This window comes from Acanthopagrus latus, chromosome 12, assembly GCF_904848185.1.
Source record: "Acanthopagrus latus isolate v.2019 chromosome 12, fAcaLat1.1, whole genome shotgun sequence".
Lineage (NCBI taxonomy): Eukaryota > Metazoa > Chordata > Actinopteri > Spariformes > Sparidae > Acanthopagrus > Acanthopagrus latus.
This window is the reverse complement of record NC_051050.1, coordinates 13,299,217-13,520,006: the sequence shown is the minus strand read 5'-3', so window position 1 is coordinate 13,520,006 and position 220,790 is coordinate 13,299,217. Positions and strand designations below refer to the sequence as shown.

Below are 220,790 nucleotides of genomic sequence, written 5' to 3'. Positions count from 1 at the left end.
TCTCTCTCTCTCTCTCTCTCTCTCTCTCTCTCTCTCTCTCTCTCTAAAGACTATATAAAACCATATAGTTTTTTTAATGTTTCTGATTAAATTTAGGATGAAGTGTTCCTTTATTGGATGAGAAAAATTGCCTACTTTAGATAGACCATTAATCTGCTTTGGACTAAATGTTTATCTCATATACTTAATATTTTAGAGTCCTTGTTATCTCCATTGTCCTCAGGAACCAGGTAACAGTTTCAATTAGATAAATAAACATCTTGTAAAACAAATTAACTTCGCACGCAAGCTTAACTTCAGCAAAAAAAACCAAAAAAAAAACAAAACACATCCATCATCACATCTACAGCAGCAAACTGCAACATGCACAATAACACAACAGTTAGTTAATCCAAAAACATCAGATATAACAGTAAACTACTGACAGAGATCACGTTTTACATTACATTTTGTTGATAATAGCTCTATATTTTAAGTCAAATACGTGCTGTTCAAAAGCATGAGTTCTACTGTTAGTGGAGTATTTTTCATAATGTGAACTTTAACTTTAACCTTTATGGATCTGAATAGTTCCTTCACCAATGCAACTAAGGGCAATTTATATTAAAAACAGAATTCATTTATTTCCATTTGTTTTTACATTTCTCGAAAATCTGAACAGAGAGGCATGAAACCACAAATCCTCTCTGGCTTTGGAGGTGATCAGCACAGCACAATGCAGACTGGGAAAAAGGTCAAACCCCAGATCTAATGTGCACCAATAGAAACCAAAGGGAAAGGTACGAGTCTCTATAGGTGTGACCCGCTTAACTCACTCATTGTCATATCAATGGGTGACAAAGTGCCTGCTCCTTTGTGTTTGTTTCAATTTAGGCTGGCAGCCAGACCGACTGTATGTTAGCAACACATGTTCAGCTGTCATAAATCAGAACCCAATAAACCAGGTCAGGCAGAAAATAGACAGAGGAAGTGTGCACACGTTTCTCCTCCATCCTAACAATGGGGGCTGAGTAGTACGGCAAACAGACCGGACCTTGAACCGTAGCGTGGTAGGATGAGATGCTGACCCTTGGAGCGTCTTGGAGGGCCTTAAGCTTCCTGCCACCCGCTCCTGCAGCGCTCCTCCTTGCAAACGTCCCAGGAGGACGACAGACCTCACGGACAGGATAGGAGTCGGCAGGCCAGGCAGGAAAGGCAAAGAGTTGGCAAGGCAGGTGTTCCTGACCGGGGATATCCTGTCTTTCAGAAGCATCTCCCTGCTTTTAGGGCCTTCTGTGAAGATGCATGCTCCACCTGAGGTCTTGGAGGACAAGGGCGCTTGCATAAGGCACTCTTCTACAATGGACGTGTGAAGAAACCACTGGGGGAGTGTGTGACAAAAAAGAGCTATGGCAAAGGAGCTTAAACATCCATAGTGGCAAACATGTGACTCAAACACCTGAGGTGACAAATCAGACGTCTCTTTCTCCCCCGCTCTCTGCCCTCACTCAGTCTCTCCTGAGATGTCAGACATTTCAAAGGCGTTCATCGTTAGTGGAGACACGTCGTTTCCGACAGCAAAAAGGAGCGGAAGTGCCCAAGCTTTGGGCGACTCCGGATCTTGGGTTATGTGAGTCTCGGAGAAGATCATCCTCTTCACATGGGCACAGAGTGTCCCTTCATTCCCTCCTCTATCCTCTCCATTGTGCATCCTTCCCTCCCTCAGGCCCTAAATGGATGCTCTGTCATCTGCAGCAGGACCGAGCCAGTTCAGAAGCTCAGCTGCACGGATTTAAGCGTCGCAGGTAAAGATAGCTGCGCCTGCAAGCAAGAAATTACGCAAGAGCAACGACCAGAGAGGCTGCATGCGACAGATTAAACTGATGCATGTGGTGCAGCTGATAATGTCAAATTGTTCTTTAATCTTGCCACATATTAGACTAATGATGGTCATCATCTAAGGCTGAGCAGATTTTGTAGACTTGTGTTAGTAATGCAAACATTTTGCCAACTGTCCTCTGTTTTGGCAGCCACCTCTTGAGGGTCTCTGTAACAACAATCTGCTGCCACACACACTCTCTCTCTTTCTCTGTGTGCTCTTGGGATTATGGTGCAAAACACAGTATGGGCCAAATAAAAATTAAAATTCTGGGTTAATTTTTCAACAACAGTCAAATATATCATGAGTGAAGACCACTGCGACTTTTGCAGCACCACATAGAGTAGAGCTGCACAGTTAATCAAAAATAGTATCAAATCTACAATATGGCCATGTGTGATATCCAGATAACAGAAGCTGCAATCTTTTGATAAAGGTTAAATGCGTAATGACGCCATCTGACCAACAGACCGTGTTCTCCAGATGTAAGAAAAACTTGTTTTTTGATACAGACCCCTACATATGTCAAATCATCGTGATTTCAATAGTTTTTTTCACTGAAAATGACAATTGTGATGCAAGAAGGATCATTCGCACTAAACATGAGTCATATCAACTTTAGGGAACTTGGCAGATGCAGCAGTTGTTCAGGTTGCTTCAATACTGCCCCGCATGTCCATTTACATTTTTCAAATTCTGACTCTGAACCAGTGAGATTTTTAATGGGATGTGCAGGTTTCACCCAAAAAACATTTCAGTGAGCTGGGAAAGCTGGGGAGGGTTTTGATCCCATCAACTCAAAACATTATGTCATGTTAAAAATGTTCTGAAGCATAGCATGCACCAAAGATTTAAATAAACCAATAAGATAAAGTTTTCTCTCCATTAGCACCTGAAGTTAAAGCTGCTGCTGATTATGGTGCAAAGTTTTAACCCAGGAACGGTACACCATAAAACCCTACAACATGTGCAACGATGTCACCTACACAAAATGAAGCCCTTGAAGCCTACAACTAAGAATGATTTATTATTATTCACTATCCAAGGTAAACCCTGACATACACAGACAGAGAGAAGCACACAGATATCTCTTTACATGACATCTCCCTGTCAGGTGGCATGTCTAAAGGGGGCGAAGGCCAAGAAACCCAAAAGGAGCAGGGACAGCTTATGAATACTGACTAATTACCCATGTAGAGGACAGCAACAGAGTCCTGAACAACTAAGAATCATCATTATTGTGCACTCTTCCAGTGTTCAGTGTAGGATGAATAGTGGGCCTTTGTTTTCACAATATAAAGAGAAGGAAGGAAAACATATGGTATTTCAGGGCATCCTGTCAAGCTACAGTGTGCTGTTGAGTCAATACAGTGGCATGTTAACACAGGTTCACTTTATCAATTAATGGCTAACTATGAAAGATGGTCAACACTGACACCTAGTGACAACAGCGGAACAATTCTGCCCCCCGGAACCTTTCTGTCCGAGCTGGCGCTATCTTCGGAGTTATTAAGAAGGCGGTCCGGGTTAGCCGATGCTAATGCTAAGCTCTAAGGCCGAGGAAGCTAACGTTGTTTACCCACAAAACCAGCTCATTTTGTCGTCGCGAGTCTCGTGTTCTTGTCTGTTTTTTGGTCCGTATGGTGTCTCGCAAGCAGAAGCGGGTGTGGAGATACGTGGAGGAGGGCAGCCTGCTAAAGCTGAAGTCGTACCTGCGGAAGCACCGGGACCTGGACGTGAACTTCTCCCAGGGCAAGAGGGAGAGGGGCCCGCTGCACCTGGCCTGCTGCCTGGGAGACGACGCCGTGCTGCGGCTGCTGCTCGAACACGGAGCCGATGTCCTCCAGAGGGACCGAAAAGGAGACACAGCGTTACACACCGCAGCTAACAGGGCTCTTAAACACGGGAAAACAGGTAACAACGACAGAGGAAGAGGGTGAATTATAAAGGTTAAATGTTAGTTGTTTTACTCTGGCTTTTGTTTTGTTTTTGCTTCAGCCTATGCTGACCTGGTTGTCCCCCTGAAGAAGAGCTGCCCAGAAGCTCTGACTGTTCCCAACAGTGCTGGAGTCACACCTGAAGACCTGCTGAACTGGCTGAGACAGAAAGAGGTGACAAAAGACATTCATATAACGTGAGATGTAACGATGTGATGGTCAGGTGTGTTGGCTGTTACTACAAAGTGTATGGCTGCTAACTAATGGTCATTCAACACTTCACATTTGCCTTTTAACAAGCCCAAATCCTCATCTCTGTTGAAACTATATTTTATTATAGAGCTGAAAGAAGTAGTTGATTAATTGATTGATTGACTCAAAATTGTCTTCAGATATTTAAATTATCAAGATTTTGCCAAATTTGTTTCTAAGCATGACCCCATAAAATACAGAAAAAAATAACATTTCTCAGGATTTGCATTAGTTTCAATCATTATAAACTGAATATCTTTTCTGCTTGTGTGAAAACTCAAGCTCTGGGGAACTGGGTTGGACATTTTATAGACAAAACGAGTAATGAATCAAATTTGACCATGTTAATCATTATTATTACGTTTGAGAGGACATACAAAAGGTTGACACTAGGGAATATTTGGTCATTTTGGTCGAAAAATCTTAAGTAATTTATTTTAATACTAACTGATGTATGTAAATTGACCATTAAGTAACTAAAAGCTGGATACAACACGTATCAATGATTCATGTTGAGTGATTAGCTTATACTATGAAAGATCAACAGTTAAAGTTTGTTAATTTACTTTATACATTCATTTATATGCATCAAGTGGGCAGGGATTCTGTTAAATTAATGTTTTTTCTACATATAAGTTTTTCATGTTGTTAAATCTTTACATCTCGATGACTAATTTGAGTATAAGAACTGTTTTGCTTTCAGAGAAGCTGAATGAACATCAGAATATGTGAATATCAGATCATACCAGTGATTTAGCATGTTTTGGTTGTTTTTTTTGGCATTATTTTAATTTATCATTTAGTACCTCCCAGGTAGCTGTTGTTTTTCATTCATATCAGTGTGGTTTAATGATTTCCTCGTGTTCTTCACAGACTGTGGGAAACATGAGCCGTCCTTCTGAAAGAGACCCTGAGAAGGAGTGGCTGGAGAAGCTGTTTGGTGAATGCGAGGATGAATTCAATGAAACCTTTGGAGTATATGATGGTAAATTTAAACATATCTTTTAATCTTGTCTTTAGTTTCCACTTTCTTTGCTTGAAAGTAACACTGCTGTGTTTGTTTCACAGCCGACGATTATCTTGCTGTTGATGACGATGATGCAGACTTCGGGGACTGGGCTGATCGCATCAGAAGAGAGTATTTCGATAAAAAGCACGCCGAAGCTCAGAGACTGGCTGCGTCGTCCTCTGGGTGGAAAAGAAGGAAGAGCAAACAGGAGAGGGAGCAGGAAGAGCAAAGCAACAGAGAGCTCCATGAGAGGCTGCAGAGGGAGCACGAAGAGTATCTGGCACGAGCGGCGCGTAAAGAAGAAGAGACTCGGCTGGGTAAGAAGCGCAGGTACGAGGAAGGCTGCGCTGCTACTTTTAACGCCGGCTCGTCGGCTGGCAGCGCAAAGCTGGGCTACAACGACATCCCCTGGCCAGCTCCACGAGGAACGGTGCAGGAGATGGTCGATGTGATGCTGCACGGCGTGGACCGAAAGGACGTGCCGGTGTTTCGTAAAATTCTCCGGAAGCAGCAAACGCTGTGGCATCCTGATAAGTTTGCCCAGAGATGTGAAGCTCGGTTGGAGGAGAAGGACAAGCAGAGGATCCTGGACACGGTCACAGCTCTGTCACAGGAGCTCAACAGACTGGCCCAGAGTCTGAGGACTTGAACTGATGCAAATCATATGTTGTATGATTTCTATAAATAATTGTAAACTCTGTAAGCTGGGATGCACCAATCCACTCTTCCTCCCATACAGCTAGCTAAGTTGGCATTGGACCGTTTTTTTTTTACGTCAGTATTGTAACGGTGCAAAGACAAAAGTAGTTACATTAATGTGAAATAAACAGTCCAGCTCAGTCTCGATCATTTGTTGTCTTTTTATTTCCAGTGTTTCTGTCCTCAGACCTTCATCAGCTGACATCCATTCATATGAACAGCACCAGTAGCATTTATGTAAATATAAACCCGACCCCCGGCAAAAACACAAATCAGAGCTGGCAGCGCCTCTTTGCATGCATTCAAATTAAAGCTTGAGTGCAAACAACACATACTGAGCTCCTCCTTGAAAACCTTAATCATATGTATACAACTAAGCAAAAGCTGCAGTTATTCATACTGTCTGACATCACCACACACACCAAGAGGTTCTAACTATGGCCTGGTTTCATTGAAGTGCTTTTGTCCACAGGGGACGCAAGAATCAAGTTCCTTGAAGCTGTTTAATGCAGAAAAGGTACTAGGGGGGCTCTAATGCATGCATGTTCCTCAGGTGTGTGCTCCAGCAGCAGCAAAGGTGAATCTCCTCAATGCAACATTTTGAGTTTTTATTTAACCTTTATTGCTCTTACTTATCCAGGGGAAAGTTCTTGTTTTCCAGACTCATACAGCTGAATTTCGATCTCAGTCTGATCAGTAAGCAATCGAGGCTTGCTTGCTCAAGGGCAAACCGATGGTGATAATGCACAGATGCATCCATCCAGTCCAGGAACTGAGCCGGCAACTCTTCTTGGTCATGACCCCCTGATCACCTCTGCCCCTTGAAGTCGATCACTTCTGTTCCCAGTGTGTGTAACAAAAACAAGTTGTGTAAAAAACAACTGTGTGAAGAAAGTTAATGTAATTCAATGTGGTGACCTCAATCTGATCCGATTGATATTTTGATGATGTGAGTTTGAATTTTCAGGATTAAGACATCAGAAATAATTCCAACAGAGTGTTTCTATTTACAGCTTGATTTAAAAAAGAATAAAAGTCATAACATCCTTGGTCCTGTAAGCCTGAGTGGCATTGTGTTGAGTCATGTGAGTCTGCTACCGGCAGAGCGGCATATTGTGTCTTTACAAGATGCTCGTGCGGGTTTATTAAAACGTCCATTAAAAGGGATAATGAGATTTTTTTTTCCTTAAACATGCCTTAATTAACACGCATGCATAAAATACCCCAAATAAAGGAATTCACACACAAAGAAGGGCAGATGGTCGGCCCGCTTTCAGTGATGGAACAGAATATGAAGATGCGCTGGTTGCCAGGTTTGTGAGTTAACCCCCTTTCTAGAGAAGAGTGCCCTTCACTAGTTTAAGTTAAAACAGACAAAAGAGTCAACCAAGTTGTTTGTTGCCCAAATCTATTTTATTGCTTTTACCTGAAAAATAAAATTAAAGTATCCTTTTGTATAATAGTCCTCCTTTGCCTGGAATCATTTGGAAAATAGTCTGAATCTTTGGGAGCAGGTCGGACAGCTCTCACATTGGAAAAAGGATATATTCAATCTCAATGAGATGCCTAATGATGGTCTGTCAAAGCACACATTTGCTGATAAAATCATAATACAGAATAGGCCATGGTCGGGGTGCCTAAACTTTTCCCTGTGGAATGGACCGGAGCAAACACTGAAGGTGTTAAGATGCAAAATAGTTCTATATGTGAGCCCCAAGAGGCAAGTGACAAAATACAGCCTGATCGAAGTGTGTTATAATTTGTTTTCTCTCCTTTGTTCATGACAAAATGCATAACATATGAAATAAATGTTTTGCCTTTTGAATATTGTATATCCATTCTTGAATAGAAAAGTCATTATCATGTCTCACAAGCCCTTTGTTTCAGCTGCAAGAGCTCTAGTCTGCTTCATGATGTTAAGATTTTCATTTCAAATGAGTTACAATGCTTGCATGAATGGAAAATAAGTCTTTGTTGTTTATATTACATGTTATTTCAATTTTCAAACTTGAATTTACATTTGAATATTGCTCTTAAAATACTTAATGTCAAACAACTAATTTTTGACTCAAATATATCATATAATATAATGTGAAAAATATATAATGATCTTTTAAAATAAGATTTTGATTTGTAAGTGTACATAACCGTAGGAATTGGGTTTCCTACATATGTATAGGCTCAAGAGCATCGCAGAACTGATGTTGGACAGATGATTCGTGCCCTCAGCTGTGTCTGTCCACCCCTACATCGAGGCAAACTCGAACGTTTCCGCGGCTGTAACCAAACCTGGCAACCCGGAGACGCAATCTGTGTCAATTGCCGGGCGACGTAGCGCGAATAAAGGCCGTGGTCTATTTCTGACTGTGGCTTATTTTAACGCGAGGCTGCCTTCAGCCCCATTTGTCTGCATGGCGGGTTGATGGTTTATCTCTCCGGTTCTGCCTCTCCTGTTGCTCGCTCCTGTCCGGCCCGCGTCGCGTCGTCTCCCGTGTGTTTTTTTTTCCTTTCTATCCGCGCGGCGGTGATGATGACAGGTGTTCAAGGTAAAGCGCCCACAGGATGACGCTTTTCTGTCTCGTCGCTCGGTGCAGAAGGTGCATCGCCGTCAGGGAGGCTTCCGTCTTTGTTTTCAGTTTGGTTTTTCACTAGACGTCGGAAGATTTTTTGTTTTGTTTTGTTTTGTTTTGTTCTTTTTGTTGTTGTTGTTGCTGGAGACAAAAAGCGATGCGACGCGTATAGAGACGGAATGAGAGACAGGTCTCCCCTCTGAACGTCACCGTTAGCGGACGTAATTAATCCTCGGGGGTGATGTTAATTGGTTAAGGGGGTTAAAGCCACGCGACGACTCGGGGTGAATATTGTGATGTCCTATTTTTTCCTCTGCTGGTGAACGGCTCGTTGTGCAGGTTCAGTAGGCTACAGGCAGATTATCACCAGGCGGAGGAGGAGGAGGAGGAGGAGGAGGTCTGTGTGGCAGATAAAGATGGTGTTTCGGAGTGAGGAGATGTGCTTGGCGCAATTGTTCCTGCAGTCCGGCTCTGAATATGACTGCATCAGCGAGCTGGGGGAGCTGGGGCTGGTCGAGTTCCGAGATGTGAGTAGAAAAAGGGGCAGGAGCACTCATATATATATATATATATATATTTTTTTTTTCCATTTTTCTAAAGTCTGCGCGCCCCTAAAAATAGGCCCAAACGTGTATGTCACTGTAATAAAGGTGTCATGATGGACCCTTGTGGCTGCACATTGCGGTATAACCTGCAGCCACCTGACCTGTGGTGCTCCTCTGGTTTCAGCTCAACCCGAGTGTCAGCTCGTTCCAGCGGCGCTTCGTCAGCGAAATCAAGAGATGCGAGGAGATGGAGAGGATTCTGGGTAAGACAGCAGCAAGCAGCGGCACCTGGGGAGGGTTCATCGTCATGTGACCGGGAAGCACACACCTGGACAGATGTGTGTGTGTGTGTGGGGGGGGGGGGGGTAGTTTATTATCAGGGTACGGAAGTGTGTTCTGTAATAATGGTTCCCTTGGAGCTTTAGATGATGCACCCTCTGACACCCCAGCATTAATTACCAGGAAACAAACCATCAGCATGTTTTCTGTGTGTGTGTGTGTGTGTGTGTGTACGCAGGCTACCTCTTGAGGGAGATCCAAAAGGCGAACATAGCTGTTCCAGAGGAGGATGAGAGCCCGCTCGCTCCTCCCCCCAGACAAGTCCTTGAGATCATGGTAAGTGTCAGTTTAATCCACACATTTACATAAAGGTGCCCGTGTAGCAGTGGCGGACTCCGAGTGTTTGAGGCGCAGGGGCGGAAGAAATACAGAGGGGCACCAGCGCGCAGAAAAAGTGATACCTTTCGAATCCAGTCTCGGTCAGATTCTGGGTTCACATGCGTGGTGGTGTTCTGGTTCTGCCCACATTCAGATGTACACTTTACCTGTGTCATCTTTTTCATCGAACTCTGCAATGAAACTGGTTTTTCTTGGTGATGTTTGGTGTCTTTGGAAAACTGGGAGATCACTTCTAGATAAAATCTCTGCAGGAAACGAACCGCGGTTTAGTTTCCGGCTGCCTGCACTCTGCCAGCTTTAGCGCCTCCATGTAATCATCAGTAATGGAGGATGAGAGAGACGTCCAGACTGATCCATTGTGTCGCTGACTTTCATGTTCCTTTCAGCATGTGGCCCATCATTGCGTCATTTTTCCTACTTATTTGTTAGTTTTTCTGACCGACTGCTACAGAATAAGTAGCACACATGCTGGAGAATGATTAGCAGGAGTTGTTTATATGCTACAGTAGTCTGGTTAACATGCAGGCTTCACTAAACTGGGAGAAAAGTTCATACCAGACATGTGACAAGCCTCAGGCAAGTAGTGCCAACTTCCTGTGGGGAAAGTCAAGTCACAGGTTGGGTCAAGTCCTCAGTGAAGCCCTCTCCAGGATACTGCAGTCTGACCGGCAGAATCTGGTCTTTGTAAAGACAGGATACAAGGTAGTACGATTTAAAGCTTTCTTGCAGCACTGACGGTAATACCGTTGTGTCTAGATCAACCAGTCATCACTGGTTTTACGCCCTGAAGTTTGTTTCAAAGGTAAATCATCTCACTGAGCAAATCAATAAAGACTGGTTCATCCTCTACAGTTTCTGAAGATGCAGCTGCAGGCAACCGGTGAGCTGGTCGTGTCACACTGAATTGTTTGAAGTGTTTTGTTTCTTTGGAAAAAACCTGCAAGTAGGCTGAGGTGAAGAGGAAAAATACTGGGACAACTGCCAATCCTGCTTTGGATGTCAGTGATATAAAATGAATGGTTTTTCAATTTAGAATCAAAAACCTGACACCCCTGTTGACTAATAATGACTCAAGTGGCTAATTGACCTAACCTGTTCCATAGGTATGAAAATAAATGGAATGTGTATCATAATTATTGTTATTTAACAAGATAAATGTAATCACACAAAAGACAAATACATTTACAAAACCCTATTAAAGTCTTCTCACTCAAAACAATATTTGATCCTCATTGCTTTCTAAACAGTAGAATCCCGACAGCCAGACTAAAAGACAAGTCATTCAAGTCATCACGTCTCAAGTCCCCATCTCTGGTTCATGCAGGCGTCTGAAACAAGGATAAGAATGCACAACGTATCACCAGAATACTGACCATAACTGGAGTACTAGTGTGCATATGACTTTCCTTTTGTATTGTTATTTTATTCAGTTACATTTTTTATAAAAAACTATATCTTTAGATCCTGAGAGTTACTTTTGTCATTTCATGTTGCATATAAAAAATATGTTAGAAAAACATACAGTTATATTTGACCTTTTTGTGTCGGGCCAGGAATGACAAAACACTGTAAACACATAAAGTCCAAAGTAAAGTGATCCATTCGACCTACATGACCCATTTTGGCAGAAAGTTTGTTGCAATTACGTTCATCTGGAGGGTTTTTGTCTACCCTATGTGGATTAAGCAACCTATCTATCTTACTACAGTGAATATATTTGATGTTTTTAAAAAAAAGTGTCCTAAGCTGCCGCTCGCTCTGTGCTGACGTTCAGGAGCAGCTCCAGCGGCTGGAGATGGAGCTCAGCGAGGTGGCCCGAAACAAAGAGAAGCTGCAGAGGAACCTCCTGGAGCTCACCGAGTACACGCACATGCTGAAGATCACGCGGACCTTCATACACAGCCGCTCCAGAGTGAGTGTGTTTCCATTCAGCTCCACATTATCACACGGACACACACACGCACACACACACACACACACACACTGACCGACTGTCACACGCTGCTTTTATTTTCCACAAACCAGCTCCAGCACATCTCAGGCCTCAAGATGCTTCCCCGCACCTCTTGTTTTCTTATCACTGACGCGTTTTTTGTTTCACCGGGTGACAGAGGTGGAACTAGTGCCGACTTTAATTAATGGCTCGGCCGCGATGCAGCTGTTACCAGCAGCACCTGACTCATCCAGGCCGCCGCGTTTAAACAAAAAAAAAGCGACACAGCGACAATGAGAAGACGTGAGACTAAACATCACATTCCAGCAGGTTAAAGTCACGTCGGCTTTGTGTAGATCAGAACCATGTAAAGGCACAATTAACTGTAAGCTGTCGTGAATGAAACATGCTCCTTTTTATAATTAGCATGAGGCTCTTGGTCCCCAGTATGAAGAATTCCCCACGATGGAGACGGACTCGGTGACGGGATGCACCGGCATGCAAAGACTCGGAGCCAAGCTGGGGTGAGCTGCAAAAACGTGACATTTACCCCCGTGAAGCAGGACATTAAGAGTATCTAGATTAGGAAATGAACCCTCAAACCTGATGCGACCTCTCCTGGCTGTAGGTTCGTGTCGGGCCTCATCCAGCGGGTGAAGGTGGAGGCCTTCGAGCGCATGTTGTGGAGAGTGTGTAAAGGCTACACCATCCTCAGCTACGCGGAGGTGGATGAGAACCTTGCTGATCTCGACACGGTGAGTCAGACTGGACAGAGACGTTTGAATCGGGAGGTTATGATTGACGCGAGGCTTTATGTAAGTCCAACAATCTGACACACTTCATCCACAAGGAAGAGGTTCAAGTAGCTTGTTCCCCTTTTTTGATTGGCAAAATAGACAGATTTGTGAAGCTTTAACCTCACAAATCTGCTCGATCTTTTTTTTAATTTTATTCATGCTTTTAGAAAAGAGCAATATAAAACAGATTAGTAGATATTTTTAGCCGACTGTTGCTGGCTGAAATGAAGAACATCACCGAAGCAGGTCAGAGCTTCTGTAGATAAAGTCGGTAATGGCTGAAATGTCAGCGTCTGCTCCCCGGTGTTCTCTGCAGCAGGCATCTGCATTCAGCCAAAGACTGCTTGTAAATACATGTAAAAGACACATCTATGGCAGCCGAGAGCACTTGTTCTTGCAGTGATTATTTTTGATAACCTATTTGAAGATCATTATTACAATGATGTTGTCATTTGAGTATGATATAGCTTGTTTTGCTCATGGGTTGATTTATCTGGAGATAACAAAAGGCCAATTTCTTGAGATAACGAGATAATTTATCAGCTCGGTCGGCAGATGTGTAAGCAGCTGGAAATGCTTTCATCATCCATGCTGTGTAGAGACAGGGCAGAATCAAACAATAAGGCTTACATACAGATGTGTTACTGTTCATTTGGCTAAAGAGTTCTTTTTGTTGGCACAAAGAACAATAACTACTCACACTGGATTAAGGTAAAGTACGGGGCTCGATGAGTAACAGCGTGCTTCATCTGTGTTGTTTCAGGGCGAGATTAGCAAAAGCGTTGTGTTTCTCATCTCCTTCTGGGGAGACCAGATCGGACAGAAAGTTCAAAAGATCTGCGATTGGTAAGAGCGACGCCATCACATGACTGCACCTTCCTGCACCTGTGCTCATTCTCCTTCAATACCTGCATACTTGCCTGTCTATGTCGCCCTCAGCTACCACTGCCACCTTTATCCCCACCCTGAGAATGACGAGGAGCGGGCCGATGTGCTGGACAGCTTACGGACACGCATCCAAGACCTCAACAACGTAGGGCTCGAGAAACGTTCGACACACATACACGTTCTCAGTGAGTCTGTGCTAACTGGCGTGTTCCTCCAGGTGCTGCACCGCACTGAGGACTACCTGAGGCAGGTTCTGCAGAAGGCGTCGGAGTCGGCCTACACCTGGGTGGTGCAGGTGAAAAAGATGAAGGCCATCTACCACATCCTGAACCTCTGCAGCTTCGACGTCACCAACAAGTGTCTGATCGCCGAGGTGTGGTGTCCCGTCAGTGACCTGGCAAACCTGCGGGGGGCTCTGGAAGAGGGCTCGGTGAGTAAGAGGAAGACGTGTCAGGGCTGATTATTCTGTGATCAGGATGAAATATCAAATCAAATACAGCATTTTCTAATTTTCGAGGGAGGGCGATCCAAGCTAGTTCTGCCAAAGACCCCCTTAGATCTGACATTCAAATATTGTGCACAGGTCCAGAGTCCAGGCTTAAGGCTGCATTCAGACCAACTCAGGCAGTGGAGTGATTAGTGTAGGAGTCTTCATTTGGTCGGTGAACTCCGCCTGGAAAGAGCTCAGTTTCTGTGTCCCAGCTCCAGAGAGGCTTTATCCATCCGCAGCAAGTTTGTGTTCCTCCTTCAATGCCGGTGCGTTCCCCTGGCAGCACGGTGTTGTTTGAGGCACCAAGCAACACGATAGAAACTCTGGGCGATTTCGGCGGACCTCTGAAGTGTTGTGCATGTGTCTTTTTGTTGCCCTACGTGACAGCGTCTGTTTCACCCTGACAGAGAGTGTGTCATGTCAAGCAACAGCTTCCGTAGATAAGAGAGGCTGTAAGCTTTATTTATAATGTCATTTCATACATTTAGTGAAAACTGCATTCACAACAATACTGTTTACCAGCTCGTGGCCTGTGTGATTGGGGGATGCTGGGTCGCTTTTCTACAAAAGATGATTCTTTTTCGACTTTTCACTGCAGGCGACCCCTGTGATCTTCGCAGACGCAGCCTTAAACCCACTATACACACTCAAAATTAATAAGAGGACTGGTGTTTTTTGCCGCAACACCTAATTTTGTCTCAATAGGGCTTGGTTATATTTCTCGTTTTTGTCTATCTCGCTTGTTAAGCACCTTGTAACTCTGGTTTTGAAGGAAATAACAATCTACCTTCTTACATTTGATCTGATGCACCAGAGCGGCCTCTCGTGACACAAAGCAACAATGTCGCCGCCTGATTTCATAGCCTTAGAAATGAATTCAGCAGTAAGAAAACAACCTTTTTTTCAGAGGGGTGTTTGCCCTCTTGAGCTAATTATAAGACTCATTTTTTGCCTCTTAATTGAATTGCCGTTGCTTATCAGCTGCTAGGGGCTGTAGCTGCGTCCCTAAGACGTGTTTGTCATTCTCTCGCATCGATACTGGCAGCAGGCGTTTGGGATGACTCCCTGTCCCGAGCCACTCCATCTGTTGTATTTTGTTTTGTTTTGGTTTGGTTTTTTTTGCATTATTGGCTGCATCATTTGTTGTTGCCACAGTTAGTGTTTACTTCAGTATATGCCAGCAAATCCTTCTGCGTATATGGCTGCATGCTTGGCTGTTTTCAGATGAGATTTCTCGCCCAGAGCGCGCTAGAGACGAACTTTCCGCTCAGTGAACCGCTCAAACCTGTGAATGTTTGACACGGGATCCAGAAAAAGCTTCTCGATGTGCCAGCGGTTGATACATCACTGATTTCCGTGGTGTCCTTTTTTTTTCCAACAGAGAAAAGGTGATGCCACCGTGCCGTCCTTCGTGAACCGCATCCCGAGCACCGACACTCCGCCCACGCTGTTGAGAACCAACAAGTTCACATCCGGCTTTCAGAGCATCGTGGAGGCTTACGGGGTGGGGGACTATCGCGAGGTAAGCCCAGGTAAGAACTCACACTCCGTCCTCTACAGAACAAACGTATTCTTTAGTGTTTCTCTCTCTGGAGAAGTCCGTCAAGAACGGCATGTTTCTCTCACTGGCAGCTCCCTACACCATCATCACGTTCCCCTTCCTGTTTGCTGTGATGTTCGGCGACCTCGGCCACGGGATGGTAATGAGCCTCTTCGCCTTGTGGATGGTGCTGACGGAAAAGAATCAGAAGAAGAAGCGGTCCAGTAATGAGGTAGGAACGAGCCGCCCCAATCATCCATAATGCAGAGACCGATGGCAGTAAATTAGTTTAAGCTGATAGCGGCGTCTCTGTCGGTCCTAGATATGGGCGACGTTCTTCAGCGGACGTTACATCATCCTGATGATGGGGCTCTTCTCCATTTACACCGGCCTGATATACAATGACTGTTTCTCCAAGTCCCTCAACATATTCGGCTCTGGCTGGAGCGTTAAGGCCATGTTCACTAATCAGCAGTGGACGTGAGTTATCAGGAAATAAAACGCACTCTGAAAACAGAATCGTGGTTTATGTGTTGATGTGTTTTTATGACTGATGCGCACCTCTCTTTCACATCGCAGAAACAAAACCCTCCAAACAAACGCTCTGCTCACATTAGACCCTAATGTCAGCGGTGTTTTCAGCGGTCCGTATCCATTTGGCATCGATCCTGTGAGTAAATGCACTCAGATGTTACTCTCCTGACATAATTGGACTCATCCTCGTATCATTTGCGCTGAGACGCTTTTTAATATGCCATCAGATCTGGAACATGGCGGTGAACCGACTGTCCTTCCTCAACTCCTACAAGATGAAGATGTCAGTTGTTATCGGGGTCATCCACATGAGCTTTGGAGTGGTGCTGAGTGTCTTCAATCACCTGTGAGTGAGAAGTACCTTGCACTTTTACTTATCAGCCTCCATCAGTGTCAGGCATGTCACAATCTGACCTGCCGCTGCATAGAAAAAGTCAGAGAACCACCAAAGTCATTAGTATTCCACATGACAGTACCAAATCCCATTACAATCTTTTAGATAGTTGCTGAGATATACATATATAGAGAGCAGTGCTGCTAGTGTGGCTAAAAACCCATCAGTCAGCCGTGCTACATGCCACTGGGTGACATATCCCTTCTTTTCCATGACCATAGGCACTGTAGTTTATGTTTGAGTCAATCCCACATAATCCCACTGCCATAAATACTTTCTAGAGCGCCAGAACTGCTTCTAAGAATAGTCCCCCAACAAAAACAGTTTACTGCCGATTTAGTTATATTTACAAGAGAACTGCAGCGCCCAGCTGTTCATGGGAATTATTCTGATGTATGTTCTCGGTAGAGTCCAGTGGACTCAAGGCTGAGAGCCGCAGACTGGAGGGAAAAGTCAGAAAGATTTCCGGATGAAGATATCTGTTCTGTTAATGGGATTAATTGATGATAACGTGGAAATATCTCATACAGAACTTCCATCTACATATCATTTTTTTTAAAACCATGTTGTTGTTTGTTAATTAAGGTGCCTGATCATTAATATCATGGACTTATAACTTTCTTTACTCCCATCGTTTGTTGTCTCCCTTCAGGCACTTCCGACAGAAATTCAATGTCTACCTGCTGTTTCTTCCTGAGCTGCTCTTCCTGCTCTGTCTCTTCGGTTACCTGGTCTTCATGATTTTCTACAAGTGGCTGGCGTATGGCGCACGGGACTCCAGCCAGGCTCCAAGCATCCTCATCCACTTCATCAACATGTTCGTCATGCAGGGGAAGGACATGACTCCTCTCTACCCGGGACAGGTATGTGTTTGACGATTGTATCGTCTGAAAAAAAAAAAAAGAATTTCGATCCCCGTTAACGCACGTTTGTTATCTTGATCCAACAGACTGGGCTGCAGATCTTCTTAGTCCTGATAGCGATGCTGTCAGTCCCTGTGATGCTGTTAGGAAAACCTCTCTACTTGTACTGGCTGTACCGAGGAGGCAAAGGCCTGCGCAGGCGCAGAGTAGGTCTCATCACCAGATTCAAAACATGGTCACACGCGCAATGTAATGAGCTTTGGTTTCATCTGTCAGTAACATCATTGCTGTCGCGTCACCTCAGGGTTATGAGAGGGTGAGGCGTGTAAGTGAGGACGACAATTCCACAACACCGTCCTACGAGGAGGATGAAGAGGAGGGGCTTGATGAAGTGACCAGCAGAGAAGCTCTCCCCAAAGAGGTCAGAGGTCCACCACTATCCTGCCTTCACATGTTCAATACATTTTTAAAGGACAACTTCTCACTTCAAAACAGCGTCCTAAATGACTGAATTTTCATTTTTGGGTGGACTGTTCCTTTAAACTTCATCTCCTTAGTATGAATATGATGTGACATCTTACTTTTTTTTTTTTTTTTTTTTTTTAACTGATTTGCAGTTTGACTTTGCGGACGTGCTCCTGTACCAGGCCATCCACACCATAGAGTACTGCCTGGGCTGCATCTCCAACACCGCATCGTACCTGCGTCTCTGGGCGCTCAGCCTGGCCCACGCCCGTGAGTACAGACCTCTTCTTCTTCTTCTGCTTTGAACACTTTCCTTTGCAAATTGATTTACTGTTTGTGTTGCTTCAGAGTTGTCGGAGGTGTTGTGGTCCATGGTGATGCGCCTGGGCCTGAGGATCACCACGCGAGTCGGGGTGGTGTTTCTGGTCCCCGTGTTCGGCCTCTTCGCCATGCTCACCGTCTCCATCCTGCTGGTGATGGAAGGTCTGTCGGCGTTCCTTCACGCCCTCCGACTTCACTGGTGAGTGTCATTGCACCGACCGCTCCCGACGTTCACAGTCATCCCTCTGTTCAAGGATATAACATAAACATTGTGATGTGAGACTAAAACATCAGGAAGGATTGTGTCCACTGAAATTAGCCCATTATTTTCTCTGTGAACTGATGAAGCTTTTGGTCGATTATGTGTAAGAAAATAGTGGGAAATTACAATCACAGTCTCCCAAAATTAGAGGTGATGACTTCAAAATTCCTTGTTTTGTTTGGAATGAAAGTCCCAAAACCAACAGACATTCAATTTCCTATTAAATAAGACAAATATCCGGCAAATATCAACTTTGGACAGGCTGCGGGGGGATCTGAGGCGTTGTTGCCTTGAAGTGTCACTCCAACAATTGATCCGTCACCAAAACAACACGACATCTATTATGTTCTATTAGCATCCATTAGGCAGCTTATCCTTTCAGCTAATGTACAGTTATTACGCTATAGTCTCAATCAAAACTTTTCCTACTTTGTAAGACCGGGTGATTCAGGTCATTTTCTGAACTTTCCTTGACTGTTCTTGATGAGTTAAATAGACGTAAAGCCTTTTTTAATTATCGCACGCCGAGTCTTTCAAATGTACTTTCATCATTAAGATTGAGACGCACGCTTTAATTTCAGGGTGGAGTTTCAGAACAAGTTCTACCACGGGACCGGTGTCAAGTTCGTGCCCTTCGACTTCTCCCTCCTGCCCTCCGTTTTCGAACAAGACGGCCTGCTTTAAAAACTACGGACCCTGAAGCGCTGCACACGGGCGGAGGGCAGACTTTCTATGATCGGGACGGATGCCGGAAGCAGGAAGAATTCACACTGTGATAAACGACAACAAACCTTCAAGACAATGGATTGAAGCTCACTCTTGTAGCAACGTTTTTCACCATGACAATTTTTAAAAGTGTTCTCGGCTGTGCTGACTGCCTTACTACTGTACCCAGCAGACCTCTGAGTATACAGAGGCTCAAAAATTTCCTCTCGTTCCGTTCATGATTTGAGTTTTGTGGGCGAGATGTCGCTCGGCACTACTTGTCACACCAGTTGAGTGGATCTTTCATTTTGCTTTGTGCTGTGTAAACTGGTTTTGTATGATTTACGACATGGTATTTAAAATAAACAAGTTATACAGTGCAATGTAAAGTTCAAATATGTTACAACTATTGAAGTTCATATCAAGCATCCTGATGTAGTGCCATAGAGATTTATTTCGGATGATGATATGAAGATGCCTTTGGGGTTTTTTTCCGTGATGAGAGAAATCCCGCAGGCATCGAAATCTAAAGAAAGGATAAAAAAAAAACTTTACAACCCTTTTTTTGTGAGGCATAATGTCACAAAGCACTTTGCAGAAATGATTGTACAATGAAAAGTTTTCACTTTTGACTGTGATGATGCCAAATGAAAATAATCCTCAACCGTTAGCTATTTGCTTATTTACTTATTAGCGCATTTATTTCAAGTTAACCTCCCCTGTAATCGATAGGAAAAATATCAGATACTCCAGAAAAAAAAAAGAAAAAAAAATCAAGAAGCCTTAGGTCTTTCTTTGATGATACTGCTCGTTGCGTTCGTTAATGATGATTAATCATGGTATTTATTTAAATTATTGTCTGTACAAGAGTCTAATATTTTACCATTTTGATGTGTTGAATAAAGGTTTCAAGAAACGCAAGCATATACAGCTACGGTGCCAGTGTGTTTTTATTTAGTTGTTCATTGTTTTTTTGGTTTGTTTTTTTCATATGAAAAACATTCCTGATTGTTTAGTGTTACGAAACTTGATTTTTACTACCTGACCCAGTGCAGCACTCGCCTCATTTGTTCTTTATCATCTCTGATTTGTGAGAAATTCTTCCAGTTGTAATTTCAACTTTCTATGATCAAACAGGCATTTGGTTTTAATATCATCTTGGATTGATGATGCGATTCTCCAGACTAACAGAGGGAAAAACTGACAAACCATACACTAATGATATAAAGAGGCATTTTTACTGTGTTCCTGTCTGACTTATCGCTGACAAAGGTATCATGGTCATTTATTTGTTGCTGTTTTTTTGCAACAAAGAGTTGCACAAGGGAATGAAATTTGTTGTTCCCATATGCCTCACACATAGAACAACACTTAACCACATTATAATGAGCATTGTCCCAGACCACCAGCACCATACACTGCTGTATCCACACTGCAGCTGTGACAGAGCAGCGACGGTGCCCCCTGGTGGCGGTGACCTCACACTGCAGCTGAGAGCCCCTCAGATGCAATATAACATAAAACTTCGGACTTCTTGTCTTTAATCGCGCAATCTCTGACTGAAATTTACGAATAAACATTTATTTTTCGGTTCTCTCAAAATGAGGAGAAGAAAAAAAAACTTGAATGTATTACTTTTATTTGGTGTATATTTCTTTTACGTCCTGACACAGCATCATTGGCCGCCTTCATTGTTTTCGAAGCACTAATCTTCCTCCAACGGGCTCCTGAAATTATGAAAAAAAAAAAAAAAAGCCGCAGTAAATGCCATATGTGACACACACACATGCACGCACACACACAAGCACGCACATACGCACACACACACACACACACACAGACCTGCACCCATATGCTACAATCCCGTAATAAGGACGTCATCATGATCTCCCCTCTCTCTCACATCCACAGGCTTTAATACAACACGCAGTCAAAGTGCAGCCTCCAACCGCTGCAACACTTTCAGAGCCAACCCTCTGTAGCGCTTCTCCTCCATCTCATCCTGCCGGGAACACTTAACGTCACAAGATTTTTATTTTTAAAACAGAAAAGTACTTCAGGGTAAAGAGGGGGACGTGGGGTGGAAGAGGCACAGTCACAGCTCCAGCAAACAGCTGCAAGCTAACAGTAGCGTTAGCGGAGGATACAGTGCGGTGCGGAGCGGTGCGGTACGGTGCAGCTGGCTCACTCACGCAGCTAGCTAAAAGGTGGCGGTGCAGCTGTTGACAGGCGGCAACTCCACGCAAACTGCAGCCGCTCTCCGTCCGTCCCGCAGGAGTAACCTCGGCGGCCGAGTGAGGGAGTTGGGGATATGAACGAGCTGGTGAGATGCCTGCCATCCCCGACTCTCCCGGGACTCCACCTGCCGTGTTTGGACGGGCTGGACACCTACAGAGGCTGGCTCTTTAAATGGACCAACTACCTGAAGGGCTACCAGCGGCGCTGGTTCGTCCTGAGCAACGGCCTGCTGTCCTACTACAGGTAACGCTTACTAACGGTTACTAACGGTGGCCGCGACCGACATTTTTGAAACGCATTTATTTTATCAACGGGAGAACTTCATCATAATTCATTTTCGGAGCTGCGTGTCAGTTCACTGACGCATGATGCCTGTTACGAAATGTTAAACTAAATTAATTCTAATATGGAAAATAAAACTTTTGAGCTTGTCCATCCAAAAGAGGGAGTGCCCTGACAGATGCCGGTTCAAATTACCTGAGTCACCGCCTTATGACATGTGAATAATACATCTATTAAATTAAGAGCTAAGAAACTGAGCTCATGTTCCATATTGTGTCCCTCAGTAGTTTAGCTAACCCATTTTCATGCGAATCTTATGCGTTGTTATTCTAAACTGCGATATTTGGCTAGGTTAGTTATCTTAACTAGAATAGGTGATTAGCTAGTTTAAGATAGCTGTACATGAATTTGAGTTTTATTTGTTTGCATAAGTTTTAGACAAACTCCAGAAAATGACAGTGTTAACTGTAACCTAAATATGTAACAATACAAAGAGATTGCTCTCCCTCAGTAATATAAAACTGCAGGATATAAACAGATAATGACATAAAATGCAAAACAAGTAAAGGGGCCTAAGAAGGGTGCAGTCTACAGTGTAGGGATAGACCGATTATCAGCCCAGCTATATATTAGGCTGATATTAAGTATTTTTACATATTTAATAAAGCTATTAAAAATTGTGCTACTTCCACTCAAAAATTTTAAACTAAGGTTTTCGTTTTCACGGCAAATGCATATCGGTTCCAAATATCAGTTCACCGGTCTCCTTGATGCCTTATAATAGGTGTATTGGCCCTGTAAAAAAAAAATGCCATCACTCGATCCCCGCTCCAATGTTTATTACTCTACATGTTTAATACTGCACCATGGCACTCATTGTTACAAAATGTTCAGTATAACCTTTATATATGTCATAGTATACAAACCATAAAGGAATCCTAAAGTAGCTTGTAAAAAACATTAGCAGCCATAATCATGTAAGGTCAAAGGTCAGAGCGTTAAGCTACAGGACATATTGTTTAAAACCTCCAGAGAAATTTAGACTACAAATTGTCCAAAGCTTGTCACCAGAGAAATCCTGGATCACCGAGGTTTGATTGTTCGACAGACTTATTTGGATGTGTTTTTTAACAGTAAACTAATTTGAACCCACTATAAAAATGAAGCTGTCCTATTTTGTAAATGGGGCACATACACACAGAAACCACTGCGTCGTGCTACTGTTAACAACTCATCCAACTGTTTTCTTTGCGTTCCCCAGGACTCAGGCAGAAATGGCACACACCTGCCGGGGCACCATTCCCCTGGCAACGGCGCACATCGAGGTGGGTGACACCTGCCACTTGGTCTTAACTAGTGGAGGCCGGAGCTACCACCTGAAGGCCACCTCAGAGGGCGAGTGTCAGCGATGGGTGTCAGCCCTGCAGCAAGCCAAGGCCAATGCCACTCTGCTAATGCACCACTCAGGTGAGGTGGGCATAATATGTGCGTTTCAGACAGTACAATGTGTTGGAGTGTCATTTTTAACTGGTTTCTAGCCCTGCTAAAGTGTGGTGAATGTTCCTGTGCAGTACTGCCCTCAAGCAAAGAACTGTCCCAGAACATGTGCTTGAAAGGAACAATACGTCTCACCTGACAAAATCTGCAGCAGACAAGCTAATTTTAACTGTAACCCGAATGCAGGCTCATGCAACAAAGACCCACTTACCTAAATGCATATTTTATTTATTTGTTACGTTATGTAAACAACAAGCCACAAGAGGGCAGTGTTGATCTATATGTTCTCACGGAAAGGTCAGTTGGGACATGTGTGAGATCTTTGTTTAATGCAAAATCTGCATTCAGTCAGGTGATTTTAAATAAGGTAGTCTTTCAGCTTTCATTCCTATGCTGTGCACTTTGTACCTTGGGACCGAATTACATGAAAAAACAATATTATGATATAAAAAGTCTTGTATTCTAGGAGTCTGGGAGACATTTTAATGTGCTGCTATCAAGTCTTATTAGTTCCTCGCAGATGCTTTAGCGAAAGAGCAGAGAAAAAGATGCACAGTGTGCATCTTCTTCTCTCTTTCTCCTCTGCACACACAAGCAGCTACCACTTCCCTCCCACTCTGCCTCCTTTCTCCCTCCCCGTCTCCTTCAGTATGACGACAGTGAGAGCTGAATGAAATGACCTTCCTTTAGACTCCTCCTCTCGTTCTGGTAACAGGAGGGGTGGAAGAGAGAGAGAGAGGGTGTGAGCGTTTTCATTGAAAACATTTTTCATCCTATACTGTGGACAATAGGGAGACAGGAGTGCAGCCTTTTTAATGAGTGTCACCTTGTAAGTAACCTATTATTATGTCTTTTTACAAAGAGCAGAATCAGCATCCTGATAGAAGCCGTGCATGTACGTTTGCTTGCATCCATGTGTGTGTTTGTTATGTTGCGGTGTGCATCAGTTTATGGAGTTCAGCAAGTTTGGCTGTATTCTGTGTCAATTTGCTCACGTGATTTCTCTTTCACAGGACAGAATTTGCTTTGAAGGCACTAAAATGGCACTGCAGGTGTCAAAGTCGCTGCGGAACAACAGGACAATATTTAACAGCCACAGTGGAATGTGACATATTTGTCTGATGTAAATCATATTTTTTTTTCTCCAGATTGTTGCAGTAAATACAGCTGTTCGAGGAGTCATTCCCGAGAGGTGTGGGCCTTTAAGCACCCGTTAGTGCTGAGTAAAAGGTTCACACCTGCAAGATGCAAATCAATATTGTCTTTTACTCTGTCCACATTAGCATATGGAGACCATGACTGATGTGTGAAGTGTTTATGCTGCATCGAGCATTGTGCAGCAATGGACTTTGGCTTATTGGTGGTGATTACAGCTAAAACACTTAACAGGATTAAAGGAGCTGAGCACATTTGGAAGATTTTACACTCTACTTTTATTTTTTTTTTAACTGAGGTTTCCCACGGTTCACATAGTGCGTTTTACAGTGCTGTTACTGCATGTTCTGGCTTGATTATTTTCAATTAAGTATTGAAATATGACCACAGCTATTTATGTGTATGAATATCCCACTAATCTAATGTCTTATTCTTAAAGAAACATCATTAATGCTGTCACAATGCTGCTGCTATAAACAGAATAACTTGTGTGTTGTTATGCATGCGCTTCTGTGGTATGCTTGATGTGATTTGATGACAGATTAATATTACATGGTTTGGTTATGGGCTTAGCGGCAATAATAGCCGGGCATATTAATCGGCTAAAAGTGGATGAGAACAGCAGTTATTGGTAGGGTATTGCAGAAGCTATCTTGTAAGAGCACTACACGACACATGTGCCATTTTTATAGTATAAATAGGTATGTTCTGGAGCTACACCCAAACCTATCTCACAACACTGAATCAAAGGTGAAGGTTTAACGTATGTGAGAGTGAATCCACATGGCTGTTCACAGGGATTACAGTCGAACAGGCTTCGTCTGCGTTGCTGACGCTCACGGTGCATCCCCTGATTTTTAACTCTGATTCTCTCTGCCCACTCTGTGTCCATATTGTTGCTCCCTCTTTCACCTGTGGGTGTGTTTTCATGATTCAACGATGAGTCACCACTTAGTCTCAGACTCTCCAGTGTGTCCTGTGTGAAAAATTAACCACTAGCACACCGACCAGACCAGTAAAGACTAGCATGTACCATTATACCACGGATGTGTGTTATGTTTATGTAAGAACAGGTGCACTTCCATATGAACAGGTTGGAGTGCAGCTGGATCAAATTAATCAGTATAAAGTAATCACACACCTTGGTTACAATAAGTCAAGTGATCCCTCTCTCTCTGTTGTATATGGGTCATGAAACCATCACAGATGCCTGAAGGATTTTTCATCCTCACATTTTTAATCTTCTCCTCCTCCTGAGACTTTGTTAATCCAGTTTGCCCTGATTGTTTTTATTTCTTTTCCCCCTCTCTCACAGAGTGTAGTTGTAATTGGTCTGCCTGCTCAGGCAATGCAGGCACTGGCCTAGATTCAGTCACCGTGCCTGGGAGTTTTCAGATTACACACACAATCCGTATCTTTTAGCAGAGAAGACATGTTTTGACCTAGAAAAGTTTCATTACATACAGTATGATGGCGGCAGTCGTTTGCATTTTAATACTGGATTATTCATGTTGACATTCATAACTGTTGACTGTGAAACCAGCCATTGTCTACATTTGTAGAGCCTTTTAGATGTCTTGAATACATTACAGACTCTTTGGCACATCCGTTATTACAAATATATTTTGTGGACAAAAACACTACAGAGAAATGTGTGTAAATTCTAAAAATCTTGCAAAAAATATGTTTTTATAGTGAATTACAAACAGACGTGGTAGATTGAGAAAAATGTTTTGTCTGATTAATACGCTTTTTTATTTCTATTTTAGATGAAAGAATGACACTTTTTAGAGCAAAACAGACAAGGTTTTATGTTGAAGTAATTAAGGACTTCTTAACTTAATGTCATGATCTTCATTTTATCAAGTCTTTGAATCAATCCAGCCGCCCTGTTCTCCCTCTAAAAATCCCTGAGACTGACGGCTCAGCTCATGCCAGCAAAGGGGTAGAGAGCGGAGGAAAAGGGTAGTGCGTCATCTTCCCTTTTCTTCTAAAAATAGCCTAGCCTCCCGATTGCACAGGCCTACGTTTCCAGGGCAACCGTGTTCATTCACAGTTTTCTGATCTTGTGGAGGAAGGGGTGTGGGGGATCAGGGTGTGAAGTGTTTTTATCCTGTTCCATCCGTTCCCCATAAACACTCTCTCATTTAAACTGTCTTTCTCAGGATGTCTGATGAGAAATGAATTTCCCATGCTGTGTATACAGACTTAATCTTTTCACCAACCAAATTGCTCAGATGTAATAACCTTTAATGGTTCTTGAAATTGTCAGATGAATTCACAGCCTATTACTTATATGTCTTTGTGTGAAGATGACTCAGGAGATGAAGGCCCTGTACCTCAGGAGGACCGAGCCCTAACCCAAGGGGTGCTCAAGACTCTGGCCAGCAAGCTAGATGACCTGAGCACCTGTAATGAGCTGATAGGAAAGCACGGTGCTGCCCTCCAACGCTCCCTCAGCGAACTCGAGGAACTGCGTGGATCTTCTGAAAGCACAGACAAAGTGAAAGCTGTTAATGAGCGAGCCACGCTTTTCCGCATCACCTCCAATGCTATGATCAATGTGAGTTCACACTGTGCAAGCCGTCGCCTGTCCAACAACTGGAGACCGGTCTGTGGCAAATGTCTCTTTTAATGAGAGCTCTGCCTGCATCTTATGTTGTGTTGTGTTCACACCTCAGGCTTGTCGTGACTTCCTGGACGTGGCAGAATCTCACAGCCGGAGGTGGCAAAAGGCCCTGCAGCATGAGAGAGAACAGCGTCACCATCTGGAGGAGACCATCGAACAGTTAGCCAAACAGCACAACAGCTTAGAGAGAGCCTGGAGGGAGAATCCCACCTCATATACAGGTGAGACACATCACTCGGGTCTCTCAAGTGAAGTCTGACAGAATTAGAGCGTGGCCCTCTTCTGGCCTGTAGAAGTGATGCATGTCTATCATGGAAATGTTGCTCAGTCAGACATGTATCTCAATGTTGACTGCATCAGACTTTTTATAGCCACATTACTTAATTGTACAATGGCTGCAGCTTACACACTTGTAATCAAGGCAACGGCTACTGTAAGAGTCAACCATCTGAAAAGTGTCTCTTAAATGCCATCAATTAGTGTACATAAAAGGGATAAACTACAGTTCGAAAACAATATTATAAGCACCCTTGCAATATTATTTTGTAGGAAAATGTCCCCAAAATCGATCGTTCATCAAATCGCTCTGAAAGTAATCGCAACAGTATTGCTCCCCATTATTGTTGTCATTGTAGCTAATGTGTGAAGATTTTTTAAAACAATCTATTTATATTTATTGTCATAGTTATCATTCTTGGTGTGAATGCCTCTTAAACCTCTGTTACAACTGCTACACAAGTTACACAAACACTAGTTATTTGCGTTTAAGTTGTCACAGACATATCTTATTCTTATGAGTTTTAATGGTTATATCACGCATCATACAAAGTAACAGGCAAGCTAAATAAATCTTCCTGAGTCAGTTGCAAACAATTTATTTCATGAGCTTCAACAATCTTTTTTGCTGGGATATTCTGTCATAGTGTGTGTGGTTTTTTTGACAGTGTTAAGGATTTATATTAGGGTGGAGTGAATACTCGACTGAAACAATGATCTGATACAGATAGTGTACTTTGTACTAACTTTTACATTTTGTAGTAAAGTGCTTCAATATCTGAAGGGTCGCTGACTGGAGTTTATTGATTAAAGTTTATAAAAAACTAGTTCTCTTACTCTTGTGATCAAAAACATTGATCTGAAAATCAGTTCTGAGGCTGTCCTGGAAATCCCAACCTGAAATTCTGGAAACGCAAATCAATTTCAGTCTTAAATGAACAATTTCTAGTTGGCCCTGCCCATTTCTGGATTAAGCACCATCCACTTCCTATTTAAGACCTGCACATTTTGATTAAAGACACAGATAATTTACTTGTTTGAACCAACGCAGATATAGATGATGGTTTACTTGCGCATCTCTAATTGAAAGACATATATATATACATAAGACACTCAGCTAACCCATCCCCTTGTCCCGCATTCCTTACAATAGGTGTGGAGCGGTCTCAGGAGGGGGATGCGAGTGATGAGAATGACGAGGCAGAGTTCTTCGATGCCATGGAGGACTCGCCTGCATTCATAACCGTGACTGCTAGTGGCAACATACAGCACAAGTGAGACTCTGTGCAGTGTAATCTCAGAACGGTGTCCTAGATTAGCCACAAGCACAGTTACTGTGAAATGGTGAACTGTTTTTAAATGATGTTGCTTTCCCTCAGGCGCTCAGGGAGCAACCAGAGTATGATGAGTGGAGGAGTGTCCAATGACTGGACTCACAATGAGAATGTAGGTCCCAAAAATACTAATATTGATAAAAGAGGTGTGCCTCGTTTTTTATGTCCACTAAAACTCTGTGTTTTATCTTTTTTGTAGGACACCTCAGGCACAAACCATATGCTTCGAAGAACAAGACGCAGTCGCATTCCTGACAAACCAAATTACTCCCTTAACCTGTGGAGCATCATGAAGAACTGTATTGGCAAAGATCTGTCCAAGATACCCATGCCTGTAAATTCAAACTCATTGTACAAATTGGCCTTACTATATTTTGGGAATTTTAAATGTGGACTTTTAAAGGAATCATTTTCTGCCTCTGTGTGATTGCAGGTAAACTTCAACGAGCCGCTGTCAATGTTGCAGCGCCTGACTGAGGATCTGGAGTACAGCGAGCTTCTGGACCGAGCAGCTCGCTGTGACTCCTCCCTTGAGCAGATGTGCCTGGTGGCTGCATTTTCTGTCTCTTCCTACTCCACCACAGTCCACCGTACAGCTAAACCCTTCAACCCCCTGCTGGGGGAGACTTACGAGCTGGACCGACTAGAGGAGTATGGTTATCGTTCCATTTGTGAGCAGGTGAGACGAGTACAGACGCATATCTTCAGAGGTATATTTTACACACACTCATACTTGCTTTTTTCTAAAGATAAGATTCCTCCATAGTTAAGAACAAAAATGTAAATGCAGTGTGATGTGTATACTGCTTCTGCTGACACAAGCTGGTGCCATCCACTCTCAGGTCAGTCATCACCCACCAGCTGCTGCCCACCATGTGACATCACAGAGAGGATGGACCCTGTGGCAGCACATCACTATTGATAGCAAGTTTCGTGGGAAATATATTTCCGTTGTGCCATTTGGTAAGAAAATACGGCAGATTATTTGTTTATACTTAGCATTAATCTTAATCTTTAGTGATCCAAACACAAGTGGACAGCCCTAAACACAAGTGTAAGCATCCACCAACAGGCATTTTCATCCCATCACTCAAACCACTTATCAAGGTAGTCTGGGACGTATTTGACAACATATCTGTTGTAGTCTAAGGGCTAATACATCCTGATTGAGCCCTGACAGGACAACATCAGTGTGGGACGTGGTGGTTGTTATGGTGACAGTATGATCACAGTTTACACAGAATTTATGAAACATAACATTTATTTAGGGTTGTCAAATTTTACAAATACAGCAAACACTAATCAATATAGGCTATGTCTTTGTCACCAGTGGGGAAAATCCCCAAACTCCTTTAAAAGTAACTCAGTTTCATGAGTTGTTCAGTTTAGAGAAACGTTATAAATTTTGTAAAACACTGTCTACAAGATATTCTAGTTATTCGTATTTGTAAGTCCTACAAATGTTAAAAACATCGTCTCTGTTTGTCCTAGCAATGTTGTGTTTGCATATAGAGTGAAGGGAAGTAAGATTCGTTCACAAGTGGTCACTCAAGACACATGTTCATGTCAGGTGTGAACTGACTGAATTTGAGCTGTGCTGGCTTTAAAGCCTGTTATTTACCTTGATTTAGTTCAGCATACAGTATAATATAAACCAGTACAGATATGATCTGTATATACACACTTGTTAAAAACATGAATGATTTAATATAGTCCAGTAATTACACAGCTTCAATGTTTTGCACCCGTCAATATATGTGTCTTCCTTCTCTTCACTGTAGGAAACATTCATCTCCAGTTTCATTCGAGCGGAAACCACTATGTGTGGAGCAAAGTGACTTCAACAGTGCACAACATTATTGTTGGAAAACTCTGGATTGATCAGGTGTGACCCTCTCAAGTGCATTCCTAACTGTCAAAAACAAAACTTGCCTCTGACATGATGTGTGAGTCTGTGCTTGACTTTAGACCAATTGAAAGGCCAAAATAAGAACATATAACGTAGAATTAAAAAGCGAGACAATTAACTCAAAACAGTCAAAACATGAATAAGGTAAAAAGATAGGACATTTACTTTATGAAAGACAAAACTGACAGAAATAAGATCAAACTTTGCTTTGTACTGATGAGTAAGCTGGCATATGTGTGTTTGGGTCACCTGTGAGTCACATGTGTTTTCCTCTCTGTTGTTGTTGGCAGTCTGGGGACATTGACATTGTAAATAACACTACCAAGGACACCTGTCGTCTCAAATTCTCCCCCTACAGCTACTTCTCCAGAGAAGTCCCACGCAAAGTAAGTCGGTTGTACCCATTTCATTCTAAAATGAGCTGTTTCAGGTGGGAAACAGGCAGATAGCATCCTTCATTCAGATTTCACAGCATTAACACAGTTTTATACTGTAGAAGGCAGAAACATGTCAAGAATCTACAGCACTGTTAGAGCATTGCTCTTGCCTAATATTGGTTCTTTATATGTTAAACTAATCTTGTATCCTTGCTATTTTGGGCATAACAATGTAGATAACCTTCAAGAGCTGTCCTATTCCTGATATATGTGCCATTATGGCAGCATCTTCCTAAGAAGGTGCACAAAATGAAATAAAGTACAACCCAGCTGTGAATCTGTCAGAGCCCAGCAGTCGGAGTGTGCATGTAACCGATCTCTTCCTGTGTTTCACGTTCTCTGGTGTCTCTAGGTGACAGGAGTGGTAGAGGACAGAGAGGGCACAGCACATTACATCCTGTCAGGAACCTGGGACGACAAGATGGAGAGCGCCAAAATAGTGGACAGCAGCCAAGGATGCGGAGGCTCAGAGGGCAAACAAAAGACAGTTTATCAGACTCTTCAGCCCAAACTGTTGTGGAAGAAATATCCTCTCCCGTATGTTTATCTTATCTAACACATTTCTGCCTCACCTTTGTTGTCTGTCCTCACCCATTCCTCATCCCTTTCCATCTGACAGTTTGTTTTACCGTGTTGTTTCTTCTATCTTTCTCTCTCCCAGAGATAATGCAGAGAACATGCACTTTTTCTCCTCCCTGGCTCTGACTCTCAATGAACCAGAAGAGGGTGTTGCGCCCACTGACAGTCGCCTGAGACCAGACCAACGGCTGATGGAGGCAGGTCTGTGGGATGAAGCGAATGTCCAGAAGCAGCGTCTGGAGGAGTGTCAGAGGCTGGAGAGGAAGAAAAGGGAGGTGCAAGCCAACCAGGCCCTGGAGGAAGGTGAGAACGAGGAAACCAACAAGAATAAGAGAAACTTAAAGATAGAAATTCTGCCTTTTACCTTTAAGATGACATTTACAAACCTTCAACACAGATGTTGGTTTGACTACTTTAGATATGTTGTGAATGTGTGTGGGTGGCAAGTCAATTAAATTCAACTGGGTGTCTACATGAACTATATTGAGGAAACCTTTTCTTTTCTTCTTTTATTTTCCTTCCTCTTTCTTCCATTTTTACTTTATTTCTTAACTTTTTCTCTCCTTCCTTCCTTCCTTCCTTCCTTCCTTCTCTTTACCATACTTCCTTCTCACCTCATGTCTTTCATTACTATTATTTGCTTACTTTCTTGCCTTGCTAATCAGCCCCTCACCTCCCAGGCAATGTGTCACAGAATTCTTATCTTTGAGCTTCAGGCTTTTCTAGCAACATATTTCAGCATTTCAGCTCCAGGTTTCTCACCAATGCCATAAACATTCCAGCATTCTGGTTTTTCAGGCAATTTCAGTTATCTGCATTTCCCTTACATTTTCTATAAGATGGACATTTTGTAGTTTAGAGTTAGCTTTATTTGACAGAATTCTGGGTATTTTCCATGAAGATTATACAATAGCAAATAATAAAAAAAATTAAAAAGCTATTGAAGTCATGCCTTAAAAAAAGTGATTCTGTTTCATAGGGCAAGACATCGAGGGCTACCAGCCACTGTGGTTTGAGAAGAGGACAGATGAAACAAGAGAAAGCACTTATGTTTACAGAGGAGGCTACTGGGAGGCCAAAGAGAGACAGGACTGGAGCCAGTGCCCTGAGATCTTCTAGGACAAAAGTTTACCATACACCGTGGCATCAGACAGGCTGAGTTGTTCCTCCTGGTGCCAGGATACTTTCTGAGTTACAGACAGTTGTCTGGGCGTAGATGTGCGTGTGTGTGTCAGTGTGTGTGTGTGTCTGAACCTGCTTTTGAAAGTAGCCACCAGTCCCGGAATTTCAAGCACAACAGCTCCTGCTTCCACTTACTATTCTACCCTCCTCTGCTCTAATGTAACTTGTGTTTTAAGGAAGCATGGCCTCAGTTTTATGTGTGCTGTGTGTACGCTTGTTCACCACTGCAGAGAACAGATTTACAAGAGTACATGGTGTTCACATGTGTGTCAATATAGGTGTGGGGCAGAAAAGCTTGCGCATATACAGAGAAATTACTTATGCACCAAAACACACTTGATCCTGTGGGTGTGTTAAGGGATAACTTTGGGGAAAGGAGTGGTTTGAAGAACTGAATGTCTCGCTCTCCTCAAAGCTGGAACAACGTGTTCCTCATGCCGAGCTCTGACAGAGACACCAGGCTTTAAAAAGACTGTATCAGAACATCAGCACCAAAAGGCTTTTTTCACTTCTTTTATTGATCCACCTGGTTCTTGTGGATTTTTACTGTTCTACTTCTTGAAATTAAACAGTATCTTCAAGGATGTACAGTAATTGTCCAGTCTTGGACTTGAACAAATTTGCACCAGATGGCACGTGTTAAAAACTAAGGGCGTGGAATTTGAAGCGTTTAGCAAGCTGGGATGGTCTAAGTAAAGACACTCTGACACTGTTGAGTTGCATTATGGGAAATGTAGGATCCTGCATTTTTGGAGCTTGACCCATACTAAAGACTAAAATCAGGATATCTCAACCTCTATGGAATCTATTGTGACCACTCACTTTAAAATGAGTTGCCACACTTAATGGAAGTTCAATAGTACATTTTTGGTGTACCACTTGTTATATCTGATGTATAAATCTAAGTTAAGCCTGGGGGATTGTCTTCAGAAAGGAATTATATTGGTGCTCAATAGTAGTTTTAGCCTTAATAATGTAATGAAGTAGTAATTACCTTATGACAACAGCATCCAAATGTTTAGATTCTGTACAGATTATAGAAATCTAGCTGACAAAGAACTTACATGTATACTTTAGGGTGAAATTCATTTAATTTTGTTTAAAATTGACTCAAAATATCAGGGGTTATCATCTTGGCAAGTAGCAACACACCTGTTGCCACCATTTTGAATAGTAGAAATGACTAGCTCTATGAGTGGCTTATACCTTAGAAAGCATCAGAACAGTGTTTCATGCAGCACAGAACTGTTTTAGCAACAGTATTCCATTAGCCGAATAATACTTATTTAAAGAAATCTGATTTATACACATCAGTCATTAGCAGTACATATGCTTTTGTGTGCAAGGAAGCACTGGTGTACATTAGTAGTAAATATACATTCTATAACCAATAGTTACCAATTTATTTGTAGTTTCAAGCTTACTGTGTATTATAACAAGTAGGACTGCCTGGTTGATTTAGCCTGTATATAGCAATAATCTAACAGAAATAGAATCACCTCAGTTATCAACACTGTCAGAAAGTATTGTTTCACATTACTTGAACGTTCACATTTTGGTCACTACATACTTGTGTTCACACAATCTTAAAGGTCCAGTGTGTAGAATTTAGTGTCAGATTATAAAAAAACAACATAACGCTCTTTATCTCACCCTTCCCTACAGTTTCAGGTGATTCTACATGAATGAAAACTAAGTCTTACACACTGGACCATTAAACGGATTGTATTATGATTGTATAGCAATTAATGATATGTTGGGGACATGAAATTACATTAAATATGAGTTTGTAAGATACAGGTTATAATACTGATGATACAAGTAAGGTGTTGTTCAAATAAAGCACAATGTTTACCTGCAGGTAATGATACATGCTCCATAAACTCAAAGGTTTCCATGGCAACATATACTGTAGCTATGCATGGTCTTAGAGTGCTTAAGCACTTCTGTAGTGAGAAGCCTCTTCACCTAGTTATTATTTGTTTGTGGACTCTTACTCAAACATGATGTGAACTCACCTTTTGTGCCCAATGATCTCAAAGACATTTTTGAGCTCAAATAAAAACATAAAGCCGTCACCGCGCTGTGAAAGGGGTTTGTTTTTCTAAACCTTTTATCTCACAAGGGACCGATGACAAAGAAGACGTCCAGAGTCACAGTGTCTGTCATAATGGCTCGAGGCCAACTGTGCATTCATCTTGGGACAGTGTATTTGGTCCTGGCTGAGGGCGAACGCCAGCTGCTGCCATGAGTGCAAAATAACAGACCCGGCACCGGAAGTGACTCATCTGACAAAAAATGTAATATTTTCAGCTTTAAAATATGATAAAGGAAATTTTAATATCTACACTGTTTATTTTTGAATGTACTCCGTTATTTCTTAGCCACTTACCTAAAACCACTGTTATAAAATATAATGAAAGTACCACTTTGAAATCTAATTCCAGTTCATTAACAGAAAACTTGCAAAAGTGAGCAAAAATGGTTTTCAAAATAGCACACAACGGTGTTCGAGTTACACGTGACACCTTGGGAAAAACTTCTTGAGCGCCTGCTGCTGTTTGGCTGCACAGGGTTTTTACAGGAGCTGAAAAGTCATGCAATAGATGTTGCACGTGCTGAACAGAACAACAAAATCACAAGCAAACTAGTACCTAGTTAAAGTTATTAAATAAATGCAGCGAAGTAAATGCACAATATTTATACATTTAGTCCAGTTTACTCCATGTGCACAATATTTGCCTCAAAATTGTAGTGGAGTAGAAGTGGCTGCAGAAGTACAGGAAAATGGAAATGCTCAAGTAAAGTACAAGTACCTTAAAAAAATGTACCGTGCTTCAGTAAATATACTTAGTGACATTGCATAATTGTAGTGTGCATAATGAATATTGCGTTTTGTGGTATAGTTTGCTTTGTTTACTTTCTGCTACTGTGTCGCAGATTACACATAGTTTATAGGTGAATATTTACATGCTGCAAATCAAACCCTGCAGGTTCTATGTATGTACTTCCTCATCCTGAACACCTCATGTGATGATGGGAAGTCTTTCATCATTTTCAGTGGACTGATTTAATCATGAGCATATGAGGATCCAGCACCCCAGATCCTGCACAGGGCAGGAGAGGAGGAGGGGTTGCATTTATCTTGCACCAAATACTGTGGCATTGCCCTTTAAATAAACCCTCCAATAACACCGGAGCGCGTCCGCCGCCTCGGTCTGGCTGACGGCACCGTGACCGACTGACGGAGATCCACGGGATGCTGCCAGCGCTGTCAAGGTACACGTCGGATAACAAGGTAAGGACAACGTTTGAGACAGAATGTCGCTGGCTGGGGTCGTGGTGCTGCCAGCGTTCACTGCTTGAATGGATGATAGACGTAACGGTTGTCATTAGCTAACGAGCGCTAACCTCCTCTTTAGTTTGTACGGTGGCTAGCTTTAGCGTTAGCATGACGGCACGAGCCCGAGAGACGTTCAGCTGGCAGGTGTCGTGTGACAGCTCGGTTCACGGCAGAGGTCAGCTAACATAACCTACCGTACCCTTTCATTTTGTCGGACAGAGGACTGTACTGCTGCTGTGTTCATGGTTACCGAGCCGCCTCGCTGTTTTTGTGATAAAGCGGCGTTCAATGAATTGCTGCCTGACTAACTAGCCAAAAATGCTACACGGTTCGTGTTTTGGAACAACAGAGTGAGTTGTCAGGGTTTCCCTCTGCTCCGGTACACTCGGGGAGGCGGGGGGATCACAAGATGTCCCCGGGCAATGAAATGAGCTGCTATTTAAAGAAGAAAACTCATATGAGCTGCTGATGATGATCATATTTATCAGATCTGGTTATCCCGTTTGCCACCTAAGAGCTAAGCTGATGTTTACTACGCCGCTCCTGGGCTTTTTGGTGCATCATACTGAACCGTCACCGTCAGGATAACAGCCAATCCCCGCGGTCCTCGTCAGGGAGAAGACGCGTACTGTTTTTCCATCCCGCCCAGCACCTCCTCTCCCCTCTCCTCTTTCCTCCCGCCTCCCTTGCCAGCCTTCCCGGTCTGGCATATGTCATTTCGCCTGCGCAGGGTAAGTTACACAACCGGTTCGTCATGCAAAATAGAAACACGTGTCTGTAGGCGGCGCAGATACAGACAGGTTTGCTGAGCAAAAAGAAGGCTGGCTCTCACCGCAGAGGAGGGAAAAACTGCCGTGTCGCATGTTGTTTGCGGTTTTTTTTTCCCGATCCGTCGCCGGATTCGACCCTGTGTGTTTTTCATTTTGGAGATGAGAGCACGGACTCAACATGTGTTTGCCTTTCAGAGAGGACAATGATACGAACATGATCAACGCCGATGGCTTCTCAAAATGCGAGGCGACTCTGCAGGACAGGGGCAGGAGGAGGAGGCCACCCGCAGAGATGCTCCATCTGCTGTCAGCTGTTATTGTCTGGCTGGTGACGGGGACCACCATCTCCAGCCTCAACAAATGGATATTCGCCGTCTACAACTTCAGGTACCCCCTGCTGCTGTCAGCGCTGCACATGCTGACAGCCATCGTGGTGGACTATGGGCTGATCAAGCTGCAGGTGATCCGCCACAGAGGAGCAGGAGAGCAGGACCTGACCCCCAGCGCCAAATGTAAGGTGTTCCTGTTGAGTCTGACATTTTGTGCCAGCATCGCCTTCGGGAACATGGGTCTGAACTATGTCCAGCTGTCATTCGCACAAATGATCTACACCACCACCCCGCTATTTACTCTGGCCATCTCCACGCTGATCCTGGGCAAGCAGCACCATATCCTCAAATACACAGCCATGATGCCCATCTGCCTGGGGGCGTCCTTCAGCATCATGGGAGAGGTCCAGTTCGACCAGACCGGCTGCTTCTTTGTGTTCGCAGCGACCATGTTGAGGGGTGTCAAGTCCATTCAGCAGAGTAAGTGCCTCCTCAGTGTTTCCTGTCCTGCTTGTCACCTCAGACAGTTGACGCTTGTTTTGCTGTTGCTATAGAAAGTTTGTAAGGGAAATGCTGGAAAATTCATCATCACACTTCACAGACATCAGAGGTTATTCTAGTGTTTCCCCTTGGACGTCGCAGCAGTCTGCGGTCTTGGAACTTTTTAGTGATTCGATCCTCAGTGCTGTAACACACCCACACATTAGGGTGGAATGCCTCACTGGCACATATTTTGTTTCTTAGGAAACGTCTTGCAAACATTATTACGTGTCTGTGTCTAAATATGGGCTTTGTTTCTACACAACCTGGGGCATGATGACCTTTGATATCCAGGTGTTTATGTTGATTGTTATAAGTTCATCCCAAAGAGATAGAAACATTATAGAGGTTTTGAAAATTCTCTGAGACGTCAGCCATGTTTGTTGAGTCTGTTTGGACAAGCCACATTCAAGAAATACCAAAACAAATGAGAGGCCCAGAAACACTGTTTAGTAACAGATCAGAGAGATCTCACTTCACGGATGTTTCCTTTATTGCAACATGTTTCAGAATAAGAAAACAGGATATAATATATTTATACCCGGGACTCTTCATAGTCTCTTTGTTTCTTTATTCTTGTGGAGTGAATTATCCTGGTGAAATTAATTGACTCTCAGAACAAAACACCCATTATGAAACATAGTGTATGGCTATAGTTCAAATGAACACGCACCGTGAACAAGACATTCCTTTCTTAAATCAATGTCACATGCTCTTAGTTGTTCCTTCACAGCCGTTAATCCAATGTGCTCATTTTTTATCTAATGTCCTGTACTCTCAGGGAATCAATTTGCGGAAGGAATTGGTTTAAAGTTGGTTTCTCCATGCACTGGATTAGGCCCCTCTAACTCCATTAGTCGCCACAACATTGCAGTTGTCAGAGAAAAAAAAAGAAGGTAATGAGTTTCTAAAAATATAAAGAGAGGCCCTGTAGTTAATAGTTGCGTAACACTAAAGCAGATATGCAGTTTTTCTCGGAAGGACGTGAATGCTACATAGTTTGTACCTCACAGCTACAGAGGCATGATTCTGACGAGAGGATGGTCACTTTAAATCCCCTAATATCCCCAAAGTTTCAGAACAGCCACTCAGTGACAACACAGTACAGGACTGCAGATGCTGCCCATACACGGGAAGGAAAGTCCTGCTTTGGCATTTGGATCAAAATTATGCAGCGTAAACAAGGTCCGGCAGAACGAAACTGAAGCACATTATTTTTATTTTTAATCATGACCAAAACCTGGAGTCCATCCTGAGGTGCCAAACTAGCCGGACGATGCTGTGTCAAGTTTCAATAACCTATTTCCATCCACTTACTTGTTGTTCTTCTTCTTACAGTTTACCTTTTAAGTTTACTTTTCTCTGACACACTTTGGTGGTGCACCTTTTCTCGTTTAAAGACTCAAAGCATTTCACAGGTTTAGCGCTGCCATGTGTCGATAAACACTATGAAGTGTTTACAGCGAGCTGCCTTAGCTCTTACGAAATAATCAAGAGTTTTAAGGTGTGTTTTGCTTCCTGCATGACCAGACATCAGTTCACATTACACATAATAACCCGTCATTTTCTTGTTCTCAGACGGCTGCACAGGTTGTTTTGCTCACCAATGAGTTCATTCAAAAGCTGTTGGCAGAGTCTGTCCTTACTACGAAAACAAAGAAATCTGTCCTCCAAAGAGTCCACTAAAACACCACATGTTTCACGAAATACTTAGGTGAGAACCAGTCCGTAGAGTTTTATGAAACAGTTTAGGTTTTGACACCTCTCAGGTCTTCTGTTTACATCTTCCATGGTGTCTACAGGTCTTTAAAATGGTCTTTAAAATGTCTCAGATTAAACTTATACTATCGAAAGTCGATTTTTGGGGCTGATGCTGGAGGAAACAATTCAGATATTGATATATCAGCTGCTATACACACAATTTTTGCAGTGTTTCCTCAAATGTGGTTACAAAACTCCTATGACAAAGATATGTAATGGAGGCAGGATATTTTACAGTTTGACCAGGGTCCAGTCCAAAATGACTTCAATGCACTGAACAAATAAACCAAACTGGGAATTTAACAATTTCAGATTACCCCAAGCTTTTTCTGCATTAGAGCTTGCATTTAGCTTTTTCCGTAAAAAAATACATAAAAATATGTTGTCCAGGCTCTGATATTAATCAGCTCTGTACTTACCTTCAGTGCTTGATCAAGAACAAGATGACTTTAAATTTGCTTAGAAATCATCTTGTAAAGGTCTTGAAAAGCATTTCTAATGTCTAGTACCTGTAGAGACACCTTGTCGTCTCTCACTTGTTGTTACAGTCACCTTGTTTACTTTTCGCTGTCCCACTATTTGTTTAAAAGTGTCCAGTCATAACCATGATTTACATGTGACACTGTCTGTCAACAAACACTGTCATGTTTGTAACCACAGCATTCATTTCTGTTTACTCAGGCATCTTACTCCAGGAGGAGAAAATCAACTCGGTGTTCCTGCTCTACCTGATGTCCATTCCAAGCTTCTGCATCTTGGCCGTGGCCGCTCTGGCCTTAGAGAACTGGGCAGTGCTGGAGTCGCCGCTGCATTACGACCGTCACCTGTGGGTCTTTATCTTGCTCAGCTGCATCGGCTCGGTCATGTACAACTTGGCCAGCTGCTGCGTCATCACGCTCACCTCTGCCGTCACTCTGCACATCCTCGGCAACCTGAGCGTGGTGGGGAACCTGCTGCTGTCTCAGCTGCTGTTCGGCAGCGAGCTGTCTGCCCTCAGCTGTGCCGGCGCGGTGCTGACGCTGTCTGGCATGCTCATATATCAGAACTCTGAGTTTATCGTGAGCTACATGGACGCACGCAAGGCCAAAGCTCAAAAGTCTGGACAGATGGATTTTCACACTGCGGGTGGAGAGGACTTGGACAAAGCTGGTGGCGCGTCTGAACCCACATATCATCAGCAGAGACTGGACGGGAAACTGGAAGACAAGACGGACTGAACTGAATGGATGAAGGAGAGAATAAAGCATTGAAGGCTAAATGATAAAGTGTGTGTGCTCTCCTCCTTCGAGCAGCAGAAGGAGTGTGACCGTATAATGCCAACGTCACTGATGATAGTTTTTATTTTCTGACTTCCTCACTGTGCCAATTCATTCATCACGCAGGACTGGAGTCTGCAGAGAGGACAGAGGTTGCCTTTATCTATCACGGTGACGGTTACAATTCTCTCCTTCATCTGTAAAGCACTCATCCATAGCCTATTGTGGTATATGCATGCATGAGCACACTGAACTGTTTGTTACCTCATGAGGTACTCACACTGTCACTCATACTACTCCACTGTGAAAACCTTCTCATTTACAGAGGGCTCTAATCGATGGTTATGGTGGCTGTCGTGGATATTGGCAGGCCTCAGAGAGCCTTGTGTGATGCTTATGGGGGCGTGGCTTAGAGAGCCCTCTGCCTCAAATCTGATAGGGCACAATTTGTATTAAAAATATATATTGATAGTACTGTTACCTGACATTCACCCAGCCCTGTCATCATGGTAAGGAACTGGGTTTGTGGCAGCTTTTTTTTTTTCTTTTTTTTTTTTTAATTTGTGAAGCGGGAAGCTTGTGAAATTAGAACGCTAAGACTTTTGTCCAGTAAAGTACAAAGCCAACATTTCTGTGCAATGAGATGCCTCTTTTTCTCTACTGAAGCACATTTGATAAGAGGCCTGAGCTCCGTGTTGTTGTCCGTCCCCTATGAGCCTCAGTGTGGCTTCCCCACTTAAGGGCCTACATTTTGTTCTCAAGCCGGTCTCTGTAGAGTTTGTCCAATTATTTCCACCTTTTGCAACAGTGCGCTCACTGCAGCGCTCCACGATAATTAGGTTTGCGGGTCCTCTAAGGAGTCTCACTCAACTTTAGCTGCCTCTTCCCTGTGGGGGAGAGGAGGAGAAAGAATATTGAGCTGTCCTTTTAACGTTGCTTCTTAGATCCTAACCCGTGTCGCTTGTCAGGTTTAATTTCTTTCCCTTTTTGTGGGTGACGTTTTTAAAAACAGTAGTTACCAGCACATATCAAAAAAAAAAAAAAAAACAGACCTCTGCTGGACAGTGTTATGTTTTCGCTCAGTGTTTGAAAGGCATTTTCTTGACGTGATCTTATTTTGTGACATATTTTATTCCCCTTTTTAATATTTACATGGAAAAAAAAAACTATTTATTTTTTGAATGGCCATAGGAATCACTGGCTTTGTAATGCTGTAGATTTTTGGTCCTGAAGTGTCTTGCACATGCACACATGTCATATTGGATGGCGCTCGTCTCTCCTGTCCTCTCCTTTTAGAGAGGTACGCCAGGCAGAAGACTGCATGCCGCTGCTCCCGAAAAACATCTTCAATGATCCGGGATGTCTGTTACTCTACACTCCCTCCTACATGTATCATATGCCAAATGTTACTTTGACAGTTTTTTTTTTTTTGTTTTTTTTAATATCATTCTGTGTTGTAATAATGGTTCTGACACACTCGCACACAGTTTGAGTTCTCACAAGAAGAACAAAGCCATACATTGAAGATGTTTTTCATGACATCTGCCACATTTTCTGCATATTTTGCCATTAAAATAATGCTGGCAGGTAGAGCTGCAACCAACCATTATTTTCATTATCGATTTATCTTCCAGTTATTTTCACAATTAATAGTTTTTCTATAAAACATCCTCACAATTTCCAATTTTCTATTATCCACCTAACAGTCCAGACTAATCATTTACGATCATAAATGACATAAAAAGCAGCAACAGAATAAAAAGCAGTAATTGACCCTTCTGCTTGAAAAATAACTGAAGTGATGGATCAATTATTTAAATAACTGGCAACTCATTTTCTTTTGATCAACTATTACTGCAGCTCTCCAAGCCCAAATGTGTGTTTAAAACTTTTTCACTTGATGTGTCACTGATAATATTTTAAAGGTGCCATTCATAAAGTTACATGAGCATCATATCATATTAACGTTAGACTGTAAATCCCAGGTCAATTAAGAAAGGCGCAAGAAAGATAAATGTTTATTTTGGCCATTTTGGTTCAATATTTTATCAGGCAGCGGTCTTCCAAGGATTATGTACAGCAGATCAGTTCACTGGTTTTACATTATTGAATACCTCAGCTGTTAAATAGGACTTGTTATGCCCTTGTGTTCATAGATTATTAATTATTGGACTGAGATCAAGCTGCTGTTCAGCGACCACAATAAAACTGCAGCATGTGAACAATGAATTTTATGGCGTTCAGTGGAGAAGAGCCATCTGATCACAGATGTCAACATATATCTAACACCTCAGCGCCGTTTATTAGTTTTTAGGTCTTTGTTTTTAACCGCCACAAACGTTTGCAGCTTCAGCTGCTTGTTCTCACGTTGTGCAGATTGTGAGTCCGGGGCAAAGCAACTTTTGCACTGACGAGGTACGAAGACGCTGCCCTCAAAGCCTCCTGTGTACATACTGATTTTTGATTGTTTGCAAAGCTAGTCGGGTGTAAATAGTTATTTTATTATATTTATGTATTTTATAGTCATTTATGGCTGGTTTAAGCTATACTGGTTTAAGAATGAAACGATTGCCTCAAGCCTTATTTGGACATAATGCAGATGAGAGGGGAGTGATTTGATTTGTCATTTTGTCAACAACAAAAAAAAAAACTTTGTTAATACTTTGAATGCCAACAGCAGCCACAGGTGCTTCTGTCTACGGCGAGAAGATGTGGCCGATTCATACACATGTGATCTGCAACTGCTTGAATAAAACTGAAATGGACTGGTACAATAAACACCAACCAAACCAAAACACCTCATCACTGAGTCAGAGCTGTTGCCATTTTTTTTTTGTTTTTTCAGATACTTTAATTTTCTGTTTACATGCAGAAACATTTTTAAAAATATTCAGGAATAGACAATACATTATGATCACTGAAATGTTAAGATAAAACTTTTAACGTGCTACAAGAAGATTTTAAGTGGTTATGTTTCAGTTTAATAATGATCCTGGTATATGACCTGAAAATAAGACAGAACTGGCAGATTCTTTGTAGTTTCGTCTTCATGTCTGCCATTGTCACCTTGCTTGTAACCAATTTGTTTCACCATCATCATGTTGCAGTTACAAATCTTATGAAGCCACATTTAAGATACATCACCTCAGTGCCATGCATCCAGAAAATACAGCTGTGTTTAATAAAGGAACGAGAGTATTTGAAGATATTTTACTTTTATTACAGTACATTGTGATGCTTGTGCCACTTTTGTCCAAAGGGGCCGCCAGAACCAAAAGAAGTTAGAGCTCATTATAGCTGCTTCAGTGTCATGATTACGATAACAAAGTCAAACTGTCAAAATGAAAACGTTAAAGGAAAAATTCACCCCATGCGGATGAAAATTTTAAGTTCAATTGTGAGGAAAAAAACAAACAAACTGCTCCATACAGCTTGTCTGGTGTAATTCAAGGTTCAGAAGCCCTGGGATCCTAAACGCGCACTGTGTGAAGTGGCTGCACCAACTTGAACTGCACCAAATCAGTGTCAAATTGTTGTTTGTTTTTCAACCTTTTCGAAACAAGTCCCCATCTACTTCAGTGGCTCAGGAGGATGCTGCAACACTGTTTTGTTGCGAAAACTTCACCTGCCTCTCTCCATCAGCATGGGAGTGAGTAGATGATAAATGCATTGTCATTTATCGGTGAACTTAGCGTGTGTTCTTCTTGTGCAGTGTTGAAAGCACAGGTGTCAATTATAAAAATGAATGACAGCTGAACTCCATGTAGCCGCTTTGCTTTCAGGATCCTGGCGTGTTTCGTGTCGCCTCTTACTGGGACACTTGAATAGAACAGGAACCATCGATAGTGTCAGCACTGACAACTGTGCTTCTCTCACTATAACAAGTCAAAAAGCCTTCTGTGAACAAAAAAGGCCCATTGAATCTCAGTTTATGGTCGTACACATCAGTGCACTGAGATTATTTTGAAGCAGTTGGGAGTTTTCACCACTCGGTGGAGCAGTTGGTCTGCTCTATGATTTATTGCACATTCTCTAAATCTGCCTTAACCTTTAAACACTAAATAATCATTGTTAATGTTGAGGAATTGTTTTCTTACAGAGTTATGTTTGAGTGTGTGTGTGTGTGTGTGTGTGTGTGTGTGTGTGTGTGTGTGTGCTCTGTACTCTTGAAGACATTCCTCTGCTTCTGTAAACAGGGTGCTACTCTTCAGCCTTTTGCCTGAATAAGGCAGTGCACCTCACTTTTTTTTTGCCCTTGTTAACTCTTTGCTTTCCGCCCCAAAAGCCCAAAGTCGTCTGAGGCGCCCTCCGAATCATGCGTAACCGAGGGAAAATTGTGATTTTACCAAAGGAAAAAAAAAAAAAAAAAAGTTTTGGCTGAGGTAGAGCCCGTGAAGTTTCACATGACATCATCCAGGATGCAGTGGCAAGAGGAGGAGAGACTTTCCTCCTCCTCCTCCTCCTCCTCCTCCTCCTCCTCCTCCTCCTCCTCCTCCTCTTTCTTCCCATCTTGGGTGGTTAATGTAAGCAACCTCCACTCGCTCTCCAAACATGCATCCTTATGAAGCGCTGCGGTGAGAGGTGTGACCTCCGGGCTGAGCTCTCACAGCTCTCCACACAAGTCTGAAGGAGGGATTGAGGGAGAGCAGAGGGGAGCGCTCAAAACTTCTAAAACCGCCACCGGTGACACCCTGACGACAGGTGAGTGACATCAACCCTCAGAGGTCACGCATCACTCTTCTCGCCGCGTGTTTTCCGTGTCTTCATCCCTTAATGCTTCCCATCCTGGGCCACCAGGCTTAACTGCGACTCCTCTTCCAACCTCGAGCACATAGTTTCACACTGTTATCAGATCTTTAACGTTCCACCACATTGCTATATTTGTGCGTGTTTCTGCCCCGTCTGTGCTGCACGCAGCCAGCTGCTGAGATACCCTCACGGGTGCTTCAGCAGAGACAAACATTTCTTTCCCCCCCCGGCTGCTCAGTTTGTCTCTGTTAGGACTCACGCAACTGTTTATGTTTGAGTTATCGAGATGTGACTTGTGCTCTGTCTGTGACATTTGCACGCTGTTTAGAGTGTGTTTTTAGGTTTACTTGGGCCGTGTGAGAAAAAAAATGTAAGTCCCACTTTCAAACGTCTGACTCCGGCTCAGTCCTTTCAAAACACATCTTCTGTTGCACCAGAAAGGCTGCAACTAACAGTTAATTTAATTCTCAGTAAATCTGCTAATTACATTCAGTATCAATCGATTAGTGCATAAAATATCTGCGAAAAGCTCGTCAAAATCTCCCAGAGCCCAAAGCGACGTCTTCAAGTTGCTTCTTTTGTCCAGCGAACCGTCCAGAACCCAAAGACTTTTCATTCACTGTCATAAATGATAAAAAAAAAGCTGCAAATCCTCACATTTAAGAAGCTGGAACCGACATATTTGCCTGAAAGAGCAGCAGTAGTTGGCAATTCATTTTCTCTAAATGGACAAACAGGTCATTTGATTTACTCCTCAGGCATGGAGTCAAAAACTGAGGCTGGATCGGCGTTGGTGACCAGCGAGGAGCTGGCTGCGATCGAGGACGAAGAGGTTCTCAACAAGATGGTGAGCCGATGATTTGTGACTTTGACTTTGTGGAAAAACCAGCTGGAAATCGACTGAACTCGTCGCCAAACGTCATGCAAGCGGCGTTATAAGAGTCTGGAAGGAGTTAAAGGGCTTACAGATTCTAATATTTGAAAATGCATTGAACTTTAACCCAGTAATCTAAGTTAATTGGCTTCACTTTTTACTTCTTTCACTGGAAGAACACGTTTTTCTGAAGTACAGGAAAGCGATCACAGATTTCTTGTATGGAAAAAATGAAAACACTGTGACAAACCAGTTGTTCGTCTGCTTAGCTGGACGGTGCCACAGATTTTGAAGAGAGACGGATGATACGTGCCGCGCTGAGGGACCTCCTCAAGAGAAAGAGAGGTAGAATCTGATGCTTGCTCCCATGTAAGGTCCACATTCTTCCACCCGTGCCTTGCTTGCTTTCCAAAAACTCTTCGCCGTCTCCCATCAGACAAGCGGGAGCAGGATCGGGGCTCGAGGCAGCAGGACTTGAGGCAGCAGGGCCTGAGCAAAGGGGGAACAACAGGCGGAGGTGTGAGCGTGGGCAGAGCGTCCATGAACCAGCAGCCGCAGACAAACAGTACGTTCATGCTGTGAAGACGCTCGCTGACGCCCTGTGATGCTTTGATGTTTTATTCAAACGACGGGAGCGTCTTGATATTAATTTGATTATCTGCTTTTTGACAGAGCCGCCTGGTCAGCTCTCTTCATCAGTGGGCGGGTGAGTCGCTTTTATGGTACATTTTGCAAGAAGGGCGGATTAAAAACCAACAATGAACAAGTGAAGCATTCATTTCATCCCAGACACGCCTGCTGGTGTTGCTTCTTTTGACACTTAAAGGACCAGTATGTAGGATTAAGACGATTTGCTGGCAGAGATATATGTTACCCTGGAGCAGGTCCTCTTCAACAGAGTCTGCCATGTTTCTACAGGAGCCCAGAATAGATTGAAATGATCCCCGGGGACAAATAAAGTATTTTGCATTGGAAAAAAAAAAGAAGAGGTATTGACAAAACCGAACACTGGCTCTCAAGAGGGCCTCTCTTTTTGAATTTCTGCAACTCCAGCGCTCTGTGTAACCAAATGTAGCACAATGGACCTTTAGTTAAAACGATGCTGGTCCTTGATTCAAAAGCCTTCTTTGAAACTCAGGTGGCCACATCCTTGACATGTTACATTTAATCTGCCTATTTTCATTATTAATCGATGCAACATTTGTCTATTTAATGTTATAAAAAAATGCTCATCAAAAATTCCCAGAGCCCAAACTGAGGCCCTCAGAAAGTTTCTTCTGTCCAACCAACAGCTAACCAAAACTCAACAACTCTTCATTTATTGTCATGAAAAAACAGACAATCCTTGTATTTAAGAAGCTAGAACCAGTAAATTTTTACATTGTTTGCTTGAAATAGAGTAAATTTATCAACCAATCATCAAAATCATCAAAGTTGGTATTGTATTTTCTTTCAATTCATTTAATGATTAATCAACTATTTTTTGCATCTTTAGTGTTAAATATGAGGTCAGTCCTAATTCATATCAGATATCTGAATCTAGACTGACCTCTTCGACCTGTGATGTCACCACTTACTAATCCTGTCAAACCAAGGAAAAAAAATTAAGTTTTCCTATGCAAAGCATCTGCCAAGTAAAAAGATGATGTAAGCCACACTTTTTGTACACGCGGTGTGTATCCTCTAGTCCTTTTTTTTTCTTCTTCTTCTCAGTCAGCCCGGTCCTGCTGTAGCTTCAGCCCAGAAATGTCCTCCTGCTGCAGCACCCAACGCTAAAAATGTCAAACAGATGCTTCTAGACTGGTGCAGGGCCAAAACAGAGCCATATGAGGTAAACATGCCCCGGCTCTCTTTGAATTATTGCCCCGTGGTGCTATATATGTGCATAGCTCTGCCCCCTTATCGCGCATTCTCTGCCTCTTTTTCTCTCGAACTGCTTCCCCTCTGCCACGAAACAGGGGGTGGACATCCAGAACTTCTCCTCAAGCTGGAAAGACGGCATAGCCTTCTGCGCCTTGGTGCACCGCTTCTTCCCTGACGCCTTCGAGTACTCCATCCTCAACCCCAACAAGCCCAGGGACAACTTCCAGCTGGCCTTCAGCACTGCAGAGTGAGCTCTCATTCCTTATATGAAGCAGCAGATATATCTCGTCTGGAGCGAGATGAGAGCAGGGTGACCTCATGGTTCTGTGTCACATTTTCTGTCAAGTCGTCTGATAGCTGCTCTCTGTCTGCAGGAGGCTGGCAGGCTGCCCCCCTCTGCTCGACCCCGACGACTTAGTCCGGATGAAAGAGCCCGACTGGAAGTGCGTGTACACGTACATCCAGGAGTTCTACCGCTCCCTGGTGGAGAAAGGCCTGGTCAAGACCAAGAAGCGGCTGTAGTCGGCTGTCATGATTTCGCACGAGCATGAAAGAATAATTTTGTGCACCTTTTTCAGCAGAATATTTACATTTTTTCTGTGACCTTTAGAGCTGCCCTGAAGGGAAGCGTTAAAGGAAAAGTTGTCTCAAACATGAACATTCAGTCATTACGTGCTCACCCTCACGCTGGCGGAAAGTCGGGTGAAGTCTCTGTCGTCCGTCAGCCTTCTTATGTCTCTTTCCCTTTGTTTTTCTGACATCTTAAAACAAGTCCCCATCTACTTCAGTTGTTTAGGAGAACACGGTTTTGCTGTGAAATGTTTTGTGGACTGCAGAACCTCACCCGACTTTCCATCGGCACGATGTCGAATGGATAATGACTGAATTTTCCAATTATTTTGGGGGTGAACTTCTCCTTTAAGCATGTGATGTGACTGGCCGACGCGTCGTGTGAATGTTTAAATGTGAATGTGAAGTGTCTGTATTGGTCTGGTGTGTTAGCGGGGACTTAGGTTCACTCGGTGGACAGCTGGCGGTCCGGATCAGCGCATTCCTCTGAGATTACACATCTGCATTAATCCCAGTCGGAGCCGCGGAGAATCTGGGTATGCTACTCTCGTTTTATGACCTTGCTGTTGAAGGCCTGATTGTGCGAGACACGTTTATTAAACATCCATTCCATCGTACACGCTGAGATTCTTCTGAACTGAATGGTATCTAATTTTCCTGATGACATATTCAGGAACGCCACATGTTTCATTTGAAACCATCACACAGGAGTTTGGTATAAATGGTTTGAACCTCCGCTGCCTGAGTGTTTCCTGTATACAGTTAAAGGGCACTGGCGCTCCAGTGACGGTATTCTTAAATTCAGTTTACTTATTATAGAGGACTGTAATCAGTCAGTGCAGTGCAGGAGTGCTACATCTAAAAGTCTCGGGGCATTGAGCTTAAAGAATGTGAGGCACTTACTGACAGGAAGGGCAATTTGTACATTTTGGTACCCAGTGTTTAGTGAGCTTGACATGTGCAAGGGGTTGATCTCCACCTCTGCCTCCACCATGTGCCTCTTGTCCTCCCCATCACTTCATGGAGGAACAACACCATACAGTCGCTCTAATACTCCTTAAGCACCGAGGACTCCTTGTAATCAAAGCAGCTTTTCAAATGGACATATTGACACATTGCACAGTTCACCTGCTTGATAATCAATGCTCTTTACACAAAGAGCTAATAATGACTACAATAATCACAGGTTACCTTTATAGACCTGTGTGTATTTAGTTGGAGAGGCTTTGGTCGCAATGTAGCAGCAATAAGAACAATAGTCATTTTGGAGCTATTTATATGGAAGCCCGTAAGAGGTCGTCGTCAACGGAGACATGACATAACTCCCCCAAGGAGCCGACTGAAACAGTAAACACACTAACCAACATCCAACCAAAAACACCAATATCACAACAACACAAAATCATAGAGATACATCCTAAACTCATCCTATCGCAGCCTTCATCCAACAGGCCGAACAACCTTAACAACCTAAAAAATCAAGATGAAAAAAAAAGAGTAGATACATAAATTAATGAAATGTAAGAAATGGTGAATTATTATTTAACATTTACTACCTCTCAGGATACAGAAATGAGAGAGGGGGGGTTAAAAAAGGAACATAATAATCTGTTTTAGTAAATTAAAATGTCTGTCCATCCTTCAGCTTCAATTAACTTTAAGGTCATCATTTCTTGCCGTTCATTCTAGGGGGACAGTATTAAAATTAAAAAGTAGTCCCACCACAATCTCACTTTAAAGGGGCACTGTGTAGTTTTGGAGAATAAGTTCAGACATTTAATATTTACAACACCAACGAGGATTAACTACAAGCTCTTTTTATTTTACCACAGCTGAATAAACAAGCTGCTCCCAGAGGAAAATAAGGTTCCCAGAACACTGTTTGAAGGTGGAAAGATGGCAGGGTCCGCCATATACAAACAAAGTAAAACATGAAATTGTGACCTCATTTAAGGTCAGTTTAAGTTTGTTTAGGCACAAATAACAACAGCTCTTTTCAGACCCAGCTGTCATACAGACATTACGGGGGGCAGATAGGTAGCCCTGCCAGGCTCAGATGTAATTATTGGCGTGCTGATCAATTCAGTGGCAATCAGTGACGCACTAATGCCAGATTAATGCGTCACTGATAGGACAGATGCTCAATTATTTTCGGCCGGCTGCACTTTGGTAGCTGATTTTTTTTGTTGTTGTTTTGCCTCTCCTGCTCTGCCCGCCCCCTTAGGTGTCCGGTGAGAGAGGAGAGAGGGAGGGAGAGAGAGGAAAGAGGGAGAGAGAGAGGAGGGAGGGAGAGAGAGAGAGAGAAAGGGAGAAGAGAGAGGGTGAGAGGGAGAGAGCAAAGAGGGAGAGAGAGAGGAGAGAAAGAGAGGGAGGGAGAGAGCGAGAGAGAGAGACAGACAGACAGAGAGCGAGAGAGAGAGAGAGAGAGCGAGAGAGAGAGAGAGAGGGAGAGAGAGAGAGGGAGAGCGAGAGAGAGAGAGAGAGAGAGAGAGAGAGAGAGAGAGAGAGAGAGGGAGAGGCGCGTGATGGGTGACGGGTCGGTGTACGCGGTGGGTGTGCGGGAGGTGCGTGCGGGATGGTGACCGAGAAGTGCACAGCCGCCCCGGCCAGCTGCTCCGCGCTGCACTCAGCGGGTGCTCAGCGGGATGAACGATAATCAGCCGCCGTGTTGTGGTACAAACATCAACATGCAAGAGTCCGGACACGCCGAGCGTGACCGCCTCCTGTCCTGACAGCCCTGCGGCGCCGTCCGACACCGTGACGGAGACGTCCGCTGCCCGCTGGCGTGGTCGCATCCGTCCCGCAGGCTGCCCGGGTCGGTGTGTCCCTCGGACCAGACATCGATCCTGCCCGGTGACGGAGCTGTCGAGCTGACTGGCGTGCGAGACAGAAAGACACTGATGCTCTTCCCCCTCTGTGGATCTGTGAGATCACCTTTACGGTTCACCTTGGAAATTTAAGAAAAAAGACAGAAAAAAACAGAAAAACGCAGGAAAGGTAAGCCAGATGTTATCAGGGGGGCTGTGATCAGGCTCCACAGCTGCGTGTTTGTGCTGATTGTTGCGTTTTTGGGTGTTTTTCACGATTCCAGGCGCGCACCTTTGTAGATAACGGGGCTGTCATTCAGACTCGCAGGCTCATGGATTATGAAATGAAAGACCACAAAATAAAAGGCCCGTTTCTTCTATTGAGGATCTGAAAGTTTTCACTTTTGAACTGCATTTAATGGAGCCCTGTCTGATCTCCAGCCGCCCTCAGAGCTGCGTGCTGCAGGTTACTACTGTGGTCACATGAAAGAGATCCCAATTTGCATATCATGAATGATTAAACAGAGGTGTATCTGTTTCTGTGTGGGAGGGCACATAAACAAAATGGTGGGAGGCACTTGTCCTCCCCTCACATCCTCCTTGTGACCTATAGTGTGTGCTGACATTGTCTGATGTGCTCCTCCGTCTGCAGCTGTGTGTCCCGTCACCTCGCCACAATGAGACCAGACTGAGGGATCAAATGGGTCGGCAATAAAGGCTTTTACGCTGAGATACCATCCCATAATAATCGCCAGCAGCTCTGTCTTTTGCTTTGTAAAAAGGGTCATGGGCTAATTAAACGTTGCTAGGCGACCAGGATGTAATCCAGGACAGAGGTACAGAGTTAGTTCCTCAGCCCACTGGTGGAGCATCAGTCGAGTACATGTACTCAGTGTTGTAGCGTATTTGGGTAAGAGACTTGAAAGTATCTGATAATAAAAGGACTTTAGGATCTGAAGGGAATCACTAAATCAGTGAATTATACATATGTTTACGTGTGAGTATATAATGTATACAAGGTGTTGATGGATTCGATATTCAGCATTTTTTGACGATCGTAATCAGCGTTTTTCACATCTTATTGTGGATAAAATATACATTTAAACAAGTGCTGCTTTGGCTGTGAAATCTGTATCAAGTATCAAGTAACTCAAGATAGCAAATAAATGTAGTGGAGTAAAAAGCACAATATTTGCCTCCAAAATGTAGTACAGTGGAAACTGGAAATACTCGTGTGGAGTACAATTACCTCAGACTTGTACAGTACTTGACTTAGTTACATTCCGTCATTGCAATTTCTCACATTTACATTTTATATATGTATATGTACTTAAATACATAAGTGTCCATATTCATACTACTACTGCTTCTACTCCACCACATTTTTGGCAACAAATATTTCACTTTTCAGTCCAAGACATTTATCTGAGAACTTAAGCCGGACCTTCCACACAACACTTAGCCCCGGGCTCAGAGAGCTGTTTGCCCGAGGATCAGAAAGCGTTCACTTAAAGCCTTTTCACACTGCATTTCATTGGCCCAGTTCCATCACTAGCCCTGGACTATACAGTTCTAAAGGGCTTTTTCACACAGCACTTAGCTTAGCTAAGGATAGCCCTGGGCTAACAATACGCAGCATGAGGCACAGTCCAAAGTGAGCTAACCCGGCCTTTGCCTCAATTTCTGGCCCTGGTACAGGGCAGGTTTAGCCCTGAGTTTGTGGGACTGCCTCCTGAAAGTTTACATAGCCCTAGTTTAAAATATGTCAGTGTGACATGGCACTGAAGTAAACATAGTGTCATGGATCTTTCTAGTATATAAACATTCGTATAGCACAAACCTGGGCTTAGGTTAATCTGGGTTAACTGTTTGCGTGTGGAATTGGGCTAAATCTTCCCAGGGTCAACTCTGAGGATTCACTTTGGATTAGAAAATGAAGTGTGAAAAATCCCCCTTTATTTTGCAGCTTCAAACTGTTAATTCAGACATTGAGGCAACTGATAAGAATATGACGTAATATTATAGATTATGATACTCAGCAGTACATTAAGTAGTTATGATCAGACCCACCTTTATTGGCTGCAACATTAAAAAATAACCCTGTAGAATCTAATTATAGAATGTGTATGATTCTGAAATGGGCCATTTTTCACTATGCAGTAGTTTTCTACTATTCCCACTATGACTGAAGTCAAAGATGGTACTTGCTTCACCGGCGCCTCAGCCCAATTGCCTTGTCATGATAACGTCATCAGTGATGCCTGGGGAGAGTGATGCAGACAGGTGCTCAGTATAATGTGATGCACTCGCTCAGCTTCAGCTCGCTGCAGGAGAATCCTTCACTGATTACTGAGGACTCGCTAACAGATGCTGAGGCCCTGTGACCTTAGTGAAGGCAGATTTCAAGTCAAGTCACTAGTGCCATTTTATGCTCTCTGCAAGCCACTCCATCTTGTTTCTGTCTCAAATTGCTGTGTTATAACAGTCCATACGCTGCCTGTTGCAGGTTGATGGATCACTTGCAGCAGAAACAACTCAACACCGAGCCTTGCGGGCCCAGAGTGGAACCCGGCCCTTGCGCGTTTATCGGAGGCCCACAGGTCAAAATCATGGAGCCTCCTCTCATTGGCCCGTCAGAGGTGCTTAATAAACAGTCTAGATTGAGCCCTATGCAGGCCGCAGTTGCACCTGTGAAAATGACAGAACCAGTGCAGTCAGTGCAGCCAAAGTCTGGGACCACCCCGACAACGCTCGCCAGCATCAGCCGGCCAAGACCAACCGCTCTTGGAACTAAACCTGCTCCAAAGACGACCAGGATCTCAGTGAACCCCTCCAAGGAAATAGATTTGATCCCAGTTTGCATCCCAGGACCTCAGAGTGCCAACGCCCTGTCGCATTCGCCAACAGAGTCCTCCCCCTCCGCCCTTCACAGTCCCCACAGTCCTCACAGTCCTCACAGTCCCCACAGTCCCCACAGCCCTCAGTCTTACACCAGCCAGCCTTACCTGAGCCCCAACTCCAGCCTCAGCCCGAAACCAGGCCTGAGTCCTCAGCCGCAGAGGAGCCCCTCACCGGGGAGCTCAACACAGAGCCAAGCACAGTCCGAGAAGCCGGGAGAGAACAACGACTTCAGGTGAGACAAGCAAACACACCTTTATTAAAACATTTTCATATAACCTGGCCTGTCTGAGGGTTTAAAGGGATTCTGTCCTCCAGCTGAAGAAGCTGTCTTGCAGTCAGCGGCCGTAACAAGCTGATGCGTGCCAGACCATGTCACATGAATCAAAACTGCAAATTTCACTAAGAGCTTTGTGAAACTGACGGAGTGACACAGGCACATTTTGTTGGCAAGCTTCACAGGGGCACACATTTGTTTGGTCCCTGCCTGATGAGCAACGGCCGCCTGTAAAAATCTCTGTTTAAATTCCAGGAGCTGTGTTTATATGCAGAAGGAAACACGTCTGCAGAGTTTTCTACCTCTGCCAGTCCTACTGTTGGACACAAATACACGTCTCGTCACACAGATCATATTGTCTGTTGGATCCATTAACTACAAAATCATATAGTTTATATTCATGTCAGTATCTTTGACACCAGTTGTGTTTTCATCTCTTATTTTAATCTATTTCATCTTATTGTGGGGCTGGGACGATCTAAGGTTTTGTTGCAAATGGCAATTTTATCCTGATTTATTTCAAATCGCTACAAGGGAGAGCACTCTTCCCCCACCCCGTCACTATGGCTGAGGTCTGAGTTTGCCCACTGTATCCAACAAAAAAACACTGAATGTTGTTTAATGTTGGAAATACTGTGGATTCCAAACTGCAGATGTGTCCTCTCTGTGATGCAATGAAAGAAATGTCTAACCGAATGTGAGTTAAATGGATCCCAGTGTGTTTCAGTTCCATGTAAGTTCCGAGTTTTAATCATAGTTTGATGATTGTCAAGACAATAATATGCATGACAGTTATTTTTGCCCAGATAGTAGCGACATGAAAAGTTCATACTGACTAACCCCTCTGTTATGTTGTTGTCGCCAGGATCTAGTTATTGTAATCAAAGCACTGGTCGACTAAGGAAGTGATTGCCCGTGTGATGAAGTGCACACTAGGGTGCCCTTTCAACAGACAGTATGTTGTAATAGTGTTCTCTCTTCACTATAACTACATGGCAACTTTCTGTGCACTTCCTTCACTAAGTCAAAGTCAGTTAGGTATGATACGATCCTTTAGGTTTTGACCACTGGCATTATTGCCTTCTTGTCCTACATGGACCCTGAATTTAGTCATTTCTGACATCATGTTGCTCTTAAGTCTTAAATGTAAAAATGTCCTTGAACGCACCAACGGAGAGTTAATAATACAGTCCATGTTCTGAATAACAGATGGCAAGAATAATAGACACTGACAAAAAACAAATACAGGTGTACAGTATAGTATAAACTATAGACTATAATAGCTTATATCTCAAGCAAATTTCTAATTACTGTACATTGATTTTCATGTTATAGGCGACTGAAATTGGATAGACCTAAAATCTTATGGTAAGCTTTTGAAAAAAAGTTTGGCAGTCGCATAAATAAACCATTTTTGCGTGGCTGCAGAAGTCAAGATAACGTTTGTTGTAATGATGATTTATGGATTGGTCCAGGAACTATTTGAATAACTGATTGGAACCTTGGGTCATATTTCAAATAACGTGTGTCAAAAATATTTGCTTGTTCCAGCTTCGCAAATGTGATACAGAGAAATGATTGAATTGATGTATTGAGAAAAAAGTCAACAGATTGATGAAAAACAAATGTTAGTCGCAGCAGTGACGGCTTTCTGTAAAGAAATTTTAGAGGACAGCTTGCTCCATCTCTTTTCTCGTCCAGGACTCTCACACGCACACATGCGCACATACACACACACACACACACACACACCTTAGTCATCATCTAGGTACAAAGAAGTGCTTAATTGTGCTTATCTTTTTTTCTATATACAGCCGCACTGATGAGAGGTATTTCTCTGAGGATTACAGCTCAGATTATGTCCTCTTTCCCCCGACTGTATATATAGCACTTAATTCTAATGCAGCATCTCCACTGCTTCTATCCCCGGAAAGGGTCTACATCGTCACATGGAACGTGGGATCAGCTGTCCCGCCAGATGACATCACTTCTCTGTTCGGACCAAATGTCTCCGATGGGAGCGTTGACATGTTTATCATTGGGTAAGCAAGTATTTCTACCAGGCTCAGCAGTGCCAGAGAGACAGCCGCGAGTGCCCACTCAGTCATCTGTGCATATTTTGATCCCCTTCCCGTCTGGTTAGCCGTCACTGTCCTTTGTGGTGATGCTTCGTTTTCACTTGTTAATGACAGTTCTCTGCTTTTTTTTTCTTTCTCTTTCTTTTTTTTTTTTTTTCTGGCATCGCACAGACTCCAGGAAGTGAACTCCATGATAAACAAGCGGCTGAAGGATGTGCTTTTTTCAGACCAGTGGAGTGAGCTCTGCATGGACACGCTCAGCCCTTTTGGATACGTTCTGGTCAGTGCGGAGTTAAATCTGATGGACGCACTTCGTTATGAAATTCAAGAAGCTGATTTATTATTTGTCGTCCCTTTTAGGTGGCGTCCCAGCGTATGCAGGGAGTGCTGCTTCTGGTCTTCTCTAAATTCTGCCACCTTCCGTTCCTCAGAGGTGTGCAGACAGAGAGCACGCGCACAGGGCTTGGGGGATATTGGGTACGTGCTGCGCATTGAGGACTTCTCACTTCCGCTCTGGGATTTATCACAGTGCAGACATGTGTGGTGGGTCCGTGTCAGGAGGGTTGTGGGGGCTTTGGGGAGGAGGGATGTTGAAAGGTGGCGTTGTGTGTGCTCCCACCTGCCGTGCATGCCTGGGTGCATATGTCAGCGTGTGACCTTCCCGTGCGTGTTAATGTCAGCATCAACCCCCCCTGGCTGCTGCTGGTGCAGTCTCCTTCTCTTTGAGGTCAGTGCAGCAGCAGGCTGTCTGGCTTTGTGGTTCTGTGACTCAGGAAAAAACATTCCGACTTTGTCCCTGAACACAGATACGGCTGAAACACACAGACAGTTTTGATTTTAAAAGATGTTATGCGTGTCCTCTCCCCGTCCCTTTTCTTTCTCACTCTTAAGGGAAATAAAGGGGGCGTCAGCGCGAGGATGACGGTGTTCGGCCACCCGCTGTGCTTCCTCAACTGTCACCTGCCGGCTCACATGAGGAACCTGGAGCAGCGGATGGAGGACTTTGAAAGCATCCTGCAGCAGCAGCAGTTTGACGGAGGGACGGCCACCGGTGTGCTGGACCACGAGTGGGTGACATCATTTTTTACATTCAGGACGAGTTGAATTCATCCAGCTGAAGACAGAAAAGATGCACAACACAGTTCAGCAGTCAATTAATATCATTTATTCACACACATTTATTTATAAAATATTCTGTTTCAGTAAGTTTTTTTTCTTACATAATAATAATAATAATAATAATGATGATGATCCTACAGTTTTTGAAGTGAAAATATCATAATTGTATTGTCAGTCGTATTATTTCTGTCCCCAGTGTCGTGTTCTGGTTTGGCGATTTAAATTTCCGTATAGAGGACTACGACATCCATGTGGTGAAATGTGCCATCGACAGCAACAAGCTGCCTCTTCTGTGGGAGCGAGATCAGGTGAGGCACCTTCAAACATTCGCCCCCCTCAGCAGAGACAGACTGATTTTTCTGGAAGGCTTCCCACCACCTGTTTGTCTCGTGATTGCCAACCACGACCAACAGAGGGTGCTGTAGCATACAAGGAACAAACATCACCTTTTCACAAATTCGAGCCATGTGACCTGCTCTGCCTCTCTCACTGTTTGTCTCTTCTACAGCTCAACATGGCTAAAAGCACAGAGTCCATCCTGGAGGGCTTCAATGAGGGACCACTCAAGTTCCCCCCTACTTATAAGTTTGATGTGGGGACTCATACGTATGACACCAGGTTCGCCCAGTATTCTCCATCTCAGACTCACTCCAGCTGATTTGATTTTTCAGTAAGGCGACAGCCTGTCACTCTCTGCTTCCTCCCTCTCAGTGCTAAGAAGAGGAAACCTGCCTGGACAGATCGCATCCTCTGGCGCCTTCGTCGCACCGGCTCCCCAGTTCCTACCCACAATGCAGCACTGCAGCGGGGTCTGACCTCATGGTTGGGTGGGGCGACCAAAGTGACACAGCATGTGTACCGAAGTCACATGGGCTACACCATCAGTGACCACAAGCCTGTTTCTGCCCTATTTTCACTGCATGTGAGACAAAATTAACATATTTCCTCCAATATTCTGTGTTTATGATTATTGTTTTATTTAAAGGGACAGTTAACCCCCAAATTCAAAAATTAATATTTGTATTAGAGTTGCCTATCCATCTAGATGTGTTAGTGCTCTGGAGATATTGGCCGTAGAGATGTGTGAAACTAGATGGCTTGTGGTGCTCGAAGTCCCCGACAACGCGTTTGAAAAACTCATCAGCAATGTCTCTTACCAGAAATCATGATTTGCTGCTTAGTCAAGATAATTCACAGATTTTATTTTGAGCAGTTTCATTCAGGGACGTTTGTCTTGCTGCACAGAAGAAAATGCGCTGGTGTTCATTTTGGCAGCCATCTTAGATTTTGTCTTAGTCTTTTGATAGAGGATGCTGATTCATTTTAGTTACATTTTAGTTTATCCTTCGTAATTTACTCTACTTTTATTGACAGAAACATTGAGCAAACAAAAAGTCAGATATTTAACTAAGTCCAAATCAGAAAGAACATGCTGTGTCAGCAAAAGACAGCAACCGTGCCACGTCCTGAGCTAGCATGCCGCTTTTTCTGGGCGGGAACTCGCAGCTACTAACATTACAGCAGCAGCACATTTACACACATTTCCTGCGTATGTTTAACACGAAAAAAAAAAAATCATTAATTATTTGTATGTCCTGTCTCATATCATTGAAGACGAAACATTGATTTTCAGCAGATTCTTTGTTATCAAAGACAATTTTGTAGCTCGTCATCATCTCGTTTGAGCCATTGATGACAAAGGTTGTTGATGAACCTTCATAGTTAACGAAATTAACAGTGAATGAGAGGCTAGCTAACTAAGTGCGCTGACGTCACAGCTCACCTGAGGAGGAGGAGTTTTGGTTGTTGGGTACAAAGAAAAAAGTCCCTAAATGAAACTGCTCACAGCAAGTTATGTGGATTGTCTTGAGTAACCAGGAGGTGTCTGTGACCTGTCAGTCTTCATGGCCTGCTGTTTTTCCCAGTTCCCTTTCAAGGTGAATACGCCTCTGGTGGAGCTGCAGGTGAACAGGGAGTGGAGTAAAGTCTCAGATGCTACAGTCAGATTCACTGTTGCGGCGACTTATCAGCGCAGCTCATGGGACTGGGTAGCAATATACAAGGTAGCTCTCAAATTGTTTTTGCTCAAAGGCTCAGGATAAATACTGACGATCGGATGCCCAGCGTCAACTGACGCCTTTTGTTCTTTCTCTACAGGTCGGGTTCAGACATCACAAAGATTACCAGGCTTACATCTGGGCCAAGGGAGAGCATGCGACACAGGTGTGGCACATACTTAAAAAAACACAACTCACATAACAGCTGAGTTCCAGGTTAATTGCTCTCTGTTCCTTTCTTCACCAGGTGACATTTGCAGAGGAGGATTTGCCAAGAGATGACTGTGAATACATCCTGGGCTACTACAGCAATAATATGACCAGTATTGTCGGACTGTCATCACCAATTCAGGTAAGAAAACTCAGGACAGTCTGCAGCCATCTCGCTGCTGCTTATGATATATTCATGAATGGATATACACATAAATTTCACATTTCTGCAAAGTGAAGGATATAGAGAGCTGGACCCGCTTTTTCCCCCCCCATCATATGCTTCCTTTTTTAGCAACCCCCTGTGCATGCATTCATCTTCTCTCCAATCCTCCGTCCTGAACAGATCAAGATTCCAGTCCACAGCCCCACTGTGCAGCGCTCCGACAGCTCGGACGTCAGCTCAGAAGATGACAGCACTCTGGTTCTGCTCGCACTGAACTCCCGCAGCCCGAGCCCTAAAACTGGCAAACACCACCATCGTCACCGTCGCAGCCGCAGCCCCGCTGTCCCTGCTCTCTCCTCCAACCCCCTTCCCTCCCTGCAGGGCCTCAGCCTGTGTCCTCGCCCTAAAGAAGGCCATTCTCGCAGCCGCTCGCCCTGCTCGGCTGCTAAGAAGGAGCGACTGGTCTCCCCTGACACCGTGCAGTCTCCCTCTATCAGCCCGCTCAGCCCCCGCAGCCCTGTGTCTCCGGGCGGAGGCGTGACTGCCCCGGAGGCCCTGGTCGCTGCCATCTTAGGCGAACACAGACCAGCTCAGGTTAGCCCCACGGGGGTCAAACAGATAGGAAAGACAGGAGAAGCAAACACTGGATAGAATCTAAACATCAGTAGTTGAAAGGAGGCGCCGTGCAGGGAGAACGACAGCAGTATCCACGCATTCAGGGTCTGATCTGATTCCCTCTGTGCTCGTAGACGCGGCACATTTAATGACTCCTAATGTAGTTTGCGAACATTCCGCGTTGTAGCCCTGCAGCTCTCTGTCTTCTGAATCTGCCATCATCTCATACACTGTGTGTATCCTGGGGTCAAAGACGTGTCCAGACTCCCGATGACAAGTGCTTTTATAGACTCATAAGCTATATCATACGTAAACAAACATATTGAATGTGAAACCAAAGTCTGAGTAAACCTGTGGCGGACGCGAGCGGTCGTTACTGACAGCAATATGGATCCATGTAAACAGTCTGTGTGACTATATCAAAATGGGGACTCCGGACCATACATGTCGATGGTGTTGAGTGTGCGTGTGTGTGTGTGTGTGTGTGTGTGTGTGTGTATAGTGTAGGTCAATGTGATAAAACATAAATTAAATCTGTACATTTTGGACCAGATGATGGTTTCAAATTCTCACTCTATAGTTCTTGGCCTGTATTCATAAAAAATAAATGGAATGCATCCGAGAGCATTTCACCACTTCAGTCGATCTGAAACGTGCCTGTGGCCGTCTGACTCGAACAGTAATCTTAGATCAATGCTCTTTTTTTCTCAGCAGCTTTGTGAATACAGCCCTCGTCCTACAGAGATCAGTGACTGGATGTTTAGGCTAATGTGTTTGTTTTTGTTTTTTTGCTTCAAGGGAAAACAAAAAAAAAAAGTGTCATGTAACTGTGTGAGTGTGCAAATAAAACAGTGAAAAATGAATCTGACCAAATACTGTTTTCGTTGGACAAATACTGCTCCAAACTGTAGAGGGGAAACAAATGTCACTTTCTCGGAACGTCCGTGCACGTAGTTCAGACAAAGAAGATCCTGAGTTGTGAATAAGTGTGCACAGCTTATGGTTTGCCCCTGTTGTTTGCGATCAAGGTAATCACTCTTTGGATTAGGAAGACGGTCTCAAACCAAGAGCGAGACACCAGGGTGAAGAGGGAAAAGGAGCTGCACACTCAGAGAGGAACTGAAAGTTCTATCTGATTGAACAGGGAAATATAAAAGTTATGCTTAATTCCCATGACATTTGGCATAGAAGGAGATTATAATCACACCCCCTGTTATGATGTCAGAATAAGGTTTTTAAATAAAAAAAAAGAAGTGTTTCAAATTCAGTTGCCCCCAAAGTAGGTGAGGTTAGCAGAGGTAAATCTGAGGGGTCACCGGATGATGACAGGGATGAAGAATATAACTTTTACAGACAATTGTTCTTATTTTCTTAGTTTTTGCTTCTTTTGTATGAAAAAAAACTGAACAGGTTCTCCTCTCCAGGCTGCTGAAAAGCCCTAAAGGATGAGTTCACCCAAAATTGGAAACCTTCTCACAGTCATTACCTACTCATCATCTCCATTTAAAAGGAAAGTCAGGCAAAGTTTGTAGTCCACAAATCATTTCTGGAGCTTCGCAATGCAGCGTTGCAGTATTCTCCTCAACAACTGATAGAGCTGGGGGCAACAAACAACTACAAATTGGCTTCTTGCAGCTCTTTCGGTGTATTCAAAGTCTGAGAAAGCCCTGAAACCAAAAATGTATTTGAAAATACATCATTTACACCTTTTTTTCAAGCTGAAATCTTCACTGTGGCTGCTAAACTAGAAACAATAGCGCACGACCCATCTGAACTGTGTGCACAAGCTCTGCAATGCTTAGTGGCGGCCGTAAATGACATCTTTTCAAATCAATTTGTGGATTTTTTTTGGAGACTTGGATTACGCCAGATGAGCTGTGTGTGTGTCTCTGTGTGGAGCCATTTCCTTGGTTCTGTTTGTTTTAAAACAAGTCTCCATTTACATCAGTTGTTTCGGCGAGAACACCACAACGCTGTTCAGCTGCGATGCTCCAGAAATGTTTCGTGGACCAAAAAAACTACACTCTCTTTTCCATCAGCTCCAGGGTCAGTAGATAATGACTGAATTTTGATGCACGGGCGAATTTTTCCTTTAAAGGCCACAAACTGTGATGAATGGCCCCTAGCCTTATTTTGAAGGCTCACAAGAAGGCTGACGTGTTACTTAAAACAGTGAAAGGTTGACAGCAAGTAAAATCGGTGAAGTAAAAGTAAGTTAAAGTGGTTAACTGACGCGCTCCTGTTTACTTTTCACCCCGGGGCCTGTAGAGTGGTCTTACTCAGAGCACGCCCCATGTGCACCACGTGGCCCGAGCTGTGCGACAACATTGGCTGCAGAGAAATGACTGGAAGCGTCTGAAGAAGTCGTTCGGCCGGATAAATACAGCTGTCCGAGACACCCCGCACTCAACCCGGGCGAGCAGACAGCTGAGGCAGCGTGGTCACCCCGTGAGCAGGACACCGAGGTTAATAAAAGGCTGTAGAAAAACCTCTCAACTTTACAAGCACGCCTCCGTATCCGTACAGCTACCGTTAGCCTGCTAGCTAGCTTACAGTGTGTTTATTGAGAAAAATGAACGGCCACCTGAGCGGTCTCCATAACAACTCACTCGATGATGAAGACTGCTTCCTCTTCACTTCCGAGTCCGTCGGAGAAGGACACCCCGGTAAGTTTCCATGTGCAGCTGTCTGTCTTCGGGGTAGTTTCAGCTTTGGTCACTTTAATTAGCCCGATAGCAGCGTGCTAGTCTTTCAAACAAGGTCATGTGGCATGTCACTGTTAGCCTCTCGTTTTGTTGCGTGTCAGCTGGTCTCTGTCCAGTCAGTCCTCAGCATCTCTGTCAGCACAGGTCAAAAAAGTATGATTGCGGGGCGTGAGGCCTAGCTACATGCAATTTCGACAACCCAACGAAAGAAACAGACCGTTTACACACAGGGAAAATACAGTTTGTTAAGTTAGACTGCCGCGGCTAAATGCTAACAACACGGCGGCTAGCTATTAAAGCTAACACCATGTCAGGAGGACTGTCGGTGCCCGTCAGTCACACGTAGCTCCGCCTGTTGTTTTATTTTTCACACGACTACAACATTAAATGGACTGGTAAGTCTGCGAAAACTAACAGTATAGTCAATTTCTTACTTCATGGCGGAAATGATTGCTAACAGCCGCACAGAGTTGCATCATTACAGTTCCCCCACATGTGCTCGGCAGCTGCTGCAGCAGCTGGTTTGTTGTTGTCTGAACAGGGAAGTCGAGGCCAGGCTGTCACACATTCTCACTTCTTATCAGACAGTTAGAAATTTGAAACTTGCTCCTTGCTAAAATGAAAAAAAAAACGTCCTTGATTTATCTCCCTGACCTTTTGAGCACTACACTAAATGTTTCTAAAAGTGCATATGTTGTATTTTAATGCATTTCTTATCTTGTGATAATCCATTTAGTTTTCTAATGTAAAAATATATTGGTTCAATAACATGTTATTAAATCGTTGGTGATAATGTCACTTAAACAATCATGCCAGTAAAGGTTATTCCAATTTGAGAAATGTGCCAGTTACTTTTGCGGAGCTATAGACTGTACAGACCAGGGGGCTTAAACTTCTGCTTAAGGGGGGGTGCAACAGGCCAGAATTGATTAACTCATCATTTATTCATTTATTCATTCAGACTTTTATTCATGCCATGGAAAACATTGAGGTTTCCTTCTTTTGCAACTATATGGAGATACTGAAAAATATAATATAAATATTTTAGATCAGATCAATTTTATGTATGTAGCCTAAAATCACAGTCACATTGCCTCAGTGGGCTTAACACATCTGTTAAATGAACAATGTCCTCTGTTCTTTGACTCTTGGTTTGAGTGAGGAAAAACTTGCCATATTAAGAAAAAGAGAAACTTTTAATTAGGGAAAAATAAGGCTGTAGTGCGTCGTGCTGTTTGTGTCCTGCAGCGAGGGTAAACTAAATGTTTGAACACCTCTCAGTCTCCACAATCTCCATAAACACCTCTTTTTACTTTTGTAAGAGTAATCTCAATAAAAACACATTGTGCCGGATTATTGTCCTTTTGGACTGCATTGGATTTTAGCAGGGTGTACCTGTCCACTGAGTGTTCATCTCAATCACACAACATTTTAGTTGTAGAACTTCTCTTCAGCTTGTCATACAATACACTACAGTTTTCAGTCTTACAGTGGGAGCAGCTCCATTGCAACAGATAATAGGCTTACCAACAGTCCTAAATATAGGTATTGCAGGGGCTGCCACTCAACTGTGGGTGTAACATAGTCACATCCACATAGTTGCAGAGCGCTAGAAGCATTTTTATGGATCTCTTTATAACTGGTTCTTTACACTTTCCAGTACTTGCATGACAATATACACTGTTCGGCCAAAAAAAGTCACCTACTGGATTTAACTAAGAAAATAGGCAAGAGCCTTTCATTGGATAAACACCGCAGTGAGTAATGTTTCAACTGATAACTTTTGCAGTGAGCAAGTTCCCATTTCTTAGACAACCACGTCCAAAGACATATCCTATGTTCATGGAAAAGATGTCATGGGTCTGAAACAGAAGGAAATGTGACTCTTGAATGATCGTGATTGGAGATCATTTAATCGTTTGGAGAAATCAACAGGAGAACTCTGCCATGTTTTATACTGAAGTAAGAACAATGGGAAGAGAATTTAAGGGACTGAGCTGCTGTGTAGCCTTGAGAAAACTACTGTGAGGCTAATTGGGGAAAAAGCTATCACCATGATGTCATTTTTTTGTGTGTGTCGACAAGATTTCTGAAAAATACTCATGTATTGCTCCACAGATAAGATCTGTGACCAAATCAGTGATGCTGTGTTGGATGCACACCTCAGACAAGACCCCGATGCTAAAGTAGCATGTGGTAAGTATTGAACCATATAGGCTGATGTTACTACATGTCATTGTTGCAACATGCATGTGAAATGACTCTGAGCATTTCTGCCTGTACCAAAAATGCTAGTGAAGTTAAAACTGGAAGAGCAGCATTTGCTGTTTTGCATTTAAAAAGGTTGCATTGAAACTAAACATGCACATGTATGAATTGTTTTCTCAACCAGCTTTATTTTGACATCCTGTGTACTCAATTCCCTTTCATCTCCTTCTCCTTAATAGTCTATTATACTTAGTCTTACTCTGATCCCTAACGCTGTATGTCATTGTGTTTCTCAGAGACTGCTGCTAAGACGGGGATGATCCTGCTTGTGGGGGAGATCACGTCCAGGGCCAGTGTTGACTACCAGAAGGTAGTCCGGGACGCAATCAAACACATTGGATATGACGACTCCTCCAAAGGTAAAGTCACGAAAGGCTGGAACTGTAAATGTAGTTCACTTTGAAATTCCTGCTGTTAAAGCGCTCAGGGGCGTTGTTTTCCTAGAAAAATGTAATATTGTGATGTGTCAACCCTGTAGGCCTTTTTACATTATAATGAAGTTGATGCTGAAAGGTTTACATTCCAATTGATTGGATAGTTTAAATTCCACTTAGATTACCTTACTGTGCATGAGAAAAATCCAGACACACCTGTTTCTTCACTTGAGATGAGACAGATTTAGCTGACATACAAGCTGACAGATTTTTTAAAATATAGTGTGTATCTGCAGGGCGGCTCAAGTGCCACTTTGAGGACTGACATGTGAAACTATTGACTGAAGCTCATTTGTCTTAATCTACAGGCTTTGACTATAAAACCTGCAATGTGCTGGTGGCTCTGGAGCAGCAGTCGCATGACATTGCTCAGGGCGTCCATCTGGATCGAAAAGAGGAAGACGTGGGAGCTGGTGACCAGGTCGAAGGGTTCATTTGTGCTTGATTCACAGCTTGGGTCACTGCTGCCAGACATGTGGTGCTGAAAGAGTTTGTGATGGTATTTTCACCTGTATTCATGCTGTGATTTGACACTGCACCTCTCACAGGGTCTGATGTTTGGATATGCCACAGATGAGACTGAGGAGTGTATGCCCCTCACTATTGTTTTGGCACACAAGCTTAATGCCAAAATGGCTGAGTTACGCCGAGATGGAACGCTGCCGTGGCTCCGACCCGATTCCAAAACTCAGGTACGACAAAGACATTCTGACTTAATTTTCACAAAGTCCCATCTGTTTTACTTAATGAAATGCTATTGGAGTTTAAAACTCATCAAAAACTTTATTTAGATTTATTTTTATTTTGTATATGTGCTCTAATTCCTTGGAACTAAAACAAAGTTACAGAAAGAACCAGTTAAACTCTACTTCATGCACAGTTATAAGATATTTGTTATTCCCCCACCTCTTCAGGTGACCGTTCAGTACAGGCAGGATCGAGGCGCCATGGTACCGTTGCGCGTCCACACTGTCGTGGTCTCCGTACAGCACGATGAGGGTATATGTTTGGACGAGATGCGCCGTTGTCTGAAGGAGCAGGTGGTGAAGGCAGTGGTTCCCAGTGGGTACCTCGATGATGAAACCGTATACCACCTGCAGCCCAGTGGTCGCTTCGTCATTGGAGGGCCGCAGGTGAGACAAGAATGTCTTTAAATAGTGTGCCTCTTCAGTTCTCCTGAAGAAGCTTTCATAATGAACACAATCATGCAAAATGTATACATCTTGATTGTGCCGCAGCCTCAAAATCCTTTGCTCCCACAGGGTGATGCTGGTCTGACCGGACGTAAGATCATTGTCGATACTTACGGGGGTTGGGGTGCCCATGGAGGCGGAGCTTTCTCTGGGAAGGACTACACAAAGGTAGATCGCTCTGCTGCCTATGCTGCTCGCTGGGTGGCCAAGTCTCTGGTGAAAGCTGGGCTCTGCAAGCGTGTGTTGGTCCAGGTGAGTGTAGAAGTCATGCCCAAAATCTTACCAGTAGCGTATTAACGACTGAACCACCTGTAGGTTTAAGTTGGCCGTGCCTTAGTAGAGAGTGCTGTCGGTCTCGCACTGTCCTGTTATCTGACAAATTCTGCTTCATGAAGTTTGTCAAAATTGATTGAAGTGATACTTGATTTTTAAGGGTAATGTCAATGTCTCAATTAAGTATCAACCAAATGAAGCCTTTTTTTACATAATAGCTTAAAAAAGAAAAACAACTTTTTTAACTGAGAAAGGAAAAAAAATCTTTTTTCTTTCTCTGTACTCTACCAGTATTTGAACTGCTTTTCTCATTACTTCTTTGTTGCAATTATACATCATACGTATGAGGGACTGGATGGGCTAAAGTTGATACTAAATAAAGAAATACAAATGTGTTTATTATATAGTATTTACTATGATTATTATGAATAGTAGTGTTATCATTTGTTGTAATAAAATCTGACATAAATGGATAATTTTGTTTGATTTACTGTTTTGCAATTGTATGTTTTTTTGTCTTTGCTATTTTCCTATTTGTATTTACCCCTATTTGTTTCCACAAACTTGGTTTCTTTACATAATTCTTCATGCGTTTCTACTTTATGTAAATCAGGTATCTGTTCAGTCTTCGATATATCTATAAATGGCTACACTTAAAGATGAATTTTCACATTTCTAAATTCCTAAATGTTCCTTAGAATTGTATACAAAGAAATTCTTAACATTTTTAGTACTGAAGAAAAACATGGCAAAATATGCTGTGTGCATTTTATTAATTTTTTTTAAAATGTCTCTCCTTGTGTGCACATTCTTGGTACTGTTGTAGGTATCCTATGCTATTGGAGTCGCCCATCCGCTGTCTATCTCCATCTTCAACTATGGGACCTCCCAGAAGAGTGAGAAGGAGCTGCTGGAAATTGTGAAAAAGAACTTTGACCTCCGTCCGGGAGTTATCGTGAGGTATCATGTGGTGTCTTGATCCAGCTAACAAACATGCAGCCAAGATCTTATTATACACACCCCACGCATACTTGATATTTCGATAAATTATCCTTCTGTTTGTCTCAGGGAGCTCGACATGAAGAAGCCCATCTACCAGCGCACAGCAGTTTACGGTCACTTTGGTCGTGACGTCTTTCCATGGGAGGTACCCAAGCAGCTGAAATACTGAACCCTCTCTCCTCTAATCTTCTTTAGGTGTACCACAGATAAACGTGTGTTTGTCTGCCTCCCCCCTCCATCCTCCTTCTCCCTCATCTTCCTCTTCATATTCACACACACACAGCCAAGTCGCCACAGCTTCTACTTCATCAGATGCCCATTTCCTATTTGTTAGCAGATTACACATCTTCAAGAGAGAACAGTAGTATTTCAGATGCCAAGATATTGACTATGTAGAAGAGATGTTGGAGGAAATGTGCGAAAGAACATAGGAACAGCTTCTGACCAGTTACCAGTTAAGTTTTTTTTGCTTTGTTTTGTATTTTGTCCTTCAGAAATGTCGCCTCGTGATCAAGAGTCTCACTGCAGTTTAATTGTAGAAGTGATCCGTGGTTGGCATCCTGTGTTGCTTTCTCTAAAATGCCCTATGTCACCTAATTCTGTTGGGTTAATGACAGTCCGGCATCACAGAAAAACATCAGCTCCCTTCTACTCACAGCTTTCACCATCTCTTGTTTTTGAAGTTTTTGATGGCACGTAAGGATCAAACACCCGTCGAGCGCTTGAACCTACCAGCCAGTTTTCTTGCGTGCTGTCCCTTCAGGCCACATTTTTCTGACGTTTTACAGAGAAGTCAGAAGCTGCTAATGACCTTGTGGTTATGTTGGGCTGCACCATGAAATCACTCCATTTTTGAAATTTATTTAGTTGGTTTAAATGTCATGTGATTGATCCAAATAATGTTGAATGTGTCAATGTCCTACTGACCAAGTTGAGGATAAAGGTACAGCACCACTCCCCCCTTTCCTGAGAGTGAATCTGGGTGTAGCTACAGAGAAACCCAGGCTCAGTCACCTCGGGACAGGGGTTGTCTTTATCCCGTGGCACCACCATACTTGAAATTTATAGAATGGCATTTAACGTGTGCCATGTCGCGTTTTTCTATCTAAAACTGTTTACCGCTCCGTTGCACACGTTTTTGGCTCCTCCGGTCTTACTTGCACACTGTAAAAGTTCGACTTGCATGGAAGAAGATGAAGAGCAGATCCACAGGCAGACCAAGACAAAGAGATCAGAAGCAGCACACAGGCGGCTTAGTGAATGTAAGACGTGGTATTATTGCTCTTGTCTTCTCAGCTGGTTTTGTACGAATGAGAACGTGGGATCAGACGTGTTACTGAGGGCTTGTAGATTTTGAATCTGTCACAGGAGTTACACAGCACATTGGTTCTTTGAGATACCAAAAAATGGAACAAGGCTTCTGTTAATGTTACATGTACAGTAGTTTCCAAATGAATGTTGAGCTTGCAGCTGACGGTTTTCTTTTTATTTATTTGTTTTTAAAAATGTCCTGCACTGTACAACATGCAAGTCTTTTTCCAGACACCTAACCGTGAAACGATCTGCGCTTTCCCCTGTCACTTTTTTTAAAGACTGTTTTACAGAGTGTACTTGCAGCAAATGCAGATAAATTGAGGAAACAAAGGTGAGGAATTGCCCTTCTCCTTGATTTTACTCTTAGACCTGTATCCTCACAATAAAGTGGAATGGTTGAGGCTAAGCCACCAGAGGCTGCAACCAATGATTAGGTCTATGAAATGTCCAAAAACGGCAACAAAGGTCGATCCAAACGGTCCCCAAAGATCTTTAGATACAATTTTTTTTTTTTTTTTTTTGTCTTTCTTTCCTGAGAACACTATCGTCTGGTCTTTAGTCCCTCCTCTGGCATCACCTTGTGGTTCCTTTGGTGTACTGCTGAGAAACCTCAAATAGGAGCCATTGAAATGAATCCGCCTCCATCGTCCAGTGAAATGACTCCCAAGGAATTTTTTTTTTTTTTTTTTTTTTTTTTATGTCTGCGTTCTCATGCTCATCCACAGACGAGACACATGATTGGTTGGTGTTGTACAGAGAAACCGGCCCGTTTACATTGTCTTCTGTGGGGAGTTTTAAGAATTTTTCTTTCCCTTAAATAGATTTTCGTCATGATTAGAAGTGAGTCTGTCAGTGCGGTTGCTGAATGTGTAAAAGTGCCTTGTCTCACTGTCTGCAGTGTCCCTATCCCCTCCTGACATATTGAACCTGTTCCCCCCCCATTCTGTAATTCATACTGTGGAGTCTGATTTGTTGATGAGTTTCTCTTTTGAACCCTTCAAATAAACTGCACTCTTCCTTGTGCTTATTGTGCTGTTTTTTTACTGTTTTTATTTTCTGTGTCATATAGCAGATTTGAGACTCCATGTTAAGGTTCTACTGTAGATTTTGGAATTATCCGTTAAAATGTTAATTTCTACACAGTTTTGTTTTTTTGTGAATAAAAAAAAAAAAGGCATAAGTCGGATTCAGTATCATGAGGCTGTTGGGATGATCGCTTCCTCAGACAGAGTTGAAGTCCAGGAACACAAAACCATGAAAATACTTTCAGTTCTGGATTTCATACACACTTGTTTTATAAAAAACACATTGTCCTTTACTTTGAAACCTCAGCTATTAAAAGTTAGGGTCAGAAACTACCAGCAAAATTGGACCAGACTGCACAGCGTTACAGATTCATTTACAGGAGGTATATTGGACTTTAATAACAAAATTATCATTAATCCAGACAAGGTGGATTTTTGATGTTTCATGGGCCAGAATACACTCTTATTAAAGCAGATGAAGCCATGATAACTTGTGCATATAATAGAAAAAGGAATTTGGTTTAAAATAAAAAAAATCTCAAGTATGCAAAATGATTGTGAAACATTCCTTCCATTCATTAATTCAACTTTCTGATCCTGCTCAAGCTTTCATATCTCGTCTACATTCCTTTTACTCCTCAAGTTCAAACAGTCCTTTTGTCCACACTTTGACAAGCTAAGTCCTGGTTTCGCTTCGCTCAACGCAAACAGCAAGCGCAAAGCAAAATCACAAAAACAGCAAGATATCAAATCAATATCGCAAAGAATTACTATCAGGTGGCATGCTGTGTCAAACGGTTAGAGGAATATTTGCAGTTTGACGTTAGAAGATCTGGGTCATGCACAGAGGCACCGAGGTTGACTCATTTTTAACTCCACCCTGAAAAGAGACGTTTGGAAATTTTATATGGTATTGCAATACAATTATTACAGTATTTGTATAATTACAGTTTGAATATTGTCAAAACATTCCACCTACCTCAACATTTTAAATCCTGTCATAGGTGAGAGACTTCCAGACAAACTTCTGACAGTAGAACATCGTCTGTGTAGAGAGACAGGACAGGTCAGATGTGATCGTCACTGAGCATTCGTGAGCCGAACAAGTTTACAGGTCGATCGATGTTTGCTGTTTACTTACTCCACATCTCAGGGCAGTGTTCATGTCTCTGCACCTGTATGTTGCCAAAGTGCAGGGGTCTGAGAGAGAGACACAGGGACATTGGAATGATAATTGATTGGTCGATTAATCATCCTTTATCGAGTAAAGTACTGTACTTCCATTGCTATATGATTTAAATGTACAACTTTAAATTGTATCAGAGTACATCTACACTGTGGCTCTGCTTGTTTTAATTAACTACAACATCTGAGAACTTCTTCCAGGTGTGAATAGGTGTAACTTATAACACTAACACAGCTGCAATCAGATTAGCCATTATTAGTTAAACCCTGTGGTTTTCCTGCTTTGAAAATAATTGGAAGTCTGCTATGGTGAATGGTCTGCATTGGGCAAGAGCTAGTGGGTGGACACAACAAGTACTTTGCAGACTGACCAACAAGAGGAGCCTCCTGCCCTTTGCACATGTGGATGAGAGCACAGATGGCCTGAGGGGTGGCGTGGCTCAGGATGGCGTCCAGCACAGTCTTGGTGAACATGCCAACCATAGCTTCGCACTGGCTTTGGAATTTGGAAGGCAAAATATGGCAAATCTCCTCAAGCAGTTCAATCACAGCCCCCTGAAGAAAGAAGAAATACAGATAAAGCTGAGCGTGCATCCAGTCAGCTGGAGGTGCTGTCATGGAGGCAGCTTACATGTGTCTGTGTGGCACACAATGAGATATTTTGTTCATTCACGTGTATGTGTGTCCCTTCACTCAATGAGAGTGGCTCACCTCAGTCCTTTCTTTAGGCAGCAAGTCCTCCAAAGTCTTGACGAGAAAAATGCAGAAGGTGCAATGTGTTGTGGGCTGTACCTGATCGACAGACACAGACATCAAAGGGAGGGAAGCCCAAAAAAGATCAACCTGCAGCCTTCTTACATATAATCAGTTTCAAATGAGTTCTTTTGAGCTGCACTTTACTCACATTTTCACTCGTCATAGCAACCTGGAAGGCCTCCTCTACGAAATACCGGAGCATCTTGTCCTGCTTGTCACAGGACCCGCAGAGCCCAATGATTTTGCAGATCTGCTCCGGTTTCTAGAGAAGAATGATATGGGACAAAATATTGAGAAAAGACTTCCCGAAAAACACACGTCCATAAAAGACTACAGGCCATGCCATTAGTATTGAACTCCTGATAATATTCTGATGATGAATCCTTCGTGCAACTCACTACAACAGAGGTAAGGATGTTGACTGCCACTGGGAGCATCTTCTCCACTTCGTCTTTGCAGATTTTGGCAGCTGCACCGGGCAGGTGGTTACAGATTTTTTCAATGCCATCCATGACCTTTTTCTGAAATAAAACGCTGTATTAGGTGTGTTGGTGTAATGACTGCTATGTAAATCATGAGATATGCTTTCGTATTTTCTCTGTCAACCGTAATCAAATGTCAAAAGATTGAGTAGACTGTTTAAGTGCTATTACTGATAACATAAATTGTTTTGCCAACGCATTTAATCAGTTGAATAATGAAAGCGTTTCCTGCCAAGACATTTTCTAGTCTGAGTTGGTGCTCTCACTTTTTTAAAGTCAGGGAAAAATGTGAAAATGAAAAGCACTTAAACAGCTGAGAAAAAACAACAAAAATAGAAAACTATGAATGGACACGACCTTTTAAATAAACCTCCTGAAGCTGTTTTTGTAGCTTTAACAGTGCTTTTAAAATTATTTTTTATTTAATTTATTACATTTTATATCAATTTTCAGCAGCCAACACCAGTGCCCGCCTTCCTCACTTCTCAGCCAATCAGGCGCCTCCTAACTGGCGCATCAACGGTTAGTTAGCTAGCTAGCTTCTAAGAAACAAATGGGGAAAAACTTTATCTTCTTGGTCTCCAGCGTGTTGTCTTACTTTGAGGAATATTTTTCCATGGTTACAAAGCTGCAGAGGTAAGTCTATAAAAATATATTTTAAAAAAAGCAACTCTCTGCTGTTAACATCAGCTTTCACTTTAATGCCGAAAAAAAATCCAAGCTAGATAGCCACTAAGCTAACATTGGCTTAGCAGCATCTTTATCCTTGTCAAGCTAAGTGTCTGTGGACTTTTGGAAGCAGCTGATTTATTTAAAAAATGAAATTACCGTGGCATTGTTGCGGTTCAAACTAAACAAAGAGAAGTGTTGAGCATTGTTGAGTGCATGGTCAGCCAAGAGTGAGGCTGGGAAATTGAAATTGAAATGTAGAAAAATGTATCTAATCGCATGAAAATCAACACAATGCTGCGACAATGAAAATAAACTAAATTTAGTCATGATGACCTGAGTTTGGATCATTTATTTAGACATTTTGTCATTTATCGTTTCCCTATCTATTTAATAAGTATTATGAATGCATTTACCTCTCTACCATTTTTCAATTTGTAGTTCCTTGCTCACCTACTGATGTCTAAAACCATGCAAATGAGGTAGTTACAGTTTAATGTGATTAGGAATTTGACATAACCATTAAAGCCATTTACACTCAAATACAGGGATATGTTACTTTTAGGTGACAGCTATTCTTTTGCACACATTTTGTTGCACATTTACACTTTGTCTTGTGAAGCGCCATGTAATTATGTTTGTAAAGAAATGTTACTGGATATAGTCACATAACTGGGGCTATTTAAAAAAAAATGATTTTACATAATTTATTGATTACAACCCATGTTTTTCACCTGAATAGAAGTTGAGGTGAGTGGTGAAATGTCTTAACATGTCTTTTTACTAATGTCTCTCTTTGGACTCAGATGGGACTCCTCACAGAACAGTGACAAAAGGGGATCTTTCAGATTAGGTGAGAAAGAGAAACTGCCACAGAAGTTTCATTTCAACTTTTTCTCGACAGAAAATAGGAAGTGGCTTCACATGAAAAAGAAGAAGGGGACCTTTCCTTGAGAGTGTGTGTGTGTATGTGTGTGTGTTTGTATGTGTGTGTCAGTACACACATGCATGACTTATTACAACTTATTTGCATCTCTGAATGTGTTAAGTGTGATAAGAACAGGTGGAATTTATTTCTGGGAAATATAAATTCCTTTTTTTGATTTAATGTAAACTTTCTAACCACCAATCTTAGCGAGTATTTGAGATAGGGCAGTGTGTATTTTAATCTTGATTTATTAATATGGACATTCACAGTGTCAATCATATCAGTGAGCAAATATCAGTCCTCTGGAATGTGTTTGCTGTTTAGTAGACTATTATACTCACCTGGAGGTCTTTGTTGGAGAGCAGGTCATCGAGGAGTTGAAATATTTGAGTGCAATCCTTGCAGACGTCCCCATTCTGAGTTTAAAGTCACATGATGGAAAAAAAAACAAACATCTGAAGTGGTTTAATCACTCGCACATACAGGTGCCTCATTTTAAATCGAGATATGTTTGTAAACACTACTTCTTGTTTGTGAAAAACTTTATTTTCAACGTTTATTTAAAGCGTATTTAACAAAAAAGAGACTTATTTGTGACTTGCTGACTTTTACATGATTAAAACTGAAACAGTAGAAAACCATGTGAAAGTACTTCTTGGAGTGGGAGTGATAATTTGAAGAGACTTCCTGATTTTGAAGAAATGCAAATCTCAGTTATCTTTGTAAGAAGTCACTTTTGCCTTATATTTATTACACTGCCTCTGATTTCGTTGTGTACAGTTTCAAGAACGGCAGGGTTTTTCTTGAAGAATGACACAACAGTGTTGAAGTATTGTCCTGTAGCTGTCATTACGTCTCCAGAATAGCACTGGTGGAGAGAATATTTTGTTTTATGCAACTTTATTAATATGGTAATTTATTATAATTTATCTTAACTTTGTACGTTCACTCAAGTGCTGTCCTCAAATACAATTTTGATGCATTTGTACTTTTCTATAATTATGTGGGGTTTTTTTTACTCAAACTCCCTTTATTAACAGATATAGTTAGAAGTTAATTTGTAGATTAAGATAATATTTAAAAAATATATATGATCAGTTTATGAGTTTATCACCCACCAGGGAGAGATTTCCACTCTAAACCTCTGCCTTGGTTAAACTACCTAACTTTATATAAAATACATCAAGCTTCAACAGTTAAATGCTAATGACATGTTCATGCATCAAACATGGCTGATAACACTATAACTTGAGTAGGATTTTGGAATTTTTGCTTGAAATGGAGAATGTATTTTCAGACTGGTACTTTTAGTTCAAGGTGTTGCAACGATTCTAGGAAAAGACGGTGGTAAAATACAGATGCTTTGAGTGGGTCCCAAATCATCGTTGTGTAATAACCGAGGTTGTTAAATGCATTCTGACATCATAACATTCGAAAATATTTTCATGTATGATATCCCTGAATGACATTTTCTCGAAATATTTGTTGTTTTTGTTACAAGAAATCATAAATCATAAACTTACTGCTCTGGGGGCATCTGGAACATCTTGCAAACCGTCGAAATTAATAGCTGAAGCCAGAGCTGCAGGGGGAATATTCATCATTAATAATCCTCATTGTAATATAGTAAAAAAAAAGAAAAAGAAAAGAAAAATTGCATTCGTAATGCATAGTCTTAATATTTAGTATTCTTATGATCTCACCACTGCCTTCAAGATAAATGAAGAGAAGCAAAGTAATCTTGAGCCAGGCCATCCTCAGTTATTTTATTTTATTTTTTTTGCTTGTAGCTGAATGTCTTCTCTCCAGATGTGTGAAGAGAACTGCGATGCGTGAAGAGAACTGCGAGTGCTGCTTATATGTGGCACGGCCCATCTGACACCTATAGCCCCCACCAACCAGATTTTGAGGGGGAACAAGACAGCCTCATGCTGGTTGATAAGAGTTGTTTTCAGCATAGCGGAACATTTTTTTTCTCTCTCGCTCAATAAGCTAATATTAGCCAAGTTTCATATTCAGTTCCTCACACCAACATGTGATCACTTGACATTTTGAAGAAAACGATGTGTTTACTAGGTATGCACTTTTTTAATGTACTGTGATTATATTTGAAATATACAGTGGCTGTCATGTCATCTTATCCAGTAGTTTGATTCATTCCAGCTGTGAATACTGACATATATTTTGTAGTTTTGTCCGTTACTTCAGGACAGTGAGAGTTGGTGTTATGGTGAAAGATACGTTGTTTTCATGGCTCTGTGGTAGTAAAAACAGCTGCACATTCCGTCTCCTGATACTGTTTAAATTCTAACTCACCACAGTATAGGTACAGTCCGATGTGCCCACACTGAAAATGATAACTGTTTCACAACACCATAGGCTGATTTCTAATTTCAATTTTGGTTTTAGAAAATGGAGACATGTGATCCTTCTGCTGTGAAGCGACCCTCTCAGCCTCCCAGAAATTGCACTCTGTCAGGAAATCATTAGATAAAACATGTACGGCTATCTGATCCACCATGTAAACTAAATTTGATTTTAATACTTTTATAACTGTTAACTTCACGTTGTAGGTTATTGCTGTCCCCTACAATCTGAAGGTATGTAAATATTTGACTTTGAGTATCAATGCTTTTTTCAAAAAGCAGTGTTTACTATTTAGTGCATCTCAAGACATGCATCTTCTTGGACATGGACATTTTACTCTGGCGACTCTCAGTGGTAGCTTTAAAAAAGACACTGTAGCAGAGAGCAGTATGTGCCTACCGTCCTGTCCCTCAAGCCTAACCAGGAACACTGAGATAAATGCAAGGAAGCGACACATAGAGTTTCTATTTTCCTGAGTAACAGAAATCTTTGCTATTACAATGATTTCAAAGATGCTCTGAAACAAAGCATTAATTGTCCCCAGAAGATGAAAGGTTTAAATTTTCAGTGTATTGCTTATATGTCTTTGACAGTGTATGAAATCAATACCTCGTGAGCTCTGCCATCACACAGCTTAGATAGATTCTTACACTTTCAAATTTCCTTTTAACCCAGATGCCTTTTCAGTTCGTTCAAGCATCTGCAGAGTTCATGTTACTCTTTTTGCCACTACATTCTTCGTACCTGTTGAGCCTGAGAAACGGCTTTGACATTTAAAATGCCATCTGCCTGCCCTGTGATGTCCTTGATTGACCTGTAGCTGGTGTTTTTCTTGTCATAGACCTCTAATCAAATGCCAACACATGTACTGTTTGTCTTCTGCAGGTGTGTTTAATCAATTTATAACAATTGAAAAGTCAGTTTCTACCTTGGAGCAGCCATGCTAAAGTAACCATACTAAATAATTCACACTGAGTAGTCTGGCTTGTTGTTGATGTCAACAATGTGTAGTACATTTTCTATAAGCTGGATAAAGCAGACTTAAGTGATCCCATACCAAGGTCACGTGTACCAGATCTCATCAGATTCTTTAATGTCTACAGAAAGCACAACAATTGTATACATATAAAGGCTCAATGCAAAACAGGACAGCAGAAGTGGACCTCAGTAGAAAGAGGCTGTTAAAATAATCACATCCTCTCAAAACCCATAGATAGTTCCCATTTAGCTTTAAGTACTTTCAATGTGGGTTTTTAAGAATACTTAACTGAGTAACAGCATTGACATACTCACTCACACATTTATAAAGCATAAATAAAAACAGTCAATGAAGATCTTTCTTTTCTGGATAAAGTGTCCTCCCCAAAATGGCACAGTGCTTAATTAACAGCCAACAGAATTAAATACACATACAGTCCTGTGGAGTCCTTCTGCTTCTCTATACTGTACATCAGATATAGGTGTTTTTGATGATTGGTTGGACAAACACGTCACTGTGGGCCCAGGGAAACTATGAGGGGAATTTTTCATTCATTTCTGACTGTTGATAGACCAAATGATAAATTAGTTGGGGAAAAAAATGAGATACGTGACTTACAAAAGGTAGCTCTGCTTACAAGTAGCCTCCAATGGTCAATACATGAAGATAACTATGCCTATGGACTTTGGTGTGGTAGGTCAGTGATAAATCCTACACTTCCTTACCGTACGTGTCAGTTATTTATGTACATGTATTTCTTGGACAAAGGCGGCCAGGATATTAAAATCCTTTTCCATCATCTGAACCACAGTGTTCTGCAGAAAAGCTGGGTGTAAAAGAGAGATTAATGTGAGCTTACATACAGTATCTACCACACAAAGAGATTTTATGTTTGTTCATGTGCATTCTGTCATCACACGAGTGTGACTCAACTTGTTTCTTGGTTTCTTGGAAAGAATGTTCACCAGGGTGGTGATAAAGAACTGGCAGGAAAAGCTTGCGGGCATTCCCTTATCAACAGATATGAACAGCTGAGGGAGTTCAGCAGAGAGATCGAACTTTGGCCTTTTCAAACAAAATATTGTTCTTTTTAATAGTTAAAAAGACTGTTTTTTTGCTTTTTTTTAAAGAATAGACCTCTTGAAAGAATAAAAAATATGCAGAGAGCAAAGACTACAGAACAAATGTTACACAGGAAAAAAGGAAAAAAATTCAGGCATGCCAGCCTTACCATGAAAGAATAATCATGTTAAAGGCCAGTAGAAGGATCTTCTTCAGCACTCCTTTACAGATTTTTAAAACCCTACGTGATGCGGTACAGCTTTTCATCTATGAACTTTTCCTGGAGTAAAGCCAGGAATAGCTACCTATTTGCACCATTTGTGTGCAGTTCTTTATAGGTATACAGGATGTACTTTTGTTTTTCTGGTTATATTTATGGTACTGTATGTATATATATTTTTGTTCTTTCTCACTGCTGTACTTGGGCCTCTCTTGCTATATCTCAATCTCAATGAGATTCCTTGATTTTAGAAAGTTAATATTATGATTATTACTATATTACATTTTTTTTATTCACCACCACTGAGTCTTAACCCAGACTGTAGTTTTGACCAAAAATACTGGTGAGGTCAATGTTAGTGGAAGGTGTTTTGCTATATCAGTGTGTTGAGTTGTTATATAAAGTGTTTCCTTTTGTGCTCGTGCAGGTGGGACTCCTCACAGTTCAGAGAAAAGAGGATCTCTGATGTCAGGTGAGCAAAAAAAACTACTTTCGAAATTTCATTTTAGCCTTCAGTCAGTGGCTCAGCACAGACAAGTGGAGGGGACTTTTCCATTACTGTGCGTGTGTTAGTGGAAGTATATGTCAGTGTGGGTGTTGTTTGCAGACTCCTCCCATGCTGTCTAAATGTGAAGAATGTGCCTCGTCTAAAAAAAGAACAGGTGTCGAGGTTTGCCAATGTCCTTATTTATTTTATTTAAATTTTTTTTTTTACGAAAACTATGCAAATAGTTGTGTTTCAGTTTTGACTCGTGTTTGGACATACACAGTAAAAATATTATCAGTGAGCAAATAGTAATGCTCAGGAATGCTCAGTAGACTGTTGTACTCACATATAGGTCTGTACTGGAAAGCAGGTCAGCATTCTGAAAAATCACATAATGAAACTAAATCCACACCTGAAACTGATGTAGTAACTTATAAATCCCATGTGCGCATACAGAGGATTAGTTCTATTCCCAACTTTGCTGTTTTGTACAATATTGGCCTCTACATTGTCTTAGCATCACACAGCAACATGTTCATTCTCCCCGTACTTTTTACAGTTACTACTTACGAGATACTGAGGCGAATTCAGATTTTAGCCAAGGATTTCTCCTGCCTGAGTTGGGCTGCACCATTGAGCAGAATCTGTACTGTATTAGCAAATAGTTAGACTTTCGTCCTATGACCTCAAGTCTTATTTTAGCACTCCATTCAGTTTTACCTACGTTTTATACTATACTTAATTCATCACAGTTCTCTGGTTAGACTTTGTTCTTATGTAGCACAGCTGATGCAAAGTCAACTTGATTGTTCCCATTCTCCTTAACAACACAGGACAAAACTCAAGTATATTCAGTAACTTAGTCTACAATACAAATGGATCACCAGATAACGTTCCATTTCCCTTTTCTCCAGGTGACTTCAAGCCTAGTTGCAGATTGAATTGTGTAGCGATATCGAGGTTTATCAGGAACCAACAAAACATTGATGGTTTCATTATTATATATCCATTACATTGTGCAATCAACATCTACTTCATAATGAAATCTTGAACAACTTCTAGAACATTTTTTTCTTCCATTGACAGTTGAAGACTTTAAATTTTGTGCTTGATTGTATCCCTTGGCTGTGTTAGGTGTACACTTACCTAAGCTGTCATTCAGATAGATTCTTAGGCTTCCAACTTCCTTTTCAGGCCTGGTGCCTCTGGTACTTACATGTGTCTGGATAAATTCCAAACCATGACAAAGAAATTCCGTCACGACAGCTTGGCTCTCTAGGTTTTATAGCTGACTCAATATCAGTTTCCTTTTATGTATTTCATGAACCACTTCATTCTTTTTGCCTGAACAACAAGGTCTGTAACTTTGTGCCATGTAGTTTTGCATCTGTCATGAGCTGAGCTCCACAACCCTGTTTTATCTGACTGTCCTGCAGAAACTGATCTGTCTGTGTCGTAGACCTGTGATGGCCTCATTATAGAGGGTTATTTCTAAACATGTCTAATTTGATAACTTCTCCTTTTTTTCTTGGGTTTCTATCTGCTATCGGACCCGGCCTTTTAAAAGGTTTTCTCCAGTTGGATGTTGGAACTAGCCTTTAATTTGAAGACACCGTTAATGACAGATATTGTGGGAATTGTGAAAGCTTGAATGCCTTACACCGCTCTCAGAAACGACTTGGAATGCTAATTATCACCCAGTTTCACACAAATGCCTCAGTCCTTCCTCTTAGGACTTAGATGCTGTCCCAAAGGAGAAAAATTATATCTTTTGAATGCTGATTTGTAAAGTGAAAGCCTTTGATTGACTAAAGACATGCTACTCGGTCCTCCTGAACACCACTAAGAACGTGTTCAACTCACGTGTTCAAACTATTAGTTGTTGAAGATCACAGTTATTATGCAGTAGAAAATGCCGGTGCCCTAGTGCCCTAGATTAATTGAGTGCATGTTTTCCTGCTTGGTGCCTTTTTACCATTGATCTTGATTTATACAACTTCCCAAACATCTCTCTTGGCTTATCTTTATAGCCAGTAGTTTATAGTACTACAAGTGTGTCATTCCAGGAATTGAAAACTGTGCAGCAGGCCCTCAGATGAGTGTCACTAGTAGGCATTTGTAAACTATACAGTAATATAAACCAGCTTGAGGTGAAAAACAAGAGTGATTTTTGATTTACTACTTTGTCCTGTTTAGGGTATAGTAAGATAAGGGACATACAACACACGTGAAGGGGAGGTACAATGAGACATGAGGTGCTGACAGACACTAACAATAGGATGTTTTAGCATTGCGTCTGTGCTGTTGATGGATCCAACTTGGCATTGTTGTTTTTGAAAAATGGTGGGCGGGATTCCATGACAGCATTTTTTGTTTTTGTATCAGTTTCTTCCTTCTGACTTTCCATGTTACTGCTCTTTGTATTAGCCAACCTTGTGAAATCCCTCTGGTATTCTTCACATCGCTGCTTCCTCCTGACTCAGAATTTTCAGCATAATCTTAAAAGTTACGAGCTCGCTACAGGTGAATTATGGGCTGTTACTTGCTAAAGGTTTCTACCTACAACAAGGAGATGCTGAGGAGGCCTTTTTGTCTGTAAGGTTTTAGACTGAGATGAGGACAACAACAACTACAAATGTGCAAACAAACTGGAACTTGAAAGAAATAATTTTTTTGCATCCAACTAATCTATCTCTGCATATGTCTAGACATATAATCAACCTAGATTTCCTATATTAAACCAACTTCATGGAAATGGAAATGAAATGGACATTGGAAACAGGTCTGAAAAGGGCCAGAAGTAAAAAGGTAACCTGCAGCCATTGGAAAACACAATTCAGTTCCAGTTTTCATAAATGTGCATAAGATTACTGTAGCAACTCTACTGTTACTGAGAATAATATACTGTCAGATGAGGGCCATGAAAAATATAGAATTAGAATAGATTTCCCCTAAGTCCAGGCAATCATTATGGCTTATTTTTCATAATGAAAAGCATAACAGCGGCACATGAATACTAAAATAATACCCCCCTCCAAACTTTTAAGACCATAATTAAGACCATGTCAGTGTTGTAGATTAATTTGTCTTCATATTGGACTTTTTCTGTTCTTCTTCTCTCTGAAAATAATTTTGTCTGTGTTTGAAAAAATGTAATAAAAATACAAGGTGTTGAGTTGCTGACCTTACACTCATGTCATATAAAATGGGAATGGCATTTGGTTTGTTTAATGGGATTAAAAGGCCTAAATATTTCTTAATGTTACGGTAAACAGCCGTTCAATGAACAACTGTCAAGGACAAATGTGTATAATCTTACAGTGAAGCTGAAAAATACTGTTCGTGCCAACCTCCATCCATTTAGCTGCCATTGTAGCGTGACAAAGTCAAACAAGTCATCCATTAGTTGAGAAAGCTGCATGGTTGTCTGAGCTTTTTGTTGTCAAGCCTCGAGCTCTGATAATGGATTTTGATTGTACTGCTATGGGGGAGTGAAAAGAATCCAGTAACAGTAACCTTCACTGGGAATTTAAGTTATTGATATTCTTGGAAAATATAAGTAAGTATAAGTAAATTAAGTACATTTTATTTATGACATAATTTCTAAATCACACAGATTAGATATACTGATATATCTCAGATAGGTCTATGATATGAATGTTTTGCTTTGTGTAAATTGCATCTACAGTATTGAAGCCCTCACTACATGGAGGAACTAGTTTCTGCACTTGCTTACTTTTACTGCATTTTTTTATATGCATACATAAAATAGGGTTTAATACCGATGGGTAAAAGTCTTAACAGTAATTGGAAAAGAAAAGATTTCCTGCATGTTGAAAACGTCTTTTAGTGTCACGAGTCTGACGCATTGACTTTATTGTCTCCAGTACCAAGCACACCTCTTCCTGATTGTGTGTATAGCAAAGGTTAAGTCTGTATTGTACAACATTGTAAACTATGCTATTGTTATTAGAAATGGTGTAAATGACTCATGCAGAGACCAAAACAGCTCTGCTTCCTGGACATTGGGGAATTTCACAAATCACAGACAGAACTGTGAGGCATTGTTGAAGCCAGCAAAACCTTTCAATTTAGGTCTGCCATTATGTACAAAGTTCTCGTTCTTATGACTTTACAGGATCATTGCCTCAATGTTAAAGCAGTTTCCCACCAGCAAACTCCTGTCAAATACAACTGACAGCTCACTTCCAAACCAAAGGAGAAATATGACTTCTTGCTAAAACCTGAGGTTGACAAACAATGTTTCAACCTCTGCTTCAAAGAGGAAACTGGAGTAGTGCAACTTTCCTGTTTATGTTGCAAACACAGTGATTTTCTGACAGAAAGGTAAATCCCACACTGTGTTAACAAGCAGACCTGCCATTGAAATTGATGACAGAAAAGGACTGAAAATATTATTTCTCCTGCATGAATACATTAGTGACATACTATGTCACTGATGTCTAAGAACTTTGCCAAAAAATGTTTTTACCCTGTTTAAACTCAATTATTTATCCTTTAAAACAAGTGCATAATTGTATCTTGATACTAATACAATAGCCATACTAGTAAACCCTTTCTTTTAAACTAGGGAAGAGGGTAGTGTAGATGTGTATGTCTTGCCTCATTTGGGTCCAGGTACAGGACATGTAAAGAGGTTGAAGTTTGCATGTTTGCCAACAGAAGACTTCACAGGTCAAAATATTTAGACAAAAATCCGGAAGCTAGCAAAATAACTTTCTGTCTTTGGATTTAGATAATATTCTGTAAACAATTTGTCCACTTCTCTGGGTTGAAAGGATGGAGAACAGATTTTTGTTGTTTATGCTCTCGATTCACAACAGAAATAGAAGTCCTCATGATTAAATCCAGTGCTACACACAAAGCTTTTACACCCAAATTAACACGTATATGCAGGTTTCTTTAATGGCGAGTAATCCCACTAAGAATAGGCGTAGAATAGACAAGTCTGCTTCTTAGTGGCTTATCATCATCAACAATGAGGCACAAAGAAAAGAGAAAGAAAAGAAAAAACAGGCAACAGTATAAAGCAGCAGATTCGACTACATCCAGAAAACAGTAAAAGCAAGGTGTGTCCTTGTTTTTGTAAATGGTTGACAATTTTGCATGACAACTATGAAGAGGCCTTTGTATGTGCAGCAGCCACAGGGCTCCCCACCCAAACACACTGATTCCCTCTCAAGGTAAACTTATGGTTGACCGTATGTCCATCTTTCCTTTTCCTCATTGCACAACCATGTCTCACAAACACAACCTATTACTTATTTACCTACAACGTGACCAACACCTTTAGTTAATATAACACTGATTTGAACTCGTAACCTCAAGCTACCGTACTTTTGTTCAGTGTAAATCACTTCCTTTTTTCACAGGCTTACTTAAGTTCATCAGTTTGCGTGTGGCAACACTGAAGACCATTAGCCACAACATGGCAACATTGGTAAATAAGTTAAAAAAAACAAAAAAAAAAGGAAGACAAGAACACTCACACAAATCATTTCATCGCTCTGCAGTCAGTTATTAGGATAAAATGCCCGAAACATTCTAACCAAATTTGTGGGTAATACATTTTTTTCCAGCAAGAAAAGACTGGATTTACTTACGTCAGACACAGTAATGTGAAGAAAAAGGGCACTGTGTATATTTTTATGCAGTAATCATGCTTTCAAGAAGTATGTCAAAAAGTGGACAAAATAATTTCTATTTTTCAAAAATGACTACATTACAATTATGATAAAGTTATGATAATGAATGAGGAAATTGTTTATACAAATAGTTTGATCATAAAATACCAAAAGAACGGCATGCAAGTGCCTATAATGCTTACATTTATTCCATCATCATTACGGTGGCCAGTAGCACTTGTTATTCGACATATCATTAATTTATGGTATTGCAAATAAGAACATTATCACTATCAGTTGGCCAGAAACAACAAGTGATAAGAACAAAAGATTTCCTTGAGCGACGATAGAAGGAAGAAGGAACTGTTCTTTTACTGTAGTCTCATCTGGACAACCCCAGGGGCGAGGCCTCAGAGGACTGAATATAAGGAGGGACGCGACGTTTGACACAGCATCGCTAACTCAAGCTCTCCAAGAGCATCTGAAATCTTCACAGCTATCTTCACTGACACAGGTAACAGCATTTTCCTTTTCACCTTAAATGCTTAATTATTTTTTGTTACATAGTGCTTGGAAATATTTTTTTTGCATTGCCTTTTTTAGTGTATACATAGTATATGCCTATTGATATTTATAACAACAATACAATGAATTTGGTTTTTAACCTGATGTTTGTCTATTTATTTTAGAGATGATTTTCTCTGTCCTTCTTGTGCTGGGTGTCTGCTTGGTGCCGGCTCACTCCAAACCAGCAGGTAGGCTGCAGTCTTCACACTGCGGGCACCTTTCTTTTTTTTCTAATTCCCTTTTACACCTGAATTTCCCCTGTGTTACATCACTGGTGAAGTTTAAAATCATTTTGATGAACAAGTCAAATGAGTGTGTTGTTTCTTTGCAGAAGAATATTTGGGCAGTCCTCTCCTTCAAACCTGTTTTGAAGAGGCAAAGAAACTTGTGGATGATGCATACAAGTACTCCAGAGAAGAGTGAGCTCATCTTTTGAGTTATCTTATTATATGATAAACTGATATCTCTGAGCATAGTACTCATGAAAGCCATTCATTATAGTAACTACAGAACCTCCAAAAAAGATGACAGTTTGAGTTAATCATTCCACTGTGTCTTTCACTGCTCCAGGAGTCTGAGACGAGTCCGCAGGGAAGTGGTGAAACCTCACGATGCTCTCCGTCTGTTGAAGCAGCCTCGGGCTGACACACGCTCAGCTGTAAGATCTGCAGACTACATGGCACAGACCTTCCGTCTGCTTAACGAAAGGGTGCATCGTGTGCACAAACGCTCACTCAACGCAACAGGTTAGACACGTAGCACCTAAACAAAGACAACAGATACACACACACACACAAAGCACACAGTGATTTTTTTGTGACAACTCTTCCTGGTTTTGGTTGAGGGTCTAAGGTTTACTGTTGCATAATTTGGTGACAGTTGACTGCCTCAAAGCTGTAATTATCAACTAGACATATAAAGTTAACAGACATGCACACACATTGTGACAAAGATGTGCCGTGTGTCTTTTACATTTTTCAGACTTGCTCTCTGAAGAGGACCTGAGGAGGCTTTCAGAAATAAGTGGATGTGCAGCTCGAGTCAGACTCCCACAGTGCCGCACCACACCAAACGTTAACAAGTATCGCACCATCACCAGCATCTGCAACAACTTGTAAGAGAAACATTTAAGCTTTGAATAAAACTGTTTTTATGTTTTGATCTGTATTTAACATCTGTAACACCATCTTGGACATAAAAAGATACACTTTTACATTTAATATATTCATATTCCCTTTCTATCTAATGCCTTTTCTAAAAATAAAAAAAAACTTCATTTACAGGGGCACTTTATTACATTACAAAGTGTCCTCATTATCATTATTTGGTTCCCCATTTAGACTTCTTGCTTTTCAGGATACGTATCCGACATGTGTGTGTAAGGGAAAGCAATTGCATGATTTATTTCCAAAAAAAGAATCTGTGTCAATTTAAGGGAAACTGTGAGACTGAGTTGTGCTAATGCTTGTGAAATACACCTAAACACGACAGAAGATGTTAACATTTCCCTCGGATTTCTCAAGCAGCATTTCCAAACATGCCCGTCTCTTCTGTGCTTTTAGAAATAACCCTCGCCTTGGAGCTGCCAACACTCCCTTTGCCCGCTGGCTACCTGCTGAATACGACGACGGCGTCTCTGAACCGAAAGGCTTCAGAAACCAGACATTCAACAGCTTCTTCCTCCCACTGGTACCTTGGACCTTTAAATCTCAGACACTCACTTCAATTAATCTACATAAATGCTGATTAAAATGAGACAATTGCTCAATTATTTCCCATTTTCAGGTCCGACAGGTGTCCAACAACATCCTAAGCACAAGGGACGAAGATGTGGTTAACGACAGAGAATTCACTCACATGGTAACCTTGTTCGGGCAGTGGAACGACCACGATCTCACCTTCACGCCCTTCTCTCCCAGCATCCGCTCCTTCAGCAACGGGGTGAACTGTGATGAAAGCTGTGAGAACATCGAGCCATGTATCCCCATCCCGGTCAGTGTCAATGCTCAAAACCAAACAAGATGATGTTTCCGCTCAGATATTCTCTCCATAACCTCTGGACTCTCTTTTCCTACAAACAGATTCCTCCTGGCGACCCCCGCTTGCCAACCGGCCCAGACAGCTGCATCCCTGCTTTCAGATCAGCCCCTGTTTGCGGAACAGGATTCTCGGCCTACAATTTTGGAGGAGAAGCCAACAGGAGAGAACAGATCAATGCCCTGACAGCCTACCTGGATCTCAGCCAGGTGTACGGCTCTGAGAATAAGCTTGCCCAGTTTCTTCGAAACCTCACAAGTGATGATGGCCTGTTGCGCGTCAATACAGAGTTCAGAGACAACGGACGTGAGCTGCTGCCCTTCAACCCGATGGTGATGAACATGTGCGCCACCCGCAGAAGAGTCACCAATGACTCCAACGCCAGAGAGGTTCCCTGTTTCATTGCAGGTTAGTCATCTTGCAAGTGTAACTAATGACAAATGATCTTCTTAATAGTGTTATTGCTAATTTTAAAGTATTTCACAAATAATTCATGAACAGATTTTTATAACTTATAAACTCCTAACTGTAAGAAAACATCAACTCTTTGATTTCTGTCTGTTAGGTGATGTCCGCGTGGACGAGAACATCGGTCTGACGTCACTCCACACACTGTTTATGCGAGAGCATAACCGCCTGGCACGTCAACTGAAGAGACTTAACCCACACTGGGACAGTGAGACTCTCTACCAAGAGGCCCGAAAGATCATGGGTGCCTACACACAGGTAACTACACCTGAGAGCTGGTCAGTTTTCTTCATTTTATAGTTGCATGTGTCATGCAGTCCACTGTCTTTTAAACAAAATAAATCTCTCTGTCTCTCTCAGGTGTTTGTGTTCAGGGACTATCTGCCACACATTGTGGGTGACGATGCAATGCGCAGACTGCTTGGCCGTTACCCTGGCTACAATGACAAGGTGGACGCCAGCATCTCCAATGTCTTTGCTACAGCAGCCTACCGCTTCGCCCACTTGGCCATCCAGCCAAACTTGGCCCGTCTGGATGCAAATTACAGGGAGCACCCTCAGTTCCCAAGTGTCTCCTTGTTCAAGGCCTTCTTCTCCCCCTGGAGAATCATCTTCGAGGGTGAGCAGAACAGAGAGAAGTGTCGCAACTTATCAGCTCTATCGTGAACTATCAGCCTAATTTGTATCTGACCTCTCCAGGTGGCATTGACCCTCTGCTGCGCGGTTTGGTCGGACGTCCTGCTAAACTGAACACTCAGGATCACATGATGGTGGACGCTCTGAGGGAGAGGTTGTTCCAATTTGTGCAGCATCTGGCTTTGGACCTGGGCTCTCTCAACATGCAGAGAGGACGTGATCACGGCCTGCCCGGTACTTCTGACTTCTCCCTCAATTGTTTCATCTATTCATTAATTGTCTTCGACCACTCTTTGCTCACATGTTGTTTGCTTCTCTAGGCTACAATGCTTTTCGCAAGTTCTGTGGCCTGTCTCAGCCCAGGAACCAGGCAGAGCTCGGTCAGGTCCTGAACAACAGCGACCTGGCCCGCAGGCTGCTGCAGCTCTATGGCACACCCGACAACATCGACATCTGGCTGGGAGGCGTGGCAGAGCCATTCGTCCAGGGCGGTCGTGTTGGGCCTCTGTTTGCCTGCCTCATTGCAAAACAGTTCCAGAGGATCCGCCAGGGTGACAGGTCAGTATGTAGTTGGGTGTATTTAAAATGTAGGCGTAGAGTTCTGGAGACATCTGTTTTTTTTTTTCTTTTTGGGCGAGTTTTTTTTTTTTAAGTGATGAAGTCTGTTTTGTAGTAGCCAGAGGTTTTGGTAGTATTTTTCTAGCATCAGTTTACACCTTGGGAATAAGATGATTTTGACTGCATTATTTGAAATACTAATTTACCTCATGTCAGCTGCACAATCAAGAACACAGATTCATTTCGAATAGTCTCTGTTGACTCCAGTCTGCTTCCCTTCTCCTTCTTTGAAATGAACAGGCTGTGGTACCAGAAGCCGGGCGTCTTCACCTCACGCCAGAGAGTCGCTCTGTCCTCTGCCACGCTGTCCAGGATCATCTGTGACAACACCGGGATCACGTCAGTCCCCTCTGACGCTTTCAGCGTCATTTCAAACAGGAACCGACTCGTCCGTTGCTCCAGCATCAGACGCCTGAACCTGTCGGCCTGGAGGGAAACATCCTCCTGCACAGGTGAAACTCCATTAGACTTAACTTTTTGACCACGGGAGGGGGTGGGGTTGGGGGACTTGGATTTTTCATTCTGAGTTTAACCTGGTGTGTTTATTTTCTTCTCTAATCACTTGTTTGGAAATGGTATTTCATATGCGGTGTTTGATCTTGCAGGGCCAAGCTGTTATCCAGTCAATGGACAAGAGGTCGGTTTTTAACACTAACAAATCGCAGTAACATTTTAATGGCAGAAAGAAGCTAAACCTTCTAAAAAAAAAATCCATTTTCAAATCATTTAACACCTGTTGGTCTTATCTTTTTTATGAAGGGGGTCCTCCCTCTAAAAGAAACCATTCATGGTGTACTAATTCAAACACATTCAAAATACTTCCTAAAACTTTCAGGATAAATTAGTTTAACTTTGACATCTTCTTCACATACAGGATATGGATGCGAATTTGCTGGACCCCGAGGACCCAGAGGACCCAGAGGTCCCCGAGGACGAAGGGGAACTCGAGGACAACGAGGTACTGTACTCAGATATGATAAGCACTGTTTGTTCAGTCTTTGTATATCATTTATAGTGCTAACTTGGGATGGAACATTAAAAGATTTCTGTGCAGATCTGGATAAAAACCACAGTTAATTGTGGTGAATTGTCATTCATTGTCATTCATCTGGATAATAGTGAATCAAGAATATATTCATATGAATGATTTGGGATATTGATTTCTGATATACTGTTTTTGAATTACATAAGCTTGTCACCATTTCTGAGGTCATGGGTGCACATTGTATCCCCCACAAAATAACAATTAGATGTGTGTTAATACTACAGATTCAAAACTAAAAAACAACATAATTTGTACAGGATGACCTTTTTTTAAAAAAATTTTCCAGCATTTGTAGCAATCCATATTTTTGTTTCTCTCCAGGTCCAGTAGGACCCCCTGGCCCGAGAGGTCCACCTGGACTGCCCGCACTTAGCACCAACTCTTCACAGTCACAATCTGCCTTTTCCGTCCGCTTGGGCCTGCAAAACCCATCCTCAGTGAAAATCCTTCATTTCCAACAGGTCATCTACAATGCACAGAACCATTACAGCACTAAGACGGGCGTCTTTACGTGCACCATCCCTGGTGTCTATCAGTTCAGCTACCTCTGCTCGTCCCTCGTCAGTGGAGGAAGTGTGGACTTGTGTCTTAACGGCAAAGACGTGCTGCATAGTTTCACGATTTATCAGGGAGGTCGCCACATGTCATCAGGAGACATGGTGCTCTGGCTGAAGACGGGGGACAAAGTGTGGCTGCAGGCCACCAACGGGACCACTGGCATGAGCACCAAGAGCTTCTTCTCAGGACACATGCTGTACGGTGTGTGACACAAACACCTCTAGTACACCAGTGGTCTGTCTGCTTTAGGATCTCTCTGCACTGATCTTTACTTTTAATTAATCAAGTCCTTTCAAATATCTATTATTGATAATATTTTTTTCTTTTGGGCCTTTGGACTAGACTGGGGCACAACATACAACTGTACACATTATGCATAACCATAAACATTTATCTGAAGTATGACATATTTTCAAAAGTTTAAACAAGCAGCTTAATGAACATGAGCTTGCACCACGTTCATGAACCTCTGTTACAGCATAGAGTCTATTAGGGAAATAATTCAGTAGTCAATCTTGATGGTTGTATTTAAGAGTATTATTATGTTTTTATACACTGATGAAATTGAAGCATACCTTGAAAATGCTGTGTGTTGTGCTCGTGTCTGAGAGGCTTGTTTTCACTGTATTTTCTTGTTCTCTTATTTCCTGTTGTATTTTGCATTCAATAAACTGAGCCACAGCATACATTGTGTTTATGTGTTCTTATTTATGTCAATCACAGAAAGAGAGAAGAATCCCCAAAATGTGTTTTATTTCAGTCAAATTGGTCTTATTTAGTGAGGAACACCTGCTGATGGGAGACACCCCTGAGTTGGGCATTAATCATGCGGGTCAGAAACTATTTAAATGAATCATTTTACCCAATAGGGCAAGCTTGGACACTCACTACATCACAGAATACCTTTGTATTTTAATGTACTGATTGCATCCTGAAGATGGAGCCATTGTTCTTTTTATATAAACAAATGATTCATGCAGTGACTGAACATGCTTAATCTGAAAAATAATAACTATAATAATCCAATCAAAGCCACAGTCTTCCTCTTTTTATCTCTTTTGATTAAAGCTTCCTTCTTCTAAACAAAGTAGAGAATTTCAAACAACAACCAGAGACAAAGACTTAAAATATGATATAAACTATGAGGAACTTGGACAGAACTTGATTATGGCGGCCCCCTTTGGACAAAAGTGGTGACAATGGTGAAATAAACTTTGTTTTAGTGTTGTGCGAACAGACTTCAGAGCAGCTTCTTTCCTCAGGCTGTGAAACTCAACTCATCATCAGCACTCAGGTAGAATTAGTCATTAGCACTCACAATTAAACCTGAGTGCTGGCAGCTTATTCTACCTTGATAATTCAGAAGCTGACCTGGTGATAGGCATTAAGAATAACAATAATAGTAACTTGCCAGTGTTGTTGCTAGATCAGATAGCCAACAGTGTTAAATTGAGACTAACCAGCTAAAAGTTCCTAAAAAGTATATATTATTCATAAGATATTGGTTGTGTTTACTCTCTAACAAATTGTTGCCTTTAAAACTGTTTACCTATATTATAGTTATTTAGGGTGGCTGGAGGCTGGAACAAACCCATCATGAACTGAGTATGGGGGAAGAATGGACAAACTAACACACTAACATTTGCATCCGTGGTTAACTTAATGTATATTCTCCAGCCCACCTGCGCTGTGTGTGTTCATGCTGTGACAGGCGCCCAGTACATGCAAACTTTATAGAGCAAGATTCAAGGCTGAGATCTAAACTGACGACCTTTTTAGCTGAGAGGTTACAGCATGAACTAGAGACCAATTTGCCTGTTTGTGCTCTGACCCATGAGTACCATCATTGCTTCCTTTTTTCTTGAATACTCATTGCGCTTGAGTCAAACCACGGCTATCTTCGAACTCGCCCTTTACATGAATGTATGAATGAATGTATCTTGAATAGAAATATAAACAGCCTGCCAAGTACTCAGAACTGCCTCTACGTTAGCTCCTGCTACAGGACCATATTTTGTCATGATGACACACAAACTGCCAATATTCCCAGCCAACGCTGATGCTGCTGGTAAGCAGTGATCATGTGATTTAAATGTCGAGTATGTAGGATTTAGAGGGATATATATTGACAGAAAGAGAATATAATGTTGATAATTATGTTCTCATGTGTATAATCACCTGAAAGTAAGAAGAGTGCTGAGTAAGTAGACATAATGTGTTATTTAGTGAGCATTAGAGGTGCTGGTAGGTGGATTTTTAACTTTCTGACAGAGCCAGGCTAGTTGTTTCCTTAAGGGTGTGAGGCTTTGTCCTCTGCTGGCTGTGGATCCATGTTTAATGGACACATACGAAGGTGCTTTTTGAGCCAATGAGCATAGTTCCCAAAATATGAAACTATTCCTTTAAATGGGGGTAATTTTCCAGTGTGAGCACAACTTGAAATCAGTCACAGCAGGTTTAAATTGGACTGAAACGCACGTGGGAAAGTGTAATTTTAAGGCTTCCACCACACAATACAACGACCCATAGTGAGATTTATGTTTTCTCCCCCAGCTTGTTCTGTTAATGTCTTGGCAAATAAAGAGACATTTAAATCACCGCTGAAAGAAATGATTATCTCATAATCTCATTATCACTGGGTTAACTGTGACGTCTCCCCGTATCTCTGCGGCTGTGGGATGAGTCGACATCCTGGGAGTGAAAAGAAGGAGAACATGTCCACGACTCATCTCTCAATGTAAAGTTTGCTGGGCTGTGTCTTCGTGAAGTGCTCCTCCTCCTGGTTGAGTCTATAGTGCATGTGCAGAGTGCCACGTAGTCCACCAGACCGTGCATGTGTGTGAGTGTGTGTGTGTGTGTGTGTGTGTGTGTGTGTGTGTGTGCGGTGCAAGCTCTAACTCTGCGCTCCAAGAGTAATGGAAACCCAGTATTTATGAAAGAGGAGAAAATATTTGAATTGTCTGTTTCTGTCGTCGAGCGTTGAGCTGAGCTGAACCTGACCTTATTCGAAGAGGCTGCTGTTTGCAAATGGGTGGAGGGGGAAAGCTATGACTGGGAGATTAACAGAAGCAGGGATGTGTTATGGGATAGAAGTTGTGGAGTTTAAGTATAGAGGCATGTGATATAGGAGTTTTGGGAGTAGATTAGAGGAAATGGGCCTCGCCATGATGTGTGTGGTCCTGTTTCACCGTGATGAGATCATAATGAGGACATGAGAGTGAGTAATTAAACGCAAGTGGGAAAAAAAAATGACAGCTTTCTAATCTTGTCAACCTGAAACTCCTGAAACCGGACTTTTCAGCACGTTTTAAGGATTTTTTTTTTCTTCTTTTTTGAGGAAACAGCCACCAAAGTTGCAGAAAAAATTAAATTCTCTTAATGAAATATCTATCTGCTCTGGCTGCTGTAAACGCTTAAATGTAGGCCAAAGTGCCAAATGTCCACCAGATGCTGATTCAGTGATGGCACTGAATAATTGCTGTTGGTTTTACGGTAAATTTAGCATCATGAAAGGATGGAGACCCTTTTTTTTTCTTTCCTCTGTACTCAGTGATGAGTCTCGTGCAGGAGTTGTTTTTTCCTCCTTATCCTGCAACTGCAGACGCTGATTTATTCAAATTCTTCCAGCTCAATCGAGTGCCCCAAAAAAAAAAAAAAAAAAAAAAAATCAGGAACGGGGGTGAATTCCAGCAACGTGGACAAAAGAACTCGGCTAATTCCTTGCAGATGTGTCTGCGATCTGTGTGAGGGGAACACTGTGCTGCCCTCGCTTGAGAGAAAAAGTACTCTGCACACGGGAGAAAGTTCAATGAATTACGAGCAAAAAAACACCAGTGACCCAGTACAGCTGGTTCTGACTGCCTGTCTGGTTTTCCAGAGAAGCGAGAAGAGGCAACACAGGGACACATCGATTTCGCTCTCTGGAGGAACTGTTGGTATGCAGAATCACAGGGGTGTGTGTTAGTCATCCCCGAAACACAAACACAATCATCAGAAAGTGCATCAGCTGTTTTATACTGGAGAACAAATCCATTGTGCTAGAGGGCATCTCTGAAGACAAAACAGGAAACAAAAGGAACAGCCCTGTTTCACCGCCGATGCTGTGATTCAGTTTGGAAAGATTTTTGACTGAGTTGAAAAATCTTTTATTCACTTCTTTTCACTTTGATGTCCGTCAAAAACTGATTATTCCCAAAAAAGACACATCACACATTAGTGAGCATTTGGCATCCTCATCCAGTGTCTGTGTCGAGCATTTCTCCAGTTATCTTTACCTCATGAACAGCTCACACCAGTCTGCAGGGAGACTTCGTTTCCAGGAGCTCATATAACTCCACTTGGCTCCGATTCGCCCTCCCAGCTTACACAAGCTGAAATGTAACCTCACGTGACTGCGAGATGATGTGTGCCCTCCGCCGTCCAAGAACAATACAAACTGGTTTAACTGTAATTTACAGCGTGACTTAATCAGTGTGCTCTACCATTAAATAGAACCCATTCTCAGACTTTAAAGTATTTTTAGTCTGCTTGGGGTTCTTGATCTCCTTTTTTTCGGCTGCTGTTAGGTGCCAAATGGATTTTCACTTGGATCATAAGTGTTGGTGTTGATTTATAGATAAGTTTCATCTGAAGTATTTTTCTCCGTTACATTAAATATTCATAACCTAATATTGCACCAACAAGTTGAAGGCAGCCTGTGGAGTTTTTGACCACTGCAGTTGTGTGTTGGACAGGCTGTCCTCATCAGAAACAACTATATAGACCGACTGTGAAAGCAGTTGATTACGACCCGTATAGAGAGATGAAGTCCCTCCCCGCTCAGTTTGCACCGTGGGACCTTATTCCGGAAAATAAGTGGAGTCAGTGGAGGGAGACAAATACATTCCTAATCCTGTTTGAATTGTGCAATGAGTTACACATATGATATTTGTCAGTTTACAAAAGATCATTTTGCCAGTCAAGACAATCCCAGTTTGTCATTAAGATACTAAAATACAGTTTAGTCTTGTGCAAGACTGCTCAGTAAACTATATCGTCTCGACCCATATACATCACCAACACCAACTTGGCTGTTAACTTGGCACAGAAATGCTCAATAAAGGTAAAAATCTTAATAAATTTGACCACCTTGACAACCATGGTGATGTGAAAGGAGAGTTAGCTAGCTAACCAGCTCTATAAGGTCAACTATAGGTTTTTGTTGAGTGGTTCACAAGACAACGTCACTTACAACATACGTGTAAGTAATTGCAAAATTCAAACGGGATCAAAAAAAGGATTTGTCTCTTGCCATTTACTATATTTTCTGAAACATGGTCCCATGGTGGTCCACTGGCAGTGGTGTGATATTGCTGCTCTCTTTACATGTGCTGCATGAAGTGGCGACCTCTAGTGGCAGTAAATAATTGTTACGGAAACAAAGAAGGAAGTCAGACGACATCATATAAAGAGTGACAAGTTCGCACAGGGATTTGGGGATTTTGGGTCAAACAAAGACAGGGCCTTTGTTTGTGGCCAGAATGAAAGTAAATGTCAATGGTGAATTATTGTGACCTAATAATGTAGTTAAGTTACATCAAGTACATTAGGTAAGTGAAGAGACGTATGTAACGTTCATAGCTGAAGTTACAGAAGTAACGTGGTTTCTGAAATCCACCACGATGTTTTCCTGAACCTAAACAAACTATGGCTACACAATATGTAAAGCTTTATTGCAGTGCATTTTATTTCTTAGCTTGAATATATAGTATTTAAGTGTTGTTTTACACTTTTTCTATTGTATTGTGTAACACTATCAAACAGCATTGTTAGCTGATGATCAATTAGGAAGTGGTGAAATTGTAATGATCTGTCAGATTCCCCACATTTATACGACTTGCAACATGGGACAAAGCAGCACGACAGTAAGCTTCCCACCCTGGGTGTGATGTCAGAGGAAAATGGCCGCTGTGTGAAACAGTTTAATGCTTTACATGAAAGAGGCAGGCTTGTGACCAGAGGCTCGCCTGTTCAGCTGTGGACTGTGTTGCCAGATCTGGTGAGAGAAACAAGCAAACAGGTCTATGAAAACAAGAAGTGACCTGGCTTTGATACAAGCAAACTAACAGTTGATTTAAACTAATGTGAGAAAGAGAGGCCACATCAGTTTTTAAGAATTCATCTAAAAAAATACTAAATACTTGTAATTAAATTGTTTCTCTTTAACTCTCTGGAACTTGAAGAAAATCATCTAACAATAAAAAAGTAACATAACCCAGTACTAGAGATTTTAATAATATCATTACACTTCCCATATCAAGTTGGCTAAATGAATTGGGTTGTTGAAGAAGATCTGCACGATGTGTACGTATTTAACACATTCAGTATTTGCAGAGTGCCTTTGAACCATTCACCTGAAGGTTGAATCGAGTCTTCTCCAAGTCTTTGCTGTATTTATTTCCGTATTTCGCCCACTTCGTCCCTGGCATTGTAAGCGAACTAGCTAGAAAAAAACAATAATGGCGTTATTTGTCTTTGAAATGTCACTCACATTTGTGTTGTGTGTGGGGCAGTGGAGGGATGGTGGGAACAGGTTGTAGATGGATCAGGACAGGCAGTTTTCACTTTGTTAGACAGGAGACATGGGCATGACCCCAGAAACCACAACCCGTGACTACCAGAATTTGTGTGCGACTTTACTGAAAAACAAGCCCGAGGTTGCTTATAACAAGCAGACTTGGCAACCCTAGTTGTAGAACTGACAAAACTGTCAACAAAAAGTAAAACAAAACAACTCATTGAAACCATCGGGGTGCCCCTGAGCAAGGCACATTAACCTCCTAGCTGCTACAGGAGTGTAAACAGGACTGACCTGGAAGAAAAAACACTGGTCTGGATAAATAAAGTACTGCTTAAAAAGCACAACACAAATTTCTCTTATTGCATTTCATGTTTCTAATCAACAACATGGCCGCTTGAGGTTCCACCAGCAATTCTAGTGATTGTAGACGTTTGCTTGTTCACATGCTGTACAAAACATCTCAATCTGAAGTTGTAAGATAACACCGTAGAGCTTGTAAGGCAAGTCCGCCATCCTCCTACATAAAAGCTCATGATTGCTTGTCCAAATGTGTTGTTTTCAAGCCAATGACTCACGTTGTGATTTAGAAACTGCAAAGTCCTTCTGACCTCTTGCTGTGGTTTCGCAGCAGCTGTCCTGTGGTCAGTTGTGTCGGTACTAGAAAGAATTTCCTGCTTTTGCTCTACAGATGAAAAACAAAATGAAGACCTTACATTAAGTTTCCCAAACGGTGCATTATACCTCTAGTGATAACAGCAGGGCAGTGATTTGACTGGCCTGCAGCAGATGACTTATCAGCAGAGGAGCGTGGGGGTCATCAGTCTGCCACCAGACGTGTCACCACAGCCTCATCTTGTTTTTTTTGTTTTTTTTGGCTCAGAATAGACTAATTATGACCTTATAGAAGATTACTGTGCGATGCATGTGATGAGGCGTTCACGTTGTCAGCAGAGCTCCAGCACAGACATGCAGGACTGAGGCGCGGCCGGGGCGGAGGGGGGTTTGTGGGAGACGGTTTTCCAAGACAGAGCTGGAGATGTCGCAGGGCCATCAACGAGTCATGTTTAGGTTTTCTGAGATCCTCGTATGAGAAAGTGGAGCTCGCAGACGTTTGGCAAGGAGTGTTGCAATTTGGTTGGGAGTTCATCCCACAGTCAAGGGGAAAAAAAAGCTTATTTATCATGACAAGTTGTTGATCTGGCAGAGCAAGGAAAAAAATGAGATAATATACAGAAGATTCTGGGAAATGGGTCATATCGTTTATGTGCTATCATAACTTAAGTGGGATGGATTTCATAAGACATTTTACATCTGTTTCTGTGTTTGTGTTAAGACTCAAACGATGCAATATGTTTCCCCCTCTTAGTGTTTAAGAAAACAACTTTCATTGTTGGTTACTGACACACATGAACATTCTCCAGAGGGCCAGACAGTTCAGTTATCAAACACACTCGGTTGGGCATGATCAGACATCACGTATCCATCCAGTGGTTATATGAGCAGCAGCACCACACTTGTGTAACAGAGTCAGAAAACTCCAAATGCTGAACTCCTCCTCCTCCTCCTCACCATCATCTCACTGCAGTCTGCAGGAGCAGAGCGATATGAGTTTACACGGATACATTCAAACTTAGCTTTTCTCCTCTGCTCACTGAGTATCCTTCAAACAGATATGAGGGATATCTGAAAAAATTTTTTTAAGGCAAGTGGCAACCCCCGGCTCATTTGATACATTCGATTTGTCACATTTAATCTCCTTTAATTGAGTTCATAATGGGGTTACGCATATTTGGCACGCCACTTTACGCATATGCGTGCGTCTATTTTTTTGTTTTCGTCCTGCAAGTTGCCCAATCTCAAAGGAGCCCGGGGACACAACAGGGAGAACAGCAAAGAGCGGCTCTCCGGCAGACGCTACAGTGGTCGCACAACGGCAAGATTTTTAGCATTTTAAGCCAGGGCTCGGAGTACCAGCCGCCGAGGCGCAGGGGCGCACCTCAGGAACAAGTGCAGGCGCGACCTGTCACCATCATCCGTGATGCCAACGTGAGACCTCAGGACGCTTCGAGTCCGCAGCAGCAGCAGCAGCAGCAGCAGCAGCCGGCGTCCGGTGCGCCCAGCCCCGGCAGACTCCCTCCTCCACTCCAGAGGCTCGTGAGAGGGCGCGAGCACCGCCAGCATCCCCGCGAGCGCCCCGGTGAGCGCGCGGAGCCGCAGAGGGGCAGCCGAGCCAATGACACCCAGGACAAAGTCACTGTCAGTCCGCCTCTGCCCAGGAGACAAGACATGATGGTCGGCGATGATCCCTACAACGACCCGTACAAATCCATGGATGGCGATAATCCGTATTACAATTATTATGACGTTTACGAGAGACCGAGGCCGAGGTCGAGACCCGGGTACGGCACGAGGGATCACCAGTACGGTAAGGCTGTGGAGAGTGCTCAGAACAACATCTGAAGTCGTCTGTCAGATAGATACGAACCATCAAGGGCTGCTTGGGATGCTAAAATGCTTCTGGTCTATTAAAGGGGAAATCAGTCAATGATCAGTTTCAAGGAGTGGGACCCGATATATATCTCGATATATCTCGATTGATAGATTATCAATACTAATGTGGACTTAATGACCAAGTGGGCAAAGGCAAGTATTTAAGGTTAAAAAGAGTTAAAAGTTATTTTATTTGTCATGTGTCAAATCAGAGTTTAACTGCCTTTATGCTACAAAAGAGAAACAACAAAGTTAGCCTTGGGGGGGCTCTGGTGTTGACTGCCAATGTAGAGGAGGTGTCAATGCCAATCCGAAATGTCTGGGGTCTATTTGTGAGGAAGTGTGGTGCTCAAGCTCTGACTGTTAGGTTTTCCAATCAGCTTCATGGTGGAGATCATTTTAAATAAATTCTGATGTGGCTGTTCTCATTGTCCTAGTGTGTGAAGACTGAGTGGAGGGCAGTAGATATGGCGTCCTCTGTGGGTCTGTTGGTTCTGAATGCATACTACTGAGGGTCCAGGTTGGCAGGGATGTTTCCTTTGGGGGCACTGAGCCAGTTTCTCAAAGCACTTCTGTCGGAGCCCCAGAGTGGTAGTCATGTAGACGGCAGACTTTGTAAGCACAGGGATGATGATGGCTGTCTTGAGGCAGGAGGGAAAAGTCTTAAAGTGAGCTGACTGGCACTTGTTCCAGTACATGGCCAGGTATATTATCTGGACCAGCAGCATTATTCAAAGTCACTTTTAGCATGATTCTTCCCACATCCACTATGGCTACTGACAGTTGCTGGAGGTGGAGAAGACTTTACAACTGCCTCTAGGGGTCCCTCAAGAAATTTGGGAAACGGGGACTGCAATGACAACCATGAACCCCCAATAAAGACACAAAACCAAAACTCAAAATGAATGCTTTATGTGATGATGACAACATTAAAGTTGATTGGTAATACTTTTTTCAGTTGTTTTGTTTTTAATGTTATTCATATTTGGAGAAAAATAATTTTGGTTCATAATGGTGATTAAACGCTGGTTGGAGGTCCCACCCCTGCAAATATTTGCCCTCGAATCACCACTGTCCCTCCTTGCCTCCTTGATACCAGCCGGCACAGTTGCAAGATTCCTTGTCACCTCGTTGAAATGCCGCAGTTGTAAGTTTAGAAAATGACATCACTTTACCTTCAGGTACAGTGATGTAATTAGATTGTCATTGTGAAAAACCAGGGAAAGACAACACTTATGCCGTATCGTGATGTATCGATATCCAAAGTCAGACAATTTCTCCATTAGAAGCAACTACTGTATATTAGTGAGAGTGGAGTCAAATGTTGCTTGATCAGAACAAAAGGTTTATGGTGTGTTCAAGTGCAGCCTTTTGGTCGAGAGACAGGCGGTGTGAGGCAATACAAGAGGGTATAAGTGGAATGATGCATTTTGAGAAATGAATGTATGGCAATGCATCGTCAGGCATTATCCCTTACATATTGTCCAGCCTTGACTTACTATCTTCTCTCTATTTGACTGTCAGTTCCTGCATACTTATATCTATTTTGCCATCAGCAAAAGTCTTTATTTATTAACTTCACTTACTGTGATTTTTAGCTATTATCGGTCCTCTAATGTTGTTTTGTTGTTCTAGGTCTGCCCGATCTCGTGCCCGACGCGTACTACATTCAAGCCGCTGCATATGTCCAGAGGGTCCCGATGTACAACCTGAGATGTGCAGCTGAGGAGAACTGTTTGTCAAGGTAGAGCGCTGTCAGAACTTATCCGCATGGAGAAAGAGAAGGAGAAAAAAAAAAAAGCAGGTTTTGCAGCCAAGTCTCAGTGTGATTCAGAGAGCTTTGAGCCATAACAGCCAGCTAAAAGTGTTTGTGGGTGAGGGCTGCCCAGTGGAACCATGAGGTAAAATTAACCGAATCCTGCCGCTGATGGTGGAGAAGGGGTGGAGCGGAGGACTTCTGTAAAGTTTAATCACAGTCTGTCCCGAGGGGAGAAAGCACGAATGGTAAACACATTATCGAAAACTTAAACCCAAACAAACCACGTGTCTTCAAACTATTTTTCCACCCACTGTTTACACACAGGCAGCCTTCACTCAGACACCGAAAGTCTGCTCTGCTCAGGGGAGGGCATGCAGTGGGAAGAGCAATCTTAATGACGTAGTTATGTCCATAAATTACGTACGCTTTTTTTTTTTTTTTGTTTTTCCTGCAAACTTACGCTCTTATTTTTGCGCTTTGCAGCTCAGCCTATAGGTCAAGCGTTAGAGACTATGACACCCGTATGCTGCTGAGGTTCCCTCAAAGAGTCAAGAACCAGGGGACGGCAGACTTCCTCCCCAACAGGCCACGTTACTCCTGGGAGTGGCACAGCTGTCACCAGTGAGTATAATGTCATGTCAGTGCTGTCCACCTCACCATCTCAGGAGTCTTTGTGACTTGTGGCTGTCCCTGTGAGTCATCTCCTCTCACCAGCTGACACACTGGCACCAATTAAAGTCATTTGTGTAACGTTTTCATGCACGAACATATAAACCAGACGTGGACTACTCTGCTCTGATTGTGGGCAGCACTTTCTTCACATATTGTAACTCAGATATGTGTTGTTGTTTTGTTAATCAGTTTCAAATATAACCAATCAATTGTTTCTTTCTATTGTCTTTTCCAGTGTGTAGTTGTGGTATGGCACCCCCTGTTGAACCACAGTTGTGTTACTTTTGGCTGTTTGGTTCGTTTTTCTTGGCTGTTTTATGACTGTTGATATGAGGACTGACATCTCAACACAAGTTTTATTTGTATGTTCAGGCTGTCCAAGATTTTTTTTTGCGACATTTACAGTCGCAGCATAAAAACTTAAAACCCGCTCTGGGCTTTCAAAAGATGTGATGTGACTGAACTTCGCATGACCTTTAAATTCAGTTAATTTACATCTGCAAAGCCAGACATTGTAAAATGAAATTGTGTGGGTTAAGGAAAATGAGCCAAAAAGGAAAACCGCAGCTATTTCTGTGCCTTTACTGAGTTTTTGGAAAACAGCCTAGTTTTCCTTGATTGTACAGAGACTACCTCAGTCCATAGTTATGTTGTGAGACAACCAGTCCACTGTGCTAATCCCAAGTATGGGGCACATTTGGCAGAGATCCAATCCACTGTTGATGCAGACTGTATGGATGTTTTTAAAGTTACCTAAATCTATTTCTGACTCATTAAACAAACGCTCTTTTAGATAATGGAATGAATGCAGATTCAGATTCACTGCAATTCTACATGTGCATTATGAATAAAATAAAAACCTGTGATATTTTCAGTCACAGTGACCTGCAGCCGTTTGAACATTGAGAAATATCCAACAAAATGTACTTAAATGTGAATCGGCGCTCAGGAACAAAAGCAGTTCCTGGTCGGTCTCATCATGATAGACAGTGGCTGGTTGATGTGGAACTCGATCGGTTAAGATTAAAAATGTTGTTGAACACTGTTGCGTCCGATCCACAGGCACTTCCACAGTATGGATGAGTTCAGCCACTACGAGCTGCTGGACGCCAACACCCACCACCAGATGGCTGAGGGCCACAAGGCCAGCTTCTGCCTGGAGGACACTTCCTGTGACTATGGCTACTACAGGCGATTTGCCTGCACTGCACACACCCAGGTCTCAAAGTTAACTGTGGAAATGTTGTTGTTATTCTCTTTAAGGCTGCTTTCAGAAAAAAAAGTATATTAACAATAGATCACGTGACTTCCTGTATGTAAAAGGTGTCGCTCATGGTGAGAAAGTAATCGACTCCTGATTCTGCAGCTTTCATGAGTTTTGCTTTTTTCAGCTCTTTGTTTTGGTTCAGTCTCACTGCTCTCATCTTCCTAACATGGCAGGCAGCTATTTTCAGCAACATATCCCACTGTGTGCTGCCTGCTCAGCACCAAACAGCAGACAAACAAAGTTAGCAACTACTTCCTGAACACAGAGCAGCATTTAGCAGCTGAAGAGCCAGAGTTCTTCATCAGGAATTGGTGGAGACCAAACTTAGAGCTAAAAGGAGACTAAATATTGGACTCATAGTCATTGGGTGGCCAGAGAGACACACAAACTAATATAAACGTAGCTTCCACTCTAAGCTAACAAAAGCAACTACATGTTCAGCCTCATAAGGTTATAATATGTTACCGTTGTGTTTACATCTTTTTTAGTGTTGCTTTTTTTAGCTTAGAATGGGCCTTATATATTTACTCTCCAAACAGAGTGTTCCTTCCACCATGTTGCACCACCATGTTCCTACAGTATCCCAGAACAGACAAACACAAGACTGGTTCTACAGAGGGCAAGGGAGCATAAGACGAGGGGTGTCCAGTTGGTTTCATTTCACAACCCCACCGCTATATGCCTCTAACTCCTACAGTAGACCTGTGAAACAAATGTTCAACATTTTGGGAAACAGTCTTACTTGCTTTATGGCGCAGAGTAGATGAGATGATATCTACTGCTCTCATGTCTGTCACTTCAGCTGAGCTCAGCACTAAGACTGGAAACAGTTAGCCTGGCTTTCTCCAGTGGTAACACAACATGCCAACCAGCACGTCTCCAGCTCACTACTGAACAAAAACTTCGCCAGCAGATTGTTTTTACAGGGTGTTTTGTACTGGACCGTTTCAAGCAAGGCCAGATGAATAGCCAGTTAGCTCATGTTAGCTTAAAAAAGCAACAATGTAAAACTCCCGGTAGTTCTGGATCAAACCACTATGAGTGCTTCTCCCACTGTGAACAGTCAAAATGCCATCTGTGAGATATTGTTGTGGGAAAACAAAAGCCACTCCACCTTGACAGATATATATGAACACAGCAGCTTTTGAACAGCAACAGCTTTCTATTGAATGTCCTGGTTGTCGTATTTTGGTTCATACCCCCCTTAAAAGCAGGAAAACAAGTGCTCTGTTACTGAAGGAGCAGTCGTTCAGAGAAACAGCTTCAGTATTTCCTTTTTGCATGAGCCAGTGGTGATGGTGATTAATGATTTTCCATTGCTCCTGCAAGATGAACCCACCTGCCTGAATGTCCGTGATCAGTCGTTTACGACATGAATTCCTTTTCCATCCTGTTTTTCTCTTTTTTTTTCCTCAGTACCTCTTTTTTTGTTGTAGTTTCATCCAACAACACCCCTCAGATACAAACAGTTTTAACAATGAATTACTGTTTGTTTCATGACTTTTATTCTTTACACAAGATATTAAATTGCTGTGAAAGCGAGTCTTTGTTTAAGTTATATTAAGTGTTGTAAATGTAAAATGGCCTTATATTGTCGATATTATACAGTCGAAGTCTGTTTGTATGTAAAATGTTTCATATGGATGCTGTCCAATGTTCAGGGCCTGAGCCCGGGATGTTTTGATACCTACAACGCAGACATCGACTGCCAGTGGATTGACATAACAGATGTGAAACCTGGATCCTACATCCTCAAGGTTTGTACCAGATGAGACATTTAGAAGAGTAACATCGAAGTAGTCATCGAGTCTAAACCGTTTATTTTCGAGCTGTGTTATTGATTTCTTTTTCCTAAATGTGTATTTTGCTGTATGTATGTTATATCTTGTTGTTCTCCACAGGTCAGTGTAAATCCACACTATCAGGTCCCAGAAAGTGACTACAGCAACAACATCGTGCGCTGTGATGTGCGCTACGATGGCAACTACGCCCACGTGTCAGGCTGTCACATGTCATCGTAAGTATCGCGTGTCATGTGGCAAACATTTATTTGACATTCCTGGTGTGGTCCAATAATCCTTATCATGTTTGTGTTCTTTTCTCTATATCCAGGTATTAAGAGATGACAGTCATTCACAGCACGCTCTGTTAATGACAGTGAAGAGGACTGCATATTAAAAAACATTTAAAACATCATGAAATAAACTTTAAACTGTTAGTGAGGTTTATGATTTAATGTACTCCCAATTTTAAAAAAAAACAAAACAAAACAAAAAAGAAAGTAGCCATGGTGTCTTTTGCTTGTGGTGGAAAGCAGTTTTTTCTCCTTACTATACTACTAAGTATATCTTTGTTTTTTCTCTTATCTCATGGGATAATTTTAATTCCTAACTTCTTATACATTGTTCTGTATGCTTGTATTTCATACCACATGTAAGATGGTTAAAGACTAAAATCCACGAAACTTGGAAGCTAAATACGAACATAAACCAGCTTGCTCTCCTTGTTAAGTCAGTATCATTTATATCACGAAATTTAAAGTGAACCAGTTGTATAAAGGAAAATGTTTTATTTATAAGCAATGGGAGAAACTCTCTTTACTCCAGGGCTTTTGGTGAATCTTAGTTGAATAAAACATTGTGATATTGAATCACTTTTTTAGATCATCAGTTTTAAGTGACTTCCATTCTGTCTTGTCTTGTTTCTTGTTTCTTCTGTCTTATTGTCGTTTCCACACACTCACACATACTGAATCATAAACACACCATGAGACATAAAAACATTTTTTTTAAAGTGAATATAAAAGTAAAGCAACAAACTAATGGTTATTATCTTTGTAGATCATGATTATATTTTTGTGAAAAATGCACTATTTAAAAATAAAAGGCTGTGTCATTTGAAAATAAGGTGCTCACGTTCCCAGAGCCCCCCGAGGAAACATTGTGATATAAGCCTAAATTAAACATTAAAAGAAGCAAATTCTCACTTTTGAGAAAGAGGAACCCTAAATTTTTTTTGGAATATACAGGTACCCTAGTGATTTAGCATTTCATTTACATGTGCAGAATAAACTGAGCAAGTTACCTAGCTAGCTGGATTATTATTTAGCATCAAAGTGAGGAGACGGTGTTAGCCTTGTTACCTAGCTCCTGTTGGCCAGAGCGGACAAAGAGAAAGACGGTCTGTCCTTTTCTCTTCGCAGGGTTTTGTGTGCTTCTCTGAGGAACAAATTCCCACGCTGCTGAGAAAACTTAACGGCGATGTCCAGTTTACTGCCAGCCAACAGCCAAGCCTAGCTAGTTTATTTGGCTAGGTCACTTTCAGTTAGATAGCTTAAATGGTAAGTCCACCAATTTTAAAGTGTGCTTACTTGGTAGGAACAACTGCATATGTGAAGAAAAAAAAGTAGTATCAAGTGTTTTTCTCAGTGCTCTATCGTTAGCAACTGGACATGTTTCAGTTCCTTGAAGTCATAGTTAGGTAACTTGTCCATGACCTGGATGACTGAGAACCTTCATCAACATACAAAGTGTTTTTTGGATCCAGAGAAAAACTGCATTTAATCAGATAAATTCCCTCCAGTGATGTTTGCAGTTGTGTTGTGGGTAATGTAGGCACCAGATTTGAAAAGGAAGAGGAATGCATGAAATAAAGAAGCTGCTGTCTGTGGTTCTGATCATGATAAGTTGAGTCTTGGTGCCTTCATTACCCATAATGCAACAACCACTGAGTGACATCACTGGAGGTAATTTACCAGATAACATGCAGTATAACAACAGACCTTATACAACTTTATACTATACGTTTTAAAACTAAAACACTAATGAAATAATAATAAAGTCCAACAAAACAATTTAATCATTAAATAAATTATGAGTCGTATTCTATTCTAATAAATAACTAGTGGTGTTTGAAGATTTAAAAAAAACAAACATTTTATTTAAAAAAATATTAGGTTATGTTTATATTTCTGCTCAGTGTATTAACATAGCGTAATTTGTTATTTATTAAATTATTTAATACTAATGTGGAAACTAAAATCTCAGCCTGAGCATGCGCAGTACCCTCCGCACCACTAGAGGGCAGCACTGAGTCCGTGTTCTTGTTTTTTCACTCCAGTGATTTTTTTTTTTTTTTTTTAATCAGGCTGCCAGAGAAACCGGAGTAAACCACCAGCAGTGTGTGTGTGTGTGTGGATGTGTGTGGATGTGTGTGAGTACACCATAGGATTTAATAATATTTCCAGTAAACTGCGCGTAATTTCGAGTCAAAATGCATCCGGTCCAGGTTTGGATCCCGTCGTTCCGCTCGGAAAACAACTCGATCGAGAAAGGATACACGGTAAGCTGCTCAGGAATAACCTCTGTGTGTCTGTCGCCTGTCTGCTGCTGTCATCAGTTTCTCATTTTAACTCCAGAGGCATTTCTGTGTCCTCTGAACAGAACCAAAAAATCAAACTACATGACGTTTATCATCAAGCTGATCGTTCTGTTGGCTGTCTCGTCTGTTTGGATATTATCAGCTGTTCCGACGCCCCAGATCAGCCTTGAACGCACCCTGTTTTCTGATACTGCAAACATTTCAGTGAGCGAATAAATCGAGCAAAGGATGATTTTTCAGAGAGCCAAAACTTGTGACAAGATAGGGAAAACTTTTGATTTGAAACTGTGGGTTTTAATTCAGCGTCTCGTATTTATGTCATTAAAGCCACTGGGCATGTGCACCCACCCACCCACCCAGCCAGTCCTCTGGGTCAGAGGGTCTCCAGGTGTTTCACACTAATAAACACTGACTTCTTTATTTGAACATCATTCATTTGATAAGGGACCTCACAGTAAGTGTTAATAAGCCTGTTAAACTATGTTTCCCCCCATAAATTTCAATCTGAAGGGGTACACCAGCTAATTGGTGTTGAAATGAGACACAGACTTTTAGGTCTTCACCCAACCTCCAAAAACACAAGACCACTTTCCTCATAATCTTTTCAGTAGCTTCTCTTATTTGACCCTAATTTGAACAACTTTAGTGGCTGTATTTGTTTAGCTTGAGCTATTCAATTAGATAGAATAAACAATAGGAATAACTAGAATGGCACTCAGTTGTCCCGACAGTTCCCTTTAATTCAATCAAGCCTCACCTTGCATGAAATGAAACATTTAAATCCATCAGATCTGGATTTTGTTTAGGATTCGCATCAAATTGCACTTACTCATAAATACCAGCCACTTAAATAAGGCTAATGATCCATACATAACATACAATTAACGAAGATGTTGTTAATTTTTCAAAAAAAAAAAACACCCTACCTCGCACTACAGAAGTTCCATCCCTTTATCCACACCAGATATTAATGGGGTCTGTTCTGGGCTGTGACCCATCCTACATCTAAGTTTAATGGAAGTCTGTTCAATAGTTTTTGTGAAATCCTGCTTACAAACCAACCAACCAACAGACACAGGCAAACATAACCTCCTTAGGGAGGTAACAAGCTGAGTTTCATATAAACTAAAATAAAAAAAATACATTTTTCTGGTTGTTAAGATACAAAATGACAAACTAGCACGTCTTTCAAATTTCTAGATTTCAAAGCAGACTTTATGTCTTACATTACTCCAAATTTCTCCTCTTTTTTCCCAAATTTTAAAGGATTTGTTGAAAAGTTTTTGGAGATACACTTGCTGCTGTCTTGACGTCATGCCAGCTCTTTGTTGCTCCTTCTGATCTTAATGCTACGATAAATAAACCAACTTCTGACATCAGTGTCACATTTACTGCATGAAAACAACAAGCTATATTTCCCAAAATGTTTAAATGTTTCTTTTAAATTCCACATTTATTACAAATAAACTGAGTTTGCAACCTGCTGTGAATGAATGAATGTAACTGATAGTGGAAATACTGAATTTCTACAATGACATTTACAAAAAAGACCTAAAAGAAAACAACTATTTATTGTAGTTTGTTGATGTCAAGGCAGATTAAAACTCCCTGAACTGTTCCAGGATTTGTAAATGATTGGTCTACGTGTTTGCTCTCCGTCATGGGGAGATGAGGCACGTGTTCATGTTGCCTGTCCAGAATTGCAGTAACGTCACTGCCATCATTAATGAGTGGATTTCCTCTTTTTTGAAACGCTGCCCTAGTGCGTCAGTGTTTATGCAGCATCTGCAACTTTGACGGAAGAACGCAGCTGATAGAGGGAAGTCTGTTTAGGGATGTTAACTTGAACTGTATGAGAAGCTTTCACTTACAGAGGAGCCAGATGTTTCCTGTCGGTAACTAGCTGACATGGAGACTTTAACTGACCGCTCCAGTCACTGGGAGGAGGCGAGTTTGGCCGATGAGCTGTGCTGATAAATTGTGATTCTGTCAACTGACTCTCAACCACAGAATTCACTCCTTTTTCCCAAGAGTCATGCTTACTGTCTTCCTTTCTTTTAGGTGTTCCGGATTGACGTGTTGATGAACGGCAGACAGCACACGGTCGAGAAACGCTACAGTGAATTCCACACTTTGCATAAAATGGTGAGATTTGGTGCGAGCCCCTGGTTTACAATCATTTATTTCCTCCTTTCTCACGAGTTCAGAATTAGTGTTTAAGTCTGTAATCTTTGGTAAATGGAAATCTAATAGTTTACAGACAAATCTCTAGAAAATTAATTGACAGACGGTTGAATAACTTAATGTGAACTTTCCCTCTGGTCATCATTAACTGGATCCATCTGGGCTTTTAGAGACTAAACAGTTTCGTAGTCAAATAAACAAATACAGACATTAATTGGTAACTAAACCCTTAGTTTAAGGTCTGATTGGATTAAAGTGTGTGTGTCACAAAACATAAAAAGGAAACAAGTAAACTGTGAATGGGCTCTCTACTGGTTGGCGGTTGACCACATTCACGTGCTAGTTCCTCTTCCCGACTTGCTCAATAATCCACCGTTTATTTGATGTGAACTTTTTGTGCGTGTCACAGCAGGAAAAGGGGTAAATGCTAAAATGAATAATGGCTGAATTCCATTTATGTGCCTCAGTTTCAGGGTCTGTGGTGCTCTTCGTGTTCGCTCACTGTCAGGACTTCATGGGACACTTGAACGTAACAGACCCATCGTTATTGATTTTAGTCATGCTAGCAGCATAGCTCTATTTCAGTTTGTCAGCATCCACAGGAGGACATTCATGGTGCCCAGAGGATGAACCTTAATGACATTAGTGACCCCCTGACGTTTCCCCTAGAGCCGGGGTGCACAGACTTTTACATCAGAGGGCCAAAACCAGAAAGTCATGGTGGGCCACTCAGCCTCTCTGTGCTCTGTCACTCTGCCCACTGTTGTCATATTATGTCAAATAATTATTTAATCGGGATCCTACATATTTAAAGAGAATTTTTAAACATCAGTTTTTCTTTTTTCACCAGAAACATATGGCAGGCCAATGAAACTCTCCAGCGATTTTAATAATAGATAATAATTTCACTTATTTCCAATCAAAATTCTGGTTCCAGCTTCAGACTTTCCTGCCTTTATTTTTAAGTTATTACAATGAAAGAAGGGTCTCTCGGTTTTGGGCTGTTGGTTGGACAGAAGAATCCATCTGAAGACATCACTTTTCGCTCGGGGGAATTTGTGATGTGAATTTTTTGACATCTTGTAGACAGTCAGTGTGCCAAAGTACGGCCTGTCTTACCTGATCTGTCATGTTTATTATCTAATGGTGTATTTTAATCCCTGTAGCTAAAGAAGAGCATAAAGCCACCTGAGATGCCTTCTAAACATGTCAGAAACTGGGTTCCCAAAGTCCTGGAGCAGAGGAGACATGGTCTGGAGCTCTACCTGCAGGTAATCTGACACACCCTCACTCTTCACTCTCTTCACTTCAGATAAAGACGCTTCAGCATTTCTCCATGTATATAAAGTCACTGTCCTGTCTACTTTTTACCAAATACAAATTGTGTCTAACCCAAATTAAACAGACAAACTGCAGTACAGATGTAGGGAGGCTAAACAAACTCCAACCGCTCACCAGAGAAAAGGTCACGCGGGTCACTTCAGCTGTGTACGGCCGCGCCGTGTGCACGTTGTAATTTGCTTTTGTTTTGTCTGTTTTTGTCAGACTATAATTATGGAAAATGGGGTCCTTCCAAAGATATTCCTGGATTTCCTGAATATCCGCCATTTTCCTTCAGTGCCAAAAACAGAAAGCTGTGGGTGAGTTGAAACTGAAGGTTTTCTATGAAGTAAAAGAGCAAATGTGGCATGATTTCTTAGTTGTTTTGTTTTTTTCAATCCGTGGGCGAGTTTGTTCCCAGACTGCTGAAAAGACGATGTGGCTTAACTTCTGTTTTTCTTCTCTAAGGTCATTCGATACAGAATCAGAGGGATCCAGGTGAGTCGTTTTTGTTTTAAAACTACTGGATGAAAGAGATTATTTGTTTTGCACCGTTTTGTGTCACTGTTTGCCCTGCACTGAACTTCACCCCACACATCAGTGACGCCACCTGCCCACCAGCATTTCTCCATCCTGTTAATTTGAATGCAGCCTGTTGCCGCCCACAAACCGTCTCACTTCTCCTTTTTGGACTCTTTTCAGTAAACTTTCACACCAGCCGGTCCTGCTGTTTCTGAGGGACCCGTTCCTGCTGCCCTCTGCCAACGGTGAGTTCAGGACACTTCTGCATAATGTCACAAAATATCCAGCCTGATACATTGTTCTTGTAGCAAAGTTGAAAAGATTTGTTATTAATTCGGCATGAATTGGTAATCTTCTCTGTTAAACTTCTGGGGCTGGAAGCTGGTCATTTATGTGTGCAGACTTAATTTCTAAGCCAACTTTCTTAACCAACCAACATCCGTAAGACTGTCGCGGGAAACCCGACCTGAGTCCTTCACAGAGAATTCAGTCAAAAACAGTTCAGCAGCAACTTAAACAAATCGTCCACAGGCTTGTATAGCAACCGTATGCTCAGAGAGACTCAGAAGGCGTCAATTTTTATGTTACGTTACAATCCGCTCACATATAGCCAATAAAAACGCCATTAAAATGTGAATTTCTACAAATTGTTACATAGAGCCCATTTAAAACCAGACACTACAGGTAGAAAGGCTAGAAATGACACAAATCACTTCCCCAGTCGATTATTTACATTAAGGCAATTATATTTACACACCTAAATGTGTATTTTGGATGTTTTCTTTCCACTGGTCTAAAAGAAGACATGCAAAATAGGTTGTGGCTCATGAAAAAAATGATTCCCCTCAAAAACCTTCCTTTTTCTTCACTTTCAGATACATTTTCAAATGTTGTGATCGAAGGCGTGATACATGGAGTTTTCTACCCGGACCTTCAACCGAGGTAGAGCTGCAGAGCTGAACCTGAGGGCACGTCGCTATGATACGGGCGCTCCTTATATACATTTTTTTTTTTTTTTTGCACCATTTTAGGTGTGCATCGAGAAGAACATAACATGTTACACACTGAGCCTCATTTACATTTTCCAAAGCTTAAAACAAACAGAAAAGGAGGGGAAAAAAAGGGATGCCCTAATAGAGCACTGGCACTTCATTTTTTAAAAAGCAACCATTAGTATTACACCCAGTAACCTCTGCACCAGCTGTGCTTAAAATAAACAATACTGACCCACATTTCAGTGGATTTGAATCCCACTTGTGTGCAATGAATTGTAACAACATGTAAAAGAGTTCGGCTGGGCAGCAACAGATGTTTCCTGGCATCAGATTCGAAAGAATGAGATGATTATAATCTTCAAAAATGAAATCATCACAACACATTAACTTGTGTTATGCTTCTTTCTGAAGAAAGTAACAGGTGAAGTAAACAAACAGGGTCGACTGGAGATACAAATAAGAAGAAGATGAACGTAGGGGAGACCTGAAGTGTTTTTTGTTTGTTTGTTTGTTTTTTTTTGATAGAGAGAGTTTTTAGGAAGTTTGTGAATGGCCGCTGCATAATGACAGGCCTGCACGCACAGAGCACAGGGCAGGAGTGTGGTGCTGGAACACAACCTGCCAACAGGGAGCTGCCACTCCCTCTGCAGCAGCAGCACTGTGGCTTTTCATCGAGCCATGTGAGGGAGAGCCGTGTGGGGCGCGTCCAAGGCTGCATTCTGGTGGAGATGACAGATACGTGCCACATGTTGGGGTGGAGATTATTTGAGCTGTTGGATGTGGCAGTGAGGTGGATTTTCTTTTTTTTTCTTTTTTTTAAATTGAGCAACAGATTTGTGTGAAGGGGTAGTACAGTGTTTTAAAGTGGTGCTAGTGAAGAGCTACTGGACGAGCAGCTCAGAGGTTTTGGGCACGCAGCTGCTTCTTGGATCTCTCGCTCCTCTCCCAATATTTTCCCATCCGACACGGTGAATTAAGGCTTTCCGATGGGTTTGAATGAAGTGTTTTTTATGATGAAAGAATTACTGTTTCTGCAAATGGAGTCTGGTGGATTTTCACAAGAGGAACAGCAGCTTTTTTTTTGGTTAATGAGAGGTCTGACTCTGTGGGAATCCTTTCCATAATGTTGTCAGACACTTAAAAATAACAGTCTGAGTCGGTGGCAAAAACAAGCACTTTGATGGTGAGCAATTGCCCGAAGGGATTACATCGCAGCCCATTTCACAGGTGCAGGCTGGCACGCTCTCACTCAAAACTGGACCAATATCAAAAATTGTTACTGCTTCTTTAAACCTGCCGCCTACACTACCCACAGTGCAATTTGACCATCAACAGTTTGGTCATGCATTCAGCCTCATGCTGAGATGTGGAGCAGCCTACAGATGAGTGGTGACCTCACTTCTTTCTAACTCCACACAGCCTGATTTTATTTAATTTTCAAAGTCTTTAGCGCCACCTGACACTGACTCGAGTAACTTTAGGCAATTTATCAGATTTCGCACAGCTCCCTCTGGAGCCACGACGAACTTTATTCAACTTATTTTTACGTGTGCAGTAGACCTGTAAACAGACTTTGAAGTGTGAAATTGGTGGAGTCCCCTTTCAAGAGAAGGATTTGGGAGAACTTCAGTTGGGCCTGTCTGAACAAATCACAAGGTTTAAACCCTACACAACATCCTGAGAGGACAAAACCCACATTTGGAAATAGCTCCAGTCATTATTAAAATATTGTCGACTCTAATTATTTTATCATCATTAAATTAACGCCGAAACACATCTCACTACATCATGTGATTAATCATGTTTGATTTGCGTACACTAGCAGGAATGAAAGGCTTCTGATTACACCTCTTAAAGGCCAGTATGTAACACTAAAACAGTCCCACTTCATTTACAGTTGAATTTACACTTAATATAGAACGGCAGTTTTTCATATGTGGTGATTTAGAGGCTTAGTCACCCATCACCTAGAGGGATGCAACGTGTGCTTTTGTTTTGCAGAGCATTTGTGAAAACAGAGATTGTGACTTGAGATTTAGAACCAGTCGAGCACTGTGCAATATGACGCAAAATACAAATTGTCTTTTCTGTTGACTTGCAAACCATCACTTGAAATGATTCAGCTTTTTGTGAAATGTCGCTCGTCACTTCTCGGGCAGCAGTTGGTGACGCAACACTCCATATGTGACTGGACCTTCACTACAGCACAGTGACGACATATTTATAACGAATTAAATTAATCCTTAGCGATTAACCTCGACTAAACTGATCATGATTTTGTTTTAACAAAGTAAATCATTTCATAGAGATCCATCTTGTAGATTTGTATGTATTTATATGGTGTAACATTGTACTGTTTGTTTGTGCTCTGTGTGAAAAGTCTCATTTAATGTGCCATAATGTCAAACTACAGTGAACACTGGAATTCAACTGTAGCACTTTAAGATGAACGCTATGTAAAATACTGACACCAATAAAATTCATTATTTCCACAAACCTTGAGTTGATTTTTAATTCACACCAGATTTGTTGAATCCATCAGGTCTTTATTAAAAAAGTGACTAGAAAAGGCCGTCGACTGAACGAGCTCAAAATAGTTTTGTGTTTCTGTCGGTTCTTCTCACATTACAGGGTTAGCATAAAAGTTCAAGGAAGTGTTAATACAAATCTTCATGTTGTACAGTATATTTGTAAATGTGCTTCATTGGAATTAGAGCAAATTCCAATAATCAACCATCTGACTGATTCTGTTCATGTCAGTACGTTCCACGAAACCTGTCCCTTTAAATCAGTTCAGTACTTCTCTCATTGGCTGCACATTTTAATTAAAAAATAAAGGAGCATTCCAGGTGCAATATGTAAGCATTTTAGCTGAAATCTATTTTTAAAAAATGAACTAAAATTAGCAACAGAATGTGAAGAAATAACAGTTTTTACTTTATGATGTTTATGTATATCTTTTGAAGTTAGCAGCCAAAGGCAGCTACAGTTAGCAGCAGTAAGCTGTTACCTCTGGTGATATGCTGCCCCCCATTTGTTTAGAATATGATACAACAGCTGGCTCATTCTTACATATTGCACCTTCAGAGTGTAATAGTTTAGCATATTTAGAATATGATCTTCATTGTCATGTCACATTACATTATGCATTAATTACTGCAATTACAAAAATCTTAAGCAAAATTGGAAATGTACTCTTGCACAGCAAAGCAGTGAGAATCTGTTTACATACAGTTTTGGTTTTTGCTGCAGCTTAAACAGATACATGAATTGGATTCGTAAACAAAAGCTATCAAAAAAGATAACGACTTATCACTTGGAATTAATCCGAAATGCCCAAAAGCGTAAAAAAAAAAATTAAAAATCCATTGATTTGTGGGGCAGCAATGTCCCAGTAACAGTCCAGTAGTAAAAACACATCTGTCTGGAATGTGTGATCCAGCAACTGCAGGCAAATTCAACAGAGTATTTTGGTCCTGACAGAAGCTTTATAGTTCTCCGTGACCGACTTCATCTTTCAGCCGTTCCTCCTGGCTGCCATCTGCCTGAGGTGCTTTCATGTTGGCGAAGGCAACTTCTCTTGTCAGCTGTTCGAGAGGGGGGAGACCCACTGCCAGGTTTCTCAAAGCTATGGCTGTCATCAAGAATCTAAAGGGAGGAAAGTTAATGAGAAACAGGGCACCCACTTTCAAGAATTCAGTGCATGTGACTGTGCTGTTAGAGGTCAACACTCACCCCCTGCGTATCGTGTAGTACTTTTTCACAGCAAAGCGCTCAAAGCGTTCCAGCACGCCGGCCTCCCTGCGCTTCTTCACCTCCTTCATGCGGCGCTGCCTCTTCAGGAACAGCTGCACGATCGGGTCGGTGGCGTTGACCTCCTCGCCTTCTGCAGCAATAAGAGGCTGCAGCTCGGGAGGAAGCGGCTCGGTTTCTGTGGGGTGAGAAGGTCCAGTCAGCATCTGATGAATTTTCAGCCTTTCACAGGTTTAGTAAGAGCTGCATTACAATGTGATACTTGAGGTTATTTTGATACAGCTTACACTTGAAAAATGCTTATTTTACTCATCGTTTTCACTGAAATACAAGCCTCAACATAAGCAGCCACGTGTGCAATACATTTGTTCCACTATTAAATGTTGCCCTTCATGGCTTCACCTGTCCCATTGCGAGCACGCTCTTGGATCTCAAGCAGCTTGGTGAAGTTCTCCTGCAGTGCTGCCTCTGTGGTGTTGACGTAGACGTACATGTAGCACGAAGGGTCCTCAGACACGGTGTACACCTTATGATAAGCCCCAGCAGGCACCTAAACACATGCGCTTAAAGGTAAATGCCCAAGTGTGACCTGGTTAAACAATATACTGTTAACACTGGTGATGGTGTGTTGCTGTACCTTTATCTGCTCACCAGGCTGAACAGTGTAGTTCTTCTTCTCCTCCACTACCTCAACATTCAGTCTGCCCTGCAGCACGTGGATGCTGGTGTTGCCCAGATCTTCACTTACAAAGTTTTCTAAGTGGAGTCCTAAAAGGTAACATATAGTCAGTCAATGGTAAACAAAACAACAACCATCAAAGATAACTGTTCCATCTAAATGAGACAAGATGAGGAGATTTTTTTTTACCTGGGAAATCAGCTATGAAGACAATCTCAGTCTGATTGTCCAAACTGCCCTCAATCTCCTGGAACTTGGTCCTCCAGGGCGAGAGGTCCACCAGCAGAGGCATCAGCCATGGGTTTGGTTTGAAAGGCGACCAATCAGCTGTCACAATGTCCACGCGGGGATCAAAGATCCTTCGAGAGAAGTCAAAAGCAAATAAAAAACACACTCTCTCACTCTTAGTTTTTCATAATATTATTAATCTGATACATCTAAATTAATAAAAGTAGATGCTCTCATACCTTTGCTGGAAGCGTTCATTGATGGACACCCAGATGTCAAAGTAGATTTCAGGTTCAGAGATGTTATAGCGGGGCAGCAGCTGACTGAGGCATGTGGCGTACTGCTTCAGCATGTCGCCGTGGTCTTTCCAGCGTCGGCTTTGTGTGAACACCTTTGATACACACAGTGTAATTAAGTTTATAAAAGTGAAGAGAGTATGACAATCTCAAAGGGCATTTCTGGAACTGGCATGAATAGTGACCACAGTAATAAGTAAAAGGCTAAGCTGATGAGTCATTTAAAATCTTCCTGTCAAAATGTCTTATTTTTTAAGTCAAATGTTATTTTTCTCAGTCACTTGCACGTGCCAACATTTTAATATGTGATGTGTGTACCATCACTAGAGTTAATATAATGCTCACATACTGTGTGTCTGACAGTGTTTTCCTTGTAACTCACCCCTGGGTTCAGATATCCAATGGCTCCAGTTTGTCCATCTTTGTAGGTGATCTTAACATGCTGATGGCTGCGGGAGTGAACCATCATGTCCCAGGAGTAGCCGTACAAGCCATTGGTCCAGTTGTTGTAACCCTGCATAAAAACTGACTATTAGCATAATCCATCCAGCCATCCAAATAAAATCACAATTGCCTTTGGAGGAAATTGTTGTTTTTCCATTGCAGAGACCAAGCACTACATTAAGTTCCGGGGTACATCCAAGTCCCTTCTTAGGGTTTGTGCTTTCAAAAATGACAGAGAATTTGTGGGGGAGGTTGCAGCGGTCAGCATTTCTGATTGGTCGAGAATTTGGAAAATGTTGTTTTAGCCACCGTTTCCAAAAATCTGCAGCCACAAACCACTTAGATTAATGTTCATTGTGCTTCACACATCAACGTGTTATAAAGGAAAGAATACAACAATTACAGGTTAAAACAGTATATCCAGGACATCATTGTTGAGTACTCATGAGCAAAAATGACATGTCACTTTGGGTTTTTTTCCCTGTACATTAGTGAACATATTTGTCTAATCTTCATAGATCTTTAGGCTGCAGTTGAATCACAGACAACAGCAGACTTCTATTTCTTGAAAAATAGCTCCTGGGACCGAAAGTTTTGTGTGCTTTGCTTAGAAATGTTGCTACACTTTCACCAGTTTCTGTTTAACCAAGACTTCACAGAGAGAAGTTTGTTAGGAAGAAGAGTAAAACACGAAGTGTTACTATCAGAGGCTGCATGATGAGTATCTACTTCTTTCAACACAAATCTGAGCTGTTGTTTGCTGTGGACCAACGACTGTTGACTCTGATTGGGCAACCCTCAGCGTGCTGACTCAGAGAGGGTTTAAAAGGCTTAAAGGTGTGGTGTGTAGGATTTAGGGGGATTTAGGGGCAGAAATGGAATGTAATATTCATAATTGTGTTTTCATTATATATACCACTTTAACACTGAAATAAGTGTGTATATGCAGGTTTTTTAAACACGGGTAAGCCTTCTAAAAATAGGTGTTTGAGATGAGTTTGCACTTCTGCTTTTTTTTTTCTCTTTTGTGTGTCATGTTCGTCATCACGAATGCACCGGAAAAGCAGGGAACAGTAGAGAGCAGCGGATCGTTTACCTCATCAGACTGCACATCCAGAAAACATTAAACTTTTTTTTTATAAGTCTTAAAAAATAATATTGTGATTTACACACATTGTTTTGCTGAGGAATGAGACACCTCGACTCTTGCTCATCTTGGTTGAGTGTTGCACATGTACAGTGCAGATCAGCTGACAGGGCTCAGTCACGGAAGCCACCAACAACTATTTTAGGCTCTCTTTCAAAGATAGCACAGACTGAATGATGTTCAAGCTGCCTGACAGAGACGGATGGAAAGATATGAACAAACTAGCAGCCTTGACTTCAACACACGTTATATCATCACATCTGAATGGGGCTGAAATTATCAGAGAGGGTGAGGCCACCAACACACAATCAGTTGGTTCCAACATGAGATCGCACCACAAGATGCCACCTTTACGTTCAGTCTTAAAAAACATAGGGTTAGGGTTATTTCTCTTTGTAGAATAAAATTACATTATGGGACAGCTTACAAACACAGCTTCTTTGGATTGAGTCAAAACACATGATAGGCAGATGTACCTTTGTGATGAAGTGGGAGTACGGCACGAAGAACTGCTCCATTATGTAGAGAACAGTAAAAATGGCTGCCAGCTTGTGCTTAAATCTCAGTTTTGGAGCTTTGGGGGCACGTGGGGGCTCCTGGCGTTCAGTACTGGTGCTGCTGATCTCAGGGTAAACACAGGATGCACTGGGCTGTAATTGGTCCGGTGAGGTGAGTGGCAGGACCGCCCTGAGGAATGCTGGGAAACGGGCGAAGAATCTTCTGGGCCAGTCGGTGTAGCAGAAGAGAGGGCTGGTGGCCAGCATTGTGTAGGAAAACATCCCTGTGGAGGAGTAAGAACAATCTCTGTGAGATGAAGTTAAAATGATAAAGGCAGGATTCAAAATAAAGTGACGAAGCAAGATGAGAGACTCACCAATGCTGAAGAGCTGAGAGTTCATACAGTGGAAGTAGGAGACAAAGAAAATTCCATAAGGTCGAGTGGCATCAAAAAACAGCAGGTAGCCGGCGCTCAGATCCAGAGCGAGCCCGCCTCCATGCACCACCAGCAGGCTGATCAACTCCACAGGAAGGATCACTCTGAAATATAATGTGTGGTACAGCACGATCAACAGTCTGTGAATAAAGGCTGGAATATCTTTAGACTGAGCTGCTGAACAACACCTACTTGAAAGGATCAAACAGCCAATGGTGCGCCAAGTAAGACATGGAGTAACCCTCCACCCAATCAGCATCCAGCTTTTTGATTCCAGCAATGAAGTACACGATAAATATCTTGAAGGAACAAAAAACACTGACATCATTAGATCATGTTGAAAAATTAAACAGTATTAGCTGCTAAAAAGTCAGATGATACACACACCTGTGTCCTCAGCAGAGTGTAATTCCACAGAGGCACGTGAGCGTTTCTTATAGAAGGCCTTCGTAGTCCATCGATCGACCTACAAACATGCACAGGCTTAAAGGTCTCCCTCCACTGAGCTCACACACACAGTATACACAGGGCAGAAATGCACAGACAGACCGATATCATCATCTCACCAGTATCTGTTGCCGTCCATGAGTGTGAGCTGAAATCCAATGAGGCCGTAGAGGTACGAGTGATTGTTCCAGGCCGTTTTGTCCAGAAAGAAGATGTACCAGTACGTCGAGATGAACATGAGGCAGGAGAAACGGTAGAAACAGCCCAGCATGATGCCCAAGGCGCCTTCACAGAGAAACACAGGACTTCAGTTTATAAAAACAAACAGCTGTTGTTACAACTAATTAGTCAACGTAAACAGTAATAAGCTGCTTCATTAATAACTGTTTATTATACAATATAAACAGGCACCAACATTATTCAAACATATATCAATGTATTAATCTATAAATAAATACACAGACCTAAATATAAAAAAAATATTATTCTATTCTAATGGGCAAAAGAAACAAGACTTATAGAATTTACAGATCACATATTAATCTGTCAATAAAAAGTTAATTGATTATGATCAAAAAGACGCTCTCTAACCAATCACAGCTCGTTAGAGCCCATGTCTGATGCACTAGCTCAAGGCCCAAATTGTCACGGAAAATAAAAAACTAATTAAAAGACCAAAAGAAGAATCTACTGACAATGCAAATCATGTACGTGAGAAGTGAAAGAAAAGCAGAAGGAAACTAGAAATGTTAATCAATTCATTAATTAATGTGTTTATCACTGATGAACTCTGATGTTTTATGTCATTCTTGTCATTTTATTATTATTAATAAATCAATTTGTAAGCCAATGCATTACTTGAATGTTACTGTACATTTAGTTATGAATTTATGAAAAACATTTCTATCTACTTCTGTGACACTCGTGGTCCATCATTAACTCGTCAATGAGAAAATAACCCTGATGATGTGACAGTGATGTCATCAGAGTTACCTGCTCTAGGCAGTGACGATCTAACAAAAAGAAGCTATAATGTAGTGTTGCATTATAGGAAATGCATGTGTTTGACCCATACTAAGGACTAGTCAGGATACTGCCGACCGTTCTGTCTCCTGAATAGTCCCTCAAGTTTGGTAATATGAGGGCAAAGTGAAGACAGTTGTCAGGAATTCTATAAAAACAAAATTACATCAAATTATTAATGATTAACTTGCCACAAATTAAAGAATAATTTAGGTACTAACATTTACAATGACATGCTTTGTTTATTTGGTCTGTGATGATTATTGCCACATTGCATGCATTATTATGTATGTTGCTGTATACAAATAATAGGCTTATTTAATCCTAAAACATCTACAAATTGAGTGCTTATGGTCCGGGACCTGTTTCAGGACGGCACAAGTATCAGTACTGATTTACTCGTCATTGTTTTCTGTTCTGTTTTCTGTTTGCATTCTTGCACAAGCTACACTGAGTGAACGTTACATTAGCAAACAAAATCCTGCACGAGTTAGTCGGCTTTTCCATGAAAGTTAGACATGGAAAATTGCAGGTCTGGTGTATGTGCTCACATCTTCAGGGTTCTTAGACAGCACCCCACAGGGACAGTCGCCTATAAAATGACTGCATCCGCCTACAGAAGAGGGGGGGCTTTCCTTACCGAGCCTAAGTAAACACGGAGTGTGAGCTTTTAAACCTCTGTTGGATGTGAGCTCCTAACATAACAAAAAGAAGTGTGACCCACCAAGGAACATCACCAAATACACCAGATACATCCAGTCAAGTGGCAGCGGCTGCAGGAAGTTGAAGAGGGGAAAGCGGCACACAGGGGCCCCATCCAGGTACTTGTAGTCCAGGTGACTGAGGCCACGTTCCTGAGTGACATCGATGGCCATCAGTAAACCTGTACGGAAGACACACGGTGGCATTTCACACAGTTTTTTAGCATAAAAGAAGGGGAAGAAATAAGTAAGCAAACACAGATCTTAACTTACCAAACAAGCAGCGGAAGATGCCCAGAGATGCAGGATCAGTGGGGCGGTTCAGGAGGGCCACCAAGCTGCTCCAGGAGGTCAGGTCCTCCTTCTTGAACCCGAAGAGCCTCTCCATCTTACTCTTGGTGTCTGGTTTCTCTTTTGCAGGAGCTGCATCCTTCTTTGCAGTTTGCTCCTCTCCATCACTGCCCACAAGAGCACCTGGAGGTTGACCAAACGAGGTACAATGCAGTGTATTTAAAGAGAAAAAGCAAAGATATTGTGTACTAAAACACGATGTGACCTTACTTATTGTGTTTCATTGTGAAAACATGAAAATCCCTGCATTGTTTACAAAGCATTCAGCTCTTACTCACACATTAAACACGGCCACTGGGTTGGATAACAGCTTAATCAGAGTTAAATGACTGCCCTAGGTGCTCCTTGTTTGGCCAAACAGCAACACATCGACACCCTGACTGTCAGTGCTAACAACAAGCTCACCTGCAGTCGCGTCCCTCGCCTCCATGCTGGGAAACGTGGATAATTAACCGGTTTTAGTTGGGGTACAGCGAGGTCAGAAAAAACTCCTCTCTCTGCTCTCCCTGCCCCAGGTGGAGGTGTCCTGCCTGGTCACGTCAACAGAGCGGACAAAGTTACGTGTCACTGCCCCACAAACACTTGCTAGTCCGGGCAGGCAGAGGAGGGAGACGGGGGCGGGCGCGCTGGGAGGATTGGAATGTTGTGAAAGAGTTTTCTCGTCGCTGATTGGCTCAATCCTCAAATGACTACGCCCACTAAGGGAAAACCTACTACGTCATATCCTGCCGGCGGTAGATTCCAACAATGCAGCAATGATTCCTATCCTCACTTGTGCTTTTTATGTTTTTTTTACAAGATATTAAAGAAGTGTTGAGTAAAATTTTGTCAATGATAAAGACATTTAAGAGTAGTGTATACATTCTATTTATTTTTCTTGTCTTCAAAATGTGCAATCTCAAAATAGTATGTACATGAACACAGAAAAATGTAAAGACTGACAAGGTGATCTACAATTTGGTTCTCAAGAAGAGGGCAAACCCTGGTCAGCAAGTCCAGACCAGACCAGATCCTGACACGGGAAAATCCTTCATATATGAGGATAACACAGAATCTGTCAGAGTGAAGTGCAGTCAGTGTTAGACAGTGTTCTCAGCGAATAAGTGTGAATACAATAATTATCTGAATAAGTATTTGTACTTAGTAGGTCAGGGATAGAACGTGTTTCAGGGCACGAAGAAGATGCACTGCAGAAAAAAGCTTGTGTAATTGAACATGAGCAGAATACCCGAATCTTCCACTAGAGGGCAGTCAGGTTTCATACATTCATATCTATTTGCCAGCCTTCTAGATGATTAGCAGAGTACAGATAATGTTGAGGGATTTGTTCTCAGGATTTTAGGAAGCAGACTATGACATAATTAAAAACAGGTGGCAATGTCCTTTAAATCCTATTCATTCTGTAGCTAAAAGAGGTGGGACTAAAGGTCAACCCTCTATTTATCAAATAGAGTTGTTGGAGCCAGAATCCTCAGAATCCTCAGATTTGATTATCTCCTCTTTCACAGCAGCAGGAGGGGTATGTTTTGTTCATAAGCAGATAGTTGTAGATTAAACACATTTAGCTAAACCTCCATCCAGCGAGGTTTTGCTTTTCCCCGGTGGGTTATTCACATGTAACTTGGAAAGGGCGCGAGAGGTTTTGAAGTGGTCTGTATCAGCAAAACAACAAAGACCTTTGTGCACAGGCTGCCTTGGATACATTGACAGTGTCTCTCACGGGCAGCCACAGTGTACATAATAAAGCTTTTCATCACCACAAGGCAGTGTGTTGTCTTTAGATACATCAGTGTTTTTCTTAGTAGACTTTAAAGATTATTCAATTTGGAATGGGGAAAATAGAGACAAAGCCGCGCGGGCTCTTGGAAGAACTTAATTCAAACACACATAAATAACCCAACATTATCAACACGTTTTTGGAAACTTTATTACTATTTTGAATTAATGATCAAACATGTATTTACTGAACACACAGACTGTGTGAAAGAGTGTTATTCTCAATTTGTACCTATAATTAACTAAAACAAAATGCATACTTCTTTCCAGGAATCCTCCTCGAAATCTTCTATATTTCAAAAGGCTTTTTGTCAAATGAAAGCTGCTTTATGTTGTTCATACCTTCTGAATTTAGTCAACATAAAACAAAAGTTGAAAGGTTTTAAACATTAAGAGGCGGTGGCTACTGTTTGTTTAAGTATATTTTCATTTCAGTCCAGTCTTGCTTAAAGTTTACATCAGGCAAAGACTAAGCACTGTTGATTTGTCAGTGCCCTTTGGACTCGACAGTAACCAGACAGGCGAGTCAGTCGGGTTGAGCTGGGGCCTAAATGTGTAGGATTGGTCATCCAGGTTTTATGTTTTTTTTATGGTATGGGGTGTTTAGCATATTTATTGTTATTCGTGGTGAACCTGAGGTATGTAAGGGATGAAGGAATTATGAAATGATACAAAATGAGGCATATAAAGCAAAGAAACAAAATCACATCTGATATGTTTGTGAGTCATTTTCCAGACAGGTGTAATCCCCCCGTCTGACAGCAGGGGGCGCCGGTGATCAGAGCCGCTACCTGTGACGTAGTAACGCTGCCATTTACCACCGCCAGAAGAAGAACAACAAAAGCAGCCACAGATTTTCAGGGCAGTTCCACATCACCTCCTACCTCTGGGTTCACAATTGCTTTAATTTAGAGAAAATGTAACTGGAACCAAACAGAGTAATGACGTCAGCAGGCTTGTGAGGACGAGTAGCTAGTCAGGAACAGCCGCTGTTATTGTTTCCAGGCTTGTTTTCGTTTAATTCGGCAGCTAAGCTAGCTTGTAGGTTAGCTGTTCATCAACTGGCTCGTCCACGTCTGACAGACTGTCTGACCTGAGATAACCAGCCGGTGTTTAACGTTACCGTCCAATTAATCCGACACCTCTGCCTCAGCTTTCCCGGCGCTATCTAATCGTCAGGTAAGTTAAGTCAGACGTTCTTTGTGTCCGACACTCTGCATCTGTGGTTTCCATATGCTGCAGGAGGAAGCCCTCGTATCAGACTCTGTTATGGATAGTGCAGCTAGCAAAGGAAGTCTGTTGTCTGTTTTGATTGTTGTTGTGACCAAAAAAGTCCGTGCAAATATGTAGTCCTCTCGGTTCGAATGTGTACCTTCCTTTAAGTGAGATACGCACATTATAGCAGTCCCAACACATTTGCTCGAGAGTCATTTACTTCAGTCTTGAATATTTAACGAGATAATGCCACTTTTGATGAGGACTTTTCTTTGTTAAGACATATCTGTGTTTTAACCAAATACCTGTACACTGTGTCTGATGTGCTTGTAATCTGTTTTCTGTTTCTGTCTATATATTTGTAAATGGTACATTCTTAGATTTTGCAAAGAATCTAAAAAAAAGTATGGGTAAGTGTGTCTCTGAATCTTGCTGTTTTGACAGCTGTATTGAAGTCTATGGGAGATGCATGGAGAAACACGCAAAAGACCAACATATCTTCATCACATGACTGATGAATGAAATGCTCATAGAAAATTAAAGAATATGCATCAGAGAGAAGGTTTTTTTTGTTTTGTTTTGTTTTTTTTTCCAAAAGGTGGACCAGGCTAATTATATTGTCAACAAGTACCCTGCAAACAGGAGCCTTTCCCAAAAGAAAAGAAGGATCAACAATGTGTTTATTAAAAAAATAAAAGTGTTAACCTTCTCTCTGACGTGTGTTATTTCATTTTCTGGAGGCATTTCTTCATCAGAGGACATACAATGTAGATATGTTTGGTTTGAGTGTGTTTTTCCGTGCACTTCAGTACACCTGTCACCACAATCTGGCACCAAAGCGAGATTCAGTGACCCAATGACCCCTCCTTCTTTATAGGTTCCTTGGGATTTATGGCTGGACAAAGCAATGTCACCTTGGCTGTGTGAAATAATGTTCAGCATATTTCCTTATTGTCTGACATTACACATTCAGTTAGTTGAAAAGTAAATCAAGAGATAAACCATGGGTTAATTTAATTGTTAATTGAAGTCCTAAAGAAAGACTTAATTGCAGTACTGCAGAGCCAAAGTCCCCAACTGTATCTGTTCTCATGATTCTGATAATAATTGATCTTCTGCAGCTCTGTTGCAATGCAGTCCAGCTGACCTGTTATTTTTGACGATAGTTCTGTTTGTGTTTTATCTCTTGGAAAGTGTAGAGATGGGAAATCTGGGCAGCAGGTTCCAGTCCCCCTCTCAGGGACCAGAGGAGTTCGTAGAGGGTACAGCTACCAGCCGCAAGCATGGGTGCGAGTGTAAGAAGAGGAAACGAAATGCCCAGTGTGACTGTGAAAGTGAACAAGAGGACGATGATGCCATACTAGATACACCTCGCAGGCAAGTCAAGTGTAAAAAATGAAAGAAACCAGTCCCATGTTTAATATCTTTATGTCATTCATATTATTTAGACTCACATTTGTTTTTGTCTGTCCTCTGTTTTTCAAACATAAACAGGAAGAAATTGAAAAGCACATCACGTTACATTTATCAGACTTTGTTCCTGAACGGGGAAAATAGTGACATTCGCATCTGTGCTCTGGGACAAGAGTGGAACCTCCACAAAGTCTACCTGTGTCAGGTAAAATGAAAACACAAAAACACCAGATAGATTGCAGGGATACATTCTATCATGGGGCTATTATTTATCTATCATTTTCTACTTTTCCTTATTCTCATTGACTTTTCGCTCTTGGTGTCTTGAATATTTTAGTCAGGCTATTTCTCTAGCATGTTCAGCGGCTCCTGGAAGGAGTCCAATATGATGGAAATCAACTTGGAGATCCCAGACCAAAACATCGACACTGAAGGTGAGAGGATTTCAGTCACTGAAAGCAGCAATTGACTTTGTTTGTTTGTGTTTCACTGACAGAACTTTACTGTTTTCTGTGTGTGAGTAGCGCTACAAGTGGTATTTGGATCACTGTACCGGGACGACGTTCTGATTAAGCCCAGCAGAGTCGTCAGTATTCTTGCTGCTGCTTGTATGCTACAGCTGGTGAGTACAGTGAAAGAAGTCAGCTATTGTCTCAAACACAAAAAATGACCATGTTGAATTGATGCAGTCACATGATACCAACTTAATCAAGCCTTATGGTCTGTCGTTGTTCACAGGATGGCTTGATCCAGCAGTGTGGCGAGACTATGAAGGAAAACATCAGTGCTAAGACTGTCTGCGGCTACTATGCTTGTGCCAGTATCTATGGCTTGGATTCAGTCATGAAAAAGTCAGATATAAATTCATTATACTTTTTTTTAAAACAGTGATTAATGGCTAAATCTTACTTTTATGCTGTGTACTTGCATCCAACCATGATTGTTTTTTAAATATCTCTCTACAGGTGTCTTGAGTGGCTTCTGAACAACCTGATGACCCACCAGAATGTGGACCTGATGAAAGAACTTGGGTATGTGTGCTCAACTCACAGTTCTTTAGTTCTTATATCCTTCCTTGAGGTAACTCCTGATAATAAAGGCATCAAGTCTAATTTTATATTAGCATGAAGGACAATGTAATGTCTTGCATTGTGCAGTTATATATTAAACCTATGTCTGATAATATTCTCTGTGTCTATACAAATTCTTTACAGATCTGAGGTGATGGAGCAGCTCATCCAGTCCTCAGACCTGTTTGTCATGCAGGTCGAGATGGATGTTTACACTGCTCTGAAAAAGGTACACAGAAGAATTATATACTTCATAACTCCCAGACACACCTAGTGTATCATCCGACTTGTTTCTAAGAGCTCTCTCTGTAACTTTCTCTCTCTGCAGTGGATGTTTCTGCAGCTTAATTTGTCATGGGATGGCCCCATCAAGCAGCTTCTGGCTGATGCTGATGCCTGGCTTTGCAAACGCAGGACAGGTACAGTAAACCACACTTACCTACATAGGCAGTCTTTTTTGTTGTTTGTTGTTTGACTGTGTTTCTAACTGGCTTCGCTCTACAGACCTGTGTGAGAAAGAGCCCTTCTTGAACACAGAAGAGGGCATTCCTTTTCGTTCAGTCTTCAAATATGTTCGTCTGCAGTATATCATCAATGATCTGGCATCTGCGCGCATTTTGGAGAGAGATAATATTTTGCCCCCTGGTAAGCTGTGGCTTTAGTTGTCTAATCTAATTTTATGTGGTATAAAGAGAGACTAGACAGACTTGTTTACATTTCACTTTAATTAAACAAAAACTTGAAGACAAATTGTAAAACAGCGTTAACATCGTTCATCATGGTGTTTAAACCTTGATCTTTTCTATGTGTTTATGCACTCTTGATATTTACTATTCAAAATTATTACAGATTGGTTAACATCTGTGTACAAAAACCAGTGGTTCGCTATGCTTCGGACAGAATTTGACAATGATAACGGGTAAGAGCCTGAGACTGAACAATTGTAATGCCAAAAACTGTATGCATTGAATATGATATCAATGCACCTATTCTGTCTGTCATTAGACCCCATGAAGCTAACAAAGAGGAGTTTGAGCTGAGCAGTATGAGATGTGGCAGGAAACTGACTAAAGATGGAGACGTGAGTCAGACAGTCTCATTGCCACAGTAACCTTTGATCTTGTTTTATTGTATTTGGGTTTTTTTGTTTGTTTCCACATTAAAAACACTAATTCTCCTCTCCACAGTACTGCTGGCGATGGACAGGCTTTAACTTTGGTTTTGACCTGCTGGTCACCTACACAAACCGTTTCATCGTCTTCAAAAGAAATACTCTGAGTCAGCCATGTGGGGGCGCTGTGAGCCTTCAACCTCGAAGACATCTGGCATACAGGTCTGTAGTGCGGTCATCTTGGGGCATTCTTTTTTAAAGAAAACATTTAATGCTGTCACTGTATCATGAATGAAGATGAAAATTTATAAACTAAACAGTAAAGACTGTAATCTGAAAGAAGAGTCTCAAACAAAACAAGTGATAATAGCTTTTGCTGAGGTTGATTCTTCTGCCACAAATGCTCTCCTCCATCCAACTTTCGTGGGAATTAATTTCTTAGTTATTGTGTAATGCTTCCCACAAAACAACTGAACAACAAATGGACACAGGTGAAAACACAACCTCTTTGGTAGAACTGATCATGTGTATATGTGCAGCTTTAATCTTCGGAAGTGTTTAACTTACCTATTTACAATTTTTATATGTTCAGGTTACGTCTCGCCTCCTTTGATAGCCGTGGAAAACTGGTCTGCAGCCGCTCCACAGGTTACCAGCTTCTCACCCTTGAAAAAGACCAGGTCAGTGAGCAACCTGTAGATGAAAGTGATGTGGTTATTGTACCATTACCTTGTATAATATGTTGTTCTTGACTTGTTTAATATTTCTTTTTTCTCTTCAATGACTCAGGAGTATGTGGTGATGAACCTGGACAGCCGGTTGTTATCATTCCCCCTCTATGTGTGCTGTAACTTCCTGTATACGTCGCCTAATTCAGACCACCGTCCAGACTCCTCAGAACAGGAGAGCACTGCTCCTAGCGTGTCTTGATGCCCTGCGCAGCAGCCATTAGCTATTACCTTTCCTCTGGTAATGCTGGGACACTGACACAAGCTTGTATGTACAATCCACCAACACATTGAAATCATGTTGACATTGGCCATATCATCTGCATGCTGTGTAACTCAGTGAGGTATTTTGGGAAACTGTTTTGTATCTATGTATTGAGTGTTCAGGCACATTCAGAGTTGGCGACGTAAATATCACAGTGGCCAGGAAGGAGTAGGCCATGCTTTGCCTTCAGAGCAGCTTCACACTTTGGACCTCTGCCATGAACTGTCTGCACTCTGATGTCGGACCATTTCTTAAAACGGAAAACCTTGAAGTCTATGGGGATGGCTGAAAATCTGCTTTGACCTCTTCAGAACTTTAAATAACAGCAGCACGGTGTTTAGATCTGGTGATTGTGAAGAACATGGAAGAGTTGCTCTCAATATCTTGTTTGCATGGGAACGTCCTCGTCCTCGATTATGGGAACCTCACGAGGGAACAAATACCGGCTTGTATGGTATTCTCTATGTCTGTTACTCGTTCTGACCTCATGTGCATGGACTTTGGGGTGATGGTCAAAGGTGTGGCCCTTCGTGGACGTGTTTTCCACTTGAGGCATAAATGGCACACAAAACAGCACCTGTTATTTGTATTGACTTGAATTGATTGGCTCTGTGTATGAAGGAAAACACCACATACATCAGCAGTGTCATGAAGAGTCTCGACTACCAAACACATATTTTACATGGCTCGTTGTGGCTGAATCCAAAAGGAAAAGGCACTGTACAATCTCAGCCAAAAGCTGTCAAGACTCATTTATAGTCTTTAACAACAACTGCTGCCGTTTGCATATCAGCTGGTAGAGATTCAACGTCATACCTGCTACCACTTGTTCTCCGTTTAAATCACATTCAGTTCTACTATGTAGCAGCTTCTGTTAAAGCATAGCCCCTCACAGATTGTACTCAGTGTCAACTCTGCACTTTGTAAAATAACATTATCTGCAAAATTACATTTATAAAACCTCAAAAAAAAAGCTTCACTTGATATAAGTGAACTAGTGAAGCCCTCGGTCTTTGTGGGTTAGCCTCGTTCACATAGTTTACAGTTCGATCACTGACACCAGCTCTCTGATGAGGAAACACTTTACATTTTAGATCTTTGGAACTATCTGCAGTATTTACCAGCTACACTGTCAAATATCTTTCTACTGGTGTTTTTAAGAGCAATTTTGAAAGTCTGTTGTTACCTCATGGTGCAAGAAAATTGTGGTGGTTTTCAGTGGACTGTTTACTAGAACTCATTCTAGTCAGTTTCGCTCGCCTGTACAACTGTAACTGTCATTAACTTCAAAGTTAAAATGTGTTTTTTTTGTTTGGCATGTATTTATTTTTTACTTCATTTGTATTTGTATGGATTTATTTTTGCAAAAGAAAATGTGTATACGATTCTCGACAGCCAATAAACTGCCCATTCACATGGGCTGTGGTGCTATCACATGATCTCTTTTTCTGGCGTAGCTGTTTACTCCAGCTGCAGTTATTCATGTATTTATGCTTCTGTAGATCTTATGAAAGTTACTCTTGATAAATATGGATTGCGTCCACTGCTAAAATCTCTACTTTTACTCCAGGATATTGAGTCCTTAAGTGGTCATTATCTCGATATCTCGATTATCTCTATGCTGAAGCTACGTCACTAACACAGAACTTGTAGTTTAAATCATGGTCTGTGTAATCCCACATAAAATAGCTCAGACTACTCATTATCATCACTTTGTTGTGATGACTCATCCTGTATTTATTGCTGCTTTGCTGATGTAACATTTTCATTTATTAGATATTCACTGAAAAACCTCAACAATCCGACACAACAAATTCTCTGCAAAATTCTGCAAATTCTCTGGCCAGAATAAATTGGTGAAACTGGGATTTCTCAACTGTGTCCTCGCGGCTGCTTTTATCATGACTCCCTCGACCACCGCTGTCCATCACTTGTTATCCTACATTTACAGTAAATGATGTCAAGGACCTAAAACAAGAATTTAGTTATTGGAGTTCTGTCATATTATCACAAATCCCAGTTAATCCTATAGACAGGACTATTCCATTTTAATTCTCAGGAACCAACGCAGTCCAGTAACGGGTACAACTACAGTACTTTTAATTCAGATATACAAACTTGTCACCATGGGAGGTCAGACAATCACAGAGCAAATCACAGTAAAATGACAAAAATATAGAACGAGGGATGAGAGGGCTCATACTGGAGAAACCTAAATTAAATATGACTGAGAGGAGTTGAATTGTATGCGCATGTGAATCCGGATGTACTCAGATCTACACTGAGTATTTTTTTTTAAATGCACACTCAACAGGCCTCATTGCTCACGCTGATGCATCTCGTAGCAGTAAACCAGGATCTTATAAGCCAAACCCGCTGACCTCCCACTCTCCACGGAAGTCACTGTTGAGAGATTACATGCAGAATAACAACAAATCTCACAGAGAGCAGTTTTAAATCTCCACAACACCAAGATTCAGAGTCACAGCCTTTAAAAAAACTTGTCAAAAACAGTGATCCATTTTAATCTTTTCATGGTGTTCCAGTCCTCTATTCCTCAGTTGTCACTGGCTGAGCTGACTAACCCTGCGCTGCTGTACGCGTGTGGACGGACTACAGCCGCCCATCCCTCCCCTCACTGCGGTATCGAGTCTAGATTCTCTTTGAGTCGCCGGGTCATGCTGGGGATCAGGTTAACGTGGTCGTCCACACAGCTGCCCACGCAGCGCTCCATCAGGGATCGGACAGCTGGCTCCTTGGCGCCAGAGTCAAACAGATCCTTCGCCTTGTCATTGCAGTGCATTGTGCATCTGGTGAGGCGGTCCTGAGGGGCAGAGAGGACAGGAAACATGGTTTAGAGTAAAAACTCAGAGAGACGTTCCAGATGGCAGGCTGAGAGATTTGCAGGTGAAAAGGTTACTAAGCATATAGGAACATGGGGTAGATAAACAAAAAATATCCTTAAAGACTGAAATTGAGCATTTATAAGTGCCAGTGAGATGGTACCAATGATATAAGTCATTAAAACACCCTGTTTGTGATCAGGTCAAATCAAAGTTTGACAAAGGAGAAGTTGTTGCACATTAAGTAACACAGGCTATGTGTCCAAATACTTTTTTTTTTTTTTGAATGAAAAATAAATTCATGAGTTTGACTTCCTCATGGGGAGTTTGCTTTCTCATAGATTTGTTTTGTTTCTATGAAACTGGGGATGTTCTGTGTTTCACAAAAGGCTTTTTTCCCCCAGAATTACAGCTCATGTGTTGCTGCAAATGTTGCAAGTCTGAAGAAGATAAGTATAGTACTACAGTACAGGAATAAGTTAAGAGGAAAAGATGGGTTATCACAAGACAGACTACACAAAACAGAGCAACAATCATCTTCTCTTGTTTAATAACAGTTAACACAGAACGGTCGATTACATTTGAACTTTAGACATGATATGAGAGGTGTGTTACGTTACAAATGCTGTTGGATTTAACTTGATACGCAGCTTATTGCTTTGATCCTGTTGCTTATTGCTTTGATCCTGGTACATGCTCCTTACACAGAGTGAAGTTTTGGTTGAAATGAAAAGAACTGAGCTAAATTATTACTACTAAAGTCAACTAAAAGCAACAGTATGTATCTGTTTTTTATCTTAAAGTAACAGCTTCAAAATCATGTTCTTGTAATAGAGTAAAGAGTGTCTCTATCTCAGCCACTCCGCCCCTCAATTACGTTTCTGCAATATGCAACTTCAGTGAGAGAGAAGGATCACAGCGTTACATACGTGTTTACTTCAACTTAAGTTTTTCAACACATAACCCTTATCGTGACGTAATGAGTTATGTTCCTAGTTAGCACCTACATTATGTCTGACAAATCGCTGCAGACCTGTGGTTTGTATTGACGACAGTGGTGTTGCACTCAGAAGCTGTGGAGGGGAGCCAAATCGCACAAAAGGACGAGTTCTACATTCTATTGCTTTAAATACTGACTTTAAAATTAAATTTCGCAGATAAGCATAACAGAATTACATTTTCTAAATTCATCTTTGTCGCAAGTTTTTGTTTAAAAAGCACTTCAGTGATTTCCACCTGTCGCAGGACTGGGGAGGGACTGCCCACCTTGTTCAACCTCCCCATGACCCCACACAGCCAGAGGGCATTAAAAGCCCTAAGTTCAATGCCTGTATACCTTCTGTTTCTTTTTCATCGATTACTTGTGGTTTTGTAAATATGTGCAATTAAATTCCTATATAAATTGGTCATGGAAATGACAAGGGGCTTTAAACAGATACAGGATTATTACCTTATCTTGAGGCCTGCCTTGAGATAAGTGTCAAAAAGTAGACTTCACATTTCATCATAATCTGGTTCACCTGACCGTGGTCTTTGACAGGTTTGTTTGAGGTGATTACACCACCTCTATTACAAATTAACACTGACATGCCGGAGCTGCTGTTACATGTGACCTGACAGCCTGAAGACGGAGTGTGCACAGTGGTGACAGTGGATATCATCTCACTCACCTGAAACTTCTCCAGCTCCGAAGTGACCAGTCCCTGCGCTTGGGCCAGAGGAGTGTGACACCTCTCGATGCACTGATGCACCTGAGACATGGAGTCCGAGGGGCGATCACAGCACTGTGCACTACAGCTGAACATGCGACCCTGCAGGAAGACGCACAGATTATCAGACACGTGGGACTGCAGGGATCAGACTGGTGGAAACAAAAGCACTACAAGCACGCCTCCATGTCGAAATATACCTGCATTTTACGGATGTGGTCCCTCTCCAGGCTTTGGACCATTGATTCCACCTCATTTTGCATGCGTGCCTGGTGAGCCTCGGCCATCTCTGTTCGTCCCGTGAAGTTTTCACCGATGTTCGAGACGAGTTTATCAAATAACCCGGACCGGACTGGCTCTACCTGCGGTGTCCACGGCCAAACTATCGCCAAGCGGCTTTACAATGTAATTTGATAATAACTAAGGTCACCTCCATTCAAGCATGGTCCAACAAGAGAAGAGGATTACACCACTTCCGGTTTACTTCCGCAATCGGGTTTATGGAAAAAACCCTTTTCCGCTTCATGTGAGCAGACTTCAAAATAAAGTCCCCAACAGAGTGGAAACAAACATGATCGATGTAAATACATTGTCACAGCCACACTGTATATTTTCACGATTGTAAATCGAGTGCTCCCTATATGTACTTATATTTTCGCGAGAAATGACAGCAGAGAGCTAAAACATTTTGTTCAGCAACTCCTAAGATGTCCACGGATCTTTCAAAATAAAAGTAAAATCAGTAAAATGTATATTGACTGCAAGACGATGCAAGCACATTTTATAAACCGGCAACATGGAGCAGAATCTTCTTGGCTATTTATCATCCTTACATACAAAATTAATCAGTAAATTATTGTAATTTTCCATTCCATTAAATGGGAATTTGAGAGATTCGGTGAGGCGTGTACATTGCAATGCTTTTATTGTGAAAGTTGAGCGTATGCGCGCCCGGAAGTGTGTCTCGATATTTAGAGACGTTCACGCTCCTCGGACGAGGTCCAGCCGTTAAACTAGTTCGGCTAGTTAGTTATTGTCGCTTCTGGTTCTCTGTTTGAGCATTTGTTTACAGTTGACTTTGATGTTTACATAGACAAGAGGAAGTTTCACCGAACGTCAAAGTTTAAAAGTATAAAAGCGACGTGAACTGTGTGAAAGCTGCCTCTGGACCAACAGCAGCCCTCCTGCAGAGACTTTTGAAATAGTGAGTCCACACCGGTGTCTGTACCACTTTGTATTTATAAAGTTATTAATATTAGACAGACATAATGGCGTTTGCTTTGGCTATATATTAAGTTGTGTTACTATTTCCTTTGTTTTTTTTATTGACGAGAGCGTCAAGTCCTGCGAGTGTAACCTTTGACCAAGACTCACAGAGAGACTGTTGACCTGGAGTTGTTAGCTAGCTGAAGTGATAATGGCTGTTGTTTCTTCCCCTCTACAGATGCTTCTTAGTGCAGAGGTCTAACTAGATGCCCATCATGAATCCACACACCCTGTCACTGAGAGCGCTGCTGTTCCTGGGGCTCTGGCACTCTGGGAGGAGAAGTCTAGCCTCAGCCCCAGAGCTGCAGGAACAGCCCAGGAAGATAGGTAAGAAATCCCAGGAATGGATGTGAAAACAAAAAACACACTGCAAGACCCTCTTCTATTTCTCCTACTGCTCCAAGTAACATTTTGAGGCACTTTACTCGAGTATTTCCTTTGGCTGCTACTTTATATTTCCCCTCAACTTTATTTATTTGATCACTTTAATTAATAGTTACTTTACAGATTCAGATTAATAACAGTTTATTTGCTATTTATTGTGACGCGATACCAATCAGAAACTGGTTTGGGCAGATCATTGTGTGAGACGATGTTGCATCAGAGCCAAAGTTGCACAATTTTAGATGAGTTTATTTTATCAGCTATCTGACAGAAAATCAATCAACGATTATCAGAAAGTGCTTAGTATCAGCCCAGGTAATCGCTCTACACCTACAGATCTAATCAATTGAGTAAATTATTATAAATTGAATATCTCTGTTTGGACAAGAGGTCTATCAACCATTGGCAAAATGTTATGGACATTTCATGAACTAAATGATCTGAAAATAATAATAATGAATCAATATAATAATAATAAGAACTGTCAAATAAAGAAGTAATCATCAGCTTAATTTAAGTAAGTAAAATGATTATTATTGGCAGCTGTGATACAGAAGGTAAGAGAATACAGTGTGTAAGATGTGTTTATTTTAAAATCTCACAAGAGTAAATATGTCAGATAAAACACAACTAGAATGGCACTACATGGCAATAGAGTTGGAGCCTAATACAATATCAAATAAGACACATTTATATCTTAAAATTTGTATTTGTATCAGCATCAAATTGTACTTAGTCATAGATGCCAGACACTATTGCATCCATTATTCCCCAAGGAAATTCATGAAAATATCAGCAGTTTTTCAAATGTTAAAGAAAATGAGAAAAAATGAATGGATCTGCTGAACCTGTTGCAACGTTGCTTCACTCTGTTGTCGTTGCTCCCTCCCAGCTGTTGTTGGAGCAGGCATTGGTGGCACGGCTGCAGCGTTTTACCTGAGGCAGGAGTTTGGAGCCGGCACGAAGATCGATGTATATGAACCTGGCGATGTCGGCGGGAGACTAGCAACAGTAAAAATCGGAGACCACGAGTACGAGATGGGAGGCGCAGTCATCCACCCTCTGAACCTGCACATGAAGCACTTCATTGAAAAATTAGGTAAAATTACAATTTCTTAAATGAAATAGATTAAAAATCTGTGCATAACTGAAACCATAGTAATAAAAGTGGTAACTTTTTTTCAGGTATTCCTCCAAGAAAAGACGTCCCCTCTAAAATGGCAATATTTGACGGAAAGGAGCTCACGTATGAAGAGAGCGACTGGTTTATAATAAATGTCCTGCGCATGCTCTGGAGATACGGCTTCAACTTCCTCCGAATGCAGATGTGGGTGGAGGGTGTTTTGGACAAGTTTATGAGGTGAGGAGGAGAGAAGCAGCTGTCATCGCCTCCCAATCTTATTTTTTTTTAGCAAGAGACCTATGTCATGTGAATCCTTTTTACTTCACAGGATCTACCAGTATCAGCAGTATGGTTACTCATTCTCCAGCGTGGAGAGGCTCCTGCATGCCATGGGTGGCGATAGTTTTCTCACCCTGATGAATCAGACGCTGGAGGAAGCGATGATGGGGGAAGGATTCTCGCAGGTCTTCCTCAACGATATTGTTGCGCCCATCACTCGTGTCAACTATGGCCAAAGTGTTCGCATCAATGGCTTTGTGGGTATGTTTTGCAATGTAAGAGTTTGGATTGCTTCATCACATGTAATAATACAAGTCTTTTGTTGAAAAAAGTGGTAAAATAGGTTTTATTCCCTATATGTGTCATCTTCCAGGGGCTGTGTCATTAGCCGGAGCAGACTCGGGCCTGTGGGCAGTGGATGGCGGTAACAAGAGAGTGTGCTCAGGATTGTTGTACAACAGCAAAAGTGAGCTCATTCCTGCCAGAGTGACCTCCATTTCAGTCAAGGTTCGACCATCCAAATCAGGTACCCTTCACATTCCTTCATTTTCACTCATTAATGGATTTCTCATAAGTATGTTCACATTTCTTAATGCTTAATTCCAATTCAGCAAATATGTCCTCTCCCTACCCATGCTTGAAAATGTCAAACATCTCATCTTTTCTCCCCTCTATCGCCTGTTTTAAGGAGCCACAACCAGTTTCTATGAGGTCAATTCTGTTGGAGAATCAGGTGCAGCACATGCTTTGTATGACATCGTGGTAATAGCAACACCGCTGCACCAGGGAAAGTCTGACATCACCTTCTCTGGCTTCTCCCCTCCAATCCCGTCTCACTACCCGGGGCGGTACCACCAGACTGTCTCCACCCTGGTCCACGGCATGGTCAACATGTCCTACCTCGGCACCACAGCACCAGCCTCGGAGTTCACAGTGTCCGAAGTCCTCACCACAGACTCAAAGGGCTGCGTCATCAACAGCCTGAGCTCTCTCGACCCCGTACACATCCCTAAGGACTACAAGCGTCCCCCTGCCAGCCAGAGCAAAGTCTGGAAGGTGTTCTCCCAACAGCCACTGTCCCAGGAGCAGTTGCGGGACATGTTCCTCTCCTGGGATTCGGTATCTGAGACCCGGTGGCTGGCTTATCCGTCTTACCGCCCCCCACACCGCAAGACCCCTCCCTTCATCCTGCACAACCGGTTGTACTACCTCAACGCTGTGGAGTGGGCCGCCAGTGCCATGGAGATGAGCGCCATCTCCGCCAGGAACGTGGCCTTGCTGGCGCACCACCGCTGGCACCAACAGGTCGACAAGATCGACCAGGAGGACCTGCACACACGACTACGAGGGGAACTCTAGAAGTGATAAAGTACTATCAATCAAGTACAGTATAATCACACGCCTGCTGCACTGTAATAACACTCCTGTCAGGGCAAATCCTAACTCTCCCTCAGGTATCTGGGGTGCTCTGACCTCTTAAAACTTTAAGGTTTTTTTTAAAACTTGGATCTTGCTGATGTAGTTTTTTTTCCCATCAGTTATACCTTTTACTCAAAAATGTAGCTGCCGATGATCTGGCAACATGGCTGTATCGCTACAGTGACTACAGAACAAGGCCTAATTCGGAGTATCCAAACAAAATATGCTGTTTATAAGAAGATCAAAATAATAGCGGAATATAGTGAACATCGCAGTTAATGAAGTCTGACAGGGCAACAAACATGTCAGCAGTTGAACCAAATTTTTTTTTTCACCACATTATTTGGCGGTTTATATAATCCTTCACTGCACAGAAAAAACACTTGTGCCCACAAATCTACTTCAAGTAAGACAACTTAAAGTTGAACCAGGAGGTTGCCACTGTAAATCTTCGATTTCTCTCCAAAATAAGAGGGCAGTCGCAACAGTGTGTTTAAAACCTCCTCTGACTGTTTGTGCATGTTCCTCACCCCATCTCACCGAGATTGCGATCTAGCTTTAATCACAATCCACCACCAAGTGATCCTCTTTCTCAGTTTTGTCATGCCCTGTAGACTGTAGCAAGACAGGAAATAGTGGTACACTGCTGAATTTCCACCATTACAAGCACAATATTGCATTAAAAATAGTTCCTTTTTGGCACAAGCTCCTCATCTGCCATGCTGTTAGCTATAAACTCATGTTTGACTGTTTACAATTTGTCACCCTAGGAAGAGCAAAGCCATCTAGTTGGCTACATCAATCTGTTGGTTTGTTCACCTAGCATGGATCTGCTAATAAGTGAGGTTATGTGAAGTCTGGAAAAAGAAATAAGAGGACGTTAAACATGGCTATCTCTATGACTATCCTGAAAACTTGGTTGCCCACCCCTAGCACAGTGTTATTATTACCAATATTGTGCTTGAAACTTAGAATAAAAGACCAACGGGTGCGCCCCTTTAGTCACCCTAACAGTAGCCATCATGCACCAGCAACAGCAGCACAAATGACACTAAAAGGTGTCTCGACATTAAACTGTGCTGAATTCTCCAGTCACTGTGAAACAAGCTGCACTGCAGGGCACACACACACTCTTTAAGTGTCTCCCTGTCTAAATGAGTGTCTTGAACAGATGTATTTTTTATAATGTGCGTTCCTGCTGTTTCAAAGACGGTACGGCTAACATCCAGGAAATCATCTCGTTGGTGTCACATAAAACAAAGCGTTGGCCCATATAAAGATGTACTTTTTTATTGATGAATTAATGTGTCTTCTGATGATTTCTCAGCTGTCTACCTCCTCAGCAGACTACTGTATGTGTTGAGAGTAGGTACAGGCAACTGTCACTAAGAACTGTTTTCTTTGTCAATCAGAAATACAAGATAAACAAGTGTTGTTTCTTAGTATTTGATTATGCTAATAACATTAATAAGACTATGATTGCACGGCTAACCACACCGACGAGGTAACAGATTTATGAATTCAACTTTTTAATGATGGTTTAATGATTGTGCCTTAAAGATGTCGGAGTAATTGGCTTTATTAAAAAAAATGAGTGTCCTTATAATTCTAGAAATCATTTGTTCTTTCTGTGTCATCTATGATGATTTGAGAGCCGCCATCAGAGCCAGATGTATTTCTGTCTTTTGTTGTAACATATGGATTAGACTCTATTTTAAACTGTTCAGCATGTGTGATTTATCAGATGTCATGTCGCTTTAACCGTTTTCATGTTGGGAGGAAAATTGTAGTTTCAAATTGTTTCTTATGCACTTTCAGAATTGTATTTTTCTAGATTTTTGAAAGAGTTTTTCTGCTTGTGTGTAAATGTTAAGACATACTGTAGCAAAGAATAACAATAGTGCAATTTAATTGACAGTAAAGTTTCAGTTTTACACATAATTCCTTAAAACAACCATGTTGAGTATTGTATTGTATAAAACTGGCTTCTCCTGCACAAATAAAAGGACACTTAAATTTTTGATTTTAGATTTAAATTGATTTCAAAGGAAACTGAAACCTCCCCGATCACACTGTATGTTGTGTTTTGTTTACAATCACAATAAAGTCATGAGACCATGTCTGCCTGATGAAATTATGTTTGTTTCACCTTGTATAGATCTCACTTTCTAAAAAGTGTGTGATGATGATATTGACCATTTCAGTCTTGTTTTAATATTACATATTACAATTTCTCAACCAACTTACACTGTTTTCATTTCTGTTGATCTTGTTACACTTTTAAAAATCCAAATTTTCAAATTTCTTTAAAGGGTCAGAAGATCAAAATGTCCTCCACTGGCTCCACATAGCTTCAGCTGTTTGTTCATTCTCTTTGATCTGCATGATTAAGTGAGGAATTGTCTCACCAGGCGACATTGTGACCCGTCATTCATAAGCCAAAGATGGGTGGTGAAATCACCATTTCCATTCCTAAAAGGAAATGAGCATTGTTTTCAGCTCTGATAGCAAAGGACCCCCCCTTTTTTTTTTTTTTTGTTCAAACAGACACAGTAACATCCCCAAATAAAGGCCCATGTGACTGAGGAGCCAACAATGGGTGGCATTGACGGCCTGAATAAGGATACGTCTGTGTGGTGATGTGCCACCCAGCTGTCCTCTCAGGTAGGGAGGGACAATGGTACCAGAGCTGCCTGTCCATGAGAGGCATGTGATGTGACTGAAGGTATATAAGAGGCTGGAAACCGACAACAACACAACACACAGATTGGAGGGGACGTCTAAAATCTTCAATCTGCAACCAGACCAGCAGCCAGGATGAGGTTTCTAGTGCCACTGTTTGTTTTCCTTGCTGTGGCAGCATTTCACTCCGGTAAGAGGAATACATGTTTGATTTTCCAGGACATTAAAATGTGACCGGCCAAACTACTTTCTTTTGTTATTATTTTGTCTATATGTGCTTGAAAATATGCCTCTACAGAAAAACATGCTAATTCATGAGTAATTTTAGATGTTCAGTTGTGTATCTATTTGACTGAAGCACTTGTGTGACGACTTACAGCTCTCTCAGCATCTCTGGAGTCTGCGGAGAAAGAAGATGTGGTCGCTAAGCACGGTGAGGACTTACTGACAATAACAAACATCCAAATATAAATGTCACGATGTAAGAGGTGATGGTGCCTGCACACAGGGCTGCAGTTAACAATCACTGTCATTGTCGATTAATCTGTTGACCATCTTCTCGATGAATTGATTCGTTTGCTTGTCTATAAAATGTCAGAATGTCCAACTTAAAGATATTCAGTTTATATGAAAGAGTGATGACTATTCACATTTAAGTAGCTGGAATCAGAGAATTTGGACTATTTTTTTCGTATAAAACTCTAATCAAAACAGTTGCAGATGATTTTAATGCTGACAATGAATCAATTGATGTGTGCAGCTCTACTTTGTACGCCTTGAAACAGATTCCAATCCCAATGCAACTGTCTTGTTTTTCATGCAGATGGACTCAGTGAACTGCAGAAAATAGGTATTTGTCCAATTGACACTTTGATTTATTCAATAATAATACCAGGACTGGCCTACAAGATACTTGTTTAATCATTTTGTCTTCATACTTTACGTCTCCACTTTCATTTTTCTTGTCCGGCTCTTGTTTTGCGTCCCTCTCTCCTTCTGTCTCCTCAGATCAGATGGAGTTCGAGGCCGCTCAAAAGAGTGAGGCCGCGCAGATGAATGGTAAGTTTGACCAAAGTCCAGGGCAATGACCGTATGCAAATATACCTTTCTGCCATTGTGTTAAAGGGTAAGTTCACCAGGTGAAGATGAAGATTCGTAGTCCACAAAACATTTCTGGAGCTTCACAGAACAGCAGCGATACAGCATTCTCCTAAACAACTCAAGTAAATGGGGACTTTTTTTTTGGATTCTTCAGAAGCCAGGCTGATTTGAATAAAGGTGTTTTCTACACCCTAACGGCGCGGTTGAGGTCATGCACCCATTTCAGAGGAAGTGTGCACTAACGCTTTTATCTCATTAGACTGATTACACGCAATGAGCAGTGTCAAGCCATTTTAAACGTGTTTATTTACTTATTTTAAAAAATATTTTAAAAGGAGTCCCCATTGACTTAACTTTTTAGGAGAATGCTGCAACACTGTTTTGTTGACAGGGAAACTTCCCCCGACTTTCTATCAGTATCAGGGTGAGCAATCAGTGACTGAATTATCCTTGTTGGGTGAACTTACACTTTATACAAGTCATAACACATTCATGTTTTTAGTCTGTAAAATCTTTTCCTGTGAAGTTACAGAGGAACAGAGTGAGGACGGCCGCTACCTTGGTAAGAGGAACTTTATGAATCTTTGACTTCATTCAAAATTTAAAAATGGCCGAGTCGTGTGCAGCTGGTGACGCAACCTCTCACATCTTCTGTAACAGAGGCTGTTCAATATGGATCCGGTAAGTTAGTCACATGGTGAGCACACACATATTGCCGGGGTGTTAAAACTCACAGTCACCTGTCGCAATGTTTCCAGCAGTGGAGGAGCGCGTGGAAGCTGAGGATGACAGCAAAGGTGTGTAATGACAGATGGTTACATGTGATGTGTCTGGTCTGCCTGTGAGGGGCCTTACATAACTGTGAAATCCTCCCCCCAGCTCCAGCAGAGGGAGGCGGCAGCTCTGACGTCGCAGCTCAGAAAGGTACCAGAGGTTCTACTGTTTCACAGCCTGCAGATGGCAATGAAAGACAGTTTAGAAGAGATCTGAGGGGGAGCAGGACCAAAAAGTACACTGACCTGTAAAATATCACGGCCCTGTGTCTGATTCCTCTCCTCTGTTTGACACAGAATCAGAGTGTGAGTCCTCTGAGGAAGCAGATGGTGGGTTTTTTCAGCACAGTTAAGCCGCAATTCCAGCTTCTGTCATTCTATCGATGACAGATTCTGTGTTTATTATCTTTGACAGGGAGGCAGAGGAGGGGTAAGTGCTGGTCATCGACACTGAAACACAGAGGCGAACAATACCCTGTGATTGTGGTTCCTTCTTTGTAAACAAGTTAGCGTCCTAGTTATGACTTTCAAACAATGTGTTCAGCTTTTAGATCTCTTTAAAGGTGCAATATGGAAGATCTTTAGTTGTGAGGAAGTTATTATGCAAACCAGCGGCGACCATGCCATGTGGGTTCAAAGTTCCTTTACTAGCTGTGTCAAACAAGGACATTACATTCAAATCTAGATAGAGCTTTGGAGGCAGGGCCCCACTCATTCCTATGAAAGCTGTTCAACAGCGCCTGAAGACAAAAAAGCTCGACTTCCAGGGCATAAAGTGACCCCGATCTTCCGTGTTGTGGGGCCCATAGTGTTCTGTAGACTTCTGCCAACCGACCTGGCTAACTTATAGTTGAGCACCAGGCTCGCTCGAATAGTTATACAATTATTTAATCATGCAGCTCTTCTAGGCTCTCCGAATTTGATTGGACCGGATGGATTAAATTCTGCTAGGGAAACAAGTCATTTCCCCGGGGTTATCTCGCTCCTCTATCAATGTCACATGCTCCTCAGAGGGGCTTGGTGTCATCAGCAGCACTTCCCCAGCTCCCACTTCTTATCGCTAGATGCACAGCTAAAAGAGCTAAGAAGCTACTGCCTGCTACAGTTACTGTGGTGATATGCTGCCCCCCCTGTTTGTATTAACAGTGAATTCAACAGGTGGCCAATTCTTACAAATTGCACCTTTAAACCTATTTTTTAAATAATGTTACAGTCCAATACAAAGATACAAAGAAGTAATTTACAATAATTCTTATTTTTTGTTTATCACAAAACTACTTCAAAATGCTTCCAGAGCACCATGAGGCAAAGGCAGAGACTGTGAGCAGCAGCGTGGGTAAGATCAAGTGAAAAGGCCTCTGAAAACTCACTTTACTAGTATATGTCACACACTGACTATCTAAAGTTAAAACAATGTTTACATATGCAAGTGATCTCACTCTATAACTACTTTGTAATTCTCTATTGTCCCATCCCTCCTCCGCAGATGAAGTCACTCAGGATTCAACCAAGGAGCAAGGTGAACAAATGCTACACAAACACCATAAAGATCCACATCTAAGGCTGAGCGTTGCCTCACCAGTACCTGCTGAGGCAAGATGTGGTGAACTGTTCTGAGCAACACAGCGAGAGTGAAATTGTAGGTTATGCAATGAACGGGATGGTTTGGAAAAAAAAAAAAAAACAGAGCGAGTTAGAGCCAGTCCCAGCTGGATTCAAACAGTGTTAAACAAAGTCTTTATAGGTCGGGTTTAGAATGTAGTAAACAATAAAAGTGTCTCAAGCAATTCCGCATTCACACTTTGGCAGCTTATGAAAGCTCTAAAACTGTTTTTTTTTTTTTTTTCCCACAGTTTAAAGTGTCCAAACAGTCGAAACAAATGTTCCAGACGAGGGAGAGATATTTGTGTCACCACAGACATGCCAAAATCTGTTTACTGCCTGACCTCAAAAATAAGATGCTTGGATTGTTTATTCAAACAGTTCTCCTGTATGTGAGTAAATCTAGGACAAGAATCCAGGGCACTCTGAGACGTCTGTCCCATGGTGCTTATTGTGCTTGATTTATACTGTATCATCTGCTCCTGGTTATTTTAGGACCAAGGATGCACCGTCCCTGCCCTAAAAGATGCTGAAAGGATTGTTTTAAAACTGATCCGGGGATTATTGATGCAGTGATAGAGGTCACCTTTATGATTCTCCGTAGTTAGAGGGAATCATGCCCTGGTATAAACAAGAAAATCAACCTGAATCAGTAAATCCTAATCCCCTGGGACTTGCTTGGCGCTTTACTACTGTAAAATAAATAAATAAATAAATCACACACTGCAGTCATCGTTTATCAGTACCTGCGCAGGAGTGAGTGAGTCATATGAGAAAAGCCCAGGAGAACTGTTACTCACATACGTGCTTTGAACGCTCTGGAAAACTACTGAATTGTGGTGTGTTTGCAATGTAAAGCTAGCGTAAAGGAATCCTCTCTGTCTGTCCCTGCGTCACAGATGTACTGGAGTGAGAAAGCACAGAGGCACGCGGATCCTGATGCGCATTCATCACCCGGTGCCTGAGCTGCACCGAGCTTACTGTCAATAAAAAGGGAACTATTCCACCTATCTGTGCGGGCTGTCTTCTTTTGTGTCACGTCACATGCTATATCAAAAACATTTATGTTGTGTGGTTTGTCAGAGCTGCTTTTCATTCCACTAATTTCTGATGTGTGTGTTAAACAACAGCTTTTGTTTAAAAAGAGAAACAAATACAAGTTCAACATCAGTGTTTTCCCATTTTTATTCATTTTTTTGCTTTTCATCCACAAGTGTGGATGTTGTATGTTGATGTGCGTTTAAAAAAACAAAACAAAAAACTCTTTTCTTTGGTTCCTAAGGGAAAATAAAACAATTAAGGCAACTATAGCATCTATAGGTCTAAAATGCATTTAGTACTGCAGCCAAATGACCACACGTTGGTGGCATGCAACGTTATGTCCGCCCCCTCACTCAAACAAGAGACCAGATCAGCCCAACTCCAAATCACCACCTTCGATATAACTTCTAGTATTAGGTTCCTGTCCCTCCCTGATTGAGGTTGTCAATCAGCTTCTCAGGCCCAAGAGAGGAAAGCTAGAGCAACCCAAAATGTCTAGGTAGGTGCAAACTCCAGAGAAAAACAATACTGGGAAGTAGCTGATACAAGGTGCACTAGGAAAACAAGGCTCAACAGTTCTAAAGCATTTAACCTGCAAAGATGTTGTAATCAAGTTTAAACAGGAGACTTAAGGTCTTGTTTGAGAGCACTGACATTCTGCTGTTATATTTCAGATTCAAGTAAACTAGTTATTTCAGACAGTCCTGTCTGTGCTGATAGTGAATGTAGAGCATTGGGAGATTCTGATCAAAGATCGGCCGTTGGTTTTAACAATTTAGAGCTTTGTCATTTCCTGCTAGAAGTATGCCACCTTTTTATGCTAATGATACAGTATTTCACATACCTTCCTGCAGAGGATGATCCAGTGTGTACAATTAGTGCTTGTACCCTAGTAAACTATTCAGATAATAGTGTGTCACTGTGCTGTGAATGTGGTCAAATAATTTAGGTAGAAAACACTGTCACCAACCTCTATTCATTTACAGTTTTAAGTCAATATTGTTCTAGAACAACAAAACAGGAAATACAAGTGTCCCAGTTTAGGGAATACTAAGAGGCCAGATGCACAGTATCAATTCATCAGTAACAAACACTTGGAAGTGGAGGGGAGACACACACATATATGCCAGTAAACTTTTTTTCCACCTAAAAATACTCCATTTTGCGTCTACGTTACTTTCAGCATGTGTTATGACTGGAGAGTTACATCTGCAAAAGGCTAATATTGCATTTTAATTGTTCATTTCCTTCTAACATGTAAAATGAAATTAAAACAGCATGGTTGTATATACATAATTGCAACGTAAAAAAAAAAAAGGAAGAATCAGTATTAGAAGAAAAGAAAAAAGAACGGTTGATGCTTTTTGATTAACTCTTTACAGAATGATGAGATATGACAAAAGCAAGTCAGAACAAAAAGATATGCAAGTTTCCCAAATGGAAGTAATGTGGCCCAACTGGAACAAACAGCAAATTCTAGGTCGAAAATTATGCAGCCAAGAACCACAGGCCCGTATCACAAGTCCTTGCAAATATTTTTTTTTCCTTTTTCTTCCAAAGTTGTTGGCTTGAGGTAAGCAATATAATTTGGCCTCACAACTTTACTCCTTTTCTCTTGGTGCGCACTGGAGCGGTTTCTTTCTCCTCCCCTGCTCGGGGTGCAGCCTTATGCTCACAGGATGCCGTAGATGAAGATGGCCATGATGGCAGCGCTGATCAGGCCAGAGATGGGCACAGTCACAAACCACGCCATGAAGATGTTTCTGAACAGGCGCCAGTCTACTGCCTTCCTTGAGCGCAGCCATCCTACTGCAACCACAGAGCCCACCTGGAAACAAAGCAGTCATCAGATTAATCCCACCATCTTCCTTTACTTTATCAGTATGTACCTAAAATGTCTATTTATTTATTTATTTTTAAACTGTGGAGGAGGTTGCTCCACATTGACCAGGCTGGCTTCCTGTTTGCTTCCCTCTCAGTGAATAGTTTCTTCCCCTGTGTCTCGTCTAGTTCCCAGACCACAGTGTTTGCCCAGCTTACCTTGCAGTGGGTGGTGGAAACAGGCAGGCCAATGTTAGAGGCTACCACGACAGTCAGAGCTGAGGCCAGTTCAATGCTGAAACCACTGCAGGGGAATAAACACAACACTTATGTCTCTCAGGTTGATGGGTCTGAACATGCTCACTAAATTCAAAGGCTGGTAATGTCTGGGGAGGATGTGGTTTTATGACTGAGGAGAAACAGGTTCTGCACTGTCTGGAGTCTGTACCTTGAGGGGGTAATGGGGGTAAGGTCCTTGCCCATAGTCTGGATGACTCTACGACCCCACACCCAGAGTCCAGCGCAGATGCCCACACCACCGTACAGCAGCAGCCAAATGGGTGTGGGATCATTTGAATAAACACTGCTGGATTGGTAAACCAGCCACAGGGCTACCAATGGTCCAATGGCATTACTGAAGAGGAAAGAATTAAAGTATTTCAGAAGTGGACTAAGATTATGACTTTTATCATTTGAAATGTCAACAACATGCCAGAGAGACAAAAAGCGTCATCTGTCAGTCATCAGGCAGCTGAAAAGTTATTTTCAGGCATAAGGCTAACAGCATGTCCCCTGTCTGACTGTTAACATGTGAACGATGGCCTGATGGCTGGTACTAACATGACCTTCGTGATTGACATACCTCACATCGTTTCCTCCATGGGCGAAGGATCCGAAGCAGGCAGTGAGAATCTGGAGGAACTGGAAGAGAGTTGAGACTTCTGGCTTGTCTGCCTCAAGCCCATCTTCATCCAGAGAGCTTTGGCTGCTACCTGCGTCCTCCTTCCCCATTTCTAGTGTCACATCACCCTCTCCCAGGCCTTCAGGTGTTGTGTGCTCTGCCACAGCATTGCAGTAGCTAGTGTAACTGTCCATACGCACGCGTTTCCTTTCCGGACCAGTCGTGCCCTTGTCGCCATCCTCACTGGCACGGAAGTCTGCGTCTTTATGCTTGAAGTCTCCATGCATGCCGATGATGGCCATGGTGTAGGAGGTGTAGCTGTTGTTACGCCGGATAGGTCGGTCACCTCCCTCGCCCATGCAGTCGCCAACTTTGGCCAGGTGGAGCTTGTGCAGTAGGTCCTTATACAGACCAGAGTCCTTGTGGACTGTGTGGTACTGGCTGTAACCGTTACTTGGCAACTGTGCTGGCCTGTTGTTGAACTGAACCTGGTTATTGAACTGGACCTGATTGGCAGTATTTGTTGAGCCATTGCTTTGCTGGACTTGCTGGTTGTTGGCCTGGGCCTGATTGTTTGACTGCTGTTTGGGGGCTGCAGAAAGGGGTGAAAATATTAACTTTTAAATCTTAAAGTGCGATCAGCTTCATGTGTGTCATTTCATAATCATATTTATGAAGCAGAAGAGTAACATGCCATTCAAGCTACACCAATATAGGTAACTTTATTAATCACCGTAGACAAATTGGGTAAGCTTGTTGGTATACTTACCACCATTTGCAATACTGTAGTCTGAGTCGTCAGAATCTCCGATGTCAAAAGCCACCTTGCGTTCCTTGTTATTGTCAAGATCATCAGAATCTCCAATGTCAAACGCCACCCTGCGCTCCTCAGGGGCAGCCTGGGGTTGAGCAGAGGGGGTTTGATTGACACCTGGGGTGGTAGGCGTCTCCTTAGTAGTTGGTTTCAGGATTGGACAGTGGGGCTCCCTCAGTTCCCTCTTCTCCATCAGGGGGCTCTCAGAAGGACTGGAAGACTTGATATCTCCTAGAAGGGGGGTGGGGAAGAGATGTTTGAGATATTGCTGGGATCATGTCCAAACATATACAGTGCAGCACAGCACATGTTTCCTTTCAGCCTGAACTATAGGAGTCATCAGAATTGCATAACCAGTAAAAAAAAAACAAAAAAACAACTCTGTCCTATTAATGTAACTTTAGCCATGTTCAAAAGTGAGCCGCTGTGTTCACAGGATCAGGTGAATGGATTATGATCGTACAAGGAACATATTTACTCTACCTCTGACAGCTCAACTCATGAAAGACGGTAAGACTCAACACAGCCTGTGGCTCACATGACATTTGTTTGTGGTTTTAGAGTGAATCACATCTATCCTGCCAACATTTTCTATGTGAAAATCCCAGGCGTATTCTGACTAGTTGGCCCCATTGCGTCATCCAACTGGTCAGAGCCAGAGCTAGAGCAGGCCATCAACCTCAGCCTTCTCCCCACACATGCACTGCAAAAGCCATGTCAACACCTTAAGTCAACCCGGGCTTATTTTAGTCAAGGAGGTTAGACCAATTAGTGGATCACTATGACCCAATTAGGCCGCTTGTCTACTGGCTGGTGGCTGATGTAGGCAGATTGTGCTTGGTCAGACAAATCTGCTGTCTTTCATTTTGAAAGGGACCATTTGACAGGTTGATCATATAACAATCAAAAACCGTCTTAAGATGCCTCTGATAAGCAAGTTTGTGGAGAAAAATTAGGATTTATATTGCTGACCAACTGAAAACTTGTTTCAAACTACCTTTGTAGTACAACTACTTGGGATATGCAAAACATTCAAAAAAGGTTCAAACAAATGGCTTTCCTCTAAGCACCAAAGCCAACACTATTGGTGTGCAAATGTAGATGACTCCTGGATTTTTACTTTAATCCAGGATTACAGAACAAAACACTCACGCCGATATTTTGGGATGATTTTCATTAAAGCAAATCCATTATGGCAAAATATCCCTGAGCTGCATTTGCTGGATTAATATGAGCCCTCAATGTGACTAGGTTGAGGTTACAGGTGCAAAGCTTAAACCCTTGCTCTTGGGGTAACTATCTTTTTCAGTGGTCAGCAGAAACTATTGACAGGGATTAGAAAAAAAATGAGTCATCAGGTAGCCAAAAATAAATAAGTGTGACTTACGTTCAATCTTCTTCTTGAGGTGAGGGCAGACGATGAACCAGACCAAAATGGCAGTCAGCACAGACACGCCCAATGAGATGAGCAGGACGCCCCACCAAGGGATCTTGTCAAATCCCAGCACTGAAGGACCACCAGGTGCCATGGCCACAATCAGACAAAGGCAAATAGAGAAAGGCAGTTTTAAAAAAATAAGGCAGCTAGTGCTACCTCTACATGACAACACAGAAAGTTGACTAAAATACAAAAAACAGGAATTTGTGTTCTTATTTCAAACATTAATGGCACCTACAAATTCAATTTACAGGGAAATTACAAAGTAATTGCTATCTGACAATACCGGTCATCTCTTGGCTCTAGATTTTAACATTACAGGCATGACTGCATTGCCTCATTGTGCCACATCCTAGTTAAATATGGAAAGCATGTGCTCCCCAAGACGTGAACAGTTATGCAACACGTAAAAGGTGAAAGAGCAACATTGTTACCATGACCCCAAAATGTTATGCTAAAACTGCACATGGACAATGAGTCCCTTAAAAGGCAACACAAGTTATGAAGAAAAGGGAAAAGGGGGGGTCATTCACTGGAGCTGTTTGCTGAAGCAATAAGGACACCATCTTGCCAAGACTGCAGCAAGGCCGGTGCAGCAGAAGTAGATGCAATGCAGCACATGCTGGGAGAAAGCTAACATTTACATATCCCAGGGGAACCAGTCATCTTTATCATATGGAGAATGCTAGTCAGCAGTGTGTTGTAGGAGAAAACAAAAACAACAAGAGCTGCTGAAACACCACCACCTCTGTTGAGGTGACCTTAGCCGTGCATAATTTAAAAAAAAAAAAAAAAAAGCGCTTCCACTAGCTCGGGATGGTTTGGGAAGTTTTAAGATAAACAAGAGGAAACGAGGGCCAAGGCTAAGAGATAAGCGTCTCAGTCACTGAAGGGCAGAGTCCACACAGTGCACTCTCTCGACTGAGTCACGCTGCAGCATGAGACTGCAGAGCACCTAACTGATGTTTGTTTTGTTACGCAATGGAAGCTCACTCCCTTCAGGACAGGAATAAGAGGAAAAACCAGAAGACAGCTCTGCAACAGCTGAGGCCCCGGTCCCTAACTGGAGTACGTTGGCTCTAATACACAAGATGTCCAGGGACAGGTGTGATTCAGCTTGCCAGTAACACTCCAGGGAATTGAGGGACAAAAAAAAAAAAAAAAAAAAGGGGAGGGGGGGGGGCACCGAGAAAACACAACAGATAATGAAAAAGAGGGTCTGGCAGCATTCATGTGAGTATTTTTCCATCTGACTTGTTTATAGTCAACTTCTTGCCAAATTATAAAAGAGGATTTAAAAACTAGTCTAGCAGTCTCATAAACACTCCCCCACAAAGGGGTGAGTTTATACCACAGCCATGCAGTGGGATGAATAGGACTACACAGGAAATGGAACTTAACCACGGCTGCGTTCCAAACCCCTCCCTGAAACCTCTGTACCTCCTGGCCTACATTACACAATAACATGGTCTGTTGGTTTTTTTCCACTACTATATATATATGTGCATCTCAAACCCCATTTATAGGAACAGCTGAATGGCAGTTTATGACTCACTTTGGTTATTTGTTCTCACTTTTGTGTAGAACCCACTGTAGCACTTACCAAGAGTATCAGGATTAAGTGACGGCCACATTAAGTACCAGCACTGAAGGGATCTGTAAGCCCAGAATTCAATCCTCACAATAAGTATCTATCCATGACAATGGCAGCATCTGAAGACGCTAAAGATTGTGTTTCAGGATTATGGCTCAAGTTCAAATAAGTTAGGCATACTGCGCTGAGAGGATCAGTTTTATGTCTGCCGATTGTTTGGTGTCCCCAGAGCAACCATTGCTGCTGGGTGTTTGTTTTCCACAGGGTAACCCAGGCAGAAAATTTGTATCCAGCTAAATGCATTGAAGTTTGTCAATTGAGGCTGGTAGGGGGGTCAAAATGTACTGTCACTATGACACTAAGCACTTTGTAACAGACTGGTGCACAAATAAACCTTTAGAACTGCAAACCAAAAAAACAGGCTGCAAACTTTCTCTGAGGGCTTCAATTGAATTCAGGGTCAGTTATGCGGATGTAGGAAAGAGTTCCTTATATCACCTCCAAGAATATGTGGAACATTTTAAGAAGGTAGGAATTATGTCATAATTCTGTTTGTGGGAAGAATTTCATTGTAAAATGGATGGGGCTGCAGTACAGTGACAGCAGAGTGATTTATAAGGTGAGAAGAACTCAAGTCACACCAAGTCTCATCTGTTCAGGATCGACAGCTGACCCTCAAATTCTTTTAGACCAAATTGCATGCGCATGCCGACTTGAGGTCTCTGGCACTGGTATATATATTGAGTATAGGAATGTGCTGTGGGATGCCTGGTGTCCAATCGCACCACTATGATAGGCTCCAGATCAGGGGAACGCCAAGTTCTATCACAGGAAACCTAACATACTGTACTCAGCTGGCTGCAGATACCACTGTGGCATTACAGTGAAAATATCAGCAATAATGAGCTGCTGTTCTCTGTGTCAGGGTGGTAGGCTGGGCCTGAATTTAACAGGTATTTTCTGTTGCCAAGTGATGGATAATAAATAAGCTGTGAATAATGCTTTGTGTTTTGGGAAACTAATCATGCAGGAATTGATGATTATCCCAAAATTACATGTCCCTTGCCTCTGTGTATCCATTTGGCAGCACCTACATTATACATATATGGATACTATGATGTCCACATGAATTAAATCTACACCCAGCTTCATAGAAGAAGCACTAATTGAGTTAGGGAGTCTCAAATGCAATTTCGCACCTTCCATACGTGAGGTACCCATGTACAGGTCCTCGTGTACAGTATGTTGAGGTGTGAGGGACTTCACACAACTGTACAGAATGTGCCTGATTAAGCAGGGTTATGGGCTATGCTGGAACCGCAAGTGATCTCCTTAATGTGTGCTGCTGATATGCATGCACACATCAGCGCACCATATCTGGTCAAACTCTGGCCTGTAGCAGCCATTTAATGGCCCAGGCCAGCTATCTTGAACTTTTAGGCCCTGTAGAGAGAAGAGAACAAAGGAGCAAAAGTTGCTCATTTAATGACGGGATTTGAATGACGAAAAGCCAACAAGTATTCAGAGCATTACGCAACAAATTCTGAGCAGCAATACAACTACAGGCAGCAGACAGGTATGACCATTTCCAACATCCAATTTACTTCTCTTTTCCTGCTTCATGTCTGAAGGGCACAGACAGTGACGTCAAGAGTTAAGTGAAATCTTATTTCCATCTCCCTGTTGTGCTCCGCTCTAAAACTTCATTCCAGCTATGACCCACATAGAACCACAAGCAAGAGAGCCTCCAAAAACATGTTAAAATAAACACAGCTTCTGTGAAAATGGTAAACACAGTCTGGTTCAGTCTGGAATACATGTGGGCATCCGCCTGTCTGAGGGAGCCCTTTATTTTAAGCTGTGGCTGTGGGCAGGCATGCAGAGCAAAATGAATCAAACAATGATACTCACTCGGCGCGCCAGTGAACATGATGGAGAAAACGTTGATTCCCATCGTAATGGCATAGAAGACAGGCAGAGCCTTCAATCCATTAGGCACAGGGTCTTTCTACAGTGATGAGACAAAAATACCAAGTCAGAAATACAAATTCTACAGTAAGAACAGAAATGTCGTATTTTACATTTAGGTTACAGCTAATGACAAAACAAGGAGCATGGTGGTAATTTGAACCTGGCTGATGCGAATAAGGAACTGCTGTCAGAGAACAGTTGCTTTATTCTCACCATGTAGCAAACATTTCCTCAATTACATTTTGAGTCTGGACTTTCACAGTGTTGAAACCGACTTAATAGCGTCACTCCGCAAGGTTCTCATCTCACTCACAAAATCCACAATCCATCATTTGATAACATCCAGCTTACCTTGTGTAAAATGAACATGCGCACAAAGTAGAAAACAATGGCTGACATTATTCCAGACAGGAGGGGACTCAGGAACCAGGAACCAACTGCAAATTAAAGAAATATGAGCAATGCCATTTAGTGGCCTTGTATTATTCTGCACACACACACAAAAACCCTAGTCATCCTAATCTTCCTAAAATATAATAATTTTCTTCAGGGAATTACAGAAAATAATTGAACAGTGGACATTCTTTGGATATTTTGGCACCACAGCTAGCTGTCCCATGGTCAGGTAGGCAGATCATTTTACAGTTAACATCTTATTTGTGATTCAGTTTTTTTTCCCTTGGTGAAACAGTCTGAATCAGGTTTTGGCTTTCTATAAGAGGAACATAGTTCTGAAATACACCATCTAATGCAACAAGTATGAGAAATACATTGTGAAACTAGTACTGCTTTATATTCCTGTAAAGCTGCGAGTTAAATTGGCTCATGCTCTCTGACATGCCTTTGAAATCTTATCAAATGTCTCATCCTCCTCCATCTGGACAGCCAACTCCCATCTTCAAACACATTAGTGACTACTCAAATCAAAGATTTATGAATCTTATACACTCCATATTGTATGTGTTGTGGATTTAGCTCTAAAGCTAAAGAGGTCATTCATTATTTTCTAACACTGGTTTGTTGACCTGTGTATTGACATCATCAAAACACTAATGTATTATGATAACACTGCATTACCAGTCACGCCCTGCCATTGCATTAATATAGCCCGTGATGCAATTTACCCAAACACTGAGGACATTTCTAGGTCAGCTGATAATGGTGTCTGACTTACCGATACGGAGGAGTTCAAGCCACTTGACTCCCTGCTGGCCTCTGGCAACCAGTGAGAAGCCGATTGTAGCACCAACAATGCAGTGTGTTCCAGAGATGGGGAGCTTAAGAAAGGAGGCGGCCAGCTGCCACACAGCAGAGCCTAATCGGAATAAATAAATTGATCACATTAGAATAGACATGTTGACCTCATCTCAGCTCTTACACATACCTGTTCAGATCGCTCTTAAAGTCTTTGGCAGTTTCTATTGTGTTTTGTCACAACAGAAAAGACTCTAATGTTAAAAACTTTTTGCTGCCATTTCATAAGATAGATTGTTGTTTTTTTAGTTTTAATCAAACTATCCTAGCAAAGCAATTTGAGAAATGTTTCAGTTAAGTTATAAAAATAACATGCAAACATAATTCAATAACTTAGATGAATAAATTATTGCCCAATCCTCATGTGTTCTCTTGATGTCTACATTTTATAGGTGCAGGAACCAAACAAGTCATGCCCTTTGTGCCAGCAAGCTCTGCTGACAGAGTTAACTGACCGCATTTCTGATTACTTCCAAGATAAGCTGCAGATACTCACCGAACATGGAACTGATGGATCCAGCCATCAACACATGCTCAGAGCCGTTGTACATGCCCACGTCAATGATACCCTTACGGATGGTCTCGCTCACTTTGGCCCCAAGGAGCACAGAGCCCACAGTCTCAAACACTGTGGCCAGAATGCATGCCTGTCGTAAGGTGACCACTCCAGAGCCCACGGCTGTGCCAAACGAGTTGGCAACATCATTGGCACCCACGGAAAAGGCTAAGATGAAGGCGATGATGAAGCCAACAATCAGCAGCCACATGTACTCCGTCAGAGCAGTCTGGGTTGCAAGCCCTACTGTGCTGGCCAGTATTATTGCAGTTGCAGTTGTAGAAACCATGATTGTAGACTATAGAGGAATTGCTTCACAATCTTAAAGGGAATGAATACCTGTCAAAATAGGTATTTATAATAATGCTAGCAGCTGATAAAATAAAGAGGTAAACGGTAAAATAAATAAATTTTCTTTAGACCCACCTGTTTTAAACAGGATGTCTGAGATTTAACAGTGCAAAATTGTTATGTGTTTATCTGGCACTGACCAGAAAACAAGTAAGGTAAACAGAGGTATAGTGTGGGCTTATTGCTATCCTGTAATTATACTTGATCTTTTGTTGATGCTTTGGTGCTGAGCTATCAAGCAGAGTGAACTAACAGCCATTGTGCAACAGTATCTGCAGATGACCAGGGGCACATCCTGAAAAAGAAAAACAAACAAACAGAAAAGTCCTGCTTTAATAAGTCTCCCCTCACGACATCATGTAAAAAAACATTAAAATAAATGACAACAAATAAACCGACGGCACAAAGTGCTCCGAAGTTATGTGGGGGTTTCATACGGGGGAATATGTTTCTTTAAAGACTGTATAAGATGAAACGATGAAGGACGCGTGGATAAACAGTAGTAAAGGCTTGAACCGGAAGGAGGAGTTCTAATAGCCGTCTATCCTTAACAGACGTTCGGAAGCCATTTTCAGTAAATGTCGCAGTAAGGAATCGTAATATTATACCAAGCCAGCAGTCTCCAATTTTATCACCACAATTCAGTTATTTTATACTATATTGCCATTTTTGTTGAGTATTATTCACGGTCGTTGCAGTTACACGACAAGGAGTGCCGTATCTGTACGACGCATTATAATTATTTCCTGCGTGCGCACGTGTCGTCATCCATTCATAGAGCACAGCCCTGAACACGAGCCATGAATTTTCTTACAGGTAGTATAGAAACGACTGGACCGGTCTAAACTCGACACCATGTCTGTAACTTGTCTTTATAACCGCCATAATATGCTACTGTCCTCAGTATAATCGGTTTCAATATCGTTTGACGTAGTTTATCGTAAGAGGGGGCGAAACCGGATGTAGATACTAAGAGCGCTCCTCCGGCTGTAACCGGTGGGCACTGGGCAGTCACCGTCGTATCTCCAGCCAATTTCAATGACCTGCCAAGTGTGTGCTGGACAGATGGTCAACAATGCTAACCACAGTTTATCATTAACATAAAGGACAGATTACATTGCTCCATTAACCCTGGTTTGAGCCAGGCATGAAAGAAACCTAACGTTAATATTAAACGGCAACCTTAATCCTAACAGTCGATGACCTGATAGCCAAGTTAACAATCTAGCCTAGGTCAAACAAAATGTGTGGTATACATTAACGCTGTTTGTAATAGCCGACGAACAGACAGATAAGCTAACTCGTAGGGCTGCATACGTAGCACAATGGTTTATAACTCCGGCTAACAATAGCATTGGACTTACGTAGACATGGAGTGACGATGTTAATCGTAGTCACGATGTTCAGTGAATAAACCACAATGTGGCCTTTTTACTGTTAGCCAGTTTTAGTTGTAAGACTTACCAAACGTTGCGAATATCAGTCTGGTGAAGAATAGTCCCCGCTAGCCTGTAAGCTAATTAGCGCGCGCACAGACGTTACGATAGCGCGCGCGGGATAATGAAAAAAAACACAGATTACGAAATATCTCCTGGAAAAAGCTGCCCTATGTTAAAAATGAAGTGACTACGTCAAAAAGCTGTGTACGAGTATGTAAAATATGTCCCGTCTTTTCAGGTCCAGAAACGTCTCAGTTTGAATGAGAGCCTCACTGCCTCATGTGTGGAAGTTGCTCGTGCCGGTGAAGGGGAACAAGGGGTTCCTTTTTTATTGGATACACCCTCGACCAAGCTCCGCCCAGTTGAGCTGTCACTGAAGTCGTTAGGCTCAGGGAGGGGCTGAGCGCTTGTTAGTGGACCCTTTCTCTCATACAACATTATATTTGTCTGTCTCTACACTTTATTAGCCACAAGCACCACATTAAAAATGCTCTCCACGCTCGTCTATTGGTGAGGCTACTATCGAGTTATGTAGTATTAGGACACTTCCTACTACTTGGAACGTTATATTCAACGCTGCACACGCTCCAGGCATTACTGGATATTACATAACGGTGTAACTGTTACATGTTAACATGCAGCGGCGGAATGTCACTGTGTACATTCACTATGTACACTCTAGAGGGCTTTTTTTTTTTTTTTTTTAAACTTACACTGTATTTCCGTCATGCTACTATATACTTGTATTCCACCTACATGTAAAAGGGAGTTGTGTATAATTATGTACTAAACCTATTGAAGGCTTCTAAAATACACTGTATTCCCATAGGCTAGTACAGGTTAGTTACATAATTAATGCTTGTCAAGAAATAAAAATACAATAGTTTATTTTCTTCCTTTTATTTTTTTCTGGATAATAAGCAGTCTTGTTTTTGATATGTAAGGTACATTTTACTGCTAACACTTTGGTTGTACATTCAGTCCTACTTAACATAATGAATACATGGCCTATTAGGATACAGGATCTATCTATCTCATAAGACTTATGGTGCTTTTATTTTTACTTCAGATTAGATAAACTTTCCTTTGTATACTCCCAATGAACAAGAAAAGTACATAAAGATACATAAACTACACATAGCACAACATACCATTAAAATACATACAAATATACAACATACCATAGTGCAAATCAGCAAATGGCAGCAAACTACATAAATAGCACCTAAATGGTCAGGTAACCACTACTTTTTGAAAACAAAGAGAAACAAATGTCACACAATGTCACATTGTCACACAATGTCAAATGTCAATATCAATGTCAAACCCTGTCACGTCAAAACAATGCTGGAGAACAAAATACCCACATGTGGTGATATTAACTGCATCCCAGAAGACCAATCTTCATTCAAGTGCACCCATCCGGTAAAGATAACAACATTCGCCCTCTAACAAAAGTCGTTGTCTTTGGTGACTGTTGTTTTCTTATGTTCAAGAGGGACGTGATATGCTGAATGGAGAAAGTGCTCAATAAGCATAGCAAATTATGTTTGGCTGATTTATTATAAACGTGTTCATTCCCTGCACATTAACAAGGAATAAACCAGTGGGAATAACCAGGACACACCATAGTTTGGTATTTATTTCCATGGGATAGTGCCGTAATAACAGCCCATATAATTATTATTTTATCACTCCCTCCTTTGTCTCTCTGCTGCCACTGTTGACGTCAGTTCTGAGGATCATGGAAAATTTACTTGTGCAATTCTATTGGGCAATGTTTAGGGTCGGCCATCACATATAATTACAAATCTTGTCTGAGATCCTGAAGGCATCATTTCAGTGGTGACTGCATCGTTTCAAAACCACTTGATCAGGGAGTTACACTTGCAATTTCCAGAAGTCCATTCATTTCTTCAAATGACATGATGTGTCTTTTTTAACTCTTTTACACAGCAGTTACTGACACAACTAGTAAGCATCCTTGTTTGTTTTTTGTCTTGAAATCAATGGAAATCACAATAAAATCAAACACTAGATACAGCTATTTATATCCACATACATTTACAAGCTTGGGGTCTACCAAGACGATCTTCAAACTGAGACGTTTCTGGACCTAGACTGGACTTATTTTACATTGAATCAGACACTCATGAATAGTTTTTTTGACATAGTTAAACCTTTAAACTTGGATTAGCTAACACAATGTGCAGTTGAAACACAGAGGTGATGGTGGCTGAAAATATTCCTATGCACACTTCCGTAGATAATCTATTAAAAATCTCTGCCATTTCCAGCTGAAATAGACATTTATCACATCAGTTGTGTCTAGAATATTTTTGTTTAAAAATAATGTCTAAGTAAACCCATACATATATTTTAATTTCATATCACTTATACTATATATATATATATATATATATATATATATATATATATATATATATATTTATATATATATTTATATATTCTAGCTCCGACTCCCCAGAACAGAAAACTAATGATTGTGTGAGTTTGTCCTCTTCAGAGATATGTAAACTGAGATAGAGGTGAGTCACGTGTGCTTTCAAAACATCTTGCCTCATGGTCTTGTGATACTGATGTCCTTCACTGCTTTCATGAGTAAGACACAAGACTGAAAAAAAACAGTGATCACAAACACAGGGCCTGGACAGTTAAATTAAGTATCTCTCCCAGTCACACCCAATTAATCAATGTTATGACACTGTAATCAAAAATAATTAGAGACAATAGATTGTGTTAATATATTTATATATATATTTAGGTTACATCCTTAGCTCAGGCCTTTTTTGTCTGGCAGGTTTGTGACAAGTTTTGCTGCACAAGATTACTGAATGAATGGCTGGAAACATTATGGAATGACAGAATGGACAAAGGGGAAATAAAATGTTGATTTCTTGATACCATAAAGCTTTTTCGCTGTTAGGTGCAGTGCATACAGTGCATCTGTTGATAAAATCCATTGACCACAGTTCTCTGATATATCTACTTTAAATATGTATTGTGTAATTCTTAACTATTAACAAAAATAAACTTTGCTTGTCAGATTCAGTTGCAGGATTTCAGACTGCTCTATGGCAGTGTCTCCTGTTCTCTGCATGGATAAACTGCGCCATCTGGCGTATATTACTCTAATAACAAGCCTTTGCGGTAACAACTCTGCTTTTCCCAGTACATTGAGTACATGAATAAAGCATCCGTGAAAAAATAGTTCTCTCCATTTTTTTTAACAGTCGAGCTGTTCAAAGTATGTAGAAACATATTGGTAAGGTCGCCTGAAAATGTTGTTTTTATCCACTAGCACATATATAATCAATTCCATTCAATAACATTGGCCCATTAAGGCACAAAAGTGTACCTTCTATCTTGAGAAAGTATGCATAATTAAACAAGTCTTTTCAACTAAGCTAAAGGATACAATGCACGTGGTGAGACTCATTGCTTAACACTTGTGACTTTGGCTATGAACAGTACCGTTGGGGGGCGCCTTTGACTTCCTGTATTGGTTCAGCTTTTCGTAGAAACTGATCCTGGTCGAGGTTTGAAACGTCTTCTACCACGCAACACCAGCTAACCTGAGAAGCTGGGACCCCAAATCTGATCCCAGTTCGTCAAAGTAAATTGCACCTTTTGAGGCTTAAATTTGGACAGGCGTACATGCTGGTGCCCGAGCAGAACAAAAGTTAAGACAGGCTCTCGCTACGACCAATCAAATATATCCTAGAATGACAAACGTCCAATCAACGTTTGTTTCACGATTTGTAAGGCGGGATTTCCGGGTGGGTGTGCGAGAGGTGGTAGCAGGAGGAGGTCAAATGCACTGCAGGAGTTTGAAAACGCGAGGCTGTCTTCAGGAAATATACGCAGGTAGAAGGTTATGTTAGTGCTACAGTCAATGATATAGTTTACAGTGCAGTTATTAGAGATTCGATTGATAACTGAGTGGGTGTTGTCGAGGTGTAGTTCGTCCGTGTCGCAGTATTAGGCAGTTAACAGAAACAACGTAAGCTAGCTAAGGTTAATGCTAACACATGTCGCGTGCGCCTATAAAGCTCGTTAACTAGCCCTTCACACAGTATATTGCTGACTTTTCTCGGCTGAAGTCAGTATTATCATCCGTTTAACGGTAATGCTTAGTGCATTTCCTCCGATCAATATCTTTGGCTGCGAATTTCGTTAGCTAGCTAGTGAAATTTACTGGCATTTGTTTTGTCTTTGGGGAACTTGTCACGGTCATAGTTGTCATGTTTCACTCCGTCCCTCGCCGTCCGATTTGCGAGATCGGTGTAAATGCAGTGAGGCTTCATAGCAGCCGAGCATTCAGGCGGACTGTCGAGGAGGGTAAAGAACGGCTTGAGAAGGTACCATGGCTGGGCAGGAACATGGGCCTGCTCTTGGCCTGGCTTCAGAGGGCAAGTGTTGGTGTCAGTGAGACTGCAGGTTCTGGCCAAAAGAGAAAGGGTCTGCTCTCCATATTTGCGGACCACTGCAGCTTTGTGACCGGACAGAGGCTCCGACGTGCCTGTCAGATCGGCGAGCTTTACTCCAACCTGTACTCCGAGAGGACCAGGTGGACCCTGGTTGGGAACATATGGCGCAGATTTCAGAGCAAGCATGCTCCGAATGGGAAACTCTTCGCGGCCATTGCTGGCATCTTCATATGGGACAACGAGAAGATTCAAGATGAGGAAATTCGCAGGTTTGAAATCTTTTTTTAAATGGATAGACATACGGTTGGATGACAGATTACCGAAAATGCATAACAAACATAGATGAGGACTCAGTTGCTTATTGGAACACTTTATTTCTTTTAATTTGTCACCCATCTGTATGAAATGTAACAGTTTATACTGATGTAACTATGATCTAAGATGTCTGCTGTACAGCATGCTGAACAGCCTGTCATATTATTCGTATCCCCTACTGAAGGTGTGGACTTGAGCTGCAGGCGCTGGAGTCTGTGAAAGGTCTAAACCAAGATTCAGGTAAAGTGGCTGGACAGCTGGAAGCTGGCTGGGAAGTTGTGATGGAGAAGAAGGACTTCAAAGTGTGGAAGCGTCCCATACCCAACAGTCACCTTTATGAATACAGAGGTTAGCCAACTCACAATCTCACATGTGTAACCAGGTCCCTGAAACGGAGATAAAGCACAAGCTCCGCTCTCTGAGTTGATTTTGTGCTTTAGTTTTTTTTCCCTGGTACATTTGTTGTGATAATGTTGTGATAATATTGCTTCAGGCATTGTGATTTGCCTGAAAACTCAGCATCTTTTTATGTTTTACTTGCAGTGTTAGGCTCCTACAATGATGTCACTCCACGACAGTTCTTCAATGTACAGGTACAGAAAAATCTCCCAAATGTTTTATATTGCTGCAGTAGAATAACAATTATGCAAATGGATCAAACGTCTGTTGCCATTATGTGATGTTTCCATTACCCAGCTGATCTTGCACAACCCACATATTTGTGCTGTATGAGTACAGCAAGAGACCAACTGTAAAATTCACTCTGTGTGCTATATTAAGCGCCTTACCCTTGACATTGTGCTTTCCCCTTTCCCCTAGTTGGATACAGAGTATAGGAAGAAGTGGGATTCTTTGGTTATCAAGCTTGAAGTGGTGGACAGAGATGCCAGTACAGGCTCTGAGGTTGTGCACTGGGCCACACATTTTCCTGTGAGTTTTTTGTTTGTTTGCCTAATTGGAGGAGAATATTTGTTTACATAATCTGTGCACACTTTGTCCTGTTTTTTTTGTATGAGGAAATGATGACATTTTAATGGTCATTTGATTAGGAGCACCTACTAGCCAGGTTAAGGTATATAGATCAGTTTGTATTGTAGACTGTCAGCTGTTATGTAATCTTGTTTAATCTCTGCTCACAGTATCCAATGTACTCGAGGGACTATGTGTACGTGCGCCGCTATGATGTTGATGTAGACAACAATCTGATGGTCCTGGTATCCAAGTAAGACTTTCAAGAAGTGTTTCTTTTCTGGAATCATGCTTTTGATTTTTGATGTATTACTAATTAATGATAACCATGTCTGTGGCTTTATCTTTACAGAGCCGTGCAGCATCCAAGAGTCCCAGAGACTCAGGAATTTGTTAGGGTCCATTCATACCAGTCAAAGATGGTCATCCGCCCTCACAAGTCATTTGATGAGGTTTGTGATGACACAAATTAATTTAATCTGCACCCAGTGTCCTGTGTTTTGTAGTCCCAGAGTTTGACTTTGCCATGTTTTCTTTTGCAGAATGGATTTGATTATCTGCTGACCTACAGTGACAACCCTCAAACTGTCTTTCCCCGGTACTGTGTGAGCTGGATGGTGTCAAGCGGTGAGCTCTTTTCACTGGGTTGGAGTACTTAAGTTTGCATATAAAAATAATTATTTTGCATTACTGATTAATTGCCTTTTTCCAAGATATTGAATTAATACTGACATTAAGCAGCAAATCCTTACATTTGAGAAGGTGGAACTGACCAACGTTGCATTTGTACTTGCTGTTCCCTTCAGATTTATGTCTATTTTTGTACTCTGAATTAATTTTTCCCCACATACATTTCTTGTTGGCAAAATACAAGTGTGAATATTTTACCCTGATAATAAGAACACTGTCTTTGCTGTTGGCAGGTATGCCTGATTTCCTGGAGAAGCTGCATAATGCTGCCTTGAGGGCCAAGAACTTAGAAGTGGGCATCCATGACTACGCAGGAGTCATTAAATCCAGCGACAGCAACCGCCAGCAGAGCCAGGAGCGCCACAGTGGAGAAAACCCACACACAGGTGGTCCTGGACAGATCTACGCTTGACATGGATATTTTATATACCAGGGGTGGTGATGGTGTGTTGTCACTAGCACTTGAACCCCAATTGAACCCTCCAGCCAACTTTTTCGGTACATTGTGCAAACTGCAAATGGAAGTTGCAACCTAATTTAAAGACAGATATACATTGTGTCCATCCATAGACATGGTTATATTGGTTGTAGATGAGATCTAACACAACAATGGATTGTGTTGGTGATGCCATTACTGTCCTTTGGAGAAAATGTTGCCATGGAAATTGTCATCCAGACTGCTGCTGGCATTGGCACTGCCTTTGTGTAGCCGGGCAATGCTACGTGACATTTTTCGCCTCTTTTTCGTGATGATGATGATGTGATGACCGTTGGTAAGATGGAGCCAAATTCCTAATTGTAGAGACGCTTTTGCCAAAGCACTGTTTGTCCCATTTTAACGTTCTATGTCTCGTCATTCATTCTTCGACAAAGCTTGATTTCAGAGGCTGTTGATGGTTGGCAGCCATGTCACTGCATTAGTGTGATCTCAGTGAGATGTTACAGATATGGTTGTAAAGTATTACACATAGAACGGGAACTATGGCGGGCTTCTGGTCAACAAAATCCCTGAGAAAACTACGGCCACGATGTCTGCCCAGACAGATGAAGAATTGATGCCTCTGCTGGGGAACACTTTCGAACATGTTTCTTCATTTCATGGATTAAATCCGCTGGTTTCTTACTCGCTTGCAGCATGAGTGATTGATCTTCAAATGACTGGACAAGGTGAATTTAAAAAAAAATTAGAGGGTTTCCAATTCTGGAAAAGAAGTCCACTGAGTTGCAATCAGAAACTCCATGGTTTCTTTTGTGTTTTCTGTCAGCACAGTAGAGGGTTCACGTTTCCATCTCACCACGTTTGTTCGAAAACTGCCAGCGTTGACAAAACAGCCTTCTGAAGATTAAACCAGTCCTTCAGCATTAGGGGCATAGTGTCTTACAACAACAATCCTCAGATACAGTGGTACTGATGTGCTTCAGTGTAGTTTGACTAGCAATGCAAAGTGACGTAGATAATAAACAAATGCCCTTTCCAGAGGAACGTAGAGCACTAGTGCCGCATCACAACCATTTACATTTCATAAAAATAATTAAGTTGTTTCATTTCGGCTCACTTTTTATTTTTTATCCTGGTGTTCACAACCGTTGTAGCAGACATCACTAAAGTTTGCACTATTGGGAGTTTGGGGTGTTAATGTTTTCTGTATGTTACTGTAGATTTTGTACATTCATAAAGTCATCACCTGAGTACTGGAAATCCCTGTCCTGTGACTACAACAAGCTCTGAAACATGTTTTTCTCCTTTTGTGATTATTCAGTTTTTCTTATTAACGTGGGTCCTACTGAAACACCATAGAAATACATCCTTCCAAATCATCCTTGATGCTTTTCCAGCTGTTTGCCGAGGGTGTTATGAATGTACAAAGAGCACCACATGCTGTGGAATAAAACATTGCCTAATAAAGTACACTGTTTACAGCCTGACAATCTGGCAAATATATCTTGAAATCAATTTTTGATTAAAAACGTCTCATTCTGTACTATCAGTGTCATATTGTTATCTGTGATACATCAGAGAATCAGCTGCAGTAACTGTCTCAAGATAAAGCAGTACAGTGGGATCCACTTTAGAGAAGGTTTTTCCAAGTGTATTAATATTTCCCCACTGTGTCAAATGTGTATAATTCTGTAGTGAAGTTTTTCCTGTTATTTAATCTGACAAAATGCCAGTGTGAGCTAAAAATGACATACGTAGACAGTGTGAGGGGAACTAAAATGCTTGTTTTTAATATTCTCTTGTGTGAGAACAGAGTTTAACGAGATCACACTAACCCAATTAAACATTATGCAGTGTTTGCAAATGTTGAGCTTGTGAATGTAACCTTTTAGTGCTCTGTCGTTGGAAGACACCTGCGTGCCACCTGCAGTAGTCTAAAAGAGTTGTCACATACCGTTTTTTGTGTTTTCTTTCTGCTGGCAGTATAACTCATTTGTTGTGATTAGCTACCACATGTGAATTAATTTAGGAACAAGAAATTACTGTGTGGAAATGAGCTGATGCACCCTGTGATTTCAAGAATTATTGAAATGAGAATGACTAATCAGATCAAATAAACAGATCTTCATGTGTATCTGAGTGTCTTCAGCTGCTGATTATATAGCCTTCTTGGAGAACCTTGTCTTGGTTGAGAAAAAGGCTGATTAGCATTGTCTCTGTGCAAAACCACAAGACTGGACAGTGTAGTCCAGTCTAATGGGATCATCTGTAAACCCTGCCCTTCCTGTCTGGGTGTAAGGTCAATGGCAGACTGCTCAGAGAGGCTCCACAGTTTACTGTTAACACAGTCTGCTCAGTTGATCAGCTTGGAATAAGACCAACTACACTGTCATGGAAGCCACACCCAAAAGGCATATGAATGGCAAAACACAAACAGTCAAAATCATCATAAATTTTAAATGCTAAGATTTCAAAAAGTAGTTAAAAATAAATTGTAGAGTAATTGTAATGTTGACAGGATGAACATCAGTTCAGATCCTAACGATCATCATTACTGTTCCACATCAAATGATTTTGACAGCAAAGCACTTCTCTCTTTTTATATCTAGACAATGGCACAGAAGAGTACAGTAAATCCAAAAACAGACCATGGGATTTTTTACACAAAGGAGGTTGAAGACACCAAATTCAAAACTTTTGATATATATATATATATATATATATATATATATATATATGATTTTTTTTGTGGGAGTGGTTTCACAGCTATCCACCACCGCGTCCCCAGCTTGTTTGCAGCTCCACTTAAGCTGTACATTGCATTGTGGGAGAAGAGTATCCATCGATTGTACCTTCGAAAATCAGCTGCACACCTTTCATGCTCAAAACCAGTCTTGTATCGATATATAGTAGAAGTAGGATGCGATATGTGTTGTCACTTAAATCGTTGTTGGAATGGAATGGCTGAATTCTATTTAAATGTTATGGGCTTCTCCTGTAAAGACAAGTCAAAATGTCTCATGTGAAGTGAGACCATAATATATTTTAATTAAATGCATTTGATGAAGTGGATTTTAAATAATAAATACGATAACTGCATTCAAGATGGCAGCTGCGACCAATTTCATCACCTCATCCAAGGTTCAATCCCCACAAAATAAAGGTACAACCCACAATCCAACAGTGACAATGTTCATCATTTTAACTGGCACAAAGTGTATGCTGCTAATTTTGAAATTCCCAATCAAAGGAGGATGCATTTTGTTGTGTATGCCAAATGCATTCATAAATGTTTCTCCAGGATGGAGTGCATTTACTCACCACAAGACAAGGTTCTTGGTGTACTTCATTGCTGTAATGGTCATTCTGACAGTGATTTAAACCCAAAAGTCTTACGTCAGTGTTTTATAGAGCACATTATCGTTGAATGCCTGCAGCACGAGGTGTGTTTGAAAAAAATGAATCAATTGAAATAAGAGTCATAAAGAAAGAAGGAGTCTGGTTTGATCATTTCAAATTTATTGGTTGAATGCATTAGGTGTGATTTGACTTATGGGATAACATTGACTTGAATGTAAGTAAGTGCAAACTGTACAGAAACTAAACTCATAATTTTATCATCAGTAGGAGCATAAACTCATGAACACATGGACTTGAGTGTCTCGGGGTTTGATTTATGTATCAGTGAAGCATCTGCAGTCTTTAAGGTATGACCTCCACTTGCTGAAATTATTAGCCATAGTTAAAAGCCCCGGGGCACTTATAGTTATTGATCGTTTCCACAAATCTGCCAAAGTGACACCAATCAGGTTGTAGAAAATGACTGTTTTATGCAATAAAACCCTTTGAGCCCCACTCTTCTTTCAACATGAACAAAAATGTCGCAAATAAAACACACAGTTGTTTAGATGGTATTTATTGGTCAAAGTCTTTGAGTACATCATGACATAGAACGACACAAATACAAAAACAAACAACAAACCTTATTGGTTCTTTTGTATATACCGAAGACTCTCAGTTTCCTCCAAAGATTTAAGTTTTATTGCCCTATTTGAGTTTCATTTATATTTCTACATTTCATAGATGCACAAGTACATCACTGAGTCCAAAATGGAAATCAGAGTTTTTGAATTTTGTGGGATTCCACGATTGAAGGAAGAATGTGCTCACAAGCCTCCAAGGTGCTTGGCACAACCATGGACAGAAGACGCACTGCATGGTTAGATCAAGCACAATGGGGTCCTGGGCAAAGACAAGACACCCAAATCCAGATGACAGGAGATCCACATTGACATTAGGTGCCCGATAGAATTTATCGCTTCTTAAAGTAAATGTACGTAAAGAGAGAAAACCAGTAAAACAGAAATATACTTTTTGCTTTGCTTTAGTATCAACAGTCCTACAAGATATACATTATCGTCAAAGTATTTTCTACAAATTGAAGGACAATCCCAAGGTTTGATTCCTATCTGTGGTCCAAGAATTGAAAAAGTCCAAAGGTGTGAGGGAGGGGATCCAGGAATGAGAAAAAAAACCCCAACACGTTGCAATATTGCTTTACATCACGATAAGAAAAGAATAGTTGCAGTTAAGAACATCTGCAAGATTAAAAAAAAAGATTAGTCATAGGTCACACCCACTGCGGAAAAAAGGGCTGCGCACGAACTGCGTCAAACCCCACCCTTCCGTCCTTAACACCCGACTCTGCCAGACATGTGAAAAGAAAATTATACAAATTCCATCGCTATTTCACACAAACATTGAAATATGAAACATTTTCTTGAAAAGATTTACAGCAGGCCTGAGGAACGGCGGCTTAATCAAATCAGTTCTCCATCACTCTATTGGGTGTTCTTCAACTGATCAATCTAAACAGAGTTTGGGGGATTCATCAGCGATCTTGTTAGGTTTCCCAGCATCTTATACAGTCCCCTTTCTGAAATCTTACAAGTGATTGACCAAAAAAAAAGAAAAAGTCTTGGAGGCCTAGGATACCAATGGACTCAAGAATATAGATACTTACTGCTGAGGACATTTACCATCCCGCTTACCCTTCCTAACGTTTTAGTCCTAACTATGTTAACGGTCACTGAGCGCAATGTCAAAAGTCATGATACCATCAAGCTAACAGAGCCGTCTCTCCAAAAAGCTTTGACAATCTTGTTACCTTGTGTGTCTTTCAGCTCCCCTGGGACATCTTTGCTCAAAATGAGAAGGCATTGGTGCGATAATCAAGTTAGAGCTCTGGCAACTGAACCACTTTGTGTGATGAGATTACACCACAATACATATTAATGCACCAAAGAGAAACCCTGCATTTGTTGCGACCAAATGGCACGAAAATGGGAGTACTTTGGGTGAAAATGGTGGGCGGTGGCGGTGAAACAGACCTCTGTGTTTCAGAACAATGAGGATGTTTCAAAGGGATGCAGTGTGGCTGATGGGATGGTGTGATGGTTTTTCTTTTTATGCATGGATGATTGTGGTACATGATTATGCATCCTTACCTTCTTCCTCCAAAAAGGATCAGGAGTTGTGGTCGAACTCATGCGTCTCAGTTTTTTAAAAAATTTTACCAAAAAATTTTAGTCATTTATCTTTAAAAGTTTCTGATTTAAAGCAAAAAAAGTACTTAAAATAGTCTTCAGACTCAGGGTCACAGTGACCAACCCAACAAAGTACAAGAAGAGCTCTTCAAATGTAAGACCTAATCAGAACTTACTCTGTATTTTACTGACAACCTCCTGCTGCCGTCTCTGGAAAGTCTTTCCAAGCAACCCACCTTTCCGTCCTCTGGCCCCACAGTCGATGTTCGGTCTCGGCAGTAGACAGAGGCGAGTGGGTGCTCTCTGAGCTGTGTCTTGGGGTCTTCTAGCTTGCTCGACTGGAGGCAGACTGTCCTGACTGCGTCCTCAGCACCCTTCAAGTCCCTATCTCCTGCCCCTCCTTCAAGCTAGGAGGGGTTGGTGATGTTCTCTTGGGATAGGTGCACTGGCAAGGAGGACTTGGTCAGGCTGGGATTGGACGTGGGTTGGGGAGTCTGGGGGGGCCGCTGGTTCCGCATTTCATAAATATTAATACAGAGTCCTCCCTCTCCAAATGGGTAGATTCTTTAATTTTGTTAGAGGGGGAAGTGCTTTATTCACTTAATGGCTTTTATTAGTGCCCGGTCTTCAACTCTTTCATTAGCTAAAGTGCTGCTATAATTTACAGGGTAAAAGGGGGTGGGGACGGGGGTGGTGTCTGAGGAGGGTTGATCCTGCTGCTGTGGGACAGCCAGGCAAGGCACTACCCTCAACCACTGCAGCTTTTTCCTAAAAAGTGGCTTTTCTCTCAGAAAGAACCGAAGTCTGTAATATCAGATGCACTCGATAGCACCCTCATCGACTATTACAGCATTGTCGTATGTGTTGCGTCTCTTCCACATCTGTATTTTACAGATATATCAACTTCAATCCTGTTGCATGTCTGAATCCTTGTTCAATATCCAAGATTAAACTCCAATATCCAACATTTTTCAGAAAACGGTGTAACCAGTGATTAATAGGTTACATTGATGGTACTTCTGACAATTAGATGGCTTCTTATATATGAGCAGAAACAGTTTGTTTCTGTGGTCTTGCAGAGCAGTTTTTCTCTTAATACGCAGAGAGGATTTAGTTCAGTGGGGAACAAATATTGCGATTGTTTTAATTTGTCACTGCATGTCGTATAATTTCATATTCTCTGTTAAATGCTGATAGGCAGGATGGTTATATTGTATGTATACACTACATGCCTACATTCTACTGTTTCACATATTTTCTGTATTCTTCAAATGTAAGAGTCAGAACCAAAACACTGCATATTTGCAGCATACTCAATATGCAATGAAACAAGCTCATATAGCTACCGGAACATTGTACGTAGAGTTATTGTTTGATTTGATGAAGTCTGGAGTCTTTATTCTTCAAACGTCCAGTCCGATTCTATCATATCATAATCTGTATACTCGTACACGCACTGGCGCCATCCAGGGCAATCACTGACCAGTAGCAGGTGCTCAGACACAAAATGGCCACCACACTAAATGCAGGTTGCAACAGAACGACATTAGATAATGCAAGCTAACAGAAGTGCCCCCAGCTCTGATGAAATGCTCTTTATTTTGCTCTGTGGAGTCTTGTTAGTTGTGAACAGCTGGCGTATGATGTCCCCAGACTGCATCTGAGTGAATGAACTGATTAACCTGAGTGGCTGTCCCTAGCAGAGAGAGAGGGGGTGGGCCACCAGCCTGAATAACTGCCTTCATCATCAATGTCACATAAATCACTTAGCTGGACAAGGCTTTCAAATGAGACTTTGCTTTTCCTCTGAGCCAGACTGGAGTGCTCGCAGTTATGCTGTTGCTATGTGCGGCTGTGTTTCTGAAGGGGACCATGTAACTGAACGAGCAAAGGTCTCGGTGATGCAACACTTCTGTGATGCTTTAGTGTTAGACCACCACGTCACATCATCTTGCTACCATTGATTCATCCATGCTAACATTCACATGCAAGTGTGCATAAAAAGACAAACGTAAGATTCCTTAATGGTTTTTATTGTACAGATTTTTAAGATTTTATTTGCAAGCCTTAACCAATATTCAATATGAACTATTCATGGTGTTAAGTACTGTAGGTGCTTCTTAACGTGACACTAACATTCATGTCATTTTTTTTTTTTTTTGAGTAGAGCAGAAAACTGGGAACCACATGACACAGATGCTCTTATGGATATGTTTGGTGATTTACTGAGCAACTGTACAGAACACTTTGTGATACAGAGGCCATGCAGTGAAGGCTCCTTTTACTTTTTCACTAGCTGGATAACATCTTCATCATCCATCACGTGGTCCTTGCCCACCTTCTGAGGATTGTGTTTCACAGACGCTCCCCACACGAGTGCGCTGAAATAGAAAGAGTTAGAAAATAATTAAAATTACTGTACACAAATGATACCTTTAAGGACGTAAAGAGGACGCATGTTTCATTTTACATCATCCAACAGAAAACACAAAAAGGATGAAGGAGCTCAACATTTGAGAACACTCCTCTTCTTTCTGCACTGTAAAATAACCTGCAGGATCCAATGACACCCTTTAGTCACAAAAGCTTTCTAATCACGTGTGTCATCGTTTGACCCGCTCATTCCCTGGAGGATGGGTAATGCTCAGCAGCATTAACATATCGACTGATTGATGATCTTGGCTCGCCCATTTAGAGATGGTGGTGCAACACATCTCAGATTCTACTCCAGACTCTCACGCAAAAATGCTTATCTGGCGTACCTCGCCATTAAGGAGAAAATGGCAGTGACCAAAGCGACGTGTTGCTTTACCATTTGATGACCACTTGTCATTCGAGTGTTTGGTAATTCGACAGATGTCTTTTTGTGAGAAACCGGTAATAACTGGTAATTAATTAGCTGCAGTGACCAATAAAGCAGACAATATTGTTAGATGTAAATGATCTGCATATGCCTTGTGAGGGAAAAATAATTGCATCACGGGCTGAAGAACATTTGAGGACAAATCTATTTCCAATATTCAATCTATATGAGCCACAAATGAGACTACAGTTTTCATAAATTTAAACATGTTTCTATAACAAGCCTGATCAGAGACATTAATGATTCCTGCCATTTAAGGGTTAAGATTGATTTCCTGGACAGTACGTGTAAGGATTTAGGATTAGGACAAAGAAAAGGGGAAAGGAGAAAGAAAAACACACAGTCAGATCTGTATGTGAAGAGACAGAATTCCCTTGAAAAAAGTCTGATTTTTATCAATTCTGCAGTACTTACTACTTCAATTCTTTGATGAGATTTTTGTGAATCTTTAAGCAGAAATCCTCGACTGAAGTCCGTCCGTCAGGGAGGACTACAGGAGATGTGTAGTCAGGAAGCTGGCCTTTAGGTTTAGTGTAGCTGAAAATGAGCACATGAAATCAGTCAAATTCTGCAGTCTGAAACAACATATGAATTTCACTCCTTTTTCTGCACCATTTAAATAACCAACTGTTTTTTGCCCCCCTGTGGTGACTGTATAAACAACTCTTACATGCGCACAAGCTGTAGATAGTCCCACATCTTTTCCAGCAGGTCATCGAAGTTCCAGCGGTGGTGAGCTGAGATGGGGACACAGTGGGGAACCTTGTAGATGATGTCGAGTTCCTCAATGGAGATCTGGTCGATTTTGTTGAGCACATAAATGCAGGGGATGTAGACTCTGTGGTGACAAGACACTGTGAGTGGCTGTTGTTCATAAAAATGATGCATAATCAACAACCTAGGTGTGGGCAACATATCATATACACATATATGAAAAAAAGGTAAGAGGTCTGAAAATGCAAGGCTGGAAACCCGCTGTGACATGTCAATGGCATTTTCAAACATATCTGCATCGGTATAGTGGGAACTGAAATGGGATTGAAGATTTCAACAGGCCACACCCACTGGGAATGACTAAGGAAGGCCCATTCTGGCACTTCAGCAGCTTACCGATTTCCCTCCACCACATCAATGAGGTCATCAGCTGTGGAGTCGCTGCGCAGAGTGATGTCGGCATTGTGGATCTTGTACTCTGCCAGGATACTCTTCACAGTGTCAGCATCCAGCTCAGATTGTGCACACTGAATAGAAAGAGACAGGCTTGATGTCAATTAATACAAGAATGTGACACAGTGAAAACAGAGGCACTTTACATATATCATAGGCAAAAATGAATGACTTCAGGACTTTAGCTTAGATTATGATTCAAATACAGCATAATGACCATCCAGAAGGAGCAGAGGAGAATAAATATGAAGGGGCAACTTCAGTAAGTGTAGTTTTATGCATATCCACCAGAGGGCAGTATTGAAAAAGTGTTTCATTGACACCAAAATGATGTCACATACACATAGGCGACACATTAAAGGAAAACAATTTTCCAAAACTGCACAAGGTTACAGGACCTTTTCTCCCATGAACACATCTAATCATAAAGTGCACACTTTATCTAACACAATGTAAGCTATTTCACTGATCGACCTTTTGGTGAAATGGACTGAAGTGAATTTAAGTTCCCCCTTATAAGCATTTACACAAACATTTACAAAAATGGGAAGAGCCTATCTAACTCTGTCATTAAATAATACTGCCCTGCCCTGGTTTAGACAACCATAGCCTCAGTGTTGCATTTATAACCCTTGACTTCCAGTCATGCTGAAAAACTGGCCTGTTTTGGTCCATGGATACATCTCTAATCTAGATCTATGGGAAAGGCATCAGTAAAAAGGGCTGACAATGTCGTTTACATGCTACACAGTGCTCTGCTCCTCCACCACCATCCTCATCAAAATACCAAATGCAGGAATATCTAATATATAAGAATGGTGTTCCAACCCTAAAGTAGAGTTTCATGGAGTTGCTGAATCAATGCCACGGTGGACTAAAGCGGTCAGTAATTACATAAAATGCATTTTCTGCATTTGATTATGTAGATCAGTTTAAAACATTTAAATAACTTCTTTATACACACATACACAAACACACAGGTTATGTAAAGGCCTTTACATGTTTGTTTATACTAATGAGATGTCAGGAAAATCCCCACCATTAAAATTAACTGACAATCAACTCCAGACATCCCTGACAACTCAAATCCTACACGTCAGAATAACAGCAGTATTAAGGGACTTCCTGTGATAGTGTGGTGGTTCCTGTATGATGAATGACAAGTAGATAACCAGTATTACAACACAGACAGAGCGCCACTAAAACCAACTAAAAACTCTGATCAGAATTACTTTATTTCTTTCAGTGACTCAGAAGTTTGCATTTGTGATTTTTAAAAGCTGTCATTCAGTGTGAGACGTACTGTAGCTGTGAAGTTGATGCCTCCTTTGTCCTTCTTCTTGAAGCCAATGTTGGGTGGTTGCTTGTTAAGTCGGATGCCAAAGCCCTCCAGCTCGTGTTCTATCAGCTTCTTGTGGCCAAGAGGCTTCAACACATCGAGCACTATCAGGATTAGATTGCAAGTTCGAGCCACTGAAACAAAGGGAGGAGGGTGACACAGACACTGGTTAGAGCAGGGAGCATCAAAAAGGAAAAACTCAATTCAACAAGTCTGATTCTTTGGTTTAAAATTCTACTTTCTCAATGAAAACCTGTTTCAGTCTAACTGATTCCATATTTTACCTGCGATGACCTGTCTGCCTCGGCCCTTGCCATCCTTGGCCCCCTCAATGATTCCTGGGAGATCCAGGAGCTGAGAAGGAAGAAGCAAGAATTAAAAATAAGTAACCCACTGAGAATGCTTTTGAAAAAAATGAACAAATAAGAAAATCTTGTACCTGAATTTTGGCACCTTTGTAGCGAATGACTCCAGGAACAGTCGTAAGAGTGGTGAACTCATAGGCGGCAACCTCTGAGTACACACCTGCAAGGTTACTAAGCAGTGTAGACTTTCCCACTGAAGGGAAACCAACAAAACCAATACGAGCGTCACCGGTTTTCGCAACATCGAAACCTAAAAGACAAACAAGATTTGGAAACTTAGATCAACCAAATATCCATGATGATGCTTTAAATAAAACAAAATGTTTAAGACTATATACCCTTTGTAATGAAAATTTTATCACAGCAGAAAGCGTTCAAAGTACCTAAAAATAATGATCTTACCTTCTCCTGCTGCACCACCGCTGCCTCCTTTTGGTGTGATGAGCTCCCTCCTCAGTTTGGCAAGACGTGCTTTGAGCAGACCCAAGTGGTGAGCTGTGGCCTTGTTCCTCTGCGTCCTGGCCATCTACAAAACAGTAACAACACCAGTGTGAGGGCTTATACTAAATCTTGTTTTAAATAGTACAACTAAAGACTACACAGCTGAAGAAATACCACATCTTGTGGAGCCCATGTTGCAACATACTGACAACTTGCCTGGGGTGCTTCCCCACCTTTTATCCATGGCATGCTGGGATAAGCTTGAGGCTATAAAGTGTGGAAGCACAGTGCATCCTTTACAGATTCTTGTTTCTTCAGTAAAATGTTCTTATGTGAATTGATTGCAATAAAAATGCACCATACTACAAACAAAAGTTTCCAACTTGAACTGATTAAGTCAGCTTCACATAAGCTAATGATAAACTTTGGAATACATTTTTGCATACAGAGAAGACATCATGCACACTTGAACTGCATCAGGAAGAGCTCTTTTATGGCCAATATCAACAGTTTCAGTGTTAACATGGGCAAATAACTTCTCTTGTTTTGAGACAGTGAACATATTCAGAGCTGCAACAATTAGTTGTCAACTATTAGATAAATCCTTAATATTTTGATGATTGAAAGTGCAAAATTCTCTGATTCCAGCTTTTTAAAGATGACTTTTTTCTGGTTTCTTTTCTCCTCTATAAGCATAAAGTAAATGTACTGTGGTTGTGGACCAAACAGGATGCCATCATTATTATTAGGATGCCAATATTGATTGACAATGAAAGTGATTGTTTGTTGTAGCCCTGCTATCATTCTAGGAAACTAGAGGGCAGGTTATGATGCAATGACAACTATGGATAATCAGAATCAGAAATGCTTTATCGATCCATGACGGGGAATTACTGCAGTACAGTAGCGCCTTCTAAAATGGAAATATCACACTAGAGAGATTTGAACCAAATATACATTGAAGACAATAAGAAATTAGTAAAAATAAAACACACAAGTGATGAAATACAACATAACTTTGCATTAAATTATGTTCTGACAATATATTCACATTTATACACAGAATTGCTACTAGAAATAGATATGTAACTCTGCATCATTGTAAATGACAGCGACCTCAATGATTCTTTGAATGTAAATAAAAGGTTTGAATGTCACTGATTTGACAGGTATGTGCAGTGTACTACACTGCAGTACATTGTAATTTAGATAATACTGACTAATAATTTAGATAATACTGACTAATACTGCAGTATATAATAGTTGACAGTAACTAGATGAAGTAAATGCTACAAAACACAGCAGAACAGTGCACAGAAAAAAAAAAACGGTTTTGAAGGTTGTGGTATTATCTTTACAATCCAGAGTTAACTGGTGGGGAGTTAACACAGAGGGTCACAGTAAGTGCGTGTTTCTTCTTGGATTATCTTTGTGGTACTGTGGAAAAATCTAAACTATGACAGCAGGCCACTTAACAAAAGTTCAAATTATTTCAAATACCTAAATAACCAACACAGGAGAGAGCTGCAACACATTTTTGATTCCTTGTCAGTCTATCACACACAAACTTGTGGCCCAGTGTCTTTGGAAGTAACACTCTGACTTTCACAATACGTTACTTTAGGCTTAAATCTAGATGTTTTATGGGCTACTGGAAACGGATGACTGAGTGCGAGATTCGACATCAAACCTGTACACGGTTGATGATTTGATTGGCAGCCAATCAAACTGAATCTGGAGTCAGCACTAGCCGAATCTATGCTACCGACCTAGCTAGGGGATAGCAACAACCTCTAACTTTTAACTTTTCATACATAATACATTAACACGCCAAGTGCGCATCTATGGGAGCTTTCCATTTAATTATTTCGATACATACTGCACTATGTCAAGAAACATTAGAGTGTACAACGAGGCCCAGCTGTTTGAGCTAGGCTAACATTTGCCAACGTTGACGGCTAGCGGTTAGCTAAAACGTGACTGATTCCTTGAGTTAGCCAGCTGTCTGCTCACACCTTACCTCACTTTCAATTTCTGCTATTTTGGCGAGTATACTCATGGTGACGGGTATTCCTGTGTCCAACCGACGTTAACGAAAGAAGTAGTAGAGATTCCACATGAAAGTTAGCAAAGTTAGATGTTATTTAGCATGCACACTAGCCCACACCAAGCAAATGCTGCTGAGCGCGTCTTCGCGGGGAATCTCGCGATGACACAGTGGTAGGAGGTGCATTGTGCCCAGTGCGTTGACTAACGGGACAAATGTTACAAAGAGGGAGAAATGACCACAGTACATTATTATCTGCCTGAACAAACACAATCAGAGTTGGTAGCGCATGTTTTCTCTAGGACGAGGTGACATCTAGTTTTAACAGAGATTAAGGTTAAATTATATTGCTCATCTGCCAAATGCATAAATGTATATAAACCACCTATATACACACTGCACATGATTACATTTTTGATCTACTTTACTCACTATACTTGAATAATTCCCATTTTTCATTAATACTTCTATGTGCATTTCAGAGGGTTAGGGTCCTTAAATTTAGGACAAATATTTTAGCGACTTTTATCTCCACTAATTTATACTAAAGCTAAAATCCATTACTTTTTAATGACAAGTGTATTGTTCCAGATTAAACCGGTGAGTCCAAACTTTTTTGGCCCATGTCTCTTACATATGTTTTTGAGTTGTCAGCAGTTGTTTTTGATGATTTCATTTATTTAACAGTTTGAGGGCCCAAGAAATATTTTTTTGCTTTCATATCCCATTTGTCACCACAGCTTCCCCACTCCCCAAGATTAATCTTGTCGACCCTTGATTGGCCTGACCCCTACTTTGGGTATCACAGAACTAAACATTGTGCTAATATGTAGGCCTACATAAAAAAGCTGCAATAGTAAAAATCTGCTGTTTACACATTAATGCAATGATTTAAGGGCACAATCCACCCTGCATACACACTTTTACATACATCCTTCCTTTATTTGTCTTGATCAGTGAAAAAAATCACAACAGATCACCACACCAAATCAAACTGTTTGGACCAACACTGTACTTACCTGTGGGGAACGCATGTATCATCTGAGACATATTCTCACACAGTAAAAAAGGACTCAGGTCAAATAGTATTATTTTGTTTTTATAGTTTGTTTATTGTTTGAGTCGCATACAGTATAATCTCTCATTGGTTTCTATGTTGCTGAAGTTTGTGGACTGAACATCTGTCATTGTGTTGACCATCTGATTGAACTTATTGGTTAGTGGGTGGGCTGGTCAAGATCAGTGGTGCTGATTCTCCTCTGACCCCATGCTATTCTCTATAAACCTTGAAACCTTGCATTAACAACTATTTTCATACTGTGAATATTAATGTCTAGAGGGTATATAGGCCACATCCTGGCATTTCACACAGTTGATGTGGAGACAGACTGCATGAGAGGCCAGGGAGGATTATTTCAATCAAATTTAAATATATTCATTTGACTTTTGACATGAAAACATCAACTGAAAACCTAATAAATGTCAATTACTGTAGGTTGATTTACCAGTTCTGCTCATGAATATTGCTCCTCTGGCTAAGCCAGCGGTGTCATCTAAATCAAATGCGGTAAAAAATAAATACAATCAGAAGAATTACGCAATTTTTATATTGTCTATAATTGTCTATATTCAGTTCAGAAAAGAACCTAAAAGACGATTTTATGTATGTACCTTAACTCCAGTCCAAGAATAACAAAACCATATGCTAGATATGCTGGATCTGTCACTTCACCCATCCCCTTTGTTGTTTATCTAGTTGTCGGAGATGTGCTTGTCCTCATGAAAGTATATAAAAATAGGCATTTTCTTTTTAAAAGGTAGATATGGTTTCAGCGAGTTGTTGTTCAGCATCTGTTGTTGCCCAGCCGGCGTGACAGCAAGCATAAATAGCACAGGAAGGAAGGACGGGAGGTGAGACACAGCAAGACAGGGGGTAATTACCAAGTTTGTGATCAGTCAAGACATTTCTGTCGACCTCTGCAGGTCTGAGTTAATGCTTCTTTGTGAAAAAAAAAAACAGAAAAAGGGCTTTGACTTGATTCATCAACACTAGCCACAACTTGAGAATTGACAATAATAAACCCATGCCCAAACATCTCAAATGTTCTTCTTTTAATGAGAAACGCATCTTTATATCATACGTCAGTCAGCATTGAAGTGCATTGATTAAAAAGTAAGTGCAAGTACAGATTTTGATGCATTCATTTTGACTAGAGGATTAAATTATTTGCAACGTCGCCCCAAAAATAGTCATTCTACAGGGGCACTCTGCAAAAGAAAAACTGCTATAGTTGATGCTGTTTCTAACCTAAAAGATATATGTTTTTTTTCCTCATTTCAAGCTTTTTAAGTTATCTCTGAGTGACAGTGTGTAGGAGCGATTTTCATCTGCCTTCTGGTGTCAGTTCACTCGAGTCCGTCAAACACAGCACTTTTCCTCAATATCACTGTCATGCTCCCTGACTAATTTCTCAGTTTGCTTTGAGGAACACGGCAACTGAATCAAGCCAGCAGAAGCGCAAAGTCTGTGAGAAGCACTATTTTAGTGCAATAGTTTCACACATGATAACCTCGCCACCTAAAACTGGCTATCTCTGCATAGAGATGGAGTAGAGCTCTTATCGTACCCCCGTCGATAGGCCTTTTAGTTTTTACTGAGGGAAGCGCCATTATTTGTGGTCATGTCACCAGAGCAAGGATAACAACATCTTTTGAGGTAATAAAAAACAAATAACAGCATGAAGTTATCCATTAAAATGCATTGTCCCCAGTATCTTGGATTCTGTCATCAGAATTTGGATAATACTTATTGAAACCATAAGGCTTTACGATAAATGCAACTTGGCCATATGATGGCAAAAGTCTTCAGTGGAGGCATTCCCCTTGGACTCTAGCTGCTCTCGGAGGAGGTGGGCGGTGCTGTGGAGGACGACCTCCGTCGGGACACTGACTGTGAGCGCTCAGGGCTGTGTTTGTCATAAGGCTGGAGCTGCACCTCCAGGAAGTCCCTGTGCTGCTGGGTGATGACCTGGCTGATGAGTCCCGGCAGAGCCTGCAAGTTACTCAGTAGAGTCTCCAGCTTTGTCTCCAGCAGGGCGATCCTCTTCTCCATGTCCTCGCCTCTCTCGTTCAAGTCCGATATCATGTCATACATGATGTTTTGAGTCTGGAACAGTGGAGAGGAAACACACTCAGCATGATCGCTTTCCAAATGGGTGAGTTGTTTATGATGGACAAAACTGCACGTGTCCATTATAAACACACAGGATTACAGATAGAAACACATCAATCCTCAATACTTTCGTAGATATACAGTTGAAACTTCTCTTCTTTGTTCATTCTGAAAAGTAAAGGTAATAGAAGAGATTAACTTTGTCATCACATTCTGCAGACAGACTTTAAATAGAAAAAAATCCCCCACATGATTAGACCAGTGATTAGCAACTGTTAATTGTCTGGCACAAAAGCAATTAAAGGATAGACTCACATTTTCTAAAGTCTGTCTGAAAACAATACTCACGTGCTCCAGCCCAGTTAACAGAACAAAGTGTTGTACATTTCCGTAAACCACATATACGTTAAATGTATCACATCAACAGTTCTGCTATACGTGTCTGATCAAATTTGCATTTCATGTTGACTAAAGAACAGACTTTAAAGCCAGGAGGAGAGTATGTTTGTGTTGTGACGAGGAGAGACAGCAGTCAAGGGGGAGACCTCATGGCATTTTGTGGCATCAGAAATGAATGTTTTTAACGAGATGTTGGGACATTTTGTAGGCAACAAAACCAGATATCTTTTACAAGGGTCGAGCTGTTTTCCAGAAATGTCACTGGCAACAAAAACGGTCATATTTATTGAGACATTTGGGCTTTTATAGCAGTGTCAGTGGCAAAAAAAATGATATTTTCAACGGCACGTCATATCATTTGAATCTGTGTTTGTGGTGACGGAACCAGGGACGCCATGTATGATCTTTTCCTCACCCCAACCAAGTGGGTTTTGGCTTAAGCCCAATCTGACCATAAGCGCAAAGAGTACTAAAAAACACAGGAGAAACAATTGCAGCAAAGAAAAACTCTTTCAATGTACACATAAGCTAGACTCAGCAAACGCTGTGAAAGTCCCCTCTTCGATGCTCCTATGGTGGATGGAACGTGAATAATGACACTCAGGCATCCTAAGTGTGCTACTGCTACAGAGGTTGTTAATGACATCAAGCACCGTCACAACTATTCTAACTTTAAGTCTCTAAGCGGTGTGGTAGAAAATGATGTTGACATTGAAGTGATGTTACTCAGGTATCGTACATTTATAGCTTAAAAAGAGCTTTCTCCCACTGGTGCTGTAATTTATGATTTGAAAAGTAAAAAAGTAATGTTCATTAGGATTGAAAATTGTTGAAAAAACGTGACGCCATGCTGTAATCTCACCATCTAACCCAAAAGAAAATATCAGTTATCAACATGAGAACAGTCAAATTGACAAATCAAAGTAAATGGTGGTCTGTGACTGAGACTGTGACATTGTCCTGCAGTGTAAACTTCACGCATCCGCTTATTTCAATGCTTAACAGTTCCAACCTTGGGAAAGCGGCGGTTTTCTGTTAAAGACTATCAGGGAAGGGCAGATTTTATTTGACTAGTTTACAAGAGTTCATGTTTCCGTGCAGACGTGAGTACATTAGCCTGTGACCTTGAGGAGACAGGAGTGGTGCCTGCCGACGACGCTCCCTGCTCCTCTGATGCATCAATCGTCTGCTCACAGACCTTTAATCTGTGGCTGCAGCATTTGAACTCCCGAGGTTCTGGATCTTTTTCGAAAACAGTCAACAACACGCTGAGAGAAATCCATGTCACATTCGCGATGAGGTGTGGGAGTGATGCTGCTGGAGGGCGGTTTCTGGGGTATTATTCAGCGGAGGATTAATAATCCCTGGCAGCCTAGAGGCGATGCCATCCATCACTTACCTTGTCCTCTTCAGATTTGGGGCGGGAATAATGGGATAGGTTGTTTATGTGAATCAGTGGGAACTAAAGTAGCACTGACACCGCTCAACCTGACAGCTAGTGCAGACAAGGGCTTCTCTGTTTTGTATAAACACGGTCTTGTCAGATTTTTCAGCAGGCCAAATTTAAATTCCACGTTTGAATAGCTCACGTAACGGTACATGAATCCACGGGTCTACTGTCTTATACACGTTATTCCTGCCCAGATATGGCCTGAGCTGACCTCATCTCATCTGTAAATCATGAAATCCAGTAAGAACACATTAAAAAGTGATGGCAGAAAGAGTCCTGACAAACCACAGGGGAACAAATATCATAAAGAGAGGATGAAACTGCAGCAAAAAAAACCCAGACGGTTATAACAGATCCAACTTCAGCGACACACTGACACCATCAATCTATTTCTGTACGAGAGAATGAGAGGATTAAGAGAGAGGAGAGTGGCGGCGTTTTTTGTTTTTTGTTTTTTTTTTTTTGCAAATTGGATGTCGTGTAATTCGGTGAAGAAAATGCTGCAACGTTCATCCACACAGCGCCTTGCTTGAATCACATTAAACGCGATAAACACATCCTGTATGAAGAGAGACAATGAGAGTTAAGGGGGTACATTGTGATCTGAGGAATTTCTCATTGCACTGCAGTGGCGATGCAGCTGCCAGTGATATGTTCAGCTCTATTTAGCTCCATCTTTCCACTGGGAGACTGAGGGGACTGAAGTTACACTGCCCTCCTATGGCAACAGGCTCTTATAACAGGATCCAGCCGAGTGCCACCGGCTATAAGGCACCTTTTCCAATGTCACATCCCGACTCTTCCCGCTGCTGTTTTACAGCACGAGGCGATTGGGCAATATTAACTAATACCATTCATGACACGCTGGCCCGGATCCAGATTGACTGTGGTGCACTTTTGAATGTCAAAGCCCTCTGCCTCTCTCTCCTCCCTCTCCCTGCCTTTACTTCTGGCTGAATCATCAGATCACAGTGTGTCTCCCTTCCCAGGTTACTGTTTCTGCTGTGTCAGGCTGGCGCGCTGCCTGGACTTTCCCTAAGGTTTGTCAACTTCTGTTTAGTGCATCTGGAGACAAACATCAGAGAACACACAAAGTTAAAAACGGCGCAGACACAAAAGGGGGTGGAGTGTGTGTGTGTGTGTGTGTGTGTGTGTGTGTGTGTGTGGGGGGGGGGGTTCTCCTCGCTCTCATTCAGTAATTTTTCCCGGGCAGACATGTCCTGGGGATAGTGGTTTACTGCTGTGAAATCAAGATGTTTGTTATTTCCAAACCTAGAAGGTGAGAATCTCAGGTGAGCGCAGACAACCAGAATCATCGCACAGATCTTATTCTTAATCAACAGCCTGTCTGTTTATTTGACACCTGTAGACTTTGATTATATTAGAAAAAAAACCCCACAGCTAATTCAATCACACAAGGGAGAGAAGCTTAATCAGGATATGGTTGTCTATGCTCATGTAGAATGCAGCAGTAGACTGTTGGTCTAGCTTACCTTAGCAAGGTCCACTAGTGAGTTTGCTTGGTCATTCAGCTTGCGTTGCTCCATTTTAACACTTCTCAATCTGAACACAAGAGCCATTCACAACCCAATATATTAACGCTATTAGAGGTTTATCAGTTAATTTGTGCACACACAAAGGCATACACACGGAGAGCACTCCTAGGACATGCACAGGATGTGTGTAGAACAATGCAGGGGTCAGTCTGTTTGGTTGAGCTGCATGCAAGTGGAAAGAGACCACGGGGAGGAGGAGGGGGGGAGAATGAGACCAGCTTCAAGTCCTACTCAACCAATAACCACGACCATTCCAGAGGAATGAGGGGGACTCGTACAGCTTACGGGCAGCCATGAAGCGCAATCATCACTGATCAAGCTCACGGTTGTTATCTTTCTGGTTAAAGGGACAGTTCGCCCTAAAATCGAAAGGCACATATTTTACCTCTTACCTGCGGTGTCATTTATCCATCTATTTTTTGGAGATATCGGACGCAGAGATGTTTGCCAGCTCACACATATAAAGGAACTGCATGGCTCGGCTCGTGGTGCTCAAAAAATACATTTGGAAAACTCAATAGTGATGGCTCTTTACAGAAATCATGACCAAGTTACTTCATGTTTACCTTATGTATGAACTGTTTTCTTTCTAACCGTATCACTGCACAGAGGGACGTGTGAATCTATACATTAAGTATAATGAACGATGCTAGCTAACGTAACAGCTTAGCGCAGACCTTCTGACTTCCTCCTTTGCTGGGCTGCATCGTTAGCTATCTTAGTTGGCTAATCTCACTTTTCTTCTGCCTGAGCGATACAGTGTAGTTTGGTAGAAGGGAAACAGTTCCTTCATGAACCTGCTCACAGCAAAGTCTGGATTATCTTGAGTGACCAAAGATTTATGGAAAGAGACTTGCTGGTGAGTTTTTCAAATTTTTTATTTTTATTTTTTAACACCACATGCCATCTGGTTCCATTATATCTGCGGAAAGGCAGACATCGATACGGCCGACATCTCCAAAAACCAGCAGCTTGCACCAAAACAATCTAGATGGATGATAGAACTACAGTGAAGAGGAACAATATGTATTTTTAAGGGGAACGGTGAAACCCTCTTTTCTCTTTTTAAGGTTATGAATAATTTAGTCACTCAAAGCCACAGATATCAAACATTGTTTTAAGAAAACACAGAGGCTAACGTTTAACCTTTCTGCAGCAGCTGTCTGCAAGTTTTTTTTTTGCTTTTGAAACTTTCCAATTCAAACATTGAAAAAACCCCCCAAAAAACGGTGACATAAGAACTGAGTAATGCTCAAAGGTTCTTCAGATCGCTTAAAGGGACCTTGTGAATCTTGCATCATGAATAGAAAATGCTACATTACTTGGACACTTTTTTTGCATCAACGGAAAATCCTATATTGCAAACTCTGCAAAGATTTAACTCACCTACTCCATACAACATGCTTAAATAATTCACATCTCCTGTTTAATTAGGCTCCTAAAGCCTGTTTTCACTCATCCTCTCAGGGGGCTCAAAAACAGCAACTGTGCAGTCTTGTAGTGTGTCGACCACACGTGGTTTCAAGATATTAAAGACTTCTTTTTTTTTTTTCTCCCTCTGAATCACCCATGCATGCTAAATTAAACTGGCACAGTACACAGGCTAACATCATGAGCATAAGTTCGCCAGAGATAATAAAAAATGGTAAATTATATATCTAACTGACATGAATGCAGTGCGAGGTGATCATTAGGGTGTTTGTGAACCGAAAGGCAAACAGTAATGAAGATCGAGGAGGGATTTAAGGGGGCCCTTGGGGGAAGTCTGATAATTAGCTGAGATATGCCCATTCTCATGCAATGCGTTATCATTTCTCTGTTTTTTTTTTTCTTTTTTTTTCTTTTTCCTGCAGACAGGCAGATGTGGAGCGAAGATGACAGGTCAGACCAACAGAGGGTGCCACAGGCGTCACTAAAGGAGACTACAGGCGAGGGAAGATGTCCTGACAGCTGAGGACCGAAATGCTTCACACAGAGCAGACTCTAAAGACAGGGATACTATTGCAACATTTTATTGTTCAAGTCATTCAATGAAAGAAATGGAAATAAAAAAGGAAAAGGAAGGAAATCTAAAATGATGAAAGATAACAGATATTCAATGTTACATGACTTTGCAGTTGATGTAAGACCTGTTAAGATAAGACATTTCACAGTTGGATGACCAATAGCTGTCAGATGGGGGCCGAAGCAGCTCGAGGTCAGGACGAGGAAGCCTACTTGCCCTGTCTTTTATATTCGACGCCCCCCACTGCCCCCCCGCCCCGTCTATCACTCGTCATGGGCAGTTCTCCTCTCGAATGAGCACTCTAAACCTGCTTGCTATTCATCAGGGAGAAACAGCTATGCTAAGCTTTCCAATACCCCACTAAATCAAAGGCAATCTCGGTTAGTGCTGCACCATATTTTTTTTTCTCCCTCCGCTCCTGACTTGATTTCTTTGTCATGACCTCCGTTTACCCCACTGTGAAAAGAAATGCAAATTTTTCTTCGACTTAATGGTCGGGGTGAACCTTTTGCAGTCTGTCGTGCTTCCCCCCCTCCACCCCTCACCGTCCCTGCTGACAGCTCCATGCTTGTCGGTCACAGTCGCAGCCTCTCGGGCTCAAGCGGGATCGCTCGGAGGCTTTACTCGTCGTGACCTTCCCCGCAGGTCACTTTGCTGTTTCTCCGATCCACTGATCTCTGAGCTAACAAGCACTCACTGTCCTGCCTCTCGCTATGATTCCCACTTCAACCTTGTGGATGGAAAGGGACAGCATTCCCAAAGGGGATTCTGACTGCGCTGCTGAGACACTCGACTTAACGGATGTAATGGCCTGGAACTGTAACTGCAAGACACCGTGCCTGTGGTGGGTAAAATGCACCGCCAGAATGACCTCAGGAGTGTTTAAAACCATGTCGAATGCAAACTCTGCAAATTCACCTTGGCGCAGAAATGCATGACAGCTGCACGTCCGTGTTATTATGCCGCTCAGCAGCCATGATAACACCAGATCAGCGTCTCTGCTACTGTGTCATCCAACAGAGAAATGAAGGAAATGTGGCTGCAAATGTAGCAACAGGCGTAACAATGGTTCCACACGCCGAAAGATGACCCTGAGCCCTGATCTGTGCGAGCGTGACCGCCGAGTTGTATAACATGACTTGAGGGATGTTATAAATTATACACTTGTGCTGTCTCCTGCGGAGCTCTAGTCGTCATCCTTCGGTACGTGAAAGCACAGTTGATTGGAGTTTAATCAGTGGCTTTCTGATTAAAGATCAAAATCTTATCACATCCATGCAGAAATGGAAAGAAAAACACCCTCCATCACTGATAATTGAAATTCACTTTCGATGCATCCGTGGGAGTGTTTACAGTGTGCAGCGTGTGTCGGTGTGGAGATTTTCAAGGTGTTTGTGCTGGTCGTTTCAGACTGTTTGCAGTCCCACAATGTTGAAGACTGAGTGCAAAATGTGAGACTGGCATGTGTTTTGCCAAATTGCCGTGCGACTCAGTTGAACAGGTGTCTGCTAAAATCCTAAACAATGTGACGGTTGTGTTGTGTTTTTTTTCTGCCACATGAATTTCACTTATCAAATGAGGGAGTGTAATTTTTTTGAAGTCACATTATCGGGTTCAAGGACAAGCTCTCGTTGGCATGCACACAACAGGTCTGTATCTACATGTGAGGCGAAGACTTACTTTCGAGCTCTATTGCATTGTGTCGACACAAACAGGAAAAAAAGGAAACATGAAGTAGACAAATGAATTATTACAACATCATAAACATGTCAGCATCTGTTTGCTCAGGTCTGGCTGCTGGAACCCTCATCTCTACTCGGTCCCCCTCTCCCTGCAACTGGCGTGTTATCTCTGTGTTTCCGCGCTCCAGCCTCTCTAAGTCTAAATCCCCTTTTCCCCCCCCACACGAGTCCTTGGTTATCGAGAATACAGTAAATCGAATAAACAACCTCCCTGTTAACTTTAGTAAACATTGGTCGACGCAGACAGTGCCTCAAAGCGCCTATTATAGCTCCATTTAACAACTGTTTACACCTCACATCCTTTACAGTGACGGATGGGGACCACTGACACACTGCCTCGCAGCTCTGACCGGATGAAACGGGCCCGATGATATCTGATTTGATGTTTACCATCGCCTCGTGACAGGTCAAGGATGGCTGTAGGCTAGGCCTTTTTTTTTTTTCCAGCCCGCCACTCGACCGCTCTGCCCGCTCTCTGGCCGCTTCCTGTCCTACATTCGTCTCAATCCGCAGTCTTGCATCACGTCCTGCAACTACACTACGGGCAATGCTTAACACTCTCCAAGATAAGGCCCGTGAACACACTTCCTCCCGAACAAAACACAATCCTCACAAGATAAAGGTGTGACGGGAGGATGCTTGCACCATGCTGAGCAGCTGTCCTTGCACACAAAGCCGTACGTGACTTTTTCCCAGCGAATCAGGTTCTGTATAGATTTAGCTTTAGCTCCCGGGGACTTCCATTATTAGGCTGTCCTAAAGGAACAGGAGGTGGACATGAGACGCTGTCGTCACCGCTGCAAAAATCGCCTGAGTACGACAGCGAGGACATAATGACTAGACAAAGCAGCCATGACAAGAAGCTATTAAACGGCACAAAACCTGGATGCGGGTTGCAGCAGCAGCAGCAGACAGCTGTGTGTGTGTATTTCTCCACCATGTGATTAAACATCCCGATGTCTTTGAAACATAAATGTGTGTTCAAAAGATTCATGAGCAAATCAAAGCCGCACAAAGGAGACCACAAAGACCTATATACGTACATGAAACCACAGAAAGCACACAAACATACAAAAAGGGGGACAGTTTACTTAAGCATCAATCACCGCACATCTAGTTATTATAATAAAGCACTGGGTTGAATGCCAGTTATTCAAAGACAAAGCCACAGACTGGATCTGCTTGTAAGCACTGTAGGTTGAAGAAAAACAAGAGCGAGGTGAGGCTAAAATCGATACTGTTTTGGAGTTAGGTAGCACTTCGGGGAGTCCTCGGGGAGCCACTAAAAGACTAGCTGACAGCTAAGTGTCTGACCAGTCGCTAGGAAAGTAGAAACCCAGATGTGTCAGCCCCCGAGGTCAGCATGCAAACTGACATACAGCGAGAGAGACACACAAGAGTCAGTCTGACAACAGAAGGTGAGAGAGAGGGAGAGAGATCAATATCATACCGCTGTGAATTCTGTAACTCAAGAACATTTCATGGTCATTTTTTTTTTTCAGGAATACTTCTGCAAAACTGACTGACACCTTCCGCAATCTCATGGCAAGTTTTTCTTTTTTCCAATTCTCATTCACAGAAAATGCCATTTTTTACGCGGATAAAATATGCAGCTTTCATCCTGACAAGTGTAATACAAACCTCTAGCATCGTACCAGCGAGTGCTATTTACATACATTGCACATTCCCTTCCCTTGCACATTTTAACATGTTAAAACTCGTGTTAACTCATTATCACGTTAGTCGAGTCGGGTGAACTGTGGTCAAGATGCTTCAACAATAAGAGCACATATATTTGCTACAGGTGTCAAACAATTCAGATTTCAGGTTCGGTGAATCAAGCGAATGCACTGCTGGATTTAAAAAAAACAAGGCATCAGACACAGTATGACTGGTGCTGAGTGGTACCTACTGGTGAATGGCTTGGAGAAATTTTCTCTGGTGCTTCCTGACTCTGGCGTGGTCCATCTTCCTCACCAGTTTGGTGTTCTTATAGATGAGCCACGTCTCCCTGAGAACATTCGCAGCTGTGTTTTTCACCTTAAGTGCAAAAAAAAAAAGGTGGGAAAGTAACTGTAACTGTCACGTCAAATCAAGAAACATATTCAGCTCATTTTCAGGTTCATTATTTTATTTTAGGTCACTATCAAACTTAACTTACATGCTTTAATGCCCCCAAAAAACACATCAGTTGTCTTCTACTGTCCAGTGCTGTGTTTCTACCTGAAATGCTCTGTTTTAGCTCCTGTCTCTTTAAGGCCCTCCCCCCTCCTGAATACCTGATTGGTAAGCTCGCATACGCCTGAGCCAGCACTGCTTACAACAACTGAGCAGCTGTGCTAAATCAATTCTCACATGCCAACTAGCTGCTGGGCATTAATTATGCAAATGTGTGAGTCCGAGACATAACAATCAAGAGTCTTTGTTGTTGCCAGTTTGCGGAAAAAATGATTTCTACTGTCACGTTGGAAATGTTAATGTTATCTGTCCTTGGTTTTAACTTTCAAGATTTTTTTACTCAGAGCTTTCACTTACTCTTTTTGTTAGCTGGGTGTCCATCATAAAATTGTGGACATGTTTTTCAGCTTTGGTTAATTCCAGTTTCTTTGCCACCACAGCCACCACCAAGGCAGTGCAGCCAGCACCCTGTGAAATAACAAGAATGGACAAACACAGATATGAAAGGCTGGATTCTCACATATTTCATTTGGAATATTCCAGTCATGAAATATTAGTAGCCTATTTGTTACACTCTGTGGGCATTTCAACACTTTCAGAAACCCCAAAAGTTGAAGCCCTTAATCCATTTTCTCACCATAATGCCAGTCAGGAGGCAGACTCCTTTCCCACAGTATGTGTTTGGGACCATATCCCCATATCCAATGGTAAGAAACGTGATTGAGATCAACCACATGGCTCCTAGAAAGTTGCTGGTTATGTCCTGGTTGTCATGGTACCTGCAATGAATAATAAATGCAATTGGTTGACCAACATCAGCGCATCCTGAGAGAGCAGATGAGCTCCGGCTTTCTCGTTTTAAAAAAGAATTACAAAAAAAACAAAACAAAAAACAAAATCCAATACAGCATTGAACATGAGATTAAATACTTTGTCAGAAGCGTTATAATCTTTCCTCGCAAATCTTTCTATCCTGATGCTCAGACACAGGGCGAGCTGTGAAGTGTGTACATTATCTATTTTTATGCCTTATCTATGTTTCATGCCGTGCAGTGCAGCATAGCGTGAGAAACTGATCCAGGCACCTCTCGCAAGCTCTCACAGTCCATGCAGCGATGATCCACAGCGAGATGGTGAAGACCAGCAGCACAGTGCCCGGACAGATGGTCATGAGGGTCTTCATCACAAAGCGCGTGTTGAAGTTAATCTTGTTGAGTGCACCGATGCTGCGGGACGAGGCGTCCGTGAAGAGCTTGCTGTGCAGCAGCATGACACGAGCAATGAGGTACAGCCGCAGGAACATGGGGATGGACAGGATGATGTCCACATCTGCATCCGTCTTGGATGGCACATAGGAGTAGGCCAGGCGCGCTGTCCAGGTGAAGGTGTAGTTCCCTGGGATGGGGTGGATGGCGCACACCAGGATCTCCAGGCAGATGAAGAAGATGCGCTCATATGTCATGGCTATCCTCCAGTCATCGGCTGCGTTGTCCACCATAAATAACTGCAAGGAAAAGGGCACGGTGAGGCGGGCGGAGGGTAAAAAGCGCCCGACATTTTCATCATGGTGACACAGCATGCTACAGGAAATCATTAAAGCCCATTAAACAATAAGTCACAGATACCCTTGAGTCATTGAATCAAATCTTTTTTCAGCCACATTTTTTAAAGACCTCAGCAGTTTTTTTTTTCTTCATGCCGTTGCCCATTTAAAACAAATGAGATCTACACGTAACATAAATTCAAGAGAGCAAAATTGATCCGTAACAACACCGGAAGAGGTGCAGCAAAAAGACAATAATACATAAATGTTATGATAATGCGAGGACACTACACTCTTTCAGGGCCAAACCTGATCCAGAGATACGTCCAAGGGTATCTGATGAAGGCTGCAACACCACGCCTTTGTTTATATGAATACATTATCTGCAGAGTACCACGGTGTGTTAGCTGCATTTATGTGTTTTGTCTGGCCTTGTAGGTCGCCCATTTGTTTCTATCACTGCAGCTGGCTCAAGCTTCAGGCATTCTTGGGTTTGGTTTTCATATTAAAGTGAAATAGATGGAATAGAACAGCTGCCTCCTAAGTAGAAAGTGGCTCAAAATGAGAGCGCGACCAATTGATACGTTGGCTTATTTGCAGAAAAATGCCCGTTTTCATAATCAATTCATTGTTTTTCAAGCAAAAACGGGTTGTTTTAATCTTGGGGAACAAACTTTAATCAGAAGAGAAAGATCTTTATTGGCTGATTTTTTTCAAATGCCAAAACAAACAAAGTAAACAAACTCTCTTTTGTTTTCATGCATGAATAAACTTTTTGTTTGTATGTGGCGGACCCTGCCACCTTTCTGGCTTCACACAGTGTTCTGGGCACCTTATTTTTCCTCTGAGAACAGCTTGTTCATTCAGTTATGGACAGGTTAATCTACAAAGAATATAACTGTTAGTTGCAGTCTCCGGTCTCCGGGATTCTGCAACAAACCTCTCCTCTGTTTTTCCTCTTTCACAAGAAAAAAAAAAACAACAAATGTTACATTAGCAGCATGCAGTAAGCATTTTTAACTTCAAAGCGTTATACTGATGAGAACATCTGCCGCCTCCACATTAGCATTAGGTTCTGGTTGCCTGGCCACCCCGACCAGAAGGTAGGGCCGTTCCACTGGGGACTCCAGTGTGGGTGGATTTCAGCACCCCTCATCACTCTTCTCCACCCAGTCCTCTGTCATAAACAGCGGCTTCCTCACATGGTCACCTCTGCCGCTCCCTCCTCTTGTTCATCCCCTCTCTTCATCACTTTCAATCCAATCTACACCTATCTCAGGCCCAGAAGATTCACTGCCCAGTGTATTCACCCTGAACTAACGACGACAGCCCGTGACCGCCACCGCCTGCTCATTCACAGTGATCCCAGATCATGCCTACAGCCGGAGATACACGCTATCTCAACCGACCAATCTCAATCTCACTCCTCTCCCTAGAGTCTACATTTGCTGGTGCAGGTTGAGGATTAAATACCATCAAACTGCATTAGCTTCTCTTACATTTGCCAGCAATTGCTCTTGTTGACGCGACACACTGATATTCCTCCACAGCTGCTCCTGCCCTATCCACTCAATCACCTCAAGGTCCTGCGCCTGTGTACAGGCCGTCACAACTGGCAGCAGATATTTCACAAAATGTTGCCGTCAGCAAAAAAACACGAGCGAGGTTTCCTGGCGGCTGTTTTTGCCATGAGAGCAGGAGCCGCCTCCGAAGGAGAGAAAAGAGAAACCGCAGGATTACATTTTCTCTGGGAAACTCCTCAGCGTGCTCGGTAATGAATTATAACGTGTCCGGCCACGTCTCAGGATTTAAAATGAGAATATGCACATGCAGTTGAATGTTTTTGCTTACAGCTCAGCATCTTTTTTAGAGCAGGATTGTTCACAGGTCAGTTCAGTGTGCAGTTTAAAGCTTGGATTTTCAGTTCACAAATACCTGCTGGCACTAGCCATGAAAAGATGACTTATTTATATCTATATTTAGGTTTATATTAATAATATATATGTCATGGATTAGGTTTTTAGTTCAGTTATCTCCTGTTTCAGTTTTGTCGGTTCACCTCTCATGTGCCATATTTTTTTGCTTTATGTTTCCTGTCTTTGTCTTTTTTCTTGTGTTTCATTCGTTAATAGTCCTTCTGTATTTAAGCATGTCTGTTTTCCTTTACTCTTTGCCGGTTCATTTGTGTTTCCTGCGTTTCTTCTTGTACTCTCCTGAGCTCGGTTTTGTCACCAGCCCTTCTGTTGCCTGCATTTTGATTATTTTGTTTTCCGCTCTGACAACAAAGCTCACCTTGTTTTTTTAACCTGCCCGACTCTGGGTGCGCATTTGGCATTCCTCACCTTTTTTACAAACCACAGTATATTTTCAAGTTCAGGGACCAGACTAAACAGAGTCTTTATTTCTTCCATGGCCCAGTTTTGTATTGAATTTAATTCTTTTCTTGCTGGATTTTCTGAAAAACAGGGCTTTATTTTATAGCACCTGTTAGTTGAATATGTCAGTTTTCAGAAACACTAGATTTATAAATCTTAATAGTTATCAGGACCACCACAATTCCAACCTATTTTTCATATAGGTGAAGTAAAAATATGGCAGTGCTGAGGCCCCCCACTGTTGGTTTATTCAGCAACAGCAGGAATAACTGTTCATTTTGGTTCAAACACAGAGTGCTGCTGAAATACTTCATTAAAAAACATGCTCCATTTGTTATGGTTATCGCATTTTTGGATATTGCTAATTCCACTTTTAATGTGCGTTTCTGTACAAATGATTGTCCCATTAAAATATTAAAGCTTGAAATCAGAGTTGAGTCGAGAAATAAGGAGGTGGATGCTGCGGTTTTCTCTGTGTTAAGCCCCGGGGAGGAACATGGAGTTCAGCCCCTCGTCCTCATCCCAATAATTTCTGTACATTATTATAATTCTACTGTCCGGTAGCTGTTTAGTTCTGATTTTGATTTATCAGTCAGAAATGCAGTTATAAAGGGACGGTTCAACCTCAAATCAAAAATACATACCCTAACTCTTAACTGAGGTGCTATTTATCCATCTAGATTGTTTGAGTTGCTGACTTTTGGAGATATCAGCTGAAGAGATGTCTGCCGCCTCATAAATATAACAGAACTTCACTCAAGACATCTTAAAAACTCAACATGAAAATCTCTTTCCAGACATCATGACCCTGCTGCTCAAGATCATCCGGAGACTTTGTTTAAGTTTCACGTAGGAGCTATTTTCTTTCCGATTCACTGCGCAGGGGAAAGTTTGCATCCACTCCTGGATGAGAGGCAAACTAATTAAGCTAACGAAGCTAGCTAACGCTGCAGTTCATCCAAGGAGGGCGGCATTAATGTCTCGCATCTTTGTCCCGAACATGAGCCTCTCATCCAGGAGCAGATCCACACTTCCGTCTGTGCAGGGGAGTCACTCGGTGTGTGTGGTTTGGTAGAAAAGAAAATAGTTCCCGCATGAAAGCGCTCACAACAAGGTCTGCGGGTTATGTCGAGTAACTGGGTCAAGATGCTGAGTCTTTCAAATGTATCTTTTTGGTGCTCTGAGCACCACAAGCAGAGAGCCATCTACGTCAGTTATATACCAGAGATGGCAGACATCTCTACAGGCGACTTCTCCAACAGTCTAGATGGATAAATAACTCTACATGTAAGAGGGAAAATATGTACATTTCATTTTTAGGTGAACTGTCTTTTAACCAACTTTTCTCTGTTTAGGTTAATTAATGATTGAGTCATTCAATAGCCACATATATATATATATATAAATCATACACATATGATACATATATCAAACTTTGTTTCGATTAAACACAGCAGTTAATATTTCACCACTTAATAGAAGGTATCTGCATGTTTTCCTTTTGAAACTTTCCAAAATACATGTTTTTGGGGTGAACTTTCCCTTTAATTCCATAAGAGATTAAACACCATCATATTCACTGGTGGCATGCATCACAACTCGGTATCGCGCCAACTCGTCTCCATTTACTTTCATTTGGAAATTCTCATTATAGAAATAAAAAGTGTCCCACTCCTGGAGGGCTAATGGGATCAGTGGCCTAGATTGTAAATTTAGCAGTGATATGTTACATAAAAATTGAATTGCTGAAACAGTCATATTTCTCACCGTGCGACTGTTCGACGCGTTCAAGGACAAAAAAAGAGCGCACAGAGCCGATCGATAACGCCGCCACTTTTTTTTTTTTCCTCACAGACATACATGAGTGCTCTACGTGCTGCAGCCCGACAGCTTCAGAGGCGCCCTGACAATACAGCCGACACACAAACCGCACTGAACCACGGCACACGCTCATTACAGCGCCTGAGCCAATTATATGTCCAAAGGCTCTCCGTGGAAGAAATATCAACTGTCAACACGCTGGCACATTACAACCAAAACAGGAGCCGCTTACAACTCGCACATGTCCCTGAACGCATGCTCCAAACCATCCCACAAAGACTCGTTTATGTTTATTCAAAAGCCGCAATCAAAGTCGCCCCCCCACCAAAAACACACATGAAAAAACAAAACAAAACAGATGAATTAAAATGTCAGAGGCAGTTGTTCATATCAAATGAGCGACACCGAGCTCCTTTAACAAACTGACATCTGTCGGTGAAGTGTGTAACTCTAACCACAGCTCGTCTTGTTCGCCTTTCCAAGAGAGTGTAATGTAGACACGGAAACACAAGCTGTGACTCCACTCCGCTACGGTTTCTTACTTACAGAATTAAGCCTCTGAAAGCAACTAAAGCCATTGTTTGCACACAGGACAAGCAGCGTTTTATTTTACGTTTCAAACGACAAACCGCCCCCCGTCAAAAGCAGTTACAAAGTTTGTTGCCTCAAAACAATGTAATTAAACATTTAAACGCAGGTTGCATAAGGAAAGCCTACTTGGTGGGTAAAAGCAATTATGGTAATGGATGACCTGAAATACAATACTCAAGGGCCCTTTACCTCCCGAGCATCAAATATTCCATGCCAGCGGCAGAAGCAGCAGTTATGACATAGAGGTGGAGGGAGCTACATCTGCAGTGGAAAAAAACCTTCAGCCGTGGGTTTTAAATCACACCAAATGTGCGATACAGAGGAGGACGCTCCGAGTGAGTCATACAACTCAGGTGACGAGATGGGACACTTTCAAATGAGTTATGCAATCAGGGGATGACATGCCATTCAAACACAACAAGTAAAACAATTTTGAATGTGAAATGAATTGATCACAATTGAAATCATGCCTACAGAGAGAGACTCACGTGGTCTGGTCTTCAGCACTGTGATATGTGAGTTTTTGAAGCGACACAAAACAACTAACAGAGGTTCAAAGACACCAAATGATCTCTAAACCAAATGAGCTCCGAGCACTACAAGCAGAGAGCCACGTAGTTCAATCATATTCCAGAGACGGCAGACATCTCTACGGGTGACGGCTTCAACAATGCAGATGATAAATAGCACTAGAGGTAAGAGGAAAAACATGTACTTTATATTTTTAGGTGAACTGTCTCTTTAAACCAGCTTTTCTCTGTTTAAATGTATAAATTATTGAATCACTCAAAAGCCACAGATCTTAAACATTGTTTTAAGTAAACACAGAGGCTAATGTTTCACCATTTTTCCTTTTGAAACTTTCCAAGATTAACATTAAAAAAACCCTTTGACATAAGCATCATGAAAAATAGAAAGATGGATGAATGGATAAATGGCGCTACAGGTCAGAGGAAAAGTATGCATTTTTGATTTTGGGGTGAACTTCCCCTTTAATTCTATGAGAGATAAAACGTCTTTATTGACGACTTGCCGACTCGTCTACATTTACTGTCATTTAAAATTTCCCATTAATCTGTGATGTGATGAGTTATTAAAGCACCATTAAAACAACTAATAGAGGTTCAAATGATCTCTATCCAAATGATCAAATAATTTAATGGTGACTAGTTTCATTATATTTTCATAGAAAAACATTACAACATTACTGAATTTGAGTGGCTTCCCGGTTTACATATAGTTTTGGTTTAATTTGCCCATTTTTTTTTTTTTTTTTTTTTTTTTTTAGATAGCTCTTTCTTTGAATTTTGCCTTTAACTGAGTCCAGTGGAGGTGAATTTAATTTTGCTTGCAGCGCTTGCTGAATTAAAGGAGCAGTGTGTAAGTTTTAGTGGGGTCAAGCAGATTGTAACCTACAGAATACCCTCCCATTCCCAGCCTGTAGAGGAACCCACGGTGGTTCCTAAAAACAATCCTCATAGGCCCTCTCCAGAGTGAATGTTTGGTCTGTGCATTCTCAGCTACTGTAGAAATATGGCAGTGCAACATGGCCACCCCTGTGGAAAACGACCTGCGCCCTCTGTAAGATATGAAAGGTAATGTAAACATGTTTCCTAGTTTCAGGTGATTATACATAACACTGAATGTTATATTCCATTTCTGCCAATAGATCTTCCTGAATCACACATGGGCAAAATCCAGCCCCTGCGGTAACTGGCCGGTGGACCCGTGTCTCGATCCGGCCTCCAACGTCCTCAGAGAAAAATAAAAAGATCTCCAGGAAATCAATAAAAGGCCGCGTTATGTTAATGAATCTCCAGGCAAATGGCTCCATTGAGTCTGTATTCCTATTTAACTCATGTTGGCTCAGCTCAAGCGACAAGTTACGTTAATAGCTGTGGAGAGAGAGAGAGAGAGAGAGAGAGAGAGTGTCGCCTCGAATGCAGCATGTTTGATATGCCAGGAGAGTATCGCAGTGCTCGTGGGCTACAACATCGAGACATTTTTTCACCAAGCAGGCTAACTATGCCACGAACTTGTCATTGTGGGAAAGAGAAGAAGAAAGAGCCCTGAAACTGTCTTGTAGCTGAAGTGCCAGGCAGACTATTCACAAAGCAGTCAACCATCCAAGAGTTGGCAATTCCAAAAGCTTCCAAAACAGAGCAAGCCTCTCTGTGATCTTACATATATAACCTTTATTTCAATATATGGACACACACACGTCTCTGCACATGACAGCATGTCTGCATCCCAGCTGTTACATAAACCAAATGTCCAACGCTGGTCCAAATGTCCTCACTTTCCATTAAAACATGTGGAGGAACACACACATTTTGGCTCTGCATCGTACAAACAGCCAACACTGCGCACAAATCCAGCCGCCACTGGCTTCTCTCAGACATCAGCTTGTTCTTTATTGATGGACAGTCTCATCACAAAGAGTGCATGCTCCTCGTTCATCACGACAAAGTTCCACTCATGTCAGGTCGCGACGCGTCACAGCGGAAGATGTCTCCGGGGTCGTTCCCTACCTGTCCCGCGGCTACACTCTGCGGTCTCAGAGGGGCTCACCTGGGTTGGTTACTGGTTTCACTACGCTCAATATAACTAATGGAGTCCGGCTCAATATTTAATCTGTGTAATGTGGAGATGGGAACATATATCTTGTCACCGAGAATGAAATCGCTCAATCTCATTAGGGAATTAGGTCGAGAGGGTTCAGCCCAATTAGCCATTAATGCAATACTTTATTTATGATATCAAAGTGAGCCACTAACAGACCACTTTGCTGAGTAAATCTCAAGCTGTTCGCCGTTTCACTTTGCTTTTGTTTTCTGAAATTAACTCTCACATTTGCATTTACATTCCTCTATTCAAGCAAAGTAAAGCCTCTCTGAGCCAAAGTAAAAAGCTTGTATAAATCTTTCTTTCTTTAAATTGTCGCCGATGCTGCTGCTGCGGCCAAGCTGCTGGCATTAATAATCAAAAAAAAAAAAGTCGCCGGCATGTTTAAAGTCACATGCGGCGCACAATTTGGTAAATGCCGTCATTAATAATCTTTAGCTGGTTGGGAGGCTGGGTGTCTCTGGCCTTGGAAGCCCGAGTGTTCAGGGAAGACATTGAGGTCACCAGCCAGCGGCAGTTATCTGACTCCTGTCTGGAGTCTCAGGTGGAGGACAGATTTCACTGTGAGAAATGCAGAGTGTCTCCTGCAGTTACACCATATCTCTGACACATACACACCACCCAGGGGCGGTGTGACGAGCGCGGCCAAGTCTGACTCTGGCAGGAATCCGCTGGCATCGTTTGGGTGAGGTTGTGTTGTTATTTTATCTTTTCTGCAGATTGTGGAGCGTAATACCGCGTGACTGTGAGACATCAGCGTTCACTTTTATCACCAAAGTACGCATCAAAGACAGAACAGCGCCCAAAGCATTTTGCATTAGTTTAAGAAAACTCAGCAGAACTGTCATCACAAGGTACAACGACATAGCAATGGCCTTAACACAAATGCCCCACGGCGAAGAGCCTCTGATGTGAGAAGAAGGGAAAACTCTCAGCTCATGTCAGCGTCTGTCTGTTTGGGAATAAGGTGAACTCATCAACCATCTGAGCAGCAGCGAGAGCTGGAAGACGCTCGCAGCTCATCTCAGACTTTGACAATGACAAATCAAAGTCATGAAGCAGCTGCAGACTCTAACCTCTCCGTTTCCACTCGCGCTGTACAGTAAGTCGCTGCCTGCCAACACAGCAAACCCAACCCAACTAAAAAGTCAAAAAATTCCTCGGGCGGATCGCCAGCTGTCAACAAAAGGCATCACGGGGACTGAATCAGGCCGATAACGTTTCAAGGAGAAGTATAAAAAGAAGCTGAGCAACATCAGTATGTACAAAGGAGGATTAAACATTAATATTATTCCTCCTAATTGTAGGCGCCGGGACAAATCTGAGGACATTTAGCAGGACACGGACAAACTGTTTCTCTCTGTTAATGCACTCGGCTCAGTAGGTCAGCCGTCACTGCCACAGCAGCGCGGGCAGATGTATCCCTAAACAATTCAAATGACAGCTGGTGTCCAACATCTATCCTGTCTGACCTGACCTTTGGAGTTTTTCAGTCACTCGGAGCAGAGAAAAAAACTTCCTGTTGTTGTACCCCATAAAGAACGGGAGGGCACAGTCTTTACCAAGTTTGACAAGTAAATCAGTTTTAAGGGCCTGGAAGTGGTGCGGAAATATTTCATCATCCTGACTTACGCTCCCACATCTGACAGGCATCTGTGAGTACACATGGATGTGCATGCATAATCTATTTCACTGCAGGAGCAATATTTCCCACATAGGAAAGTGCTCTTCGGAAACAGCACTCTACTGATATCGCAGACACTTGAGGCTCCTGCAGAGCATTAACGTACAGACCACAAACCACGGACACTGCATTAAGCTGCGTAACACAACAGCAGAGCATTAAAAGTATATTTCATGTGAAGCTTCCCCCAGGTGATGGTGTTACATATAGAAAGTCTGAGATCTGTCAGGTGAAACTCTGTGGTGGGAAGCTATGGTGGGACGCGTCAGTGATTTTTCAAAGTCAAATTTCCTAAATCATTCCCAGTAACAGCACAGTTTAAGAGACTGTTGTATAATGTCTGTGACTCTGGAGGAGCTTTGAGAGATCTGAGAAAATGACACATGTGACATAACGTTTAGGCTTAAAACTGCAGATTTTTTAAAGCCTATTTTCAGTGGAGTGCTACTACATTAAAGGTGTAATCCGTGGAATATGGCCAGAATTCAAATGGACGGGTACATGATTCCATTAATCATACAAGGCAGCACGTCACCAGAGTAACTGACAACTGCAGCACTTGGCTAGCGCTCCTGGTTGGCTACTGTTAGCAAATTTGTCAGGACCCAGTTGAGCTGGATTTGGCTGAGTGAACCAGACCAAGAGACCGAGATCAAGCCTATGACTAGTCATGTCTTGTCAAATCTGATAAATTGCCTGATGTCAGGGTGAGGTAGTTGAATCTGAAGACTGCAACTTTGATGATAATATAAATCTGTTGATGTTGATGTAAGAAATACATGCGATCAGCAGACCTTTGTCCCCCTTTCCTCATTTCTGCTTGAGGATAGTGGCTCGAGGCTACATTAATTAAATGCATTAAATGGAATTTTTTTTAAAAAAAGAAGCTGATATCTCTGCATCCTCTGATTTAGATTGTTTTTCTGCAAACCCCGAGTCCCACTGCAAGGCTAAATTAAAGGAGACGTACTTAACTGAAGTCGTCTGCCACAAACTAAAATCAAACAGTTTGACAGACACGGCTTTTACAAGACAGGTGAGGTCTAATAAAAAAACAGAGTGGGGACGCTTAAACGCTGAAACACAAATGAAGTCAGTGCGTGATTTTACCAGATGCAACTGAAAGAAACACCGAAAATTGAAAAGGAAACACATACACACACACTTGGTGCTGTTGTGTGTGTGTGTGTTCCATTAGTATGATGGATTTAGAATTAATTTGCCTGTGTGTGTGTGTGTATGTGCGTGTGTATGTGTGTGTGTGCATATGTCAGTCTGCGGGAACCAAGTAATGACAGAGTGGCGACAACAGGCACAAAAGCCCCTCAGGCAGGGACGCAAAGGAGCAGCTGGTGTGGTGGAAGTTGAAGTATGAACACTGTGAAGTGGATTTAAATAGTGAGACAGAGTCAGTTTTCGGGAACCGGCTGATGGTTTGTTTCAAAGGGCTCTTGATGAATTAGAAGACGAGACCTTACAATCAACGTCTGCATTTAGAGAGACACAGGAGGAAGTGAGTAAGACTGCAGGGGACGCGCTGATGTTTTTCTGATTCGGTTAAGTGTTCAGGAGTGTGCGTCTGAATGAACCGTATATGAATCACTGTGGAGACGGGACATGTGGTGAGAGGTGCTTTGCGGTAATCAACTCTGAGGCAAACAATTGCCTTAATAAAGTTTTCCAGGTCAGCAAAAGAGGAAATGTCATTATCAGTGAGGGAGAGATAACCAGGGTGAAGAACGTTTTTGGGTATTGACGCGACTGTCAGAGGCGTCTGGATCAAAGAGGTTAGAAACAGACTTCCTGCGGGGGAAATGCGCCGCTGCTGACAATTAAAGAAACGGAGAGAAAAGCTTTTTTTAGAGTGAAAAATGAAAATTTCAGCTCGCCTGTAGTGAAGGAAAGAATAATGCTTCACAGTCATTTTTAATGCGTTAAACGGAGCGTTTACGCTTTTTAAAACCGCCACCGTCGCCATATTTATAAATCCAGAAGTGTTGCTGTGTTGTTAAAGTAAGAATGTATGAATATGCTCCGAATCCTTCAGAGCCAAACTGGAGGTGTTGACTTTGTCAGAACTTAAAGGTACAATATGTAACAATTCTGCATTAAAACATCTGAAAACAAGTGGACCTTTGCTTTATATTTCATTATTTTGTTGTGTGCTTACATTTTCCCGAATGTTTCCAACAACAATCAAACCCCGAGATGTTCATAATTCACTCAAAGTAGCGGTACGTTTAATTTTGGTTGCCTGTTGCTTTAACTTCCTGAAGACAACTCCCATGATCCCCGGCTACCTCAGTTTTTGTTTTCTTTTGAATGAGAAACCCCTTCAGAAGAAGAAATAACATACTTTGCGTTTTAAACATAGATTTTTAATGGAATAATGGTAGTATACCTACTTTCTCTAACGTATAAAATGACACTAGCTGTTATTCAGAACATGCTCCAGAGTACGGCATGATTCTTTAAACTGGCAAAAGACAACTTATCTGCTTTAAAGCTGCAACACCTGATGTACATAGAGAGGAGCGAGGGGACTGCTAACTGCAACGCGACAGGAAGTTAGCTAAAACGACAACAACGCTTAGAGCAGCTTTTTTTATCCTGAGGTAAACACTGATCGCGCGGCTGTAACACATAACACCATCCACACAGAGATTTGGCTCCCTACCTGGCTTGATTGTTCACGCATTACGGCACAAAGGAAGAAAGTCTGACACTGCACGACCAAAACAGGAAAAGACATTGTTTTCTCTGGTCACTAACACCAGGTAACGGTGGAATAACTGGGATGCCAGTGGAAACTCTTCATGGAGATGGCTGATGGGATGAGAGTGATAGAAACTGAGGTAAAACAGGAGTGGACTGACCGACATTCACTTGATGGAGAGCGCCAGTGTTGTGTCAAAGTCAGTTCCCCTGCTGATATGTGCCCCCCCTTACCAATTGCACTTGTCTTGCCTACTAATTCATCCAGCTAGGTGTTTAATCGGGATTCTTACGGTTGTGTTTTGCTTATAATACACTATAGGGGGGAGAATTCGAAAAGTTCTCTGTTTTCCGCTTTGATGGGGAAATACATTTATGATTCTCGTGAGAAAACAGCCCTGAAAGCACAATTCAGTGCTCAGCATTTAACCGGTTTATTGTGAACAGGGAGCGTAAACATACGGCTGCTTGCACAACCACCAATCTAACGCAATCTGTTACAGAAATCCCCTAAATGGAAACCTGCTGTGATGAAGGAACACAGCTCAGCAACGTGTTAGTCACATTATTCAGCGTCAAGGAAAGTTTGCACAAGCAGGGGTAGGGGAAAAAAAAAAAAAGCTCCGTTTGTGAATTAAATAATTTACGCAGGATTAGAGTAAAGAGGTGAGCGAGGCCGAGGGGAAGGGAAGAATGATCCTCTCATGCAAACGTGCAGTACGCTTTCCAATTTCTAAACAGCTACCGGGAACTATCTGTGGGGGGAATGAAAACACTTCTGTTATGCATTGAAATATGGTAATGATGTCTGTGCGTTTCTATCATCCCTCATAAAGAAAGGTTTACAATGAGACATCTGAAGGGGGCGACACATTTTACTGTTGGGCTGTTTCAATGACTGATACTCCCACGGGACTTGTAAGTGCTAAATATACCTACAAGGCTGATGAATTTACCGAAGCTAAAACATAAGAGCCAATTGTAACATGTCCGGCTAAAAGCTTGTCTACATTGTGAGTGAGAGAGAATTTTAGCCGAGGCTGTCCTTTAAAAAAAAATAAATAAATAAAGCACCATCTTGTTTAAAAGTAAGAAAATCCATTAACATGATTAAACATGGTGTTGTCCCAGGTTCGAGAAAATGCTTGAACTGTGTTTCTCTTACGAGAGAAGTTTTCCTTTTAAGTTGATTTAATCAAAAAAAAAAAAAAAAGAGAGAGAGAGAGAGAAGAGAAGAAAAGAAAAGTATCTGACGCATGAAAGCTTTCTGGCAACATGCATCCAGCCTGCAGGAAGTGGCCCCATTAATTCAACAAAGACACAAGTGCTGGAGCGCAGGGAGAAGCTGTAAGTGTAATGCAACAATGCTCCGAGGCAAGGTCATAAAACTGTCCAAGTGTCGGAGCATCGTCTCAAGGGAGGCTGCCAATCTATATCCATCCGCCGAGCCCTGCGAGGAGTTCCTAAATCGTGTCAAAATGTGTAAATGAAGCGTTAATGTGGCTTCAAAAGATGACGGCCAGCCATGGACTTAGAGGGCTGTATGGATTTTTCACTTTGGAATCAAGAACATAAGGTTCATGTTGGGAATATGATTTAACTCAGTAATTAGAGCGTCCCACGCTGCAGAGAAATTGAAATGTAACACTTCATTTGCTTTTCACGAGAAGTTATTTGCTCTCCTGGACTTCAAGTCGATAAAAAGCATCTTTTTCGACAACCTGCAAAACCGCTCTGGGGGCAATTTTCTGCAAAACTAAAAAAAAAAAAGAAAAAACCCTAACTATTTTGTGACATCCTGTAAAAAGTACAGCTGAGTGGAAACATTAAAATGTGATAAGACATTCACTGTTAGAGCAGAGTAAGAAAAAAGAGGGTTTCAACGTTACCTGTATCTCTCTCGCATGGTATATGATAATCAGCCCCAGGAGAATGATTGTAGAAAGGCTTATCAGGCATTTTAGAGCTAATGAATACAGGGACTCCTGGAAAAGAGCAACAACACTAAAGCCAAACAACACATGACAGCATGACATAAAAATCACATTTTCTTTTTTTTTTTGGAAATAAAAAACACATGCATGTGAGTAATAACTCAGCTTGTTAGGATGCAACAGAATCTGATATGTGATATGTTTTTTCTCTCTTTGTTTTTTTTTTTTTGGGGGGGGGGGGGTCCCCTTCATGCTTGGACAGCAGTGGGGCCTTTTGGCCTGCTGTGACAGGGACAGAGGGACTAACGTGGGGACACTTTGCAGTGAAGCCCACACTTTTCTGCTGCCTGTTATTCAAAGTGGCTGCTCTGCCGTCACACTTCTTTTCTTTTTTCTTTTTTTGCCATAACTTAAAGTCGCTAAATTAAACTCTGAAAGAAGCAACGAGACGGGGGGGATGTGGGGGGGCTCGGAGACAATACGCACCTTTCCATAGGCTCCCCATGAGAGTTCAGTCTCTATAACCATAACAACGATCCCAAACATCCCAAAGATTAAAGCATAGTCGCTGAGCCGCTTCCTCTTCTCGAACAGGGCCCTCCTGTGCCCGAGCTTCTCCCCAATGTTCTGGTTCTTCTTCTTCCCCGATTTGCCGCCGCTGTGGCCGCAGCCTCCCCCTCCGTCCCCCGATGCGTAAGGCATCAGGGTGGTGGAATTATTCTCCGGCTTGGATACTAGGGTGTCCGACGCATCTGCGGCGGAGATGGGCTGCAAAGGCTGGGACTCGGAATCAAACTCGTGTATGTTTCTGCGGGACGAGCTCAAGTTGCTCAGCGGCCGCATTACGCCGCCGTTGTATCTGCAGCTGCTCATGGCTATTTCATTGTAGGAGTTACTGTCTTTGTGGCTGCTGCCCAGGCTGCCCCGCTGCCGATCGCGGCAATGCTGCTGCTGCTGCTGCTGCTGCTGATGGTGAGGATGATGATGATGCCTGGATGAACTACCATGACTAGAGGGTGTGAACTCGCAGACGCTGTACTGGCAACCTTGCCTCGCCGAAGACGTTTCCGAAGGTGTCCTCAAAGTTCCCACAGTGGTCGGCGACGTCCCGCGGAAGACGAGGCTTTTTCTCGCCTCGCAGGTGCAGTTATTGCAGGTGCAGCATTGCTCGCGCTGCTTGCCGAGCCGATCCTCCCGCCCGCAGTAGTGCTGGTACTTACAGTGCTGGAACTGCTGCTCTGGAAAGAAATCGTTGTGCAGCTGCAATGGGGTTTCCATGTCAGTGCTGCCGTTTAAAGCAGCAGTCGGGTACCACAGAGCACCCGACGAAGGGCGTTATGGTACTTACGGGAGGACGGAGCGGCTGCATGGATAGACCCATTTCGGCTCCGGTAGAATGAGACCGGAGCCTTCCGATTGGGCAGAGGGGGGACCAAAACAACTGGTCCGACGTCATGAACAGGTTGCAACCAGGAGACGTGAAGCCCACCCTTGATCTCGCCGGGATCGACATTAAAAGCCTTGCAGACAATCTGGGTTTTGCTTCATTTTTTTTTTTTTTTGAAGATCTACCTGCAGTTTTACACCTATACACAGCTGATGATAAAGAGACTTAAAGGATGAGTTCGCCCAATGATTAAAATTCACTCATCATCCCCTCAGCCTCCCGCTGATGGAGAGTCAGGTGAAGTTTCGCAGTCGACGAAACATTTTCTGGAGACATTTTCAGCAAAACAGCGTTGCAGACGCAGCAGAGGCAGATGGGGACTTGTTTTAAAACTTGATAAAAAAAAAAAAACAACCCAAAATTAAAGTGGCTCCACACATTTCGTCCAGCATAATTCGAGTCTCCAGAGGCCAAAATGTATTTTGAAAGATGTCATTCACAGTTGAAATCTTTTTCTCGGACGTTAAAGTGAAAATGTTAACAGGCATCCTGAAGTGGATGTTCAAGCATGACTGGGCGTTGAGGGTGTAAATAATGTCTTTTGAGATCAGTTTGGGATCTCGGGGCTTTTGGTAGACTCATCCTTAAGCTGGACGAGTTATCTTTACCCATTTTATGTTCTGTTATTTTCTCTTCCAACAGCAGATCATTGTAACGTTTCAATGGTATTTCTGATTTAAAAAGGGTGCAAATAATATCTTTTTACATCAGTCTGGGATCATTTTGGCTTCTGGAGACTTGGATTACATGGACAAGCTGTTTGGAGCCATTTTACATTTTGTCACGGGTGTTTTTATGAATGATTTAAAACAAGTCCCCACGTCCTTCAGCTGTTCAGGAGACTGCTGCAACATTGTTTTGCTGTAAAATCCAAAAGTTTTCGTGGACTAAGAAACTTAACACAGTTTTCAATCGGCAGGTGCGCAGATGATGATTGAATTATATATTTTTGGGTGAACTTCTCCTTTAATTTCTGTTCTGAAACTGCAGCCAGGAAAGCCAATAAGAATTGCAGATTAAAACACATAAAATGATAATTTTCTCCCTTTTTTTACTGCTTTGTGGCAGCCATTAGCCAGGCCTATTCATAAATACCTGACCGACCCCCCCCCCATTTATTGACTTCATAGGAAACACACACGCCTTCGCTGGCTGATTTACAAGGCGCTGTTTCCATTCAGCTCGTTGGCCGCGCTGAGCCACGTGTCCGTCCGGGGCCCTGTAGCGCCTTACACGGGGGCCGGGGGATCGTGTCTGCAGCCCACAGATTGATGTGACCGCTGGTGGCTGCGTTATTAATGGAGTAGAAGAGTTATATCACCCCGAGGAAATACAGCCAACTGCCCGAGATTGAGCAGCTGTGGAAGCATAAACCAAAAGGCTGGAACCCAATCATCCACACGTCCTGGCGCTGCAGCAGCAGCAGCAGCACCGAAAGATTCACTCTTAGGGCTGATGGAGGATATATTGAAGTTTTTGTATTCTTAGAGGGGGCTTTAGTCAACGCTGCACATGGCGTTCAGTCGTCTCCGTGTTTATGCACATCGTCTGATCCGTGAACGCAGCCAAGAATCTGGAAAACATGCGTAAAGTTGAAACAAATGAAATGAAATACATGAAATCTTCCAGGAGGTCTAAATGTGTTGCTTTTACACGAAGGTCCCCGGTGCTGAAAGTCGGTCCATCACGAAGTAACTTTGAGTCACGGCGGACAGCTCCGCTCGCTCATTGATCACCACCAACCCTTTAATAAAACAATCCTTCTGCACAGCATCGCAATGCGCACTTACTCCCGATTGGCTGCAGATATGCGCCACGTGACGCCTCCCACCTTCTCTAGGCGGAAGGTTTTTTTTTTTTCCTCCTTCATCTCTCTCTTCGTGTGTATGTGTGTGTGGAAAAAAAACAGTGAATGGAGACAGTGTGCATAAATTCAAAACACGGGGACGAACACGCTTTCCGTTATTATTCAGTGAGGAGAGAGAAGAGGTTCATTTAGGCTGAACTGTGAATATTACCTGTGAGAACACATCTCGCACCCCCCACACATTTGTGTCGTTATCGCACCTCGTTTATCTGATGAGTTTTTTTTCCTCTGTCCTGATTTTTGCAAGCAATTTAATCAGAAACTCCCCCAATCACCACCTCAGCAGTTTCACTGCCACCTCGGCTTTCTAGCAGTTATGAAGATTCAGTTTGTAGGAATCTGAAAGTTAAACAGAACTTTCCACCATCTATCTATCTATCTATCTATCTATCTATCTATCTATCTATCTATCTATCTATCTATCTATCTATCTATCTATCTATGTCTACATAAAATAAATTGGTATCTGTGAGGAGGATCTCTGATGAGTCCCATGAGGGTCCTAAAGGCCAAATGATTCATTCAGTTGGAGATTTATGATCAAGGCACTATAATTAGCTGAGGTGCATCCGTATTAGTCATATACATATTATTCATTCATGTTCTGCTCTGTATTATTGCCCGTGGAACTGATTTAGACGCCCACTAGTGGTGGAGATGAAAGTGGAGGCCAAGAGGCAGGTGTGCTCCAGGAGAGACCTGATCTGGTGAGGCGCTGGTTCACCAAGGGCACACCTGCGAGAAGCTTTTATTAATTAATCTACGAGCTGACATTCAGTTCTTTGTCGCTGTTCTCAAGACAAAAACACGTGTCACCCGGAAGAGATGTGGGAGAAGAGGTGTTCAGATCCCTTGCTTCAGTAAAAGTGCTGATACCACGCCGTGAGAATACTCCACCGTAAGTAAAAGTCCTGCATTCAACACTTAAACTAAGTAAAAGCAAAATCAGCTAAATGTACTTAAAGGGATATTCCAGTGTAAGTTTAATCCATGGTCTAACACACCATGACATGACCCCCCCCCCCCCCCCCCCCCCCCTTAGAGATCAAGTTTGCAGACCGCTAGCTTATGTAGTTTTAGCAACCTCAGAAAAAGACTGCACAACAACAATACACTGCAGTCTAGGCCTCCAGCAAGAAACCGCCGTCAAAAAGTCACAAATAATGCTCAGAACAGCACCAAACTTCGGCAACAGTACAAATAGGGTCCCAGCACATAGTTTGAGTCATCAAACAGCAACTAGTTTAGCTGGGTTGCTATTGTAAAGGGAACACAGCTCACCACTCTCCTGCAGCAGCTTCCTGTTGTGGGGAAGCCCAATGAGTCGATTACCGAGTGCAGTAGAGTTCCGCAGCTCAAGGATGAAAATGTATGATTATTACTCCATGGAAATAAAATCAAAGTTCATATGTGTCTTGCCAACCAGTTCATAACAGTTATTATCAAGAGTGGACAAGGAAAAGAACAGAATTGAGTATTTCTAACTGCACTTGGTAATCGACTCATCAGGGCTTCTCCACAACAGGGAGCTGCTGCCGGAGAGTGGTGAGTTACTTTACTTTAGTTACTTTACAATAGCAATCCGGCTAAGCTAGCTGCTGTTTGCTGCCTTGAACTATGTGCTGGGACCCTATTTGTACTGGTGCTGAAATTTGGTGCTGTTCTGAGCATTATTTGTGTTTTTGTTTTTTTTGACCACGGTTTCTTGTTGGAGGCCTATACTGCAGTGTATTGTTATTGTCTTGTTATGTCTTTTTCAAAGGTTGATAAAAAAAAAAACGATGTAAGCTAGCAGTCTGCAAACTTGATCTCTCGAGGGGGGGTCTTACTCGGTGTCACAGTGTGTTAGACCATGGATTAAACTTTAGAGAAGCACTCATTGTGGCAGTAACACGTTCCCCTCAGTTTACTGTTCTGGTTTGTTATCCCGCAGCAGGCCAAGTGTACAGAAATGTCTCTTGTTGGGTTTACAGTAAAGTTTTCATTAGATGCGTTAGTGTACGACGTCTCCAGCTCTGTGCAGCCCTCCACTCTCCGCTTGCCCCATCCTGATGCTGCTTTCACACAGTCAGCACCACTCTACTCCTCTCCTCGACTCCATGTGTTTACCTGCTGGACTGTGTTTTGATCATCCTGACAAGCTGGGAGAAAAATGCAGACTGAGGCGTGCAGAGAAGTCAGCAGCCTGCTTAGCTTGACAGAAACAGCCGCTCAGATGCTCGGCGGTCCTTCCCCAGTCTGCTACCGGTCCATTAAGACCGACCGCGTCAAGAACAACACTGACCTTCTTTCTGAGAGTTGTGGCCAACCTTTTAACAGACAGCCTCCTCTGTAAAAATCAGTTTTCAGACGGGTTTTTACTTCCGAGACGTCAGTACAATAGTGTTAATTCCGGGTGTATTTTCCCACAGCTTGTGCACATGCATGTACACTGGGAGCAGACACATCACATGAAACACAACATAAAAATAGGTCATCTAAATATAGGCAATCTAAACTTCATAACATCTTGTCTGCTGCAAACTCCTCAGCCACAGTCACTCACTAAGCTGCAACGCGGTTTGGGAACTGGACACAGTGTTGCATGAATCTTGCAGCCGTGCCTCAGAGAAAGTTATCAATAAAGTCTCCCACCAAGACCCCCGTGACAGATTCTTGTATATTTATTATTAGAAGAAACGTCGGCTGTTCAAAGCGCATTGATCGCGTTTAAATTCCCATGATGATAAGGTGATGAATTGCTTTTGTTATGTGCAAAGGTTTTGTTTTGCTCCTGGACTTTTTTAATAACTTCAAGGCCTCCGAAGGCTCCGGCAGACCAAAGCAATGATCGAGATCAAGAGCCTAAATGATGCTGAATGCTAAATGATACCGCATCGTGTAAGACAAGCCCCGTAAATGAAGTTTTTTTTCCATGTTTTAGTTATACCAGACGATCACTGCACCATTAAATCATCACAGAGAAAATGTTGGAACAACAGGAGACAAAATGAACTTCTACAGCAAATTACAGCTACGGCTACAGCTGTCTACATTCAGCTCATTTGTCTATATTGTATGATCACAACATTTTAAAACGATTTAAGTTGTTGGAATAAATGGTCTGACTTTGCTTAATTCTGTCAACAGCTGTGTCTTTGCCATCATATTTGCATTAGCATATTCTGCTTCTAATACAGTCAGCTCACTTTTATTTCATTCACTGATCCATTTCAGTGTGTGTGGAAGTGAAAACACAAACCTTATTGAATGTGTGTGCCAATCAGCATTTACTGGAGCAACACAGATGCCATACTAGTTGATCATTAGGAATAAAACATAAATGAGCATTATTTTCATGAAAATGTGATGAGCTATGTGATCTCAAGACTGGATAAGTAAACCTCTCTGACCTTTACAGAGTTTGACCTTGTGGCCTGCTGTCAAGTAACAGAGCCATCTACCTCCGAGAGTCTATAGATCAAAGTGATGGTAAGAAGGCCAGAGGGCAATGCTGCTTTTAAATTGTGAAACTCCTGGAAAGTCCAAAAGATCCTGTGTTTGCAATCTTCAGGTTCATTAGTTACACACACACACGCTGGGTTCTGGAGTCTTCCAAAGCTAACACCGTAGGTCTTGTTTGAATTTAGTGATTCAATCTAATTAAACTTTAATGGTCACATTGTTGCCAGACAGTGTGAAAGTTCAGTTCACACCACGCAGTTGAAAAATAAATTATTAAAACACGGAGAAAGCGCCAGAAGATGTTGAGCTTTTCCGTCACCAAAAGAAAAAGGTCAAAGCAGAACAGTGATGCTAGTATGGTTGTTGTTCAATATGCTAATATGTTTTTTTTGTTGTTTCTAAGTATTTATTATTTATCCCTTTATCGACTGGCTGATGCTTATTTGGGGCGGGGTCACTTGTGGTAGCAGCAGGCTAATCCACCCAATATCCAGACTAAATTTTGCTAATGGACAAATCATGGACACTGTGGTCCCTTGCAAAAATAGTTAGTGGTTTCACACTTGGCATGGTAGCCTTGTTTCCCAGCTCCACCACCATCCCCTCCACCTCCCGACATGAGAGTCAGGTCATGAACATGTACTGTGAACATGATAAGACACATTGTAGAAATGTCAGTATGGTTTGTATGACATGTAGAAATGTGAACGTATGAGTGGTTTGCTAAAATGTTAAATGCCAAAATTTTATTCTGGCGACGGGGCAATAAAGTCTAGATGCCCGTCTCTCCGGCAACATTTTCCAGCTCTTCCCAGAGGAGGCTTTCCCATGTCTGACCGCACTGTCTGCATCACTGTTGTACCACACCATCTCTCTATCGACCTCGCTCTCCATTATCCTCTCGGGAACAAAACCTTGAGATACTTAAACTGCTTTACTGGGGGCAGCAATCACTCCCAACCTGGAGGTTTCTGGCCACAGCCTCTGACTTCACATTTGACTGCAAACCACAGTGTGTGCTGAAGGTTACAGTCCGATGAAACCAACTGAACCACATCATCTGCAAAGAGCAGGGAAGCAAATACTCTCCACATCCGGCTCCACAGAATTATTGACGAGGCAAAACCAGAAGTCCCAGAAATGTTTTGTGGACCATGAAACTTCACCTGATTTTTCATTGACGGTAGGCTGACAAGATACTGACTGAATTTCCATTTTTGAACCCAGTCTTTCAGTGCTTTATCTATGCAGTAGTTTTCAAATCAGAGCCAAAACCTTTACAATCAGCAATCAATTAATCAGTAGATAAAAAGACACATTATGAACAGATGACTAAAACAGAAACTGATTTAAAATACATTTTCACACTAAATATTCAAATTGATAAATGTAAGACAAGGACACAAAAAGAGTGAAATAAATAAAAAATTAAATGGTAAAAACCCTCCAGAGTTTATCAAGTGTAATTCTGACATTGAATTTCCCCCCCAAAAAATCCAATGTCACCCGTCCCTTTGTGCCTCAAATTAATTGAACATGATTTATTTAGCTTTGACTCATATGGACACCAGATACCTGACTTGAGTGAGAAACTCGCCCGCCGGCGGCATTCTGCACCTGTTTTCACTCCAATTCCTCCTCTAATGTCCCTGATACCTGAATCCAGAGGGCTTTAAGGCGCGTCACACCTGACAGAGGAGCCATTTGTGTTGAGCTGGAGATTTACTGGCAATCTGTTTTAAGTGCCACACTCAAGGGCATGATGGCACGATATACAACATGGGATTTTGAGTCTCAGGTTTCAAGTTTAATTCAATAAGCGGAGTGATATACTGCCACTGTGGTGGCTAGTTTGGAATTTTTTGTCATTTGTTATATGGAGAATGGGCAGCGAGCCCGCATGCACAGACAGGAATGCACAGTCTAATTGGTCTGCTTGTCTTGTTACTTCATGCACATGAGTGTTTTATGGCCCGATGAGGATGAATGCATCATACAGTGAGAGGTGTGTTCACCGACTGGTATCACACTGACAACTTTGAAAGGACACGACGGCCTGGTTCCTTAAAAATCAAACACAGACACACAAACACACACAAAAAAACATATATGACACGACCATTATTACTATAATTATCATCAAAGGTCTGCTGTTCCTTTGTTAAACTTGTTTTCTCTTCAGCTGCACCAGTCTGTTTCCTGCCACCGGAGATTAGAAAATTGATCCATGGTGACTGGCACTTTGAGGACAAATTTGACAAGCTCTTCACGTTTCATCTTTGAATTGTGTGTGCGTTCGTTTGTGTGTGCGTCTGACAAAGAGAACCTGAGCCTTTGTCATTTCGCATAAGCACACATTATGGTTACAGACAGCGTTGCTCTGTTTCTTAGCTCACTGCTTTGAGCAGAGCGGGACGGATGAGGCTTCATCCCAAAGTCTGACGCGACCTACATCTTTCACCTTTGCCGCTCTTTGATCTTTTTTCATCTCTGCTGCTCTAGTCCGTCCCATCATACACCTGAAGATGAGAAAACACCACTTCGGCGCAGTCTTACAGCTGAATGCCATTCAGTAAAAGTCTGTCTCCAACATCTGTCGGTTGAAAGATAAAACCCCGAATGTAAATTGAATCTTTTCCAGGATAGTTTTCTAAAATGTCTTTGTTGAGTTTTGAGCCTTACAGTCAGGCAGACAGGCACAAGAGCTAATGCTGACAGTGCCAACACAGCAAAACACAGCCAAACCCAGCCAAACACAGCTAAAGCAAACCCTGCTTTACTGTCCATTTTACTCTGAATGGGACCATAATTTACAAAATAAACAATGTGTTGTTTTGAAGAAGACTTTAAACTAACGATTGAGACTATGAACTCAATAGGAAACTGTTTACTGAGTGTATTAATCAAGTGAGAAGTAGGGTCATTTTTTCTCATAAGTTTACATACAATCAAAAATCTTTTTGAAACCAGAGGAGTGTCCCCCCGCTGACCATTAAAAAGAATGCAGGTTTAAAGCACTTTATCATTGGCTTCACTTTTTAGAGTCAATGATTGAACTTAACAAGACTGTCGTTCCTTCCATGTGTCATGTTAAGTGGTTCAAAATGTAGAACTATAACATTCTTGTAACTAAGAAAAGATTGGGACAAGTCTCATGCCTGTGTACTAAATAGGAAGCAACAGCCTGCAGGCAGTCAGCTTATCTTAGCGTAAAGACTGGAAACAGGGGGAAAACACCAAGCCTCTAAAACTGTGACATGATAACACAGAATTAAAAAAACATAACAAGATGCAGTGAACAGGGGGTTTTGTGTTGCAGTATTTTGTGATTTTTGTGATTGTTTCATCACATGTGCAGCTCAGAAGATAAAACATTTTTTATGAGTTGTTCTTTAGATTTAGAGGTGTGGATACCTATGGCAAAGCAAAGCCAGCAATGTATATGGTGGAATAATTTAGAAACAGATAACCCTCCCTTTTCCAAACTACAGCTTTTTTTGCATTTTAATTTGTATATGGATTTAACTGGCAATAGACAACTTTTTCATATAGATTGGTTCCCAATAAATCTTGCTGGTAGCAGTGGAACAACTTAAATAACTGTGGAAACTCTTCACTGCAAAAGAAAAAAGAACCCTGCTGGTGTTGTGTCATAGTCTGTTCCCTCGTTGATACGTGTTTCCTCTTACTATCAAGAAGATGGGGTTTTTTTTGGGGTTTTGACAGGAGCCAGACTGTTAGTTGTGGCACTGTTGCTAACACCGTCTTTACGACAGCAGGGGTGCTCCAGGCCAGTTTACCCCTGGTCTCCATTCTTTATGCTAAGCTATGTTAATTGCCTCCAGGCTGCAGCTACATGCACAGACATGAAAGTGAAGTCATCTATTTCCCAGAAAGTCAAGTTATGTCATTCAATTCTACAGCTCCAGATAGATTAAAAACACAGGACTAATCAGTTTTAACACTGAAGTTCTCATAGTAGATCGTTGTCTGCACTTTACTTCACACATGTTGAACAGCCATGATGAGTTCAACGACTTAAAAATATACGGCTTTACTGTATCTTTTAATAGTTCAAAAGAGCACCTCTGGTGAAATTACTTCAGTCCTGATGGCCCTGTTTATCATTCGTGCAGTGGGAGAGGCTGCAAAGTCACAATTTGTTGCATACATGTGGCCTTTATTTTAGCTAAGCATGGACTCCATGTGAAAGGTCAGCGCCCTGTTTCTGTAAAGTGTTCAGCAGAGGAAGGGGAGAAGTTGTAAAAGCATCTGTTGGTATAAGTCACCCTGCCCGAACTGCAGCTCACACAGATAATGAGAATCTAGTGAGTGTGTGTCTGAGCCTGAAAAGCTCCTTGTAAAGTGAACCTGTGAGCCATTCATTATTCATCGTGATCAAGCGTTGCCATGACTCTCTGTCTACTTGGGAGGACCTTACCAGTTTGGCATGACTCCTTGAGTGTCCGTTTCTGTTGCCAAGTGTTTCTCTGATGGCCTGACAAAAAGAGGCCAGGCTCAGTGATACATACAGCGTTTACGAGACGCGCGCTTTAGAATATCAGACGTGCTACCTCCACCTCATGGCAAATATATATTTAATCCAAAAGACTTTGAGAGTGATGGAGAAAGTAGGTTTTTTGGCACGCTGGACTGATAATGTACTTTGCTGATTAGTCGCAGCAACAACTTCGCTGGTTGTTCATGCAGAAGCGAATTCTGCACAGCTTTCACTGAAAGACTGAAACTACATGACACAAGACACCAAATGTTGAAATATTTAAAACAAGCCTCTTTAACCCTTGTTGTTTCCATGTTACAAAAAATGTTTAAATCACATTTTTTTAAAGGTGTTTTTAACTTTTAGTAAAGACTGTGTTCCATAAAAGTAGAAAGGATAAAAAGTTTGGAGACACTTTATCGCAGTACTTAAAATGTCTGAATAACTGTAAATGCCATTTTGATAATTGTAATGGGAAAATGAGTAACAGCTCCCATGAAAACGCTGAAGTGACATTTAGTGTTTGTCTCGACTGTCTCCAGTGAGAAAGTTATATAAACGGTTTAGCAGCCTGACAAACCGAGACGTATGCCACTGATTGATGTTGCACTTCCATTAAGCTCGCAACAGAAAAAAAAAGAAAAAAAAAAAGACCAACAGTCTGCAGCCACGTCGTGTTTGAAGCTGGTTTTTTGTAGTCACCCAACCATGTGATAATGTCAAGTGGTGCACTGCGGCCCAAAAAGAAGTTTTCCCCTGAGCGTATGTTGTGAAAGAAGTGTCCGTAAAATGGTGGCTAAATTTATTTGAGCGTCACAACCACCAAAAACGACACAACTTGAGCCATTCGGTCCAATTAAATCCGGAAGGTCACACAATTAAGTTATTTTACCCCAGTTCAAGTGTGCATGCTCTACTGGCTGCACATCATGGAAGATCCGAGTGTTTCACAGCTTGGAAGTCGAGTGTTTTTGCCGCCGAGCAGCTTTCATAGGCATGATGGGGGCTCCACCGCTCCAATGCTAATGTGCTGATATGATGAGGCGCTTGAAACCTTTGATGATTGTCACTCACCAAACACCAAAGAGTCCGCACTGGCAAATTTTCTTCAGTGAAATGTTTGCAGTGGTGTGAATGGTAACCAGATGCTATGCTCTAGCTGCTAAAGTGCAGCAAAAGTAGCACTAAACACAGAGCAAAGAAGCGACACTAGGGGCGGGTAGGAGTGTGTTTTATGAATAGTTGGAGGAGGTGTGAATTTCTTTCAGTCCACCTCACAGTTGTGGATTGGTTGACCTCACGTTTTCGTGCTAAACCAAATAGCCCAAAACACAACATTATCCACACCAGCTGGGTGCAAGTATCCCAGCCACTCCTGAATAAACATATTTGGTAATGTGTAACAGCAGCGTCACATCTACACTCACAAAGCCTGTGACTCAGTAACACACAGTTACCATGAAAGCTTTAATTTACGAACCTCAGCAAACATTAGCCATCTTAAACTAATGATCATGCCAGGACAAAAAAAATCTGAAGGCGCTATGTGTTTTGTT

General features: G+C 41.9%; 20 protein-coding genes and 1 long non-coding RNA gene across 50 annotated transcripts; 14 read left to right on the top strand and 7 right to left on the bottom strand.

Annotated features, from left to right (window-relative positions):
- Window positions 1–3,358: 3,358 nt before the first annotated feature.
- Window positions 3,359–5,903, top strand: nfkbil1 (nuclear factor of kappa light polypeptide gene enhancer in B-cells inhibitor-like 1). Its single transcript, XM_037116679.1, has 4 exons — window positions 3,359–3,772; window positions 3,857–3,969; window positions 4,921–5,032; window positions 5,116–5,903. Exons 1-4 carry the CDS (start codon window positions 3,499–3,501, stop codon window positions 5,703–5,705), a joined length of 1,089 nt encoding a protein of 362 aa, XP_036972574.1. The 5' UTR covers window positions 3,359–3,498; the 3' UTR covers window positions 5,706–5,903.
- A 1,261-nt stretch (window positions 5,904–7,164) lies between these two features.
- On the top strand, window positions 7,165–19,670 carry atp6v0a2a (ATPase H+ transporting V0 subunit a2a). Of its 5 annotated transcripts, none has more exons than XM_037116674.1 (21): window positions 7,165–8,301; window positions 8,665–8,852; window positions 9,055–9,133; window positions 9,388–9,485; window positions 11,323–11,460; window positions 11,929–12,005; window positions 12,110–12,236; window positions 13,042–13,124; window positions 13,218–13,311; window positions 13,384–13,596; window positions 15,038–15,188; window positions 15,289–15,428; window positions 15,519–15,676; window positions 15,776–15,866; window positions 15,958–16,076; window positions 16,777–16,987; window positions 17,074–17,193; window positions 17,292–17,408; window positions 17,605–17,722; window positions 17,801–17,972; window positions 18,617–19,670. In XM_037116674.1, exons 1-21 carry the CDS (start codon window positions 8,178–8,180, stop codon window positions 18,717–18,719), a joined length of 2,721 nt encoding a protein of 906 aa, XP_036972569.1. In that variant the 5' UTR covers window positions 7,165–8,177; the 3' UTR covers window positions 18,720–19,670. The 5 variants fall into 5 exon arrangements, with proteins under 5 accessions (XP_036972569.1, XP_036972568.1, XP_036972571.1 ...); XM_037116673.1 differs by having other exon boundaries at window positions 11,908–12,005; XM_037116676.1 differs by having other exon boundaries at window positions 7,166–8,546; window positions 11,908–12,005.
- A 936-nt stretch (window positions 19,671–20,606) lies between these two features.
- On the top strand, window positions 20,607–34,336 carry osbp2 (oxysterol binding protein 2). The gene is made up of 14 exons (XM_037116678.1): window positions 20,607–21,221; window positions 22,522–22,727; window positions 26,225–26,475; window positions 26,594–26,762; window positions 27,971–28,091; window positions 28,197–28,263; window positions 28,351–28,485; window positions 28,585–28,830; window positions 28,994–29,114; window positions 29,933–30,036; window positions 30,351–30,446; window positions 30,850–31,034; window positions 31,159–31,379; window positions 32,056–34,336. The coding sequence occupies exons 1-14, from the start codon at window positions 21,052–21,054 to the stop codon at window positions 32,193–32,195; spliced, it is 2,232 nt and encodes a 743-aa protein (XP_036972573.1). The 5' UTR covers window positions 20,607–21,051; the 3' UTR covers window positions 32,196–34,336.
- Window positions 34,337–35,403: 1,067 nt separating this feature from the next.
- Window positions 35,404–43,278, top strand: slc35e4 (solute carrier family 35 member E4). Of its 4 annotated transcripts, none has more exons than XM_037117913.1 (3): window positions 35,404–35,556; window positions 36,567–37,180; window positions 39,683–40,218. In XM_037117913.1, the coding sequence occupies exons 2-3, from the start codon at window positions 36,586–36,588 to the stop codon at window positions 40,216–40,218; spliced, it is 1,131 nt and encodes a 376-aa protein (XP_036973808.1). In that variant the 5' UTR covers window positions 35,404–35,556; window positions 36,567–36,585. The 4 variants fall into 4 exon arrangements, with proteins under 4 accessions (XP_036973808.1, XP_036973809.1, XP_036973810.1 ...); XM_037117914.1 differs by lacking the exon at window positions 35,404–35,556 and adding an exon at window positions 35,630–35,776; XM_037117915.1 differs by lacking the exon at window positions 35,404–35,556 and adding an exon at window positions 35,800–36,332.
- Window positions 43,279–44,775: 1,497 nt separating this feature from the next.
- Window positions 44,776–49,049, top strand: smtna (smoothelin a). The gene is made up of 8 exons (XM_037117388.1): window positions 44,776–44,958; window positions 45,765–45,853; window positions 46,150–46,225; window positions 46,317–46,445; window positions 46,553–46,586; window positions 47,594–47,711; window positions 47,839–47,990; window positions 48,118–49,049. The coding sequence occupies exons 2-8, from the start codon at window positions 45,767–45,769 to the stop codon at window positions 48,263–48,265; spliced, it is 744 nt and encodes a 247-aa protein (XP_036973283.1). The 5' UTR covers window positions 44,776–44,958; window positions 45,765–45,766; the 3' UTR covers window positions 48,266–49,049.
- A 1,719-nt stretch (window positions 49,050–50,768) lies between these two features.
- LOC119029443 (inositol polyphosphate 5-phosphatase K) lies at window positions 50,769–61,403 on the top strand. Its single transcript, XM_037116252.1, has 13 exons — window positions 50,769–51,310; window positions 53,627–54,253; window positions 56,230–56,337; window positions 56,545–56,653; window positions 56,734–56,850; window positions 57,265–57,440; window positions 57,689–57,800; window positions 58,001–58,110; window positions 58,204–58,414; window positions 59,418–59,555; window positions 59,650–59,715; window positions 59,797–59,901; window positions 60,106–61,403. Exons 2-13 carry the CDS (start codon window positions 53,631–53,633, stop codon window positions 60,574–60,576), a joined length of 2,346 nt encoding a protein of 781 aa, XP_036972147.1. The 5' UTR covers window positions 50,769–51,310; window positions 53,627–53,630; the 3' UTR covers window positions 60,577–61,403.
- A 1,709-nt stretch (window positions 61,404–63,112) lies between these two features.
- mat2aa (methionine adenosyltransferase II, alpha a) lies at window positions 63,113–70,750 on the top strand. Its single transcript, XM_037116258.1, has 9 exons — window positions 63,113–63,206; window positions 65,364–65,441; window positions 65,750–65,872; window positions 66,256–66,368; window positions 66,496–66,639; window positions 66,862–67,080; window positions 67,210–67,392; window positions 68,240–68,373; window positions 68,482–70,750. Exons 1-9 carry the CDS (start codon window positions 63,113–63,115, stop codon window positions 68,582–68,584), a joined length of 1,191 nt encoding a protein of 396 aa, XP_036972153.1. The 3' UTR covers window positions 68,585–70,750.
- LOC119029447 (prosaposin-like) lies at window positions 70,254–76,755 on the bottom strand. The gene is made up of 10 exons (XM_037116259.1): window positions 76,478–76,755; window positions 76,298–76,356; window positions 75,116–75,190; window positions 73,094–73,216; window positions 72,844–72,957; window positions 72,651–72,731; window positions 72,311–72,494; window positions 71,896–71,954; window positions 71,734–71,799; window positions 70,254–71,634 (listed from the first exon to the last, which is right to left on the bottom strand). Exons 1-9 carry the CDS (start codon window positions 76,527–76,529, stop codon window positions 71,743–71,745), a joined length of 804 nt encoding a protein of 267 aa, XP_036972154.1. The 5' UTR covers window positions 76,530–76,755; the 3' UTR covers window positions 70,254–71,634; window positions 71,734–71,742.
- loxa (lysyl oxidase a) lies at window positions 73,650–106,879 on the top strand. Of its 2 annotated transcripts, XM_037116257.1 has the most exons (9): window positions 73,650–73,813; window positions 74,653–74,699; window positions 79,830–79,874; window positions 102,148–102,256; window positions 102,755–102,892; window positions 104,006–104,162; window positions 105,872–105,967; window positions 106,112–106,227; window positions 106,323–106,879. In XM_037116257.1, the coding sequence occupies exons 1-9, from the start codon at window positions 73,731–73,733 to the stop codon at window positions 106,327–106,329; spliced, it is 798 nt and encodes a 265-aa protein (XP_036972152.1). In that variant the 5' UTR covers window positions 73,650–73,730; the 3' UTR covers window positions 106,330–106,879. The 2 variants fall into 2 exon arrangements, with proteins under 2 accessions (XP_036972152.1, XP_036972151.1); XM_037116256.1 differs by lacking the exons at window positions 73,650–73,813; window positions 74,653–74,699; window positions 79,830–79,874 and adding an exon at window positions 99,490–100,447.
- On the top strand, window positions 74,671–91,370 carry mpx (myeloid-specific peroxidase). Of its 2 annotated transcripts, XM_037116254.1 has the most exons (18): window positions 74,671–74,699; window positions 79,830–79,874; window positions 85,935–86,048; window positions 86,224–86,289; window positions 86,433–86,520; window positions 86,672–86,847; window positions 87,083–87,215; window positions 87,664–87,790; window positions 87,887–88,093; window positions 88,183–88,546; window positions 88,704–88,864; window positions 88,967–89,225; window positions 89,306–89,476; window positions 89,563–89,800; window positions 90,101–90,312; window positions 90,466–90,497; window positions 90,735–90,818; window positions 91,227–91,370. In XM_037116254.1, exons 4-18 carry the CDS (start codon window positions 86,226–86,228, stop codon window positions 91,233–91,235), a joined length of 2,325 nt encoding a protein of 774 aa, XP_036972149.1. In that variant the 5' UTR covers window positions 74,671–74,699; window positions 79,830–79,874; window positions 85,935–86,048; window positions 86,224–86,225; the 3' UTR covers window positions 91,236–91,370. The 2 variants fall into 2 exon arrangements, with proteins under 2 accessions (XP_036972149.1, XP_036972150.1); XM_037116255.1 differs by lacking the exons at window positions 74,671–74,699; window positions 79,830–79,874 and having other exon boundaries at window positions 85,813–86,048.
- Window positions 106,880–108,352: 1,473 nt separating the features above from the next.
- snx24 (sorting nexin 24) lies at window positions 108,353–116,107 on the top strand. Of its 2 annotated transcripts, none has more exons than XM_037117412.1 (7): window positions 108,353–108,551; window positions 110,652–110,735; window positions 111,941–112,045; window positions 112,320–112,414; window positions 112,563–112,592; window positions 112,797–112,861; window positions 113,492–116,107. In XM_037117412.1, the coding sequence occupies exons 1-7, from the start codon at window positions 108,483–108,485 to the stop codon at window positions 113,560–113,562; spliced, it is 519 nt and encodes a 172-aa protein (XP_036973307.1). In that variant the 5' UTR covers window positions 108,353–108,482; the 3' UTR covers window positions 113,563–116,107. The 2 variants fall into 2 exon arrangements, with proteins under 2 accessions (XP_036973307.1, XP_036973308.1); XM_037117413.1 differs by lacking the exon at window positions 108,353–108,551 and adding an exon at window positions 110,378–110,537.
- A 33-nt stretch (window positions 116,108–116,140) lies between these two features.
- Window positions 116,141–124,243, bottom strand: ggcx (gamma-glutamyl carboxylase). Its single transcript, XM_037117411.1, has 15 exons — window positions 124,020–124,243; window positions 123,537–123,737; window positions 123,287–123,445; window positions 121,659–121,824; window positions 121,480–121,558; window positions 121,285–121,391; window positions 121,033–121,196; window positions 120,635–120,939; window positions 118,950–119,081; window positions 118,511–118,662; window positions 118,233–118,402; window positions 118,002–118,132; window positions 117,767–117,914; window positions 117,347–117,542; window positions 116,141–117,259 (listed from the first exon to the last, which is right to left on the bottom strand). Exons 1-15 carry the CDS (start codon window positions 124,042–124,044, stop codon window positions 117,100–117,102), a joined length of 2,295 nt encoding a protein of 764 aa, XP_036973306.1. The 5' UTR covers window positions 124,045–124,243; the 3' UTR covers window positions 116,141–117,099.
- A 1,959-nt stretch (window positions 124,244–126,202) lies between these two features.
- Window positions 126,203–132,631, top strand: gmcl1 (germ cell-less, spermatogenesis associated). Of its 3 annotated transcripts, XR_005078071.1 has the most exons (16): window positions 126,203–126,569; window positions 127,800–127,982; window positions 128,100–128,223; window positions 128,356–128,452; window positions 128,543–128,640; window positions 128,757–128,869; window positions 128,984–129,049; window positions 129,233–129,317; window positions 129,417–129,507; window positions 129,593–129,733; window positions 129,938–130,007; window positions 130,094–130,169; window positions 130,276–130,421; window positions 130,792–130,879; window positions 130,989–131,195; window positions 131,315–132,631. XR_005078071.1 is itself a non-coding variant. In XM_037116838.1 (15 exons), the coding sequence occupies exons 2-15, from the start codon at window positions 127,807–127,809 to the stop codon at window positions 131,127–131,129; spliced, it is 1,512 nt and encodes a 503-aa protein (XP_036972733.1). In that variant the 5' UTR covers window positions 126,203–126,569; window positions 127,805–127,806; the 3' UTR covers window positions 131,130–132,631. The 3 variants fall into 3 exon arrangements, 2 of the variants coding, with proteins under 2 accessions (XP_036972733.1, XP_036972732.1); XM_037116838.1 differs by having other exon boundaries at window positions 127,805–127,982; window positions 130,989–132,631; XM_037116837.1 differs by having other exon boundaries at window positions 126,204–126,569; window positions 130,989–132,631.
- Window positions 132,632–133,268: 637 nt separating this feature from the next.
- On the bottom strand, window positions 133,269–136,245 carry fam136a (family with sequence similarity 136 member A). The gene is made up of 3 exons (XM_037116839.1): window positions 135,945–136,245; window positions 135,706–135,846; window positions 133,269–134,016 (listed from the first exon to the last, which is right to left on the bottom strand). Exons 1-3 carry the CDS (start codon window positions 136,029–136,031, stop codon window positions 133,828–133,830), a joined length of 417 nt encoding a protein of 138 aa, XP_036972734.1. The 5' UTR covers window positions 136,032–136,245; the 3' UTR covers window positions 133,269–133,827.
- A 446-nt stretch (window positions 136,246–136,691) lies between these two features.
- pcyox1 (prenylcysteine oxidase 1) lies at window positions 136,692–142,344 on the top strand. Its single transcript, XM_037116836.1, has 7 exons — window positions 136,692–136,948; window positions 137,189–137,337; window positions 138,287–138,493; window positions 138,580–138,754; window positions 138,846–139,057; window positions 139,170–139,322; window positions 139,485–142,344. The coding sequence occupies exons 2-7, from the start codon at window positions 137,217–137,219 to the stop codon at window positions 140,153–140,155; spliced, it is 1,539 nt and encodes a 512-aa protein (XP_036972731.1). The 5' UTR covers window positions 136,692–136,948; window positions 137,189–137,216; the 3' UTR covers window positions 140,156–142,344.
- A 597-nt stretch (window positions 142,345–142,941) lies between these two features.
- On the top strand, window positions 142,942–147,383 carry LOC119029630 (pescadillo homolog). 14 transcript variants are annotated; one of them, XM_037116609.1, is made up of 13 exons: window positions 142,942–143,087; window positions 143,277–143,330; window positions 143,721–143,747; window positions 143,906–143,956; window positions 144,531–144,560; window positions 144,659–144,679; window positions 144,760–144,795; window positions 144,878–144,922; window positions 145,069–145,101; window positions 145,187–145,201; window positions 146,066–146,107; window positions 146,258–146,410; window positions 147,273–147,383. In XM_037116609.1, the coding sequence occupies exons 1-12, from the start codon at window positions 143,033–143,035 to the stop codon at window positions 146,386–146,388; spliced, it is 540 nt and encodes a 179-aa protein (XP_036972504.1). In that variant the 5' UTR covers window positions 142,942–143,032; the 3' UTR covers window positions 146,389–146,410; window positions 147,273–147,383. The 14 variants fall into 14 exon arrangements, 13 of the variants coding, with proteins under 13 accessions (XP_036972504.1, XP_036972503.1, XP_036972502.1 ...); XM_037116608.1 differs by having other exon boundaries at window positions 144,757–144,795; XM_037116607.1 differs by having other exon boundaries at window positions 144,525–144,560.
- A 156-nt stretch (window positions 147,384–147,539) lies between these two features.
- slc20a1b (solute carrier family 20 member 1b) lies at window positions 147,540–159,867 on the bottom strand. The gene is made up of 11 exons (XM_037116605.1): window positions 159,579–159,867; window positions 157,704–158,409; window positions 157,128–157,268; window positions 156,305–156,390; window positions 155,894–155,990; window positions 152,338–152,457; window positions 150,906–151,181; window positions 150,098–150,728; window positions 149,684–149,869; window positions 149,455–149,539; window positions 147,540–149,242 (listed from the first exon to the last, which is right to left on the bottom strand). The coding sequence occupies exons 2-11, from the start codon at window positions 158,050–158,052 to the stop codon at window positions 149,087–149,089; spliced, it is 2,127 nt and encodes a 708-aa protein (XP_036972500.1). The 5' UTR covers window positions 158,053–158,409; window positions 159,579–159,867; the 3' UTR covers window positions 147,540–149,086.
- A 3,484-nt stretch (window positions 159,868–163,351) lies between these two features.
- On the top strand, window positions 163,352–168,551 carry stard7 (StAR-related lipid transfer (START) domain containing 7). The gene is made up of 8 exons (XM_037117683.1): window positions 163,352–164,273; window positions 164,504–164,667; window positions 164,863–164,912; window positions 165,139–165,249; window positions 165,459–165,541; window positions 165,641–165,740; window positions 165,831–165,915; window positions 166,212–168,551. The coding sequence occupies exons 1-8, from the start codon at window positions 163,819–163,821 to the stop codon at window positions 166,388–166,390; spliced, it is 1,227 nt and encodes a 408-aa protein (XP_036973578.1). The 5' UTR covers window positions 163,352–163,818; the 3' UTR covers window positions 166,391–168,551.
- A 5,424-nt stretch (window positions 168,552–173,975) lies between these two features.
- drg1 (developmentally regulated GTP binding protein 1) lies at window positions 173,976–180,365 on the bottom strand. Its single transcript, XM_037117760.1, has 9 exons — window positions 180,159–180,365; window positions 178,100–178,223; window positions 177,772–177,947; window positions 177,617–177,686; window positions 177,297–177,466; window positions 175,937–176,067; window positions 175,497–175,664; window positions 175,241–175,363; window positions 173,976–174,344 (listed from the first exon to the last, which is right to left on the bottom strand). The coding sequence occupies exons 1-9, from the start codon at window positions 180,195–180,197 to the stop codon at window positions 174,245–174,247; spliced, it is 1,101 nt and encodes a 366-aa protein (XP_036973655.1). The 5' UTR covers window positions 180,198–180,365; the 3' UTR covers window positions 173,976–174,244.
- Window positions 180,366–182,282: 1,917 nt separating this feature from the next.
- Window positions 182,283–209,456, bottom strand: kcnn2 (potassium calcium-activated channel subfamily N member 2). Of its 5 annotated transcripts, XM_037117755.1 has the most exons (9): window positions 208,462–209,456; window positions 207,931–208,026; window positions 193,773–194,191; window positions 193,325–193,466; window positions 193,045–193,155; window positions 192,422–192,549; window positions 190,448–190,456; window positions 186,700–186,769; window positions 182,283–183,351 (listed from the first exon to the last, which is right to left on the bottom strand). In XM_037117755.1, exons 1-9 carry the CDS (start codon window positions 209,251–209,253, stop codon window positions 183,076–183,078), a joined length of 2,043 nt encoding a protein of 680 aa, XP_036973650.1. In that variant the 5' UTR covers window positions 209,254–209,456; the 3' UTR covers window positions 182,283–183,075. The 5 variants fall into 5 exon arrangements, with proteins under 5 accessions (XP_036973650.1, XP_036973651.1, XP_036973652.1 ...); XM_037117756.1 differs by lacking the exon at window positions 190,448–190,456; XM_037117757.1 differs by lacking the exon at window positions 207,931–208,026.
- Window positions 209,457–210,369: 913 nt separating this feature from the next.
- LOC119030284 lies at window positions 210,370–211,161 on the bottom strand. The gene is made up of 2 exons (XR_005078227.1): window positions 211,076–211,161; window positions 210,370–210,995 (listed from the first exon to the last, which is right to left on the bottom strand). It is a non-coding gene; the product is annotated as an uncharacterized LOC119030284 (long non-coding RNA).
- Window positions 211,162–220,790: the final 9,629 nt, after the last annotated feature.

Excerpts from the sequence above, each read along its gene's own strand:
- nfkbil1 (XM_037116679.1), top strand. The coding sequence starts at position 3,499 with ATGGTGTCTCGCAAGCAGAAGCGGGTGTGGAGATACGTGGAGGAGGGC. Across the intron at positions 3,773-3,856 it reads TCTTAAACACGGGAAAACAG|CCTATGCTGACCTGGTTGTC; the intron begins GTAACAACGACA and ends TTTTTGCTTCAG. Across the intron at positions 5,033-5,115 it reads AACCTTTGGAGTATATGATG|CCGACGATTATCTTGCTGTT; the intron begins GTAAATTTAAAC and ends TTTGTTTCACAG.
- atp6v0a2a (XM_037116673.1), top strand. The coding sequence starts at position 8,178 with ATGGTTTATCTCTCCGGTTCTGCCTCTCCTGTTGCTCGCTCCTGTCCG. Across the intron at positions 15,189-15,288 it reads CTATCGCGAGGTAAGCCCAG|CTCCCTACACCATCATCACG; the intron begins GTAAGAACTCAC and ends TCTCACTGGCAG. Across the intron at positions 17,409-17,604 it reads GAGAAGCTCTCCCCAAAGAG|TTTGACTTTGCGGACGTGCT; the intron begins GTCAGAGGTCCA and ends ACTGATTTGCAG.
- osbp2 (XM_037116678.1), top strand. The coding sequence starts at position 21,052 with ATGAACGAGCTGGTGAGATGCCTGCCATCCCCGACTCTCCCGGGACTC. Across the intron at positions 30,037-30,350 it reads GAAAACTCTGGATTGATCAG|TCTGGGGACATTGACATTGT; the intron begins GTGTGACCCTCT and ends TGTTGTTGGCAG. Across the intron at positions 31,035-31,158 it reads TGGAAGAAATATCCTCTCCC|AGATAATGCAGAGAACATGC; the intron begins GTATGTTTATCT and ends TCTCTCTCCCAG.
- slc35e4 (XM_037117916.1), top strand. The coding sequence starts at position 36,586 with ATGATCAACGCCGATGGCTTCTCAAAATGCGAGGCGACTCTGCAGGAC. Across the intron at positions 37,181-39,682 it reads TGTCAAGTCCATTCAGCAGA|GCATCTTACTCCAGGAGGAG; the intron begins GTAAGTGCCTCC and ends CTGTTTACTCAG.
- smtna (XM_037117388.1), top strand. The coding sequence starts at position 45,767 with ATGGAGTCAAAAACTGAGGCTGGATCGGCGTTGGTGACCAGCGAGGAG. Across the intron at positions 46,226-46,316 it reads CCTCCTCAAGAGAAAGAGAG|ACAAGCGGGAGCAGGATCGG; the intron begins GTAGAATCTGAT and ends GTCTCCCATCAG. Across the intron at positions 47,712-47,838 it reads CCAAAACAGAGCCATATGAG|GGGGTGGACATCCAGAACTT; the intron begins GTAAACATGCCC and ends GCCACGAAACAG.
- LOC119029443 (XM_037116252.1), top strand. The coding sequence starts at position 53,631 with ATGGATCACTTGCAGCAGAAACAACTCAACACCGAGCCTTGCGGGCCC. Across the intron at positions 56,851-57,264 it reads CAGGGCTTGGGGGATATTGG|GGAAATAAAGGGGGCGTCAG; the intron begins GTACGTGCTGCG and ends CTCACTCTTAAG. Across the intron at positions 57,441-57,688 it reads ACCGGTGTGCTGGACCACGA|TGTCGTGTTCTGGTTTGGCG; the intron begins GTGGGTGACATC and ends TTCTGTCCCCAG.
- mat2aa (XM_037116258.1), top strand. The coding sequence starts at position 63,113 with ATGAACGGCCACCTGAGCGGTCTCCATAACAACTCACTCGATGATGAA. Across the intron at positions 65,873-66,255 it reads ATATGACGACTCCTCCAAAG|GCTTTGACTATAAAACCTGC; the intron begins GTAAAGTCACGA and ends CTTAATCTACAG. Across the intron at positions 67,081-67,209 it reads TCGTCATTGGAGGGCCGCAG|GGTGATGCTGGTCTGACCGG; the intron begins GTGAGACAAGAA and ends TTGCTCCCACAG.
- LOC119029447 (XM_037116259.1), bottom strand. The coding sequence starts at position 76,529 with ATGGCCTGGCTCAAGATTACTTTGCTTCTCTTCATTTATCTTGAAGGC. Across the intron at positions 72,732-72,843 it reads TTGCTATGACGAGTGAAAAT|GTACAGCCCACAACACATTG; the intron begins GTGAGTAAAGTG and ends TCTGTCGATCAG. Across the intron at positions 72,495-72,650 it reads TGCCTAAAGAAAGGACTGAG|GGGGCTGTGATTGAACTGCT; the intron begins GTGAGCCACTCT and ends TTCTTTCTTCAG.
- mpx (XM_037116254.1), top strand. The coding sequence starts at position 86,226 with ATGATTTTCTCTGTCCTTCTTGTGCTGGGTGTCTGCTTGGTGCCGGCT. Across the intron at positions 86,848-87,082 it reads ACGCTCACTCAACGCAACAG|ACTTGCTCTCTGAAGAGGAC; the intron begins GTTAGACACGTA and ends TACATTTTTCAG. Across the intron at positions 90,498-90,734 it reads ATCCAGTCAATGGACAAGAG|GATATGGATGCGAATTTGCT; the intron begins GTCGGTTTTTAA and ends CTTCACATACAG.
- loxa (XM_037116256.1), top strand. The coding sequence starts at position 99,796 with ATGGGGTTACGCATATTTGGCACGCCACTTTACGCATATGCGTGCGTC. Across the intron at positions 100,448-102,147 it reads CACGAGGGATCACCAGTACG|GTCTGCCCGATCTCGTGCCC; the intron begins GTAAGGCTGTGG and ends TTGTTGTTCTAG. Across the intron at positions 102,257-102,754 it reads GAGGAGAACTGTTTGTCAAG|CTCAGCCTATAGGTCAAGCG; the intron begins GTAGAGCGCTGT and ends TGCGCTTTGCAG.
- snx24 (XM_037117412.1), top strand. The coding sequence starts at position 108,483 with ATGCATCCGGTCCAGGTTTGGATCCCGTCGTTCCGCTCGGAAAACAAC. Across the intron at positions 108,552-110,651 it reads CGATCGAGAAAGGATACACG|GTGTTCCGGATTGACGTGTT; the intron begins GTAAGCTGCTCA and ends CCTTTCTTTTAG. Across the intron at positions 112,862-113,491 it reads CCTGCTGCCCTCTGCCAACG|ATACATTTTCAAATGTTGTG; the intron begins GTGAGTTCAGGA and ends CTTCACTTTCAG.
- ggcx (XM_037117411.1), bottom strand. The coding sequence starts at position 124,044 with ATGGAGGCGAGGGACGCGACTGCAG. Across the intron at positions 119,082-120,634 it reads ACTCCCACTTCATCACAAAG|GGTTACAACAACTGGACCAA; the intron begins GTACATCTGCCT and ends GTTTTTATGCAG. Across the intron at positions 117,915-118,001 it reads AGCCTGGTGAGCAGATAAAG|GTGCCTGCTGGGGCTTATCA; the intron begins GTACAGCAACAC and ends GCATGTGTTTAG.
- gmcl1 (XM_037116838.1), top strand. The coding sequence starts at position 127,807 with ATGGGAAATCTGGGCAGCAGGTTCCAGTCCCCCTCTCAGGGACCAGAG. Across the intron at positions 127,983-128,099 it reads ATACTAGATACACCTCGCAG|GAAGAAATTGAAAAGCACAT; the intron begins GCAAGTCAAGTG and ends AAACATAAACAG. Across the intron at positions 129,050-129,232 it reads GACCTGATGAAAGAACTTGG|ATCTGAGGTGATGGAGCAGC; the intron begins GTATGTGTGCTC and ends AATTCTTTACAG.
- fam136a (XM_037116839.1), bottom strand. The coding sequence starts at position 136,031 with ATGGCCGAGGCTCACCAGGCACGCATGCAAAATGAGGTGGAATCAATG. Across the intron at positions 135,847-135,944 it reads ACCACATCCGTAAAATGCAG|GGTCGCATGTTCAGCTGTAG; the intron begins GTATATTTCGAC and ends GTCTTCCTGCAG. Across the intron at positions 134,017-135,705 it reads CGGAGCTGGAGAAGTTTCAG|GACCGCCTCACCAGATGCAC; the intron begins GTGAGTGAGATG and ends TCTGCCCCTCAG.
- pcyox1 (XM_037116836.1), top strand. The coding sequence starts at position 137,217 with ATGCCCATCATGAATCCACACACCCTGTCACTGAGAGCGCTGCTGTTC. Across the intron at positions 137,338-138,286 it reads GGAACAGCCCAGGAAGATAG|CTGTTGTTGGAGCAGGCATT; the intron begins GTAAGAAATCCC and ends GCTCCCTCCCAG. Across the intron at positions 138,494-138,579 it reads GCACTTCATTGAAAAATTAG|GTATTCCTCCAAGAAAAGAC; the intron begins GTAAAATTACAA and ends ACTTTTTTTCAG.
- LOC119029630 (XM_037116606.1), top strand. The coding sequence starts at position 143,033 with ATGAGGTTTCTAGTGCCACTGTTTGTTTTCCTTGCTGTGGCAGCATTT. Across the intron at positions 143,331-143,720 it reads AGATGTGGTCGCTAAGCACG|ATGGACTCAGTGAACTGCAG; the intron begins GTGAGGACTTAC and ends TTTTTCATGCAG. Across the intron at positions 144,680-144,756 it reads GGCTGTTCAATATGGATCCG|CAGTGGAGGAGCGCGTGGAA; the intron begins GTAAGTTAGTCA and ends CAATGTTTCCAG.
- slc20a1b (XM_037116605.1), bottom strand. The coding sequence starts at position 158,052 with ATGGTTTCTACAACTGCAACTGCAATAATACTGGCCAGCACAGTAGGG. Across the intron at positions 156,391-157,127 it reads GCTTGAACTCCTCCGTATCG|TTGGTTCCTGGTTCCTGAGT; the intron begins GTAAGTCAGACA and ends TTTAATTTGCAG. Across the intron at positions 152,458-155,893 it reads CATGTTCACTGGCGCGCCGA|TGCTGGGATTTGACAAGATC; the intron begins GTGAGTATCATT and ends GTGGTCCTTCAG.
- stard7 (XM_037117683.1), top strand. The coding sequence starts at position 163,819 with ATGTTTCACTCCGTCCCTCGCCGTCCGATTTGCGAGATCGGTGTAAAT. Across the intron at positions 164,913-165,138 it reads GACAGTTCTTCAATGTACAG|TTGGATACAGAGTATAGGAA; the intron begins GTACAGAAAAAT and ends CCTTTCCCCTAG. Across the intron at positions 165,250-165,458 it reads ACTGGGCCACACATTTTCCT|TATCCAATGTACTCGAGGGA; the intron begins GTGAGTTTTTTG and ends CTCTGCTCACAG.
- drg1 (XM_037117760.1), bottom strand. The coding sequence starts at position 180,197 with ATGAGTATACTCGCCAAAATAGCAGAAATTGAAAGTGAG. Across the intron at positions 177,467-177,616 it reads AGGCAGACAGGTCATCGCAG|TGGCTCGAACTTGCAATCTA; the intron begins GTAAAATATGGA and ends CCTTTGTTTCAG. Across the intron at positions 175,364-175,496 it reads TATCTACAGCTTGTGCGCAT|CTACACTAAACCTAAAGGCC; the intron begins GTAAGAGTTGTT and ends GCTCATTTTCAG.
- kcnn2 (XM_037117755.1), bottom strand. The coding sequence starts at position 209,253 with ATGGAAACCCCATTGCAGCTGCACAACGATTTCTTTCCAGAGCAGCAG. Across the intron at positions 193,156-193,324 it reads GCCTCCTGACTGGCATTATG|GGTGCTGGCTGCACTGCCTT; the intron begins GTGAGAAAATGG and ends GTTATTTCACAG. Across the intron at positions 183,352-186,699 it reads CACTAGTGGACCTTGCTAAG|ACTCAAAACATCATGTATGA; the intron begins GTAAGCTAGACC and ends CCACTGTTCCAG.